Genomic DNA, 288,358 nt, shown 5'->3' with positions numbered 1-288,358 from the left:
TGAACACAGTGTTATGGGATCGAGCCCCGCATCAGGCTCCTCTGCTATGAGCCTGCTTCTTCCTCTCCCACTCCCCCTGCTTGTGTTCCCTCTCTCGCTGGCTGTCTCTATCTCTGTCAAATAAATAAATAAAATCTTTAAAAAATAAATAAATAAAAATTTAAAAAAATTAAAAAAAAGAAAAGAAAAGAAAAAGAAAGTCAGGGGAGTAATAAACCTGCTGAGGCAGTAATCTTCAGTTCAGGGAGGACATTATTCCTTTTGTTATGCATTGTACACAGTAAATGCCCAATGAGTATTTACTGAATTGCATTTGGAGGATTTCAAGTGGTTGACTGGATGTTTTCCTTTTCCTCAGTGTCTCCCCGCCAAGGCTGGGCCAGCCCCCACCCCACTTCCTCCTGAGAGAGGAAGTTGATCAAGCTATCGCCATCCTGCATGCAATCCCCACAGCCTTGGAGGCCAGAGCGGGCTGCCTCAGAGTCAGATGCTCCTTCGTGTTTTAAAGCGAGTGTCATGCACAGAAGATGATTGAGATTAGGTTACAACACAGTGGGTGGTATCAGAAACACTTTTCACTTGGAGCCCAACCATCTTGATGCTGCAAACTATGAAATGTTTAAATGGGCTTGGCTGTGGGGAGCTCTACTCCCAGCCATTTATGTAAGCACTTTAGCATTTATGCCAAAGTTCATTTACATTATTCGTTCGCTTTGTTATGTTTTGTTTTCTTTTTACAATAAACTATACATTTCTGCCAACTCTTCATCTTTTGCTTCATAGCAGCATTGCCATTTGCTTATGCAATATGGTGGTTTGCGCATGCTTCAAAAACCCAAAGGAAACCTTGTGCTACTTTTTCCTTCTTTTTCTCCCACATGTGCAATGACTCCTTTCCTGTTTACTTGTCCAAAAGCTCTTTTTCTCCTGCTGTTAAAGCTGGGCAGGAGCGCTGATCTTAAGAATCTAAGCAGCCTTTCAGATGGAGCAGACATCAAGGAGAACACAAGAGTAAAGCCACAGGTCGCTTATTCTAAACAAGAGCGCGGGAAGATAGTCGTAAGAATGAAAAAGTCCTGGTGTAAGGGACAATCGGGACTTGAGTGCTATTAAGTTTAAAAGACTTCGTAGTAAGGCCCACCCATAATGTCCATTATATAAAGGCCTTAAGTTTCTGGCAAATAGCAGAGACCACAGCAGTCAGATAACTGGTCTAGAGGCAGGTATCTTATCAAGACCTGGCCACAGAAAGAGTGAAGATCAGGGTTGAGAAATTCAGGCTCTAAAGCCAAGTAGAAATGTGGACAGGAGAGGAAGCCAGAGGGTCCCAGCAGAACAGCCAGAGCATACTAGTGGCAGAAATGGCTGGAAATGAAACCTGCAAGAGGCCAGATGAAGGCTTCTTATATTCTTCCTGCCAGTGACCAGAACTTACCCCAAAGTACAGGACTGGGCTCAAACCTTGGACAAGGGTTAAGGTACAAAGCCACAGAGGGGTTGGGTAGCAAGCACAGGAAACGCCTTCATAGTGAGTTTCCAAAAGCTCCATTGTTGCTTTGTATTTTGTTCGTTTGCTTGTGTTTCAAAAATTTTTTACTAGGGAGATTTTCAGACACACACATAAATAGACTAATATTATATAATGAGCCCCATGTACTTACCACACAGCTGAAACAATTCTCAACACTTGGACTATACTACTTCAATTATCCCTCTCCTCAATTTTGTTTTAAAAGATTTTATGTATTCATCTGAGAGAGAGACAGAGACAGAGAGCACAAGCAGGGGGAGAGGCAGAGAGAGAAGCAGACTCCCTGGTGAGCTGGGAGCCCAACATAGGGCTCCAACCCAGGACCCGGAGATCATGACCTGAGCCAAAGGCAGATACTTAACCATCTGAGCCACCCAGGTGCCCCTCCTCAAAATTGTTTAAAGATTTATTTATTTAGGGGCACCTGCGTGGCTCAGTCAGTTGTCTGCCTCCAGGTCCTGGGATCCAGGGCTGTGTAGGGTTTCCTGCTCAACAAGGAGTCTGCTTCTCTCTCTCTCCCTCCCTCCCTCTGTCCCTCATCACTGCCCTTTCTCTCTCTCTCTCTCTAATAAATACATAAATAAAATCTTTAAAAAAAAAGATTGATTTCAGAGGGGGGGAGGGGCAGAGAAAGAGGAAGAAGGGAAGCCGACTCCCCACCGAGCTTGGAGCCCTTCCCAGGGCTCCATGTCCCTGAGCCAAAACCATGAGTCTGACATTTAACTGCCTGAGCCGTGCAGGAGCCCCTCCCCTCAATTTTTCTTAGATTCAGTTTCTAGCCCTCTGATTTCTCTACTATCATCCTCAGAAATGTGCCCCATTCTCATGACTCCAACTATTGTCTCAATGCATTTGAGCTCCAATTTGAAGCAACAGCCCCATCCTTTGTTGTACCTTAATGACCTACTGGATCTGTTTCAAGGTCCCAACACACTTCAGTTTGTACCAGACAGTGTTGGCTGCCTTCCCAGCGGCCTCCCCACCTTGACCTTACGTCCTGCTATAGAATCTCACTTAGTTGATGTGTGAGGGGTGGTTTAGTTACCTTTCAGCCCCAGTAATTAATCTTGATTAATCTAAGCTGTCCATGATGGTTTCATTGCCCCGTTTTGGGTGACCGATGTAGGAATGTGCATATGAGTTTTCCTTAAAACTCTGCCATAAAGAGTTTTCCTTACTATCATAAAGGAATATGAAAAAGGTACTCTCTTCCTTTCTTGGAGCCAGCCTGCCTACAGTTGTATCTTAGTGATGCCACTCACTAACGAGGTGACTCTGAGCAAATTACTTAACTTCCCTGTACCTCAGTTTTTTAATCTGTAAACTGGGATGATAGAAGCAATTCATGAGGTTGTTGTAAAGAGCAAAGGAATTAATACATGCAAAGTGCTTAGAACGGTGGCTGCCCTATCAATAGTGCTATTATTGAGCGCTATTTATTTTAGCTATTATTATTATTGTTTTGTAAGGATGTGATGCTTGGAGCTGTGGCAGCCCCCTTGTGACCATGAAGAGGCAACCTTGAGGATAAAGACCAACTCACTATGCATGAGAGAGAAGAAATGTGGAAAGGACTTAAATCATCGATGATGTCAACTTACTGAATTAAACAACCCTAGAACCAATCTACCCCTGAATTTCTCATTAAGTGAGATAATAATTTTGCTTATTATAGGTGTCTCTTTGGTTGAATTTTCTATTACTTGCAAACAAAAGCAGCCTAATTGATACATGTGCCCCAAATCAGATTTCCTTTTTTTTTTTCAATATTTTATTTTTAAGTAATCTCTACACCCAATATGGGGCTTGAACTTACAACCCTAACATCAAGAGTCACAAAACTTTACCAACTGAGATAGCCAGGCACCCTACCAAGTCAGATTTCTTTTTCCCTAAGTTTGCTCAAGTTCATTGCCTCTGTCAAGGCATCAAAATTTCCCCATTCAGTCTTCTTCATAATTCCCCATATCTAGCCAGTTGCATCATTGTTTCCTTCCAATTTCTTCTTTCCCTCCATTAGCAAAGTTACCATTAGTGGCAAAAGAAAACAAAGTGCAACTAATGCCCTGAACTAGTCCTCATGGAAAGTGAGGGGCTCATAGAAAGTGAAAACATTGGCCATAGCCAATTTGTCTTGTTCATAGCATCTAGCCCGTAGTAGACATTCAGTATATATTTGTTGAATGAATGGATGGAGGGATAGATGGATGAGGCATTTCCCAAGTGAAGATATTCCAGAGAATAATTTTTCAGAGCAATAAATCTTCCTCAAAGGCACCTGGCTGGCTCAGTCAGTACAGCATTCTTGACCATGGGGTTGTGAGTTCAAGGCCCATATTGGGTGCAGAGTTAATTTTAAAAACACACACACACACACACACACACACACAAAAACAAAAAACGAAAACTTCCTCTGCCAAATATCTGCCAAATAAGTTTATCTGATTAACCATTAAACAAAATCGCTTCAGGACTTCTTAGAGCCTTCAATATGTTTCTATGCCTTAAGAGAGGGACTCCACTATCCAGTGCCACCCCAGCTCAATTGGCCAGAGAGGCAATTATTCTCGAATTACCATTTTCTGGAGTTCCACAGCATAACTAGAGCAGTCGGTCTCAAGCTGTTTTTGCCAATTATGGCTTCAGGCAGGAGAGAAAACTCTGGAACAACCTATACCCTATATTGCTTTCCTACCTAGTCATTCTCATTTTCCACTGGAAAAATAGTTGGGCATAACAATGAGGTGTCAATTCTATGGGAAAATTGGGGGACATTACTACATAGACATCAATTTTTGCAATTCTAGTATGGCTTACTGATTGTTGAAATAATGTGTACATATCGTAAAGTCTAAGTATTGGAAAATCCCACACTAAAACAGTATTGACGCAAATATACACTACTGCATGTAGTAAATTAATTAAAGCCCCAGAGCAAACTGATAACGATAAGGCTTACCTGGACATGAAATGTAAGAATAGCAACTTTTTAAAGCCATAACTAACCTAAAACCATACTGGTGAAGCCCTGATAATAAAAGTGTCCTTCCTGCAAACGATGGGAATTTCTACCAGCCATATATGCCCATGATAACAGCTGTGAGCATACGCCGTCACCCTAGAAGACCACTGAATTAGTCCCCACTAAACTCTAACAAGTCATAATTCTAGTTTATGAATACCAGAACTTCATAACCCTCAGTAACTCAGTAGGGTTCAAGTAAGCCTTAGTTTTATGTGATAATGAATGTCATCGGAATTGGCTGAGATAATATTCGTAAGAATCAGACACCATACTTCTGAGAATGACCTCAGTGGGGCCTGTCTAGATTAGTACAATGTGCCAAGAGCCCATCTGTTTATCTTCCTCAAATGTTGGAGGCCACCATGGAGTGCCTAGATTAGCCTTTACTTCAGGCCTATTTTATTAGCTGCCACTACTTACTGATACCAGATTAGTCCGGATCATCATCTTCTCACGCTTAAAGGATCTAATACCTACCAGCAATAAAAGTTACAAACCTGTAAATTAGTAGCTAGCAGTTTAAGGTCTCCATGCCTCTGATGGTGCTCAAAAAGTTATCAAGGGAGGGGCGCCTGGCTGGCTCAGTCAGGAGAGCATGTGAGTCTTGATCTCGGGGTCGTGAGTTTGAGCCCCACGTTGGATGTGGAGATTACTAAAAAAAATGAATAAACCTTAAAAAAGAAAAAGTCATCAAATGAACCTGGCAGCTACTTTCAATATTTAAAAAAACCTAAAGGAAATCATGCATTTATTTGTCATAGAGTTGCATTGGCCCCATTCCACGCTTCCAAGTCTGGAATTATACCAATTCAGTGAAGAAATACCAGTTACCTCCTAGTGATCTGAAGTTCAGAAGGACAGTTTTCTATCTTTGGTTTATAAAACATGCTAAAGTCATCCTCATTTCATGCCTTCACTAATTGAAGTCTCCCCATTTTTCAAGTTTAGGCTCAAGATCTCACAGTCGCCAGAGATCTCCCATTACTCTTGAATTCTCCAGCACCGGCTGATAATTTTACTATTCTAATTTCTTAACAAGTGCTAATCCTACTTCCAAACACCAGGTCCTTATCTCTGCCATCACTTCTGATCCAGAAGTGCACACATAGAATGGTCTCAACTAGGGAGAGCCTCAACATGTGAAAGAAACTTTTTTTTTTAAAGAGAGAGAGAAGGTGTGTGGGGGTAAGAGGAGGGGAAAGGGCAGGGGAGAGGGAGAGAAAGAATCTTTTTTTTTTCCTCTTTGTCAGAGAGAGAGAGTGCACAAGCAGGGGGAGCAGCGGGCAGAGGGAGAAGCAGGCTCCCCACAGAGCAGGGAGCTCGATGTGGGACTCAAACCCAGGACCCTGGGATCATGACCTGAGCTGAAGGCAGACACGTAACCGACTGAGCCACCCAGGTGTCCCTGAGAGAAAGAATCTTAAGCAGACTCCCCACTGAGCATGGAGTCCAACACTTGGCTCCAGAGATCATGAACTGAGCCAAAATCAACAGTTAGACACTTAACTGACTGAGCCACCCAGGCGCCCCAAAGAAACTCACTTTTTTGAACGAAACTGATTTTAACTTGTAGGACAGTTGATCAATATTCATCTATTTAATTTATATAATGTGTAGAGTGTTTTTTAAAAATGGTGTTAAGCAGAAGCTTGCAGACTAGGTTTTTATCTCCCTAATTTTTTATTACAAATGTATTCATATGTAGAGAGAAATTGAAAGAAAATTACAGTGAACATCTGTGTACTCTCCACCTAGACCCAACCACTGTTATCATTTTGCTGTATTTATTTCGTCACTCTCCAATTATCTGCCTATACATAATTTATATTATTGCTGAATCATTTAAAAGTAAGTTACAGATATCCTAACACTTACCCCTTAAATACTTCAGTGTGCTTTCCTAAGGAAGTGTCTCCTACCTAACTACAATACCATTATCATACCCAGTAAAATTAATAATTAGTTCAATAATGTCATCTAATACCCAGTTTTTATTCAATTTTCCCTCTCTTATCCTAAGAATGTGTCTCACATCTGGCTTTTTTCCTGTCCAGGTGTCAATAAAGTTTTATACATTGCATTTGGTTGTTACATTTTGTAGGGGAGGAAAAAGTTTTCCATCTTTGGGGTAGCATGTCCTGGACATCATCAATCTCTTTGCATGCTCTTAATCTAAAAGGGTCCCCTTCATTTTTTTAATCGCATCAGTTTTTAAAAGACCTAGGCAGTTGTAGAGACAGTTTTGCTAGTGTTAAATAACCATAGGAAAGACATTTTTCCGCTTCCTTTGTTTACAAAAACAGAAGTTCCTGTTCTGAGATTCTGAGCTTTTAAAATTTAACCTAATCATCAGCTGATACGGTTCCAAATAAAACAGCCACTGGCGAAAAAAAGAGAAGACTGAAATACACAATAAATTCGTTCCGGCAGTCACTAGTTAGGACTGCTATAGCAAGTTACTTAGCTGCCATGGGGTTCATTTTCTGCTAGGTAAGAGGGAGATCATAGCTACTTTGCAAAGTAAGGATTACCATGAGATAATTATGTGAATACCTAGCATAGCAGAGAAGCTTAATAAATGCTGGTTTCATTCTCCTAAGTCCCTACTTGTTGTCTAAGAATGGGTATTTCCAAATTGGTAAACCTCCCAAGTGTGAATCTTGCTTTGAACATTTTGGTGCCAATTCAATTGCAAAACATAAAGTCCATACTTAAGTTTTACACCACATTTTACCTTGCTTTGCTTTGGGTGGTGTTTTGAAAGTAGTATCTGTGCACCTTTTTTTGAGTTTATTACACAAATGATTTCTGAAAAGCACTCCTAAAAATAATTTAAGACAACAATCATTTCTATTTTAAATTGTCATTTTAATCTAAATATGTTTTTGGTTTTCTTTCTATTTCTGCTAGCATTGTATCTTTATTTATTTATTTATTTTTAAAGATTTTATTTATTTATTCGACAGAGATAGAGACAGCCAGCGAGAGAGGGAACACAAGCAGGGGGAGTGGGAGAGGAAGAAGCAGGCTCATAGCGGAGAAGCCTGATGTGGGGCTCGATCCCAGAACGCTGGGATCACGCCCTGAGCCAAAGGCAGACGCTTAACCGCTGTGCCACCCAGGCGCCCCAGCATTGTATCTTTAAAATATGACATTTGGGGCGCCTGTGTGGCTCAGTCAGTTGAGTGTCTGCCTCTGGCTCAGGTCATGATCCTGGAGTCCTGGGATTGAGCCCTGCATCAGGCTCTCTGTTCAGTGGGGAGTCTGCTTCTCCCTCTGCCTCTGCTCCTTCCCTTGCTCATTCTCTCTCTCTGTCTCTCTCTCTCTCTCAAATAAATAAATAAAATCTTAAAAAAATATATATGACATTTAAGGGGCACCTGACTGGCTCAGTCGATTGAGTGTGCAACTCTTCATTTTGGGGTTAGAGATTCGAGCCCCAAGTTGGGTGTAGAGACTACTTAAAAATAAAATCGTTAAAAAAATATGACATTTTAAAAATAATAGAATACAATTTCAAATTACTTGCATGAAGGTATGGACACAGTTCTAATGAACTATCTTTAAAAACTAGGGCACTTGGGTGGCTCAGTTAGTTAAGTGTCTGCCTTCGGTTCAGGCCATGATCCCAAGGTTCTGGGGTCGAGTACCACACCAGGCTCCTTGCTCAGCAGGGAGCCTGCTTCTCCCTCTGCCTGCCACTCCTTCTGTTTGTGTTCTCTGTTTATCTGACAAATAAATAAATAAAATCTTTATTTTTTTTAAAAGATTTTATTCATTTACGAGAGAGAGAGAGAGAGCACAAGCAGGTGGGGGAGCAGAGGGAGAGGGAGAAGGAGAAGCAGACACCCCAGTGAGCAGGGAGCCCAACACAGGGCTCCATGCCAGTACCCTGGGATCATGACCCGAGCCGAAGACAGCCGCCCAACTGACTAAGCCACCCAGTGTAATACAAGTTAAAAATAATTAGAGAGATACATTTTGGACAAGCTTTACCATCTTGCTGGTATTGCTCTTGTTAATAAATCAATAAATCTTTGATACGTCTTATTCTAAAAAAATTAAAGAGATACATATTACATAAAATTATAATTTTCTTTTTTAAATTTTATTTATTTATTTATAAAAATTTATTTATTGTAGATAGAGAGGGACATCACGAGCAGGAGAGGCAGAGGGAGAGGGAGAGAGAATCTCAAGCGGACTCCATGCTCAGCGTGGAGCCTGACATGGGGCTCAATCCCAGGACCCTGAGACCATGACTCCAGCTGAAACCAAGGGTGAGACACTGAACTTGCTGCGCCATCCAGGTGCCCTTTTTTTTTTTTTTTTTAAGAATTTTTTTTTTTTGGTGGGCAGCAAAGCAAAGTTTATTGAGTGATAGTAAAGTTTATTGTGCAATAGCGCAAAGCTCCTGAAGAGAGAGGGGACCTAAGAGGGTTGCCCTAAAGATTTTATTTTTAAGTAATTTCTACATCAGTGTGGGGCTCAAACTCACAGCCCTGAGATCAAAATTTGCATGCTGCACTGACTGAGCCAGCCAGGTGCCCCTAAAATTATATTTTTCTAACAACTAATTTTATAATAGCTAATTAATTATCTTTGAAGTAGAAAGATTCAATAAGTCACTAAAGATTATAAAAAAGAAAATTATCCTTCTCAGAGCACCGTTTTTAAAAGATACAGAATAGATAGAATGGATTATAAAAATTCTCTACTTAGGATCTCTACGTCATCACTATACTTTAAAGCTAAACCTACCACATAAATAGCTAGAAAGGGGAAAAAAGAAGCCATCTTTTAAAGCATAGTTTTCATTGTATTATTTTGGAACACAATTGGTCGTTAACAATAAATACAATTTTCAAACTGTATCCTCGTAGTCACCTACCACATGGGCCAACTATTTTGGTGGTTTTGTTAACACCAAGTTCGTGCAATCAATGCCAAGGTAACACCAAATAAAGGTCATTGTTAATGAATTATATAGGTCACTTCTAGAATGATAATAATAACTTTATAATAAGAAGTCATAAAAGAATGTATGTATATTTTTGTTTCTTACTTCCAGCTGTATTTTCTGCGTGTGTGTTTTAGAAGATTACATACAACTCCTTGTAGCAATTTTCTTTTACTGTAACTTCCTAGCATTACTTATATTTACTTAATATGGGGTGATTATATCATAAAGTAAGGCACTTTGTGAATTTCAATGGCTACATGAATACACACAGGTTTGTTCATATTTAGATAACTGTATTATGGTTTGTTATTAATCACCGTCATGCAGGACAACAAACAATAGCCAACTTGAGGGCTTAGACATGATTGTGAATGTTTGTTGCAAAATACTTCCTCAAGTAGGACAAATAGCTGATTGACCCCAGGAAATCTAATCTCCTTATATCAAGCTGAAGTAAGTGAAAGTAGACTGTGCATTGAAAATGCTGTAAGATTATAGAGAACGTCAACTAAAGCAGTGAGCTTTTATAATTTCCCAACATTACAAGAGAATTTACCACCAAGTAGAATCTAGTAATCAGAAATAAGAGAACTATTTTTAAGCAAATTTCCTACCAATTAGCGACATGAATTTCCTTCTCTAGTCCTGCTGGTTTGCTCACTATGGAACCCCCTCCCCTCCTCTCTCATCTCTGCCTATTACAGCCTCAAGGATCTCACTCTTTCCAGAGCTACGATACTGATGTTTCTGGGCCATGCAATTTAATACTTAATTATATACTGTTTTGTGCTAGTCTTTAATTGTTTTTGGTGTGTTATGCATTCTCTTGTCAACTAGACTGTAGTCCCTGAGGCTAGGACCATATGTCATATTTCTTTGTTAATGCTTTTTATGCTAAACATGGTAGACACTAAGTAACGTCTTGTAGGAGAATCTAAAAATAACCATTGGTTTTATATAACTATGGCTAGAACTCAAACGAAAAAAACCTTCATGTCTGTGTGGGGTAAAGGACACTCACTGGGCACTGATGTTTTCAAATTCATTCAGATCCGCTGGTTATAGTGAACATAAATCTACTCCAGTTGGCTTAGCTAGATAGATACCTATAATAAGCAGACAGGATGATTTCATGGAACCCAACTGCAAATTGGTGATTAAGATTGAATTTAGGAATTAGAAGGTCAGAAACCAGGCAGTGTCTTTTTCTAAAAGTGAGCGTGGTTTCTCTTTTTTCCATTTCTCCATCCAGCTGCTTCCACCTCACTGTGTAGGTGGAGGCCAGTCTCCCTTGCCTCCATGTGTCTTAGCATGGCTTCTCCAGTAACAACCTTCCATGGTCTTACAAGTCCAAGACCCTTGAGTAACTGACCCAGCCTTCACATTCCATCTCTAAATTTCTGACAGGAAAACACAATTGACCTGTGATGGGTCAGATAGTAATCCGTGGCCCAATCAGGTGCCACCTGGGTAGCAAGGATCATGTGGTTCAACATTTTTTTCTCAGCAGGGGTGTGGGAAAAACTCACAAAGAAGAAAGACAGAAGGCAATTTGATTGATGCAACAATGACAGTTCAAATCTACAGGAAATTGCAACAAATGTTTTCTAGGTGTCTTCCCAGCTCATAACTCCCTTCCTCTGAGAATTACCTGACCCAGTGGGGTAGGCCCCCCGCAGACACATTTGTGCTAACTGACATTGGACTTCTGGCCAACTGACCAAACCAGTGTGATCCCTCTTCCCAAGCCAGGTCAAACTGGTATTCTCCTGGCAAGTTTGATTTGAGGCCAAGAAACTGCCCCTCAGGCTAGGCTGATCGGTCTTTTGAGAGGAAAGGCTGTGGACTCAGAACTGTTTCAGGACCATCTTTCCTCTCTCTGTGCCCAGGAAAGAGAGAAGAACGAAGCAGACATCCTTAGGAAGTAGAGCTGAGACAGTGGGGCAAGCCCCTCCTGGTTCTTCAAGGCCTGAATACTTCCCGATTCCAGAAGCCCAACCACTTTACTGCCCTTCAGTTCTGTGAGACATCTCCATGTTATTTTTTATTTCTGTTTACATTAGCTTGAGCTGGTTTCTGTTATTTGCAACCAAAATAGTTGTAACTGAGACATCCAGATTAAAAGTAAGAGTCTTTCCTATACTTGTCCGTTGGGACAAGTCAGTCATGTGAAGATGCCAATATTTTGTTGCCATGAAAAGTTTCTAAATTTATCTTGTAGACTCACAATATCTGTGTGGCTATACACTGCATCTGTTGATGACTCATGAGGATTAAATAGTATGGGAGGCTGACTCGCAGTTGGGTGTTATAGGATTTCTTGAAAGAGAACAATTTATGAAGGAAAATTGGCCTTGAAATTTTCTTTTTTTTTTTTTTAAGACTGTATTTATTTATTTATTTATTTATTATTTGAGAGACAGTGAGACTGTGAGAGAGAGAGCATGAGCAGGACAGAAGGAGAGGGAGAGGGAGAAGCAGGCTCTCCACGGAGCTGGGAGCTCGACCTGGGGCTCCATCCAGGACTCTGAGATCATGACCTAAACCGAAGGCAGACACTTAACCAACTGAACCACCCAGGCGCCCCGGCCTTGAAATTTTCTTATCATTTACTGTATGTCTGGGTTTTTTTTTTTTCTTCCATTTTTTTCTTTTCAAGTTATTACTTAAATTCTAGTTAGTTAACGTATATGGTAAAATTGGTTTCGTATATGTCTGTCCCTATAACTGATGCTTGTTAATCATTTTCGAAGCACGTTTACACACGTTCTCTTATTTGATATTCACAATGGTCCTCTGAGGAAATATCATCCCAATTTCATAAATGAAGAAGCTGAGGCACAAAGAGGTCAAGTGATTTGTTCAGTATCATTAATCTAGGAAGGATACAACACGAACTCACAACCAGTGATCTTTATGTACTTCTGACCTGCATTCAGTCGTCTTCCTACAGCCAGGGTACATATGCATGCATGTAGGGAGCTAGGTATTCATAAAATCTCTCTTTTCTATTGAAGTGTTAAATAGGTACAGACAAGTACACAAATCATAAGCGTACAGCTCAGTGAATTATAAGTGAACATATCATGTCATCACCAATGGGGCATGAAAGTGGATATGACTAGCGCCTCCTTTCTGCCTCCTCACAATCTCTATTCCCTCCCTCTTCCCAAAAGGAAATCACTCTCTTCACTTTTAACCCCATAGATTTGTCTGTTTTCAAACTTTATATAAATGCAACTGGGCAATATGGATACTTGCGTTCAACATTTTTATTCTTATGCGATTCACCTACTTTGTTGTGCGTGACTGTAGTTCATACATTCCTATTCTTATATAGTATTCCATTCAATGAATATGCTACAGCTTATGTATCTATCCTATTAACTATCGATATTTGGATTGTTTTTAGTTTAGGGCTATAATGGATGCTGCTGCTAGGAGCATTCATGAGCATATCTTTCGGTGTACCACATTCATGCCCTATTGAGTAAATACCTAGGAATGAAATTGCTGGGTCAAAAGTTCAAATTTAATGGCTACTGCAAGGCAGTTTTCCAGGGTGGGCATATCAACTTACCTTCCACCCCACCGGTAGAGGAAAACTTTGGCTGTTCCATAGTCTCATCAACACTTGTTATTTTCTACTTTTAATTTAAGCATTCTGCTGGGGCTCCTGGCTGGCTCAGTCGGTGGAGCATGAGACTCTTTGATCTCGGGGTTGTGAGTTCAAGCCACAGGTTGGGTGTAAAGATTACTTAAAAATAAATTCTTTAAAGAAAAAGCATTCGGGGTGCCTAGGTGGTACAGTTGGTCGAGTATCTGACTCTTGGTTTCGGCTCAGGTCATGACCTCATGCACTGTGGGATCCAGCCCCAGGTCAGGCTCTGTGCTCAGCAGGGAGTCTACTTGAAGATTCTCTCTCCCTTTCCCTCTGCCCTTCCCCCCACTCATGCGCACATGCTCGTGCACTCTCTCTCAAATAGATAAATAAATATTTTTAAAAAATTGTTCTAGAGGCAGCTGGTTGGCTCCGTCAGTAGAGCATGCGACTCTTAATCTTGGGGTTGTAGGTTCGAGCCCCACATTAGGTGTAGAGATTACTTAAAATCTTTAAAAAAAAAAAAGCATTCAGGTGTGTGAATGATAGACATCATTATGGTTTTAATTTTTCCCCCTGATAACTAATGAGCTTGAGTAGATTTTTATGTTTATTGGATATTTGGATATCTTTTTTTGTAAAGGGCTGATTCAAGTTTTGCCCGTTTTCTCTATTGATTTGTAAGAATTCTTTATGTATTTGAGAAAGATACATTACCCTCTGTAATATGTATTGCAAATATCTTCTCCCCTTCTGTGGTTTGCATTTTCAACCTTGAATTTTTGACATCAAAGAAATTATAGCATCTTATTTGCACTTCTCTGCTTTATTAAAAAAGGTAATGATTTCAATTATTTGGGATAAAATCCAACCAAACAAGATGCCCAAATGGCACTTCTCTCTCCATTTTGGCTCAGCCCCCAAGCTGAAAACAACACAATGGTCAATCAGTACTCTCCAGTCACTCTCGACCTGCTAAGAGTGTGTAAATACCTCTGGCTTTCATGAACCCACCACTGACCTTGAAAGGATAAGGAGTTTGATATAGAAAAGACAGAAGAGTGAGGATTTCTTTGGAAAGAGCTGTCTCCTCCTTCCACCTTCACATGAGGTCAAGAAGGAGTGCGGACTCACTTAACTCAAACCAAAGGAGTGGTGCCTCAGACCTTCCAGAATTTTTGCCCTGGAGTATCAGGAAGAAGGACTTGGGGTCTGCTCCTTGGCGAAGCTGAAGGTTGCAGAGTCTGAAGCCTCACGAGCTGCAGGACTACGTTGGGTAGAAAGGGGACTTTCACTTACAGAAGGCAAAGGGGAGTAGGGCCCAGGGAACAAAGGGGAATCCATTAAAAGCACTGGCCTGAGATCACCTGAAAAGGAATCTTACCTCCTGGCCCCACAGCGGGTGAAGGAACCATCAGAAGTCCAGGTTTGAGGGAGTTATTAAAAACTGACAGCCAGGGATGTGTTGTCAGCATTAGAGAGCTAGAGTCAGTCTGTGGAGGGAGAGAGGGAACTTCTGAGAAAAAGTCTGGAGAGAAAGAGTCAGCCTTGGAGAGCCTCCATACCCAGAGGGCACTGATGCCAGATGTCACAGAATACAAGACTGTTTCCCTTTCCCCCTAATCCTCTTTTCCCCCTGGCACAGGGTGGAGAGAGAGGTCAGCCCTAAGCGGTTGAGGGGGCGGGGGGAGCAGTGTGGGAAGAAAGGAGCAGTTGACAGGGCACCTCCCCCACACAGGTTCTGGGGCCTCAGGCAGGCCTGAGCTGGGGAAGCAGAGGAGGGTTAGCTCTGAACATGTTTGGAATTTTGAAATCACCCTTGATGAGACTGGGGTTATGTGATTAAAAGCCTGGACTGGAATCTTCTCCAAATTCTCTCCTCCCCTGTTTCTATTCTGATGCTTCATCCATCTACTGAGTTTTCAACTTCAATTCTTATAAGTTTCAGCTCCAGAAGTTCTGTTTGGCTCTTTATCACATCTGCTTAACCATTTTTTGTAGTCTTTTGTTCCTCACTCATAGTTTCAAACCCCATTTTTATTCTTTAAATATATGAAACCCAGTGCTTTTGTGGGGGTCTGACAATCGCAATTCCTGAAATCTTTGCAGATCTGATTTTTCTGTTTTGTTTCTGCTCCCTCTGGCTTCGAGTGCCTTATTTCCTTGCGTTGTTAGACTTGTTTCACCGTGAGCTAAATTGTTGGCCTTGGCGTTTTATCTGTGGAATTTCTTTGAGGTCCAGGTTGAAACTGTTGTCTTCCTGCCTGTTGCCTGGGGGAACTAACAACCCTGCGAGGACTTCAAGTTCAATGGTCATCTGAGGTTTCAAACCTCGCAGGGAACATGCTTTTGGATTGAAAATCCACTGGAGGTCAGTTTGGGCTATAATTGCTCAGGGGAGATTTTTCTATGGTATTGTTCTCAACCAGAAACAAGTTCAAGACAGGCAAGTGTCCTGCTGTCTACTTCTGAGTGATAAATCTGTTTCTCTTTGGGATCTCTGTGGTCCCAGCTTTATTCAGATCTTCTAGTAGGTACTCTACTTGGGTAGGCCCTAGCCGTGATTTCCTGTCCCCCCTACGCTGTGCCGTCATCAAAATGGAAGCCCGAGGTCACCAAAGTTCTTCAGAAGCCTTAAGGCTAAGCCAGCTTCGGTGCTTACTTCACCTCCTAGAATTCCCACTTTCACTTCATTTCTGGCCTTGGTAGCTTTTCCTTGTAACATGCCAATCAGCATCACATTTGAAATATTGTTTTTCAAAAATTTATTCCAGGTTAAACCTCATGTGGGGTTTACCAAACCTCTTAGAGCCTTCTATTTGCTCAACAAACCTGTGTTACTTTCCTCCTGGGCTCACTTACTTCTGGAAAGACTCCCTGCTCAGTGGGGAGACAGCCTGCTTCTCCCTCTCCCTCTGTTCACCCCCCTTCCACTTGTGCTCTCTCTCTCTCAAAAAATTAATTAAAAAAGGACGGGGGCAAAGGATTTTTTTTGTTCTTTCAGAGTAACTGGATATGTGGCTGAGTTTTTCACCTCGCCAGGGACACTTAACTGAAACTGGTAATGACAAATAGGGCTACTTTCATAGTAGCTACAGATGCCTTTAACATTTCTTTTTTCTTTCTTTCTTTTTTTTTTTTTAAAGATTTTATTTATTTATTTGACAGAGAGAGACAGCCAGTGAGAGAGAGAACACAGGCAGGGGGAGTGGGAGAGGAAGAAGCAGGCTCCTAGCGGAGGAGCCTGATGTGGGGCTTGATTCCAGAACACTGGGATTACGCCCTGAGCCTGAGCCGAAGGCAGACGCTTAAGGACTGCGCCACCCAGGTGCCCCTGGATGCCTTTAACATTTCTAAAGAACCATTAAGAAAGTGATAGCTCTTCACTGGGGCACCTGGCTGGCTTAGTTGGTGGGGCATGCAACTCTTGACCTTGCGGTCCTGAGTCCGAGCCCCGCATTGGGCATAAAGATCACTTAAAAAAAAAAAAAGTGGTAATAGGGCTTCTAATCTATTGAAGTAATTGTGCAGAGGAGTGAGTTTGAGGCCTCCGTGAAATGGGACTCTAACTGCCATGTATTTAACACAAGCGAAGGCTTGCCATTCTAGGGCGAAGCCGCCCGAGACAACGGAGACCGTCAATCAGGCTGGGGATGTTTAGTGACTGCAACTTCTCTGATATCTACAGTCTCTCGCAGCTTTCCAGGCAACCCAAAGTGGGTGGCTTACCAGCTTCTGGGGGAGAGAATGATTGGCTGCTCACCAAAGCTGTGTGCCTTTGCTCCTAGACCACACTTCCTAGCCTTTCTTGCACATTGGTGTGGTCTAAGTTTTGCCCAATGGAACGCGGGCAGAAGGACAGTGCAGCACTCTCAGCCTGGCCTGTAAAACTCTCCTGCATAGTTATTGGTGAGCTACAGCTGTTGGCTAGATGTACTTGCCCTTGCTTCTCCCTTGCCCCTGGTGGAGGTACTCTGTGTTGACTCTTTCCATCCGCTGAGCCTCTTCGTTCAACCAGGCCATCAGCCAGGAAGGTTGATGTGGCAAAGACACAGGACTTAGGAACGCTGAATAACAGAGGGTTTAAGTGGCCCCTTCACTCTGCGGATACCTCATCTTGAATCTGGTTATCCACTTCATTCTCCCTCCTCTTGCTGTAGTGTCTAAAATTGATTCAATAAACCATGTAATTTGAAAACCAAAACCAAAACCAAAACCTGCACGAACTTTCTCTTTTGCCACTGGAAGCCGAGGACTCGAAGGCTCTGGAAGATGGCAGACCATGAGAAGAAAAAACAAAAATCTGAGTTATCCGGTAGAAGGCCATTTGTTAAATGTTAATTGGAATTTGACTGAGAGAGAAATTAAAGTGTATCAGGACATTGAGATATTAGAGTTTCTCTGTTACTGCAGCTATTGTATAACAGATATAACCCAGGTCTCTCAGAAATTTCCGGAAAAACCTAATGGGGTTGGAGGACCTCATTAACAACCCCGGTCATCTAGATCCAGCAACCAGGACTTGGATAGAACGCTTTACTCTGCCACTGGTCCCATCTTGCTATATCGTCCACAGGGCTGTGATAATGACTGAGGACCACAAACACAAAGTTTCATTGCAACCAGGTAACAATGATAAATTCCGGGGCATGTGTATCATTTATCTATGAGGCCAAGAAGGGACCAAGCTAAGCAAGCCAGGCCAGGGTCCACCAGTTACACATACTGATAAAAATTGTTTTTCTACATGTAACTGAATAACTCTGGAGTTCCCATATGGAAGGGCGTTCGTGTGGTATATCAATCCCATTCAAAAAACAACACTCTGACTCTAGAAACCCTGAGGATTATTGATCTTTATCCCAGTGAAGTAGGAATTTTATACAATATTTTCACACATTGAATGGGTCAGGGTACTTGGTGGAAAATAACAGAAGCCAGTTCTTTTGAACTCAAGCAAAAACAAAAACAAAACAAACAAACAAACAAAAACCCAAATTCCTAAATTATAAAGGAGAGCTTACATACTAAAAAAAAAAAAAAAAAAAAAAAAAAAAATCAGGTGAACCATACTCAAGATTGTCAAGAACTACAGAAAGTAAGGTTCACTGAGAACTCCAAAACCACAACATAGGCTAGTTACATGTCTTAAAAGTATCCAGGGGCACCTGGGTGGCTCAGTCAGTTAAGTGCCTGACTCTTGGTTTCAGCTCAGGTCATGATCTCAGAGTCATGGGATCGAGCCCCACATCAGGCTCTGCACTCAGCATGGAGTCTACTTGTCCTTCTCCCTCTGCTCACCCCTACTCACACATTCTGTCTCTCTCTTAAGTAAATAAAATCTTTAAGGAAAAAAGTGCATATATTTAAAAAAAAGTGTCACTCCCAGGATTACTTTTTTTTCCCCCCAATTTTAAATCCACTATAGTTAACATGCAGGGTTATATTTGGGTGAATACTTGTTAATATAATATCTGTAGTAACAGAGAAATTCTAAAATCTCAGTGTCCTGAGACACTTTAATTTCTCTCTCAGTCAAATTCCAATGAGCATTGAACGAATGGCCTTCCATTGGCTAACTTGGATTCTCGAGTTTCTTCCATCTCATGGTCTGCCATCTTCCAGAGCCTTCGAGTCCTTGGCTTCCAGTGGCAAAAGAGAAAGTTTGTGCAGGTTTCAGTTTTGGTTTTCAAATTACATGGTTTATTGAATCAATTTTAAACACTACAGCAAGAAGAAAGAGAATGAGGTAGATAACCAGAGTTAAGATAAGGTATCAGCAGGGTGCACTGAATGTACAATACAGTGATTCAAGTCTATATATGTATTACTCAGTGCTCATCAAAATGAGTGTACCCCTTCACCTATTTCCCACACTAATTCCCCCCTCCCCATTACATATTAACTAAAGTGGAGAAAAAATATTTTTACAAAGGCGGGATGTGGCAGACACCACTTTAACTAAGTGATCTATCTTAATTATCACTCATGTCAAACTGACATTCGTCTTCCGAAGTGATAAAATGGAAGGATACAGCATCATCTGTGTAGTATAAATTTGTGAAAATATTTAGCCTGAAACTAATTGGGGGGAATAATCAGGCAATTCCAGATTATGGGACATTGTACAGGACAACTTGCTGGTAATCTTCAAAATTATTATTATTTATTTTTATTTTATTTTTTATTTTTAAAGATTTTTAAAAATTTGTCACAGAGAAAGAGAGAGACCACAAGCAGGGGGAGTGGCAGGAAGAAGGAGAAGCAGGCTCCCTGCAGAGCAAGGAGCCCAATGTGGGACTCAATCCCAGGACCCTGGGACCATGACCTGAGCTGAAGGCAAATGCCTAACCGACTGAGCCACCCAGGCATCCCTTATTTTTATTTTTTTAAGTAAGCTCTATGCCCAATGTGGGGCTTGAACTCACAACCCCAAGATCAAGGGTCACACACTCCTCCAACTCAGCCAGCCATGTGCCCCAGTGAACAATTCAAAAAATCCAAATATGTCTTAGATAATACATTGTGTAAACGTTACGTTTCTGGAATGAGATAATAATAACATTGTAGTTATATAGCAGAATGTCCTCATTCTTAGGAAATATATACTAAGTATTTATAGGTAAAATTCTATGGCATCTATAACATAATTTCAAGTGATATAGCAAAAATTAAATGTAGGTAGCCACTTAGACACGGACAGAACAGCAAATGTCTCCAAAATTAACAATAGGTGAATCTAGGTGAAGGGTATATATGTGTTCGTTGTACTGGTTTTTCAACTTTTTGTAGGTTTAACATTTTCAAAACAAAAACTTTGGGAAGTTTTGTGTGTTTTTTTTTTTTAATATTATTTATTTATTTATTTGAGAGAGAGAGAGTAAGAGAGAGTATAAGCAGGGGGAAGGGGCAGAGGGAGAAGGAGACGCAAACTCCCCACCGAGCAGGGAGCCCAATGTGGGGCTCGATCCCAAGACCCCAGGATCATGACCTGAGCCAAAGGCAGATGCTTAACCAACTGAGCCACCCAGGCACCCCAAACGTCGGAAAGTATAAATAAATTTGTAATGCTTCTGAATTGTGCCTAGGAATTTACACGGAAGGTAAATTCTCCTGGGATGGGTCCGTGGGCAACCACCATGCTTAATGTTCATGTTAGTCTCTGACAAAACTCATGTAGCTTCTCGTGGGTATGGTATAACTCAATAAAAATTTTTAAAAATGAGAGAGGAAAAAGAAATCACCAAAAGTCACATAGCTTACCAGTGGCAGAGCTGGGATAGAAACTCGTGTTCTCACTTTTCTCCTCTCTGGAGAGCAAAAAGTCCAGAGTCTTGCTATGCCCCCAAATCAAATAATCTACTTCACAGTTTTACAGAAGGCCAATCTTGCAAATAATTTTTAAATCATTCCTAAGTGCTAAAGATAGTTATAGAAAAAAAGGAAAAGAATGCTTTCGAAATACTGTATTATAAGCTGAGCTCGAGAATACGCTTGGGATTTATAAGAGGATTTGAAGAATTTAATAAAACAGTTATTTAAAAGCAAGAGAACAAGAGGCTCTTTGACATGGATTTAATAAGAGTTTAGGAACAGTTAGGAAAGACTCACCTCCAGGTAGTCTAACTAATATGTTGGATTTGCTGGGGAGAAATTAATTGCTAAAATGGAGAAATATTCTGAAAAATTATGTTTTTAGAAAGGTCACTAAGTCTTACAGTAATAGACCTTTGCATTTTCTCCCAGTCCTTCAAACTTCTATTCTCAGACCTGTTCTCTTTGCTTTTTTCTTCCTCTCTCTTGGCTCTTTATCAGCCCCTCCATCTGCCGCTTTTCCTTTAACCAAGAACTCAATGCAAACATCTCCTAAAATCCGGATCTCTGGTCCTAGCCTCTTGCTAGGCCCCACAAGTACATTTTCAACTGCTTCTAGAATTGTGCAAAGGTATCCAGTTAACGTCTCAAACTCAAAACAAATTCATTATTCTCCCTTAAAATGGGGCCCCTCCTTCTGATTTCTTTGTTCCTGACATCATCATCTTCCCAGTTACCTGCTTTACAAAATTTTGATTTTTTTTTCTTTTTTCTTTTCTTTTTTTTTTTTAAAAGATTTTATTTATTTATTTGACAGAGAGAGAGACTGCCAGCAAGAGAGGAAACACAAGCAGGGGGAGCGGGAGAAGAAGAAGCAGGCTCCCAGTGGAAGTGCCCGACATGGGGCTCGATCCCAGAACTCCAGGATCACACCCTGAGCTGAAGGCAGACGCTTAACGACTGAGCCACCCAGGCGCCCCTTGGATTTTTTTTTCTAATCCCACCTTCTCCTCTGCCCTATAGATTTAGTCCTGCTCGAAATTGCATGTACTCCTCTTGCACAGAACCACTTGTCTCTGCCCCCGTCTTTCCCTTCTTGTTATCTGTTCTAATCACCAGTAACCCTCAGTTATGGAAGCAGGATACTATTGACATCTGGACAGGATCATTCTTCATTGTAGGGGTTGTTCTGGGCATCGTGGGATGTTTAGCGGCATCCCTAGTCTCTGCCGAGTAGGTGTCAGTAACACTCCCTAGGTTATGAAAACCAAATATGTCTCTAGACACTGTCAAATGTCTCCTGAGGAGCAAAATCACCCCTAGTTAGAACCACTGCTATAGCCTAAATGATTGCCATAGCCTTCTATTAGAAACGTCTTCCCACTGGGGTGCCTGGGTGGCTCAGTTAGTGAAGCATCTGCCTTCAGTTCAGGTCATGATCCCGGGGTCCTGGGATCCAGCCCCTCACTGGGCTTCCTGCTCAGTAGGGAGTATGCTTCTCCCTCTGCCTCTGCCTGCCACTCCCCGTTTGTGCTCTCTCTCCCTTTCTCTTTGTCAAATAAATAAATAAAATTTAAAAAGGAACATATTCCCATCTGCAAGGAGTCCCACCGTCCATTTATTCTAGACATTGTTACTGGTTTACTCTTCTTACGGTTTAACTCTGATCATACTATTTCCTTGCCCATAAACGCTCAGTAGTTCCCCACTGCCTGCAGAATAACGCACAAATTCCTCAGTTTAGCGTTTAAGCCTCCTTATCATATGGCCCTAACCTAGGTCTCAAATATAGTTCCCACTGTTTCTATGTTCATTGTTTTAGCTTTGTGACCTCTGAAACTTTTCTTATGAGATTTTTTTTCACTCATTATTCAGTCAACAAACCTTTATCGAGCAAATATTAAGTTTAAGTGCTACATTGGACACTGAAGCTATAAAGCGAGACTCAGCCCCTTCTTCACAGAGTTTAGCTCAGAGAGCCGAGATTAACAATGATCTGAACGCCAGTGGTTTTGGCTTGCCTAGTAGTCCCTTCTACTTCTTCCAGCAACAGGGCCTCCCTTTGCTGTGGGGACCCCTTCCATGAGATTCAGGTGGGGCTGATTCATCATTCACCATTTTGGAGATGAGGAAACGGAGCCTTAGCAAATTTGATGAGGAAATTCAGACTTGGGGGAAGTTCAGCGTAATTTCCAAGTGACCGGCACAAGGTCACACCGCTGGTGAATCACAGAGCCAGAACTTGAAGGCCAGTTCTAACTATTTTAACTTCAGAGTCCACTTGCTTGACCATTATGCTGCCCTAACTCTCTATTAAAAAAATCAAAGGATTTTTAAAAATTCATGTGTGTGTAACAACATCTTTTCTTTTTCCTTTTTTTAAGGTTTTATTTATTTGAGAGTGTGCGTGCGTGCGCACAGACACACACACACACACGAGTGGGGGGGAGGGCAGGAGAGGGAAAAGCAGACTCCCCGCTGAGCAGGGAGCCAATTTGGGGCTCCATCCCAGGACCCCAGGATCGTGACCTGAGCCGAAGGCAGATGCTTAACCGACTGAGCCATCCAGGCGCTCTTCAAAGGATTTTTTAAAAACAGATTTTATTGGGGCGCCTGGGTGGCACAGCGGTTAAGCGTCTGCCTTTGGCTCAGGGCGTGATCTCAGCGTTATGGGATCGAGCCCCACAATCAGGCTCCTCTGCTGTGAGCCTGTCTTCCTCTCCCCCTGCTTGTGTTCCCTCTCTCGCTGGCTGTCTCTCTCTCTCTGTCAAATAAATAAATAAAATCTTTAAAAAAAAAAAAAACCAGATTTTATTTATTTAGAGAGAGCACATGAATGGGGGGGAAGGGCAGAGGGAGAGAGAGAATCAAACAGACTCTACGCTCAGCCTGGAGTCCCACACAGGGCTCGATCCTACCTACGACCCTGAGATCAAGATCTGAGCCGAAATCAACAGTGAGACGTTTAGCCCACTGAGCCACCCAGGCGACCTGAAAAACCAAAAGATTAGTGTCATGATTGCAATCTACTGGGCATCAATACCTCAGCTACCAGAAAGCTCAGCCCGTGCTTGTGTTGGGGAAATATAATTAAATACAAAATCTCCTCTCAATTGAGAAAAGCTCTCCACAAAAATAGAAAAAAGGAGAAACTTGAAATTTGAATAAGCAATTAATCAGAAGATGACGCAGAACACAAGTAACCCGCTACCAGGATTGCAAAGACAGGAAGCAGTCTCCCTCTTTTGTACAGCTGAGGGGACATAACCCGTTCAAGACTATTTGACAGGTTTTGCAATTTGAAGTCTCCTGACAACCGAGACTCATCTCCTTCCAGCAAACCGGGAGATTGGGTTTTATCTTCTTTGAGGATAAGAAAACATTCCTGAGTTGTAAGATTGGCCAAGGCCTTGTTTAGCCATTAAATAGATGTACATACATTTGAAAAGAACAAAGAAAATATTCAGACAGAAAAAGGAGAGGGGGAAAGTCTCCTTAGTTCTCAGCGGGGAGAAAATTTGCATTTGCCCTCATACTTGTTCCAGCCTTTAAGAAGATCAGCCTATATTTTCAAGCTGACATTATGCACTATATTTTTACTCCATTTATTTATATTTAATTTTATGTTGCTTTGTAAATTTTTTTTTTAAAGATTTTATTTATTTATTTGACAGAGAGAAAGACAGCCAGCGAGAGAGGGAACACAAGCAGGGGGAGTGGGAGAGGAAGAAGCAGGCTCCCAGCAGAAGAGCCCGATGTGGGGCTCGATCCCAGGACTCTGGGATCACGCCCTGAGCCGAAGGCAGACGCTTAAGGACTGAGCCACCCAGGCGCCCCGCTTTGTAAATTTTTTGAAGTCATTTTCTTGGACTGATATAAACTTTCTTTCTAGAAACTCACATTTTTTTCCCTTTTTTTTTGGCCAAGAGGAGGATTGCAATAAATCTTATGAAATGATGGGGAGCTTTCAGCTCCAAAGACTTGGGAGCAACTATGAAGGTGTTGAGGTTCAATCCATCCACCACCACACAAGCATCAGGCAGGAGCCAGGCATCAGGGCCCAAAGAATATTGAGCCTGCCCTCTTGGAGGTCGAGAACAATCATGTACCAAAGGAATATGGAGTAGAGGATATATTCAAGTCTATCTTATTCCTGACTCTCAAGCTTTACAGGTAAACCTTGAAATAATGCTTAGAAAATTATTAATCCATCTATTTCTTCCTTTTTATTGTCAGCTCTACTCTTAATTTATTTTTATTTTTATTATTTATTTTTTTAGGAGATTTTATTTATTCATTTGACAGAGAGAGAGAGCCAAGCACAAGTAGGGGGAGCAGCAGAGGGAGAGGGAGAAGCAGGCTCTCCACTGAGCAAGGAGTACGACTCGGGGCTGCTTTCCAGGACTCCGGGATCATGACCTGAACCGAAGGCAGATGTTCAACCGACTGAGTAACCTAGGCGCCCCTAATTAATTTATTCTTAAAGTAATCTCTATACCCAACATGGGACTCGAACTCACAACCCCGAGATCAAAAGCTGCATGTTCTGATGGAGCCATCCAGGAGCCCCAGTCAGCAGTCCTCTTAAGGGAAGTATACATGTATCTTTCAAATGCTCTCACTGGGATTAATAACTGACAAAAAGAAAGCAGCATTCACTCTGAACAAATGAATGAAAAGTCATTTCCAAGCGTAACTAACATACAATTCAACAAGACAAGTTAGGGCCTGGGACCGAAACTTGAGATACTGAGTAACATTTAACCTTTGTCAAAAGATCAAAGGAGGCATATTAAAATTTTTAAAATTTTACATCGAGTACAATCAGGCAGCATCAAACTGGAAGTGGTTAGGAATGCCCCACCAATTGGGGTGATGTGGGAGAGCTAGGTTCTTGTCTCATGGAATCAAAGAATGAATCCTACAGACAAAGGAGAGTGAGCAAAGTGACAGAAGCTTATTAATCAAAGATACAGGAAAAGCTCTCAGGAGTAAGAGGGGTCCCAAGTAAGGAGTCCCAAGTAAGGAGTAAGACAGGGTTGCCAAAGAGGGCCTGTAGGGTTGGTCTTTTATAGAAAGCTAACCAGGGAACTTAAATCCTTTTAACATCTCTATTGATAACACTTTCAATGACTTACTTCCTTTTTATTCTTTGGTTATTCTTTGTTGATCATAGGTAATTATCATTAAAAAAAAGGCACCCACCTCATATGCCTAGGGCAGGGTGGTCTGGTTTGTTCCCTTCTCTCTGGTTTCCCCACACTTCCACATTTCTGGGCTTTCTGTGAGCCTGATCACAGAACCCCATATCTCTCTCGACCTAGACCCACCTAGAGGCTCCAGGAGAGACTTTCGTAGAGAAAATAGAGAAGCAAAGTAAGAAAATTATTGATTCTAAGCTATTGGTTATAGCTTAGAATCTAGACGGCTGTTTGTGACTCGTTGTCCTTAGGTTTCCATTTCTTAACTTTGAGACATTCACAGATTTAGATTTTGCTTTGCTTACATAATGCCACTAAGGCATTAGAACCACCTCGGTCTAGTGGCCCCCTTGTTCAATTAATGTAACACCTTTTAGAGTAACCTGGAGGCTGGCGTTCAACTGGAGTTTAGTGGTGTGATCTGAAAACTCTTAGAGAGTCCCAGACTTCTGTGTTAAAATGCAAACATTTCTAGCAGGGATCTCAGTTTGAGACTTTACCCGTAAAGTCTTCCTTAACTTTTGGCGATCAATTAATAGCTTTAAAAATATGAAAGGTCCTCGCATGACTTGAGAGTGTGGGGAGGTTGTGATAAACTAGGGATTCTTTTTTTTTTTTTTTTAAGATTTTATTTATTTATTTGAGAGAGCGAGCACAAGCAGGGGAAGGGCAGAGGAAGGGGGGGAGAGAGCAGCAGACTCCCCGCTGAGCAGGAAGCCCAACATGGGACTTGATCCCAGGACCCTGAGACCATGACCTGAGCAGAGGGCAGACGCTTAACCAACTGAGCCACCCAGATGCCCCTAAACTAGGGATTCTGAAGGAAAGACACTACCTGTAAGGAAAACAGCCTGCCTGCCAAGGACAAATTGTGGTTACTTGTTCTGTTGAGGGTCGGACCTAAGACAGAAATGGGTTGAACTAGGCAGTGTGGCCAAGGTTAGCTCTGGGCCACATTTTTATGAGAATGGAACTTGTTTTCTGCACCTCTCGGTGCCTCAACATTGATTTTTCCTTCCCTCAAAGCCCCGGAGCCCTCGCACAGCTTCTCCCCGGCCTTCTACCATGCCCCACTCCAGGGCAGAGCCATGCAAGACCTCCTTCTTCCACCTTCCCACCTGCCTACTCTGCATTTTCCTCACATCATAACTTAACTATCTAGTTACTCAGGGATCTGATAAATCAGGAGCCTGATGGATCCTTCACAGGGTTAGGATCCAGTTTTATTCACTCATGTTTCCCTAGCACCCCACACCTAGAGGCTGTACAAGGACGATGCTGGATATGTTGACACATATTAATGGAAGACCCTAGCATAAAGTGTTTCCCTCCTGAAAGCCAATATTTGGAAAAAGATACTTTAGAAGAAGGTAGGCCTTCCATTCTTCATGTGTCCTTTTCAGGAGAACTACCAACCCCATCCCAGATTCTTCTGGGGCTGGAGGTGTCTTGGTCACTGCTTGGATGTGAGTACTAAAAAAGGAAAGACAGTAAGCCCCGCCCCCCTACCCAGGTTCCCATATGGCAGGGGGAGGGGAAGTCAGGCAGGAAGGCTCAGGGAATAATGAAACCAACTGGCATTGCTCTAGAGATCAGAGGACAGTCTGGTACCTTCTGTAACCTGATTCCAGCATTTGCTTTTAATTTAGCCGCTATAACCGTAAATTTATTAAAAGGAAGTGAAATCTTCACATTTGTGCTTACTTGACACTTAACCAGAATCTGGCCCATGATACTGTCAGTAAAAGGAATTTGAATAGTTAACATTGAATATGTGCTTACATCTACTTAACCAGATTTTGACCCGTAATACTCTTGGTGCTGTCGTATCTCACAGAATGTCCTAGATATACTGTGATCTTATTTCTAATAGCCGAATAAACTAATCCCCGTAAAGCCACATGAGTGCCTGGCTGTGATGTACTACAAGAATTAGGGTGTTCTCAGTGGGCAACTGCAATACAGCTACCTGCTGACTCACTGAGCTCATCTATTTTTAATCCAATGAGCAAAACTTCTATTTGGTATGACCTTATCTGAATGCTATCTTCTGTAGAGCTTGTGAAAACTATACCCCCCAAAAAAAAAAAAAAAAAAAAAAAAAGTTGAGGAAATGTTCATTTCCATTACTTCCTGACAAAATAATTATGCTGCTTATTCAGTTGGACATAAATCTTTTAACTAGAGATCAAGTAAGTGTTGCCTTAATAAAGACAGACTGGCAGCCAGTTTGTAAAAACAAAACAAAATGAAAAAAGCTCAGTAAAACCAAGTTTCTGTTTTTCTTTGAGAATTTATCTTTTTTTATAATAATTACTGGAAATGCGTTAGTCATGGTGAAAATCATATTCTGATTTTACATATACTTCTCTTACTGGTACAGAAAAATGAAACTGACTAAGGTCACCACGTGACACCGCCTTTGATAGTCCCAAATTAGATGAACAACTGGTTTTGTTATTGACGGGAAATGTTCCATCGAAAGTTTGAAACTCCTGCTGAAAAGGGAACCCAAAGTGTTTGCAAAACCACTGCTAAATAGAAATACCGTGGAGGGGAAAAAAAAATAAGTCTTGTAATTGGGTTCCATTTGTTAGTGATTTCCTTTTCAATTTCCACAAGAAAAGACATAATTTGATGCTAATTGCTTGGAGCGGTTGAGAGAGGGGTCGATGTCCGGTGTTAATTTTCTCTTGGTAAGAAAATCATGCACATAATATTTTGAGATACAGGAGAAACCCTTGTTGTACAACTGTGTCAGATGAGAGGACATTAGTTTGATCAGATCCGAGAGTTCGGGGCCTATGGAAATAGGATTCATTACCGAATCACTATTTTAGAGAGATTTCTTTTAACAGACTCCAGTAAATTCACATAATCATTATGCATCTTGTGGCTGAGAAACACGCTTTCCTGGCCATAGCCTGTGGGGGTCTGGTTCTAGGAACCCTATTTCCATTTTTGAGTCATACCTACCAGCAGTATCTTTAGCTTTTCCCACTGCTTTTCTAGAGTTAAGGCTCTTCTTAAAACTATGGGGAGTAATTTCCCAGGAAGGCAGAAGACCTTAAGGGTAGTTAAGACTAACAATGGGCGGGGGGGAGACTAACAGTGGGAAAGTCTTTTGAATTTCTCTCCCCTTCCAAATTCACAGTGCATATTTGTGTGGTCAAATACAATTCAAAAATCGACCTTGAAAGTTACTTCTACCTTTCACTGTAGATACTGCAAGTTGCCTATCTCAAGTTGAGTCTTCCCTTCTTCCTTACTCGTGGAAATCCAATTTGTTCACAGTGCTTGACCACTCAATTAAAACTATCCACATCTCTGTTCATCTTTGCGGGGGGCGGGGGGTGGGGGTGGCCAGGCAACCCAGTTCAGCAGAGAAAATGCAAGTGATTTCTACTAGATGGAGTTTCCAGAGAAACTGTAGTTTTCTGAGTCCAAGGGACATTTGTTGAGAAGCTACTGTTTTCCTGATTCAAAGGGCCAGACTCAGCTGGCTTAGGACTACTGTCTTCCCCTGTCTCTTTCCCCCATTCTTCCTACCTAGAACAGGAATTTGATGCCTGGAGGTAGAATATCCATCTTGTAACCCCTGAGGACAAACTCCTCCTGTCTTACCGCAAGGGGCTTGCAGGCATCCGTGAGCATCAGCCTGGACGACCACGCTCTATGATTGCCAAATCAAACACCACTTACCCAGTTACATTAGTGCATGAGACATCTTATACTAAAAACTAATTCACTGTGTGTCTGAAATCCAAATTTAACTAGATGTCCTGTATTTTTGTTCGGCAACCTTCCTGCTTCTAGATTTCTTGCTATTTGAAAACATTAAAATTCCATTTGGTTAAACTGCTACTACAGTCAACGTTCTAGTACACGCAGCTTAAGTCACCCCCTTACTAATACACTTTTAAAAAGTAGTTATATCGGGGCGCCTGGGTGGCGCAGTCGTTAAGCGTCTGCCTTCGGCTCAGGGCGTGATCCCAGCGTTCTCGGATCGAGCCCCACATCAGGCTTCTCCGCTAGGAGCCTGCTTCTTCCTCTCCCACTCCCCCTGCTTGTGTTCCGTCTCTCGCTGGCTGTCTCTCTCTGTCAAATAAATAAATAAATAAAATCTTAAAAAAATAAAAAGTAGTTATATGAAGGGGCGCCTGGGTTAAGCATCAGTTAAGCAGTCGGTTAAGCATCTGCCTTCAGCTCAGGTCACGATCTCGGGGTCCTGAGATCGAGCCTGCTTCTCCCTCTCCCTTTGCCCCTCCCTCCAGCTCGTGCCCTCTCTCTCTCTCTCTCTCTCATAAATAAATCCAAAAAAAATACTTATGTCAAAAAAAAAGTTATTCATTTTAAATTAATTTAGATTTTTTTCTTCAAGTCCTAATTTTAGATTTTAACTATTTGGAATTATGAACTATGTAACATCTTCTTTCTTCAAAAATGCAATACAGATACAGTGATTATTAAATTAATTAGACACGGAGGCCATTACCCTGAAGTAGTTCTAGTGCTTTAGCGGCATTATGTAAACAAACCAAAACCCAAGCCTATAAATGCCTCAAGGTTAAGAAATCCAAACCTAAGGGCAACCAATCACACACAGCCAGCAAGGCTTTCCCAAACAAAGCAGCGGCTTAAGCTATAGCTGATCGAATAATGTTGTTGTCTTGCTTCCACCCCTTCTCTATACAATTGTTTCCTTAGCTCCTATCGGTGGAATACTTTCTGGTTTGGCACTCCTGATTGATTTTTGCTCAAATAAACTCTTAAAATTTTTTACTTTGCCTCAATTTATCTTTCAACAGTTGAAATGATTTGGCATTTGTTCCAACAGCAATTGGTCCTTGAAACTTAATAACATTAGTAAACGGAATTAAATTTGTTTGTCCATATGATTTACCAAACACAAGCACAAAGATTTAAGGCAACGATCCTAATTTCAAAAAATGACACACATGAAATATAAGTAAGTTACTAATTTCCAAGGGGACTGTTATTCATGGAATAATTGATATATTTCTAGATTTGCTTATATTCTTTACTGCACTTCTAATACCAAATGACTCAAATTATTGAAGTCAAACTGACTGATTCAGTTTTTAGCTACTGTACTTATCACCATGCATCAGAAAGCCTGGATCATCAAGAATGGAAAATAATATGGTTTCTACCCTCAAAGAGTTACAATCTTTTGAAGGAGATGAAACTTAGCAGGAGTCAAGTACTTAAGGATGAAAAATGAAAGACTAATATAAAAAGATAAATTACAGTTAAATGGAATATTTTTAAAATGCCAAAATAGACAATGCATCTAATGGACTGTTAGGATGAAAGTTATTGGGGAAGATTTCATGGAGAAGGTGGAATTTGTGATGAGCCTTGAGACCGATGCCAGTAGGAGGTATCCGAGCGCCCAGAGGGTCCCGTAGGACTAGCCAAGAGGGTCTTTGGCTTTTTGAAAGATGGAAATCAGATGTGAGCCAGCAGGAGGTGAAAGCAGAGTTTATTGAAGATATAGATGGATAGATAGATAGATAGATGATAAATAGATAGATAGATAGATAGATAGATGATAGATAGATAGATAGATGATAGATAGATAGATACAGAGCATCCATGAGACTCGGAGATAAAAAGAACATGAGTCTTGTCTTTGCTTGGAGTCTGGGGTTTTATTGTGGTCTGGTAAAAGTGTCCCCTAAGGCATCCAGGAACTGGTCAGAACAAGGACAGGGTCCAGGTATCCTTCGTTAGTCATTCATTCCCTGAAGTCAGGGGTCTTGGCATCAAGTTGTTTAGAGTCACTGGTCTTAGAGAATGTTTATGACCCTTCACTCCTTAGATGGTCTCTATAGTCCTGGAAGGCTCCAAAGATAGCATTAGCTCTTTGTCACTTACAAGGAGGACATGTGCTGTTCACATTACAAGGCATGTGTAGGGTAGGGGGGTGGGGGTACAGGTCCTAGCAAGAATAGAAGCCAGAAAAGTTGCAAAGAAAAAACACTGCTTTTTATTGGAGTCTCTTCAGTTTCCCTGCCTCAAGATTTGTCAGATTCATGTCTGTGATATCCTTTTTTTCCAAAAAGAATTTTTAAGTAATCTCTACACTCAACATGGGGCTTGAACTCACAACCCCAAGATCAAGAGTTACTCGGTCTACTGACTGAGCCAGCCAGCAGCCCCCCTGTGTATATCTGCATAACATCTCTTACTTAGGGCCAAGAATCTGCTTTGCTAATTCCAGGGGATACCCACCACTTATATCTAATGCTATGGCGATGGTGTCACCTCCATGTGAGTCATGTCCCCTGGAGTTGCACAAGGAAGCAGCACTGTTAACCATTCTATAGCAGACCAGAGCTTACAGTCCAGGGTCTGATCTGTCTAAAAGCAGTTTATACAAGTGTAATAAATACAAAGCAGTAATAAATCTGTCGTTTCCATGAGTTTCCCAGTTGTACGCTCTGTTCCCTTGTTCTCCAGTCTCTTCTTAATCTTCTTCTTCTTCTTTTTTTTTTGAGGTCTTATTTTTAAGTACTCTTCACACCCAACATGGGGCTTGAACCCACAACCCCAAGATCAGGAGTTGTACCGTCCACCAACTGAACCAGCCAGGCACCCCTGTTCTCCAGTCTTAAATAGTTCTCCAAATTTCATGCACCAGTTACAGGTTTAAGTCTTCTCTTGCAGCTATTTATATCACACTGTGTAAAATAAAACTCCTCATTCATAAAATGAAGATGATAATAAACCTTGTCCTACTTATCTAAAAATAATTTCCTATCTGCAAAATGGGGCTAATAATACCCTATTGATTTCACAGTGCCAGTTCTGAGCATCAGACGGGATACTATATAAAAGCAGATTGAAACTCAAAGTATGACATGAAACGGAGGCATCCCCATAGTTCTGCCTTGCACTGACTAGCATTGGAACCAAATCATTTGTAAGAAAAGCATCCAGTTGTCCAGTACAATATGTTTGGCTATAAAGGGGTGTGATATTTACTAGCCTGGGGACCCACCAAAACGTTTGTGCTACATTTTGTGTTTACTATTCTTACAAATAGCTATTTTTAAAGGAGTTGCCAAAAGCCTATGCAACTGGTCTGACTACTTAGAAGCCTGCCTGTGATTTAGTGTTTAAAGCAAGACGGTGAATTCCAGTTCTCCTCTCTTAGGGTGCTCCGCTTTGCATTTCTTCCCACAAAGGGGGACATTGTTCAAAGCAGAATTGTAGATAGAGCACTTTTCTTGCAGATACTTTCTTTTTACCTCTTAGGCTGACTGCAGTTTGAATGCTTTTGGTATGATCACTAGAATTTTCTTCTCAAAAGTGAAAGGGGTATCGTAATCCTATTGGGGGGGGGGATGAAATGCACTCCCCTGCAGGGACCATAAACCCAGGTTCCTGTCCCAGCTTTTGTGCGACTTTAGGTCAATTACCTCTCTTTCTGGGGCTTCAGTTTCCTTCTCTTCAAAATTGTTGCTTTAAAATTTTTCTTTTTTAATTTTTTCTATGTAATTCTTTTGAGGGGAAAGAATTTTATTGATATAATTAATATACCATACAATTCACCCATTTAGAGCGTATAATTCAATGGTGTTTACTATATGCACAGATCAGCGTAACCATCACCACAGTTTTAGAACATTGTCATCAGTGCAAGAAGAAACCCCTTATCCTTTAGCTATCAGCCCTCTATTCCTGCACACTCCTCACTGCCCCTCTCCCCATCAAGTAATTGCTAATTAACATTCCATCTCTACTGATTTCCCTATTCTGGAGTTCTATGTGAGTGGAATCATACAATGTGTGGTCTTTTGTGATTGGATTCTTCCAGTGAGCTAATGCAGTCAAGTTTCATCCATGTTATGGAATGTACCAGCTCTTCATTCCTTTTTCAAGGCCAGATAATATTCCATTGCATGGCTATATTATATTTTGCTTATTTATGTGTCTGTTGACGGACATTTGAGTTGTTTTCACGTTTTTGCTATTCTGAATAATGCTGCTATGAACATTCACATACAAGTTTTTGTGTAAACATATATTTTTAATTTTTTTGGGTATATACCTAGATATGGAATTGCCAGATTATACATTAATTCTGTTTATTGTTTGAGGAACTGCTAAACTGTTTTCCAAAAGTAGTTGGACAGGGGCGCCGGGGTGGCTCAGTCGTTGAGCGTCTGCCTTTGGCTCAGGGCGTGATCCCCGCATTATGGGATTGAGCCCTGCATGGGGCTCTTCCACTGGGAGCCTGCTTCTTCCTCTCCCACTCCCCCTGCTTGTGTTCCCTCTCTCTCTGGCTGTCTCTTTCTGTCAAATAAATAAATAAAATCTTAAAAAGAAAAGTAGTTGGACAATTTACATTCTTACCAGCTCTATATGAGAGTTCTGATTTCTCCTCATCCTCACCTACACTTGTCATTACTTGACTTTTTGATTTCTAGCCATTTAGTGGGTGTGAAGTGGTATCTCATTGTGGTTTGTATTTCCCTGATGACTACTGATGTTGAGCATCTTTTCATGTACTAATTAGCCATTTGTTTCATTTTGTTTTTTACTTATTAACCACTTGTAGATCTCCTTTGGAGAGATGTCTATCGATCTTCTCCCATTAATGTCATTATTTTTTAGAGAATAAATAACAAGAGAGAAAAAACTACCTAAGAAAACTTTTTAAAAAAAGATTTTATTTATTTATTTATTTGACAGAGAAAGGAAAAGAGCAAAAGCAGGGGAAGCAGCAGAGAGAGAGGGAGAAGCAGGCTCCCCACCAAGCAGGGAGCCCAAGGCAGGGCTCGATCCCAGGACCCCAGGATCATGACCTGAGCCAAAGGCAGACGCTTAACCAACTGAGCCACCCAGGCGCCCCACTAATAGACCTTTTAATGTTTGAAAACAAAAATATAAATAACTAAGCTAACTATAGTTAACCGGGGCGCCTGGGTGGCTTAGTCATTTAGTGTCTGCCTTCCGCTCAGGTCATGATCCCAGGGACCTGGGATTGAGTCCCACGTTGGGCTCCCTGCTCAGTGGGGAGTCTGCTTCTCCTTCTCCCTCTGCCCCTCCTCTTGCTCATTCTCTCTCTCAAATAAGTCTTAAAAAAATTTTTTTTAAAAGATTAACCTTCTGGCCTTAAGTTTGTTTTTAAGCACATTTATTGGCAAAACTAAATTTAGTACTAAATCCTTCTGTTTTCTCATTCTGTAATTTTTGTAGTAGTTGCCCTATTAAAAGGTCATATATGATAATCAGTGATCTAGTCCAGCATTCTCTTTCAGGTATCAAAGATTCTTTGTGAGGGAATATGGTTATTTTCTGTGGTGGTGGTTCTCAAAGTATGGTCTGCCTCCCTGTCACCAAAATCCTTTCAAGAGATCCATGAGGTCAAAACTATTTTCCTAATAATATTAAGACATTTTTTGCCTTTTTCATTATGTGGACATTTGCATTGATGGTACATAAGCAATGGTGGGTAAAACTCCTAAGGTCTTAACACAAATGAAAGCAGCTGGGCCATACTGTAACAATAGCCATTATATTACTCACTGCCAAGCACTAGCAGTAAATAAGTAAGTAAATTAAATTTAAGATGCCAGTTTCAGTTAAGAAGTCCTTGGTGAGGGATGCCTGGGTGGCTGTTGGTCGAGCATCAGACTCTTGATTTCGGCTTAGGTTGTGATATTGGGTTTGTGAGATCAATCCCTGAGATGGGCTTTGCGCTTAGCACTTAGTCAGCTGGAGATTTTCTCTCTCTCTCTCCCTCTCTCCCTCCCCCTGGCTACCTGCTCCTGTTCTCTCTCTCAAATAAATAAAATTAAAAAAAAAAAAAAAAGAATGTCCTTGGTGAAATAGTAAAAATTCTAGGGGCGCCTGGGTGGCACAGCGGTTAAGCGTCTGCCTTTGGCTCAGGGCGTGATCCCGGCGTTGTGGGATCGAGCCCCACGTCAGGCTCCTCCGCTATGAGATTGCTTCTTCCTCTCCCACTCCCCCTGCTTGTGTTCCCTCTCTCGCTGACTGTCTCTGTCTCTGTCGAATAAATAAATAAAAATCTTAAAAAAAAAAAAAGAAATAGTAAAAATTCTTTTTTTTTTACAAGATTTTATTTATTGATTTGAGAGACAGTGAGCGAGAGAGGGAGAGAGCACAAGCCAAGAGGAGAGGCAGAGGGAGAAGCAGACTCCCCGCTGAGCAGGGAGCCCGATGTGGGACTCGATCCCAGGACCCCAAGATCATGACCTGAGCCAAAGGCAGACGCTTAACCAACTGTGCGACCCAGGTGCCCTGAAATAGTAAAAATTCTTAATTTTACTAAGTCTTGACTCTTGAGTACATGTTTTTTTAAGTATACATATATTTTTAAAAGATCTGTTGAGAGAGAAAGAGCACAAGCAGGAGGAGGGCAGAGGGAGAGAAAGACTTTCCAGCGGATGTCCCACTGAACACGGAGCCGGACACGGGGCTCCATCTCGGGACCCTGAGATCATGACCTGAGCTGAAACCAAGAGCCAGAGGCTCAACCGACTGAGCCGCCCAGGCGCCCCTGAGTCCATGTGTTTTTGACGCTATGTGTGCTGAAATGGGAAGTACACATGAGGCCCTTGCGCTACATACTGAAATGGGATAGCTTGAGGAAAACACTTGTTCTTTGAAATGCAAGGAACCAGCTGCTTTTTCACGGAGCTCTATTTTGACTTAAAAGAATGACTAGTAGACAAATTATAGTATTCAAACTTGGGTATTTGGCAGACATTTTCTTTAAAATGAACAAAGTGGGCCTGTCACTTCAAGGAAAACAATCGACAGTATTTGTTGCTGTGATAAAATTTGTGATAAAGTTTGAATTTCACATGAATATTAGAATTTTAGGAGCCTTGTAACTGCCACTGTGAGTTTGACAGCTTCCCGGTATTTAAAGACCTTTCCAGTGACATCAGTGGTGATATTAACAAATGTGATTTTTGGGGGTTTGTATTATGTTCTGTGTCAATATTTTGAAGATCTGAATAACTCAACGAACCATTATTTTCTGAATGAAAATGCATGATGTTATGGAATCATGCACTGGTAAGATATCTATTCAAAGGATGAGATAGGGGAATTGATCTTAATATAACAGAGTATGAAAAGATCAGATCTCAGATTGCAAGTAACCTTTTTTTTTTTTAAATCTGTGCAACTAACCTTTAAGAAACTACAACTTGTCAAGTTTTGGTGTAATATCAAAGGAGAATAGCCACAATCATCTGAAAAGACTATTAAAATCCTTCCCTTTTCCAATTGCCTGTGTGAGGCCAGATTTTTTTAAATTTAGTTAATTAACTAACTATTTTTTAAAAAGTAAGCTCCGGGCTGCACGTGGGGCTCAAAATCACAACCCTGAGATCAAGAGTCACGTGCTCTACTGACTGAGCCAGCCCGGCGCCCTTTTAACATCGTCCTTTTAGTATATCTGCATTCCTTCCTCTTGTAATTACCTGTTTTTTAAAAATAAACTTTACAGCCAATGTGGGCCTTGAACTCAAGACCTTGAGATCAAGAGTCACATGCTCTACTGACTGAGCCAGCCAGGAGCCCCTGAGTGAGGCCAGATTTTCTTCATGTGTTTCAACCCAAACATTTCAGAGCAGACCAAATGCAAAAGCAGGTATTAGAATCTATCTTCTATTGAGCATGACATTATGGAGATGAGCAAAAGAACAGCAACGACAACAAAAACCAATGCCATTCTTCTTTCCAAAACCTGTTCTTGCTTTGGATGCAGGACTCAATCCCAGGACCTGGGGATCATGACCTGAGCTGAAGGCAGAGGCTCAACAGACTGAGCCACCCAGGCGTCCCTAATATATATTTTTTAAAAGATGTATTTATTTATTTTAAAGAGAGAGTGAGATGCCATGGGGAGTGGTAGGAAGGGGCAGCGGGTTAGGGAGAGAGAGAATCTCAGGCAGGCTCTGTGCTCAGCACAGAGCAGAGGTGGGGCTTGATATCATGACCCTGAGATCATGACCTGAGCCAAAATCAAGAGTCAGATGCTTAACCGACTGAGACACCCAGGTGCCCCAAAAGTACTTCATAATCTTTTTATTTTTATTTATTTTTTATAGATTTTAGTCATTCATTTGACAGAGATAGAGACAGCCAGCAAGAGAGGGAACACAAGCAAGGGGAGTGGGAGAGGAAGAAGCAGGCTTCTAGCGGAGGAGCCCGATGTGGGGCTCGATCCCAGAATGCGGGGATCACGCCCTGAGCTGAAGGCAGACGCTTAACGACTGAGCCACCCAGGCGCCCCACTTTTTAATTAAAAACCGCTGCACACATAGAAGAATATACTTGTATGGGACACTGGGTAAACAGAGGAGTCTGCTCATGACCTGAGTTGAACAGTCTAGAGGCTCCCAGCCCCCAGCGCCTACCTAAGAATCCGAAGGATAAGGGGAACGATATCTGGTATCTTGTAAGTCATTCAGAGACTGTGACGCTCTGCTTATCACATCCACACACATTCACACGCATATACACACATATCAACATATATTAACATGAATTCATATGTTCACAGCAAACACATCTTCATTCCTGTTCCCAGAAAAACTGTATTGGTCAGGACAAGCTATGCTGCACCTTGATAACAAAATAAATCCTGAATTCTCCGTGACTGTTAAGGCTGAGCTGTGTCCTGCAAAATTCTTATGTTGAAGTTCCCACGTCTAGGACCTTTGTATGTAACATACTTAGAGGTCCGGAAAGAGGTGCTTAAGTTAAAATGAGGCCATTAGGTTGGGGCCCTACTGCATTATGGCTGGTGTCCTCATAAGAAGATGGAAGAGATACCAGATACCAGGAAGATACACTAGGCACCCACACAGAGAAAAGGCTATGAGGCAACCCAGCAAGGAAGTGGCGAGCTGCAAGCGAAGGAGAGAGGCTTCAGGAGACGCCACACCTGCCAGACACCTTAGCTAGCATCCAGATCCACAAGAAAACCCATTGCTGTTGGATAAGCCACCTAGTATGTGGCACTTTGTTGTGGCAGCCCTTGCAAACAAATACATTGGCTTAACGCAACAATAAGCTATTTATTTTTTTTAAAGATTTCTTTCTTTATTTTAGAGAAAGAGTGTGTGCAGTGGGGGAGAGGGAGGCAGAAGGAGAGAGAGAATCCTCAAGCAGACTCACCGTTGAGCCTAGAGCCCGATGCAAGGCTTGATCCCAGGAGCCCAGGATCATGACCTGAGCCAAAATCCAGAGTCGGCCGCTTAACTGACTGAGCCACCCAGGTGCCCCTATTTCTTTTTGCTTTAAAAGCTTTCATTCTTAAGTAATTTCCACACCCAACATGGGACTTGAACCCACAACCCCAAGATCAAGAGTTACACATTCCGACTACACCAGACAGGTGCCCCCTCAAAAGTTATTTCTTCCTTGAAGTCCGAAGAAGGTTGGTGAAGCTCTTCTCCATTTGGTGACTTAGGAATCTAGGCTCCAAACAAAACAAAACAACAACAACAAACAACCAACCAAAGGAATCTAGGCTCCATCTCTTGTGACACCACCATTTCAATATGTGGTTCCATCCCCATCACTCCCAATCTCAGACCAGAAGGGGCACACAAAACGTCACTTCTGCTCTGTCTCCTGCAAAGAACTAGTCACATGGCCCTAACCTGATAACAGAGGAGGCTGGGGAATTTGGGGATGCATATGGAATATTGGGTGAACTCTTCTTCTGACACAAAAAAACTTTTCAAAAACATGGTTAAAACAAATTAGTTCCCCAGTTACTCAGATTGTCTCTTAGTAAGAGTAATAACAGACCTATTTATCCCTTTGTGGAAAGTAGGACTTTATTAGGATTTAATTACAAACAAATGGGAAGTCTTCCCATTGTTTAAAAAAGTACATGCTGATTTCTTTCCTTGTGTTACTTTTAGCCCTCTTGAGATTTCTTTTATGGTTTGGCTTTCATCATTGAGCATGGAACTGCTTTACACTTCTGTTAAAATGTAGTTTTCGGTGAAAATAAACTCTTGGGCAATCTTAGGAAAACATTAGGGAAAACGAAAAAACTTACTACTTGAATTCATATCTGTTCCAGAACACTTTCTATACCAACTCCTAACTCTAGAGACTACCCCTGAAGACACTCCCTTGGGGCGCCTGCCTGGCTGCTCAGTGGGTGGAGCATGGGACCCTTGATCTTGGGGTTGTAAGTTCAAGCCCCATGTTGGGCGTAGAGATTACTTACAAATAAAATCTAAAAAAAGAAAAAAAAAGACCTTCCCTCAATAATCATCCCATCCCTTCCACCCCCCCCCCACCACACACACACATTCCTCCAGCCTATTGTCTTCTTTTCTGAAAACTGGGGTTTTTTTGCTCCTACCAAAGCTACTTTTGAAAAATATTTTATTTACTTATTTGAGAGAGAAAGCAGGGAGAGAGCACGCACACATGAGCAGTGGGGAGGGGCAGAGGGAAAGGAAGAAGCAGACTCCCTGACAAGGAGGATGGGGAGGGGGAGGCTCCATCCCAGGACCCCGGGATCATGACCGGAGCCGAAGGCAGGTGCTCAACTTACTGAGCCACCCAGGACCCCTACGTAGGGTTTATTGACTGCCTACTATATGCATGGGGCTGCGTGATTTTATATCCGTTACCTTATTTAATTCAAGCCATAATCTTATGAAATAGGTAAAATTATCCTTCCCAGTTTACAGATGAAGAAACTGGGGCTCAGAAAAGTAACTTGCCTAAGTTTGAACAGCCGGAAAATGATACTGAGCCCAGCACCGACGGACTCAACCATAGTGTTTTTCTCTCCTACGTGTATAAGAAAGAATGCAAAGTTGGGGCACCTGGGTGGCTCAGTCGGTTAAGTGTCTGCCTTTGGCTCAGTTTGTGATCTCTGAGTCCTGGGATTGAGCCCTGCATCGGGCTACTTGCTCAGGGAGAAGTCTTCTTCTCTTCTCCCTCTGCTTCTCCCCTGGCTTGTGCTTTCTCTTTCAAGTAAATAAACAAAATCTTTAATAAAAAAAAGGAAAAAAAAATAATGTCAAGTTTAGAAGACTAGTTGATTAAAAAAAAAACACTAAATGTGTTCAGTGGTTGCTAGCAATTGATCTCAAATGTATATCCACTCAACAAGATTGAAAATACAAATTTGTAAGTTAAAAAATTGGGGAAGTACAGAAAATGTGAAACAGGAAAAAAAAAACCTACCTAGTATTGTACCATTGTAAACCAAAAAGTTAAGAATTTGGCATATTTCCTTCCTATTTCTATCTTCCATGTATTTTCCCATACACAGTTTGGTCTCCTGCATTGTTCTCATTTATCATTATAACATAAGCCCTTCTCCATTAAAAACTTAAAGACAGCTTGAAGTTTTGTGAGTCAGTATTAGTTTGTATTGGTTAGGATTAACTTCAGCTGTGAATGAAGAAAAGCCAAACAATAGTGGATTAAAGTTTTTTTGTGTCTCAAATAAATATAGGCAATTTGGGGCTGGTAAGATGGCATCATAGGATCATCAGGGACCAGGCTTCTGGATTTTTGCTGCTTCTCCATCCTCAATACACAGCTTCTACGTGATGGCCCAAGACGACTTCTCCAGCTTCATCTATCAAGGTCCCAGGCCATCAGCAGAAAGGTGAAAATGGAGAGAAACAGCAGTTTCCCTCTCTTTAAGGATGTTTTCTAGAATTTTCTCATATTATATTCATATCCCTTTAGTCAGAATTTGGGCACGTGATCACATTTAATAGTGAAGGAGGCTGGGAAACATTATATTTTTTTTCCAAGTGGCCATGTACTTGACTTACAATGAGGGGTTCCACCCCTGTGGAAGAAGGAGAGATGAATTCTGGAAGGCAACTGACAATCTCCGTGTAGCTGAGATCTTTGTTTTTCTATAAAAATTAATAAAGTTGATTTATGATTTATGATTTATTTATAATCCTTAAGACATCATAAGCTCTTTGGAAACACTATATCTTGACTAAGACATTATTCTATGTATATTTTTTGCATTCCTCTTCCATCCCCAATATCTAATGAAATACTTGACATACAGTAGAAACTCAGTAACAGTCTAAGCTCCTTTCTGACGATAAATGAGAGAGAATAAGCATTTTTCACCACCTGCCATGTCTTACACATTTTATTTCACTACATCCCATTTTCCCTCTATGAGTAGATATATTATTTCCTCTGGATATGTAAAAGACTTTTCTGACTCAGATAATGAGAGATTAAATAACTGGCTTGAAGTCACACAGCTGGTACTTGGCAGGGCTGAGGCCTGAGCCCAGGACTGTCTAACTCCCACATGAATCCTTCTTTCCTGTAGCATAGTATCAGAGCTCAGGACGCCATCAGGAAGAAATTAAAAGTTCAGAGAAGCAGGTATTTTCATCTATAAAACGACCATAAATTTACCATATATGACTATTAGTGAAAAGCATAAATCCCCTCAGTTTAAGAACTCTTTTTAATTTTTAGCTCTTGTACAATTTTTTTTTTAAAGATTTTATTTATTTGAGAGACAGCGAGAGAGGGAACACAAGCAGAGGGAGCCGCAGAGGCGGAGGGAGAAGCACACTTCCTGCTAAGCAGGGAGCCTGATGCGGGGCTCAATCCCCAAACCCTGGGATCATGACTGAGGCGAAGGCAGACACTTAATGACTGAGCCACCCAGGTGCCCCATTTTTTAGTGCTTGTATCAGATTATGGTTTTCCTAATAAGATCTGAAAAGTGTGCATTTGTTGGTTTCTTCACACACTCACAAATACTTCTCAGGGACCACTACCTTCCCAGCACCCCGCCAGGGGACAGAGAGGAAAGAACCGGCCCCTACCCGTGAACAGCTTACCTGGCGGCAGGACAGACAGGTAACTGGCACCGGTAACACACTGCAGTTCTTTGCCTTAAGGGCAATGCAGCTTAGGGGAGTCAGGGCCGCATTCCTGACGGTGACCCTTAAAGAGCTTTTAGAACAATTCTAGAAGCGCGGTCCAAATTCAACTAGGCAAAAGAAGCGTGTGTCTGTGCAGGGCACAGAGCACAAAGGCATGAAGAGAGAATGTGGGACATTGACGAAGCAGTTTGGAAAACTGCCGTATCGCCTGAGCATCGCTGCAGAACTTAACAGTGCAGATTTCTGCCTCCACGTCCCACAGTTTTTGATTCTGTAGATCTCTGACAGGACCCCGGAATCTGTAATTTTAGGAAGTGGCGACTTTCTTTTCTTCCTCTTCTTTCCTTCCTTCCTTTCTTTTTTCTTTCTTTCTTTCTTTCTTTCTTTCTTTCTTTCTTTCTTTCTTTCTTTCTTTCTCTTTCTTTCTTTCTTCTTTCTTTCTTTCTTCCTTCTTTCTTTTCTTTCTCTTTCTCTTTCTCCTTCCTTCCTTCCTTCTTCAGATTTTCTTTATTTGAGAGAGAAAGAGAGAGAAAGAGCAAGCATGAGCGGGGTGAGGGGCAGAGGGAGAAGCAGACTCCCCACTGAGCACGGAGCCCGATGTGGGGCTCCATGTGGGGCTCGATCCCGGGACTCTGGGATCATGACCTGAGCTGAAAGCAGATGCTTAACCAACTGAGCCACCCAGGCACCCCAAGTGGCGATTTTCTTAGGGCTGGTCGAAGGACTACATTTTGAGAAACATTGAAGAAATAAAGGAAGAGGGGGAAGGGGGAAGACAAGGCTGGTGAACCAAAGGCACGACCACTCTGGCTCCGGCAAGTGAAGTGTTCTCTGATAGCAGCAGGACAGAGGATTTTAAGTGAAACAGAACTGAATTGATGTTTTAAAAAAATCATGCAGGTCTGGTGTACAGGAGAGAAAGGCTGGAATACTGGGGACCCTAACCAAGGCAGTGAGGAGAAGGATGGAGAAATGAGAATAGTATTCATGGTTGCACGTATTAAGTAATCTCTACACCCAAGTGGGGCTCGAACTCATGGCCCCAAGATCAAGAGTCAGAAGGTCTACCTATTGAGCCAGCCAGGCGCTCTGAAAATGGTCCTGAAAGATATTTTGAAGGAGACTATCCTGGATTTGGACTTGAATGTGGGGCGGGTTTCTGCTGAGCAGGACTTCAGGATACTTTCTGAATTACTGCAAAACTGGAAAAGGGGAAGATAGATCGATCTAAAAATAAAAGGGCATTGCAGCATGCATGAGGCCAGTAAAAATATTGCTAGTAAATTTTAAAATCTTTTTTATCTGCAAAATCTCTTCCAAACTTGCATTTGATTTGGTTTCTGAACCTTAACAAATAAAATCACCATTGAGTGTTATGAGAGTTTCTGAAAACCGGGCATTCCAACCTCAGAGTAAACACTGTTTCCAAGCAAAACTTCTCTTCCAGGGATTGTCCGATCACTCCTTCCAGCACCATAGGGTGCCTCAAAAGGGGATCGTTTTTCCTTTGCCACCGCGGGGGGAAATGAAAGAGAAATGACTTCTTAGCTCTGGAGCAGGCCCTCCGACGCCTTCTCGCAGAACCATGTGAACACCCTGCTAAATTGTTACAGAACTGGGGCACCTGGGTGGCTCAGTCGTTAAGCATCTGCCTTCGGCCCAGGGCAAGATACCAGGGTCCTGGGATCAAGCCCTGCATTGGGCTCCCTGCTCTGCTGGGAGCCTGCTTCTTCCTCTCCCACTACCCCTGCTTGTGTTCCCTCTCTCACTGGCTGTCTCTCTCTCTCTGTTAAATAAATAAATAAATAAATAAATAAATAAATAAATAAATAAAATCTTTAAAAAAATAAATTGTTACAGAATCGGTCTACAGCTCTGTAATATGTGCTTTTATAATTGAAGTTATTTGCATTAGCAGGTCGTGCATAAAGAGGATAAAATCCACACATATGAGCAATACACATGCATTCAGGAGTTTCTCAGAAGTCAAGGATATGGCACCTGGAGGCCAGCAAGACTATTTTCACATTGTAATTTGTAGGCCAGGCCTCGTCACCCTGCCACCGTCATCGGCTCCGCGGCAAACGGGCAGCGTGGAACCGTGGTTGTGGAGTTACAACTGGCACTAAGAATAAAGCAGACTCATCACTGGAAGGGTCTCCACGATACCTTTCTGAGTCAGACCAGTCATTCTGGTTTGCCCTTACGTAGCGGCGGCTCGCCGGTCAGGCTGGCACTCACGGGAGGTCGGTAACCTTGATCTTAGCAACCGAATGTTGTTGCAGACTTATTTACCAAGAGAAAACGGGAGCCCTTTGCTCCTTCTCAAGAACATTTCGTTTGCTTTTGTTGACAGAAAATTCTCAGAATCCTGGCTTGCCCACCACCTCCTCCGACGTTCCCAGACGTTTAGATGGAGAAACTGTGAAGAGCTGATTCTTTCCATCGTGGAGTTTGCCATCTAGGGGCAAAAGGAAGGTCGGGTACGCACAGCGCCAGGCAATACGTGATATCTAACAGCAGAATGATAAAAATGAAGTCCTGTAGGATTAGAGAGGAGAAAGAGATCACTCCGGGAGGATTAGGAGTTTTCACAGAGGATTAGAACGGGGTCTTGAAGTATACAACCTCCGCCTCAATTGAATTCAGGTATCCATTTCTATTGGTTTTCTATTACTGTGTCACAAATCACCATGAACTCAGCAGTTCAAAACAACATTCATTTATTAGCTCACAGTTCTGTGGGTCAGAAGTCTGGGCAGCTCAACTGGGCTCTTTGCTTAGAGTCTAAAAGGTCAAAATCAAAGTGTTGGCTAGAGTGGGCTCTTTTCTGGAGGCTCCCAGAAAGAATCTGCTTACAATGTCATTTGGGTTATTGGTAGAGTTTGGTATCTTATGACTGAGGTCCCCATTTTCCTGCTGGTTGTCATCCAGGGGCCCCTGTCTGCTTCTAGAAGCTACTTGCACTCCTTCTCACGTGGTCTCCTTCGTCTTCAAAGTGAGCAAATGGCACGTGGAGTCCTTCACTTCCAGTCTCTCTGACTTCCTCTTCTGCTACTGGCCAGAGAAAAAGCTCAGCTTGAAAGGGCTCTCTGTATCTTCAGGTCAACTAACTTGGGACTGTAATTACAGTTCCAAAATCTCTTCACAGCATTACTAGGTTAGTTTTGATTGAATAACAGTGGACAGGAATCTTGGGGGCTATTTTTAGAATTCTGCCTACCCTGGGGTGCCTTGTTGGCTCAGTCGGTTAAGTGACTGACTCTTGACTTCAGGTCATGATCTCAGAGTCATGAGATTAAGCCCTGCATCGGACTTGGTGCTCAGCGCAGAGTATGCTTGGGATTCTCTCTCTCCCTCTGCCCTGCCCCTGGCTCGTGCTCTCATTCTTTCTAAATTAATTAATTAATTTAAAAATGTTTAGAATTCTGCATATCCTGTGGTTGTTCTGCAAACCTACCTTAAGGTGTTTATCAAGCCATTTATCAATTCAATCATCTATTGGCCACTTATTAAGTGATTTGTACCACTCGCCATCATGCTAAGTAGAATCTTAATTTTAGCCTGAAATATTTTCTTTTTCCTTCTTTTTTTTAAGATTTTTTTTTTTTTATTTGAGACAGAGAGAGAGAGAGAGTGCACAAGCAGGGGGAGAGGCAGAGGGAGAAGCAGACTCCCTGCTGATCAGGGAGCCAGACATGGGACTCAATCCCAGGACCCTGGGATCATGACCTGAGCTGAAGGCAGATGCTTAACCAACTGAGCCATCCAGGTGTCCCCTGAAATATTTTTCAAGTGCTTCAAAACCTGAAGTCTACTCCAGACTTGAAAAAAAGAAGTCAAATATTTTCTTTTTTTAAAAATTTTTTAAAGAATATTTATTTATTTGAGAGAGAGAGTGAGTGAGAGATAGAGAGAAAGAGAGAGCATGAGCACAAGCAGGGGGACTGGCAGGGGGAGAGGGAGAAGGAGAAGCAGACTCCCTGCTGAGCAGGGAGCCCAATGTGGGGCTCGATCCCAGGATCCTGGGATCATGACCTGAACCAAAAGCAGACACTTAACTGACTGAGCCACCCAGGTGCCCCAAATATTTTCAGTAAGCAAATTTTATCTATCTATCTATCTATCAATCATCTATCTATCTATCTATCTATCTATCTATCTATCTATCTATCATCTATCTATCTCTCTCCATGCCCAATGTGGGGCTTGAACTCACAACCCTGAGATTAAGAGTCTCATTTCTACTAACTGAGCCAGCCAGGTGCCCCCAAATTAACCTATTTAACCATTAACCTATTTAAATGGTATTTCAAAATGTTTCAATAAAGAGGTGTGCCAGCCTAACCCAGGGAGCTTTTTAAGCTACACCCTACTTTCCACCTCATTCCTCATTTCTACCTAGGGAGCAGAAGGTTAACTCCCTATTTCTCCCATCTCACCCTGCTCGTGGACAGTCACCACCATAATGAATCACCGCTATCCATTTCTTCATTCATGGTGATCTCCCCTCTGTCCCTCACATATATTTTATTCTCTATTGCTTCAGGAACTTTCGTGCATGTAATGCCTTCCCAACCATTATGCCTATCAACACTTCGCCCACACTTTACGACTTGGCTCCAATCCTGCTTTCTCTGTGCCTTCTGACCATACCTACCCTTTTTCTGTGTAATCCATTTGGCAATCAACAGTATCGTTGTGTTGCATCACTTCTATTTAACTCTTAATTACATATATACATATATACAATTTTAAATGACAGCATCTTTTTTTTAAAGATTTATTTATTTTAGAGAGAGAGGGTGGGGGGAGGGGCAGAGGGAGAAGGAGAGAGGATCTTCAAGCAGACTCCCCATGGAATCTGGAGCCTGACACAGGGCTTGATCCCACTACCCAGAGATCATGACCTGAGCCAAAACCAAGAGTTGGACACCCAACGGACTGAGCCACCCAGGTGGCCCGACAGTATCTTTTTATATATTACCCCAAAATATTTAGCACAGGAAAGACATTGAAAAAAATTTGCTGGTGTGACAAAATTGCTCTGATTGAAAAATTCTGACAGCTTCCCATGATTTACTGCTGTTAATATTACTTATGTAGTTGTCAGATTTCTTACATATTTCTAAAAAATTGATCATGGTTTTGACAAACCAGCAACATACAATCATCTGATCATGGTCCCATGCTTTCCATTTATGAACAGGCTTCTATCTGAAATGTTTAAGGGTACATGTGGTCAGGTATTGACATTACCAAGCAAGTAATTCTAAAATGTTCTGGAGCTGGAGGTACTCTTTTTTTTTTTTAATTTTATTTTTTTGAGAGAGAGTGGAAAAGCAAGAGAGATCCCAGAGGGAGAGGCCAAAGTGGGGCTCCAATCCCAAGACCCTGGGATCATGACCTGAGCTGAAGGCAGATGCTAAACTGACTGAGCCACCCAGGGGCCCCAGAAGCACTCTTATTAGTAACATTCTTAGATTTTTTGTGATGGTCCATTTTCTTTCTTTCCATCTATGTGATGAAGACAGTAGCTGCCCACCCAAATCTTCTTCATCTGTATGAAGAGAGTTGTGGCTGGAGCAGCTGCTCAGCCTGGAACTACATTTCCCACCAGCCCCAGAAGTCATATGTGACCACAAGACAAATCTTTGCCAATAAAACATGAAGGGAACCCATACTATATGCCAGTTTCGGTGTAGCTCTTTTTTTTTTTTCCCCAAGATATTTGTTTATGGGGCACCTGGGTAGCACAGTTGTTGGGCGTCTGCCTTCGGCTCAGGGCGTGATCCCGGCATTCCAGGATCAAGTCCCATATCGGGCTCCTCCGTTGGGAGCCTGCTTCTTCCTCTCCCACTCCCCCTGCTTGGGTTCCTTCTCTCACTGTCTATCTCTGTCGAATAACTAAAAAAAAAGATATTTGTTTATTTATTTGACAGAAGGGGAGAGAGCACAGCGGCGGGAGTGGCAAGCAGAGGGAGAGGGAGAAGCAGGCTCCTCACCAAGCAGAGAGTCCAATGTGGGGCTTGATCCCAGGACCCTGGGATCATGACCTGAGTTGAAGGTAGATGCTTAACCAACTGAGCCACCCAGGCAGACCCTGGGTGTAGCTCTTTAAGAAAGTGTTCACACTTACTTTCCTCTTCCTCTAATTGGACATAGAGAGACAGACATCCTAAGATTGATTGATTGATTATTTATTTTAGAGACAGAGAGAGAGAGAACATGAGCAGGAGGAGAGGGAAAGGGAGAGAGAGAGAAAGAGGGAGAGAGAGAGAAGCAGACTCCGCCATGAGCATAGTGCCTGATGAAGGACTGATCTCACAACCCTGAGATCAAGACCTGAACTGAAATCAAGAGTTGGATGTTCAACCAATGGAGCCACCTAAGTGCCTTGAGACAGAGGCCCTAAGGAGGTGGAATCTCAGAGGAAGGAGTGTGGGGAAAGCTGTTGATGGCTTGGACTGTTTGCCCTGTTTCAAGAGTAATAAATTTTGCTGGATTTCAGCCATTGTAGCTTGGGGTCCATTTGTTTCACCAATTTAGCCTCCTATAACTAGTACACTTCATTTTTGTATTTTTTGTCAAGCATCTACGAGCTGTGCAGGGTGGCTCCCATAGCATACACTTATTTAGAAATCACACACAGGAGGTGAGATCTAAGTAATTACTGAGGAACATGCCACCTGGCTCTGATTCTGAGGAATAGCTGTTTTCATCTCTATGAGAAGAAATTATCATAAGAAACTATTTATAGTAATTGAAAGCAGAACTTCTAGTTAGCAACACCCCTGAGGCAATGTGGTTGGGGTTGATCGGTTTGTGGCTTATGGTCAAGGAGCCTTGATGCATGGCCCATCTCTGCCTCATCAGAAAAGTAGAAAGAAACCAAATTCAATTCTACCTGAGGCTGGAACAATGTCCTCTCATGCCAAGCTCCTCAAATTTCAATTCTTTTCAGATGGTATATCTTCCAGGAAGGTTACCTGACTACCACCCTCTTCCTACTCGGGGCAGGATAAGATGTCCATTCTCAAAGCATCCCCAGGACTCTTTGTAAATCTCTGTCACTGCTGTCACCACACCAGCACCTCTCCCATGTCACCCCCTACTCCAGTAAGTCAGCCTCTTGAGTGCAGGGACACTGTCTTTTCATCTTTGTGGTCCCGCTGTCAAGTACAGTGCCTGGTATAGAGGAGATGTTTTATAATTGATGGTTGAATGAATACATCCTTGAACTTAAGGGCTCGGAGGATGGTATTTCTCTGCTTACTCCCATAGGAGACAGCTTCATAACAGTCATCACGGACATCATCTCCAAGCCCCTCTCCAAATCTTTTGAAGTTATTTGTTATCATACCCCATTACTTTTTACCAGTTACCATGCCCTTGCTTAGAGCAGCCAGACCTTTGTGCCTTCTTGAGATATTTCTTTGAAGAAGTCTTCTTTGATTATTCATTTTTAATATTCTCAAATCTCTACTACATTGGACACAGTGTGTCAAGAGATAGGACGGAGGAGTGAAGAAAGAACTGGACCAGAAGTCAGGAAACCTTGAGTCTGTCCTATCTTTTATGGCTTCAGGAAAATGCTTCCCCCAAAATGATAGTGAATTAGAAAAGAGTAAGCCCTAGAATTATTCTTCAGACAAAATGCTGCCTGGAAATAATAATAAAATTTAAAAGAGAGAAAAGTAGAGTTTGGTTTGGGGTTTCTAAGAAGCAGAGTTTGTAAACCATAAGTCTGGATCATCTCAAAGAACCCTTTTACCTGTAAAGCCTGTGGTTCTAGGTAAATTAACTGCTCTGCATTTTTTATATGTAAATGATATGATCTTTGGTACCTTCCACTCTGTCTAATAACAAATGGTACTATGTGTTACCTGTATCTAATAAAATGATCTGTTGCTGACACAGCATTCTACGGGGGCATTTACAGAGGCAGTGGGACACTGTGGTTACCAGCAAGGACCTTAGAGTAAGACTATTCAAACCAAATTCAAATATGGACACTTCCAATAAATGAGCAATGACTTGGGGGCAAATTACTTAATCTCTCCAAATCTCAGTTTCCCCACCTGTAAATGACCAGGAGAACGCCTGTGATACTGACCGTTGGAAGGATGACGTGGGATATAGCACGGAGAGCATTCAGCACGGTGCCTGTCATGTGTGACATTCTCTATGAAACTTTGCCGTAGTTAATTTCACATTCATCATTCACTGAATCCTCATAACACAAGACAAGTGTTACTTTTCTCCTGATTAACAGAAAAAGTTGAGACTCAAAGGAATGAAATGACTTGCCAAAATTCACCCAGAAAGAGCAGCACCAGGTGTCCTGACTCCTGCCCTGCTCGGAGTCCAACTGACAGAATAAACTGAGAACAGATAAGCTTGAGGAGGGGGAAATGAAAGGGAACGGTTGAGGCAGGAAGCCCCTGAGCAAAACGTCCTGACCACACGGGGATGACCCCTGACGAGGTAAGGGTGCGGAGGAGGATTCCAGAGACAAATGTGACTAACTTATAATAGTGTGTGAGACCGAGACACGGTCTGGCACAAGCCAGGATGTCATGGTGACCTCTTCACCCAAGCAACTCCCTAGCCCATGGCAGAGGCGGGGTTTCTCCTTGGCCAGCTCAGGCCTGTGCACAGAGCAGGTGCCCGCAGCACATCTACTAAGCGGCCTGGGTAATAAGGGTTCTCTTTGTATTCCCCCCTTCCCTTAATTTAGAAGACCTTCCTTGTCCTTGAAATCATGAGTAATAAAGGACTTTGCTTCTTCCTTCCACAAAGGGAAGAATCTTCCCTGACAATTCAATTTTGTAAAAAGTAATTGATCGATCCTGACAATTACTCTGTTTACGGTCCTTGGAACAGCAGCTCCAGCTTCTTTTTGTCTCTCGTCCTTCTTCCTACACTGAAGTTATGGTGCCTGATTTAGTCCACCATCGTAGAAATTTCTACCCTCGGCAAGTTGATACCATCCCAAGCAAGCACAGCCCCAGACTGCTCAAAGACAGAGGCAGAGACCTAAGAAAGAAAATTAAGGAGCATGTTTGCTGCCCCCTTCTCATTCCCTGTCCTGTCCCTTGGTTAATATTCTACTGCTTTATGGACAGGAATATCTGTGGTTCAGAGTACATTACAGAGACATAGACTGCCATTCGGTTACTGCTACATTTCAATATATATATATTTAAAGTACAAGAGCCACTGCAAGAGTTGATCTCGTTCCCTCTAATAGATTCACGAGTTGTTTTCATTTTAGAGAAAATCACAAAAACAAAGGACCAGAAGGGTTAAATAATCGCAGAACAGCCTGTCCTCATTACTTGTGTGAAATCCCCACTGCATCACAGGGACAGCATGTTAAATCAATAGAGACTTGAGCTGTTAATTTCCAAAAAGGAAGAGAAGATTGAACTAAAATAGTCTGGGTCGAGTCTCTGCCCACAGGGAACAGGAGACCCTTTATTTTCAGGTCTCTCTGCAGTTAGGAACCTTCTAGGATCGTGAACCACTTTACAAAATTTCCTGCTTTTGGGGAGTGGGTGTGGATAGGGAATACTCTGTGGGCACAAAAGCTTTTGGTTTGTACGGCCCTGAGTTTACAGTAAGAGGTGTAGCTTCGTATATAGGTGCATGAAGGTGATGGAGGTGGGGTGGGGTTTCGGGGGGGCACATTAGGGTCAGTAACAGGGAATCCTCTTACCCTTGGGTTTTTTTTTTTGTTTTGTTTTTTGTTTTTTGTTTTTTTTTTTAATTTGCTTTCCTCCCCTGGGCTATGCCTCTGCACTGAAAGTCCAGGGGAGATTTTGCTTTTACTTCCTAGTGATCCATGGCCCTCTCTTTTCATTTTTCCCAGGCGGAAGCTGACAAAGAGGCTGTTTGCTTTACATGCAAGCAGGGATCAATGACTTTTTGCAACTCATTGCCTGCAACCCTTGATCAATGACTTTTGATCAGATTGGCATGATCAAATATTTGTAGGGTCTCGGGAGGACCAGGTGATAAAATAAAGGACAGCTTTTACTAGAAGTCTCTTCATGATCCCACTTGTTGGTGGGGCTATTTCTTGTGAACTGTAATGGGTATCATCATCCTGATTACCTTTTATGTATAAATTGTGGAAATTCACAGAGTAGAGAACTAGGCATTTTTCAATTCTAATTTTTTAATGAGTTCCTCCCTTATTTTTTCTCATTCTTGGTTATGACATCTTCAAACTAAGAGTCTGCTGCAGCTGGCTGGGAACTCATTTCTTATCCAAAAAAATTCCTTGCATTCTTAGAATGGCCATGAGCTCTACGCTGCCATCTCTGAGCTGTTCCCCAGAGAAGTGAAAAGCAGCTCCCCCTGACTTTCCCCTCTGCTGCTGGAGGGGATATGAAGGAAAGCAAGGTGTTCCACCCCATCACTTCCCAAAAGGCCTTCTTCCTCCCAAAGAGCAGCTGGTTTCCTTAGGGGTGGGGCTGGAGAGGCAGGATGGAGTTTTGAGATTGGGACGAATGTGTCCATTAGCTTAATTTTTCCTACCCTTGTCTCTCCCTGTTCCCTGCCCCTTGGTCTGTGGATGGGCCAGCTCTATTTCGAAGCTAGTCCCAGCTAGGGCAGGAAAGAAAGTAGCAGCCAGTCCCCACCACGTATTCCTTCAGTTATACGCAGAGGACACTCTGTGGGCCTAAGGGCAAACTTAGTCCCTGCTGCCCTGGGAGGTATGGTACTCCCTCCCCTCTCTGGACTGGGCTGCCTTCACTTTAGAGTAATGATTCTCAGCCCTGCCTACATGGATTTTCTTTTTCTTTCTTAAGATTTTATTTTTTTAAGTAATCTCTACACCCAATGTGGGGATCCAACTCGCAACGCCAAGATCAAGAGTCCCACGTTCCACCGACTAAGCCAGCCAGGTGTCCCTACGTCTGCATTTTCTGAAGAGCTTTTAAAGATGCCCAGTCCCGGGTCGACCTTAGAGTACTTGAAACCGAACACTTGGAAGTGGGGACCAGCCAAGTGTGTTTTCAAAGCTCCAGAGTGAGGGTGAAAATGGGTTTCCTACTGTCCAGTGTCAGCTTATGGCACTTGGCAAGTCTGACCCTTTGGGCCAGGCCTTCGGCAAATGCTCAAAGAGACCTCCTGCGTTCACTGTTGGTCTTCCTTGTTTTGCTCTCCATCAGCTTGGTTAGCTTTTCTTCCCTAGACAGAGTTTGGCCTTAACTCCACCCAGTCCTGCCATCTCTCTTCATAGATGGCCAAGGTCACAGTGACCCACATCGGCCTCTCTCACAATGGACCATGAGCCCATTAACCTATTTGGAGTTTCTCTTTCTGCATTCCCTTCACCCAACATTTATTGAGCACCTACGATGTGTCAGGTTCAATGCCAAGTACTTCGTAAATTTACCAGGTTTAATCCTTACAACAGCTTATGAGGATTACAGCTAATGTCACAGAGATCCTGAGATGATAAGAATCTTGTCCAGGGCATCTTAGTTAAGGTTTGGTTTTCAAACACAGGTCTGGCTGACTCCAAAGCCCATGGACCCCCTATTGCGGCACCGCTCCTCAGTGCAAAAGACCTGGCTCCTGCCTGGAGGTGTGCACAAGTCTGGTCAGGAAGATCCACACAGGAGACAAGCAGGAGGATAGAAGGAGTCTGGGGCTGTGGGAGCAAGTGGAGAAGCACCTACCCAGAGAAGGAATCCTCGAGAAGATGATACTTGGAATTGAGTCCCAAAAGATGAGCAAAAGGTACTCAGATGAAGAAAGTGAGAACTTCAAGTACATAGCTGTGGAGTCCAGAGAAATCCAGGCTTCCTCAGGAAACTGCTAGAAGCTCAGTACAGCTGGGGGATGATGTGGTAGAAGGGGCAGCAGGCGATGGCAGGCAGCCAGCGGGGCAGGTCACGAGCCTTTAAGTTATACTAATAGGTTTTGCACTTTATCCTGTGGACAATGGGCACCAGGTGAAGGATTTTAAGCAGAAGAGATAAAACCAAAGTTGCATTTAGGAGGAAGGATGGGAAAAGGACATGCACGTGTAGAGGCAGGCAGAACAGATAGAGGCTGCAGTGAAAAAAAAATTTTTTTTAAATAGTAGTGGGGTTTTTTTGTTGTTGTTTTTTCATTTATTTGACAGACAGCTAGCGAGAGAGGGAACACAAGCAGGGGGAGTGGGAGAGGAAGAAGCAGGCTCATAGCAGAGGAGCCTGATGTGGGGCTCGAACCCAGATTGCTGGGATCACGCCCTGAGCCGAAGGCAGACGCTTAACGACTGTGCTACCCAGGCGCCCCTGCAGTGAAAATTCTGGCGAGAGCTGATGGTGACCAGAACTAAGACTTTAGCAGTGAAAATGAGGGGAGAAAAGGAGGAGCTATTCAGAAGGCAGGAGCCTAAACATGGTGGGTGAGAAGAAGGGGGAGTCAAGAATAAGTGCTTTCTTTGGGACAGAGAACATAAGAAGAGGAGAGGGTTGGAGAAAGCTGGTGAGTTTCTTTGGCCATGTGAGTTAGGGGTCCAATGGGCAGCTGGATATGAAGGAAAGGGGTATAGACTGGAGATCTGAAATAGGAAGTCATCAAAATGGTCACCGGCTCCAAAGATGTAAGAAGCTGTCCAGAGAGAGAGGGCGTGATGAGCTGCATCCACAGTGGCCACTGGAAGGGATCCCACCTTCCCTCTAGAACCTGACAATGATTCTGACTTCCAGCTCTTGCTTACGCAGTGTCCTGGCCTTCTTCTTGCTGATTTCTTTCCCCAGTAGAAAGCAGACTCTTCTCTGTGCCCTCATCCATTTGCTGATACACTTCATGAATACTCAGCTCTTCCTGGACCACATCCCTACTAGATCCAATCCCTATGTTACAGCAGCTGCCTGGACTCTGTCCCTGTCCTACAACACCACCCAAAGAGGACCCTATAGGACCACTCCTTGCCCACCCTTTCTTTTCTCTTGGGCCCCGACATAGACCAAACACCCTTGTGGGACCAGCCTCTGAGATCAGGGTAGTTCCTATACCCTAAGCGGCAAGGGCCCTCTCTGTTTACCCTTGCCCCCCTTTGGCCCAGGGCTGTGGCCCGATCCACTTCACAGCACATGGAACAGACCTACTGGCTCCCAGAGGGGCTAAGGCTGGTGGAGCCTGGGACGGGAGTGGTGGTTCCTCTGTCTACCCAGCCCCACGGAGCAGGGGAAGAGGAAGCACACCAGGGGCTGACAGAATGGAAAAGTGGAACACCAGAATTTGCTCCCAAGGGAGACTGGCCGTAGAATTCCTTAAATTAGAAGTCTTAAATGTGTTAGGGATCCCTGTTGCCCTGGTTGGCTTTGGGTGTGGTTCTTTCCAACGGAGGATGATTGGTGGAGTTTTTCCAGCCCTGTAATTCTACTCGTGATGAGGTAGAATTAAAGCCGAAATGTGAGTTCATAAATTGCCTAGTTGGTGAATAATAGAGTTTAAATCTCCTCAAAAAAAAAGAGTTAAATACGAAATCATATTAAAATTCATAGCCATCTGCCTACAACGATCTAATTTAAAAATTGAGCACAATTAATTTTTAATCCTAGGTCAGCTTTCCCACTCCCACCTGTCTCTCTCCTCACCGCCTCCCTCATCAGACAGTCAGTGTGTGCTCAGAGAACTCGAGACCATTTTAAATATTAACTGGAGCCACACATACCCAGGAAGATGAATCCACATGCACTTCTCCTCTTCCGTCTATTATTACTAGTATGGTTGCTCACATATTTCTAAATGCAGTTCTGGTTAAAAATAAATTCTGTAAACTAGAAATGTGGGGTGTGTCTGCCTCCATAAAAATCCCTTTGTTCTCTGTGCAGAATGGAGCAGAGATGCAGAAGTAGAAAGCAGGGCTGTATTTCAGGAAAAGATCCTGTTCCAGGGCTTTGGCATCCGTCTTTCTGTTAGCAGGAGGGGTCACTGAGTCTCGGGAGTGATCGGGATGCTTCAAGGTTTTCCAGCAGAGACTGCTTGACTTCCTTCCCCAACTGCTCAGTTTGGATGGGAAGAAATGCTATAAGAGAGGGTAGAGGAATAGGCATGAGCGTGGCAGGCTAGAGCCAGGAAGCTGACATGATCAAGCATCCTCCAGGAGCAGGTGGGTCAGGGCTGAATCAGCTAGGTCCGGAAGCTGCTATCAGCTCCTTGAGAGGCCAGCACGCTTCGGGAGAGGAGCTCTTCTGATGGAGACACTATGCTGACCAAGACCTCTCCTCTGCATGATTGAATCTAGCACATGTTTAACGAGGTTTGCTCTCCTCGACCCTGGAGTCCTCATCTTCTATGACAGACCCATTCACCCCCCGGGGCAGGAAGACCAGGGTTCCATGGACTGGCAACAGCATTGATCCTTGTAGAGACGATGGGGAGCAGGGCAATGAATCTTGGGGGTATGGTAGACCATGTTCAGTGAAAGCAGAAACCAGAGCGGGTTGCCACTGGTTTGACACCATTCTAAACAAACCCCGGGATTGTTCGCAGTCCGCGATTATTAACTAGGCAGCCTAAAGGTCGTGGATCCAAAGGGCAGCTAGCAGTAGTAGAGAGCCAAAGAAGAGGAAAAGAGAGGTTTTAGAGGCAGCTATCTGTGAACACTGAAGTGTGTTTTTAGTGTTCAGAAGCTACTGAATTTGTGATCACCTGTGCTGAAGCCAGTCTTGGTCCCTGAGACCTTCTGAAGAAACCACTGTTAGTTGTTTAAGAACTGATCTCAGCTGTGTGACCCGGAGACCGTAGTGTCCAGGGTTCATGTATTTGCTCTTACATGGCCCCTCCAAGAAGCCACAGAAGGTCAGCTGGAGCTGGGTTCCCTCCCTCCCTCCTTCCCTCCCTCCCTCCCTCCCTCCCTTCCTTCCTTTTCTTTTTTTTTTCCTGATAGGCAAAAACTTTATTTTTTTAAATATTTTTATTTATTTGTCAGAGAGAGGGGGAGAGAGAGAGAAAGAGAGAGAGGCAGGCAGAGGGAGCAGTAGACTCCCCACTGAGTAAAGAGCCCGATGTGGGACTCGGTCCCAGGACCCTGGGATCACGACCTGAGCCAAAGGCAGACACACCGCCTGAGCCACCCAGGGGTCCTTCTCCCTTTCTTTTTAAGTAAACTCTGTGCCCAACAAGGGGCTCGACTTCACAACCCCCAGATCGAGGGTCGCATGCTCTACCGGCTGAGCCAGCCAGGTGCCCCAGAAGCTAGGTTCTTAAATGGAGATGAAAAGCTGTGATTGAAGAATGACCCATTTGGGGAAAATAAAGCCAATAATGGGAAATGGGCTGCGTCTTAGGTTGAGTCTCCTTTTTTAGTGAGTCCTGAGGTAGAGGGCATTTGGGGGCCGAAAACTCAGAATGTCAGCTAAATTTGGCCTCCGCCGAGAGAAATTAGGTCACAAGTGCAATACTTTTGACCAAAGGTACTGCAAATAAAGAAATTTAAAGTAGTTGCTAGTGAACAAACAACTGTTAATATCAGGAAAAACAAAAAGTAACAAAGGAAAATAATAGTACCTACGATGCCCTACTTTCCTTGCATGTGTATAATGATGTACACACCAAAAATTAATTTAACCAAAAATTACAATATGATGATGCAGGGAGGACTAGGGAAGGGATGGCTGCAAAGAGCACTAAATCCTCGCTTACCAATACAGGAACTGAAAGAGAATAGCCCATGAGGATTATTTAAAATATGGCAACGTGTAAATGCCAGAAAAAAACCAGGAAGACTTGGGGGTGTGAGAGCGAATGAGGAAGGAAATTGCCACAGTTCATTGGACTTTTAGTATTATTTGCCTTTTTTTTTTTAAAGATTTTATTTATTTATTTGAGAGAGAGCATGAGGTGGGGAGGAGGGGAGGGGCAGAGGAGAAGCAGACTCCCCACTAAGTAGGGAGCCCAGAAGCGGTGCTCAACCCCAGGACCCCAAGATCTCAGCCAAAGGCACATGCTTAACCGACTGAGCCACCCAGGCACCCCTATTATCTGACTTTTTAAATTACATGCATGTGTTCGTTAAAACAATTTTTACGTGGAATTGCTCCAAAAGGACAAGACAGAACAGAACACCTTTACAGTTAAAAGTGTGTTGAAAAGACAAATTAACTTCAAGCTCTAAATACCCTGGATAACGAGGACAGTCAGGAAGCAAGAGGAAAGCCTAAAGCTCCCTTAGCTGATTTACGCACAGTTTGATAACAGTTAAGTTTAATAAAGAGTCCTTAGTTCATACCTAGATCTTGCATAATTTTAAAACTTGTAATTGCTTGCGTAGCATTTACAAGAGAATGAATTAAAATTTCCTTTTAGAAGAGGTAGTTTGGGGACATACTGAGCAGATCATATTCTATGTATCTACTTCTCTAATTGTCCAGACAGGAAGAGTGCCCACCAGGGGTCCAGGCATCCATACACATCACATTATTCATCCCGTACCAGCTATCTGAAGAGTAAGCATACTGTCCAGGAGGAATTCATCACCTTCCATAAGACTTGAGACTATGATTGCCATGGATTTCATCCATTTTTTTATTCCTAGCTCTCTTTCAGAAACATACAATGTAAAGGAAACTGCCAAAACATGACACCATTTAAGCAAACTTGCTGTGACCTTGAGTGGATGACCAGTGTTGAGTGAACCTTCACCCTTCAACCTGGGGTTCCTCAACCTCAGCACTACTAATTTTGGGTCAGATAATTCTTTGTCGTGGGGGGTCTCCACTGTGTATTGCAGGACAGTTAGCAGTGTCCCTAGCCTCACACACTACATGTCAGTGGCAGCCCTCCTCCCCAGTCATGACAACCAAACACTGTCGTCAGGAGCTCATCAAAGATTTTGGCTTAGTCTATATTACTAACTCTGCAGCAAAGAACATCTAAACAGTGATTAAAATTTATTATACCATTCTGCATCTGATAACTAAGACAAGTTAAGTGAGAAGTTTCTCCCTAAAGTATAATTAGGCTATGTAAATTACCTAAGTATTTTTAAATCTGGAATAAAATTGAAAACGAAAAGAATCTCATCATGACATTCTGACACACCGGTTAGATCTTTCTCCAGGGACGAGAATCTTGCTCCCAACATCTTTATAATGTCCCCCTCAACTGAGCTTGCTTCAGCTTTCCAGAAAGCCGGAGTAGAACCCATAAGAGGTTTGAGTGGGCAAAAGGCACTCCAGGAAGGATTCCCTGGCCAGAGTGGGGAGGACTGGGTCTGGGACATAAATAGCTGCTTCATCATCAAAGCCTCCTCCTGCCCAAGAGAAGGCTTTCATGAGAACTCGGTCTCATTGTGTGAAAATTCAGATGACTGAACTATAATTAGCTCGATTAGTCAACATTTTAATTCATAGGATTCTGGCTTTGATGTGCTCCTTTCTCACAGAATCAAAGCTAATAATTCTGGAATCATAATTGGGAGCTGAGTGCCAGCTTGAAGCTTGGGGAGCTCCCTCACCTTCTTGGCAAGCCCTGCTTCCAAGATGCTGCTTCCTGGCCATGAATGAACCCGGCCCGGGCACCTCCACCTTGCCCTTTGGCTCCTTGCTTCTGAGGACATTTCCTGAGCATCTCCTCTCTGTGAGTCAAGATCTCCAGCATCTACGTTCTAAATTCGCAGGCGCTGACATTAAGCTATGATGTCAGTACCTCCAAAGCCTGAGCCCTTAATAGGCGCTCCATAAATCTTTTTTTGGATGTTGCTAAACAAACAGCAGAGCAGATCATTGGTTGGTTGTCTCTCCAATAACCATCCCTCCTGCTTCTTGTTCAAACGTAAGCACATGAGATCATTCTGGTTGATGAGATATGATAAGTATGCCGGCTGGATTCTCAGAAAGATTTCCTTGCTTAAACAGGCATACGCAGGAAGAGACAGTCCTCTCCCGCTATTGGATGTGGTTGTGTTTCTAAGGGACATCTAGAATTGCGCCCACCATCTTGAAAGTATGAGGAAGACGACCAGGGGATGAAGCAGACAGGCTGAGAATGCAGATCAGAGGGATAGAAGAATGTGTGGCCTCTGTGACATCGTTAAGCTACCTATGGATCAGCCATTCCTGAGGCTACCTCTGGATTTCTTAAGTAGATGATACATTTCCCGTACTCTTAAGTTCAGTTGGATTTTCTGTGCTTATAGTTGAAAGCATCCTAGCTGATACAAGTGATTCACCAGATTTTTTTTTTTTTTTATAGGAAGGGGTTTAGGTAAAAAGCTAGCCTAGTGGAAGCTTTATTGTCAATCAGCCACTGCTTACTAAGCACCAACCACGCACATGCGTGGAAACCATATGAACATTAATTCTGATCCTCACAATAACTCCGCGAGGTGATCTTTATTATTTGCATTTCAAAGACGGGGAAACTGGGGCTCTGAGAGCGTGGGTGAGCTCACACAAACCACTGGTGACTATACAGTACGGCTCACATTCAAACACATCTCTAATACAACTCCATGCTTTTCTCTACGTTCTACTTCTTTTTTAATTTTTTAAAAAAGATTTATTTATTTGAGAGAGAGAGAGTGTTCATGGGTGGGGGACAGGCAGAGGGAGAAAATCTCGAGCAGACTCCCCCGCTGAGCACAGAGCCCCACATGGGGCTCAATCTCACGACCCTGACATCGCGACCTGAGCTGAAACTAAGAGTCCAACACTCAACCAACTGAGCCACCCAGGCACCCCTAACTTCTACTTCTCATGAGCTTTCCAAAGACACGGTGTAAGAGATGAGGATGAGTGTGCGGAGGAAGGCTACTTGGCTCAAGGGTATGGGACGGAAGGAACAAAGGAACGGAAATCCCATCTCCTAAAACTGCATGATGGGGAAAGAAACCACCATCCTCGCCCAAAATATCCCTCACCAGAGACCCCGGATGCTGCTTCCAAGCAAGAGGAAGGAATGGGAGACCCTCAGACATTTGCCACTGGAGCTCCAGACTGGCCCTGCGAACTTGGCCATGACATTTACAATGTATAAAGGCTAAAGTCCACCACGGGCTTCTCTCAAGCATTTCTCACTGAGGGAAATCCTGCCTCTCAGCCTCATGACGCAGTCTCTGCACAAGATTAAAAAGAGCTGTTTCCTGGGTTTGCCTCACCCTTCCCCATTCTCTCTTTGCCCTAACACTTTCCCCCAGTGCACAAAAACAAGGCACCCAGGACCGAGGAAGAACTGTGATGCTAAGCTCCTGGGACTACACTTTGGTCCCAAGTCTGCTCCAGGTTTGCACGAGAGAGGATTCTGGCAAAGGCTTGGAAAGTGCTAGAGACTGAAGTTTATGTTCTGGAGACCCTATAGGACATGAGTGGGGAAGGGTGAGGGCTGCTTCTGCACAGAGCCCCACTGGGGTACAGCCTCGCCTTACATGACCTTGACCGAGAAAATGAATGAATTCCTTACCCTCCCTGCTTCCATTTTCTTCTCTTGTAAAACAGGAACAATAAGGCCAGTTGACCACAAAAATGCAGAGATGAATGTCAGCATCTGATTGCTGTGAGCTGCCAGGGCTGCGGGGTGGGACAGACCAGAGCTCATCCCTGCGCCGTCTCCAGGCTTTCTCCTTGGCTCCCTTCCCCTCTCCAACTCCCATCAGCCTCATGCTTCCAATGATCAGCAAAGATGGAAGTTCCCTCACATTTCCCGAGGCATCGTGAAGAACTGCTAAATGAGCTCATCTCTCCCCGAGAGCTCTTGGGGAGTAGGCTCGCTGGCCTCGCACGCTGACAAACCTGGAGAGGCAGGAGGGGACCTTGGCCGCCCAGATCTGGCACATCCACGAAGCTGAGGCAGGAAGATGCGTCCACACAGAGTATTGTCCCAATGGGCCAAATGCGGCTGAGAGGCTGAGAAAGATAAAGAGGTGACTGTTAGATGAAGCAACATGGGACTTATTGGTGACTGAGAAGAGTGGCTTGGGAGAGCAGTTGGGACTGAAATGCTAACAGATCTATTGAGGAGAGAACAGGAGGGAAGAAGTGTTTACAGACAACTCTTTGAAGAAATTTTGCTATAGAAAATAGCAAAATAAAAATATAAATATATATTTTAATATCTATAAATATATAAAAATATGAATATAAAAAAGAAATAGAAGATGTAAAAATCAAAGAAGAGTTGAAGATAAAAGATATTAGAGCATCTTTTTTAAAAAAGATATTATTTATTTTTTTGTGTCAGAAAGAGAGAGAGAACGAGCACAAGCAAGGGCAGAGGGAGGCGAATGCTCCCTACTGAGCAAGGAGCCTGACGCGGGGCTCCATCCCAGGATCCCGGGATCATGACCTGAGCCCAAGGCAGCCGCTTAACCGACTGAGCCACCCAGGCACCCCAAGATATTAGAGCATCTTTGTATGCTGATGAGACTAATCCTTTCTGGAGGGAGAAACTGACAATGCAGGAGAGAGAAATGATATTTACAGGAGGGGAGCCTTTAGGAAAGGGACAAGTGGGGGGAACTTGGTTCTCCCAGTGTGAGATCTTTCTGGCAACTTCACTCACTCTGGTCTTCTGATGGACATCTGCTCTGCGTGCCCTCAAGTGGCAGCCTCATCAAGGACAGGGCCAAGAGGTACTGGAAGGATTCCATGCCTCCCTTAGCTTTCCATGCTGGTCCTGGGATCCCAGCTGTGGCAATCTGCCGCATGGTTTGCTTTCTGATTTCCCAGTGCATCGTCCCCAAGGGCTGGGGCAGGTGACTCTGCCCCGTATTTTTCAAAGGTCGAAAATTTTCAAAGGCCTGATCTCCCTCAGTGATATAACCCTGAATAGGGGCCAGCCATTTGCCTTCACTGACTCACTTATGCTTATCATCCAACCTTATAGATGAGGAAAGTTAGGCATGGGATGTTAAATGAACTGCCAGAGGTCGTACATCTGGTAGGTGGAGTAGCTGGGATTTGAACTCAGGCCATCTGGCTCTGGAAGCCCACCTTTTCCACTCCCCGCAGCCCCCCTCCCCCACCTAATTCTGTTTCTTCCCTTTAGCCCTTCTTCCAGAAGGCCTAGCGTCCTTTCTGCCAACCGAAACGTTGTGGCCTGTCAGGACTCAGAAGGCCCTAAGTCTGGGGGGTTGACCTCACTCTGCAGTGCCAGGACCCCCTCCCCACCCCCACGGAACATTCTGGAGCCCTTCCAATGAGAGGTCATTCTGATTCACCTGTGACTGGTCCTGTACCCATGAGGAATGCTGCCCACGCAGGGAGGGAGGACTTGGACCTGCTGCTTTCCTGCCTTCCTATTTATATCAGGCCAGACCTGGGCAGGAAACAGATGGCACACTCAAATTGGGTAATCTGAGGAAAGTTGAATAAAAGGGCTATTTACAAAGGTGTGGGCAGGATGTAGGGAAACCACAGAGGCAGTGCAAGAAGTAACAGCTACTTGACCACCCCGAGGGCAGAAGGGGCGAGGGGAGGTGTGGTCCCCAAAAGACCTGACAAGAGCTGTGACCATGAGAAAAGGGATGCCCCCACCCAGGCCTCCCTCCAGCTTCTCCCTCCCTCTGTTCTCCCACCCAGGACACCCACTGCCTGAACCCAACCCAAAGCCAAAGGGCAAGTGAGGGAACCCACTGATAAGGTCTACAGCACAGACCGGGGTAGGGAAGGATGGAGAGTGGACCTAGAAGGACAAACCGAAGTATCTAGTGTATAACCAACTTCTTATCTAGGGTGGTGGTGAAGAGTGGGGCTCTGGAGCCAGGCTGCCTGACTTCAAGTGCCAACTGCCTCTTACAGGCCATGGGACTCTGGACAAGTTACTTAACCTCTCTATGCCTCAGTTTTCTCATCTGTGAAGTGGGGATTGTAACCCCAACCTCACAAAGTTATAGTGAGCATTCATGCTTAGTTGATCTCACTCAGAGATAAGGTAAGTAAAGCACTTAGCATACAGTAGGTGCTCAATAAATGCTGGTTCCTTTCCTCTCTCACCTCCTTCAGGCAAAATGTGTGGGGATGAGGCCCTATACTTTGTATGTGACAGTATTATATGTAGACCATAAATATTGCTTGGTTGATGGCTGAAGGGCCATCTGTTCCTTAGAGGCTTCAGAATATCCTTCAGGCGACCTGTCCGCTCCATCCTTGGAGCCTGCAGCAGTGACTGTAGCTTAAAAAGTTCTTGCTGGGATTGTTGGCATGGTTCTGTCTCCTTCCATGGGTGGTTGCAAGGTTACTGAAGTATTTGCCTTATAATTTATTAATTCATATGCTTGTTTTATGCTGTGTCTCTATTTGTTTTACATCTAACAATTAAAAAGTTCTTTAAAATCTTTTTTAAATGTCATATAACCACAAAAAGTTTTAAAATTTCATTGTTTGCTTTCTCTCCATTTGCTCTGCCCTGTGATAAGGATGGATCTGAATTATCGTGACAAATGGCATTTAAAAAGGTGAGTTTATGGGTGGTAAGTGGCTCTGAGGCCGTTTATTCTTTTTATTCCTATATTACCTCCTATTCACAGATGCAGGAAACTGAAGCCGGGTCTACCTGCTTGTCCTAGAGCCAGCAGCTCTAGGGAATGCTCCCTACTCCTGAACGTTCTTTGGAGAATTCCATGGTTCAGATCCTTGCCCTTTGGTGCATCATTTGACCCTGAGCAAGTGTCTCCGTCTTTCCACCTCCCTTAGAGCCCCAGCGTTCCTGGGGTGCCCGGCTCCCACGGTCTACCAAGCAGCTCTGCCATTGTTGCCAAGCCCTGTTCCCAACCCACTTTTCTTCTTTTAAGATTTTATTTATTTATTTATTTATTTATTTATTTATTTATTTGAGAGAGAGAGGGAACACAAGCTGGGGAGGGGCAGAGGGAGAAGGAGAAGCAGACTCCGTGCTGAGCGGGGAACCTGATGTGGGTCTCGATTCCAGGACCCCGGGATCACCACCTGAGCCAAAGGCAGATGCGTAACTGACTGAGCCACCCAGGCGCCCCCCCAGCCCACTCTTAAGTAGACACCCAAGTGGAGGTAATTCTTTTCCAGACTATTTACCTGACATTCTCCTTTTCTATTGTAAATCCCTTTCAACTCTTCTTTCAGCACATGCTTTCCAAAAGGAGCGAAAATTCCCTGTGACGATAAACACCACTAAGACTCAAAGTTCTGCAGTGGCAGGGACCGTGGCTTTCCATGTTTTTATAACCTTATGTTGCCTGTCTGAGTGGCTGACACAGATCAGGAGCTCAAGAAATGGTCGTGGCCTCGAAATGAAGAGAATTTGCCTTCCCTCCCTGCCCACGTGAAAACCATCTATCTCTCAAGGCCAGTGCCATCACTCCAGGCGACTGCACAGGACCGGAGGGAGAGGGACTCTGCCCTCTCTGGGAGGCGGGAGTGCTAAAAGGATGGGATGGGAGGTGGACAGAGAGAAACAGGCACTTAAAAAACTTTGAGGCTCATTTATTTTTAGCATCATAGATTTTCCCTTGCTTTCCTTGAGCATTATGATGTGTTTCCCCTCTTCTTGTAAAGGATTGCGTAACTGAGGACTTCTGTTTATTTTGCCTTGGGCACAGTCATTGGCAAACTCTGGCGCATTCCAACCCCTACCCACCAAAGCTGGAGCATAAAGAGCAGAAACTCCAGGGCTTCTGATGCCTTTACTGGTGCTCAAGCGACCCAGGCCTCGAGATGAGAGAGTGAGCTAGGCCATTTAGCTCTTCTGGGCCTCGCCTGTCCTCATCAGTAGCTGGGTAGCGTGGGAGTAATAAATAAGTTGTTGGCACCTAAAGTTCCAGCCTGTGAAATGTGCGATCTATGAGACATTGAGATCCAATTCCTGGGCGAGGGCATCTGAGGCAGGCACCTCTCGGAGCCCCTGAGCTTCAAGGTGCCTCCCCACAGTGAATCAGGACACAGATTGGCCAAATCAGCTGTTTTTCTTATTGCTCCACGTTCCAAAGTCCAAATGCTTTCCTGCTGAGTAATTATTTTATAAAGAGGAAAGGGAAGTAAAAAAGGCAGCCTCCTCCTGCGGGCTCTCCGCTGGCTCAGGAGATGTCACCCAGACGCCACTGTAGTATCTGGCCTCCCCGGTCTCCCTTGTTCATGCCACCCTCGTTCCGGCTCCAAAACTAAAGTGACCCCGGAGCCAAGCCCATAGCACATACCAACGCGCAGCTTTCCCATCTCCTAAAGATGAAATTCCAAGTGTTTGCGAGTAAATACTCCCCGCAGCAAACTTTCATTGTCAAGAAGGACATCGTGCTTGTCCGGACGCCCACAAGAAGGGCCTTTTGCCAAAACGAATGGGAAATCATTGGCCCAATTAACATCCTGTGATCTTAGATCTAAAAATGACCCGGAGCCGGGTAAACAAGGTGACGTAAGCTGCCGGGCGGGGAGCGGCTCTCTACTGCCACCTGGAGGAGAGCGTTTGCAATGGCGCGGAGGCTCCGGGCGGCGGGGAAGCGGACCTCCGCCTGCTCTTAGGACCTGGCGACAACGGGCGCGAGCTGGGCACCCGGGGAGGGGAAGAAAAACGACCGGGGAACCCAAACAGAGAGCAAGGACGCTCCTCCGCGACCTCAGCTAGAGGAAAACGAGGTCTGGGTGATCCGGGCCTTTGGACGTTCTGGCGTTGACCCTTATTGGCTTTCCTCCTTGGGAACATTCCTTTTATAAAAGGGCTCGGGCAGCATGAACTCTCCCTGGAAAAAAATCATGGCTCAAACTAGTGGGGCAGGATCCCCAACGCTGGACACCCCTGATAAAAACAGTTGGCAGTTTCTGAAAGGAGAAGCAGTGGCATGGCTATGCCAATTTAAACACGGGGCCACCGGATTTTCTGTTTTACTTTGGGCTTGGCGGTGACTTAAGTGGGGGGCGGGAGTGCAGGAGTGTAACAGTCCTAATTTACTTTCTTGTCAGGCTAATGTGAGAATGAGGCTGCGGAGCTTTCTGCATTACGCAACCGGCATGCTGGGAGATGCCCCAGAAATATGCTGGGGGCTAGCAGAAGGTCAACTTAGCGTTATTACTCCCCCCCGCAGATGATCCATAAAAGGAAAAGGAGTTGACTTTTAGCTTGATAAAAACGAAAACAAAACAAACCCCACTTTACTTTTGGTTTAGCCGGTTTTTGCTTCCTTGCAAGCTACCTCAAAAATCTCAGTGGCTGGGGACAGCACACATTTATTTTTCTTGCTTATGTGTCTGCAGGTCAGCCTCGGTGTGGTCTCAGCTGGGCTCACCTGGGCTGGCTGGGCGAGGCTGGACTCCTGGCTGAGGGTCAGATGCAGGTTCCACGTGGTTCTGCTTCCGGACCCAAGATGAAAGGACAAAGGCTACCGGAGGCATGCTTTTCTGGCAGAGGGTGTTACCTGTTCAAGAGGCCAAGTCAAAACACGCAAACACATTTGGAGCCTCTGTGTGCCATGTCAGCTAAGACTCCATTGGCTAAGGCCAGCCTAGCATCAGTCCGGGTGAGGGTAAGGGGTGGGGGAGGGGATTACACTCTGCTGACTCTAGTAGGCTGATGTAGACTAGAATTTAACCAATGGGTCACTGTCTGCCCACTACAGACTGTTTCTTGTGGAAGAATTGCAAAATGAGGATGGCCAAGATAAGCATTATGCAGTATCGGTGGTCCTCAGCGTGAATTCAGTTTTGCCCAATAGACACTTTTTCTTAGGTTTATTATTATTATTATTATTTGGTAATCTCTACACCCAACAGTGGGGCTCGAATGCACAACCCTGAGATCAAGTGTCCCATGCTTTACCGACTAAGCCAGCCAGGTGCCCTGCCTAATAGACACTTTTCATTTCCTTTTTATTCATGGCTATCACTTATGACATGATAAGCTCGTAATGGATAAGGGACACGGCACCCTTGGCTATGCCTCGTCTACTTTTTCAGGGTATACTTAAAACCCCCTGTGCCAGGGTGCCTGGGTGGCTCAGTCGGTTTGGAGTCTGCCTTCGGCTCAGGTCATGATCCCAGGGTCAAGTCCCTCATCAGGCTCCCTGCTCAGTGGGGAGTCTGCTTCTCCCTCTACCCTTACCCCCTGCTCGTGATCTCTCTCTCACTCTCTCTCTCTCAAATAAATTTTTTAAAAAATCTAAGAAAACCCCCAAAAAACAAAAAAACTTCCCTGTGCCAGAAAGTCAGAGTTTAGCTATGCAGATATCACCTGTGGAATGAAAACGACGGGGAGAGATTCTTTGAGGAGGCAGCGTGGTATGCTGAGAAGAGCGCTAGACTTGAGAATCAAGCGCCCTGGGTTAGTCCTGATTCTGAAGGGTTGGAATTTGGAAGGGTCAGCAGGAACCAGCAACCAGGTGCTTTTCAAGTCTTGCTGAGAAGCTTGGACTTTATCCTGTGCACTGGGGCACAACAGGGTCAGCTCAGAGTTTGTTTGTTTTTTTAAAAGCCTTTTTGGCAACAGTGTGGAGGGTGGATTGAAGGAGAAAAATTGGATTGGAGGTGAGGAGATGAGCTAGGATATAGTCCAGGTGAAAGGTAATGAGGGCAGAGACCAGGAAGGTAGCCCTGGAGTTGGGAAAAGGGATGAATAAAGAACCTTTAGAAGCAGAACTGACAGGAAGAACTTAAAGACAATTGATTATGGGGAGAAGGAGAAAGACAAGGGCAAGGGAAGTCAAAGATGAGTTGAGGGTCCAGAGTGCACCACCTAAATAGCAGTAAACATTGTTTCTCAAAGTCTTTCTTATAGCTGCGTACATGTATGTATGCATGGGTTGGCAGGCTTTGTAAAATGTATTACCTTCCAGAACCAGGGCAGAAAAATAACACAAACTTCAGCCATTGGCAAACCTTATTCACAATCTTTGCTGTGTTCAAACACCTGCACCATTAATACTCAGTATTGTTCATTCTTTCTTTCCCTTTCTTTTCTTTTTCTTTTTCTTTCTTTCTTTCTTTCTTTTTCTTTCTTTCTTTCTTTCTTTCTTTCTTTCTTTCTTTCTTTCTTTCTTTCTTTCTTTCTTTTTCTTTCCTTAAAGATTTTATCTTTAAGTAATCTCTACATCCAATGTGGGCTTTGAACTCACAACCCTGAGATCAAGAGTCCCATGTTCCACCTACTGAGTCAGCCGGGCGCCCCTGGCATTGTTCTTTAAATGAAGTCATTTATTTAACCTAAACACTTACTGCAGGCTTATCCTTAAAAACCATATATGTGAGATCATGACTTTGTTGAGCCAGTTATGTATGGATACATAATGAAACAAATACAAGGGCCGTTAAAACTTCAGATGCGTCTGTATAGTACCTAAAAGTATTATTTCCCATGGCCACAGTTGTGTGCAGGCCAGACTTAGGGGAACCGCTGCCCCGGGCAATAACTAAAAGAACTAGGATTATAAGATTTCGCTTTCCCTGCCCTCTTGTTAGTTTCCATTCACATTGTATCAGTGTCCAGTCCTGGATGGCAGGTCTGGTCTTTGCATCCATCGTTGGCAAGGCCTTGCCTGGCAGGCAGTGACCTTTAGCAGAGCTGGGCTGGAGGTTGTCATCCAGACAAACGGGGGCTGACCTGGAATGTCTTTTTAACTCAGTGTCTCACATCCCGAGCCTCTGAAAGCCACAGCAAGAGCAGCCAAGTCAAATGAGCTGGGGCCCTCTCACTCTGCTGACAAGAGGGCAAACAGGGCCTTGGGATTTCCCTTTGCTTCTCAAGCGTTCTCCCTGATGTTCTGGAAGCCACACACAGAGGTCTGAATGTGCAGAGTGGCAGCTTCATCTTCCTTTGTTCACTTTTGATGCACAAAGATCTCTAGAGACCGTTTTCAAGGTAGAGTTGAATTAATTCTGTGCTAATGGTTTGGCTGCCATGACGCCTGTCATTGAACTTCTCTGAGACTCAGTTTCCCTCTGTCAAGTGGGGGCTTGGGCTGGTGGTCCAGAGAGTGTCTCCCCTTTACAAATCTTAACTGCGCTCAACAGTTTGGGGACAGTTATGGTGCTTCTTTGAACTCCTTATTCTAGTCTTTGCCCATTTTTTATAGTATTGTTGTTTTCCTATATATAAAATTTATTATGGTCATTGTAAGCATTTTATGCATGTTTTATCGTATCCCTTTGTCATTAATATTGCACATTTTCTCCCAGTATTATGTCAAACTTGTTTCTGTGAAATAAGGAGACATTTTAATTTTTGCTGTGGAGACATTTTAACTTAAAAAGGAAAAAAAGAAAAAAAGCCCCAATTGACAGTATTTTCCTTGAGAATTTCTGCTTGAAAAGAACTGCCTTACTCCAAGATTATAAAAATACACACTGAGTTTATAGTCTGGAATTTTAATGGATTCATTTATTTTATGTTTAAATTTTTAGACCTTTAAAATGGATTTTATATAAAGAGTGAGATATTTTATTTTACTTTATTTTCTTTTTCAAATTGGTTTGAAAACCGATTATAACTGCATTTATTGAATAATCTATCTTTTGCATACAGATTTGAAAATATATTCTTTATGAAATTTAAAAAAATCATATGTTATATACTTCTGGTAGTAAAAGCTATTGTTGATTATACTATGGCATATTTTAACTGTTGTACTAATGGACTTATTATTTTTATTTAGATCTTAAAACCATAGCAACAATATTTATTTCCAACCTTACTGCATCCACTTTAATGCATTTAAACACTTACCATAAATGATCACTATAATGACTGTCAAACAGTAAAAACTCTCAGAAGGAGAGTCTTCTCTTTTCCATCATGGTAATTAGTAATGGTAATCATAGCAATTAGTAGGTAAAATAGGGATCGTCACTCTAAAGACCTCAGTTGCTATGATTTGGGGGGAAGTAGGACTTGGACCTAGGCAGGTTATTCCAGAGACCTGGGTTCCTGTGCAAACTAGGAAATTAGAGATGTCTTCTCCCCAGGGTGCCCCCTCCCTGCTCCAAGTACCCACTGTTCTCTCTTTCTCACTACCTCACTCTCTCTCAGAGAATCTACTCTCAGATCTTCATTCACACTGAGGTGTTGATGACTGGTTACTGTCCAACACAGCTTATTCTCATTCGAGTGTGAGGTATGTGGAAATTAACTTGCTACTAATAATAGAATGCGGAAGTTTGAAATACTTTACTTTTTAATCAATCTGAGTTGACTCAGTGTTTCCCCTGAAATGAATTCCCCTGATCTTATTTGCAGACTTCTTTTGTGAGAGAGAAAGGTGTGCTGGTAATTGTCTGTAACCTCTTTCTCACAGTCCTTTGGGAAGAACAATGTTCCTTTCATAGACAAGGCCACTTACAAATGCCACTGAGTTGAGCTTCTGTGGTTGCTTTCATTTTCTTTTTAATGTTGTCCCCAGAGAAATATTTAATAATATCGCCCAATCTGTATTGCAAGCGAAGAAGAATGATGCCAGAAACATATTTGTTAGTAAAATTACAAAAAATTGATTACTTAATGAAAGACAGATAAAGCGAGGACACAAAGATACACTACTGTTATTCACACTGGGTACTCAGTAAATATTTGTTAAATGAATGAATGAATATTTAAAACTCATTAAAATCTGTGTTTCTGTAGTTAATAAATGAAATCGGGTTTGTTTACATTTTTCTGAAATATTCACTCTTTTTTTTCCTACTCACTTTTAATATAATCTCTGATATAAAAACAATAGTTTCAAAAAATGGTTTTCAAAATGAAGTTTCATATTCTTTTAAAAATAACTTTTAGGGGCGCCTGGGTGGCACGGCGGTTAAGCGTCTGCCTTCGGCTCAGGGCGTGATCCTGGCGTTGTGGGATCGAGCCCCACATCAGGCTCCTCCGCTATGAGCCAACTTCTTCCTCTCCCACTCCCCGTGCTTGTGTTCCCTCTCTCGCTGGCTGTCTCTATCTCTGTAGAATAAATAAATAAATAAAATCTTTAAAAAAAAACAACTTTTAAATCTTTTTTCATCATAAAATCATCTATTTTAGAATAAAAGTCTGAGTGATGGAATAAGACATAGAGAACAAGAGAATGGCAATGTTTGAGGGTATAAGCTATGTGTCGACTGGCCTCTAAATTTTGTCTGGAATCTCTGGCCTCAGGAATATCTTGCTTTACCCTGTAAAACACTTTTATGAATACCTCATGTACTTTTGAAATACTTTTTTCTTTAAAAGATTTTATTTATTTATTCGACAGAGATAGACAGCCAGTGAGAGAGGGAACACAAGCAGGGGGAGTGGGAGAGGAAGAAGCAGGCTCATAGTGGAGGAGCCTGATGTGGGGCTCGATCCCATAATGCCGGGATCATGCCCTGAGCCGAAGGCAGGCGCTTAACTGCCGTGCCACCCGGGCGCCCCTTGAAATACTTTCAATAGTGTTTGCTTTATTCCTTTGCCCGCTCCCTGGAGGTTATTTTGTTTGTTAGATAAAACAAAACTGGGATCTTTAATAGGTGTAAGTCATTGCCATCCAAAGTGAGGACAATTTTGAGAAACAAAAATTTGAGAACAGGAGTCTACGCTAATGTTCCCAATCACACACACACACACACACACACACACACACACACACACACACTTCAGAGCCTTAAACAAGAGGGAAGAAGCCCCAAGAGTCAAACGGAGGCACTAAGCAACACGTGAACCTCTGAAACCAGGCCTTGCAGGCTGCCCCCACCTCTTGTCCCCTTGTAGAGTCAGCCCAGCTGAACTGCTCGGTGTTTTTGCCTTTCAGGTGCCATCTCTGATTGCAGGAAGAAAAGTGGAGCTGGGACCGTTCCTGGGAGCCACCGACCAGAGGTGCTGCTTCTACCTGTTGGGTAGAATAGAGCCGCCCCTTCCTCCCCCTGCCTGCTCACCCAGCTCTTCCCCCTGCCATCAAAGAGGAGGATAATTGAGGTCTCGCTGGCTTCCAGGAGGCATCAAGCATTCACCTCTGGGTCCCTGCCAGGGGATTCAGTGACTTGGGACTTCAGATCCTACTCCCCGAGCAGTTTTCTCAGCACAAAAGGTTTTCAGTTCTTTTAAATTCATCTAAGGACACAAACTATGCAGAGCAGTCAGGATGTAAGCCATGTGAGCAACAAATAACAAAGCACTAATTGCATCTAGTGGGCATAGAGTTTCAGTGACTTCATGTTGGCTAAATATAGGCGAACACTTGGTGTGTTGTGCATGCCAGGGGGAACCATGATGCAATTATCCCCTCCCTTTGATGGAGGGGGAGGACCCGGGTCAGAAGGCAAGAATGAGATTGCCTAATAAACGGTCACTTGTGATGGTCCCCAACTCCACTTGCGTCCAAGGTTTGTACACACACGCACAATAAAACAAAGCAAACATGACTACCCAGCTTTAAAACAACATAAAAACTCAGCTTCTGACCATGGTTACAAATAATGGCTTTATTTAAAAATTTAATGATTCCAATGTTCTTTTTAATCTTTATTATATAAGAAATTCACATCCATCTTAGAAAATTTAGAAAAAAGAATAACGACCAATTCTTCTCGAGCACTTAACAGGTGCCAGGCAGTCCCTGCCGTAGAGGCTTTCCATCATGAACTCATTTAATCCTAACAATAACTCTCTGAGCTAGGGACAGTCATTATTCCTGTTTTGCACTGAAAAAGAACAAGGGATGAGTTCTGCAACTTGTTCAAGGTCACCTACTTAGAAAAGTGAAGATCGGGAGTTGAACTCAAGTGCGCCCCATAGCTAACTTCATGCTCTTGAACCCTCCTAGACCAGAGCTGCTCAATAGATACATACCGTGAGTCACGTATATAATGTAGAATTTTCTAGTAGCGACATTAAAAGATGTAAAAAGAAACAAGTGAGATTACTTTTGATAATGTTTTATTTAGCTCAATGTATCTGGAATAGAAAGATTTCAACATTCAATCAGTTATAAAAAGTAAACCAAATGAGATATTTCACATTCTTCTTTTCATACTAAGCCTTAAAAACTCAGCGTGTATTTTACACTTACTTCTCAGTTAGGACTAGACAAATTACAAGTGCTCAGTAGACATGTATCTAGTGGCTACTGCATCGGGCAGTGCAGACACAGAACATTTCCATCACGGCAGACAGTTCCATCGGACAGTGCTGCTCTAGGGCATACTGACGGTCAAAAAAGAAAAAAGTCACCTATAAACTCCCCATCTATCTCAAAGTATCATATCCTTCCTGAGTTCTTTGTATGTATTGACATGTACAAATATGTGTTCCAACAGATGAAGGTCACACTATGCATATCATTTTTTATTTTTTATTTTTTTTAAAGATTTTATTTATTTATTTGACAGAGATAGAGACAGCCAGTGAGAGAGGGAACACAAGCAGGGGGAGTGGGAGAGGAAGAAGCGGGCTTCCAGCAGAGGAGCCTGATGTGGGGCTCGATCCCATAACGCCGGGATCACGCCCTGAGCTGAAGGCAGACGCTTAATGACTGAGCCACCCAGGCGCCCCCGCATATCGTTTTAATCAATTTATTTCCTTAATGATAGTGTGCCACCTTCCAGAGTCTTTGTCTCCTTGTACATATGTGAGGCAGTGCTGACGTAGCTGAAAATAGCTTGGGACTTGGTAGTCAGAGGACTCCATCATTTTCCATCTGTGTGATTTTGGACAACTATTCTCCAACCCTCAGTTATCTTGTGAAGATTAAACAGGATTTCGGGTCTTTTGGGTTTTTTTTAATTATTATTTTTTAAAATTTATTTTTAAGTAGAGCTCTACACCCAACGTGGGGCTTGAACTCATGACCCTGAGGTCGAGTCACATGCTCTACTGATTGAGTCAGCCAGGTACCTGAATGAAGGCTCCTTTAGAGGCACAGCTAGTTCTTCTTCTATATACATATATTGTGTGTGTGTCTGAGTGTGTGTGTCTGTGTGTGCCTGCTAGGAGATCAGACTACAGAAATTTCAATGATCAAGCCAAAGGGCCTAGTTCTGCACTCCCAACTTAGGTAGAGCTTTTGTTGGTCAGTGGTAACTGTAGCATTTTTCCAAAGTAGGTGGACTCTCTCTTGCTCTTTCCCTCCCTTTTTTGCAGGTGAATTTTGAGATGTTCTTCTCTCCTAGGCCGGGCAGAAGTTGGTGCATGAGGAAGAATTCTGATCTCCAGAACACTCTATTTCTCCAGCACCATGGTTTGACATGTCTTGCTGCCCTACAGCAAGCAAACTCTGCGGCCCACCAAGGGAAGCACAGTAGGTTTTAACTACAAGGGAAGAGAGCAGTCTGAGTCTCCATCTCTACAGATGGAGGGACAGTAGCACACACTCTCCAATCAACAAGGAATCCATGAAAATCTGAATTTTCACTGGGTCTGGCGAAACAAATTTGGCTGGGCTCAAGATATGCTACCCCCAAATATGGCACCTTGGTACTCTGAATATTTCAAGCCGAAGGAAAAAGAATGAAAATAGAAAAAAAGAGCATCAGTAAGTTTTGGGACAACTTTGAGCAACATAATATATGTATAGTTGCCGTCTCTGAAAGGGGGTGGGGGAGCACAAAATTCTATCTGAAGAAATAATGATGGAAAAATTTCCAATTTGATGAAAACTATAAACCACAGATCCGAAAAAACCCCAATAAACCCCCAATGCAAGAAACATGAAGAAAACTACATCTAGAACATTTCAAGTTGAGTAAATATGCATTATTTTTTCAATACGTGTAAGGCTGGACATAAGTTTAAAATTAAGAAAAAAAATCTGTCCTCTGCTAGCAAAGAAAACCTTAGTGGGCCCTTAACTGTCTTCACGGGTATCATAGGGGACTCAAGACAGTGCAAAATAATTTCTTTCTTCAAGTAGGCTTTAAGCTACCTGGGCGCACTAATGTAGGAAACACCATTCCTTCACTCCACAATATCCATTCTCTCTTCTTCCATGGCTGGCAGATCCCCCTGGTCGTGTCCAAACATCTGCCTCTTTCCCACATGCCTCCAGATGGAAAGACCCATCTGCAGACTGAGGAATAAATGAGGGTCTGATTCCCCATGACATGAAGGTGGCTATGACACATTTCTGGCAAAGAAATGTTGGGGAGAAATGTTCTGGAGGATTTCTGAGAAAGATTCTTGGCTTCCAAGGAAGATAAGAGGAAGAGACGATCTCTTCCTCCTTTGGACACTGAAATGCCTGATGCCTAGAACTTCTGTACTCAATCTGTGACTAAGCTGGGCCAGTCTGGGTCAGAGTCAACATCCTGAGGATGACAGAACAGTGGAAAGAATCTGGATCTTTGATGATGTTATTGAGCTGCTGAATTAAGCAACCCTGAAGCTCACGTACTGGTGAACTTTTTCTTGTATGACATGATACATTTCCTTACTGTTCAACTCAAATTAAGTTTTATGTTCCTTGTAGTTCCAAATATTCTATTAGCACTAACTAAATACTTAACTCATTCTATCACTTTGTGCAGATATCTCTAGGGCTCATGTTTCTCCCATGGAAAGTGAAGGACATGGACAAAACAAATTCAACAGTCACTTTTAGCCCTAACCAAGCCACCTTAAGTGTAACTGATTAGTCCAGGCAGTCAATAAAGCTGTCATGTATGTGATTCAGAAAGAAGGTGCTCCATGACTCGGCATTCATCTTCCAGGAGAGACCCAAGAGAAACCAGTGCCTATATCCACCAAAAGACATACAAGAAAGTACGTAGGAACTTCATTCATTGTAGCCCAAATCTGGAAACCCCATATCCAAATTCTCCAGAGAAACAGAACGACTACGATCTATACATACATATATTAAGAAATTGAAGGGGTGCCTGGGTGGCTCAGTTGGTTAAGTGTGTGCCTTCAGCTCAGGTCATGGTCCCACTGGGATCAAGCCCTACATTGGGCTCGCTGCTAAGCGAAGAGACTGCTTCTCCCTCTCCCTCTGCCACTCCCCCTGCTTGTGCTCTCTTGCTCTCTATCAAATAAATAAATAAATAAGATCTTTTTAAAAAAAGAAAAGAAATTTAAGAGATTAGCTCATGCAGTTGTGCAGGCTAGCATCTCTGAAATCTCTATGGCAGCTCAGCAGGCTAGAAACTCAGGCAGGAGTTAATGCTGTGGTCTTTTTTTTTTAAGATTTATTTATTTATTTTTGAGAGAGAGAGTGAGCACAAGCAGGGGGAGAGGCAGAGGGAGAGGGAGAAGCAGGCTCCCCACTGAGCAGGGAAACCAATGTGGGGCTCGATCCCAGTACCCTGGAATCATGACCTGAGCTGAAGGCAGACACTCAACCGACTGAGCCACCCATTTGCCCAATGCTGCCGTCTTAAAGCAAAATTTCTTCTCTGGGAAACTTCAGTTTTTGTTCTTAAGGCCTTCAACTGATCGGAAGGCCCCACCCCCATTATCACAGGTAATCTTCTTTACTTCAATTCAACTGGTTGTAGATGCTAACACATCTACAAAATACCTTCACCGTAACACCTAGGTTAGTGGTTGGTTAACTGGGTACTATAGCCTAGCCAAGTTGACACAAAAAACTAAGCATCACAGGCCTGATGTCCATCTGCAGAAGAATGGATGGATTATGGTATATTTGTACAAAGGAATACCACATAGCAATAAAAAAGCAAAAAATGTCACTAAACAACAGTGTGATGAATATCACAGACAAATATCACAGGTTGAAGAAGCCAGATACAAAACTACATACTACGTGACCTGTTCATAAACATTTTAAGAACAGGTGAAATTTGTAGATGGTAACAGAAGGCTAATGGCGTCTATGGACTGGGAAGGGGCACAAGGGAATCTTCCGAGTGCTAGCAATGTTTGATCTCTTGATCTGATGGGTATACAGGTAATATACATATAACAATTAATTGAGCTATACGCTAAAATTTTTAACACTTAAAAAAATAGTTAATAAAAAAAATTTTAAAAAGTGCTATAGGAATCCAGAGGTGGGAGAGACCATTCTGATCTAAAGGACAAGGGAAGTCTTCCTGGAGACTGTGGGCCTGAGCTGGGCTTCGAAGGGTGAATAGAATCAGAGATGAAGAGGAGACGTAAACAAAGTTATGGCAGAGGAAATGCATAACACATGGCTAAGGCATGGTGATGAGATTTTTTTTCATAAAAATGCTACTTTTACCCCGGAAACACAGTGAAAGAAATACAGAACATCAGAAGCAATGTAGAGTAGCAGTTACAAGAATAAGCTTTGTGGTCAGGTATTTGTAGGTGTGAATCCTGCCTCTCATTGCTTTCTGGTTTGAATGAGTGCTGTGGACCTGCTTTCTCATCTCTGAAATAGAACTGACGCATACTTCACAGGGTTGTGGAGAGAATTAAACAGAATAATACATGTGATATGCTTAGCAGAGTGCTCTGCACACAGAGTAAGCCCTCAATAAGTGGGAGCCATTGCTCTAACTACTACTTCTATAATTGCCAGGCTGGGCCATCTGGTCGCCTTCACTTGGAGGGTGGTAAGTGCCCCAGGGAAGAGGGATGGCCTAATGACCACTTTGGGTCCTTTCAAGCTCTCAAATCTATAATGCCTAATACAACTCAAATGACCAAATCAGAGCGAATGAATGACTGAGGTTTACCCTTCCAAGCTATCTTGATATCAACCCCCTCCCCCAGACCCACATGGTCTAGTCCTTGGTCATTCCTAACTATACTCCTTGATCACACCAGCATACATCTCTGTTCCAGATGGGACAGGCCAAACTCCAAGTGGTCTTACATGTTAGCTGTGACACACACATTCGCACAGAGTCCTGAAGAATGTATAAAAGTGCTTTATTTGGGGTGTATATCATATATTCCACCTCTTTAGAGATCACAAGGAGAGTTAGGGACATGGGAGTGGTCATGTTTTTGTCAGTAGTACCAGCTCCCCTTCCACTGCAGGCGAGTTGGGTCCTTTCAACTAAAGTAAAATTTCCACAACATAAAATTAACCAGTTTCAAAGTGTAAAATTCAGTGGCATCTCATATATTCACAGTGTCATACAACACCCACCTCTGTCTGGTTCCAAACATTTCATTGCCCCAAAAGGAAACTCTGGACCCATTAAGCGGTCACTCCCCATTCCCTCATTTCTCCACTAATCAGCTTTTTGACTTTATGGTTTTCCCCATTCTGGATATTTCATATAAATAAAGTCATATACTATGTGACTGGCCATTTATTTTTTTTTGCATCAGTGCTCTTGGCCCTGTTTAAATGTCTGCTCCCTGGGGCAACTGGGTGGCTCAGTTGTGAAGTGTCTGCCTTCGGCTCAGGTCATGATCCCAGGGTCCTGGGATCGAGCCCCACATTGGGCTCCCTGCTCAATGGGAAGCCTGCTTCTCCCTCTCCCACTCCCCCTGCCTGTGTTCCCTCTCTTGCTCTCTCTGTCAAATAAATAAATAAAATCTTTTAAAAAAATGTCTGCTCCCTCACGGTTGGCAGAGAAACGTCTTCACCCTTAAATTATCTATGTCTTCTTCCTCTTCAATAGCCCCTTAGTCACTTTATATCCTTTTGCTCTCATCCTGGGGGGTCTTACTTCTTGTTAGGCTATCTATCCTTCACTCCAGAGCTGTGCTTTCCAATAGTAGCGACTAGCCACAGGTAGCTACTTAAATTATTAATTAAAATTAAATAACATTTAAAATTCGGTTCCTCGGTGACACTGGCAACATTTCAAGTGTCTAACTGGCACATGTGGTTAGGAACTTCCGCATGGGCCAGCACAGATAGAGTGTCACCATCACCACACAAAGTTCTATTGAATAACACTGCTCTAGAGGGCACTAGATCCAGGCAGGTGGAGAATGGGATTAGGGAACTTCACAGTGGGCTGCCTCCCAGGCATGAGATCTCTAAAATTATTTGACCTTCTACACCACCCAGGATTCTTCCAGGAGCATCACTCACTGTTTATGTGAATGGCTCCCCCTCAAATTGTACAGTGCACAGCTTGTACATCTGTACCAAGTCATGCCAGAAGAGTCTGTCTCCCTCTGCATCCCACCCTAGTAGGCACCCAACTCCAAGAAAAAGAAAGAACAGAAACAAAAACTCCTTCCCACCACATCTGCTTGCTAGCTTAGTTTTTACCTCTCTAGTGAGGCTATGAACTCCTTGAGGGCAGCCCCCACATGCCTTCTTTATCCATCCTGCTCCCTAGAAAAAATCTAGCATGCAGGTGTGCCCACAGCAGGCATGCAGCCATGATTTCTGGATTACTGATTGAACCATTCAACCCAGGCTTTGTCGCTGAGCACGGGGGTACTAGTACCCCCAGACCCATCTGGAGAGGGTATGCTCTCCATGTTGACCCTTGCTCTGTCCTCCAGCAATGGACACAGGACAGAGAGAGGCAGTGGGTGTCAGACTGCACTTTGCAATGTTCGTGTGGCCTCACCTCCAAGCAACAATGGCACCGTTCTCATTCCCCCACTACAACAATGATCACTGGTATGTGTTACCTACATGTGTCTGCCTTCCCCAGCAGAGTGTGAAAACTGGATGTAACATGAACTCACTAGAAGGCACTCAAAATTTTAGGGTAAAAACAAACAAACCTAAACAAATATGTCCAAAGAGATCCTTCTCAGGTAGGAGGTAGAAATGGCGGTGAGGGACATAAAGGCCACCGGAATGGGGACACTTCAGAGCTGAGCAGGGTGGAAGGAGGCAGAGTCTGGGGCCTGTGTTCCATTTCCTGTGCGACAGGCCCCCTCTAACCTAGTCAGTCCTTATGTAACCCCTCCTTTCCTACCACGGGAGGTGGGAGGTGGAAATATATTTCTCCTTTCAAATTTACTTGTTATAATCTTTGCCTCAAGAAGCAAAAGAAAATTATAGCCAAGCCTACACACCAATGAGCTGTCCTGTGATGGAAAACATCAAACAACTCTTTTGCACTTTGGATTTTGATCCCCAGTAAAACTTTCCACTAGAAGCCAATATTGACTTCTCATCACCATCCAGGTCAATAAAGCTTAATGAATCTTGACGCGACCTGCTCTTTCTCTACTCCTTTTACTCAACACTGCCTGCCACACCCATGCGTATGAATTCCCATTCAGCCCCTTTCCGGCTGATTAATTAGAGCATTTTCCTCCTGTCCTTTGAAACACAGATAGTAGTAGCATTCAGATGTAAATCTGGAGGCCTTGTTGTTCTGGCAGTCATGGAAACGTCTGGTTTTGGCAGGCTCTAAGGGCACTTGGCAGAAGCTCCCATGTTGCTTCAGTTCCAGGTAGATCATGTGGTTTGCTTCAGGCGGCCTCTGGCCACTGGTAACTGGGAGGGAAAGAAGTTTCTAGGCTTACATGCTCAGGCCTGGAGAGCGATTGGTGAAGTTGCCTTGCACTCATTTCACATTTATCTCCTTCTGCAGATGTATTCCTCTCACCTTATTACCTAGTAATTAGCACCCAATTATGCTGGAAGCACCAAGCATTGTGTCCTTCACCTGTGTTATCTCATTTGTGCGTCTGGACAGATCTATGACACCGTACTACCACAACAATCTCCATTACTGACCTTGGAGAGGTTAGTTAATTTACCCAAATCCAGCGGTAGCTTGCTAAGTGTGACGTGAAACCAGTTCTGTCTGACCCCTAACCTCTTGCTCTTAACCTCAGTGGCGAACGGTCTACGCCACGTTGCTCCTCACGTTAGCTGGGTTCTCACTAGTCTGAGTCTAAAGATGAGGAAAACGGAGACTCAGAGTAGGTAAGTAACTTACATAAGCTGGTTCACCCAGCTTATAAGAGACGACGCCGGGGTTCAATCCCCCTGGGCCAGCTGACTGCAGCACCTAGCCATTGTTGGTGGGATGGTCTTTTCTGTGCATGCCTTTGTTGATGCTATTCCCATCCCCACCTCCATTTTTCCCCAGTCCTCTCAACTCTTAGCAAAACATGTCCCTCCCTCTCATCCCTGATTCCTGTCTTCTCTTCCTAGGTAAATACTCGCCTTCTGGCTCTACTCAAGTCCTGCCTCCTCCAGGAACGTCTCCAGAAGAAAGCTCCTAAAGTTCTACTTGTCTCAGCCATCCATTTGTTAAGCTTTAATATTACCGTGTGCCCATGTGCACTTACAGCCATGAGCATCCACAGTGGAGATGACTGAACTCCTGAGCTGGTCCATGTGTTCCTCGGTCCTGTACTTCTTTGCACCACTCACTGCATATTGGGCCTGGCATTCAGGAAGGGTGAGCATCTGAGGAGGGTTAGTTGAAATGGTAGCCACAAGTCCAGCAAATATTGATTGATTGATTGATTGATTTGAGCAAGTATTTCTTTAATGTCCACTTTAGGCTGGGCTCTTTCACACGTCACCTCACTTAAATCTGTTTTAACTGATCCTACATGCTCATTGGCTTCTCTCTTGACACTGTGCACAAGATTATGGTTTCTGCGACCTTATGGAGCAAAACCTGGTTTACGTGATTCTTATGAAAAACCAAAGCACATACTCCCTGAGTCTCAGAAGCAGGCAGCAACATGTGCATTGATACTTAAAGAGGAGTTAGGCAAGATTCAATACATGATCGCTTATTGTCCATATACCTGGTCGACTGCAAACTCTGTGGCTCAGGTTTCATGTGGGACTTTTCACTCTCCCAGCACCAGACATGTCTGGCACCTTGTAGTTACTTAAGAAACATGCACTGAATGAATCAAGAAGCAGGGCCTGAATGGGCAGATGGGAGTACCGGGGACAGACTTCACCTCCTTCACATGTTTTCAAGGACCTCATTGGCTGCAGCTCGCTGTAATTTCCCTAACTCCAGAGAAGCCCCTGCCAAAAAGCATACTATGGACCACAAAGGACTCTGAGAACTTGAATACTTCTGTACAGACCATTCCCAAGCCTAGATGTACAACTCAGAGCACATGTCATTTTCTTCTGATGGGAGACAATGTGCCCGTGTCCCCAGATGTCTGTGTGCCCACCTCAGAAGCTCTAGATATCACCATAGGCCACCAACACTGTATTAGCATGAATAGGGATTTCAGGGTCCTTGGGAAAATTATAAAGGTGATCTTGGAGCCAATGGTCAGATTCCCAATTGTACAAAGATGGGAAAACAAAGACTGTCTGTGAATCCCCGAGACAAGTCCTTAAGAGAAGCCAAGAACGGGGCGCCTGGGTGGCACAGCGGTTAAACCTCTGCCTTCGGCTCAGGGCGTGATCCCGGTGTTATGGGATCGAGCCCCACATCAGGCTCCTCCGCAATGAGACTGCTTCTTCCTCTCCCACTCCCCCTGCTTGTGTTCCCTCTCTCTCACTGGCTGTCTTTATCTCTGTCAAATAAATAAATAAAATCTTTTAAAAAAAAAAAAAAGAGAAGCCAAGAACTCTGTCTGATGCAGGAGAGTAATGGGGGCCAGGCGCTCTGCTTTGAGTAATGGCGGCAGCACAGGTCATGCTATGCTTAATAGCTTTCACAGACATGCTCCAGGTCTCTGCGGAGAGGAAGAGAGGAACTCAAAAGAGCAGAGCTCTTTTGAAGAGTCAAAAGAGATATAATTACAAGAAGCCAGGTCTTCCAAGATTGCCTGAAAGGCTCACTTCTCTCCATTTGAGGTAATAATCATGGTAATAGTCACAGCTGGCCGTTTTTGAGAGGCTACAAAGTGCTCACTCCTGTTTTTGGTGCTGTACAAATACGAACCAACTAATCTTCCCCATGTCCTGTGATGAGAAAGGTCCTATTCTTACTCCCATTTCACAAATGAGGACCCTGAGGTACAGATGTGTTAGGTGACTAACCCAGGATTGCACTAGTAAGTGGAGGAGGAGGGACCTGAACCCACACGCTCTGGCTTCAGAGCCCACAGGCTTGGCTTGACAGGAGTGGAGGGCACTGGTCATCAGTGCAGATGACGGCAGTGGCGACCCAGCGGGACTAAGGCTGGCTGGCAGTGGCTCCCACGTCGTGTTCTCCTACGCAGTACTTAGCGTCTTCTGTGCTGTGCGTCTGACATGGGGTCAGGTATTGGACACATGGGGGTAAGGAGAATCCAGTCCCTGGCCTTGAAAGGTTCTCAGTCCCTGAAGTGGCTTCGATGTGGGATTTAGGAGGGCACTTGTGATGACCACTGAGCATTGTATGGAAGTGTTGAACCACTAAATTCTACTCCTGAAACTAACATTGCACTGTATGTTAACTAGCTGGAATTTAAATAAAAACTTGGAAAAAAATTAAAATGGTATAAATTTTTATTGATATGGAAAGATATTTAAGACATATTAATAAGTGATAATATAAGTTATAAAACATATATATATATATATGAATAGCTATATACACAGGAAGAAAAAGCCAGATATCCACCCGAATGTTAAATGTTGGTTATTGCAGTTTGTGTCCTCATGGATGATTTTTATTTTGTTTTCTATCTCTATTCTTAGTTTACATACAATGAGCAATCAATGAGTAATCATAAAAGGTCTGAGCGAGTCTCTTGGATGATTTTAAAAGCAGAGAGCCTAACCCTGAGGTTTCATCAACCCCTCCCTACCTTGCAAATAATCTGAAAGGCCTCAAATGATCTGGAATGGGTGACAAACATCATGTCAGGTCACACGCTGAGGACTGGAAGTTGGAGTGGTAGGAACCTGCCAACGGTAGTAAAATCTGCCGTGCTTGGGAGGTTTTTTGGATAACATGTAGTTGTCCAAATTCTATGCTAATTCTTGCCTTTCTGCCATAGTTTCCCGAGTCAATGGAGGCACCATCAGGTGAATGTACGTGGGACTGGGAGGTGAGCAATCTTGCAGACAGCAGAGATGGTCCAGGTCAGCTCTGAAAACCCTCCTATACCTGCTAGTTTTACTTCCTCTCCCCCAGTCTTTCCTTAACTCAATCAGGGGTGAGCCTGGGCTGGGAGCAGATCACTTTACTGTCCATTATTTCATTGTCTGCATTCACCTCCTGCCCAAGAGGCCAGTTCACTTTTCCACTGTAAATTATTTATATACAAAAGCTCATAAAAGATCCTTGATCTTCTCCCAATTCCTCGGGGGGGGGGTCTTACCTCCAGCATTTTAACTGACTCCCTGGATTGTCTTCCTGCACATCCTACCTAGCTCTGGGGTCTTTCTTTCCACTACATTTAGGACTGGAGTTTGGCGGACGTGGAAAGCTGAGTCAAGGGTGTAAGTTCCCGAAGGACCAAACCCTTGGGCAATTTAGTAACCTGAAGGCTCCCCTCTCTGGCCAGGATTAGAATGGCCTCCACGGTCATGCTGAGCTGCTCCATCAGAGAGAGGGAGAGGGGAGCGCTTCCCCACTCAGCTCTTTTTCATGCATACCAACAAGCACCGCCACACATGCATACACAGACAGAGGGATGTACCACGTCCAGAAATGACACGCCCGCAGCCGTGCATACACACACGTTCCATATACACATCCCTAGACACACATAGACAGGTACCAACATGTGTTCTCCTAGACATCCACACCTATTAGTCTACACACGTAGAAAACACGCAGGCATTCATTCGGGCACTGGAACGCACACAACCACATGCAGATACACACAGACACAACTGTGCATTCCGACACATGCAGATGTCGATCCTTGCACACATATTTAATCACCCAGACTCGAGCATACATAAATCTACTACAGGCAAAGAAGTGAGCTGACAGATCATCCCTAGGCAGAGACCATTACCATTCACCCCGACTCGAGGATTGCTTTGTGTTATAGGAAGTTTTTCTAGAGTTGTTGGCTGTGCCTTTGACAAGGAGTTCAGGCCTCTTCTGCCTCCTGCTCCCCAGCCAGCTTTCTCCTCCCTGTCCCCCGGTAGCCCCATTTTCCATCCGTTGCTGTGCCTGGCCAAGGGGAATGCTAATGGCCATGACAGAAACCGTTTCCACCTGTTTACATCCTGCTCGCCTCCCCTTAATGCCATTTTCGATGCTGCCAAGCAGTGGAGGAGGCCTGCTGTGCAGGCCTTGGCGAGGGGGGTAAGGAATGAGCGAGAGGACAGTTGGAGTGTGAAAGGGACCCGTCACTAAGTGACTCCCCATTCCAACAGCCACACACAAGATGCACATAATTGCTTTTAGCACAGTGGGATGGATAGAGATACAAAAGGTCAAATCAAGGATTTTTCCCATAATATCTTTGCTAAGCAGCAGCGTCAGACGTTGGAAAAGCATATTCATGAATTGAGGTGCCAGAGTGTGGGGCAGGCTTTTCAGAGGCGGCCGTGTGTTCCCTCTCTGAGGTGTGCCTGCCGTGGTGATTGGATTCACATGGAGCAAGTGACTTCTCAATGCTCAACAAAGCTCTGCCTGTGAATTGGACTAAATAGACTACTTGGCAGGCAGCTGAGATAACGATGCTAAGTGAATTTCATAGTTGCTCCCACTCCTCTTACGCCCAAGCCTCCTGGAAAATGCAGGATAAAGGCCAAACTCCTGAGCGTGACATTCAAGGCCCTCCACCTATCTTTCCGGGCACTCCCCAGAATGAATGTTGGATGGCCACCCCACTGGGCCCTTCTCCGATCCCTGAATATGTGACCCTTGAGGCTTTGGGGACCCCGCCTGTGGCATCCCCCAGAGTGCACTGTCCCCCCTTTACCTGTTCGAATGCTATTTGTTATTCAAGCTTGACTCGAGTCCTAATTCCACCAATCCTTTCCTTGTCCCCCACCTAGATGTGACCAGGACCTTCTTGGAAGGAGGAGGGCAGAGGGTATTAGAGAAAGAATGCAAGTCTCGATCCTGTGATCTGACTTAAACGTGAACAAGCTCACTAGCTCTCGGGGGCTGGGGTGTTGAGACTAGTCTGTGAGGTGGGGAGGGAACAGAAGCAGAATGCAGTTTGGGGGTTCTTGTGGTCATGGGGTGGGGAGGGTGGATGCTTTGAACCAGGAAAATAGCAGTGGAGATGGTGAGCAAAGGTTAGATTCTGTTATATTTTGAAGGCTGATCTGAAAGGTATTGCCCAAGGACGGGTTGTGGGGGGTTAACAAAAAAGAAAAGTTAAAGTTGATTACGAGATTTTTGGCCTACGTATTAACTGATAAGCAGAAAGAACAAACTTGGATGGTGGATATGAAGAGTCTAGTCCCGGACATCCTTATGGGGCCTCTTACACATCCATACAGAGACGTCGAGACTGAGAAGGACAGGTAGTAAGACAGAAGAAAACTAGGGGTGGGTGGGATCCCGGAAGAAAGTTATTTCAAGGAGTAGAGCATGAGCCATCATGTCCGATACACAGCTGAGAGGCCTAGGGAGAGGACTACAAAACCTGACCATGACATTTCCTGTGTGGAGGCCCTTTGTGACCTTGGCAAACGCGGCCGTGTGAAGTCGTAGACATCAAAGCCCGAACCGGAGAGGTTTCAAGAGGGAAGAGTGAATTTTTGAGAAGTTTTGTCATAAAGGGAAGTCAGTCAATGAGGTGCAGTAGTGGAATGAAAAACGAATTTTTCTATGGGAAAAATAGTGTCTTCAAGACACATTTGCCCACACCTTCTACTTCCTTCTGTTCTTCTTACCCAGAGACAGGCAATGTTCCAGGGTTGTGCCAGGATAAAGTGCTGCGTCGAGCTCTCAGTGACTGAAGGAATCCCCACCCCAAGTTTCTCTGAAAACTGGGAACTCTTTCTTATTTAAAGCCCAGTCCTGTGAGCCTGGCCACAACCACCTTTCTCCTTCCCAACATCATGGCCAATTTGTCATTCTTTCCAAATTTCTCAATGTCACCAGTGAAGGCAGGGGGACCTCTTTCGGGAGAGTCATGGATTTTCCAGTAAGTCGTACTGGCAAATCACAGTTTTTCCTAGCAACTTAAAAAGATATAAAAATAATTTAAAAATTTAATGTTCTTCTCCATAGGAAAAAAAATCTGGCATATCAACTGCAGAGATGTTAAGTGCATTTTCAGTTCTCAGAAAATACACCGTGTGTCAGGTACATAATTTCATTTAGCCTATTGTGCAGAGCGAGCTATTGTGAGGAGGTCTGTCATGTCTCCATTATTCCCAACCCCCATTGGGGTTTAATCATATTCAGGGCTATTTGCAACTATGGTTTCCCATTTCAAATGACATTAGGTTAAAATCAAGCCTATAAATTATACTTTGGGACTTAATATGCAACATTTTCCATCAGCGTGTTATACTGGTTAAGTTGCTTTTGAGCAATGTAAAGGAAAAAATAAAATAAAAATACCCGACGTAGTATGAGAACTTCAGAACCACTCATTTTGTAATTTTCCTGAAGGTCATCTCCAGTAGGGAAATAACTGGGAGGGCCACTCATCTTTCATTGGCTGTGTGACTGGAATCCTGTCAATCTCATACCAATGTTTGTGAAAAGGTCAATTGCCCCTTTCAAGGCAATGAGTGGGTATTTTTTTAAAAATATTTTATTTTTAACTGTATTATTACTATTATTATTATTATTATTGTTAAGGGATCCACTCCTGTGACTGTCATGAAGCCCAGGCTGGGTTAACAGTAATGAGTCTTAGAAGTAACTACACAGGACTCTAGACTTTCTGGTTATAAGCACTGGCTTCTCTCTCTACCTCAGCTGAAAACCCAAACTCGTGAGGCCTCAATCCCTGCCTCCATCTTCCCGGAAGATGCCAAAGTCAACCACGAAGGAGGCTTTTTCAGAGGAGAAGACAACTTTGTCTTCCCAGAAGACAAATCCTCTACTTTGCTTCTTGAGGCAGGCGGCAACCCCAAACCACCGATAGGTTGGGACCCATGTAGGCCTCAATGGTTAAAGATTTTATCTTGAAGTAATCTCCACACCCAATGTGGGGCTCAAACTCACAACCCAAGATCAAGAGTCACATGCTCCACCAACTGAGCCAGCTGGGTGTCCCAAGGCAATGAGTCTTTTTGAAATAATGATTTGGGTTGGCTCCTGGGTTCCCCATGGTCTCTGATTTCACACAGAGCTGCCAGTTAGAATCGCACAGGTTGGGAATGGTGCCTCCTGGAGTTGGGCAGTGCACAACCTACACAGCTACGGTCCTGCTCCAGGGAGCTTACATGGGTAGAAGAAGAGAATGGCAGAGTACAAAGAGCTGGGAGTTTCTTCAACAGTGGTCCTGCCTTTATGGACATGGGGTCCCTCTCTGCTCCATTCCACTGGAGAGGGCTGAGGGCACTAAATGTGCCACTGCCACCATACTGTTCAAAAAGATCCCACAGGTCATATTGACTGCTAGGTCCGCAACCATGATGCATGTGCACACGCACACACACACACAGACACACACACGCAAACCCCACAAAACAACTATAAGTTTGCTCTACTTCTATGTGCTCAGAAAAATGGCTCCTAGGTCTCTATACAGGAAGAACCATAATCTCATGGACTCCAGAGAACCCATGTCCTGTACACCCCCAGCTAGGGCTGAACCACTAGCTCCCACTGCTTAAGAAGCACCATTCAGGAGCCTCTTCTCTCACTTCTCTTGTCCTCCTCCACAGGCTCCTTGGGTTTTCCCTACACTTCTGCCCTCTGCCAAATGCTGGCTTCAGTGGAGAGAGCACTCAGTTCCTCGAGGGCCCCCGGGAGGTTCTGGGTCTGTCAGAGGGAAACATCTACAAGGTAATGGCCGTTCTCTTGTTAATCAGTTATATCTTACCCAAAACCCTAATTACAGGTGTGTCTTACCCAAATTCACACGTTGAAACCCTAATCCCCAATGTGATGATATTTGGAGATGAGGCATTTGGGAGGTAGTTATGGTGAATTAGGTTACGAGGACGGGACATCATGATGGAATTAATGTCCTTATAAGAGAAGTAAGAGACTCGAGATCCATCTCTCTCTCCCTGCCATGTGAAGATACAGGGAGAAGGCGGCCATCTATAAATCAGGAAGCAGGCCCTTACCATGAACCCGACCATGCTGGCATCCTGACCTTGGACTTCCAGTCTCCAGGACTGTGAGAAATGTGTGTTGTTTAGGCCATCCAGTCTATGCTATTTTGTTTCAGAAGCCCTAGCGAAGACAACCCTCTCCAAAGACTGAAGAGGAAGGAAAATCCCATTCTAACCTGGAAAGTTCTTTCTTCCTTTGATCTGAATCTGACTTCTAGCAGGTTTAGGTCCTAGTTTTGCCCTGAGGAACAATACATACATAACTCATGCCTCTCCTACCTTCAGCCTTCACCTTCTGAAGCTCATTGTCATGGTTCTCTTATTTTCTTCTGCAAGCTGAATTTCCCTAGTTCCTCCCCTGTATGGCCTGGTTTCCAGAAGTTTCCCACCATAGTTAGCTTGTTGCTCCATGTTGATGTACTTTACAAAACGCAGGGCCTAGAAGTGACCGTCCACCTAGACATGGTTAAATAGGAGCAGTCTCTATTTATTTTCATGTGCATGTTAGAATTTTATTTGACATAAAGTAGTTAGGGGGATATTTAAAGTGCTTTAAGAATTGGCTTTTTAGGGGCGGCTGGGTGGCACAGCCGTTAAGCGTCTGCCTTCGGCTCAGGGCGTGGTCCCGGCTTTATGGGATCGAGCCCCACATCGGGCTCCTCCGCTATGAGCCTGCTGCTTCCTCTCCCACTCCCCCTGCTTGTGTTCCCTCTCTTGCTGGCTGTCTCTATCTCTGTCGAATAAATAAATAAAATCTTTGGGGCGCCTGGGTGGCACAGCAGTTAAGCATCTGCCTTCGGCTCAGGGCGTGATCCCGGCGTTATGGGATCGAGCCCCACATCAGGCTCCTCCGCTATGAGCCTGCTTCTTCCTCTCCCATTCCCCCTGCTTGTGTTCCCTCTCTCGCTGGCTGTCTCTATCTCTGTCAAATAAATAAATAAAATCTTTAAAAAAAAAAAAAGAATTGGCTTTTTAAAAATAGACTAGGGGCACCTGGGTGGCTCAGTCTGGTTAAGCATCTGCCTTCAGCTCAGGTCATGATCCTGGAGTCCAGGGATGGAGCCCCATGTTGGGCTCCCTGCTCGGCAGAGGGCCTGCTTCTCCCTCTGCCTCTGCCCTTCCCCCTGCTCCTGTTCGCTCTACCCCTCACTCTCTCTCTCAAATAAATAAACTCTTTAAAAAATTTTTAAAAATAAACTAGATTGTTACATAGGCAATAATAATAATAATAATAATAAGCCTGCATTTGAGCTATTACTCTATGGTATGTGTTTTGAAGTTACCCACATATCTACATTGGGCAATACCTACTAGAAGATCTGATCAGTCCTGTGTGACCTCTGACAGGTCCTTTCTCCCATTTTGGGTCTTGGTAACTTCATCAGGGAAATGGTGTGTTAAGTGGTAATATCTAAAGTTTTCGTGGTTTGTTCTTCCTTCTTCGGGGCCCAAGAGTTACCCAATATTGAAGTGCAACCAGCCAGCTCTGCTGCCCACAGACACATGGTTGGAACTGCAGGACCAGATTCTCCTCCACCTTTCCTTGGAGTGAGAAATGTGGTGAGAAAGGGGGGTAGGTAGAGGGAAGAGGGGGGCTAATCCTGAGTCCAGGACCAAGAGACCAAGGTTTATTCTCAGCTCCCTCATCTGAGCCAGACTAAGTTGGAAATCAGGGCAGAGGAAAAAGCCCCTTTCCCCGCTTCCCTTTTTGTATGTCTGCGCCAAGGCGGGAGCCACTCTCTATGGGTGATGGTCTCCCTGCTACGTGTACTCCTATTGGGGTGTGTCTCTTCTCCCCAGTGAGGTCTATTCACACTGGCATTTACAGGAGGAGAGAGAAGGTCTCCAGCAGTGCAGGGAAGGCGTGGCCTCACTGTGCCACTCCCCTGTGGCCGCATGCCCAGGAGAATTAAGTCTCAGTTTTAGCTTCCTCCATCCATCCCAGCCCCCCCACCCCCACCCGTAATGTGACCCAGAATTTCACTTTACAGAGCGAATGACCTATAGTCAGTCCTCCCAAGACCAAATCCCACCATGTCAGTGTGGCTCTGGAAGGAGAGAGGTGCTGCCTTTTTTTTCACAGCTCCCCCTTCAGTCTCTGACCCCGAGGTGGTCTGTGTCTGCTGAGCCAATTCTTGCTTCAGTGTTTCAGCTTCTCTTTGACACTTCCGGAGTCAGCCCCTGCCCTGCCTCCTTCCCTTCCATGTCCTCGATCCCCAGGTTGGGAGCCTTTACTCAATCTTCTCTGGTCTAATCTAATCGCTGACAAGCAGCCTCTTCTGCTGCTTTCTCTCTCTGACAGATTTGATTTGTCTTAATGTGTCAACCTTTGGGCCGCTGAGGCCATGCTGACCTCTTTGGGGAGCTCAGCTATTGTGGTGCCCAGGAACCCACTCTCCCGAGGGCACTATCACTCTGTTCTTCATCACAGTGGATGATGGCTTTTTCTAAAATGGGCCTGGGGAGGGGCGCCTGGGTGGCACAGTCAGTGAAGTGTCGACTCGTGGTTTTGGCTCAGGTTGTGATCTCAGGATCGTGAGATCAAGCCCTGTGTTGGGCTCCATGCTCAGCAGGGAGTCTGCCTGAGATTCTCTCCCTCTCCCTCTGCCCCTCCCCCACTAAAATAAATAAATAAATCTTAAAATAAAAGTAAAGAGGACCAGGACACTTGGGTAGCTCAGTCAGTTGAATGTCTGCCTTTGGCTCGGGTCATGGTCCCGGCGTCCTGGGATTGAGCCCCACATTGGGCTCCCTTCTCAGCGAGGAGCCTGCTTCTCCCTCTCCCTCTCCCTCTCTCTGTCGCTTCCCTTCTCCCCCTGCAGCACGCTCCCTCTCTGTCAAAGAAATAAATCTTTAAAAAAAGTTTAAAAATAAAAAAATAAAGAGGACCTGGGAGGGCAGCCCACACCATGGCTAAAGCTATCAGCATCTCTCCTTTCTTAGGAGACCTTTCTTTCTTTCCCCCTCCTGCATACCCAGAAAGGGCCAGGGGCCAGAGGTGGAGTGGAAACGTCAGCTGCCATCACATCAATTAGACAATGGTTCTTTAGACACTGGACATGCTGACAAAAGCGGCAAAACATTACATATCATATCATGTTTATTATATTTTAATCCTATCATATCCTATCCTATCCTATTTGTCTTCATTTGCTAGGGCTGCCATTACAAAATACCACTGAGTGGTTGGCTTAAATAACAGAAATTTATTTGCTCACAGTTCCAGAAAGTCCAAGATCAAGGTGCCAGCAGACTTGGTTTCCTCTGAGGTGTCTCTCTCCTTGGCTCGCAGGTGGCCTCTTTGCTGCCCTTCATCACCTGGTAATCCCTCTGTGCACACAGCCCTAGTGTCTTCCTGTGTGTCCAAATCTCCCCTTCCAATAAGGACAACAGTCAGATTGGATTAGGGCTCACCCCAACAACCTTGATTCCCTCTTTAAAGGTCCTATCTCCAAAAGAAGCCACGTTCTGAGGTACTGGGGGTAGAACTTCAAGGGATGGTTTTGGGGGACACAACTCATCCCCTGACAATATTTTCTCCCAATCCCATCATCTACTTGTGCTAAGGTCATAGCAAAAAGAACTGTCTCAAATTGTAACATGGGAGGTTTCAGCTAGACGTAAGAAAGGTTCAGGCATAACCCAAATTGAGATCTTGGGGTGGAATCTCACCTGGGGTGAGGAAGGAGTAAAGGTGAAGGCAGGCATCCCAGAAAACACACATTCCCATCCATTTGGGACCCTTTCTAGAATTAGGAGGTTAAACAAAATGATTTTTCAGTCTTGACATTCATTCATTCAATCCATCCTTTTATTTAGCAAACATCCACTGAGCCTTCACCATGTGCCAGACACCAGGAATCCAGAAGTAACCCCATGAAAGTTCTTGCCCCCTCCCCCAGAGGACTTATGCATATTGATATCTAAACCCTGAACAGGATAGGAGGAAGGCAGGAGCAGCCAAGAGAAGTGTCAAGAATACTATGAGGCTTGAATAATAATGAAACCACAGACCTCAGCCCAGGGTCAGCACAGGCTCACGTATTCCCTTGCTGGCGCTCAGCAGTTCCCACACTCAGAACAGGACCCCCTATTTCACAGAAGCTTGCAAAAAGCATCACCTCCCTGGGTTTGGGAGATCTGAAAGACCTTGCACTTTGAGCCAGCCCAAGGGAAGCTGGAGACATTTCTAAGCCCCACACCTAGGGCAGCCCTGGTGGAAGGGGGTAGTAGCTGGCATTGCAGTGGCATCACCGAAGCCACAGGCCAGGAGGTTTGGGATCCAAACCTGACCTGAGCCTACTATAGCTGCAGTCGAGGCAGGCATTCCCAAACCAGACCCCACCTCCCCTTGCTCCTCACCAAAGCTGAGTCATACCCTCCCTGGGGAACCTACCAGATAGCCCTGGGATCTGCTGGAGAGTGTGTGGCGGCTGGAAGCAGAGGCCAGACACTTCATCTACAAGGTACCAGACACCTCTATCTGGAAGGTAAGCCTGCCATCTAGTGTCCAAGTCTGAGAGGCACAGGGGAAGCAAGCTCCCTTTGCCCTGTTGGCGGCGCTCAGCTCAGGGCACATCCTTCCGCCCCTCTCCATGAAGGAAGGCACAGCACTTTGCTTTCAGGGTCTATTTGATGTTTTAGAAACAGCTAAAAGTCATTCTAAGCCAAACGGTCACTGATGGGAATACAAAGAAATAACAGATTTTCCTCTGTGGTTTGTAAATATCTAAAGGCAAGTGATTATTTTGAAGAATGTATAGGTTTTCAATGAATGTCTTGAGATTAAAATCTAATGATTTTAAAGCCAATAATGTGTACCATGGAATCCGACTAAAGCACACTTTTATAGAAAACTTAAAATACACCCCCCACCCCGAAATGAGTGCTGGTGTGGCTTTTTCCATGCAGGCCCATCTTTTTGTAAGAAAGTAAGAATGGTTTCTTTGATTTAGTCAGTGCTGAGAGTGAGTCATCCATACAGCCTGACAGAGCCCAGTCTTCCCTCAAGCGCTGGTCCTCCCGAACTGGGTACTGAACCCAGAGATTGGGTCTTGTTTGTCATGGGGCTTTCTTCAGAAGACTTCAGATCCAGAAAAGGGCTAATGGAGGGACACTAGGCAGGATGTCAGCGCTGTTCTTGTTTCTCAAAGAAAGTATGGAGCTCGGTGCCGAAGCCAGGGGTGGCAAAGGGCCTGGAGTCCATCTGAGGACACAGAGAGGTGTGCCTGAAAGCTAAAGCCTCAGAGACTCAGCTGTGTGGTCCTTGCCATCATTGGTTGAATGGTTGCTACTTCCCTGAAAAGCAGGAAAGTCAGAGTCCCAGACAGCCTGACTGAAGTAGGAGAGGCTAAAGAACGTCTTCCCCAAACTGGCAAACTTCCTGAGTGGCCCTGAGCTCCTTGTGTCTTAGGAAAGGGCGCCTCCTGCAACACTTAGAGCTCTTTTTTACCGAAGAAAAGGTAGACCCCTCTCTTAGGACCCTTGCTAACTTCAACATTATCCAACTACAAACGGTCACTTCAGTTGGACCAAGCCTGGAATCTAAGCCCGACCATCAGGTGGTGAGGAAGGTGAACTACATCTTTTTTAATATGGAACGAGGTCAGGAAAACAGGGCCCTCACTAGGCCCTGAGTGCCTAGCAACTCCATTTTTCCTTTGATTAGCAGCATTCTGGAGCCGGGAGAGTCCCAGCTCGTAATTACAGAAGGAATAAAAAAGTTTTCAAAAATTACTAATATTCCAAATGAAATAATGGACCTAGGTAGCAATCATCAATGAATGCTAAAATCATCAGGTGAAAGGTTAATGGGGGAACTCCGTGGGCTGACACTACCTAAACTTACTGATCGATGTTGGCAGCATTAAGAATGAAACATCCAGATATTAAATGCCTCACAGTAACAGCACCACCCTATGAAGTATGTGTGCCTAAAAATATTGATCTTGAATCTAATCGAGGCCCTAAATATAACTACCAGTTTACAGGGAATATGGAGGATAGAGGAACATGTTATCTGACTCCACAAGAAAACAATCAGACAAATACAGAACACAGACATTATACAGAACGAACGACCCGCTTCCTCCACAAATCAACGGCCAGGGTGGACTGCCTCAGAATAAAAGAGACCATGAGACACAACCATATGCCATGTGTAGATTTTGAAAAAGCCAAGTGTAAAAAAGGTGTCTGAGATAATTAAGAAATTTGAATATGGATTGGGTTTAGATGATTTTGAGGAATTGTTGTTAATTTTATTAGGTAAATAATGACATTGCAGGATGTGAAAAAGTCATCAATTAGAGATACAGGGGTACCTGAGTGGCTCAGATGGTTAAGCGTCTGCTTTTGGCTCAGGTCGTGATCTCAGGGTCCTGGGATTGAGCCCCACATTGGGCTCCCTGCTCAGCGGGGGAGCCTGCTTCTTCCTCTCCCTCTGCCACTCCTCCTGCTTGTGCTCTCTCCCTCTTTGGCTTACTCTCTCTCCAATAAATAAATAAAATTTTCAAAAAAAAATTAGAGATACAGAAATGTTTCAGGTGAAATGACAAACTAATATTTGCTTAAAATACACTACCAGGAAAAAAGGGGAAAGACAGACGAAATAAGGTTGGCAAAATGTTGATAATTATTGAAGCTGGGTGATGGATACTGGGAGGGCCTTTTATTCAAATTTTGAGTGTGTTTAGAAATTACCATAAACACACACACACACACACACACACACACACACACACACAGTCTGTGGTACCCCTGACTCCCATGCAGATCTCAGTTCATATCATATTATGTAAAATTTGGCCTCAGTCTGGGGTCTGGGGGGAACAGGTAGACTCCAATGGAAGAGGCAAGGAATGCCCATGGCAAGTTTGGGAGACTGTTCCTTCAGGCATTTTGGATTTGAAAAGATAACTGAAAACAGCAATGAGAGATAGCACCATATACCTATTAGAACGGCCAAAATCCAGAACACTGTCAACACCAAAAGCAAAATGGTACAGTTACTCTGTATGATACTATCATGATGGGTACATGTCATTATACATTTGCCCAAACCCACAGAATGTATAAAACCAAGAATGAATCCTAATGTAAACAATGGGCTTTGAGTGATAATGATGTATCAGTGTACATTCATCAGTTGTAACAAATGTACCACTCTGGTGGGGGAGGCTATGCACCTGTGAAAGCAGGAGATATATGGAAAATCTGTGTATCTTCCTACACATTTTGTTGCAAACCTGAAGACTAATCTAAAAAATAAAGTCTAGGGGCACCTGGGTGGCTCAGTTGGTTAAGTGTCTGCCTTCAGCTTGGGTTGTGATCCCAGGGTTCTGGGATCAGCCCTGCGTGGGGCTCCCTGCTCAGCAAGGAGTCTGCTTCTCCCTCTCCCTCTGCCACCCTCCCCTGCCCTGGTTTGAGTTCTCTCTCTCTCCCTCACTTTCTCTCTCTCTCAAATGAATAAATAAGATCTTTAAAAAAATAAAATAACTTAAAAAAATAAAAAATTAAGTCTATTTTAAAAAAGACAATTGAAATGATCTTTTAAAAGCTACTCTACAGTTGACAACATGGACAGAATTGGGACAAAATGGACTTCTTTGTGAAAAGAATCTAAAAGGCTACTTCCTGGCAATAGTGGGAACTGGTTACTAAGCCAAAACAAGGAGCATCTGTCATAGACACACGCACAAAGACATCCTCAGGGCACAGAATGACAAGTCAGGACACAGAGCAGCAGAGGCACATGTGTGCCGACACACGGAGGAAGGCACACATAGACTACACACGTGTAAACTGACCCCTGCGCAGACCCCCGCACAGCCAGCCCTCTGCACAAATGCCCGAATGCCCCCAGGGCACCAGAACACACCTGCTTCCCAGTCACTGCTGAAATAGAAATCCAAAGACAAACAAATGAATTCAGTAGCACTGAACATTAACACGTGGCCATACAGAGGCAGAAGGCTTGGCAAATGAAAACCAAACTCTCAAACATCCATCCTACTACCACGGGAACATCTTGATTAACCTGAGGGTAAGTTTAAAGTTGTGTCTCAAAAAAAAAAAAAAAGCATCCATAGATAAAAGACAGCACTTGACTTTCCACACACTCCCTCCAAGAGACTTCATCTAACCTAAAGCCTTTCAGCACGTGTCTACTAACCACTCCCAATTTTCAGGTCTCTAGCTCTCGCCTCTTTCCTCGGCTACAGACCTCTACGTTCAACTGCTACTGAACATTTCCTCTTGGATGTCGGATTGCAGTTAAGGTACAGGCTAAGTTTATTTCTCCCTCCTGGAACAATTCAGACGTTGACGGCCCAAGGCGAGTGACAGGACATTGCCACCTTCAACATTTTCATCTCTGAGCCCAAGTTGGCTCCCTCAGTGCTGGTGATCTTTCAGCCAATGGAAAGGAGAAAAGAGGCAGGAGAGGTTCATGCTCAATCCTTCTTTTTTTTAAAAAATGTATTTCTTTATCAGAGAGAGAGCATGTGCACACATAAGACAGGGGAGGGGCAGAGGGAGAAGGGGAGAGAGAGGGAGAGAAGCAGACTCCCTGTTGAGCGAGAAGCCAAAGCGGGGCTCCATCTCACGACCCTGAGATCATAACCTGAGCCAAAACCAAGAGTTGGGCGCTTAACCAACTTGAGCCTCTATGCACAGTCCTTCTAGGACCAAGACACACATCACTTCTCACATCCCACTTCTCACATCCCACTTCTCACATCCCACATCCCACATCTCACATCACTTCTCACATCCCACAGTAGCCATATGACAGCCATCTGGTCATATGGCTACTTTCTGGAAGTCAAGCTGGGAAGTAACATCTTCAGCTAAGGGGCCATGTGCCAGCTACCACTATCCTTGCTGAAGAGCAGAAAGGTATTGGGGGATAATTGGAACCCAGTTATCTCTCTTGGATACCTCAAACTCAATATAAATAAGTGTAAGCTCATTATGTTCTCTGTCTCTCCTTTCAAATGTGCCTCCTCCAATTCCCAGCTTGACAAATGCCCTACCACTTACCCAGCTGCCCAAGTCGGTTTGCTGGATATTGAATTAAGTGTTAATATTGAATTTCAGATAGAAAAGGAATCATTTTTTAGTATCAGTATGTCCCAAATATTGCATATATTTTTATTTGCTAAATCCAGCAACCCTACATCCAAGCCTGAAGCCTTAGAGCCATTCTGAATTCCTCCCTCTTTTCCCACTTTTTTATTTTTTTTAAAGATTTTATTTACTTATTTGAGAGGGAGAGACATAGAGAGCCTGAGTGGGGAGAGAGGCAGAGAGAGAGGGTGAAGCAGGCCCCCCCCGTCCCCCCTCCCCGAACAGGGAGCCTAACACAGGACTCTATCCCTGGACTCTGGGATCATGACCTGAGCCAAAGGCAGAGGCTTAACTGACTGAGCCACCCAGGGACCCCTGCCCCTTCTTTTTCCCACTTCCAATTGCTTTCCAAGCCCTGCTGATTCTTTTCTATAATATTTCTCATTCTGTCCCCTCTTCTCAATCTCCACTGTGACTTCCTTGGTTTGGGCCATCACTCCCTCTCTCAAAGCCTCCAGTAAGTGCCTCCCACTTGGCCTTCTGGTTTCCAGCCTTGCCCCTTCTATTTCATGCTACGCATGATAGGTAAACTCGTCTTTCTAAAACACAACCCCGACCATCACTCCTCTGCTTAAAATCCTTCCATTGTTCCCCAGGGCTTTCAGGATAAACTTCAGACTGATTAGCCAGGCTGATAAAGCCCTTGATCATTTGATTTCTCTTTCTCCCTTGGTAGGTCCATCCCTAACTTACTATTTTAGGCACATACTCAAACTCCCAGAGCCCCTGACGCACTGTACTGCAATAGCTGAGCTGTCCGTGTGAATTCCCAAGCGCATTTTACGTTTTCCTTCATGGCAAGGACTATGTCTTGTTTATCTTTATACATCGAGCAACCAGAACTAGTAAACAATTAATCAATGGTTATCAGATGAATGACAGTTCTCTGGCCTGCAATGTTCCTATTGCCATCCCTGGCTGGTTCAGCGTGTCTTAGCTGGACACTTCCCTCCATTCCAGATGTGGACCTTTCTGCACCAGTCTTAAGCCTGTTATATCTTTATTCTCACTGAAACTCTGAGCTCTGATGTCCATGGCTCAACCATGATGAAAAAGCTTCTTGTCCACTCCATTACACTCCTACCTAATGGATGTTAGGATAAAGAAATGACACCTTACCAAACGAGGCCCTAGCCAGTTCCCCTCCTGAGCTGAGTTTCAGATCATGATTCCGTCTGACATTGGGCAGCTGTTAGATGAGAGTTTCTCGCCTGCCCTCCCAACCCCCACAGTTTGCCCCCAGCCCTTCCTCATCCCCTGGGGAGTAACTCTCTCTCTCTCTCTCTCTTCTTTTTTTTTGTTTTGGGCCACAGCAGTGTTTAGCGGGAGCGGGCAGCCATGCCTTGTTTGCGCTGTGATCTAACACCAGCTGACAGGTGGGTTTCGGGGTGTCTCTGGGGCTGTGGCCTGTTTAGTGGATTTACCACTCTAAACTCAATTACAGGAGACTTTCACGCTCCACAGGCAATCCCAGTCCCTTTTTGATAAAAACTCTGGTGAGTAAATAAGTCATGATGGTGATAGGGGCCTGCCATTTAATATTCATTGAAGTACACATGTTTGGAAATTGGAAGCAGAGTTTAATCCATTTTCATATTTACATCAACATGAAGCTTTAAAAAGGATCCCTCCTTTTCTCCACCAATCTTGTCAATTCCTCCTCTGGGAAGATAAAGGTAAACTGGATATAAACTTTATTTTTTATTTTTTAAATTAGAAATATGTGAAGTTATAATAATTAAAGTGTAAACTTCAGATCTGTTCATTTTCAACTCAGAACTAATTCTTGCATTTCATTTGAACTCCTGGGAGAGGTAGGTAACAGATAAACCAAAGTCATTGCTGTTTCCAGTGGCTAGATTTTGACTTTGACATGGGAGCTCAGTGAAAAGCAGAGATTGGGAATAGAGGTATCTCAGCCCCAAGGTCTTACAGTTTAGGGGAAGGTTCCACAGCCATTCCAAGTAATGTCAAAACACCCCTTTTAAAATAAAGGCGAGGCTCACAAAAAAATAATAAGCATTCATGCTCACTAATAAAGGTTACAGGACTGTTCAGTGAGGGAGACCCGAAACCTGGGGAGAAAGAGTTAACACAGGGAAGGGGGTGGGGCATTGTTTTGCTGTCCCCCCACTCTACCTTGTTTTTTTTAATGTGGATGAATGTTTAAGTATGGTGCTGTGGTCAAAGGCGTCTCTTTTAATAATGCAACACACAGCTTCCTGAGGGGACAGCCGTTGATTTGGAAACTGAATATGGTGCACTCTAAATTCTCCTCCCCAAGGAAGGCCAACTAACTGATAAGTGCCATGAGCTAGCATGGGGACTCATTCTGTCAAATTAACTTGCTGGAAAGGCCCCACGCAGAATCTTCTCCAGTCTCCGGGAGCTAATGTGAGCAGACACTTGTGACATTAGACAGTGCAGCAGGCCTGGCATGAAGGAAAAGTTCACCGTCCGCCAACAAGGTGGTCTTTAGATGACAAGGATAAAGAAATCAGTGCAAATTTGTTAATGTAACAACTTGGTAAAGTATGCTTTCAAAAAAAAAAAAAAAGCCACTCTGTGGGGAGAGAGGATCAAAAGGAAGAAAGGCAAGAACAGCACTTGGGCTTTCTTTGGGCTTTCTGTACCTTTTGGTGACGTGGCCTTTTTCTCCTAGTCCTTTTTCTCTACTGGGGGATCTTCGGTTAAGTGAGTGAGTCCCACTGCACAAACCACTGCTCCATCTAAAACCAAAAAAACGAATAAAATAACATAAAAGTAAGGAAAGGAAAAGCAATGAAGAGAAAAGAAAAGGAAATGCTCGTGCCTTTGCCTTACTGGGGTAAATAGCATTTCTCCTCTTTCGGATGGGTGATCACCTGACTGTCTCCGAGAACTCTCATCTGTCTGATCTTGGTGCATTAGTCCTGGAGGAAAACTGAAGCGACTGTTATCTGGGAAGAGACACAGAGATAAGATGTTTCCTCTGTGTCTGACACAAAATGTAAGTAGATGTCTATAACTAGATCAAGTATTTTAAGAATCAAATAGCACTACAGGAGAAAAAATGGAGTTATAGAAAATCAGATAAAGAAATTTGATGGTGTTGAGTGTCTGATTCAAAGAGGTGGTTCCGGGATGTGGCACAGTGGGTTAAGCAGCTGCCTTAGGCTCAGGTCATGATCCCAGGGTCCTGGGATCGAGTCCCACGTCAGGCTCCCTGCTCAGTGGGGAGTCTGCTTCTCCCTCCCCCTCTGCTGCTCCCCCTGCTTGTGCTCTCTTGCTCATGCTTTCTTTCTCAAATAAATAAATAAATAAATAAATAAAATCTTTATAAAACAAACAAAAAACCAAAGAGGTAGTTCTATCAGGTTTTTTCCCCTTGGTGGGGTCAATTTAATAAAAAAGGCAATTTAGTATAGCATACCTACCCCATATTTAAAAATAGAAAAAATAATACGTAACTTTGAGTATGGTGAGCTGAATCAGCTCCCCTGTGGCAGCTGAGAGAGCATGGGCTCTGGAGAGAGATACCCTGTGCTCAGGTCCTGGCTCTGCCACTGACCAGTCTGTGATTGTGAGAAAGTTGTTTCATAAAAACACTTACCTCATAATATTATTCTAAAAATACCTGCTTCGGAAGACTCATCATGAGTGAATTAATGTGAGGTTCTGAGTTCAGAGTCTGGAATACACTAAGTGAGGCACAAATTTGGCTGTGATTATTATTTAAACGAGTTTCCATAGGTTATTTTTTAAAATTCAATTAATTAACATATAGTGTCTTATTAGTTTCAGAGGTAGAGTTCAGTGATTCATCAGTGGTATATAACACCCAGCGCTCATCACATCACCCAGTTACCCCATCCCCCCATCCCTTCCCCTCCAGCAAACTTCAGTTTGTTTCCTGTGGTTAAGAGTTGGTTTCCATAGGTTCTTAATAACTGTAACTAAAAGGAAGGGTTCTGTGGTCAAGTAAGTTTAGGAACAGGTTTAACACAATTAAACAATTTTTTTTAACCGTGGTATTTTTTTAGTGCCTTTGCTAGGTAAACACGCATGAGGAACACCCAAGGAAGAATTTGCTTTCTAATATTTGATCCTATAAACCCTTTTCGTGGCCAGTGCTGTTCCTCAAGGGAAGGAAAACAGCATTCCCAACCTCTGGTTCAGGAGTTAAAGACATTTTTGAGTCATGGTGCCTGACCCACTAAGGCGGTAACTTATTTTTTAATCTTTCTCTCTTTTTTTTTCCCTAAGTAAGCTCTGCGCTGAATGTGGGGCTTGAACTCACAACTCCAAGATCAAGAGTCACATGCTCTACCAACCCAGCCAGCCAGGTGCCCCCTAAGGCAGTAATTTAAAGCAAGGTAATTGGTTACCATACAGACTTCAAAGTCTCAAAACACTCCCTTTAAAAAATAGTATTTTGTAAAGTGGGATTACAGGAGGCAGAATAGTGTTGGTTAAAACCCAGATGCTGGAGTTGGACAGACCCAAGTTTAAATCTGTCAGGCAAGTTATTTCCTACCTCTAGGCAGTCAGTGTCCTCAGCTGTGACATGGGGTTGGTGGGGATACTTACCTCCTAGTCTTGCTAGATCAATTAAATGAGGTGATGCCTGGCTCTGTCAGCTACTGTTGACGTATATATCCCAACAGAGGGGTTAATATTTGCCAACAGATAAGGAATTGGTCGTTCTGTGCTCAACTGCTCTACTCGTTCAGTGGCCTTGGCGCCTCTAGGTTTTAGTGGAAAAAGCACTGGAATAGGAATCGACACCTGTGGGTTTTAGAGCACTTTGTGCTTAATTGGAGTTAGCTGATGAGCACAGAGGACATATTTACCAAGATTAGCATACTTCCTTGCCCAGTTTTCTCGTCTGCAAAAAATCAAAGCAGCAGCACACCTTTTCTGCTTGTCTCCGGTTACTGTAACACCCAGAGATGCTCATGTACATATGATTTTCTTAAACTGGAAAGACCTATTGCTGTTTCAGACACAATTCTTTGAAAGCTTATTACAGTCCAGATAGCGTACTCGATCTTACATGTAAGGCCTCATCTTGACTGCGAGGTGGGTATTACAATACCAATTTTAGGTAAGAGGAAACAGAGGCTCAGGGAGGCTAGATACTGCTGATTTCCTCCCAAGTTCTCACAGCTAGTAAGTGGTGAAGAATCAACTCCAGATTTGTCTGACTCCAAAGGTCCTAGAACCACTGTGCTTTAAAATACCATTAAAATGCATTTTAAGTTCAGAATTAGTATTAGCCACATACACTTTCTTTGTTAGCTTCTACGGACATCTTTTTGATATTCTAAAAATCCCTAACTTGGACAGCAGCCACCAGTTAAATGAATGAAGATGCAGCATTGGTAGAAAACAGAATGATCAACGCAGGATCCAGCCTCTTAACTGGATGATGATTTATGGATACTGGCTGGCTGGTTAACTTTCCCTGGGACCTATGTATGTTTGCTGCGATTATCATCATGACTAGCCTATGTTGGAGCGAATCAACTTGGAGGAAGTCGTAACCCATGTTAACTGATCTCTACCTCCTGAGAGCTCCTGGATGGCAAATTGATGTGCACAGCTTCACAGACTGGAGTAGAGCAAGGTCTGTCATAGCAGGGAAAATCCATATTAATGATATGCTATAAGACACTTTTGTTAGTTATATATATTCCTTTACTTTCATTTCCCAAGAATAGCTCAGCTGTCAAAGCATTTCCAAGATTTCCATAGATTCGGCAAATACTGTGCGATCGAATTATTGCTCTGAGAGAAGTTGCAATTAAAACACATTAATCATTGTAACAAAGGATCCTTATTGAGGCTGACAAAGGTGGTGAAATCTGATGAATAATTAGTCTGGTTAATCTTTTAAAAGTGAATTAAACTGCTAACAAGTTAAATCACTGTGATTTTCAAAATAAGCCTCCAGGGTGAGCAGAGAATGGGAATATTATCTTCATTTTTAAAAGATATTTCCTTCCTCATTCTTAATCTCTCAGCTTGCACTAGAGGCCCTGGGTTACAACAGTGGGGTCCTGAGGAGCAGCTGGGGGGAACAAGGCTGGTCAAGGTGGGAGGACATGTTCTTCACTACCCCCCCACAGATTTCTTAGTATATCTAAAATGAACAGTGGATAGAAGAGCCATGGATGACCTTTAAATCTGATCCAGAACTAACATGGCACCTGCTCACCAGCCATTCTCAATGACCTGAAGTAGATCCATCACGGGGTTCTGATTTCATCCCCACTGTAAGCCAACCAACCATGACAATGGGGTCATTCTATGACTTTCTCTTTTGCTCTTCTCTCCAGTCAGGTGGCTTATTCTTCCAGACAACACCACTTCTCTTTGCATTTCAATTACTCTGGAAGGTTTGCCATACTGTGAAATAAACCAAGATGGGCAAGTACAGACTGATAAGTCATGGGAAACAGAACAGGACAATAACCATTTGGGCTGAAGTCTTGACGTTGGCTGAACTTCCACAATTCTGGGGAGTTCTAGTGGATGCTATGACGTGTTGTCCAGACCCCCTTCAGGAAGGAAGGACTTACTCCTCCAGCAGCTGGGAAAGCTGCTGGAATCTGGTCTTCTGCTATTAGCCTTGAAAACTGCCCCTCCTCAACAAGGTCACACTTCCTTCCAGGAGAAGCTGCCATCTAATTACTGATCAACATCAGGGTACAAAGACCAGACCAATTTGGGACAAGTGAGGGTCATCTTGGTGCCAGAGTTCCCTGTGGGGTTGGCTAATGCCTTTGTTGGGATAGCATCACAGCCCAATATCTCTCTTACCCAATCCTCATTTCTTCTCCTCTCATAGGTATCAAACCCAAGAGCACTCCCTAATAAATAGACTGCTAAACCCCACCTTGGAATCTGCTTCCTGGTGGCCCCAACCTATGACACCTGTGAGGCGGAGGTCTCTGATGACTACTGATCTCATAAGAGCAGGTGGGGTGGAAATGGATCAGTGAAGCTCCCAACTCAGCTGATGGACAAACTGCTGCTACTTCCTGGCTCCATATCATTCCCATGGCAAGTGTATTTCTGCCAACAGATGCCATAGGAGATATCAAGGATCACCTAAAGAAGAGAGGGATAAATGCTATCGCAGATGAAAGGCTTATAGCTTTAAAAACTAGATGGATTTTTTAAAAAAAATATTTATTTGAGAGAGAGAGAAAGAGAGAGAGAGCATGAGCAGGAGCGAGAGGCAGAGGGAGCAGCAGACTCCCTGCTGAACAGGGAGCCCAAAGTGGGGCTCCATTCCAGGACCCCAAGATCATGACCCGAGCTGAAGATAAACACTCAATGGACTGAGCCACCCAGGTGCCCCAAAACCTAGATGAATCTTAAGCAAATTCTTTATTTTTTTAAAGATTTATTTATGTGAGAGAGAGCGAGAGAGCAAGAGAGTGCACAAGTGGGGGTGGGGGTGCCCCTGTATCTACCTATCTTTCAAAACTACGATAAACTTCCCATCTTATATCCCCATTTAGCCACCTCCTTAATTTTCTTAGCCAACCTTTTGTGAAGTCTATCTGTATTACTTCATTTCCCATTCCCTCCTCAACCCATGCTGTCAACCCATGCCATGTAGCCCCTCTCTACACACCTCTGGTGAAACTCTTGCAAAAGTCCCCACTGACTTCCTTGTTGCTAAATCCAATGACCATTTTTCAGTTTTTATCTTATGGGACCCCTTTCTACTCTTGGACACCACTGACCACCTCCTCTTTCTTCAAGTGATCTCTTTTGCTAGTTCTCTTTCTCTGGTTTATCCTTCCTTAGCCAATCACATACATTTGCTATTCTAGTGGGTTCTGTCCTTGGCCCTTGTCTCTTCCTGTTTTGCTGACTCTCCCTGGATAATCTCATTCACTGCCTCAATTTCCACTACTACTCAAATGCTTATAATTTCCTATTTACTTATCCATTTACTCACACTCCACTCTATCTGAAAGTGAACTTGATACCTCACTAAAATATACATTCAAAAAATTAATAGACAATCTAGGCAAAGGGTGTGGAGCAAGGGAAGCAAACACAGTAGAACATAAAATTTGGTTCTAAGATTTCCTGCAGTCAGTACAAAAAGGGAAAACAGAATTCCATGTATGTTTCACGGTATTCCTGAAATAAAAGTAAACAATTTGTTCAATAGAAGCACGAAACTGATGGTTCTGAAACGTAAACATTTTGTTCCATGGGTCCTTATAAAGGGGACACTGCACTGTGTAATGGAGAATCCTCACAGTATATCAGCGAATACTACATTTTTCTACAGGTTTTTAAGATTTATTTATTTTATCTTAGAGAGAGAGAGTGTGTGTGTGCACTTTGAGTGTGGGGAGGGGCAGAGAGAGAAAACCTTCAAGCAGTCTCCCCACTGAGCACAGAGCCTGACATGGGGCTTGATCCGCAACCCATGAGATCATGACCATAGTCGAAACCAAGAGTCGGCCACCCAACTGACTGAGCCACCCACACGCCCCTTTCTATAGGCTGTTTTTTAAAAAACAATGCCTCTCGATATTGATGAATTAGATTTTTTTTTTTTAAAAGTAAACATATGGATGGCCAAAACAATGTATTCCAGGTCCTCTGGTTTGTGACAACCAAGTCTTTAATTTTCAAACTTTCTTTAACAGCAGCCTTTGTTAAAAATGAAATCTCACGTGGAGTCCCAATGCTTAAAACCAATCTAGCTGGAGGGTGCCTGGGTGGCTCAGTCGTTAAGTGCCTGCCTTCGGCTCGGGGAGTGATCCCGGCGTCCTGGGATCGAGCCCCGCATCGGGTTCCCTGCTCCTCTGGAAGCCTGCTTCTTCCTCTCCGACTCCCCCTGCTTGTGTTCCCTCTCTCGCTGGCTGTCTCTCTCTCTCTGTCAGATAAATAAATAAAATCTTAAAAAAAAAACCCAAAAAACAAAACCCAATCTAGCCGGACCAGTTCTGGTTGAAAGGGAAAGCAAAGCCCTGTTTTTTCCATCTCCTGTCCATCCCCTCCCCCAGTCCTGGCTGCCTCTGAGTTTCAGCAGAACACTTTTGGAAGCCATCCTCCTAACTTAGATTCATGGGTAAATTCAGAGAATCAAGTCTTGGATGAAATGCTGTAGATCACTCCCCATAACTATTTCCCTAGGCTGATTTTCAGATCAGCACTGACTAAAGACATAGGGAAACAGTTATTCATCAGTGCAAATTAGCGTACCTATTCTGGAAGACAATCTGGCAATACCTATAAAAAGTTGTAATAAGTAGTAGTGAATTCAAGGTTATATTCCCAAACATATACAAGTATTCTAAGTTGCCATTTAAGTGCAGACCTATATGGTGACATGATTGGCCAAGTTGAAGATAGGATCGGGATCCTCAAGCTTAAGCTGGTGTCAGAGTTACCTGGAGGCTGGTTAAAACATAGACTGATATAATGCAACCCCAGAATTTCCGATTTAGTGGGCCTGGGAAGGAGCCTGAGAATCTGTATGTCTCACAAATTCCCCCCTAATCCTGTTGCTCCTAGTCTGGGGACCACACCTTGAGAATCACTGCCCTTCAGGAAATTCAAGGAAACCTAAAGTGGCCACCCCACCTATCCAGATAGAGCATCCATTTGCAGGTATACAATACTCCTCAAAATATAATTTTGAATATAACGTGACCCAGATGTATGGAATCATCAAGGCATTCAAGTGATGTGATTTAACATGGCAACAATAAATGTTAAAGTGAGAAAAAACTGAAAACCTCATCATCTTGGTCTTAAAAATACACATTAGTAAAGAAGCCTAAAGGTCTAATTAAGTGAGATAACCTCCTGGTAGACAAAAAAACAAAAAGAAAAAAGAAAACAAAAAACATATCATCTTATTGGTTTGATTTACTTCTCTTTAATTCTGAGTGAGATTTCACATTTGTATTTCTTTTTCTGTGAACTATCTTTTAATGCATATCCTTTCCCTATTTTAATAGGATTGTTCATCTTTCTCTTAACAATTTAACACAATTTTCTGTCAGCCATTGGGTTGCAAATATTTTTCAAGTTTGCTTTAACTTTGTGGTCATTTTTTTATTTACATGTTTTGAAATTTGTTACATTAAGGCATATATATCAATCTTTTCCTTACTACTTAATGATTTTATATTTTGAAATTTAGAAAGTTCAAAATCTTCTCTATTGCAGATCACATTTTAAAAATTTCACCTGTTTTCCTCTATCACTTTTTATGGTTTTGTGTTTTTATGGTTAAATCTTTGACTCATAAGGATTTTTTTAAAAAAGATTTTATTTATTTATGTGACAGAGATACAGCCAGCGAGAGAGGGAACACAGCAGGGGGAGCGGGAGAGGAAGAAACAGGCTCCCAGCGGAGGAGCCCGATGTGGGAATCGATCCCAGAACGCCGGGATCACGCCCTGAGCCAAAGGTAGACGCTAACAACTGGGCCACCCAGGCGCCCCTGACTCATAAGGATTTTACCTTGATAGAGTGATCTAGCTTTATTCTTTTCCTCAACCACTAGCCAGGTACCCTTAAGCCACTTACAAAATTATCTAATATAAAGCTGCCTTTCTAAAGAAACGGAAGAGATCAGTATTTCCCAGACTTGCCTGATAACAAGAATCCCCTAAGGTACATATTAAAATACAAGTTCCCAGGCCTCTCCCCAAGAAACTCTAATTTATTAGGGGGGCAGGAGTTTACATAATTTCAACAAGTACCCCCAGATGATTCTTATCGTCTAGGAAGTTTGGCAAACACCAGAATAGACTCTGCTCTGGGTCTAAATAGAGAGGACCATGCCATCAGAGACTGGATCTTGGACATTTCTAGAGAGGTCTGATAATCTGCATTTCTCATAAATTCCTGGAGTTGAGGAATTAAATCTAAACCTGTATTTCTGACCTTGTCTTCTACTAATTCTCCATATCCCTGTCTCTGCTTGATTTTTCTCCCTAGAATCTATCACCATCTGACATACTATTTGCTTGCTTGTCAGTAAAGATAGGAATTTCATTTTGTTCACTTCTTTGTCATCATCGGTACTATGGGTGGTATACAGTACTGCAAAGTAATGGTTGTCTAATGAATTAATTACTGTTTCTCCAGTTCAGACTTCTCTTCTGAGATCCTGATTCTGTTACCCACTGCCCTGCAGATACTTTCACTTCAATGTCCCATAGGAACTTTAAGCTTAATATATTTGAGATTCAGCTCATCATTTCTCCCACCTCAACCCAAACCCTGACTGCCAGTGCACCCTGCTTAGGCAATAGCCTCACTACAGCCCTCCTACTCAAGGAGAAGGCATCCTTGAGACCCTCTCATCTATATCCTACCAACCACTAAGGTGTGGTGATCTTACTCTTCATGCGCTCTCAAATCTGCACTCAACTCTCCAGTGCTTTAGTTCAACTCATCATTATCTGTTGCCTGAATTATTGCAAAAGGTTCTCTAGTTTCAACATCCTCCCCAATAAGTACAAATTTCTACATATCTGTAATCCTCACTTAGAATCTTTCAATGGTTCTGTACTGTTTGGAGATGTAGTTCAATTGCCTTAACTTGATTCACTAGGCCCTTCATGACCAACCTCTGGCATTTACATCCTCATGCCCTTCAACCCTTGATCCAACAGAACTATTCCTTCTCAATGGGCAAGCAGTGGTGAAGCAAGAGGGGAACAATGAGAGCAGTCTGTCCTGGGTGGAGGCAGCAATGGGCTGTCTGATGCATTGTCTATAGGGAATTTTTTGGTCTAAAGTGGTATTATCTAAAAACCAATTTTTGTAGGAAAAAAATTGGAAAAAAAATATTGAGGAAAAACTCCCTTCTACCCTTTTAGGTTCTGTGGCTGGACCCAAGAATTAAATTAAGATAGATAGGAGAAAAGCATACACATCTTATTTAATATTTTTGTGTGCACACAGGAGACTATTCATGGAAAATGAAGACTCAAAGAAGCACTGAAGACAGAGCTTGTATACTTTTTATTTATTAACTTTTATTTTTAAATTTTTTAAAGAAAAACATTCTATATATTTTTATTTATTTATTTTTTATTTTTTTTTTTTAAGATTTTATTTATTTATTTGACAGAGATAGAGACAGCCAGCGAGAGAGGGAACACAAGCAGGGGGAGTGGGAGAGGAAGAAGCAGGCTCCCAGCCGAGGAGCCTGATGTGGGACTCGATCCCATAACTCCGGGATCACGCCCTGAGCCGAAGGCAGTCGCCTAACCGCTGTGCCACCCAGGCGCCCCTATATATTTTTATTTTTATTAAAGATTTTATTTATTTATTTGACAGAGACAGAGACAGCCAGCGAGAGAGGGAACACAAGCAGGGGGAGCGGGAGAGGAAGAAGCAGGCTCATAGTGGAGGAGCCTGATGTCGGGCTTGATCCCATAATGCCGGGATCACGCCCCAAGCCGAAGGCAGACGCTTAACTGCTGTGCCACCCAGGCGCCCCTCTATGTATTTTTAAAGATTTTATTTATTTGACAGAGAGAAGGAGCACAAGTAGGCAGAGCGGCAGGCAGAGGAAGAGGGAGAAGCAGACTCCCCGCTGAGCAGCAAGCCCGATGCGGGGCTCGATCCCAGGACCCTGGGATCATGACCTGAGCCAAAGGCAGACACTTAACTGACTGAGCCACCCAGGTGCCCCAAAGCTATATACTTTTTAAACAAAGAAATTGCAAATTTGTGGAGAGGTGACAAGACAAAGGGGTTTGGGCTAGGAGCAGGAAATTGCGGGACAGTGACCAAGAAATACGTGAAGGAAACTAATGGAAGATCAGGGTTACTTGAGGTTTGTTTGTCCAGATTCATTTTGGCATTGATTCCCAGTCTCCTGTGATAAAAATGTTCTTCTCTTCCTGATCCAGGGAGAGGAAATTTTATGACCTGATTTAGGTGGAAAGGGGGAGGTCAGAGAACCCTTCCTGGGCCTGCTGTTCCTCAAGTAACTTCACCTCAAAATAATATGTTAAGGCAGCATATGAAGGGGTGGCAAGTTCTGAGCCAGCAATTCTAGATGACGACAGTGAGGGGGGAAAAAAAAGCCAGCCTTCCATCTCCAGAAACAGATCAAATGCAGCAGGTTCGATGCATTACAAACTGATGTGATACAGCTAAGCTCTGTCGTTCTCTTGTTGGACATAAACATCTTGCAGAACATCCACCTGAGACACGGTCACTTGCGCAACATCAAATATCATACAGCTCACTCTCCTGGCTAACACGCTTGACTGCTTTACCAATTACTGCTTTAGCTTTGATTATTCCCACCCCTTCATAGATTAAGATTTACTGAGATGTCCAATCATAGAATTGCCCCATTTTCTAGTAGCATCCAATCCAGAGTGAGCCCTTATTTCCTTAGATCCTGCCCCAAATTACCCACCTGAAGCCCAAATCCAAACCAAGTAGGCTCTTTCTAACACCTTCTTACTGAGACATCCCATAGTTCCCTATGGTGTGTGTTCTCCCTTGATGCAACAGTAAACACAACTTATTCAACTGCATGTGTGTCCCTGTTTGTGTTAGGGTGAAGGGCACTGATAAAATTCAAAATCTACCGTTTATAGGTCTAACTTCTAAACAACTGCTATGGTCATTGTTGAGTTTTAACAAAATACACGTAGCCTTCCAATAAGACCACTTTTATTACACAGGACTTTGCCTGGATTGCATTTTCTCCTTCTCTTGCAAGGCAACCTCTACTCATTCTCAGGCCTTAGCTAAAATACTTCTGGAAAACCACCTTTCAAGTTTCCCCCATCAGAGCTCCTCTGGACCTCTATTTCCTTTTTGACAGTGTCAATGCTTGATTAACTGTTTATTACCACAGCCAGCTTGTGAGCAGTATACGGATATGACTTGTATTCCTCTTGCTGTGTTTGTTAAGAGCACTAAGTAATGAATCCCCTCCCACACCTCAAAGAAATGGGGCAAATAAGTAATCGGCCTAAGCCACAGAACAAGTCTTTTGGTAGAATTCCCCAAGCAGGAAGTTTCTAAATAGAAAGTTTCCTAGGAGGAGTTCCCATAGCAAACTTGTAAGCATCAAAAGAACCAGCTTCATTTTTTTTTTAAAGATTTTATTTATTCAACAGAGATAGAGACAGCCAGCGAGAGAGGGAACACAAGCAGGGGGAGTGAGAGAGGAAGAAGCAGGCTCATAGCGAGGAGCCTGATGTGGGGCTCGATCCCATAACGCCGGGATCACACCCTGAGCCGAAGGCAGACGCTTAACCACTGTGCCACCCAGGCGCCCCCCCCCTTTTTTTTTTTTTAAGATTTTTATTTATTTTTGTGAGGGAGAGAGAGAGAGAAAGGGAAAGAGCAAGCACACATGAGCAGGGGGGAGGGGCAGAGGGAGAAGCAGGCTCCACATTGAGCAGGAAGCCGGATGCAGGACTCGATCCCAGAACCCTGGGATCACAACCTGAGCTGAAGGCAGATGCTTAACCGACTGAGCCACCCAGGTGCCTGAACCGGCCTGTTTTACCTTCCCGCCATTCTTTCAGTCCCTATCTCTCTCCACCCTTTAATATCCCAGAAATATCAAGAAAATTCAACATAAAGATAAGAATAGTAAAAATCCACCAGAGATGTCTAAAAACAAACAGAATATCAAGAATAACAACTGGTGTGGGAGGTGGGGGAAGGAAGACCAGATGTGGGAAATGTCCTGCATCCTAAAGTAGACTCGTGAGGAGCAAGCACGTCCCTCCTTAACCTTCAACCCTCCCAGGTACAAAGTTTTCAGAATTAGGAGTGAAGGGGCAATAAACTTGGGTCTCCGAAGGCTGAGGCAAACCTGAAGAAAGAAAGTAAGATTGACTTCTGGGATGGGGGATAGAGAGTCTCCAGTTCTGTTGAGGATCCATGGCTAGTGTGGGTCAGCAGGTAAGAAGAAGCCAAGCATCCTGGTTGAGAAATGTTTTGATTTTCCCTTGTTGTTAGCATTTTATTTATTTTTAAAGATTTTATTTATTTATTTGAGAAAGAGAATGAACAGTGGGGAGGTGCAGAGAGAGAGAGAGACTGAGAGTGGGGAGCCCTCAGGGGCTTAATCCCAGGACCCTGAGATCACAACCTGGGCCCAAGGCAGACGCTTAACTGACTGAGCCATCCAGGCGCCCCTGTTGTTAGCATTTTAACATGAGGATTCAGAGTGATAAACACACACTCATGTTCCCGAGAGCCCTCCTGTCATTTGTTTAGGGATGACACCCAATCCACAGGAAGGCTCACGGGGGACCCTGTGCAGTCCAGCAGACTTGACCATCAAAGTTGCCCCAGGAAGGTAAAATGATATGAATATCCAGTGTTGATACGAATGTCCTGTGTGGACACTTCAGTTTGTTTTTCTGGTCCAGAAACACAGTATTCCACATACAGAAATACTATACTGATTAAAATGTATGTTTTGAGGCAGAAAAAGATTCCCTACATTATAGTGGGACTGAGAACTTACATGTCAGGCTGAAGCCTGATACAAATTAAACAAATGAGTAACAAACCCTTCCGGAGAGGAGCTTATAATGGAAACACTGACGGGATATAATTATGATCTGGATTTTGATCACTACATTCTATTGAAGACACCTCCAATATACAGTAGTTATGTAAAATACCTGTACATTGTTGTCAAGTGGCACTCGAGAAAAGCGTTAGGGTAAAGTTAATTTTTATGAGCCTTGAAAACCACGGTGATGATTAAATGAAGAAGCCAACACTGCATTCTCTTTGCTACAAAGGAATTCAAGGGAGGTGAGAGAAGGGGGTGACTAGTGGCAATCCACTCAGGTCCTATCTGTTTTGTCTTTACTTTTAAGCGATTCTCAGCCTTCATAGTTTATGTTGAAGGTTTAATTGGAGGAGTGGTACACAAGTGTAGCCTGACAGAATTTTCCCAAATAATTAAACTCAACAATGATTATGGGTTCCCCATACAACATACAACATAAATCACAATTACTATTCTCAAGGAATTTATAATCCAGTGGAAGAGAGATAATCCAAATGCACAAAGTACCAATATGCAGAGCTATACAATGTAGGGGCTATTGGGCCTTACGGCTCCTTGTTTAGTCAGGGGATTAGAAAAAGCCTAGGAAAACTAAGGGCTTAAAAGATGGGTAAAATCTTCAGGAAGAGACAAAAGTTAGGAGTGTTTAGGGCATGCCTGGTACAAGGAAACAGTGAGAACTATGGTTTAGAGGCCCATAAAGTCTGAATGGGCAAAGCACTAGCCAAAGAGAAGTAGAACCTTCCAATAGGTGATAGCCATTAGTATGAGGTCAGCCTGGAGGAGAGCCTGTGAATGCCATGCTAAAGACTCAGAACAAGAAGACTGCATATCTATTGAAGGTTTGTCAGCAGAAAGTAGTTCCAGCAGGTGTAAATGTCTCCAGTAACTGGTAATGCTCCTCAGTGACAGAATTGTCCCCCTTTTTAAAAAAGGAGCTGGGCTATAGATGCTTTTTTATAGATTCTAAATCCCTTTACAATTCTCCTTCCATCTTTTTTTTTTTTCTCTCTCTCTTAAGTAAAGAATACCATTCTACCCTGGCTCCGGCCCTGAGACGTCGTTTAGGCTCAACCTCAGGCTAAGCCTGATCAAGAAGTTCACAGATGAGAATTAAGAAACTGGAAAAAACTCAAAATACACTCTTAGAATTAGGTCACCCAACCTCTGCAGTTTTTTTCTCCTTTTCTGTCTTGGGTCTCAACAGGAGGCAGGCTGGGGGCCTCAGACTAGGGATAATTGACTAGTCATAGGGTGCTCAATATAATGGACAATTGAGTTCTATGTCAGGGAAAGTTGAGCTGAGAATGGAAACCTGACACTTTATTGTTTTTTTTTAAAGATTATTTATTTCAGAGAGAGAGAGAGCATGAATGGGGGCGCGCAGAGGGAGAAGCAGAGTCTCTGCTGAGTAGGGAGCCCAACGTGGGGCTTGATCCCACTGGGATCATGACCCAAGCTGAAGGCAAGCACTTAACCAACTGAGCCACCCAGGCACCCATATGTGACACTTTAAAATCTTCCTATTTTCTTTTCCTAGGGTCCTCAATCTTCATAAAAAGAGTTCGTTTCAATTTTCTGAAAGCTTTTAGTTTTCCGTGTGTGTATGCATGCACATATGCATACATCTGCACACCAATCTCTAAAGAGAATACCTGTGGGGCTCTCCTCTCCCTGATGGGAATACAAAGAAAGGGAAACTTGGTAGAAAGATTAGTCTTTGAAATTCACTAAAAGATTCCATTTCACTGCTTTGGTGTGACAGATCTACCTCAAGTCTGAGGTCCTTTGCCTGGTGATGCAGCATGTGGCCACGGCATCGCTGTCCATGGTGCTGACACATCACTGTGTGCTGGGTAGACATGGTTTTTTCTCTTAACTCAGAAATGATGATGATGGTGAATTAAAGTCCTTGTGGGCACTTATGCCACAATGGCCATCGTTGTATGTATTCTATTTTCTACCTGAAAAGTAACTTTAATTTTTACTATACTGCAGAACAAAATTATCACTTACCTATCCCAATGTATGCAGAAAATTCACATATACTGAGTTCTACCATCTGTCAGTTAATTATTAAAATTTCCCCCTCTGAAAGCACATGGTCTATCCCTCCTTCCCCACATCTATCTACTTACAACTCTACCTGGCTCTGAAACTACTCTACAATCTGATCATAATACCGGCATGGCGCTATCTCCTACTTTCAGCAAAAGAGCAATTGCCTCTTCACCCATCATGTGCCACTGCCATTCCCCTCTATTTCTCAACTCATTCTGGTTCCCAGACTGTATTCCCCTCACCCGATATGATTTTCCTTTCTACTCATAAAAACCATACCTAGATTTCAGGACCCAGCAACTACCCTGCTTCCTCTATGAAAACTTCCTTGATAACCCAAGTACTTTTAGTTGTCCCTCCTCTCCACATTCCTTCAGAACTTATTATTTGACAAATGTGGCACTTCATCTTGAACCATAGCGTATTTGGAAAGGAATCTCAACTTTAATTCTACGCCAGTGTAGTACAATGGAAAAGGCATGTGTTTTAGTATTAGATAATTCTCGATTTCAATTCTAGCTCCACCATTCCCCAGCCTGAGTGAGGTATTTCGCCTTTCAGAGACTCACTTCTCTGTGAAGAATAATCTTTACCCTACATAAAATTATACATGCAGTAAGTTATTTGGCACACAATAGGCTCTTAATAAATAAGTTTTTCTCTCTTCCTCTTCCCCCACTGTAGTCTTCATACCACCTACCACATGTTAAATACATGGTAAATGTGTCTATACTGAAATGCATACAAAAGTCGGCTTGTCTACCCAACTGTGCTATATGATCCACCTGTGAAAACTGGCCATCTCTGAACAAGCACATTTTGTGCAGAGAAGTGTCCATGAAGCCTGGGAGTGCAAACATAAGAGAGACCATTTGAAGAAGATGTTGAAATACTTGGCTCTTGAAATGGTTATATTATTATGATGGCTAATTTATGTGTCAACTTGACTGGGCTAAGGTCTGCTCAGACAGCTGGTAAAACATTTCTGGGGGACGCCTGGGTGGCTCAGTCCATTGGGCATCTGCCTCTGGCTCAGGTCTTGGTCTCAGGACCCTGGGATCAAGTCCTGCATTAGGCTCCCTGCTCAGCAGAGAGTCTGTTACTCCCTTTCCCTCTGCCTGCCGCTCTGCCTACTTGTGCTCTGTCAAATAAATAAAATCTTAAAAAAAAATTCTGGATATGTCTGTGTGGGTGTTTCCCAAAGAGGTTAGCATTTCAATCAGTAGACTGAGTAAAGAAGATAGACCCCACCAATGTGGGCTTCATTCAATCCACTGAGGGCTTGAATAGAACGAAAATGTAGAAAGGTGCATTTGCTCTCTACCTGAGCTGGGATATCCACCTTCTTCCGCCGTTGGACATCAGAGTTCCTGGTTCTTAAGCCTTTGGACTTGGACCAGGACTTACACCATCAGCCCCCGATTCTTGGGTCTTTGGGCTGAGATTAGGATTGGATTCCATGGTTTTCATGCCTTCAGATTTAGACTGAATTACACTATCAGGTTTCTGGGTTTTCCATCTTGCCTGGTTGACAACAGCTTGTGGGACTATCAGACCTCCATTATTCCATAAGCCAATTCCTACAAAAAATCTCCTCCTACATATATCTGTATATATCTCACTGGCTCCGTTTCTCTGAAGAACTCTGATACAGTCATGTTCTCAGTCAGGGTCTGATGAATGAGTACAAACACTGCGAAGCCATGCACAGAAGTGGGCACTGGCAAAGAATACAGTGGATGTGGAGCTCTGACTCCTGAACAACCAGCGCCCCAAACTCTTTAAAATTCAAAGTACAGTGCTGGAGAAATTTCCACTCTCTACAGCATGCCAAATTCTGACATTTTCCCCACTGACATCTTTTTATTTTCTATTATCAGAAAGGGCAGAATTTTTTCTGAAAAAGAGAAGAAGATATACAGAATATCGGTGTTAAGTGTTATTTTTGTTCTTGAAAAGGCTTCTCATAGACTTTAAAAGAAAGCTTTTTTCCTTCAGAGATTTATTTTGATAGAATTATCTGAGCCTTGTCAGGGAGAACAAAATTTTGTGAGCCTACCATACCAGTAAAATGCCAAATTATATGCTGTAAGTTTTTTGTTTTATTATCTCTGGGTCCAGTCAAAGAGAGAAAAGATTTTGAATCCAGAACTATTAGCATTTGGAAACAAAAGAGGCTTCACCGCAGCCACTCCCCCAGGGCTTGCCTCCCCAGCTTTCCAGGCTCCATCACTCAGGTGGGAAGAGGCTGTACCTCCTTCTACTCCACCATGCACGGCTCTTCTGGAAAGCCAAGGAGTTTATAAACGGGATCAATTTCCTCAGCAACCTCTTTCACAAGTTTCAAGCCAGCTTCATAATGAGCTCCAGGACATCAGCACACACACACTCACACGCCCCCTACAAAATAACATTTTACTGAGGGCATCAAGTCCTTGCTGGTCCATCCCAGTCACAGAGAAGTGCCAGTATGCAACGGAAAGAACTTAAACTTTAAAACCAGACACACTTGAATGTGAATCCCAGTTCTATCACTGTCCAGCTCTGCTATTTTGGGCAAATACCTAACCTCTCTGAGCCTCAGTTTTTTCCTGGGTAAAGAGGACATAATAATATCTATGTTGAGGGATCATGGTTAAAAAATTAAATATGTAAAAAACCGAACACACTGGCTTGCCTGTAGCACGGGCTCAATAAATGATATGCTGTTATTACAGAGCGAAAGCTGGAACTACAACACCTGAGAGACAAACTTTAGGTGTTGGAGACACCACAGGAAGGCCACCAGGATGGAAAGAAGTACCAAGAGGGGGCAAGTTGGTAGGGCTGGAGAAAGGAGCAAGGGCCACATCATATAGGATCTCATGCAGCCACGGTAAGGACTCTAGAGTTTTGTTCTAAGGGTGATGGAAAAGCCATACATGACTCTGACTAGGAGAATAAAATGATTAGATTTGTTTTAAAAATGTGACTGGTTGCTGTGTGGAAAACAGACTGCAGTTGAACAGTGAGGAGGCTATTCTAATAGTTCAGGTGACAGCTGATGGTGGAGGGAGGTGATGGTGCAGGTGGCAAAAATGGGTCTGAAATGTAGTATGCCTTGACGGTGGAATTGACAGGGCTCATGGAAGGATTGGATGAATGGAGAGGGGAGGGAAAAATGTAATTTTTAGGTTTTTCCTCTAAGGAATTAGGAGAATGGAATAGCCATGAATGAAACAGGGAAGATCGTGAGAAAAAGTTGGCGTCAGAGATTTCTATTCAATTTCTACATTTTTTTCCCTTATTATTATTATTTTTTAAAGTAGGCTCCATGCCCAGTGTGAAGCCCAACGCAGGGCTTGAACTCACCACCCTGAGATCAAGACTTGAGCTGAGACCAAGAGTTGGATACTTCACCGACTGAGCCCCCCAGGTGCCCCTTCTATTAGATTTCTATCCAAGTGGGAATTGGAGACTGGACCTCGGAGGAGACAGGAATTTGGGTGTCATCATAAAGACAGTATTTAAAAGCCATGAGACTAGAGGAGATTGCCAAGGCAGAGAGAGAAGAAACCTAAAGACTGAGGCCATCTTACTGCAGTGTTTAGAGGTTGGAAAAAGGGGGAAATCAAGTAAAATAGACTTCAGAGGACTATTCTCCTCTGGATTTGGCAACACAAAGTATTGGTAAAATGTGGTTTTGTGTTACCACAAAAGCCTAACTGAAAGTGAATGGAAACCCGGGTGCCTGCATGGCTCAGTCAATAGAGAATCCAACTCTTGATTTTGGGGTCATGAGTTCAGGCCCTACGCTGGGTATAGAGATCACTTAAATAAATAAAACTTAAAAAAAAAAAAAAGAGTGAATGGAAACTGATGAAGTCAAGGAAAGACCAGAATAGACAACTCTAGCAGGAATTTTATTATACAGAGGAAAAAACCAGGGAGTTGCTGAAAGGAAAAGTAGAGCCGGGAGGTTTTTTTTTTTTTTTAAGATGTAAAATATATCAGAACGTATGCTGATGGGGATCATTCAGCAGACACGGGAGCTTAATGGTGCAGGAGAAAGAAGGGAGAATTTCAGGAGTGAAGTCCTTGAGGAGGCAAGAGGAGATGAGAGCTGAATATAAGTGGGAGGATTAACCTCAGACACAATGGATCATAAGAGGAAAGAAGGCCAAGTTTATAGGCACAGATGCAAGAGGCTGGTAGAATAATTGTCTTGCATATTCCAGAACAGAGCCTGGGCCAGGGCACATTACTAGATCCTATATTGGAAAGGGTGGCGTTCTATTATACCAAGAGATTTCACAGCACAGTATAGGGGAAAGTTAATTTTATTTTTCTCCTGGTTCCCTCCCATTGACCCCTCCTGCCGTCCCTGCGGCTTTTCTAACCAGACTCCAGCATGGACACTGCATGCTAATAAGACAATACTTGGTCCAATCCCAGGCACTTGTTTCTGAATAATTAATCTGGCACTTTACCAGCACCTACGAGCCTTGGTTTTTCTGATGATTAAATAAAAGGCCAAGGCTCTTAACAACCATCAACTAGCTTTTCGGTATGGTTTGGCTCCATGTCATATTAACACACTGGGAAGTCTGGACCGATCTGATGAAAGGAGAACACCCTCCCCCTTTTGGCTCTCCACCAAACCAGAGCTCAGACAGCAGGGGTTCAGCTTAGTCACTCCAGGGAGATGACGGGGGGTAGGATGTCCCGACAACTCTGACCCCTCACACCCATTCGAAGCATCACCTGGGACCCTCTGGCTTTTCTGAGCAACCATTCAAGTGCCGTGTTTGTTTGCTTTCTGGCAATTCTCATGTCTCCCTCCTCTCCATCCTATAGTCTTAACGTTTCTCCTGAATGTGCATGTGATCAACATCAGCTTAAGTTCCCCAGACTGCATGACTCGAGCCCTACATTCGAAATAAAAGAAAGTCCTGTCCCTACTGAGAATTAAACAAAAACAAAACAATCACAGGTTTCTCTCAGCTCACGTTTGAAAATGCCAAGCAGAAGCCCCACCTTTTAGACAAGCTTTGAGACTTAACGATGACTTTTCAAGAAGAGAATGAGGACTGGTGAGAAACGGGTTTTTGGGACGTCCTGCTGGGGCTGCAGAGCTTGCTGAATTCACAAGGGGCATCAGAGGCACTGAGATGGCAGAGATTGTTGTGGCAGAAGCAACTGGAAAATGTCCTGAGACTGAAACACAGACAGATTAACATCACCCCGGTGGACACTAATGACTTGCACTTTGAAATGCCAGAGGCTCATACTGCCAGTTAAGACAAGGAAAAAACACATTTCTGGTCTCCAAAGACCTTAGATCTTTCCAAACTCTGCAGGCAAATGCAGCCATCATGAATTTCTGCAGCTGGGGAGCTCCTTTGCGCCGCTAGGGGAATCACTGCCAGAGTTGCTATGGGCAGTGTAGTCAGTAAAGCTGAATAAAACAATCACTGAAAACCTCCCAGAGGTTAAGTTAGTAATGATTCAATTCATAATTCAATGTATTCAAGCCTACAGAATTTCCAAATGGCAAGCTCCTTTTGTGGTATTAGGTAAACCACTCTTTCCCCTGAACATTCACAAGCTCAACAAATGGGTTTCTAAACAAGTTTTATGATTTACCATCGACAGATAATTAGAATGTCTTTTCAATCACTGGCATCTGGATAAAGTAATTTTGTCCCAGCATGGGCATTTCTAGGAAGCAAAAAAAAGTCAAAGAGGAAAGAGCTTGCTGGAAGCATGCTCAAAAAGGAAAAATTTTCAAGAGCTGCTCTCAGCTGCAGGAAGGGAATGTTCCCACACCAATTTGATTAGCAAAAGAAATGCGGGCTTTGAGTGGTGGAGATCAACAAAAGGATATCCAATGTGACTGAAGAAAGGGAGTATCTGGTTAAATATCTAAAACTGCAAAAGGGAAGGAGCTAATAAAATGTAATGTCAATCTCAAGAATTCAGTGCTAAATGCATCTAAAGTTCACAAGTAAGCAGGTTTCTGAAGTCAGTTTGCCACTTCCGAATCTGGTCAGCAAATAATGGTGCACCATACTAGGTGCTACAGGCAAGGGGAGAGAGAAAACCGGACCTGAGTTCTTAGTCAATTATTTTTTTTCTTTTTAAAGTAGGCTCCATGATCAACGTGGAGTGTGAACTCATGACCCTGAGATCAAGAGTTGCATGCTCTACCGACTGGACCAGCCAGGCACCCCGCTAAGTCAATTTCTGTTATGGTTGAGAAGGCAAGAGTAACAGGACAAAGGGAGGATAGAATTCAATGCAAATTGTGTGATGCTGATTTTAAGTTGAGTCTAAAAAGGTCAGAAATGAGAGAAACTAGTGTTGGCTGGGGTCGAATAGTTCCTGGGAGGCAGAAGACCCCAAACGAATCCAAACATTTCTCCCCCTGGCCTGCCTGCAATTGTCACAATTATTGCCATGACGGGCATTATTTCAAAGCAGTACAGGGTAGTGGTTAAATAACTGGCTTTGGAACCAGCCTGCATGGTTTTCAAACCTGGTTCAACCACTGAGTCGCTGTGGGATATTAGGCAACTTAGCCTTTCTGTGCCTCAGTTTCCTCATTTTAAAAATGTAGTTGATAACGGAATCCATATGATAGAACCATTATGAACGTTAAATGAGTTAATTGATGTAATTCACTCAATACATTTATAGTTTGGTGTGCATCAGAATCACCTGGGAAGTTTATGCAAAATATGTATGTTGTAGGATCTGCAGAAGTTGAAGAAACTATGCCCCCTAGAGCACCTAATTATATCTGGGGAGATGGTGGTAGTGTGTAGTGTAGAATTTAATCTAGACTTTTTTTGGAAAGTCGTCTTTCCAAGCCACTTGGCCAATAGGCGATTCCACTTCTGCTCTAGGGTATTTCTTCTCAACCTCTTGCACTATTTGGCTGTGGAATATTTTTGGTGTGTTAGTTTCAACTTGGGAGTATATCTGATTTAAAAAAAAAATTCAGTCGTCCTTGATTTGTTCCTTTTTTGAAACTTTGAAGGATAGCTTGGTTATATTTTATTCTTTTGGCATTTTCAGTGCCTTTTTTTTTAAATGTAATGAATTTATAATCAACAAAATGATAAAAGAAATGATGAGAACACAGAGAATTAAGACATTTAAATAATAATAAAAAAGAATAAACACTCATTCATGTTTAGAGGAAGCCTGCTATTAAAGAATCATGATCCTATCCAAACTCAACATTAAGGAGAGCCTTTAATTAGTGCAACAGCAAAAACCCCTCAAATTAGCTTAAGTACAAAGGCGATTTGTTGGCTCAAATAATTGGGAAGTCCAAGGGTAAATTTGTCTTCAAGCTCAACTGGATATAGAAACACCAATGAAGGGGCACCTGGGTAGCACAGTCGTTAAGCGTCTGCCTTCGGCTCAGGGCGTGATCCCGGCGTTCCGGGATCGAGTCCCACATCGGGCTTCTCCGCTGGGAGTCTGCTTCTTCCTCTCCCACTCCCCTGCTGTGTTCCCTCTCTCGCTGGCTCTCTGTCACATGAATAAATAAAATCTTAAAAAAAAAAAAAAAAAAGGAAACACCAATGAAGTCATCAGGCCTCTCTCCAGTCCTTGGCTCTGCTTCTCTACACATTCTCATTCTCTACCGAATACCCTAGATGTCTTCATGGCGCAGGAAGAATGGCTCCCAGCAACTACTGATTCACATCCTCATGGTTGATGACTCTGGGATTACGTATTTCTTCTACTAGCCACAGTTAGTAAAATTCAACGAATTATGTCAATTATGCCTTACTTTGGGTCCCCAAAACAATCATTCTAGCCAAAAGGATGGGATTGTCTCATGGGCTAGGCCTGGGTCATGTGCTCATCTGGTGACCAGAAGTGGGGGATGGAATCAGAAATCAAAAGTATGTATATTGGGGAAATACTGCAGACCAACCCAAAACAAACTGCTGACTAAAAAATCCTTCTAACATGCAGTGATAAACACATAACTTTCTTCCCATATATAATTCATTTTTTTAAAAAGATTTATTTATTTTAGAGAGAGCGAGAGAGAAACAATGTGTGCACGCACAGGGCAAGGGGATGGACAAAGGGAGAGGGAGAGAGAGCCTTAGCAGACCCTGTACTGAATGGAGCCTGACATGGGTCTCTATCTCACCACCCTGAGATTATGACCTGAGTAGAAACCAAGAGTCAGACACTCAACCGACTGCACCACCCAGGTGCCTCCCCATAATAATTCAAAAAATGCTTTAATCTAACATAATTCAACTGTCCCACCCTTGACTGAAAACATTCCACTCACTCTTCAGTGGGAGACAACCTAAAGACACACATTGTTTCTAAATCCTGCTTTGTGTAACATATTTTATTTTGTTTATTTGACCAGAGAGAGAGAGAGAGAGAGGTGTGCAAGCAAGCAAGCATGACCAGGGGAGCAGCAGGCAGAAGGAGAAGCAGGCTCCCTGCTGAGCAGGGAGCCCAATGTGGGGCTTGATTCCAGGACCCTGGGATCATGACCTGAGTTGAAGGCAGATGCCTAACGACCGAGACACCCGGGCACCCCAGGGTAACATATTTCCAGGCCACTTGCATTTCTCCCACACAGGCCTGGAAAGCAAGATGGATAGCCAAGAACAAGAGCCATACCAGTGTCTTTGCAACTTAATGCAATGGAAAATCCATATATTCTTTATTGAGTCCAGGTAAATGCTATTAATCTCCCTCTCCAAATTGAACTGAAATTATTGGAAAGCAAGTTGCATAAAACTGTCCAACTTTTTAAAAAAAGTTTTATTTTTTTATTTATTTAAGTAATCTCTTCACCCAATGCGGGGCTTGAACTCAGCACCCAAGATCAAGAGTCACATGGTCTTCTGACTGAGCCAGCCAGGGGCCCCAAAAGTGTCCACCTTTTAAAATGTAAATTATTTTTCAACCCTTAGAGAGACACAAGCTAAAACAAAAACTCCATATTATCTATTGATCTAAGAAAATTAAATACATTTTCTAATTCCTTAAAAACAATACAAACAAAAAACTCCAATTACCCAGGAAATTTAAAAGGCCCATGACACATTTTAGGAATTAACAATGACTGTTAATAAAGATTTCCTAAAGTTTATGCTTGGCTGTTGCAAGGATTATAACTGGTTTCTGTCTTGAAGGGGCTCAGTTTATAGTACACTGAAATGCCAATTATGTTTGACTACTTTTCTGTATTGATTTATCCAGACACTATCTGCCCTGTGGGAAACACATAAACTTTCAGCCTTCACACATGGCAACACTGGGAAAATATCAGCAACAACCTCTTGTTGCCAGTGCTGGTTACTTTCTTATAGTAAATGACCCCGCATCTGTCTTCCTGGTTTGTGTGCTTATGAAAGAATTATTATTTGACAGAAGTGTTGCTGAAGGGTGTAACAACAACAAATTAGACCTCCACTTATAATGAGAATCTGGGGGCTATGTACAAATAAAGGTCTGAGCAGAATATATTTTGAATAATTGTGAATTACACACATGAATAAATTTGGATATGAAAAATGTAGTCACAGAGGAAGCCCTTGATTCATCAGACAAGTGCCTTAAGAGAAAATACAATCATAACTAAACATTAAATCTGCTGCTTAAAATATGTTAAGGCTTTTAAGCAAAATAGGCTTTTAAACTCAAGACAATCACTTGGTTCTTTGCTTCCACTATTTTGAGTTCATTTGTGTGAAAACTGGAGGAGACTCCAAAAAGGCCAAAACAAGTAGGAATGATCAGTACTATTTTCTGATCCTTTGTGATCTGTCACATGTTGTTATGAGGCCAAAAAAAAAAAAAAAGTTTAATTGACCAAAGTAAAAAAGTGATTAATGTCTGTTGCCTTGTAAATTTTCCATTTACGGTGTTGAATACCATACTTTCAGCTCAAATTTTAAAGATAAATGTTTCCTTAAAAAAAAGCCAAACAAACCAACAAAATACCACCACAGCCACTCTGGACAACAGTATGGAGGTTCCTCAAAAAGTTAAAAACAGAGCTACCCTATGACCCAGCAATTACACTACTAGGTATTTATCCAAAGGATACAAACATAGTGATTCGAAGGGGCACCTGCACCCCAATGTTTATAGCAACAGTACCCACCATAGCCAAAATACGGAAAGAGCCCAGATGTCCACTGACAAATGAATGAATAAAGAAGATGTGGTATGTATGCACAATGGAATATTAGCCACCAAAAAGAATGAAATCTTGCCATTTACAATAATAACGTGGATAGAACTACAGGGTATTAGGCTAGTGAAATAAGTCAGTAAGAGAAAGACAAATACTATATGATTTCACTTATATGTGCAATTCAAGAAACAAAACAGATGAACATAGGGGAAGAGAAGGAAAAATAAAATGAGACAAAAATTGAGAGGGAAGCAAACCATAAGAGACACTCAACGCTAGGAAACAAACTGAGGGTTGCTGGAGGGGAGGTGGGTGGGGGCATGGGATAATTGGGTGACGGGCATCCTTAAGGAGGGAACGTGATGTAAGGAACACTGGGTGTTATATGCAACTGATGAATCACCAAATTCTACCTTTGAAACTAATAAAGAAAAAAGCTTTAAAAAACCCCCATCACTTTGGTCTTTTTTTTTCTGACCACCACTTTGGTCTTAAATGAAAATCTTTGTCTCAGATTGTAATGGCTACAATCTCAGATATTTCATATGACATGTAAAATTATTTAAAAAATGATTTAGGAACAACAGCAAGTTTTGATTTTTAAACAACTAGCTGCTGAAGAAGTCAATCAACCCTGTCGCTCCTATGAACAGTGTCCAGCTCTCACAGGTACATTTGCCTGCTGGGTGCTGTTTACTTTGCATTTACATTGACATGATTGAGTACAGTGCTTTTCAAACTTCTAGTTATGCTACATTAATGAGTATCGTGAAATCAAAATACAATCAGCATTTCAGCTTTTTCTTTAAGAAAAAAGAACATTCATATACATACAAAAGTAGAGAGAACAGTAAAATCACCAATATTCCATGATTATCAAGATACTGTCACATATTTTATCGCATCACCAAACAGCCCATTGTCACACCTAAAAAAGTGAGCCATAATTCCTGGTATTGTGCAATACATTTCAGGTGTCTAAAAAATGTTTTCTTACAACTAGTTTGTTCGAATTAGGATCGGTCAGCATTTTATTAATTTATTTTTAAAAGATTTTATTAATCTGAGAGAGAGACAGAGAGGGAGACAGTGTGTGTGTGAGAGAGCACAAGCGGGGAGAGAGGCACAGGGAGAGAGAGAGAAGCAGGCTCCTGGCTGAGCAGGGAGCTCCATGCGGGGATCAATCCCAGGACCCCGGGGATCACCACCTGAGCTGAAGGCAGATGCTCAACCTACTGAGCCACCCAGGCGCCCCAGGATCAATCAGCATTTAAAAAAAAAAAAAAGTGAAATAGAAGAATAGATACTGAATATCCATGGGCATCACATGTAGTAGGGCTCGTTACTGTTTTATGACATTTCTTTTCGTATGTGTGTATTTGTGTCATTTATAAAATGTATTTTCTTACCACTGGTCACAGTCACCGAAGTGTGAAAGCCACTGGTTTAGTGATCTTCTCCTCTACTCCATAGGCTCTGGGCAGATTTCAGTCTCCAAAAACACATTCTGCAGTTTAAGGAAGGATATATGTCAGGAAGGAGAGCTCTGTATCTTTGCTTCTGCTGTTCCCTTTGCCTAGAACTCCCCTCACCACCATGCTTACTATTTCACGTCTTTCCCTGCCTCCAAGGGCTTAAGAGTCATGGAAGCTTTTTCTGTTCTCCTGCCCAGCTGTCACTTGGTTTGCCTCTTCTTTGTTGCACTCATCACACTGCCTTTGGTAATGGTTATCTGGATACAGTATGGTATAAACCACTGTATAAATTAAGCTCATTAAGTGTATCATGTATAACTTCTTTGCCCTGTGATTTAACTTGCTCTGTGCTTTGCTTATGCTAAGTTTTGAGGAGTTTGAGACACTAGCTAAAGGTGTTAGGCAGTGTCAAAAAAAATCAGACTCCAAGAAGAGACTGGAGAAGAACCCAAATACATGAGGTTTAGACTAGATCGTGAAAAGCAACAATAATGGTAGCCACCACATTTTTCAGAGCTTCCTATGTGGCTGGTACTGTAAGAACTTCACTTATTTTATCTAATACTCCCGAAAAATCTTGGGAGGAAGAGTATCACTAGCGTTACACATCAGGAAACCAAGTAGTTAAGTACATTTGCAAAGTCCAGCATCTAAACTGTCCTTCCAATAAGATTCTACCCAGAGGCTATGGGACTCCCAATTTTTTAACCAACATTTGAATCCACTTCATAGTTCAGAATAAACTAAGGGAGAAACTACAGATGATCAACTTGGACTTCTCTTCCACTTTGTCACAGCTTCTGCAGTCTAAAGAAATTGGACGATTTGGGAAGTCTGAACTGAAAAACAAGCAAACCCCACTCTTTCCCTCTTATACACATGCACAAAACACACAGACACACATGTGTGTGCATGCACTTTGCATGTGTTAACTATTCATTCTTCAGACCACAACCTAACGATCCTTTCCCTGGGAATCTTTTTTTTTTTTTTTTTAAAGATTTTATTTATTTATTCGACAGAGATAGAGACAGCCAGCGAGAGAGGGAACACAAGCAGGGGGAGTGGGAGAGGAAGAAGCAGGCTCACAGCAGAGGAGCCCGATGCGGGGCTCGACCCCATAACGCCGGGATCACGCCCTGAGCCGAAGGCAGACGCTTAACCGCTGTGCCACCCAGGCGCCCCACCCTGGGAATCTTTTTGACTCCCCGGTGAGGTATACACTGTCTCGTGGAAACATCTCTTTCCCTCAGAACTCTTGTTTCAGTGTGTAACTTATTTTGTGTGATTACTTGATTAATATCTGCCTTGTCCTCTGGGATACAAGCTCCCTAACTATAAGGACCACTTCTGTTTTTGTTCATCGTAGTTTTTCTAGCACTTAACTTGCTGCCTGGCAGATTTTAGGGGTGTTCAAAAAATAATGAATGCGTTTAAGAGTGCATAAATGAATGAATGCCTAGACAAATTTTATCAGTAGTTGTTTCATACTTTAAAAAGCCTGGGGCTCCTGGGTGGCTCAGCCATTAAGCGTCTGCCTTCGGCTCAGGTCATGATCCCACAGTCCTGGGATTGAGCCCCACATCGGGCTCCCTGCTCGGTGGGAAGCCTGCTTCTCCCTCTCACACTCCCCTTACTTGTGTTCCCTCTCTCGCTGTCTCTCTCTGACAAACAAATAAAATAAAATCTTAAAAAAAAAAAAAAAAAGAGGAAGCCTGGTACAGCAACATAGAGAACGTGGGTTAGGAATGAAGTTTCAGGGCTAGAAACAATTAGGAGAACATCCATTCATTCTCACCACTACCTCTACCAGCCTTGTTGCATCCGTAACCGTATACCTTATCTTTCCTTCTGTGACAACAGGGGACTGTCTAGATTCTTATCTAAAGCCAACCCCTTCACTTTCTGCTGGATCCTATTCCCTCTTACCTCCTCAATGACTCATTCTCTTTCTCATGCATTATCAAATTTTCACTCCCTACTGCAGCCCTATCCAACAGAATTTCTATGATGGTGGAAATGTTCTCTGTCCACATTGTTCAATATGGTAGCTACTAACCACATGTGGCTATTGAGTACTTGAAATGTGGTTAATCACTGAGGAACTAAATTTGTAAAAGTTTAAATTAACTTAAATAGTTATGTACAGATGATTTCCATCAGCATCAAACATGCTATTATTTCTTCCATCCTAAGAAATAATTAACCTCCCTCGACCCCACCCCCCTTCTAGATACCACCCCTTTCTCTGCTCCCTCCTTCACAGTTACATTCCTCAAAATGTTTGTCTATACTCCCTGTAACCACTTTCCCTTCCTTCATGTATTCTTAAACTTAACTTTGGTCTAACTTTTGACTCAACAGGTCACCATAATGTTGCTCAGCATCACCAGGGACCTCTGTGTTGCCAAATCCTATGGTCAATGTTGAGTGCTCATTTTACCAGAACAAACAGCAGCATTTTCCATGGTTCATAACACCCTTCTTGAAAGACTTGCCTCTCCGTTACTTGGGATCTCACCTATCTCTCTCTCAGCTCTCCTCTTACCTCTCTGGCTATTCTTTCTTAGCTTCCTGTGCTGGATTCTCATCTTTGCATCCTCTAAATACTGAAATGTCACAAGCCTCAGTCCTTAAACCTCATCTCTCTTCTATATTTTCTTCCTTGGTGCTTTCATCCATTTCCATGGCTTCAAATATTAGGTATAGGTTGCAGACGCCCACATGTATCTCTTGCTCTGAACTCCAGACTTACACATCTTAGAGCAAAACCCCCTACTGAAACCTGATATTTGGATGTCTAACAGGCACCTCAAGCTTCATATTCCGTAAGATCACTTTTGATTCACCTTTTAAATCTGCTCTTCCCTCAATAGTTTCCATTTTAATCAGTGCCACCTCTATCTTTCTAATTGCTCAGGCCCCAGGATATTTGGAAATATCCTTGCGTCATATGCCACAACCAATCTATCAGCAATTCCCTCTTTGTCCTACTATTTAAATAAAGTGAGAAACTGACCCTTTCCCATTATCCTACCTGTACCCCACTAATTCAAGCCACTACCACAGCTAGCCTAGATTATTGCAAGAGCATCCTGACTGGTCTCCCTTCTTTTATTTACCTTTATTCCCTTAAAATCACCTCTCCAAACAGCAGCCACTGATTCTTCAAAACGTAAATAGATTCATACCACAGCAAAACACCAAGCTTTCCAATGGTTTCCCATCTCTTTCTAAATAAAAATCAAAGTCCTTAGAGCAGCCTACAATAATCTGCATAATCTGGCCCCCAGTTACCTCAGACCTCCCTGGCCCTCCTTCCCCTCCCTGATTTACTCTTTCCTCTAAACCACATGGTCCTCCTTGCTGTTCTTTGAAGGGGCTGAACATGCCACCTTCAATCTCTTTATCCTGATTTATTTTACGTGACAGTTTTTAATCTGTCTTCCCAAACTAAACTTTGGAGCCCTTGATCAGAGTCCAGACTCCGCCTGCTTTGTTCTCTGCTGGACTCCCATCTCAAACAGTGCCTGACACTGAATAGGTGTTCAATAAATCAGTGTTGAGTGAGTGAATTAATAAATTATACTACTAATGCCTAGTTCTATAACCCAGCATAAATCATTTAACTTTTTCTGGATCTCCTTTTCCTCATCTCTCAAAGGAAAGAGAAACTAGATAATCTCAAAATTCTCATTTACTCAGTAAATGTTTAATGCAACCTACTGTGTGCCTGGCACTGGGCAGGTGTTCAGCTACAGGAAAAGGTCAGTCCCTGCTGTCAAGGAGCTGGATATTGAGTGGATAAACAGCCACACTGGGAATTACCATGGAGGGCTTCCACAGAATACTTCTGAGTGTTTACCTGGCAATGGGTAGGATACAGCGAGGTGAAGAGGGAGTGGAAGCCGGTTTCCGGCTTCCCACGTGGACACAGGGAACCCTTCCAGACTATATAAACCTTGTGAACGCAAGGGCCACCGGTTTTTCCCCAGATTTGGCTCCGGACTCATTTCTAACGTTATCTTACCTCCGATGCTGGTGCATTTACTGAACGAAGAAGCGGGGTGGGAGCTGGGGAAGATAATGAATTCAGTTCCAGCTTTAAAACTATACGACCTTGGTTAGCATCCACCTATGTCATAAAGCGAGGCACTGCTTAAGGACTTAGGCTTGGACCTACGTAAGCCTACGTATTCTTCTACACTGTCCTCAAGCCCCAGGAACACAAATCACATCCTATTTAACCTTGGAGGTCCCTGGCACAGTGCAAAGGTCCTCAACGTTTTCAGTCCCACACTTCTCAGAGCTCTCCTATCAGGACGTCCCCAACGGCGCGGCAACTTTGGCGCTGAGCGGATCCCGCTAAATGCCTGCGACAACATCCGCGCACGCCCGCGACCTGTCGCACACGCTGGGACCCTCATAGTCGGCTCTTCTCGAGACTTCCCGGGTGTCCTTGCTAGTTGGCCCCCCGCAAGCCCTTGCGCTAACCTGGGAGGAGTCGACCTCTTCTGACTCTACCAACTGAAAAGTGCGGGGGGGGAGGCACTGAGCATGCTGAGAGGAAGGATAGAAAACGAAAAGAGAAGCTACCCCAAATAATCAGTTACGTCACATTATCATTAACACATCGCACGGGGCTCATATGTCCTCAGAGAAATCGGTTTGTCTATCTTCCAAGCTAAAACAACGCGTGGCTCCCCCTACGTCTAGCGCGCCCGGCCTTTGGTCTCTCCCGCGCCGGGCGACCCCGCGGTCACGTGCTCCCCCTGTCCTTCTCGCCCAGCGTGCATCCTGCCGTAGGGACGGTCGAGCCATGGCGGCCTTACTGAGACCAGCCCGTTGGCTCCTTCGAGCCGGGGCGGCCCCGCGCCTCCCGCTCTCCCTGCGCCTCTTCGCAGGCGGCCTGAGCCGGCCGCACGCTGCCCCTTGTCTGCCCGCCGCCCGCGCCGGGCCTGTCGCCGGGTGAGTGCCCACGCTCTATCCTTTGCCGGTCTGCAGCGCGGGCGTCCCCCGGTGTCGTGATGCTGGCGGGGGCCGGGCCCCCCCGTCTCCCTCCGTGCCCTTTTCGCCGCCGTGGGGCCAAACGTCTCGGGGTCTCGGACCCCGCTCCCTAGCAGAAGTTTTTGGGTGGTAGGGTCAGTCGACTTCAGAAGGTCATGGCTGTGTGCTAGGTTTGCTTCCGGCGTGGATTCTGCTCTCGCCTGGGACTGGGTTTTCCTGTCCTCGGGCTACCGGCGATTTGTTAAGCTTGGGGCGGGGGAGCTTGCAGGCTGCTGCTGGGATCAGGTGTTACTCTTCTCCATAGGATTGACCGGCTTGAGTGCTGTCCCACGTGCAAGCATTATCGGTGATCAGTAACCAACTAGAACTTAGATTTTGAGAGGTTTATGTTTTGGGGGTGGGAGGGATACGTTGGGAATTTGGGGTGAGCTAGGGTTAGGTTAGAGAGGGACGTTTAGTTATGATCAGCTTGGGCTTTTGCCTGTATTTTCTGGAGTGGAGTTTTCCTCGATAATTACAAGTGTGCTCTATGAGTTGGAAATTGTCACAGTAGGGCTCTGTAAGTATCAGTGAGTGAGTAAGTGAAAACCTACAAGGCGCTTCGTGGGGATATAAGAATGCCAAGGGATCAGTGGTGTCAAATGTGTGAATAAATGCTTTCATGGATTGAGGTTTACCAGGAAATAGGTCTGGCATAGACTTGGAGAGGGGATAAGGAAGTTTGATGAAAAAGTATTGGGGTAGTATTCTGACCATCTGAGAAGGGGAGATGGGCACTGAGGTTTTAGAATTGGAGAAAAACTGATTTTGAAATACTGTTTATAAATAAAGGTACTTTGGGAGACAGTTTAGGACTAAGAGCTAAGGATTTGCCTTTGGACAAGTTACTTAACATTTCTAGGCCTCAGTTTCCCTAGTTAGATGGAGTGGTAATAGCGTTGGTAGTACTGCATGAGATTATCTATAAAAAGCACTTAGCATAAGGCCTGGTACTTAGTAAGTGCTTTATTAGTTATAATAATAGTAATAACCATGATTACATGGATCTTTGTGGAGCAGCCTGGAAACCTACTCTCTGCATAAAATTATATGGAGGAAACATTTTATGACTTCTTAACAACTCAGTTATAGATCTTTGGAATGTAGCCTACTTGTAGCTTACGGCCTGCCTGGATTTTGTTATTAGGCCTGAACAGTTAACCTTCAGGAGCCATGCCTCTGCTTTCTCAGCTTTCAAAGACTTTTATTTGGAGAAAGTTGTGCCAGTTACTCTTTTTTTTTCCCGTCCTTAACTATCCCTCTTGGCCAGAGGAGGGTCGATGGTATCTTTCATCTTCACTGTTGAATTTGAGGAAAACAGTAGAACAGATTCTAATAGAAAGGATATTGGTCGGGGTGTTCATCAGACCTGGATTCCATTTATTTGGTACATAATCTTACCTAAGCTCTTTGATCCTCAATTTCATGATTTGTAGAGTTAACAGGGTCTTTCCCTCTTTGCGAGGCGGATTTCTTGTCATTCAGGATTCCACTTAAACGCTCTTTCTTCGGAGAAGCCTTACCTTGGCTCTCAATGTAAACACTACCCTATTTTAGTTTTATCATGCTATGTCTGACTTGTCCAATATTAATCTTTTTGTTTGTTTTCTTAGTAGAAAAAGTGAATTGCATAAGAGCAGAACTTTGTCTTGCTCACCACTGTGTGCTCAGCTCATAACAAGCAACGAGAGGAGTATTCCCTCTTTCTCTTCCACTCTTAACAGTCCTTTTATACAGTCTCCTGTCCCACAGCCTGCAAGCATGCCCAGATCTTTCCCACCTGAAAAAGAGACCCTTTCCTAGAACTCTGGACTTGTCTATAGATGCTTACCAGTTTCCCTTCCCCGACCCTATTCCTTTGTCCTTTATTTCCTCACTTCATATTCACGCTTCCACCCACTGCAGTCACACTACTGGCAAAAGCCATTGTTGTTTTATTTATTAATTTTTATTATATATATATATATTTTTAAAGATTTTATTTATTTATTCGACAGAGATAGAGACAGCCAGCGAGAGAGGGAACACAAGCAGGGGGAGTGGGAGAGGAAGAAGCAGGCTCATAGCAGAGGAGCCTGATGTGGGGCTCGATCCCGGAACGCCGGGATCACGCCCTGAGCCGAAGGCAGACGCTTAACCGCTGTGCCACCCAGGCGCCCCTATTATATATTTTTATTTTACTGTATTTATTTATTTAAGTACGTTTCACACCAGGTGTGGTGCCTAGCACAGGACTTGAACTCGCAACTGTGAGATCAAGACCTGAACAGAGATCAAGAGTCAGTCACTTAACCGACCGAGCCACCCAGGTGCCCCTATTTTATATTTTTTAATTATAAATCTCCTGTTCCTTGAGGAGCAATTGCAAATACGCAGGGCATTGTAATAAATTAAAAATCACCCTTAGGTGCCTTGCTGGCTCAGTCAGTGGAGTGTGAGGCTCTTGATCTTGGGGTTGTGAGTTTGAGCCCCACGTTGGGTGCAGAGAGTCTTTAAAAATAAAATCTTAAATAGATAAATAAATAAAACAAAAAAGTTATCCTTAATTCTATCACCTACAGAGAGCCATTGAGATGTATGTGTCCTTTGTGTGTGGATATTTGTATGTATTTGTCTATCTATAATCATGTATGTGTAGATGAAAGTTTATTTCATTTACTTTTCCCAGGGGACCTCTTAATTACCAAATCCACTTTTAAGGCCGTGAGCTCTGGCATGTTATTCTGTCTCCCATTTCTCCCTTCCTGAGACCTTTGCTTGGCATTGATGACACCAGTCTTTCACGATGCTCTTCTCTTTAGGATTTTTCTCATGTGCTTTGTTACTTCCTTTTTCTTCTGTTCATTTATTAAATGTTGATGTGTTGGGGGGAGTTTGTCTTTAGTCCTTATGTTTCATCCACTGTGGGCGAGTTCATTCATATTCAAGGCATCAGCCTCTTCCTGCCTATCTGATAATGGCTTTATTTCTCTTCCCGGATAGAGACCATTTACTAGACACCTCCACTGGTTGAACTACAGGTGCTTCAAACCCATCACACCTCAAGTGGGACTCATCTTTCCTCTCATATCTGTTCCTTGTGTGTTCCCTGTTTTAGTGAATGCTGCCATTTCTGTCTGCTTCCTAGAGAGTTCTCATTCGTATTTCATTGCCACCTCCCTGACCCAAATCACCCCCTATGTATTGATTATACAAATATTCGGTTCTGCTAGATTTACTCCATCTAGAATGAATCCCTCTTCTTCAACCCTCATGTTATTCCCTACTCTCTTTGAAACTGTCATACCTTCATGTCATTTTCCTACTTAGAATTAGATACTGTGATGGCTTCCATTTGTTCCAGGATAGGGTGCTTCATGATCTGGAGATGCCTGTGTAGCCTCACTTCTTATGAGTTCCTTTCCATGGCATCCTGTATTCTAGCTGTACCAAACTACTACTTCTGAGGCCTTTACGGCAGGGCTTTTTAATGAGCATGAGAATTCCTTGGGGATGTTAAAAATGTAGATTCTGGGGGTGCCTGGGTGACGCAGTTGTTAAGCGTCTGCCTTCAGCTCAGGGTGTGATCCCGGCATTCTGGGGTCGAGCCCCGCATCGGGCTCCTCCACTGGGAGCCTGCTTCTTCCTCTCCCACTCCTCCTGCTTGTGTTCCCTCTCTCGCTGGCTGTCTCTGTCAAATAAATAAATAAAATCTTAAAAAAAAATGTAGATTCTGATTTTGTAGGTCTAGACTGGGAAACAGATTCCGCATTTCTAACAAGCCCCAGATGGTAAAGGTACCCCAAGGCTCTGAGGGGCCATGTTGCACATCTCTTTGCCTTTGAATGTGGTGTTTACTCTTGGGATGTGTCGCCCCTTCCTCCTACTCAGGTGTTCCTTTTCTCTGTTAAATCTTTTTTTTTTTTAAAGATTTTATTTATTTATTTGACAGAGATAGAGACAGCCAGCGAGAGAGGGAACACAAGCAGGGGGAGTGGGAGAGGAAGAAGCAGGCTCATAGCAGAGGAGCCTGATGTGGGGCTCGATCCCATAACGCCGGGATCACGCCCTGAGCCGAAGGCAGACGCTTAACCGCTGTGCCACCCAGGCGCCCCTTCTCTGTTAAATCTTGATTGCCTCTCCCATTTGACCACTCCTCTTCTGTGCTCTCTCTCAGATCCTGAATCACTAAGCATCCATTAGCATGATTACATGTGTACCAAATAGCACTCCAAACCTGGCTGTACGTTCCTTGAAGGCAGTGATTTTTGTCTTTTTCTTTTTGCTTCCCCTGGTATCTGACTTTGTGGCACGTAGTAGGTGTCAAATATTTTTTGAGTAAATCAGCGAAAATCTTAGACATCGAGGAAGGAATATTGTGAGATGCAAAGACATTTGAAGGGATATTTAATCCAGCCTACAGTGCAGTGAACCTCCACAAATTCACCCCAATCTTGATTTCCAGGAATGTCCTGTGAAAGACAGATGAGAATTATTGAGTGAAATTTTAGAATTTATTAATTTATTTTCAAAATTGAAGCACCAGAAAGTATATACTTCTGTATTCTTTAGTCTTGCTCCTCATTTCCCATTTCAGTACTTTTTTCTTTTTTTTTTAAACAAATTTTTCTTAAAAACCAGCTCTTTCTTTATCCTCTGTGGGGAGTTTGAAGGGCAAACACTGTTGCTTTCCCCCGGACTCCTTTTTTCCTCACACTTTGGATCAGAAGGTGCTTATATTTTCTTGTGAGAGTTTTTAGACTTCTGTGCTTCAGAAGAAAGATAAGCTTTGAATTAAATCTGTTTGGAAGTGGATCTAGGTTGGTGATTGGCTTATGGGTGAAGAGCATATATTGCCCTATGACAGAATGATGTGACTTCTAAGGTTGGAAGGAAAGAAAACTTTCCCTTGTTTATTTCTTAATAAGAGAAAGATCTCAGCAAATATTGAGTCTGTCTGGGTCCTTTGGAGGTACGATTCAGCCTCTAGTTTCTTTGTGTATAAATTCATCAATTACAGAGGGTTATAAAAGGCAGATGTACAACTCCTATATGCGGTCCATAAAAGAGAAATGTAATACTGTGGTTTCTCAGAGAAAAGAGCAGTCACGTTTGTTTGTGGTAGGGGCTCGCTTGAGTTTAAGAGGACATATGGTAATGAGTAGTCAGAGTGTTCCAGGGGAGGAGAAGAGCATGGACTTGGAGACCATACTTTCCTCCTGTGTGGCTACACGGGGTTGGGTGTAGTGGAAGTTGATACTGCAAAGGCCGGTTGATTCCTTCTAGCTATTAAGGTTGATACGAAGTTGGTCATTGAATGGTTGGAAGCATTGGAGGGTTTTAAGAGGTACAAGTCTTGACAAAATTTACACAGAATGTAGGAGAGATAGAGGCTGGGAATGAAAAGCCCAGTAAGAACAACATTGATACCACAGATAAGGGCTAATAGGACCTCAGGTGGTGTAGAACTGGAAAAAAAAAAAAACCCAAAAAAACAAAAAACAACCCAAGAAACTCCACTTCCTTTTCTTCTTGAGAGGGAGTGAACAGGAGATTGGTCAGGATGTTGGCAGAATAGGTTTGGAGATGGGGATAAATAGTAGTACCTTCAGATTAGATCTTTACCATTTTCAGGTTGCTTGTATGAATACATCACACACGTATTTCATCTTCTGTGGGTTGATATTACAAATTAGGAAACAAGCTTAGAAGAGTAAAGTAATTTATCTGGGATCTCCAGTTAGGGATTTGACTATAGCTACTGATGCCCGGTTTTGAAGTGTTTTGAATATATTGTGCTTTAGGTGTTGAAGGGATTACTTATGGACATAAAGACATTTTTTAAAAGGTGATTTGATACATTATAAATTTAGGAATTAAAGACTATCACAAGTAAGCACCCAAGATCTGAGAATGTAAACTCTGGAAGGGATCTTTAGAGTAAATCTTGTTCATCCCACTCTCGCTTTATAGATTCTAAAGAGTATCCTGTTCAGTATCGCATCATAGGTCTCAACCTGGGTAACTGTTCATCACTTCCTGTTGTAGATGAGACAAAGGAGACATACCTTTGGACTGGAGGAGCCTGAGGTGGAGGGGAGGTCTGGATAGGTGGAAAAGAGTTGGTGTTTCAAGCCAGGAGACTTTGAAGTGTAGAAGAGTTGCAAGTGGCTTTTTTAGTGTAAAATTTTGTGGCTTACCATAAAGCATAAAATTGTGTTTAGGGGACAGCTTAACCGGACAAGACTTTTCGGAGAATTGAGGGCTTGTGAAATAGTTGAGTGAGAAAGTTCATTGAGACAGCTTTACAAAAGATTTTTTGAAGGATCACTCAGCAGACATTTATTGAGTGCCTTCTGTAATAAGAGCTATTTACTGAACACTGTTTGTTAGGAATCTTACATATTTTTCTCTTATGTGATCTTTACAAGGTAGGTATTTTTCTTCAGATGAAGGAGCTAAGGCTTATTAGAAAGACCAAATACTTTTACCAGAGTCACGTAGTTGTTATATAAGCAGAGCTTAGATTTGAGTAGCTCTTCAAAAATAAGTCTTGTGCTTCCTGCGAATACATTTTTAAAAGAAGAAGATGCTCCAGGAAATGTGCAGTTGATATTTATTATGCTTACTTTGCCAGGTCCTCTATGTACACTTTCTCAGTGTTGCTCAAACTTTGGGCATTTGTGTACTACCTTCAGATATTTTTGTCCAGTCTGAGTACTACTGAAACATTTATATTTAACATTTTTTGACATTGGTTTTAGGTTTAAACTGGTGTTGTTAATAACAGTTTTATCTTAAACAAAAATATTAGTAAAATAAAGAGCTTGATGCAATAGTTATTTTTAAATATTAATTAAAAAGATAAAACTACTGAGATGAAAAATTTTTGTTTAAATACTACCTAAAACCATCTTGCCTAGCAGAAGGGTGATATTTTTGGAAACACTGCAGTATCTCAGTTAATCTTTGTGAGGTAAATACTGTTAACGCCCAGATTTTACAGGCTTAGAGTTGCAGTAACTCGGCCAGGTCACACGTCTTATAAATGGCACAGCCTGAAGTCAGGCTGGTCTGTAGGACTCAGGCTAATGCTCTTAAAGCTCAGAGCTCTGTGTTTCTACCATGCCATGGAGCCTTCTGTTTTAGCCTCTAAGATTGCGCTTGTCAAGTGTTCATGAAAATGATACATAATAGGGTAGGACGTATACAGAGGATTAAGTAAGCCTCTCTAGGTCACTTTTACATGAAATTTTCTTCACTATATATAAAGATTTTTTTTTTAAATTTATTTGACAGTGATAGAGACAGCCAGTGAGAGAGGGAACACAAGCAGGGGGAGTGGGAGAGGAAGAAGCAGGCTCCCAGCAGAGGAGCTTGACGTGGGGCTCGATTCCAGAACTCCAGAATCACGCCCTGAGCCGAAGGCAGATGCTTAACGACTGAGCCACCCAGGCGCCCCTCTTCACTATATATAAAGAAGTGACAATTAACAAATTGTGTGGGTGAGACTTCTTGCTTGGAATTTGCAGTTAAATCGGCTGGGGGCCTTGGTGATTAGGAGTTTCTTTCCCATCTCCACCACCCACTCTGATATAAGCTTCCACCACCCACTCTGATATAAGCTTCCGTCAGCCTTTTACTCGGACTGCTGCAGTAGTTTTCTAAATGGTATCTCTGTCTTAATTCTTGCTGCCCTCTGATTTATTCTTCACGCCCCAGCTAGACTAATCTTTCCAAAACAGAGATAGATCATGCCACAACCTCTGCTTATAAACCGTCAATATGAGTTCTTTTTTTTTTCTTTTTTGAAGATTTTATTTATTTATTTGACAGAGAGACGTAGCGAGAGAGGGAACACAAGCAAGGGGATTGCAGGAGGGAGAAGCAGGCTTCCCACTGAGCAGGGAGCCCGATGTGGGGCTCGATCCCAGGACCCTGAGATCATGACCCGAGCTGAAGGCAGACACTTAATGACTGAGCCACCCAGGCGCCCTTCAATAGAGTTCTGATACAGTTCTGTACCTGGATTAAATCTGTATCGAAAAGAAAATCTAGACTCTTTAATGTCACAATCCTTCATGATCTAGCCCACTCACTAGCCCAGTCTTCCTCTCCAACCTCATCCCGTCTGTGTTGCTCACTTGCTTGGCCTGCTGACTGCTCTGGCTTGCTTGGAATACTCCTTCTCTGTTGTCTATGGCTGTTTCTTTTCATCCTCAGCTAAAAAAAATTAGTGGAGGCTTTCCCATTCTCTAGTCTCACCCTCCCAGTCCAGCTTTAACTAAGACCTAACCCTAACCCTGGGTGGCTCAGTTGGTTAAGTGTCTGACTTTTTTTTTTTTTTTAATTCTGTTTATTTATTTGACAGCCAGCGAGAGAGGGAACACAAGCAGAGGGAGTGGAAGAGAAAGAAAGAAGCAGGCTCCCAGCAGAGCAGGGAGCCCGACGTGGGGCTTGATCCCAGGACCCTGGGATCACGCCCTGAGCCAAAGGCAGATGCTCAACAACTGAGCCACTCAGCCCCAAGTGTCTAACTCTTGATTTTGGCTCAGGTCATGGTCCCAGGATCTTGAGATCCAGCCCCAAGACATGCTCTGTAGGGAGTCTGCTTGAGATTCTTTCCCTCTCCCTCCGACTCCACCCCCCCACATGCACTTGTATTTCTCTCTCTGTGTCTCTCTCTCTCTCAAATAAATCTTTAAGTAAGTAAGTAAATAAATAAATAAATAAATGGCATTATTGGGGCACCTGCCTGGCTCAGTCAGTAGAGCATACAGTTCTTGATCTCAGGGTTGTGAGTTAAAGTCCCACATTGGGCATGGCTCATACTTTAAATAAATAAAAGGAGACATTATCTTTTTGAATTTTTAACATGTTAAAACTTAAGTGGAATCAGTATGCGTATATAACGTTTTAGAAATAATTACATACCGTGACCAAGTGGGGTTTATTCCAGGCATGCAAAGCTGACTCAGCATTTGAAAATCAATCCATGTAATCAGACATATCAACAGGCTAAAGAAAACTCAAGTGGAATAGTTAAAATGAGAGATGGGTGCGAACATGAGATAAGTTTGAGATCCCCATTGCCTACAGAATAGTACAGCAAAATGAGCTGGGAGAGGAGCTTTATGGATATTAGTCTTGTATTTTATGGACATGTCATAAAATCCAGATGGCTTACTTACCACCCATTGGAGGCTTTCCATTCTCTAGTCTCACCTTCCCAGTCCAGGTTTAATTTTTATCACTTCTATTGTGAACCCCCTATTGCAGCCAGGTTAGTTTCCTTGATGCCCTTCTGCCATATTGAGCTCATTTCAGGAGGAGATTACCCAAGTACAGATCCGGGACCTGTCATCCTGTCATTAACTAGCTTTTACTGTGACTTTGGGCAAGTTGCTTCAGTTTGCTTATCAATAAAATGAGGATTATGGTAATAAATTTTTGTTATGGGCGTGCATCATTAAATCCATAATAAACATCAATTACTGGTTATACCTATTCTATCACATATCTGTATCCTCTTTTTTTTTAAATTCTGGGAGCTCCAAAGTGTTAGATCCTAGAATGTCTCATAACAGCAACGAAGATAACATGGAAGGGAGAGATTGAGAACATGTGATTAGTTTGGTGTACATTTGAAGTTAAAAAAGAATGAGTAATACTTCAATAAAAAAGTTTATTTGAAAAAATAAACACCAAGAATACCCAAAACATACAAAGAACTCTTACAACTCAACAATAAGAAAACTTAAAAAAAAAAAAAAAGAATAAGGAAGATGTAATGGTCCAGTTGAAAAATGAACAGAAGATCTGGACAGTTCACCAAGAAAGACATAAATGAGGCAAATAAGCATATGAAAAGGTGTTTAACATCATATATCATTAGGGAATTGCAAATTAAAACAACAATTAGATACCACTACGTACCTGTCGGAATGGCTGACATCCAAAATACCTGCGGCACCGAATGCTGGTGAGGGCGTGGGGCATTAGGGAGCTCTCGTAGTCATTGCTGGTGGGAGCGTAGAGTGGTACAGCCATTTTGGAAGACAGTTTGGTGGACTCTTACAAAGCTAAATAAACATAAGCTTACCATATGATACAGCAGTCCACTCCTAGATGTTTACCTAAATGAATCGAAAATTTACGTCCACGCAAAAGTCTGCATGCAGATTTCTTTAGACGCTTTATTCGTATTTGCCCATATTGGAAGCAGCCAGGATGTCTGTCTTTCCTTCAGTAGGTGAATGGATAAACAAATGATGGTAAACCAGTAAAATGGAGTGTTATTCAGCACTAAAAAGAAATGCATTATCAAGTCACAAAAGGACATGGAGGAACCTTAAATGTATTTTGCCAGGTGGAAGAAGCCAGTCTGGAAAGTCTTCATACTGTGTGAGTCCAACTGTAAGACATTTTGGAAAAGACAAAACTATAGAGAAGGAGTAACGTGGTTGCCAGGGGTTAGAGGGATGAATGGGTGGAGCACAGGGCATTTTTAGGGCAGTGAAACTATTCTGTGACTACTGTAATGCTTGTCAAAACATTTGTCAAAACCCATAGGTATGTACATACACAGAGTGAACCCTATTGTGAACTACCGGCTGTAATGTATCATGATCGGTTCATCATTTGTGACACATGTACCACAGTAATGCAAGATATACATAGGGGTAACTGGGTAAAGGGGGACGAGGATATACAGGAACTCTGTAATCACTGCACAGTTTTTCTGTAAACCTTAAAAATGACTTGAAAAAGTAAAATACTAGAAAAAAGTACAGGCTTAAGAGGGGAGTCCCATGGAAGCCTGCTTATAATAATCTGGACCGTGTGCCTTTTTGAAATATGGACATTCAAATATAAAATCACTATTTTTTTTGTACTGACGAGTCAAAATAATAACCACCACCATTAAAAACAACAACAGCAGCAACAACAACCACCACCAACACTGAGAAAAACAATGCCAGATTTTACTGGAGAAAGTTAAAGGGTAATCGGAGTATCAGTGGTGAGTGCAAGTCTCAGGAGGGAACCTAAGATGTCTAACTCAGAAATGCAAAGGAGCCATTTTTGATACACTGATGAAATGATGATAGTTTTCCCTTATGTGGTTACATCAGTTTTGGTCATCAGAATTTGGAGGCAATGCCTTCTGGCTCGTGCAGGTGTGATGGGTAGGTGCCTAGGCTACATGGACTCCCCTTCAGCCCTGGACTTCTTATCTTTCATTCACAACGTACTTACTGTTCCAGGTATGAAGTTCTTATTTCCTACTGGGTATGTTTGTGTGGAATTTAAAAATAAATTTTGGGCCAAATAATAAATGTAGAAAGCACTGCCATGTAGGGAAGCACTGGAGACTGATTTCTGAAGAGTGAGGAATCCATTGGTTAAATATGTAACCCTTCCCTCACCGTGGTTTATTCTATGGTGGATTCATAGTTCATCTTATCTAATTAAAGTTGAGTATAGTTGTGTGAAGGAGACTTGGCCTCATTAAAGATTTATTAGTGAGAAAAGTTAGCTTTAAAATGTTCAGAATAATGTTCTGGTTTTAATACCTCTCTTCTGAGTTTTGTATTTGTTAGATTTACATTTTAAAACTGCATTTTAGCAAAGGTTTTATTTTTGTGCTTTTTCACAGCTTTCAAGATTTGGGTTGTGTAAAAAAAATCTTGGCAAATACACTTCACTACAATTTTGAAATTTCATTTTCTTTTTTAAACATTTTTTATTTTTAAGTAATCTCTACACCCAACATGGGGCTTGAACTCACAACCCCGAGATCAAGAGTTCTATGGACCACTGAGTGAGCCAGCCAGGAGCCCCTACAGTTTTGAAATTTCTGTATTAATCAGTTTTTGTTGTTGAACAGTATTACTTATTGCACACTTACCTGAACTTCATATGTACTGGATGATTTAAAATAATGTTATTGTGTTTGCATAGTTTAGTAACAGCTGATCCAGTAGACAGGTGTATGGGCAGAGAAAACCTTTGAAAGTAAAGGATAAATATGTAGGAGTGGTACATATTTCTGTGGTTTATAGGTAGTTAACATTTAATTAATTCGGCTTATTTAACAAACTAATCAGTTAGCCATCTATGATGTGCTGACCATTGTCTTAATTATTAATTAGTATCCTAATTTTTTCCCATTGTTTTCCAATTCATTTACATAGGTAGAAGAATCCTTGAAGGCCAGAGTGCTTGTGATTTGTCCCAGATCACAGTAGTAGAGTTTCTAGTCTAGTATCAAGTTACTGCCTCTGTATTTTACATGATCTTGTGAAACTTTCGGTCTAGCTTTCTTTAATATAACATCACATACTTAATTATTCAATTTGTGACTGGTTTTCCAGGTTAATAACATAGGTTAGGAACCAACAGTTTTATTTATTCATTTATTTAAGATTTTAATTTATTTCTTAGAGAGAGAGCACAAGCAGGGGAAGCTGATGGCAGAGGGAGAAGCAGGCTCCCCGCTGAGCAAAGAGCCTGACCTGGGACTTGATCCCAGACACTGGGATCATGACCTGAGCCAAAGGCAGCTGCTTAACCGACTATGTCACCCAGGCATCCCAATTTATTTATTTTTGAAAAGATTTTATTTATTTGAGAGACAGCACGAGCAGAGCAGTGGGGGGGGGGAGCAGAGGGAGAGGGAGAAGCAGACTGTCCACAGGGCAGGGAGCCCTGATTGGGGCAGGGGGCAGAGGGTAACGTCTCCATCCCAGGACCCTGGGATCTTGATCTGAGTGGAAGGCTGAAGAAGCGTAACTGACTGAGCCACCCAGGCACCCCAACAGTTTAATTTTTAAACTCACTACTGTGTAAATATTTTTTTGGTAATTGTGGTGAAGATGTGCATATGCGAGAAAATGGGATTATGGTCCTGAAGGCATCCCTGGATTAGGAAGTGTTTTTACATTACGTTTTGTTAATATGTGGTTTGTATGTATTATTTAGTTATACTTATTGGCTGCTATTGGAAAGTCTAAGATATTTGGGATAAATTTGTAAATCTTTGCACATTAGAAATTTTGTGTTAGGGCGCCTGGGTGGCTTAGTCAGTTAAGCATCTGCCTTCTGCCCAGGTCATGATCCCAGGGTTCTGGCATCGAGTTCCGCTTTGGGCTCCCTGCAGAGAACCTCTTCTCCCTCTACACCCCTGCCACCCCCCACCTCATATGTGTGCTCACGCTGGCTGTCACGAAAATAAATAAAGTCTTTAAAAAAAAAAATTTTGTGTTAGAAAATAGTATTCAAATACAGAGTAAGTTTAATTTCAAAGGTTTATGACAAGGTTATCCTCACACACAAGGATTTTTAAGTTTGATGTTTGTAAATCAAGTACAGCCTATATTTCTACAGTATGTAATATCCTTCATTTCATGTTTTAGAGCATTTGGCTTACGTGTTAGGCTCTGTATTAAAATACTGAATGGTTTGAAGGTTGCTCTTTATAAACACGCATGTACTAGTCTAACCTTACCCAATTGACAAACTTTTCTTTTTTTTTTTTTACTTTCTGAAAATTAGTGATGCTTAATACCAGAAATCCAGTTTTATTTTTTTAAATATTTTATTTATTTATTTGACAGAGAGAGAGAGCACAAGCAGGAGAGCGGCAGGCAGAGGGAGAGGGAGAAGCAGGCTTCCCGGTTAGCAAGGAGCCTGATGTGGGGCTTAATCTCAGGACCCTGGGATCATGACTTGAGCTGAAGGCAGACGCTTAACCGACTGAGCCACCCAGGTGCCCCCAGATATCCAGTTTTATTTTTGATGATTGCAGTTGTTAAAATAACTAGAAAAGTATATAATTAACATTTTGACAGATGGGAAGCAGATATGAATTGGGAACTGAAACATTGTCACTATAAAATGTTTCAAATTTATTTAGACAGGTTGGAAATACTTTTGTCCTGACTGATTCTTTAAAAAACTGCATAATTTAAACTGGGACATTGGTCTTCTATTAAATTCGTAATGAGATTACACCTAGAAAACACTTGAAAGCAGTTATCAGAATTTTATATGTATTTTAGATCTCTTGTCTCATTTGTAGAGGTGAGAAGAGCTTTGTAGCATAAACTGCTTCATTTTCTTTCATTAACCTGGTTTTGTTTAAGGGGAAAAAAAAAAAACCACTTAAGCCACACCATATTATTGTCTTAGTTTGAAATGATTCCATGTGGAAGGTTTTCAAGATCCTGTCAAACAATTATTTAAGGGATTTACTTTGCATACAACTTGTGTGTACATGTGATTTTATTTAAAGCAAAAGACAAAACTTTCTTTCCTACCGTCTTACACTTCTCAGAGCATTTTTGCTTTTGCACCAGAATTTAGGTATTTGGTAACCAATAAACTTCGTATAAATTTTGCTCAAGAAGAGAACTTATATGGGAAGAGTTAATTACCAATTGTGTTTCATTTTATAGAGGGCTACTGAACCAAGCCAGGCTGTATGCCATTGCTGCTGAGAAAAAGAATTATCTTCAAGAGGAGCCTGCTTCTTCTCATAGAAGGAATGCCAGTCAATTTGACTGGGCTCTAATGAGACTGGATAATTCTGTCCGAAGAACTGGCCGCATCCCAAAGACACTTCTACAAAAAGTCTTTGACAATACCTGTCACTCAGGTATTTGAAAATTTTCTCTACAAGAAGTTGAATGTCTTAATAAATACTTGTTTGGGGGCAAGCTCACTGTGGAACACATTATTTGATATTTTTAATTTTGTCGTTATTTTTGTTGATTATCACGATTTTATGTTAATTTGTGAACTTTCCAACACATCAGGGCAAAGTTTTGAGTAAAACATTTTGTATTAGATGTTTATTTCAAAATCAGCAAATAAAAAAAATGGGGTTTTTTTAGTGGGTCTTTGCTTTCTCCAGTTTATGAGAGTCATTTTCAGTGGTAAATTGTCTTGGAAATTATTATTGTTTTTCTTATCTTCCGTTGTATAGTGTCAACTTTCTCTAAGATGCTTACGTATGATAGATTTCCAGAAAAACTGGTAATCATTATTTTCCTTTCATTTTCACTTAGTTTTACAATCTGTTTGAGTCACTTACTCTGCTAATCCAGGAGAAGCTTGTGGGCCTTCTGACCCCCACACCCCCCAAGCCCACATGCAAGCACGCAGATAATTTTGCATGTAGTTACAGAACATGCACCAGCTTCCTAAAGCCCATCTGGAGTTCATTCCCATTAAGAAGCTGTGGGATCTAATAACGAGGAATATCAAAAGAAGTGTCAGTATAATTATGTGCATTTAAAGGTTATTGTATCATTTTCTTTTTGATTTATTCATTTAGAACATTTTTATCACCTCAAAAAGAAATCTCCAGACCCTTAGCCATTATCCCCAAACCCCTCATCCCTTCCAGCCTTAGGCAACCACTAGTGTACTTTCTGGCCTTGCAGATTTGCTTATTTTGGATACTTTATATAAATAGAATCAGACAGTAAGTGGTTTATTTTTGATTTTGTTTGTTTTAAAAGTCAGCTTTCAGAGACATGTAGATACATGGAAAAAGGGAGAAGGAAGTTTATATTGTTTTGTAATTGATTGTATACCTAAATTTGGCGTTCATGGGTTTTAATTGTACTTCTTGTACTATTTTCATAAGATACTAGGAAGCTTATTAGCCTTCGAATTGCAGTAAGCACTGCTTATAAATTAAGTTCTGGGTGTTTTTGTATGGTATAGAGTCTTGCAGATTACAGAGATTCATAACCTTAGCTTCCTTAAGAAAACAAACTAATTTTAAAAATATAACTTTTAGTAACATTGTAAATGATACTTGTAGATTTGGGTAGGGTTTTTTCCAGCTCGTTAGTACTTTTAATACTGTCTTAGTGAGGCAGGAGATTTTTGAGTCTTTACAGATTTTGGTTTACGTTTTGATATTTATCTGTATGATATTGCTACTGTGCTAAATGTTATCCATTATCTTTTTTCATAGGTAGCCCAGGTGGTAATCAAGCCTTGCTTCTCCTGCGCAGCTGTGGTTCTCTTTTGCCTGAACTACAGCTCTCAGAGAGAACAGAATTTGCTCATAGGATATGGGACAAACTTCAGAAATTGGGTATGATTGTTTAAAAATATGATGTGTATATGGAAAAGATGTAGATTTTTTTTTCTTTTGGTAAATAAGAATTTCTTCACATAAATGTTCTAATTTGATTTTATGGAAGATCTATTTGGTAATATTTATTTGGTGAGTTATAGTGACATCTAGGGGCATTAAGAATAAAATAATTTACTAATGTAGCATTGTGTGTCAACTATACTCAAATGAGAAAAATGAAATAATTTTCATAAGAATTATTACTTTTTATGGTAAGTTAAAAAAGAACAAAATAAAAAGGCAGTTGGTTTGTCAAAGTTAGGAATGCAGATACCATTTGACCAGTTTCATTTGTTAGAATATAGATACAGATATACTCAAATGTGCAAAAGGATATCCTTTATTGTAGCTTGTTTGTAATAGTTAGAAGCTGGAACCAACTCTGATGTCTCTCAGTAGGATTGGTTAAATAAATTATGGAGGGTTCATGAAATGGAATACTGTGCAACTGTGAAAAAAAAATGAAGGAGTTCTTCTATACTGATGTGGGTGTTCTCCACAACATAAATGAAAATTAAGGTGCCGAATGGTATATATAGTATGCTACCATTTTGAAGAAAAATGTTTATATCTGTATATGCATACAGTGTGAAAATATTTCTGGAAGGATAATACTAGATTCAAGTTTTACTCTGTACCTTTTTATGCTTTTAAAATTTTGAACTGTGAACATAATCTTAGTTCTGAAAATAACATAATTTAAAAGACCATTAGATAAGATCCAGTGTTCATTCCCGAGTTTTAAAAATCTTAACCTAAAGGGGTGCCTGGGTGGCTCAGTCAGTTGAGTGTCTGACTCTTGATCTCAGCTCAGGTCCTCATTCCGGGGTTGTGAGTTCAGGCCCCTCATTGGGCTCTGTGCTGGGCATGGAGCTACTTAAAAAAATTTAAAAAATTAAAGTTTCAGTGAAGAACAACTAATATCATGTGTAATGGCAATGAAATAAGATGTGAAACAATACTAGAAATTACTGTTTTTTAGATGATGTGCTTATTTACCTGTAAAATTCCAGAAAATCAATTTACAATAAAGTAGTAGGAAATATTAAATGTTCAAGAATCTATAACTTTTCCTAGTTAGAAAGCAAAATGCGTAAAGGATCTAAGTTTCATCACAAATATTTAAATTGTCTAGGATTATCCTTCAAGAAACATATCACACCTCTATGGAAAAATCTATAAAAACAGCCTCATCTCAGTTTTGAATTCATCTAGAATTAATTTTGATGACGTTTGTTTTTTAAAAGTTTTTAAAAGAATAGATGAATATTGAATGGAAAAGAGTTTTCTCAGTAAAAGAGCAGCAGAAAAGTTGAAGGTAAAGAATTCATAAAGAGACATTTCCGTATGTCAGTAAGTCATGTAATTTAAAAATACATGTTGAACTGGGAGAAATATTTGTGAAATATATGTACTTTCCTTCAGCTTTAGAGCTGTAGCCAACTGATACTAGAGTTCACCTTGAATTGATTTTTCAGAAGTTTTCAGACACTGTGTGGTAACCATGTTGTGTACTCGCATTGCAGATGTTGAGTTGTGCATGGTTCCCCCTAAAGCCCTGCATAACCTATTACGGTGGTTAACAGATGGGGCACTCAGGGCAGACCACCTGCATTCAAATCTGTGGTCACTTACAAAGCCATGTTGCCTTGGACAGGTGAGAGTCAGTTTTCCTCATCTATAAGATGGGGCTAAGAGGAACCGTCTCAAAGCCGTTGTGAGGAGAACTGGGACTCTAGACTCAGAGCACTTAGCACAGTTCCCAGAACATAGTAAGCACTCTACGTGTCTAGGAAGATAAATATTAATTTAATAGAATAGGTCTCTGCTGTCTAGAATCTCAAACTGACACCAGGTACTGACCACAGGCCTGTTAAGTAAAGATACGAAATTTAATTCATGCAAATTTAGTAAAACATATTAGCACTAGATTGGTATGTGACCATGAGGTCATCAGTGGGTAGAGGAAGGCTGAATGGTAACCTTGATTGATGTGGCCTCAGGCAAGATGGACCCAGAAAGAAAACGAAGGGCTTTGGAACGGTGGTGAATTCACAATAGCAGACTAGTAATGGTGTTCAGCAGCTGGAAATGGAGCTTTCAAAGAAACACTGAGTAAATAAGCAAAGTTGCTAGTACCGCCTTACCTGTATAAAACAACCACAGTCACCGTCCATCTTCGTATGTCTATGCTGTGGCAAGAGCTGCTTTCTTTTTTTTTTTTTTAAAGATTTTTTTTTATTTATTTATTCGACAGAGAGAGAGACAGCCAGCGAGAGAGGGAACACAAGCAGGGGGAGTGGGAGAGGAAGAAGCAGGCTCCTAGCGTAGGAGCCCGATGTGGGGCTCGATCCCAGAACGCCGGGATCACGCCCTGAGCCGAAGGCAGACGCTTAACCGCTGTGCCACCCAGGCGCCCCAAGAACTGCTTTCTGTCAAAAAATCTTTCAGTCACTTTAAATACAGAGGTGTTGTCAACATTTTCCAACAGGAAGGGAATACTGTGCTTCATAAGTAAGAGACCTCCTAACATCTGAATAAGCAGTGACTTGTAACTGTACAGTGATTCAGTTAATTACTGTCTTAAGTGCTTAGCTTGCTCTGTTCTGACAGGATTTCTATATCGATGGGTCTAAGTATGGGGTGAAATGCTGAAGTGATCATTTTATCCTTTTATTTAAATTTAAGTACGCATATTTTAATTGTGATAAAGGGTATGATTTTAGGTACTTTTCGAAAAATTTGATTTAAATTTTGTTTGTAGGTACTGTGTATGACGTAAGTCACTACAATGCTTTACTTAAAGTCTATCTTCAAAATGAATATAAATTTTCACCAACTGACTTCTTGGCAAAAATGGAGGAAGCAAACATTCAACCAAATCGAGTAGGTAGTTGCTGTTGTAAATGTTCATTGGTTACGTCACTCTTTTTTTTTTTAATCCCAGGAAAAAAAATAATATTTAAAAAATATTAACTGGCCCATTTCATTGACAGGTGACATACCAGAGGTTGATTGCTGCTTATTGTAATATGGGGGATATTGAAGGTGCCAGGTATGGAGCTTTATAAATGTATGTTTAGGCAAACACATTTGTGAGTCTTGTAAGCCTAGAATATATTCACTTGCCTTTTTTTTTTTAATTAAAATTTCTTCTTAGTAAGGGAAATTACTTCAGAAGTATTTTAATCTAACAAATTTAGTAATATGCCTTAGATGAAATGTAAAATTGTGTGAGAGGAGAAAGCCAAGTGAATATTGCTATTTTAATTAAAAATTTGATTTACTGGAGCAGAGATTTAAAGTTGCTGAGGTGTATAAAGTTGGCTGTAGTCTTTGTAAATTGATATTTCCTAAAGGAAATGTTCTTAGCCATTTAAACTGTATTCATTTATACAATATTCTGTATAAATTCTGGCAATTTCTCTCTATCTTGCTGATTCATATAAAATCAGTTGTGACATTTATTTCTTTGTGTAAAATTTATTGCTATTTTTGGATGGAGGTTTTAGGAAATAAGGGATAAATTGAAATGTATAATTTATTTTTAATTAAATGGATTTTATTAAACTCTATGCCTTTTAAGGTTAATTAGTAGTATAGAAGAAATAATCAGGTTTTAAAAACTTACCTGCTATTTTTACCAAGAGTAGTTCTATATAATTTGATATAATTGAAATAATTTCAGGGCATGAGATTTTATGTATATATGTTGTAAAAAGTGGTTTTGATGTATATTTCCAAGGAGTATTTTCATTTCTCTTTTATTGCAGCAAGATTCTTGGATTTATGAAAACTAAGGATCTGCCCGTCACGGAGGCTGTTTTCAGTGCCCTTGTTACAGGGCACGCAAGAGCCGGGTAATGTTCAACCTAAGGTTTTATTCACAAGCCAGGTTTAAATTAGAATAATTGTAGAAGATTCTTAAACCATGTTTATCTGTCCCCCTCAAAAATTTTGAGTGCGTGAGATAGAACATGCAACTTTTAAATAACTTAAGTGTATCTGTTTCATACAACTTCAATTTGAAGATTTTCAGTTTTAAAAATTGGGCCTGATCCAAAGTAACTGACTTTGTGAAGTATTTTAACTGCTCTCTTGATGGCTGTGGAAAACAATTTCATTTTTGAAGAATAATTTCCTTAATGTTACTCTTCCCTAGAAAGGTAAATTTGAGTCATAGCATACTTGATAAAAGAGGACACACTAATTTGAGGCCTATATGATTATTATGCAATTTGGTTTTTCTTTTGGAAAAGTTACTTGTCAGAATTTGAGATGGTTATTATTTTTGTTATTTCAGAGACCTATAACCATTTTAGTGTGTATTTGGCCTTTTCTGATGTCCTTTGCTAATTGGTCTAAATGGTTCATAAGAATTATTAATTTTAATAAGAATAGGGTAATACATTTTAGGTTGAATGATAATATTACATTGGGCAGTGTTATAGTAATCTATTCTCTTTTCTTTGAATAACTCCAGAGATATAGAGAATGCAGAAAATATTCTCACAGTGATGAAGGAGGCTGGAATTGAGCCTGGTCCAGACACATACTTAACATTATTGAATGCATATGCTGAAAAGGGTGACATTGACCGTGTTAAGCAGGTATGACTTACATCCTGTAAATAAAAATACTTTAAAATCATTTGTATAAAAAATAAACTCATAGGGGCGCCTGGGTGGCACAGCGGTTAAGCGTCTGCCTTCGGCTCAGGGAGTGATCCCGGTGTTATGGGATCGAGCCCCACATCAGGCTCCTCTGCTATGAGCCTGCTTCTTCCTCTCCCACTCCCCCTGCTTGTGTTCCCTCTCTCGCTGGCTATCTCTATCTCTGTCAAATAAATAAAATCTTAAAAAATAAAAAATAAACTCATAGGTATAAGCTTGCATTCCATTTTGCATGAAGCAGAAAAGTGTTATTTATATTTGTTTTTAAAGGTATTACTTACACTAGTATTGAAGGAGAATTTTTATAGTTTGGTATCTTGGTGTTGATGTAACAGTTATTGCTGAAATACAATATTTTCTGTTTTATAAAAGAAGTCCTAAACTTTTAGATGATGTATGTTCCTTATTTTTAAAATCTCGGTATTTTAATTTATTTGGCTCTAATTTAAAAAACACTGGTTTCTAACTTGTTCTTTTAATTTCTGGAACTGCCTACAGACTCTGGAGAAGGTGGAGAAGTCTGATCTTTACCTTATGGACCGTGATTTATTGCAAATCATTTTTAGTTTCAGTAAAGCTGGGTATTCTCAGTACGTCCCAGAAATTTTGGAAAAAATTACATATGAAAGAAGATACATTCCAGGTAGTTTTTTAAAAATTTATTTTCATGATTTTTCTAAAAATCTGAATTACTGTTCTCTAACAAAAGGGGATTGTGGTACATGAACATAAGACTCTTTTAAAAGTCGGCTTAATAAGCTAAACAGCTTGAGTTAATGAATGCATGGGAATGATTTGATTTGGAAGTCTCACTATTATTTAGGCAGATCCTTTTGGTATTGGCAGTTCATAAGTTTGTCTTTCATAGTGGTTACAGTATAAAAATATTACTCAGTTCAGTAACAGAAAATGTCTTTGTTCTCTTCCCAGATGCAATGAACCTCATTTTGCTTTTAGTCACTGAAAAATTGGAAGATACAGCGTTCCAAATTTTATTAGCATGTCCTGTATCAAGGGAAGACGGTCTGAGTGACTTTGTCGGTTTCTTTTTGCAACACTGTGTGACTATGAATACGGTATTCTGTCTGTTTTTACTTTATTGACAGTGTCATAGGCAGTGAAATAAGAGTCTAGAAGATGTAAGAACATATTATGAGATTAGACCAGTTATAAGCATTATGAAAACTTTGTTTCTGTGTGTAAGTTTATTAGGTAGAAAGAGGATGGGAGGTTCAAATTTTTCATTCCAGAAGTGGTAGAATGTTTGCAGAAGGTCAAATGGTAGGATATTTGTGGATCTGGCTGATGTGGTGCCTTTTTCTCTTAGCCTGCAGAGAAGCTGAAAGACTACTGCAGGAAGTTAAAGGAGTCCCAGATGCACACATCTCCTTTGCAGTTCACGCTTCAGAGCGCTTTACTAGCTAATAAAACTGGTACTATATTCTCATTATTAAAACCGACATAAATAAGTTTTGCTGAGGTAGCTGTGTAATATTTTATGGTATCTCTTTCAGATTTGGCGAAAGCTCTGATGAAGGCTCTGAAGGAAGAAGGTTTTCCTGTCAGAATTCATTATTTCTGGCCATTGCTAGTTGGACATCAGAAGGAGAAAGATGTTCAAGGTCAGGTTTTGCCTTTTACAGATTTGTGATGGTTCAGAGATCCAGAATAAGTTTCTACACACATTTAGTTGAATTCTTCAGAAAGGCAAGCTTATTTCTGAGTAATAGATCTTCCGAGAAGATAGAATTGATTTAAATCATAGTCAAGAATTGGGTAAGCATTTTTAAAAACATAGTGGGTTTCTTTCATCTTAATTTCATTTCCGACTTCATCTCTGATCTTGATATTCAAACTTGTGGGTGTAGTTTTAAGTAGTTCATTATTTTTAAGTTTTTTACAAAACTCTTTGGTTCTTGATTTTGCACATAGCCTTTTTCAAGATAAAGTTATACATAATCCAGCCTTTTTCTTTGTGGACCAGTCTGCTTAAGTGAGCCGAGTTACAATAATAGGAAAGACAGCAAAACTTTTATTGTAAAATGAGTGCTCATGACCTGACAGCCTGCTGATTGAAGGACAGAAATGTTCCATCTTTCAGGTTCTTAAGTACGTTTAAGCATTTAGCATACTTTTCCCTTGTACACATGGGATGCCTATAGGATATGAATAAGAATTGAACAAATATTAAATTTTAGAGTACAGTATCTAATTCTTTGGTTTGCATTATTGGTAATTCAGAAAGAGTAGTCTCATAAAAAGATGCTTTTAACAGAAGTACTTCCCCCTTGGGGAAACAAAAAATGGTCTTTTTCATTTTATCATGCAGTATAATGTGCTTTAGAATGAGATGCGGAGTTGTTAGTATGACACTGGGTGACAAACAAAATGCACAAACAACAAAAAAAGTGCTTTTAGCAGACTTTCATATTGCAATTTTATTTTAAATATATAGTCGTCTTCTGGTCTAAAGGAAATAGTGAAACAAGTATTCCCTAATTGTTTCTGGCTATAAAAGTCTCAAAATCCTTTTTAGAAAAATCTTTGTGAAAACAATATGCTAGTTGATTAACTCTTTGCATATCCTTCAGTTCCGAAAGCTCCAAGAAGTAACCTTTAGCCCCATATTTTTGAACCAGAGAAAGTTTACATCATTCCATGAAAATCTTTGGGCGTATTAGTATTGTCCACCCTTACACAGATAAGAGAATACTTTTGAAAATACCCCCTGCTGGAATGTTTGTCTGTTCATCAGGAAAAGTTGCTTTCTTCAGCCTTACAAACTGGTTACCATATCTTAGCAACTTAGTAAACATAAAAGAATTAAGGTAATTTCTTTCAATAGTTGTAGCTGAAGCTAGTAGAAAGGTGGGCTTTATCTTGAACCCATCCTTTCTTGGAATCTTACAATTTAGATTTCACAGGTGCCTTGTTGAAAGCTCATGTCGTGTCGATGAAACAGCTGAGAGTGGCAGAGAGATTTGGTGACCAGCCTTAGGTTCCACACCTGGCTGTCCGTTGGGCTGGGATTAGAACTGAGGATTTCTGTTCTATTTTAAACACACTTCTAAATACCATAGCACTTCCACATTAAAAATTTTTGAGTGTTATGCTGTATTTATTTTATAAAAAGTCTTAACTGTTTAAAGTTGGATGCTAGTTTTTACATTAAGGACATTTTAAAAAGTGCTTTCAGGTTTTTTAATCAGTCCAGGTTTTATTTGGAAAAATATAAAAGCTGAGAAAGGTGACTTGAGAGTACAAGATAGTGTCAGTTGTGCTGTAGTTTTTAAAAACGAGTTTCTGCTTTGCACAAGGCCCAGAAATACAGTAGAGTGTGTATCCTACAGTTTTCCTTCATGTAACAACAAAATGGCTCTCCATGGTCTATATGATTTCTTTAGAGTGAGGTAAGAAGGTCGTGTTTTTATTAGTGCAATGAACTTGTTCTTCATCCAGGAAAAGTCCTGTATAAACTGGTAGAAAGAACAGAAGAAAATTAATGGCTGCAGTGATTGAGTGTGTAGAGGAGTGTGTCTCATAAATAAAACTCATAGGACTAAATAAAACCCTTCAGGAAATCAGAGACGGGTATGGAGAGGTCAGATCAAACTGAACCAAGAATTTTCAGCAGCACTGTGATCATATCGTATACTAGAATTGTTCTGGCTACCAGTTCAACCATCACCAACCCCTAAGAGGAGAGATTCTCAGAGCGACTTCCCCATGGCTCATCTTACTAGTATTTTTCTCTGTGACACAAAGGGAAAAGTCACCACTTAGAAGTTTAGCAGATTGGCCTGAATGAGAGGAAATAACCCAGAATGATTGAGGATCTGTATCCCTGGGTATATTTGGAAAACACAAAAATCAGAGTATGGAAGGGGTAAAATATAGAAGAAAGGGTCAATATGAAAGCTTAAATGCCAGTTGAGTAAAGGGGTTAAATAGAGAATACTTTTCAAAAAATAAGAAATTGCCTCTAATAGAGTGAGTACCCCGGGTAGAGTCTAAAATCATATGGAGTAAACAGTCATAGTTGGTGAAAGTTGTTCAGGTAAACCATTTGTCATTCCCAAAAATTTGAATTATTTCAGTTCTTATAAAACTTTCTGAATGGAGACTTTCCTCTAGATTCATAAACTTTGTTGTGACTATCTTTGAAATGTTTTTATTAGATTGCTTAGTTTTAGTTTAGGTTTTCCAAGTTCACAGAGGTTTGAGATCCATGTTTAAGTCTAAGGTAATACATGATTATTTTAGTCTTTTTATTTTAAAAAGAAACATGAATTGTATTTTTTAGGAGGAGGTAAGTAGGTATTTGAGGTCAATCTCTTTTTTTCTCCTTATTGATAAATGTTTCTGTCCTCCCATCATTCAATCAATTATTGAAGTAAATGTCTTTCTGTGCTCCCTCAGAATGCCTGAGGGAGTGACTGATCTTACTGGATCAGAAGGTGTGAACCCAGGTTTTCCTAAACTAGCTTTTGCTTCGATTAGAAAAATACATAAGTTAAAAATGCTGGCAACACAGGTCATCTAAACGAAGCAGAACGCACCCCTCCGCTTAATACACATTGTTGGAAAAATGATGAATTAAGAGAACAAAAGGTATTTGAAGCATAAATATCGGGGTGAACTGTTTTGTACAGAAATAAGACTCTTACAATCAATTTGGTGGCCTATTTTCAGACATAAGAAAATCAAATATATAGTTACCTTATGCTACACTTATTCTGTGTTTCATCTAAGCAAATTTTAAAAATTATCAAGGTATTTTAAGACAGCTAAGATGTTAAATCATTATTGTTACAATTAATATTTATTTAGTATTTTTAGGGTTTCACACATTTTTTTCCTTTAAATGATGACCCTGAGAGCTAAGTAGAGAGATTTATCGTCATCACTCTTACATTATGGACAAGAAGCTGCTAAAAATCAATTGGTTTTTTTTTTTTAAGATTTTATTATTTTTTTTAAGATTTTATTTATTTGAGAGAGAGAGAACATGAGAGGAGGGAGGGTCAGAGGGAGAAGCAGACTCCCGACCAAGCAGGGAGCCTGATGTGGGACTCGATCCCAGGACTCCAGGATCATGACGTGAGCTGAAGGCAGCCGCCTAACCAACTGAGCCACCCAGGCGCCCCTAAAAATCAGTTTTGGGTGGCAAAATAAGGACTTGATCCCAGGTTCTTCTGATTCCAGGAAGAAGCATAGGTTTTTGCATTTCTGTGGTGTTACAAGCACCTGCCAGCAAGTATGCAACTTGGTTTCTTATTCAGGATATGCCTTTGGAGCACTCACTTTAACACTTTTTTAAAAATAAAGATTGTTTGACTCCTAAGACCTTTCTGGCTTTATTTATTACATACAGAAGTATGTCACCCCAGTAGAATGAGTTGAAAGCCTTGTTAATACAGTTGACCCCTGGGGCGCCTGGGTGGCACAGCGGTTAAGCGTCTGCCTTTGGCTCAGGGCGTGATCCCGGCGTTATGGGATCGAGCCCCACATCAGGCTCCTCCGCTGTGAGCCTGCTTCTTCCTCTCCCACTCCCCCTGCTTGTGTTCGCTCTTTCACTGGCTGTCTTTCTCTATCTCTGTCAAATAAATAAATAAAATCTTTAAAAAAAAAAAATACAGTTGACCCCTGAACAACACAGGTTTGAACTGCCCAAGTACCCTTATACACGGATTTTTTTTTCGATAAATACAGTACTGTAAATGTATTTTCTTTTCCTTACGATTTCTTAATAACATTTTTTTCTGTAGCTTGCCTTAATACAGTATATAATACATAGGACATACAAAATATGTGCTAATCGACTGTTTATGTTATTGGTAAGGCTTCTGGTTAACAGTAGGCTGTTAGTAGTTTTTAGGGAGTCAGAAGTTATATGCAGATTTCCGATTGTGCTGGCGCCCCTAACCCCTTTGTGTTCAAGAGTCAGCTGTTGATACTGATCAGAACTAGGGTGGTACTAGTATTCTTTTTGTTCAGTATGTTCTGTTTTTCCTCTTGTCCTCAGTCTCCCTGTAGGCCTAGACCATAAGAATTTCTTCCATGCCTGTAGGTAATATTTATAATTCTTAGTACTTTGTTTCTATCCATTCACTAGGGCTAGACTCTTATAGGTCAGAGAATTGTTTGAATCAGTGAGTGCCTTGACACATATTGACTTGCTTAATCTAACATGGATGGCAGTTAGGAAGGATTAAGCTAAGTGTTGTTTGATACAGTGTCTAGAAGGCGCTGTTTCTGCCATATTGCTATTTCAAATGTGTAATCTAAGAAATTAGGGCTCAGAAAGGTGAAGTTCCTTGTTCAGATTTACACTGCCATTAAGTGCCAGAACGGGGTTGGAAACTAGGTCTTATTAAACTTTGAGCTTATTTTTTGCTGTTGTTGTTGTTTCTTGTCATTTCACCGGAGAGTCTTACCAGAAACATAGCTATTTACTTTAAACCCTGATCATGAAAGCAGTCATTATAGGTGAGGAAGACATTGAGGACATTAGATTAAAACAAGTCTGTTGCTAGTCATTGAAAAGCAACTAGCTATATGCCCTCCTCTAAAGTACTTCGTAATCTTTGCATATAAAGAAGAGCACAGTGTGATTTGCCATTTTTTATGATAGTTATCCTTGTTATTACTAGTGATTCCTAGTGAATTGTTAGAGGAATACTTCTGCTAAATTTTGCTTTCAAGTATTCTTATGCTTGTTGTGTGCTCTGTGGACCAACTCTATGTGCACGTTCTCCTACGTTTGTCACTAAGCACATGCTTTGTCTTTTGAGGGTCTTTTAACATAGTGATACCTTAAAATATACATTTAAACATCTAAGGTTTTGAAGATCCATTAGGTGATTTTAAATATAATTAAACTAGCCTGAATAATCTGAATTTTATCTTAAAGAAATGTGCAGATATTCGTAAAGTAGTCACATGTGCCTGTGTATTTCTGTACTGAGTGGGAATTTATAATCAAGTATTTGTCTAGAGTGCATTATGTAACGAGTTTATAGAAACGTAATTTCTCTGGAGAGGATATGATAAGGTAAAAACAGGGACTTCTAGGGGAAGTTTTTGTTTTTGCTTTTAAGATTTTATTTATTTATTTGTGTGCCCTCTCATCCCTTCCCTCTGCAGCATTTATTGGGTCCAGTTTTCTTGTGTCGATCCATCACTGCTCTGTAGTAGTAGTGATGTTTTATAACCTCTGTTCATTTGGGTGCCAGAAGCATTAGGCATGTTGCTTAATTATTTTAGGTTTTCTTACAGTTATCATTTCTAGAGTATTTCCTTAGCACTTGCTGCTGAATTAATAGATGAAGAAAGAGGAATTAATTTTTTTCATTTATCGTCTTATTTCCTAGTTCTGTTGCTTTTCTGCTTTCTCTTTTTAGACAAAATGAGTTTTTTGTACATTATGATTCAGAAAGTAAAGGAACTGAACTTTCTGATCTTTTGTTAATTTATTCCAAGTAGTTCACCTGTGTGCTTCTGAATTTAATCTTACAGGTATAATAGAAGTTCTCAAAGCAATGCACGAAATGGGAGTAAGTCCTGATCAGGAGACATATATAAATTACGTGTTTCCATCCTTTGATAGTGTGAGGTCAGCTCATGCTGTTTTGCAGGTGAGTACAAGCAGGTTTGATTTTAATTTCATAATTAAAGAAATTTCTTTCCTCCCTAATTGTTTAGTGGTAACCAAAAAAAAGAAAAAGAAAGAAAAGTCGTTAAGCTGAGTACTAAAAATGGTCATTGTATACAATTTTCTAAAGCTTTGTAAAAATACTGGTTAAAGTCTATAGTGGTTAAACTTAAAAACTTAAAAAGGTAAAGCAGCACTTTTCTTGTGTGTTGAAAGACAACAGGCCAATATCAGGAAAAATGTAAATAAAACAATAGATGCTCCTTAATCCCACTTTATAGTGTAACTGTGGTTTTCATTTTTTGACCTTTACTTTTCACTTGTATATGAATTTTAATAATACACTCTTAGTATACTTACTACTCTTCTTCTTCTTCTTCTTTTTAATACTCTTTTGTTTGACTCCCAAGGCATTGTTTTCCTACCCAGCGCTTACTGTTCCCATCAGAATAGGCAAGGCATTCATGAAGGGGCACAGGAAGAAATGGACTTGGAGAGTGCGTTGGGTCAGCGAGGGTTGCACTTCCCACTTTCAGAACGAAGTGCTGTACAATTAGGAGCAACATGGCAGAGCACAAACACTTTTAATAAATACTTTGTTCAAAAAATCTGTGTCCTAGGTGGTTATTCACATAATGCCCAGATTTTTCTAATATTTTTAGAGTGTTCTTTTCTTTCATTGAAATAATTACATAATTACAATCCTCTTAAAGGCAGAGTTTATGTCTTGAGTGTCTTTACTTCTCTTCCCTGAGTATTTTGAGGCTGTGCTATACATATTTTAATGTTAAAAATCATATTTAAAAAAGTAATTTTCCCACATACTCTTATTTCCCTAAAACCTACTTTTTTCACTCGGCACTTCCTATTACAGTATGTAATTCCACCAATTATTTTTTATGGTTGCATGCTGTTTTATTGTATGGATATACCATAATTTATTTTTAGTTATTGCTTATTATTGACTGGATGGTTTTAAATATTGTGCTATTATACAGTGCTTCGATAAATGTGTTAGAACTGAATTTTGGGGGCGCCTGGGTGGCACAGCGGTTAAGCGTCTGCCTTCGGCTCAGGGCGTGATCCCGGCGTTATGGGATCGAGCCCCACATCAGGCTCCTCAGCTGTGAGCCTGCTTCTTCCTCTCCCACTCCCCCTGCTTGTGTTCTCTCTCTCGCTGGCTGTCTCTCTCTCTGTCAAATAAATAAAAAAAAAAATCTTAAAAAAAAAAATAAAAAATAGAACTGAATTTTGGCTCAGATACTTAAGTTATTAAACAAGTGATGATGTTGGGACACATGATTAATCATTTGGAGTTAAATAGAGTTAAAGTTGATCTTTAACTCAGTCGTATGTCCAAAGTATCATTTTAGATCAGCCCATTGAATTTTTGTTTTGTTGTGAATGAGAGATTTGTTCTAGTGCCTTCACTAGTAAACTTCCTAGAAGGAAGGTGTTCTAAGGGTAACAGATTATCTGAATTTGAAGATAAGCATTTAATTTGGAATGTTGGAACCCTATCTCATAGCTTTTGCTAAAGTTAAGTTATTCTGTTTACATATTGTTCTAGAAAATGAGTTTTTTTAAAGGAAGGATTATTGAAGAATGTGGTGATATAAAGAAATGGGAAAATGGGAAATTTGAATGGCGTATCAAAATATTTTTAGCTGAGTTATATTATTGAAATATGCTTTATCTGTAGGAAAATGGATATCTGCCTGAAAGCAGTGTATTTTCACAAGCTGAATTGAGAAGTGAAGCAGTCAGTGGGAACTTAGCCTATATTTTATCATTTTGTAAGTATGAAACATAAGCAGTAAACTTGACAGGTATTGATTTCAGTTCCTACTGAGGGCATACAGGGTAGTTCATGCCCTCGATACCTACCTCAGGGAAGGTCAGGGTAAATTTACGTGTTTTTTTTATATGTTTTGCTTAAGTCAAACTGATAAGACTGTTTATGAGTTGAACTTGTGGGTAATTTGGAAGTAATTTTAAAGTTAAAAGGACCGTGGAGATAACATGGTGGTAGATTAGGACCCAGAAGACTTGGCTTCTGTTTATAATTAAGCCGCTGATTATGGGAATTAAACAGGTCTTTTTGTTTCAATTTCATGAAATGGGGATAGTATTACTTATCTACCTTGTGGGAGTCATTGTGAAAAACAATCATTTGAGATGTTGTTTTTGAAAGTGTTTTCTAAACTAATGCCTATTACAGCCATTGTTACATGAAGCCTGTCTCCTGGTCCTCATTAACCAAAACGTGGCAGATGTTTACTAAACACTTATAAATGCTACGGTGCTTTATAATACTCATCACGTGTCAATAAAATTACCTACATTGATAGATGAAGAAAGGCAGAGAGAGGTTAAGTGATTTGGTCAAAGTTAATGATTGAGCCAGAACCAAGATCTTCTAATTTTCACCATTACTGTTTCACTTTACTACATTTTACTAAATAAGACATTTCTTAAAGTCTTCATTTTTGAACGTATCTATGACATTACTTGACTGTTTTTCTAATCTTGTGAAAAAGATGCCATTTAAAAACAAAACACACAAACATCAGTTTCTAGACCCCTAAAATGTTAGAAGTTAAGCTTGGATTAATGTATACTCAAATTGTATAGGTGGAAGCATTGTAAAAACCCTACTTTTGGTATTTAAAATCATTCATCTTAATATTGTAAGGAAAAGGCGAAGTGTTCAGTATGAAAAATGGTGACTGTTAGAGGTTGTGGTTGTTTGAGTTAAAGGTTGGGTATTAATGCCAGCTGCTGAGGGTATTGATTTTGCCTTCCACTCAGAATAATATATAGATTTGCCTTACTGACAGGATGAAAACAGAGAAGCATTAGCAGAGGAATCTGGGTGCACAAGGTGCATACATGAGCGCTGCCTTTTCCCTTTATCATACCATCCGTTCCACTTCGTTGTCAACCTTGATTTTTCAGACTTGTTTGTTGCTAAGGAAACTAGATGCTTTTTGTCAGCAGCCTTCATCTTGCTGAGATGTTTCTGGTTACCCTTTTAATGAATAAAAATTTGACAGTATTCTGTGAAATACTAATTTGAGTAGTATAAAAGTAACTTTTTAAGAGGTTGTTTATTAAATTTGAGAAAGAAAAAGTCCCAGAACTTTAAGAATAAAGAGTACTTCAGGCCACTCCTGTCGGTGCCCTCCCGTCCTGCTTTCTTTTCCAGGTCTTCGAAGAGCAGTTAGTTCTGTAATTGCTGGTACTCACAGTAGGCCGCTCCTAGGTAGGCACTTGTGGTTACCACATCACAAGGAATGGCAGGGAGTAGAAAAAAGTACTGGCTTATCTTGATCCATTTTGTGCAGTAGTAGGAAACATTTTCCTGCTTGTTTGTAGGCGTGGAAAATTAATTTGATTAAGCAGTATTAAAGGTTGTTGAAAGACATGTAGTTACATCTCCTTTAAAATTCCTTGAGTGACTGAATGCTGATCATTTAAAAAATGATTTTTAGATTTTCAAGTGCTGCATAAAACCATTGAGAAACTTTTACTTTTTGTTCGAGGATGTAACACTCGATCTAAAACAATTCTCCTTGTGTGTGCAAATTAAATTTTTCATATTTAGGAGAGATGAGCAAATACTCTTAAAATCTTCTGTGACTTTTCCCATGAGCTGTTTTTTGTTGTTGTTGTTTTAAGTTAACCAGGTATCTTAATCTTTTCTAAACTGTATTAATTCTGTTTTCAGAATTTACATGTACTATGAGCTCCTCTCCAATTCTCTCCATCTTGGATCGTTTAGTAGTCATATGACATGTGAAAAGAGTAAATCAGTTACTTATAACATGGCACCATTTTAATACAATGACAGGGAAAAATAAATTCAGGAGATGCCTACTTTGATTTTTGTCCGTGCTAGTTATGGGTAAGGATTACATGAAGAATCAGGCCTGTGTGTTAAGGCAAATCAGACTTACAGTGTCAGCATGGAAACACAATGTTGTAGATTGTTAAGTGACAAAATGAATAATAGAGCAGACAAATACTTAGAAAAGTGAAAGGTGATTATAAATCAATTATACAACAGAGGTAAAGACTTATTTTATTATGACTTTAGGTAGTCACTCTTACATGAATGAAGTCATTGATCATAGTGGAAAATGGCATGAAAAGAGTGTGATGGTTCAGCAGAACCCACTGCTACTTTGAGAAAAGAACTTTTAAAGGACAGAAGTCCTATAAAGTAGTTATAGTCTCTTCCTTCATAGTGCCACATTGTCTAGTAACATACAGTTTTGGTATGTGTACCAGACCGACTCTCAGTGTGCTGGTAGATGATTAGTTATTACTCTTTATACCAAAGAGTATTTTTAAATTCATCAGTTGTATATATTCATGAAAATGAAGTAAAAATGTTTTTAAAGGATAGCTTATAATGCAAATATAAATTATGGCATTATCTAATTAATTTTGTATGAGAACATTTCCATCTTAAAAATAAAATTTCCAAAATGAAAATTAAAAGGTATGTATTTCCAAAGAAGTTAATAAGTTTTTTGGGTTTGGTTTGGGATTTAATGATGATCACTTTCTTTTGCAGTGCAATCAAATACACAGCCTTTGCCACTCATTTCTTTGAGAAACACTCTAAGTCTAGGCTTTAGGAGGTAAGATGATTACCTTATAATATTCTTTGCCTGATTTCTCCTGTTTTTGTGACCTGCTATATAAGGAAAGATATAGATATTCTTATCTTCCAAATCTTCCATTATACCAGTTGCCTAAAATAACCTAATCTGTGTTATTCTTCCTACCAAGTAGTTGACTTGAGTGTAGGCAGTCTTTTATATCATCTTTTCCAAGGAGTACACACAGATTTGGTAAAAGTCGTGTTTCAAAGAAAAAGGACTGTATTAAAATGGTGGGTTGGAGTTACAAAGTTGTACGTATGTTTGATTGGTATTTTTGAGTATTTAATTTCAAGGTGACTTTGGTCAGTGTAATACCGTTGTCTTCCTCTGTGTGCTCAGGGGATGTTAATGACCTTTTCCCCTCTCAATTTTGTTATTTTGAAAATATTCAAACATAATGAGTTGAAAGAAGAGTAAAGGAATCACCCTACGTACCCTTTATGTACATTCACCATTTTTGATATTTTGCCATATTTGCTTTCTCAAACACTTTTTCTCTAATATATACACACACAAGCACATACGTATATATACTTTTCTCTTGTTTGCTGAACCGCTTGAAGCTGTTGACTTCATGGCACTGGATCCTTCAGCTTCTCTCTTGTAAGAATGTCATCATCTATATAATCATAATACCAGTATCACTCCTAAAATATTAACAATACTATAATATCATCTAATATACATATTAATGTTTACGTTGTCTTCTAAAAATTCCTTTTATAGCTGTTTTACTTTTTGATTGAGGATTCAGTGAGTACATGCATTGCATGTGGTTGCTATCTCTTTATTAATCCAGAACAATTCCCCTACCTTTTTTTGGTCTTTATGACATTGACTTTGTTGAAGAGTCCAGGCTACTTTCTCTGTAGGTTTGTATTCATCTAATTTTTTCCTCATATCAGATTCAGGTTGAGTATTTTTAGCAAGAATACTCGATAGGTGATGGCATTTCCTACTGCAGCAAGAGACAAAATGGTAGTGCCATCAGCTAAGTTTGATCACTTGGTTATGGTGGTGGCCACCATGTCTCTTACAAAGGAACCTCATTCCCTTTGATTAGTAAGCGGGTCTGTCCTGTTTCTCAGAATCTTTCATTCAGTGGTTTTAGCAGCCTTTGGTAATCTTGTTGAATAGGTTGTTTACAGTGGTAGCCACAAAAGAATGAGTTTTTAATTTTGTCATTCTTTCTATATTAATGTTAATGACTTCTGATACTAATCTCAGTATTTTTTAGCCCGTTCATTGGTGGGAGCACTAGGGTTTTCTGTAGACATCTCTAGAACCTCCATGGCAGGCAAGAATAGGTGGGTGGGATTCCGTGTTACTGCCCTTTCTTTAGCCAGTGTGGTTCCACTCTTTTCAGGGATAGTTTTGTGTTAGGTTAAAAAACAAACCAAGGACTGTGCCTTTAAAAATAAAGTTTGAAAATATAGAATACGTAATCAGGTGGATAAAAATGCTAGTAGAGCCAGATTTAAAAAAAAAAAACCCATAAAAATAATTCAGAACCTGTAATATATTGTGAAATGAAGCATAGTAACATTGTCATTTGATTGTCCTTGAAAAATGTCTTGAAAAGTTTTTCTGTATAAACTTCCAGGTCATGTGTATTTCCTTTAACTTGACTAACATTACGTTACACTTTTTTAGTCCATTTGAATGGCAGTTGTCATATTTCACATGTCCTAGACTTTTTTTTTTTAATTAACATATAATGTATTATTTGTTTCAGGGGTACAGGTCTGTGATTCATCAGTCTTACATAATACCCAGTGTTCATTACAACACATACCCTCCCCAGTGTCCATCACCCAGTTACCCCATCCCTCCCCCACCCCACCCCACTCCAGCGATCCTCAGTTTCTTTCCTATGATTAAGAGTCTCTTATGGTTTGTCTCCTAGACTTCTTAACCAAGGTATTTAAATTATAAAGTTGATCCAGTGTGATGGGAAAAAAACAAGTTGTACATTCCGATATATACCTAGGTCAGTCATTGAGCTCATAGTGCCTTAGTGATTAAAGTGTGCAGAGCAGGGGCGCCTGGGTGGCACAGCGGTTGGGCGTCTGCCTTCGGCTCGGGGCGTGATCCCGGCGTTATGGGATCGAGCCCCACATCAGGCTCCTCTGCTGTGAGCCTGCTTCTTCCTCTCCCACTCCCTGCTTGTGTTCCCTCTCTAGCTGGCTGTCTCTATCTCTGTCAAATAAATAAATAAAATCTTTAAAAAAAAAAAAAATCTTAAAGTGTGCAGAGCTGCTTGCCCCTCCAGTAAATGAGTCTGTTTGCTACGTTTTCTGTTTCTGCTTTTTAATTTTGTGTCATCATCTTTGCTATAAGAGTTTTTGCTGTCACTCTTGACAACTTTCAGTATATTTGCCATAAGTAACCTACACACACTTAAATAATTTGCTGTTTTTGATTTATTGTGGGCTGGGAAATTAGGCAACCTAAGTTGTGGTAATTTGGGAAAACAAATGGTTTAAATATAAAGGCATGTATATCTTTTTGTTATTATTTTGTGACAGATTTTGTGGCAGCTGTTTGGATGATTAGAACATACGCTCTGTGTTTGTTTAGTTTATTGCACTATCTTCAGCGCCTAGATTGATACTGGCACATGGTCGGTGCTGTTCAATTAATATGGAGGCTTTATTTTCCGCCTCTGTGTTTAGGCATTCCCTTTAATTTAGCAAGTATTTATTGTGGAGTTGGAGATGCTTGTTGGGATCAGATTGAATTATGGTAAATAACATAAAGGAACTTGGCCTTTATTTTAAAGAAAGTAGACTAATTTGTGCAATGTGGAGGCTTGGTGGAGGCAGACGTCTATCTAGAATATATTTTAATCTCAGATATGATAATTCTCATTTCTAGAAATTCAGTTTGGATTTTTAAAAATATATCTTCCATATCTCCTTAGCATACTTATGCTTTTTTCTTCCTTCTTGACTGTATGGAGATAATATTGATAGATATTTTTTGATGTCTTTGTCTATTCTATCATTTGTGTCCTTTTTCGGTCTGTTTCTCTTGGTTACTTTTTTCCCCTCATTATACATCATATATTTTTGCTTCTTTGTAATTTCTGATTGGATGCCAGATGTGAAATTTATTCTACTGAGGGCGGATTTTTTTTTTTATTCCTTTAAATATTTTTGAGCTTTGTTCCAATGTCTTGAGTTAAGTTTCTTGGAACAGTTTTCTTAGTGCTTGCGTTATGCTTTGTTAGGCAGGATTAGAGCAGCCTGAAGTCTAGGATTATTCCCACTAAATTAATTCAGCTCCACTATTGAGGCAGTATCCTTCTGAGTATTCTGCTTGCTAGCCCATGGTTTTTGTGTTTTTTTAAAAGGTTTTTTTATTTTTAAGTAATCTCTACACCCAGCGTGGGGCTCGAACCCACAACCCTGAGATCAGGAGTCACATGCTCCACTGACTGAGCCAACCAGGCATGCCTACCCCATATATTTTTGAGATTGTTGGAAATGTGAGCTTTTCCCATGCCTGTGTGGGTTTTGTCTTTTTCAGTCTCTGGAAAGGTCTTAGGTAGTTCCCTAGGCTTCCCTCACTCACATGTGATTTTAAGTACTCAGCTAAAGACTGAGCTGTAGGTCTCCAGAGCTCTCTGTCAGGGTCTCTCCCCTCTGGTAGTCTGCTCTATGACAAGCTGTAACTAGTCCCTCCTGGGAAAGTATTTTAAATCTGTATGTTCTAAAACTGTATTATGTTGGTGAGTTTTTCTTCTTATAGATATAGAAAAGTTTCAGGCTCTGATAATTTGAGATTATTCATAAGAATATGTGCATATTTTGAAGCATTTATGACTATAGGTGATTTCTTTCTTTCTCTTCCAGCCCAAAAACTATTAAAAATTCAGAACATAATGTTGTTGCAATGCAGTATCTTAGCGTTATAATGTAGCCTTCTGTTCTTTTATTTGATGCGAATCAAATGGTATATATACTTCAAAATCCTTTTGCAAGGGGGCGCCTGGGTGGCACAATCAGTTAATAGTCCGACTCTTGGTTTTGGCTCGGGTTGGGATCTCAGGGTTGTGAGAACAAGCCCCATGTCAGGCTCTGTGCTCAATGCAGAGTCTGCTTGAGTTTCTCTCTCTCCTCTCCCTCTGCCCCTCCCCACTGCGCTCACACTCTTCTCTCTCTCAAATAAATAAATCTTTAAGAAAAAAATCCCTTTGTAGGACATCTAGTACAACTATTCAAACAAACAGTACCTATCGTGTGCTTCTCCAAAGTCCCGTTGTACTCTAGCAACTTTAGAATTGGCTGAATGAGTAGAAGAAAACTGAGCACTGATGGGCATTCCCGGTAGAGTCCAAATTAACTGTCTGCAAGTCCTGTAAGAGAGTCACTTAGTTACTCCTTAGCAAAAGTAATTATTCATGATCATCCAAAATGTAAGAAGTTATGGAGGGGCTCCTGGGTGGCACAGCGGTTAAGCGTCTGCCTTCGGCTCAGGGCGTGATCCCGGCGTTATAGGATCGAGCCCCAACATCAGGCTCCTCTGCTATGAGCCTGCTTCTTCCTCTCCCACTCCCCCTGCTTGTGTTCCCTCTCTCTCTGGCTGTCTCTATCTCTGTCAAATAAATANTCAAAAAAAAAAAAAAAATCTTTAAAAAAAAAAAAAAAAAAAGAAGTTATGGAGCATCGAATGAGATATCATAGTCACCTTAGCCAATCCGCAGGGAAACTTAGATATGCATTTCAATATTGGCATGTGATTGTGGCATAGTTTTCTACCCTCAGTATAAACTGCCCCCGAAGTGGTAGATCCAGGGTCCGTGAGGCAGTAGTTCCCAGCATCTGTTCTATAACCTGCTGGCCCAAATTAATTTTCTTTTCTTTTTTCTTTTTTTTTTTTTTTAAAGATTTTATGTATTTTATTTGACAGAGAGAGAGAGAGAGAGACAGCCAGCAGGAGAGGGACCACAAGCAGGGGGAGTGGGAGAGGAAGAAGCAGGCTCCCAGCGGAAGAGCCTGATACGGGGCTCGAACCAAGAACTCTGGGATCACGCCCTGAGCCGAAGGCAGATGCTTAACGACTGAGCCATCCAGGAGCCCCCCAGATTAATTTTTTATGCTCCCACAATATTTTTGAAATACTAATACTATTTTTCTTCATGTCTTTTGAGAGTAGTGTTTGAGTGGTGAGCTAGTATTTCCGTAAGTTGATAAGCTCAAGACATGGTCATTAATTACCAATCAAGTGCATGCCTTCAAGTTTACAATTTATAAATTGTCTGTTAACGTATGTAGGCAAAGTCATCTGTAGAATACTATTTACATTCAATATTGCTTAGTTAGGGTGAGATTATTTAAGATTACTAGAGAATTTTTGCTTCTAAACTTTTTTAAAAAATAAGGCTCTTTTTTAAGAATATCTTAAAGGGCATTTTAGATCTGACTGATAAAGTTCGTAAATTCTTACGTCAGATCCGAGGTAGGATGATAGTAAGTATGAGTAAGACTTTCCTTCTAACAATAGTGCTAGCTGAAAAAGTTCAAATAAGAAAGAGGGCAGTATACATATTGTATATTATTGAAAACGCCACCACCAGAAATACTGAGTTGCTTCTAAGAGACAAAATGTCACTGAAACTAGTTCAAAACTTGGCTGGGAGTGTAACATATCAAAAAGATAAATGCTTCAGAATTGACATGCAGGTATTTAAGTCTTTTTTGCCACAGAAGAGTCCTGTGATTGAAGGAAGGATTCTCTGACTGGATACAGATAGTCTGAACTTGGCAAGTGGGACTGCTTTTCATATGTTGAAAAAAAATACCAGGTTTCTGATATTAGCCCTATTGAATTCACCAAGATAAATGCCAGATGGTACAGTCCTCTTTTCAGTCAGCCAGTGAGGCTCCCCCTCATGACATTTATAACAGTTTGAGTGCTCAGAAACTTACTTGTGTGTGCCGAGGGCTGGGACCACAAAATAATAGGTTAGTCAAGGATGAACGGGAAACTTCTTGTCGAGTTGTTCCTAGCTGGAGACCAGAAAATAAGAAGGCAACTGTAAGGTATTGAGGCTGACAAAACAGTGCATCCGGGGACCTGAAGGTAGATTACTGTAATGGCAGCCCAAGAAACTATGAAATAATGGCAAGCAGTAAAGCCAAAATGGTAGCCTGGGGCCCTTCGTGAGCGATCTCATTCCAAGTCATGAGGTTTGGACTTTGAGTCATGGCTTTGAACCATTGATTTATGTAATGAAGGTAAGACTGACAGTGGATATTCAAAGAGGAGAAAAGGGTGCAGGTAATGATTTGTGAGATCTTTCGAAGTGCCTGTGGAATTTCAGGTGAAGATACTTTACATAGCCTATTTGTTTTCTTTTTTAAGTAATCTTTATGCTCATCGTGGGGCTTGAACTCACAACCCTGAGATCAAGAGTCATGTGCTCTACTGACTGAGCCAGCCAGGCATCCCTACTTAGCCTTTCTGTTTGCTTTTTTGTGATACAGGAATGAATTTATTTATTTACTTATTTATTAAGATTTTATTTATTTATTTGAGAGAGACAGCCGGCGAGAGAGGGAACACAAACAGGGGGAGTGGGAGAGGAAGAAGCAGGCTCGCAGTGGAGGAGCCTGATGCGGGGCTCGATCCCAGAACCCTGGGATCACGTCCTGAGCTGAAGGCAGACGCTTAACGACTGAGTCACCCAGGTGCCCCTGTGATACAGGAATTTAAATATCTACATGTAGGATTATCTTAAAAATAAAAGAATGTAAGGCACTTGGAGCCTGGTACAGAGGATTGCTTAAGGAGCAGACAGGGACGGAGAATTTCTGAAAGGCACTGAGTAGCATCAGTGGGAGATTGGCAGAGAATGATCAACAACACAAATCTCAAAACTTAGTTAAAGGGGACCAAAAAGTGTTAGTTGAATTTTGAGTTGAGATTAATGGTAATTTTAACAAGAGTACTTTAAGTGGAGGTTTGGGGCCAGAAGTCAGATTGCATTGGATTAAGGAGTGAATATACAGTGAAGAAGTGTTGACTGTTCTTTACAAAAGCTTAGTTTTAAAAGATTCTGTACTTTTTTTTTTTTTTTTTTAACCTGTGCCATCTATCCTGAAGGTTCACATTCAAGGTAGGGCTTTTAGTTATCGTGAACTCTTTTAGATATATGTACAATTCTGAAGTTTTATCTCCATACCTTCCCTGGGTACTTAATGTCGGGTTTGAGGGCAGTTTAATATATTAATATTTTTTATTTTATGTAAGTTGTTTGATAGAAAGATACGATTAAGTAGCTTTTCTTAAAAAGGAAGCCCAGCTGGGGCATCTGAGTGGCTCAGTTGGTAGAACGTCTGCCCTCACCTCAAGTCGTGATCCCTTGGTCCTGGGATCGAGGCCCTCATCAGGCTCCCTTCCTTCCCCTGGCTTCTCAAGCTATCTCTGTCTCTCTCTCTGTCAAATAAATAAAATCTTAAAAACAAAAAAAAGAAAAAAGGAAGCCCAGCTTATTAATGTTGAGAGTTGGAGTAGAGGTGCAACATTTAGACCAGAGATGGTGTGTGTTTGTGTTTTACTCTGGGAGTTTTCAAACATTCACAAAAGTAGAACTCCGAAAAGTATCCATCAGCCAGCTTTAGCAGTTAAGATTTTGGCCATCTTGTTTCATTTTTTTCCTCCCCCAACCCCTTCTTCTCCCTCTGAATGGGCTGTTTAAATTACAGATCTCTTGTCATTCTACCTATAAAGACTTCAGTAATAGATCTCAGAACTTATTTTTTTATTTTATTATTTTTTAAAGATTTATTTGAGAGAGAGCATGCACATGAGTTGGGGGAGGGGCAGAAGGAGAGAATCTTCAAGAAACTCCCCACTGAGCTCAGAGCTCCATCTCACAACCCCAAGATCATGACCTGAGCCAAAACCAAGAGCTGGACGCTCAACCAACTGAACCACCCAGGCGACCCTTATTTTATTTTTTGTTGTTTTTGTTTTTTAGAGCGGGAGAGGGGAGGAGGGGCAGAGAGAGAAGGGGAGAGAAAAATCTCAAGCAGTGAGGACTCGATTTCACAACCCTAAGATCATGACCTGGCTGAAATCAGGAGTCGGATGCTTAACTGACTGAGCCACCCAGGTGCCCCCCAGAACTTATTTTAAATACAACAGCGTAACCACTATAATATTATCACATCTGACGAAATAAACAGTAATTGAAAGGAGGGATTCATCAGCTTCCCAAAGGGGTCCATGATACCAAAAAGCTAACAAACCAGTATGTCTTGCAATTTAATATTGTGTACTTTTGGGCATTGGCCTCTTACTTGCAAAGATTTCCGTTCTCTCCCTCTCCCCCCACCCCCAATTTCTTAGATGTGGTAGGTACCTATAGATTAAGATTCCTTGGAATTAAAGCTGTTCCTAGCCTGGTCAAAAAAGATGACTTATTTTTTTTTTATCAATATAGACTTTATTTATCTTAGTGTTCACTGCACAGCATTTTATCCTCATATCTTTTTTTTATTTTTTATTTTTTTTAAGATTTTTAAACCTCACGTTTAAAAAGGCCTATAAGGCCTAAAAAGACCTGTAAGGGTACAGGTTTAAAAAGGCTTATAGATTTTGTGGGCATTTTACAATGTATAATATATGTAATATATTCTATAAGTTTTGATAAATTATATTACATTTACATTATAAAATTACCATTAAAACACATAATTAGTCTTTCTAAAGTAGATGACATATTTAAATATAAAGAGCTTATACGGGGCGCCTGGATGGCACAGTTGGTTTAATGTCTGACTCTTTTTTTTTTTTTAAGATTTTATTTATTTATTTGACAGAGATAGAGACAGCCATCGAGAGAGGGAACAGAAGCAGGGAGAGAGGAAGAAGCAGGCTCATAGCAGAGGAGCCTGATGTGGGGCTCGATCCCAGAACGCCGGGATCACGCCCTGAGCTGAAGGCAGATGCCCAACCGCTGTGCCACCCAGGCGCCCTATTGTCCGACTCTTGGTTTCGGCTTAGGCTGTGATCTCAAGAGTCCTGAGATCAGCTAGCCCTTCATCGGGCTCTGTGCTCTGCGTGGAGTCTGCGTCAGTTTCTCTCTCCATCCTCTGCCCCTGCCCCCGTGCATACAAGCTCGCTCGCTCTCTCTCAAAAATAAATAAATCTTAAATAAATATACTGTACTTATAGATGTTAAATTTACAAAGCTCAGAAATAGTATAAGACTAGCGTTCAGTGGTTATCCTGTTTTATAAATGGCTTTTCATTTAAATAGGAAAAATTTGGGTGAGCTCTTCTTTCGCTTTCTTTGAAATAATTTGAGATTTACAGAAAATTATAAGAATGGTACAGAGAACTCTTCTTTTAGCATTTTGGCACATTACCACTATTCATTAGTGAATGAATCTTATCAGTCTGTTCATCTATCAATCCGTATATACATGCATACATATAGATAATACATTTTTTTTAACTATTTGGGCTTAGGCTGCATGTATTATGACCCTTTACCTTTAAATATGGCAGTATATAATTCTACAGAACAAAGAAATTCTCTTTTTTTCTTTTTAAGATTTTATTTTTAAATAATCTGTACCCCAGATCTGGGGTTTGAACTTAGAACAGTTGCATGCTCTACTGACTGAGCCAGCCAGAGCCCCCACTAAAGAAGAAGGATATTCTTCCACAACCACAGCACAGTTAACAAATTCAGGAAATTTAACATTGATGGAATATCTTTGTCTACTGTAGCTCTTCTCGTTCTAGTTTTATCAAATTTTTTTTTCTTTTTTTTGTAATTTCCCCACCTCCTTCCCAGAATCTGCTTGAGGGATGGATGTTAGTTGCCTTTTATCTTTAATTTTCTCTAGTATGGAACACTTTTTCAACTGTTGTCTTTTATGACATTAACATTTTGGGGGAATACAGGCCAGTGAGTTTATGGAATGTTCCTTATGATGGTTTTCCTTAATTAAGTTCAGGTTATACATTACTGCCTGGAATACCACAGGAGTAATAGATATTCTGTCCTCAGGGAGTGAAATCTAAAAAACACACAGTGTCCATCAGTGTCTCATTAGTGATGTTAATTTTGATCGCCTAGTGAAGATGTTGTTCAGTTTCTCCATTATATGGTTTCTGTCTTTACCATTGCAAGTAATAAGCAGTCTGTGGGCAGATGCTTTGAGAGTATGCAAATATCTTAACTCTATCAAACTTGGACCCAAAGATTTAGGGATGGTTCTTACTGATTCTTGTCCAAACCAATCATTATTTTGATTGTTCAAAGTAAGAGTCAGCCTTTCTAAATTATCTTGTCCTGAAGTGTTACCTTTGGAAACATTTATTTACTTACTTAGCTTATGACTTTGATCTGTATGCATTGCATATAATCATTACTAGTGTGTTTTAACTTAAAATGTTTTTTAAAACCTCTGTATTTATTTTTAATCCTTTGCTGCCCTCTGCAGGTGTATGGATATAAACCTTTGGAGCAAGGTAAGTACTGCTAATACTGCAGTTCCTAAGGTGATATATAAAAAGCTATTGAGAGCAAAAGTTGTAAGAGCTTCATACATTTATGATGTGTTATTATAAATTAAATGACTTTAGAATCTTGAAATTGGTAGTTTTAAAACTGTCTTCCTAAAGCATCAGATTTATTATTGAAGCAATCCTTAGTCCTAAATTCTTCATAAGGTCTTCAATTTTTTCGAAGGACAGCTGTTAACATCATTGCAGTGACATTTGATTTACAGATTTAGTAACTAATTTAAAAATATATATACACATACATATTTGTCTAAATATGTATGATATATAGATCAGTTTTAAATTGCTGTTTTTTAAAGAGGTTAACTGCCTTCATGCAGGAGGTACAATTATCCTTATCCTGAATTGCAAGAAATAGTTGTAGCTAAATAAAATCAGAATGTACATTATTAATTGGAATTCCCAATTTAAATATTTTTTAAAATCTAAATTTCATTTAATTCTGTTTTAAGTATTCTGCCTGTCAAACTATATAGTTAATTATAATTTATGATCGGGAAATCTATATTTGGAAGTGATTTTGACTAGAAAGATTTTTTATCGGTTTGTTCATGAAATGTGTTTCTGTTCAAAATTTGGTATTAAATGTAGCTATCTTAGATCTGTATGGTTGTAATTCCTGGTAGAATGTATTGTCTGCCTTCTATACCTGTCTGTGTTGGTTAAAAAACAGTTTGATGAGAGTTGTGTCATTTTGCTTTGCTTTTGAGTACTTTCTACCTTAACTATCCTTTGAATTGCCGTTAACTGCATCCTAATTTTCATGGTGGAGTGAAGTGGGATATAGTCAATTCTGCCTCATATTCTATATTAGCAAATTAATAGTAGTAGAAGTAACTGCATTTTGAGTTGTTAACACTTGTAATATGTGCCAGGTGCTATTTTAAGAGCAAATAAGTTTCAGTCATAGAATACACATAAAGTAGTTCAGAATTCCTAACTCATGTCACTCAGGAAAAGCACCATTTGTTTCCATTCTTACTGTCTTCAGCCCAAGGATGTATAGGCAGATACTGTGTTCAAAAGTTACTGGCCAGTACTGTAGGGTTTGTGATCATTTTCATCACAAAATATGTATTTGGATTTCTTTAGTTAAAATTTTGCCAGCAAAATTAACATTGAAGAACACGTGTTGTGTATGTCTTTTAGTATTTGTGTATTCAGCTGATAGGAATCTGTAAGAACAAGCACATGAGAGCTTTTGACCCCTTTGGTTTTAATGCCATTAAAATAACTGGGAAAATGTCATTGGAAAAAACTAAAAAAAATTAAGTTATTTAGTGATCCAGCATTTTTTACTGTAATACTTCATTTTAAAGGAGGAAACGGGTCCAGTTTCAACAAGACCAAAAACAACATGATGAGAAATAATATTGGTTGATAATTCCTGTAAGCTATTTCCTATTTATAACAGTTTATTTAAAACAATATATAAACAAATCCGTTTAGAGGGTTTCTTAGTGACATTTCATGAAACATTGTAGTTTTCATTCAACATGGGTTTGTTTTGCTTTTGTTTTTAAAGGCAAACCTATTATTTAAAAATGAAACAGTTTCCTTGGCAGGTGGGGATAGTGTTGAATTACTGTGATATAGAATAATGCCTTACCGGAGAGAGGCTTTATTATTTCAAGAATTCAATTTCAGATTGTATTTGTTCTTGTTTGCTTCTCTTGCTGCAATGCGTGCATTTTCTGTCTTACCAGATAACAGAACTGTTGTATAAGAACGGACTTTATTGCCAGGAGCCTTCAGGACCAACGGGTAGCGTTTCAATTTCGATGATTGTAACTTATCCACAAATCCATTCTTCTGTGTAATGATGGGCTACAAGGATTACGGCAGTAAACATTTTCTTTTTGAAAGTGAAATTTGAAAACATTTGGTTATAAATCTTTATATTGATAACCACAACATTTTGAGATCTCTGAGGTGTTTGGTTTTATCATCGTAATTGTTTTTAAAGACAGGGTTGGAGGCTTTTTTCTGTTCAGACACTGAAGAAATGCTTCTTACAGCACCTGTGAAAACAGGCTTAAAGACCAGTCATTCTTAGTGTGTGCTATTTTAATGTTTTGGAGGTATAGTTAATTTTAAATGTATAAAATAGTAAAAGAGATCTTTAGGTTTTTTCCCACTTAAATATAATTTATTATCCAAAATACATTATTTTGACATTTAATGATTTTTGTTTTCCATATAATGAAGCCTAGAATATATGGTTTTCTTTAAGAAGGTACCCTTCTTTTTAAAGTTCAGATTTTCTATCCTAGGTATTAACACATGGCCCTATACATTTTATGCTTGAACGCATAGGAAAATTACTGTTGTTACAAAACATCTTTGTTAATCTTGGTTCTTCATTGGCTAATAGGCAGCTCTCCACAGGATTACTGTATCTGCTTATTAAAATTACTTAACTTTCTATACTCAACATTTGACAGTCGTTTCTAATTTTATATGTTCCCTAAATATTGCCTACAAAAAAAATTAGTGCAGAAATGTGTACAAGGCATTTATTTATTCTTCCTACTCGTGACTTGGACAGGAAAGGGGTACGGCCTTGGGCAGGACCACTTCTGTCACAGAGTGGTGGAAAAAAATAGATTGAAGTAAGATTCAGTACTGAAAAGCTGTCACTCGGTCTGAAAATAATTAATATTCCTTTCACTCACCAGTTAGATATGTGCTCCCAAACCACATAATCTCTATGCCTCAGTGATCAGTGTTGCCATTTCAGAGCCTCTCATCAGGGTGACATCTCACACCAAAATGATTTCTTATAAATTAATCTTGATAACATGACAGTCTCAGTAATTTTAGTGGAATGCTTTCTCTTGTTTTTTTCCACAGAAGCTGTTGGCTATTTTCTTTATAACTTGATTGACAGCATGAGTGACTCAGAGGTACAGGCCAAGGAGGAGTGTTTGAGACAATACTTCCATCAGCTGAAGAAGATGGTACCATTTCATTTTTTGCTATATAATGCCTGTCCTGTCTGACATGTATCTATTAGATTTGAAATTGCTGCTTTTAAGTACAACCAGACCACTTCTCAATGACATACACGAGTTGGAGACTTAAATTATGTCTGAGATAATTTCTGTTAGACAAATTTCAGTTTGGTTGTCTAAAACTCAGCCTGTTTTTGTTTTTTTTCTTCCCTCCTTTCCCTTTGCACAGAATGTTAAAATTCCTGAAAATATCTACAGAGGCATTCGTAATCTACTGGATAGCTACCATGTTCCTGAATTGATTAAGGTGTGTGTGAAATAGTAATCAACTTTTAAATGCTTAATTTATATATAAAAGCATGTTAAAATTGTATTTAAGTATGATGCTTTGGCCAAAAACAGTTTACTTACATGGCAACCATTAAAAGAAAGCTTTTCATTGATGGTTGGTAAATACTGTTTATATATTGGAGGATGTGTTTAAGATCTTCATTACAATGGTTATTGAAGTATGAATAGAATTTCTGGAAGACTTTGAAAAGATGGAAAAATAGTAAATTGGGCTGAAACTTTTGAAATTCACTTTTGACATTTGCTAATATATTTTTCCATGTGTTTTCTAATTCTAATTTAAATCTCAATTTTAGGATATTAATATACTGGTTGAAAGAGAGAAGACAGACTCTCGAAAAGTAAGTAGGTTTTTGGAGTAGATTCTACATGCTATAACCACCACATTTAAGAGAATTCTAGATTATGTCCTTATAAAACCAGTGGTTCCTAACATTTTTGTCACCAGTATACAGCTAAGAAGTAGATAACAGCTATTCCCCATTTCAGAAAAATGAGCGTATCTAAGAAATTAACGTATGTGTCCCAGGAGCTTCAAAAAATCCTGGAGTTCATCCACGGATCCCCAGATTAATGTCCTTGATGGCATTTATGACACCTAGGAAAGGTCAGCTTAAAGGGAAGAGTGGCAAGGGGTGCATTTTCTTTTTGTAGTAAATCTTTCTCCTTTTCTTTCTGTTACTGTAGACTGCACAGCTGCCATCATCTGCTTTGGAGTCTACACTTGAAAAGCTGAAAGATACAAATCAACCTATAGGAGATGTCCTAAAGCAACTCATACTAGCGCTTTGTTCAGAAGAGGTAACATTTGTTTAAATATTTCAAATGTACTATAAAGGTAAAAAATTCTTTACGGATAAAAGTAATAAGCAAAGCCAAATGTAATATTTATGATTTTCACGATTGATTATTATACGTCATGTGTGTGAAGAGTGCAATTAAATGAAAGGTTAACTAATTTCAGCTACACCTTGAATGGCATGTTTTCGGGTTGCTGTAGTTTGTTTACGATAATCTGCAAAGTGAATGATAGTAACAGCCGTGATAGGTTTATCATACATGCCAAATGTCCTTTCAAGCCATGGCTCCGGTCTCTTATATCTAGATTGTCAAGCAACTGATACATGCAGTAGTCATTTGCAAGTCAAATATTACTAGGTTGTTAATGCAGGGATTGAAATTCCATTTTCCTGCTGGAAAAAAGCTCTTTCTGAGATAAAGGGTCTCTTGCCTTTTTTCAGCAGGCGTCCAGCTGTACTTTGTGTTCATTTTAGTGTGTGTCTGCAATTTGTGGTATTTCACTAGACTTTTTCAGTTTCTAGTTCAATATGATTTGATTGTATGCCTGTGTTTTTAGGGGAAAAAAACCATAACTGACCTTAAGATTATAACATAGTACTGTTGAATTCTAAAATATTTTTTCACTTTACTTGGATATTAATAAACTAGACTGTGAGGAACTTTGCCATGATATATATTTCTGTGTATGGAAATTGGACTGTGAGTAGGGTACATATTTAATTTGGACGTCTTTTTTATAATACCTACAAAGCTGAAACATCAAATTTGGCACAGCAACTTTTTTTGCGTTACACATAACAAATCTCTTGAACCCTACATGTGTATTTTGCCCGCTTTTTGAAAGGTGAATAAAAACACCAAGGAGGAAGGAAAGTAATAACATGGATCCATTTGTTTTTAAAGTGCTATTAACTTTTTCTACACTCTGAATGCTAAACCTAGAGATTGTACATTTTTACCTTTATGTCATTTCTTCCTTCTTTTCTGCTTCTGTCCTTTATCTCAGAACATGCAAAAAGCTCTTGAAGTGAAAGCAAAATATGAATCAGACATGGTTGTTGGTGGCTATGCCGCTTTAATAAATTTGTGCTGTCGACATGATAATGCAGAAGATGCATTGAACCTGAAACAAGAATTGTGAGTACCCTGGCACTGAAGCAGCTTATCAGCATTTATGCTGATAGACAGTCCTTGATGGATCATGTAAATTGAATATTACTTTTACAGAATGTAATATTTAAAAATTTTTTTGTTACTGTTTTTAAAATTTCATAATATGCCTCCCTTTGATTAATTATGGCTTGTTTTCAGCAAGGAGTCTTTGTTTAAGTATGATCAGACATCCTGTTCCTTAGAGCCAGGGTTTTTTCCCCATTGACTATATAACTGCATGTCTCAACAGAGGTGAAGCTAACTATTTTATAAGGCTTAACATTTCCCTTTCTCTGCTGTAGTGTGACCAACATTCTGTCCATTTCTCAGGTATCTTTGGTTTCCCATTCTGATAAGAGTCATTAATTAAAAATATGTCCTTTTGTGTATCTCAGTGTTTATGACAAAGTTAGAGTCACCTAAAGTGCTGTGAAGCGAAAGAGTTCCTTCGTTTGTATCATTTGCAGATGGGGTGATGCAATATATGTGTAGTGTTAGATTTTTACTTCTTCTGTCACTTTGAATATAATTATCTGTGAATTTGAATATGGCTTTAAAAATAAACCTTCATTGAAACGTAGAGGCCTATGTTAATAACAATTCAGAACAACTGATCCGTTTTTTAAAGGGATAAAATGGCTATTGCAGTTGTTTTCACAGTCAACTTTTAACATAAATGTGCCTTTAATTTTTAGTGACCGTTTAGATTCATCTGCTGTCCTGGACACTGGCAAATATGTAGGCCTTGTGAAAGTATTGGGAAAACATGGCAAGCTCCAAGGTAAGCCTCGGCGCATAAAGGAACTATGTGATGCAAGTATCTTGCCACTGGAATAACATGTGAATTGATATTAATGGTATATCATGTCCTGCAAAGTGCTTGAACACTTTGCATACAAATTTGCATGTGAATCCATCCAGAGCTGCATGGACAGTGTAGGCCATTAGTTTTAATGGATTGGCAAGCTTGTCATTTACATTTGCACAGCTCAGTGCGTTTTGCATTTCTACAGCTAGTTTTTATTAGCATTGCTGTTTGGATTGAGTTTGAAGATCATGACTTATGGCACAATTTGCGGATATGCCTGCACTAATGGCTTTGTTTTTGCTTAGGAACATCTGAAGGCTGAACATAAAACCTGTAAACATAACCTTTCTTTAAGAATATGAATTTTGCTGTAGTCTTTGTCTTAACTTTTAATAACATTACCAAAAATATATACTTCAGGAAGTTTTTATTTTGAAGTTTGCAGAGAAAACCTCGCTGATTATATAGCTGATATGCATACTCTAATTTTCTCATTGTTGAGATAATGCTAAGCCTAATTACTTACACTTGATCATGTGTTCTTACTGTTTGCTTGTTTCTTACATTTCTCATTGGGCTTTATTTTGAAACTTCCTTTTTTAGCCTTCCTCTCTTCCTTTTATTTCTAGAGATTTTTTTTTTTTAATTTTACTGTGAAAAATATGTGGAGAAAATACTTGATTTGAACGTTGGGGTTTTTTTTTTGGAAGTCTTTCTAACAGAGAAAACTCTTTATAAGGTTTAGCCTGCTTTTTTAAAATCACTTTTTGTAAAGCGGTCAAAACATTTTGTCTGTGCCATAATTAAGAACAACATTATAAAAAATGCACTTATTCCATATCCTAAAATGTTTGTTTCTGCCTTCCTAATGAAGCTTAATGAATCTAATGTATTAACATGCAGTCTTTTGGAAAGCTTTCATTGGCTCTGCTTGGCTAATTAGTATCGACATAGCAAACAGGCCCTATCGGTATCAGACCATTAGTCTGGCTGTATATACAGTGTAAACACATCTTTATTATCTGGCCTCCTGACAAGCCATCTGCTGAAGAAACAATGATGTGATTTAGCAGATGTTAGCTCTGAACGATAAAAGCATCCATTTAGGAGGATCTTACAGCTATAGGGCAGACCGTACAGGGTTACGTGGTGCAGAGTGGGCACACAGTCCCTATCTATAATTTGTAGTCAAAGTTGCAGGGAAATGATAAAACCATGCTATTGTGGATTTATAATTGTAGTCTCGTTTAGAAATGCAAGTAGTAATTAACTTGAAATCGGCATTATACACTAGAATTTACATTCCTGCTGGGCTTGAAATGCTGTTTTAATAGCAGTTTGTTTTCCCTACATGAAATTACCTAAGGGTCTTTTGTGTTACTTCATTGTAGATGCTATTAACATTCTAAAGGAGATGAAAGAGAAGGATGTTCTTATCAAAGATGCAACAGTCTTGTCCTTTTTCCACATCCTTAATGGCGCAGCTTTAAGAGGTGAAACCGAAACAGTGGAACAGTTGCATGAAGCCATCATGACTCTAGGGTTAACGAAACCCTCTGCTTCCTTAAGTTCCCCGTTGGTCACTCTGTATCTGGAAAAGTAAGTTAATTGAAATTTGTGTTTTAAATGTTGGCATTAAAATAATGAATCTAATCATTTGAGAATTATATTTTGTCAGTACCCCGTGCTGCTTGGAAGCCTTGGAGGTTATTTGCCACGGAATAAGAGGACTTAATACGGACTGGTTGACCTTTAAAATGACCAGCAGCCCGGTGTGGTCCTGTGGGTTGCTTCTCAATGGAGTGGTCTGGGGTGATTTTTTTGTGGAGCGTATGATGATATTACATGAAATTGAATCTAATTTTTCCCAGTTTTGAGCCGTTAGGTGTTAATTATTAATATAAGAAGGAAGGGTTCTCTGGGGCTTTTGATTATGCATCGTGACTGTCATTCAGGTAATAATGTAGCAGCATCTCTTCAGTGCTCCGTTTCTCCATGTGGTATTTGATTTTCATAGCATGTGCCAATACAGTGAGCCCAGCTTCCATAAATACTATAGAAGATGTCTCTGTGCCTTGGGGGAGAAAGATTAATTTTGTTGATAATGGTGAGGTTTCTGGAGTTTGAAATTTTTTACATTTGAAATGCTCAAGTTGGTGCCTAATTTAAGATATTATTTGTAATGCAAATCATAAAAACCAACCCTACCCTCTTGTAATGAGTGAAACATTTGAGTAAGACCATTAAGCAATTAAACACCCTTTATTATCTTGTTTTCTTTTTGCATTTGTTTTCCCCCCTTTTTTTTTTATTAAATTTCCTAGCTCTTTCCTCTTTGTCATCTTTTTCATGGCTTAATGCAACTTTTTTTTTTTTTTAAAGATTTTATTTATTTGACAGAGATAGAGACAGCCAGCGAGAGAGGGAACACAAGCAGGGGGAGTGGGAGAAGAAAGCAGGCTCATAGCGGAGGAGCCTGACGTGGGGTTCGATCCCATAACGCCGGGATCACGCCCTGAGCCGAAGGCAGACGCTTAACCGCTATGCCACCCAGGCGCCCCTTAATGCAACTTTTAATCTGCCTATTTTGTGATTGGGATTTTCTGATTTTATTTATTTTATTTTAATTCCAGTGTAGTTAACATACAGAGTTATATTAGTTTCTGGTGTACAATATAGTGATTCAACACTTACACTCCTCAGTGCTCATCAAGACGAAGGTGTGGGATTTTTCTGGTTTTAGTATGGATGTGGCCCTGTCGATGCCAGGAGAAAAGTAAAAGGTATCTCTTAATGGTTCTCATATTCTTCCCAAATTTCTAATAGTTTTTCTTTATTTATTAGAGGATATAATTAATTGAATATAATGAATGGTTAAGTATTGAATTTAAAATGGGGAATAAAAATCATCTCAGCTCCATGTTAGGAAATGTGGGTATACATATTTATACACACACAGATACATCCACATATATGTTTGATGAAATAATTTCTTTGCCATCCAATCAAAAAATAGTTCATCAAGTTAGATGATTGGCCAGATCTTAAGCTCTACAATCTCAGCATTACATCCCTTTAAAGAAGTAGTGCTTCAAACAATTACTGTGTTACTGAGTTCTCATGTTCACAGCCAACTTTATATAGAAATCCTATAATTAATATGCTTCCTACTAGAATTTTTTTTTGATTGTTTGAAAGACCCATCTCTGCAAATTGCATGTGGAGCTCTGCATAGGGATTTGAAAGAATGGGCCCAGTGCCCAGAAGAATTAGGCCCTCCTCTACTACTGGGCAAAAATAAAATAATTAACAATGAAAACGAGGCCATGGTAGAAAAGTATCTTACAAATAGAAATACTTTGAAGACAGAGATGACACGAAAGTTTTCTAGAAGAGGTCTGCAGATGGGGCTCATGAACCAAGGAGAGCTTACCCACAGGAAAATGGAAATATCATGGGTTCATATGTTAACTTGGAGCATGCTCCATGTTTCTGATTGTAGAGTACAGTCAGAGATTTGTATGTCTTAGTAAAATGTGGCTGTCCCTATTAATTGGGCTAGAGAAATCGAAATTAGTATCTTTTCTTTTGTGATTTCTTTCTACTTTCAGATATATCAAGAAATTATTACCTACTATTTTGATTTGCCTAGTATTTTTTTTTTTTTTTTGCTATCTTTGCTTTGCAAAGGCAGTCTCCATGGCAAGATCTTTCAATTTATCATAATAAAGAGATTTTGTTGACTGTTTTAGAGTCATGAGAATAATGAGGAGGTGGTAAAGGAAATTTCATGTTTATAAAATAGCAGAAGACAGTAGTAGCACCTCTAGTCTGGGCTAAGTTGGGGGAAAAAATGTCTTTGAGAACTTTTTTTCAATTGTGTTTTCCCTAACTGATAGAAGATAACTAATTCAGAATCGTGACAAGTGCAGTACAAGGATTAACTACACTAGCCTGCCAAAAAGTCCACATGTATTTGATTTGATTAAATATGTTTAATCTTCAATAATATCATGTAATTGACCTCAGCAGGTGTGAGCTCATCTAGAGAATGAGACTTACTTATTCAGACTTGAGATAAAAGTATGAAACGCATTTCAGAACATCATACAAAATCTTCATCTTTTCATTCAAAGACAAGCATCTTTTTGGAATGTCACTGCAAAGACTCTAAAGAGACTGTCATTTAAATATTGTAATTCTGGAACAAATCCATGAGATTGGGTTTTTCTAGAAAGATGATCATTAAGATTCAGTAAGATCTTAATTTTGAGACTGACTTTTCCAGCAGTAAATAAAACACAGGAGAAAGTAATCCTGTGTCAGTTTGTTACTTGGAAAATGTACAAAAAGCTTTATGGGTGTGGAAAACAATACATTTTGTTTCTGTTTATTTGCAGAGGAAAATACAAAATAACAGGTTTGCAAAATTGTAAAGAAGTTGGTCTATTAAAATGATAATACTTATATTTAATGGAAAGATTTGCAGAGTTGAACAAAACTTTCATGTGTTTCATTTACATTAGGATTATTTTATAAGCCACATGTCTGCATGTAGTCCAAATGAATGTTATTTTAAACATTTTTTTGGTAACTACTTAAAATTTTTTTATTGAAATCGTGCCTGATTCTGGAAGATAATCTGGGTCCTCCATATTAAGGAAGAAAAAAATGCTTTAACATAGGTTATAAGAGCTTTTGATTAGTCTTTATGCTATGGTAAAGGAAAGGAAATTAATAAAATCTGGGCCATTAGGTTTAAAAGCATAAAAATTTGTATGATGTAGTTTCAGATTCGCTTGTCTTATAGCTTATCCGTTTTGGTTTCATTGCATATGAAAAATATCTGAAGCTGTTTAACTGGATTATTTAATGCAAGTGATCAAAGAAGCTTTAATTTCTGCTTTCCATTAAGGACTTTTCTGTGCTGATTTGTGCTATAATCTGTATATGCCTACATCCATTTCATTTAAGTGAATCAAGGACTTTGTATATTTAATCCTCCCAGAACTCTTGCTAAGTTAATCTTGAGTTCTTCATAAAGGTCACAGTTTCTGTAAGATGAACCTATAATCATAAAAGTTTTAAAACTCACTGTAGCACTTTAAAATGTTGCATAAATGGGAAATATACTTTTTAAAATGCTGGTTCTTCTGTCATACACACTCCCCTTCAATTTTAGCATCTTCATTTGTACTGGATACTTTTATTATTTATGGGAATGCTTGCCTTCTAGAGTAAAACTCTTTATGTGCTGAAAGGAAATTAAGGAGGTTTGGCTCTTTTACTCCATTATTGCAATTAAGAATTTAGCATCATCAGTGCCAAAGGACAAAAGTGGTTCGTTTGCCCTAGGGGGACAGGACAGTGATAAGATGATTTTTCGTCAAGGATCATTGGGTCGTAATTAAGTTACATTCATGGCTATTGCTTTTTGAAGGATGATTGGTAAATGACAGGCTTCATGTGCTTAGTACGGACAGTGTTCAGTAGGGTTTTTTCTGCCTCTGTCAGAAAATCCTGTTGAGCCTGATAATGTAAATGTGGCATTTTATTCTGAACAAAAGAGCAGGGAAATGAGCTATCTTGTCTAATCATTCAGTTGTTTAACACCGACTTCCAGTTTAGACTCAATTGGCTGGAAAGCACTTGACATGTGAAGTTAGTGCTGTTCGGAACGCATGTTTGAGTAAATTTTAAAGTAAGTGACAGCTAAATTGTACCTAGGGAAATTACAAAGCCTTCAACACAGTTAATTTTTTGGGGAGGATTAGTTGTAATTGCAACACCAGTCTCCTTGAAGATTCCTCATTTATAGATGATGAACAGAAAAAAAACATTTAGCTCTTTCAAAGGCTGGTTCTCTTAACAGAATAATTTTTACGAAGATGCCGGTTTCTCTTGAATTGATTTCTCTCCACACTGAACAACTGCTTAAGATTTATAGAACAGTTTGTTTTTAGAGTGTTGAAGTGTTTTTTCCCTTGTTTTAAACTTTTTTCTCCCCCAAACTCCCCTTTTTCTCTAGTGATTTCAGATTTTGAGAGCTTTTCAAGTCAGTAATCCCTTTAGGTAAATTGCCACTTCACTAACACTTTATGTGTAATGTTGAAGCACTTTAATTCCAATTAAAAATCAATATTTGTCAATTTTTTGTGGTTTAAAGTAAGTATACTCTCTGGATTGGAAAGTAAGTTACTATAAGGAGATTAAGTTTGAAGCTACTGATAGGTGAATAGATAGTTGTCACTAGTCATTCTTGTTCTAATAGTATAGGGTATGTGAAATGCATTTATGATTTTTATAGTTAGGTATGGTGAGAAATTTGACTTAGGAGTGCTTTGTTTCCTGGTGTCTTTGAGTTGATCACTGGATGCCTCATATGAATGTATGTCCAGTGTGTGTTTTTCTGTCAGTGACATTATAGCATACTTTAATTCCATTAGTAATGACTAAAGCTAAAGGTGGTATCAGATTTGCCGTATGGACTTCAAGCTTGCTGTTTTAGATGTTCCTCTGTGAAATAATGCAAAATTACAGTTTGTAGAGGGATATAGGGTCATGTTCCCTTAAAAAAAGTGAATTGGAGATTCTGGACTATATTTTAATAGGGGCCAAGTCCATGCAAGTTAATAAATAAAACTCTTCTTTTTTTTAAAGATTTATTTGTTTGAGAGAGCAAGGGCACGAGCTCGAGAGAGCACAAGGGGGAGGGGCAGAAGGAGAGGGAAAGGAGAGACTCTCAGGCCGACTTTGTGCTGCGCACAGAACCTGAGGCGGCTCTGGGTCTCATAACCCTGTGATCATGACCGGAGCTGAAACCGAGAGTCGGACGCTTAACCAGCTGAGCCACCCAGGCACCCCAATAAATAAAACTTCCTTTTTATTGTTCAAATTACGTACTGGACTCAGCCAATGATATATATGTGTTCTTAACATTTAGAATTCTAGAATCTTCCTTTTTTCTGTTCTGCCTTAATAGACTCACAGAATTTTGATAAAGCTTATATTAATTTGTATCAATCAAAAAAATTTTGAATGATTGCTTATTAGGGTATATAGTTTCATTCATGAAAATTATTTTATGTACTTCATTGAAATATTTTGGGGAGGGTCTAGTCATTGAAAAAAAGCCATAGTGGGTTTGCCAATTTTTTTTTTTTATAGATACCAATAGGTTATAGAGTTGGTTTTCTTTTAGCCTTATTTGATGTTTGTGAAAGCAGTGGCTAAATTTTTATCAGGAATGGGCTTAAAAATTTGTGACACGTGTGTATATAAAGCTTTCAGAATTATGAATATATACTGAAGTCAGCATAGAATCAAAAGTTGTTTTGCATCCAGAATTAATGTTATCAATAAGATTTCCTCAGAACATTACTGTTATTTTAGAGGAGGGTTTTAAATCAGCTGTAGTGCTTTAAAGTCTAGAAAAGAAATCACAGAATCATCTTAGGTCACAGCAACTAGAAGTACGCTGTGGTAAAGTGCTGTCCCAACATCTCGGGTATAAAGCAGTTTCTACCTTTTTCCTTTGGATATTTTGCTATTTTTGCTGACTTCATCTTACCTAGTAGAAGTGGTATTTTCACATGACGATTTTCTCTGTTGGTGTGAAACATTTGAGTTGATGAAATCTAATCAGCTCAAATTCATAGAACCTCACATTAAAGAATTAGAACTGGAGGGAACCCACAGGTTCCTTGAGTTCAGCCATTGTCGTAATCTGCTTTTTATCACCACTTCTGGAAATTTATCACATGGCTATAGCCGAGCTAGTACTTATCAAAGTGGGATTGCAATTCAAAGGTCCTGTGAGTATATAACTATTTTCATAGCAGTGTCGATTTTAGATACTTTTTCATATTTTTCATTTTCATCACCCAAGTTTTTAAGCTTTAGTAGGGAAGATTAATGAAGGCATCATATTACATGAAAGATGGACATCTTTATCTCCTTTTAATATGACATGATCCAGGCACAAGTCAGAATGTAGATGATAGGGATTGAGAAGAACAGACTAATTATTAGTTCATTTACTTTTTTTTTTCCTCCCCGGTTCATTCGTTCATTTCTGTCATCAGTCCTCTTGTATGAAATGTTTCATTGTAGATTTCTTACTCATTTTGTTGGCAACCTGAGAGCAGTGACAGTGGTACTTAAAATTACTAACAAATATATGAATTATTTCCATTTTGCTATTCTTGTCTTTTCTGTTGTTGTTCTGAGCATGTATAATCTTCAGAAGCATATATTTGGAGACCAAAGACTATTAACATGTCTCTTTGATTGACAGAACAATTATTCATTAATTTATTGATAGCTTTGACCTAATGTAGGGGAAATACAGTTGAGACATACTGTTCTAGTTTGGGAATTGATCTGAAAAAGCAGATCATACTCCTTCAAAAAAAAAAAATCAGTATGTGTTAGTTGTTCTCTTGAAAATATTTTTAGTAGTTTTTCGTTAATTGGAACTGTAGAAAGCTGATAATCGAACTTGTATCTGAAGCAAGAGGAAATACTGATATAAAGGTTTGTATCATATGTGGTAGCTACTGTAGCATTTCTCTTGTATGACAGTAATCTAGCCTGCAACATCTACTTGCGGTTTTGAAATTAACCTGTAATTTAGTCTTCACCCCAAATGACAAAAATTCAAATGACTCTGTGGGGTGCCAGAAGATGCATTGTAAACAGGGCTTAGGAAGGGGATAAGGTAGAGCTCTGGCAGGATCGGCTCGCTTTCACTGTGTCAGTATTATTGCAATAAAATTAACACTTCTTCGTGGTATTTTCCTTTCAGTATAGCTTAAAATCTTAATCTAGATAAAATAGTAATTCAGTCTCGGGCAACATAACATTTGTATAATGGACCAAAATGTTAGGGCTTCAACAGAAATTTTAAAAATGCTTTCCTCCTTTTTGAAAACTATTGCATGTGAAAGAAAGGTGTTTTCTCCGCAGAGCTTGTTATGAACTGTCACTAACCATGCGTCTCTTTTCTATATTTCATACTTTCTTTTAAAAAATCTTTAATTTCTTATTCCACGTCATACCACCTGATAAGGTTAAACAGGCAGCAGTGTTTTCATTAGAGCATAATGTGTATTTAGATGTAGCCAACTGAAAGTGGGAAGTGGGAAGGCAGTGCCTTCCTCTGTTTACCCTAGTAGCCTTAGGTTAATCCTTTGATCTTTACATACCTTGATTTCCTCACCTATTTATTTTATTTTATTTTTTTTAAAGATTTTATTTATTTATTTGACACAGAGAGACAGCCAGTGAGAGAGGGAACACAAGCAGGGGAGTGGGAGAGGAAGAAGCAGGCTCCTAGCAGAGGAGCCTGATGTGGGGCTCGATCCCAAAGCACAGGGATCACGCCCTGAGCCGAAGGCAGACACTTAACAACTGTACCACCCAGGCGTCCCTCCTCATCTATTTAAAAATAAAGGAGGGTGGCGTGTAGAATTAGATCACATAATTTCTGTAGTTTTCCCCAAGGTCTTAAATATTTCTCATACTGTTGTTTTCCTTTTAAAAGGAAAAAGTAGTTTTTGAGGACTCACAGGTATGCATTTCCACACTCTTGTTTAAGAAATTCTGACTTAATGAAAATATGTCTTTTAATCATTACCACAGAAGAGAAACCTTGACTTTACAATGGGATATAATTTTTTTTTTTTTAAGATTTTACTTTTAAGTAATCTCAACATGGTGCTCAAACTCACAACCCTTAGATCAAGAGTCCCATGCTCCATTGACTGAGCCAGCCAGGCACCCCTGGAAATAATTTTTAAAAGCTTGCCCTCTAATGAGGATTCTCCTAGAATTCACTGATCTTAAGAATGTCCGAGTTTTTAGCCGCAAATAAGTTTCTGTACATATGAATCCTGAAGTTATTTCCTCCTTGTCTGGAGAGGTGGCAGTACAAAAAATAGGATGATTTAGTTGAAATTACTTGAAAATTCCTTGGTAGCTTCTGATAGACATTTCATAATGCTTCCCAAATCTAGAATTATTGAGGACTGTAAACACACATAAGTAGTTAGAAAAAATATTTGGTAGTAGTCCTTGTTAGAAATAATGTATTCTTATTGCAATTTAATATATGAAATAAGATTTTAAAAGATTTTATTTATTTATGGGTACGTGAGCATGAGCAGAGGGATAAGCCAACTCTCCCCGCTCAGTGTGGATCCTGATGTGGGGGCTCAGTCCCAGGACCCTGAGATCATGACCTGAGCTGAAACCAAGAGTCGGACCGTCAACCACCTGAGTCATCCCAGCGCCCCGAAATCAGATTTTATTTATAATAACCTCAGAGAATGCCTTCATTTATTTGGACTTTTTTAAAAGAGTGCTATTTAGGGGCGCCTGGGTGGCTTAGTTGGTTAAGCATCCGATTCTTGATCTCAGCTCAGGTCTTGATCTCAGAGTCATGAGTTCAAGCCCCATGTTGGGCTTCATGTCCAACTTAAAAAAAATAAAAATAAAAAGTGCTATTTAGCAAGTGAAATAATGAAAGATGAAGCAGGGAGAATAGGGAACTGTTAACGATGTCTGTACTCAGAACATTTATTTATACTGTATGAGGATTGTTTCTCTCTTTTTCTGTTTTGGCTTTTTTAAAGCTCCGTGATGTACATGTTGACTGCTCGTTGTTGTGCATCTAGATATATTTTATTTATTGTTTGTATTTTGATGTTTCCAAGGGATGACTTAGGTGCTGCACTTGAAGTCTCCATCAACTGCTATGAAAAGTATAAAGTATTACCAAGGATTCATGATATCTTATGTAAACTGGTAGAGAAAGGCGAGACTGATCTAATTCAGAAAGGTTGGTCATCTCCAATATCTTGCTGTAGTTGCTTTTCCCCTCTTATTTAATCTCAATGCATCGCTGTGAAGAGAAGATTTTACAGGAAGGGAAGCACATCTAGGGGAACTTTGTTATACTTCTAAAATAAAAAAGACAACATCAGGTAGATTTTCATTGCTGTCAATATCCTTGATTTTAACAACTGTTCATTTTGCAAACTTGCCCCTCTGTTATTTTTTGCTCTGCTTCTTGGTAATCTGCCTTTATGAGTTTTTCCCCCTTATCCTCACCAGTTCTCTTTGAAGCTGGTCGTAGGTACTTGCTGTCATAAATGTATGCTGTTAGATAAAGAATGTGATGGAAAATTGGTTGATACAGTGCTGGTCTTTAGTTACTACAAATATTTGTTTTAAAGTTTTCTTATATGTCTCCAGAACTTCAAGTGATACTGTGTTTCTTTGTATTTTTTCTTCTACTCTCTAGCAATGAACTTTGTGAGCCAGCAACAAGGTGAAATGACAATGCTATATGATCTCTTCTTCGCCTTCCTACAAACAGGAAATTACAAAGAGGCCAAGAAGATCATTGAGGTATGATTTTTTAACTAAGTATTCTAATTGTACAGCTATTTAGACTCTTAATTGGAATATGTTTAAAAATTTCAACCTTTAATTACAGTTGTTCTGATTCATGTTAATATAATTCTATCCCAATAATGGGGGCGGGGGGGTAATTTGGCCAGCTTTTTTATTGTATATAATTACAGTTCAGGAAAGGCAGCCTGGTTGTATATTGAATTTGTTTCCTCACTTTGTTAAATTCACTGTTATGTATCAGAATGATATTTGCATATTAAATCTTGGATTGTGGAACAATTAAATTAAACTGGCATTCCTGGGTGTAAAGTTGCTAATCCTCTTTGCCAAGGAATTCTTTGTTCTTAAAAGCAGTGGAATTTAATTTGCTGCAGACCATGCTCAGATTTATTTGTAATGCTTGTCTACAAGTTAATCAGCCAAGCAAGTGCTGTCTGCAACTGTTTGGCATTTAATTTAAAATTTCTTCTTCTTCTTCTTCTTCTTCTTTTTTTTTTTTTTAACTATGGTAAGCAGCTTATGGGAAATGGTAGGTGACAAACCTGGTCTGTTTAGGATTAGTGTATTTTATCTAGGCTTGATTGAAATTTTACTTACTGAAATTGATAAGTCAAAGGGCAACTATAAAGTCTGTCCAAATTATGATTAACTTCACTATTAAACAGTTCTGTTTCCTCTAAATAAAACATTCCACAGAGGATAGACCCCATTACCTTAAGAAAAATTATTTAATGTGAAATAAATAAATATAAGTAATCCTGTTTCTGTCAGATCATACTTTGCATTACTCCATGTCTTTTTCCAAAAGTTCCCATGGTGGATGGGACACAAAGGTGGTATTTGGCCTCCTTATTGGTATATTGATGACTGCTTATCATGAGGTTGAAAATGTAGGCATACAACCCAGAAAATTATTAGTTTCTCATCAAGTTTTTCAAAGAAGAGAAAAGTATGAGAAGGGAAGACTGTGAAATTGATTGAGAATGTTCTTCTCGGTCTGTCTTACAACTCAGTCTGTCCTCCTGTAAGAGGGAAGTGGGACATGCTATCTTGGACTGGTGCCCCTGTAGCTTAAGCAGTTCATTTGTATTTTCTAGAAAATAGTATAAATTCTTTGAAAAAGTGCCTGGTGTATCTGAAAATATGGGAAGCTGTCTGCCTTTTGAGTTCTGCTGCTCTGGATGCCTGGTATCAGTATTAGCAGGGTGCTGATCAGAGGTGAAAGGAAGCTCAGGCATTCAGAGAATAGTGACGAGAGGCTCTATAGTAGGAAATCATGTGTTTCTCTTTATGTAATAATCAGGACCTAATTGGAAGAGCCAAAGGCGTAAGAGTGAGTTCTCCTTTTGCCATCTACTTGCTAGCATGGTAACGGACAGTTACTAAACCTTTTTAAGCTTCCTCCTCTATAAAAGCAATATAGTATCTTTCTTTAAGATTCAATCACATAATGTATGTAAAGCAGCTTGCATGTTTCTGGATTATGGTAGTAATCAATAATATTAATTCTCTTTGCCCCTTAAAAGTAGGGATTGTGTTATCTTCTTTACCCCACATAATTCACAGTATGATGCTTAGCATAAAGATACATGTTGTCACATGAATAGGCAAGAGAAAACTGCCTCTTAATTACTTTAAAGCTTTGCCAAATGCAACATCATTGAGTGTAATCATTTAGGGATACTGTCTACTGATGACAGAATTTTCATAGCAGATTGTACAAAATTGCTTAAAGGATAAAGAATGGCTTTATAGAACCCCTGCAGTATTCTAGGGTAGGACAGCAGGTGTGTGATACATGGGAATATACTGAAGCATATTTCTACTTTTTTGTTTGTTTGTTTGTTTGTTTTTAGTGATTAGTTGGATTTGAATTAAAGTGGGAACTTGCTTTTTTTCACTATTAAAATTCAAGTCCTGAAATTCTAAGAGTTTTCTAAGGATTATTGAAAATATAACAAGTAGTAAGAAATAATAAACTATGACCATATCAGCATGTGAAAGAATATTGTAAATACTGAGCAACATTTTTTTTTTTATTCCCAAAAATGGAATAGTGTCTTATCAATGGGTAGATTTGCTGGGGTTGAGTTTCCAAAGCAAAATACACAGTGAAGCTTCTTTGTATTTTAAGCACTGTGGGAGATAAGATAAGCCTGTCATAAAAATGTTCATATTAAATGAAGAAAGGAGAGGTAGGATTCAGTGTGTAATAGGACTCGTATTTTTAAATGAGCTGGTGTACATATGTCATGTATATAATACATTTTAATATTGTCTTACATTTTATTTCTATACATGGATTATTGCAGGAAAGTGGACTTATAGCTGCTATTCTACTTTATGCTTTTCTGTATTTCCTGAGTTTTCTATAATGAGCATATAAATACTTGTACTCAGAATAAGTGTGTTCTTCTAAAAGAAAGAGAATAAGAGAGGAAAGTGAATCAGATAAAGATTTACTAAAAGTGAATCAGACCAAGAGCTAATATGAAGCTCCTTGAATGTGAGATTAATGTGTGAGAATAATTACTATATGGGACTGAGAAGTATTATCTGCTACAAGGAAAGTATGAATACTTCTGAGAGTTCAAGGATCTAACATATTCCCAGTGAAGGAAATTAGGCAAGACTTTCTGGAGGAAATGGAGCATGAGGTGGGGGTCGATGCATGGTATTCTTTAACATTAGAGTTTGATGGGGCTGAGAAGGCTATTTCAGGTTTAGAGGTCAAGCAAAGAAGTAGAAAGGGGAAATCTCTAAATAGTTCTTTTTCTCCAGCTTTATTGAGATAGAATTGACATGTGACATTGTGTCAGCTTAAGGTGTACAGCATAGCATGTTAATTTGATTACTTACATTTTACAAAGCGATTACTTCAGTAGCATTAGTCAACACCTCTGTCACCTCATATACTTACTATTTCTTTTTTTTTTTTTTAAAGATTTCATTTATTTATTCGATACAGATAGAGACAGCCAGCGAGAGAGGGAACACAAGCGGGGGGAGGGGGAGAGGGAAGAAGCAGGCTCATAGCAGAAGAGCCTGACGTGGGGCTCGATCCCATAACGCCGGGACCACGCCCTGAGCTGAAGGCAGACGCTTAACCGCTGTGCCACCCAGGCGCCCCTACTATTTCTTTTTTGTGATGAGAACATTTAAGATTTACTGTTTTAGTGGGGCGCGTGGGTGGCTCAGTTGGTTAAATGTCCGACTCTTGATTTTAGTTCAGGTTTTGATCTCAGGGTCAAGATTTTAAGCCCTGTATTGGGCTCCATGCTTAAAAAATATATAGATAGGTATATGTACATAAGTGCATATAGATATATAGATTTATTCTCCTAACTTTCAAATATATAATACAGTATTGTTTCTCTTTTTTATTAAAAACTTCTTTTTTAAAGTTTTATTTATTTAAGTAATCTCTACACCCAGTGCGGGGCTCAAACTCAAGACCTGACATTAGGAGTCATACACTCCTCTGACTGAGCCAGCCATGTGCCCTTATAGTATAGTATTGTTAACTATAGTCACCGTGCTGAATGTGAGGCCCCCAGAACCTATTCATCTTACAAGGGAAGTTTGTACCTTTGGCCAGTATCTCCCCATTTCCCCTAAGCCTCTGGCAAATACCATTCTAGAAGTTTGGTGGTTTTAGATTTGACATATAAGTGAGATCATACTGTATCTGTCTTTCTCTGCCTGACATATTTCACTTAGCATAATACCCTCAAGGTCCATCCTATTTGATCAATTTCCCCTTCCTCCTTTCTTCCCTTTTCTCCTTTCCTCTTTCCTTCCCTGTCTCTTTCTTCCCTCGCTCCCTTCTTTATATCAGTAATAAATAATTTTTTTAAAGATTTTATTTATTTATATCAGACAGAGAGAGAGCATGAGTGGGCAGGAGGGGCAGAGGGAGAAGCCGGCTCCCCATTGAGCAGGGAGCCCAACATGGGGCTCGATCCCAGGACCCTGGGATCTTGACCCAAGATGAAGGCAGATGCTTAAACAACTGAGCCATCCAGGCGCCCCAATAATAAATAATTATTGTGATGACATCTTATGGTCTGGTCCTAGAGAAAGACCTTTAAAAAATGAATCTATATAATGCAGTAATTGCTGTAGAAAAGACCTATTGCAGACTCCATCTTTCTGAGGAAGTCATGTTTGGGATGAGAAAGGATAAAATGAGGGCCAGCCAAATGGAGTGGAGATAAAAGCATTTCAGGTAGATGGAACTTCCTGTGCAAAGGCCCTGAGGCAGGAAAGTGCTTCCATCTTTTATCTTTGTTCTGTCTCTCTCTCTCTCTCTCTCTTTTTTTTTTTTAAGATTTTATTTATTTATTTGAGAGAGATAGCGAGAGAGAGCTCAAGCACAGGGAGCGGCAGAGGGAGGGGGAGAAGCAGGCTCCTGGCTGAGCAGGGAGCCTGATGTGGGACTCGATCCCAAAACCCTGGGATCATGACCTGAGCTGAAGGCAGATGTTTAACTGGCTGAGCCACCCAGGCGCCCCGTTTTGTTCTGTCTCTTAGGACTCTGTCAGATAACACTGAAAAGAGTGTCTGGTCCATTATTAAATGCTTAGTAAATGTTACTTTTATTCCCTTCCTTCTATGTGACGGTCTTCCATGTATTGAAGTCAGTCCTTTTGTCTCTCCTGCAGTCTCATCCTCTGCAGGGTAACTATCCCTAGATCTTCTCAGTGTTCTTCTGGCATGTTCTGGAACGAAATTGGGGAAATGTTCACAAATTATTTTTTACAAATTTACATGATAATGTGAGGTCAGTATTTTGTGAACTGTATTCTGTGTTGTACCAGTGCTGATGATCAATGTGACTTTGTTTCCCCTGTGAATAGATTGAAATAAAATTTACACATGTTCCTTTTTAAAATATGCCAAGTATGAAGACGTACTGTTAATCCCATTACTCATCTAGTCATTTCTGTGGTTCTTCTGTCCTTTACTTAGCACATATTTCTTTTATATATAATTGAAATAAATCGAACCATAGCTTCACCCTGCATCACTCTTTGTGCATTCCATGCATATATAATTAAGAACTCTTCTGATCATTATTTTTAATGACCACATCGTTCCATAGTATAAGTGAACTAAAGTTTATTTGCTCATTTTTCTTTTGAGAAAAATTTTTATTATTAAAAGAAATCACCATAATTCACATCTTAACCTATAGGTATAGGTATATTTGGTTTTCAGATTATTTACTTAGGATCATTTCTTAGAAGTAAGTGAAATGTCATTACCGTTAAGGCCCCTGACACATAAAGACAGACATTTTGTTCTGTCCTTATAGGTGATGCCTCTTCTGTGGTTCGTCATAGCAGAGATTTGGTCTAAAGCCCAGGCCTCCTGTGGTTTAGTTCCATGTTCCTTCTGCTAGAAATTACGATAAAATATGATGGTATCTTTTCTTTTCTTTTCTCTTCTCTTTTCTTTCTTTCTTTCCCTCTTTCTTTTTAATCAGGGTAATTCTGGCCTCATAGAATGAATTTGGAAGCTTTCCTTTCTCTTATATTTTTTGAATAGTTTGAGAAGAATAGGTATTCATTCTTCTTTAAATATTTGGTAGTGTTCATCTGTGAAGCTGTCTGGTCCTGAACTTTTCTTTGTTGGGAGTATTTTGATTACTGATTTAGTTTCATTGCTAGTGATTGATCTGTTTGAATTTTCTATTTCTTCCTGATTCAGTTTTGGAAGGTTGTATGTTTCTAGGAATTTATCTGTTTCTTCTTGGTTGTCTAGTTTGTTGGCATATAATAAGATGGTATTTTCTCACTTAAAAAAGGACTTTATTTTTTCAGTCAAGTATTTTTTAAGGTACTTCAGTCACCTCCCAGGAAGGAAGTGTTGCAAGGTCATTTGATAAATTAACATTGTTTGGGCAATTCACTTTGTGTTTTAAGACTGGACATTAAGTCCAGCGAGGGATGCTACATACAAGTATGAAGAGTTAAATTATGGTATGAAATGTTAAATAACTACACTAAAGGTTTCTGTAAAGAAGTATTTATGTTTATTCTTAGCCCTTTGAGCAGTTCAGTAATCACGTACTTAGTGCCCATCTTGTGCCAGGGCCTGCTAAGTTTTCCAGGTACCAACACAAAGATCTTTGAGTAAGAGTCTGCTTTAAATTTTCTTAGCATTTCTCATATCAGCCTTTTCCTCTGAGGTGCAATCTTAGATTACAAGCTAAGCAGTATAACTAATACTAGTTACACTTTTATACTTCTAAATGATTTTCATGTACATCTTCATATGAGGCTCACGAAACAACTCAGAAGTAATTAGGGCAGGCAACTTTAGTTCAGAGTGTCAGTATGGAGCTTGTGTAGTTAGTGGTAGTCATAGAATTTGAAATCGGGTCCTGATTTCACATTTTTCTCTTGGTTCTCCTATACCATTTCTACCTCTGTGATCTCGCTCTCTTTTTAAAATTGAGATAAGATAGAGGTGTCTGGTCAGTTGAGATAGAGGTGTCAATCAGTTGAGCGTCTGCTTTTGGGTCAGGTCGTGATCCTGGGGTCCTGGGATCGAGCCCTGCATCGGGCTCTTTGCTCAGTGGGGAGTCTGCTAACCTCTGCCCCTCCAACCATATGTGCATCTGCGCGTGCACTCTCTCTCTCTCTCTCTCAAATAAATAAAATCTTAAAAAAATTGAGATAAGATATAGCATCGTGTAAGTTTAAGGTATGCAGTGTTTTGATTTGATGCATTTATATATTGCAATGTGATCTCCATGATTTGACCCCTCAATATCTGACCCACCAAAAGAACTTACCCTTTCTCCAGAATTATTCTCTCTTGATTTTTCCCCCTCTTCTTATCTGCTGTTACCTTTCCATCACATGGTACCCAGAGTGTATTTACTGTCTTCTCAGGAGCAAAACCCTTTTTATGGCTTTGTGTTTAGGACTAAAAGTTTGGATTACAGTGATCTCCCAGTCTTTGTGACTTTTCCCTTTGTTCTTTACCCAGTCACATGCAAAGTTTTATCCTAATTTGCCTTCCTTAATAAGCTAGAATGGATCTTATATATACAGAATGATTTTTAGAGCTTTTTTTCCCCTGACCTCCCAAATTTCAAGAGATGTCAGTTCTCATGCCAATTCATACCCCCACCCATGAGTTAGTTTACTTAGTATCTCCTATAACATGTGGTTAAGTGAATCATGTTTGCCCAGTCATATTTTCCTCCTTACTCTAGACATGGTCTTTAAGTCTATCTCCGAAGGTTTTTTCTAAAAAATTTATTTTTCTTTATTTGAGAGAAAGAGAGAACGTGTGCACGTGGGGGGAGAGGCAGAGGGAGAGAGAGTGTCTCGAGTGAACTCCATGCTGATTTGCACCTTACGTGGGGCTCCATCTCATGACCCTGAGATCACAACCTGAACTGAAACCAGGAGTTGGATGCTTAACTGACTGTGCCACCCAGGTGCCCCTATCTCTGAAGATTTTAGAGAAAAGGACAAATATTGAAAGATTTAGTAACTTCCATGATACCCTTTTTCTTCCTTTGCTATTCTAGCTATGAAGATAAATAGTTGGGTTCTTGTTTTTGCTTTTCCTCTCCCTCTCATGCACTTGATTTTTTTCCTGCTATGTTGAGTAGAGGTTATGAGGCTTGGATAGTTGCTCATTTGTTTTCCATTTCACGTTTCTAGCACTAATGGCAGGAAAAATCAAGACAGGTAAAAACTTCTATTTAAGTCAAACTTAAGATGGTTTTTCTAGAGGGGCACCTGGGTGGCTCAGTCGTTGGGCATCTGCCTTCGGCTCAGGTCATGATCCCAGCATTCTGGGATCGAGCCCCACATCGGGCTCCCTGCTCAGCGGGAAGCCTGCTTCTCCCTCTCCCACTCCCCCTGCTTGTGTTCCCTCTCTCGCTGCCTCTCTCAAATAAATAAGTAAAANAAAAACAAAAAAAAAAAAAAAAAAAAGATGGTTTTCCTTGAGATAGCGTTTGAAGTAGAAGAATCTTCATTTCTTTCCACTTTGAAGATAATAATTACTGGATAGGTCTTTTTACTCGTATATATAGAACTCTATTATGGTAACAGCAAATTTACATCGGAGTAATGTAACAAAATTAAATGAAAATGATTTTTTATTTTGCATTACTATTACTCTTATACAAGGGAACATAGTACTAAATTGGAACTTCACAAAGAATGTTTTGAAGCACTACTAGTAACCTCGGTGGAAACAAACAGGCCAGGTTTTTAATTACAATTATTATTTTATTTTCACTGACCATTAATTAGATTGTATGTAGAAAAACAGAAAAAATTAGGTAAGTTCATTGTTTTAATTAAGCATTGACTGGTTTTTGATAAGTTATACAGCATCCCAATTAGAATTCTATGCTCCATATTTTTATTACATTTTCTATTTTTGCTTTCAACTTGTAGTGTTTAAAATTCAATAAGATGTTAAGAGATAAGCCAGAAATGTAGACTATTACAGAAGCCTAGGAGATTTAGTTAATCTGACCTAGATGTTCTTTTGATGATTGAGATTTAGAATGTGAAAACAGTTCTCAATTTCAAAATGAAACGTAGGAATATCTGCCGTATAAGTCAGCTGTCCTGCCAGTGACAGGCAGATTAATCAGCCACAGAAAGGAAGCATTTACCATAAAAGTTGTGCTATTTAGATCATTGGCATTTGGATAAGCATAAGTTGAAGTTATAAGTATGTAGTCCTTGCATTTTGCCTTCTTCTAAAGAGGACTGCCCAGTATTTTTGCAAGGGCTTTTTGTATACATTTGATTTCATTTAGTTTCATTTTTATTGGTTTCATTTTCAGTGTAATTCATGTGAAATCAAAGAGATAATGTGAGAAAATCCTTGAGTAGAAATTGTGTGCAAATGTAAACATTAATGATATTTGAGAATATATTTCAGCACTTGATCTGTTCAGCATTTATTTCTTGTGTCCCACAGTGCTCACACTTGCACAGTCAGAATAGCACTTCTACAACCTCTGCTGTACCAGTTTTTCTGTCACTCTACCAAAGCTCTGAGATGTTAGTGTCTGCTTCAGTTCTTAATTTAACATCGTACAATATTATTTTAAGGAATAAAAAAATCATGAGGGCTTCTAAATAAAAGATCAGATTTGAGGGATCCCTGGTTTAGTCAACAGAGCTGCGTGGAGAAATCAGTGGAGGCGCCTCTTCTAGACTGGAACAGCCAGGGCTAATGAGTGTCTAGTTTTCTTATCATAATGATGTGATTGAAATGTAGTATTTAATGGGGAAACCCTCTTACACATGATGAAAATACTATAGTTAGAGTGACAAGTCTTTGGAATTATGTGTGAATTAGTTTGCCTTTTATTCCAGTATCCAAAATTATAAAATAAGTGCTTTGAAGCCAGAGTTCTTGACTAAACCCTAGTAATTTCTGATTGAGGATCTAACATATCTCAGTAATTGAAATAAACTAAGACTATGGACTAATTTTAAGTACTTAGCTTGTTTTAAGTACCTCGCTCTTTACACATTTAGTTTTAGATAGTAGGCAAGCATTTGTGGTAGTCAGAATACTTTTATCACTAAATTTTACAAAGCATGTTTCTTTTAAAAGTAAAAGCCATTGGCTTATTGTTCTGTTGATGGTTAATAAGTTTGTGTGACATTAATAATTTTTGCTTCCTGAATCCATTGGGATCTCTGAAGTGTGTGTGTGTTTAATTTGACATCTTTTGGAGTTGATTTAGTTCACCAAGTCAGGTTTCTTTCTGAACTAAAGAAAGTTTAACCATTTTAATATTTAAAGATTTATGGAATGCAAATTGACCTGCAAAGCAACATTTTGACATAACCCAAATCTTCTAGATACTGGTTAAATATAGGTTACTATTTATGCTCTGTTTTAATCCTAAAAGTCTTTGGTAACTGCGGTATTAAGTTAAAGGTTTCTTTTCTTATAGTATTTGTTTAGGAAGGAGGCAGCAAACTCATTAGAAGTGAAACTGTTTTCTTTGAGGGAAAATTAACATGTAGCTAAGCCTTACCCCATGTGTTGTATGATGATTTTATTTTACAGACTCCAGGCATTAGAGCTCGATCTGCAAGACTTCAGTGGTTTTGTGATAGATGTATTTCAAGTAATCAGGTTTGTGTTTAATTTCTGGTTCTGAGCACCTAAAATTGTGAGTAGCAAGCAAGTGTCCTTCCTACATGTCATGTGAGCATTTGGGGATTTCAGGACATGCATCATTATTAATGGAAGCAGCGTCATCTTGATTGTTTTCCAAATAAGCAGTAGCTTAATTCTTATTCCTGAGTTGCAGTAGAATCCCTAAAAATTTTAATTCGGGCCCTGAAGATTTTAGCTTGCTTTATCCTAGTTGTTGGCTTGAGCAGGCTCACCTTGTTTCCTTTGCAATTTAAATCTGCTTCAGTCCTTAATGACCAGAGGAGTCACTTATGGGAGCCCAGTGGAATTTCTACGTTACGTCTCCTCCAGTGCAGATACCTGTTCATAGCCTGCCAAGTGAAAGCCACAGGGGAAGAGGAGTGTTAACACTTGGGCGGGGGAGTATTCTTATTAATAAACAGAGGAGACACTCACTGAGTCCTCTACCGCAGATATCTTCGAATTCTTCAGAATGTGTCTTCATGGAGGTTCCCTCAACCAGAATATTGTTCGTGTTTTGTTCTTGACAACCGAGTCCTTCAGCTTTTTAACTTAACAAAAAAATTGAGTTTAATTGTGGTAAACTACATATATAACATAAAATTTACCATTTTAACCATTTTTAAGTGTTCACATCAATGGCATTAAGTACATTCACATTTGTTGTGCTTGGCTCTTTAACTTTTGAAGTGAAGTTAATCTGCCGTTCGGGTAAAAACTTGTTTGAAGGATTATTAAACTGAGATTTGTCAGCTATGAAATACATCCTTTAACAGTCTAGATCCATCTGTTGTTAATCTTATTTTTAAGGTCGAAGTTCTAGAAAAATTAGTGGAGCTGACACAGAAACTGTTTGAATGTGATAGAGACCAGCTGTACTACAGTCTGCTAAAATTATATAGTAAGTAATCTGACTCTTCCCCATGTTTTCATCTTGAAGCATTTATTCTGTTGAAGGCAGGTACAAGAAAGGAATATCAGGAAGGTCTAGTGATTGTCAAATGTGTGGTCTTCAACAGAAGCTTAAGTAGAGGCCAGATTGGATTTTATCACAGAATGTTATATTGTATCACTAGACACCATGCAATTTTCATAAATTCTGGCAATCTTACTCCAGTAATGAGAAGGTGAGAAAAGTCTTTATCAGGGCCACAGAATTTAATAGGAGCTTTTGAGGAGAGACTAATTTTTTTCTTTTTATTTAAGTCCTCCTGTAGACTTACCAGTCACTTCTGTAAATCACATCATCACTAACATGTTCATATGTATAAAATCCTTTTCCAGGGGCGCCTGGGTGGCTCAGTCAGTTAAGCGTCTGCCTTCAGCTCAGGTCATGATCCCGGGGTCCTGGGATTGAGCCCCATGTCCAGCTCCCTGCTCAGTGGGGAGTCTGCTTCTCCCGCTGCCTGCTGCTCCTCCTTGTGATCTCTCTCTCTGTCACTCTGACAAATAAATAAATAAAATGCTAAAAAAAAAAAAAAAAGAAAGAACAAGGGGCTAACTACTAAATAATCCCTCAGAACTGTTAAGCTGTTCAACCAACGATTTTGGACATGACTAGTGATTTTACAAGAATACGCACAGTTGTGGGGCTGTAGTTTATGGCTATATGACCAGTGAGTAACAACCGTTGGCACTGCGTGCACAGTCTCTATGCTATTGAACTAAGAGATGAAAATTTCTAGTTCAGCATTTTAATTGTAAAGTCAGTAAGTTTTTACATTTACTAATCAGATGGGGTAATTTCCAAATTATGGTCTGATTATGGTCTCTAAATAACCTTCCCTCTAAAAAAAAGGAATCCACGTCTGGGATTGAGATTATGCTACACAAGCCTGGATTGACCTTGTTCTGTCTGAAAACAATCAAAAACTAGAGAGGTGTGTCAAATGACATAGGAGCCAACGTAAAGGAGTCCCCACTGGTCAAAGATGGAACTTCTGAGCACCTAAAAGAGTTATGATTGCAATAAACTGAAACACAGATATATTTTTAAAAAATTCATGAACTCACAAATTAAAAAGAAAAAGATCAGTGGTCAACTTCAGAGATTCCAAGGGTACCAGCACTTAAACTCGGTAATTAGAGAGAAAAGGCATTGATCTCTCCCTGTGAGTGTATTTCATATTAAGTATAAAAGGAAGCCACAAAGCATAGAGTATGAAACATGTAGTGTATGAAACAATCTAAATAATAGGTATATATGAAAAAGGATAATAGATAGAAATATAGAAAAAACTGGAAGGATGGCCAGTTGACAAGTCACTTCTGAGGGGTAGACAAAATGACATGTCCATTTTTGATTCTGTACAGTATCATATTGCTTAAATCTTTAGTAATTTGGAATATACTCACGTTTTATTTTATAATGTTGAAGGGAAGCCACGCAGTGTAAAAGGAAACATCAGTGGCCGTAAGTACTTGAAGAAAATAGCACAAAAATACCTTCTGAGGTAGAACAAATGCCAAAGTTGCAAATATTGGTTTTTTAATAATAGACTTGAAAAAATTTTAAGGCAAAATTACAACTGTAAGTCAGTTTTATTTTCCAATAATATATACAAGTAATAAACTATCTGTATATATAAAAAAAAGAAACTGAAATGTTTAGAATACAAGAAAATATTCAGTAAGATGGTAAAAATATTGTCATCTTAAAAAAATAGTATTTTCTTTATGCAGGCGAAGGGTTGCTTCATTCATGTAGTATTTGTTACACATCTAGGAACTAAGATTGCAAGATTATCACAATGAAAGGTCAAAGTGTATTAGAAAAGATAGAAATAAAGTTTGAATTGTGACAGATTCTTTTGACAGATCATCTGTGAACATCCTACTGTACAGAGTAAATAGAAAATGAAATACTTTTAGTACAAGTAGTATTTAAAGGTATGAAAAGTTTCACTTTCTATTTCTTATCTAGACAATAGGAATGTTGGCTATCATAAACCATTGAGCAATGTGTATCTTTGTTTTGTGCCTGTTTCTGTCGTATGTTGTAATTCACAACAACATTAAGTGTGCGTGTGTATGTGTGTGGGGGAGTACCATTTTAAAACAAAGCAAAATTGTTCTTCAACTAATACCCAAAAATAATTAGGTCAGCCTCTTTCAAGGACTAAAATTACATCATGAGAAAGAATGAGCTTCAGTTGGTTGAGCGTCTGCCTTCGGCTCAGGTCATGGTCCCACAGTCCTGGGATCAAGCCCTGCATCAGGCTCCCTGCTTAGCGGGGAGTCTGTTGCTCCCTCTCCCCGCTGCTCATGCTTTGTCGCTCTCAAATAAATAAACAAATAAAATCTTAAAAAAAAGAAAAAGAAGGAAAGAAAGGAAGAAGGAAAGAAAGAAAAAGAAAGAGCTCATAGAAAGTTCCAGTAGGCAAAACAATTTTCTCAGAAATTCACAATCCAGGGGCGCCTGGGTGGCTCAGTCGTTAAGCATCTGCCTGCAGCTCAGGGTGTGATCCTGGCGTTCTGGGATCGAGCCCCACATCAGGCTCCTCCACTGGAAGCCTGCTTCTTCCTCTCCCACTCCCCCTGCTTGTGTTCCCTCTCTCGCTGGCTGTTTCTCTCTGTCAAATAAATTTAAAAAAAAAAATTCACAATCCAAAATAGGGATTTTTCAAGTACAGTAGGACCACAGTTCATATATCATTCCATATCATGTGTTCCTTTCAAATAAATTGAGTTTGTAGAGCTTTATAAATTATTTAACATGTTTAAGTGGTCCAAGGGCAAAATGAAAAGAGGGGGCCAACAAAGGGGAGCATGTTTGCTCTTCAGGAAGGGGAGGATCAGGGTTATCACAACCGCATTAACTATTTATAGCACTACAAAGGTATGAAGTATACAAACTGGGTTATAACATATACTTCATAGTAATGCTTCCTCTGACTTCCGGCCTTACAAGAGGCCACCCTCACGTTATAGGGTTCTTCAGACTATTGGCTCAAATACAGAGCAAAACACTGGAGGAAGGTGTCCAACAGAGCAGGGGGGGGATTAAGGAGAAAAAAATGGTAATAAACCTCAGAGACTACTTATTCCTGAAGGAAATTTTAAGATGAACTTAGAAGTTGTTTTCTTTTCTTTCTTTTTTAAAAAAGCATCAGCAGGGGCACCTGGGTGGCTCAGTTGTTAAGCGTCTGCCTTCGACTCGGCGTGATCCCGGGGTCCTGGGATTGAGCCCCGCATCGGGCTCCCTGCTCTGCTGGGAGCCTGCTTCTTTCTCTCCCACTCCCCCTGCTTGTGTTCCCTCTCTTGCTGGCTGTCTTTCTTTCTGTCAAATAAATAAATAAAATCTTTAAAAAAAAAAAAAAAAGCATCAGCAAAAGGTCATCTGCATAGGAAAAAGAGGTTTGTGAGGCTGGCCACCTCCACCTCCCCTGGACTACCATGGTACCTTGTACATCCTTCTAGTTGTTCTTTCACTTCGTGTTGTTAGTCTCGGTTACAGGCCTAACTGCACAGAGCACACCTTTTTATCTGCAGTGTCCTCCTCGATATCTAGCATAGTTTGGGATTACGGTCCTCTGTGGGAACGACTTTAACTGCTGAGACTCATTTGGATACATGCAGAGTTTGTTTTTCTTTTTTTTGAAGTTGGTATAAAATTAGAATTTAAGCATGAAATAGTTCCTCAAAAGGAAGAAAGGGGTGGGGAAGGGAAAGAATTAGCACTTGAATAAATACAGGTTATAACCCACCAATTAAGGACTAAACGCCTAAAACGAAGTTTTCTAATTGTATATATTCAGTAACAATCTCAGTTTTGTGTGCCAGAATTTGACCATTCAAGCCAAAGAATTGAATTTTAAGAATTTTAAGTTTCAAGAATTACAAAGTGAAGTGTGCACTTCGATGCAGCCAACAACTGAAATGTAAATTTTACAGCGAGTCTAATTTATTTCAACATAGGAGGTAAAGCTTCTAATGATTATAAATACAAATTCAAAAAGACAAATGAGTTAACTTATTCACTGCTGTCTGTGTTTGGTGAAGGAAAATTTCCTATGAGACAGACAAAATAATCTAGATCAAATGTCTGGGAGGGAGGGAGGAAATTAGATAGGTCACTGACTCTTCTAAGAGTTGTTCATCTCCACCCAAATACCTTAAAAGAGACTGCGAAGTTCCTAGATGTATAAACTGGAATTGATATACTAGAACATTGTCTGGTAATAAAGATCAAAAGTTTCAGAACACAAACACAAATCGAGCGTAAGGAAACAACTAAGGGTGTGAACAAAGATTACGGTACAAAGATGGCTGATGCAGCACTCTTTTATAATGTGTAAAATGGAATTCCAGTCACATGTCTAGCGTGAGGAGATTGGCTGGGTAAATTCTAGTATAGCTATTCAATGTAGTCATTTGTAGGTAAGAAAATGTTTATAATATAGATTCGGTCAAAACTGTATTAGAATATAATCACATTTTAAAAAACTGTTTAGTGATGAGTCTGCATTTTTCTGGACAAGATTTTTTTTTTTAAGATTTTATTTATTTATTTGACAGAGACAGTGAGAGAGGGAACACAAGCAGGGGCAGCTGCAGAGGGAGAGGGAGAAGCAGACTCCCTGCTGAGCAGGGAGCCCAATGTGGGGCCCAATCCCAGGATCCCAAGATCATGACCTGAGCTGAAGGCAGAGCTTAACGACTGAGCCACCCAAGGCACCCCTGGAAAAGGATCTTATACACATGAATATGTTAGTGATTATGTGATTTATAGAAGTGACTGGTAAGGTCAATGACTTGACCTTTTCTCTTTTCAAAATCTATTAGGATGTTTAAAAATAAAGTCATGATGATTAAGTTTTTGCTACTTGTGAAGATTAGGTTACCACATAAAAGGAACTCAGTTTTTCAGTAGGAAGGAGCCTGCCTGTTTCCTTCCAATAAACTTCCCTTGCCCCCAATACTTACTTAGTCTGATGGCATTATTTGTTGAGATAAAGAAATCTATCACACACAATGTCATAGACATTCTTCAAGTCAGCAGAAGAGACAGAATTCTCCCTATTCTACTAAGTGAAAAGGATTTGTTGATTTGACACTTTGGAAGGAAATCATACATTTGCGCACTTTCAATCACTTCAGACCTCCAGCTGTGTGTTATACTATATACATGTACACATCATCTTTCCAAAGGCTCACGGGCATAGTTGCATTGTTACCTATTTCGGATTTTGATTTCAGCAGTGGGCAATAGGCAGTGTCTCGGTTACTTTAAAAAGACAGACTTTTTATTAACATGATTTTCAAAGTGTGTAGTAAAGTGGGGTGGGGGTGGTTGTTTTTTAATAGGTAAGGAATTTCCATCGTTGAAAACTCAAAAGGCATACAGAAAGAAGTCTTTTCACCTTTGGTCCACAATCATCCTGTTCCTTTCCCTGGAAGCAGTATTTGGAACAATGCTTACTTAGCATCAAATAGGAAAAAATTCTAAACATTTTTATGAATTCAATTTAGTATGTTCATTAATTTCTGCTTATTCAAATTTTACAGAAATAAATGGTGACTGGCAAAAAGCTGATGCTGTGTGGAATAAAATGCAAGAAGAAAATATTATTCCGCGTGCAAAGACATTAAGATTATTAGCAGAAATCCTTAGAAACAGTAATCAGGAGGTTCCATTTGACGTACCTGAGGTAATTTGTTTTTAGCTCTAAGCATAACGGGTGTTGTTGTCGGTATAACTGTAGGGCATGATTAGCCCAGTTTTATACTAAAAAGATCACTCTACATACCAGGTTTTGTTTAACTGAATACTTTTATCTTTAAGTTGTGGTATGAGGATGAAAAGCACTCCGTGAATTCTTCACCACCCTCACATGCAGAAAGTAATATACAGAAAGATCTGTTGAATGCCTGCCAGCAAAGGAAAAGCAAAGGTAAATCTATATGCTGGGCTCTTCTAATAGCAACGTGGGATCTAAGCCCTTTCAGCAAATTAGTAGTGCTCTAGGACAGAGACGGAACTTAACGTATATTAGTGATTTTCTTTTGTTCTTTAAATTAACAAAGACATTTTGGGGTAGTTGGGAACACTTAAAAATCAACTGAGTAGTAGATAATGTTAAGGAATTATCTCATTTTTTTTTTAAAGTTTGTCTATTTTTTTTTAGTAATCTTTGCAGCCAACATGGGGCTTGAACTTAGGACCCCGAGACCAGGAGTCTCATGCTCTTCTGACTCAGCCAGCCAGGTGCTGCCTCTCATTTTTATTAGATACGATAGTGGTTTTAAGATTTATAGGACAATGTCCTAAGGTTTGAGATCTTAACGAAGTACTGAGAGACGAAAAAAAATGAGGGTATCTTTAATATATTTTAAAATACCTAAGTCATAAGGAACAAAGATAAAGCAAATCTGACAAAATGGTAGTAATTGTTAGATATAGGTGATGGGCATATGGAAGGGTCCATTATACTATTCTTTATATTTTTCTGTACGTTTGAAATCTTTTATAAAAAAAAAAAACTAAAATGGGCATACATTTTATCAAAAATTATACTTTGAAAATAGCATGATCATGAATGTTTTTTGGCAAATACATTTATTATATATTTCGTTTTTATTTGAAAGCAGAAAATGATTAGGACATTAAGCATGTCTGTTGAAGTGATCAAGCACTGTTTCAAGGTTGTTGACAGGACATGAGGTCTATATCTTATTCTTCCTTTTCTTTCACAGTAAACTTTCCTAAGTGGCATGCCTACCACTGTTATGACTCTTTAAAATTTTTATGACCATCTTGAACCCTCTGGTATCAGCTTGCCTATTACATTATAGACATTTCCATTTAGACTTCATTGTACTCTTTCAAAATCGTATATTACTTTTGTATCCTTTACTTTTGTTAATTTTTCTCCATGGCTAGCATTATCTTTAATTCCTTCAATTTTGTGTGGATTTTCAGGTAGGCTTTATGATGCCTTAACCATTATGCAGCAGACTTTTTTTTCATTTTAGTATTGACAGTCTTGAGCTCTCTGTTCAGTAGGAAAGAATCAGTTTAGAAATTTACAGAACCTCTTAATTTCTTAGTTAAAATTTTATGACACTAATAAAGGGTACGAGGAAAGAATAAGCTAAGCTTTTATGCTTTCTCAGTCATGAATAGTAACTTTGCCCTTTGGTTCATTTTCCTTTGTGGCATATTCAGTGTATACATCCTTGAGTCTTTCACCATGTATGTGTTAAACCTAAGTATAAAATTAATTATGACCATTAATACTATTTCAGTAGTGGAATTTTGATTAGACTGAAGTGAGTATAAAATTAGTGTATGTTAACTGTTTGTAGACTCTAGAACTCCTTCATATGTCACCTTTTTAAAAATTGTTTTAAGTAAAAACACCAGTTAACTCAATAAAAACAATGTAGTGTTTATGATATAAATGTACCCCTATTCTAGTTTTAATATACAATTTATATTTATTTTACTGGTTTTAATCCTGTTCTTCAGAATTTTTACTTTTGTGTATATCTCAGGATTTAAATGCTTAGCAAAATATGAATACTTCGAAAATTGATTGCTCACATTAGTACTTTATCAAATTTCTGATAGTTTCGTATACTTACTGACTTTCACACCAGAAACCTGTGATGAATGAGTGTGGGGCATTACAATGATAGCCTCTTTCTTTTCTTTTCTTTTTTCTTTTCTTTTCTTTTCTTTTCTTTTTTCTTTTCTTTTCTTTTCTTTTTTTTTTTAATTTTATTTTATTATATTATGTTAATCACCATACAGTACATCCCCAGATTCCGATGTAAAGTTTGGATGCTTCATTAGTTGCGTATAACACCCAGTGCACCATGCAATACGTGCCCTCCTTACTACCCATCACCAGTCTATCCCATTCCCCCACCCCCTCCCCTCTGAAGTCTTCAGTTTGTTTCTCATAGTCCATAGTCTCTCATGTTTCATTCCCCCTTCTGATTACCCCCCTTTTCTTTATCCCTTTCTTCCCCTACCGATCATCCTAGTTCTTATGTTCCATAGATGAGAGAAATCATATGATAATTGTCTTTCTCTGCTTGACTTATTTCACTTAGCATTATCTCCTCCAGTGCCGTCCATGTTGCAGCAAATGTTGAGAATTCGTTCTTTCTGATAGCTGAGTAATATTCCATTGTATATATGGACCACAGCTTCTTAATCCAGTCATCTGTTGAAGGGCATCTCGGCTCCTTCCATGATTTGGCTATTGTGGACAATGCAGCTATGAACATTGGGGTGCATATGGCCCTTCTCTTTACTACGTCTGTATCTTTGGGGTAAACACCCAGTAGTGCAATGGCTGGGTCATAGGGTAGTTCAATTTTTAACTTTTTAAGGGACCTCCACACTGTTTTCCAGAGTGGCTGTACCAACTTGCATTCCCACCAACAATGTAGGAGGGATCCCCTTTCTCCACATCCTCTCCAACAATTGTTGTTTCTTGCCTTGTCTATCTTTGCCATTCTAACTGGCGTAAGGTGGTATCTCAGTGTGGTTTTGATTTGAATTTCCCTGATGGCTAATGATTTTGAACATTTTTTCATGTGTCTGTTAGCCATTTGTATGTCTTCATTGGAAAAGTGTCTGTTCATATCTTCTGCCCATTTTATGATTTGTTTATTTGTTTCTCGTGTATTGAGTTTGAGAAGTTCTTTGTAGATCTTGGATACCAGTCCTTTATCTGTGGTGTCCTTTGCAAATATATTCTCCCATTCCGTGGGCTGTCTCTTAGTTTTTTTGACTGTTTCCTTGGCTGTGCAGAAGCTCTTTATCCTGATAAAGTCCCATAAGTTCATTTTATCTTTTATTTCTCTTGCCTTTGGAGATGTGTCGTGAAAAAGGTTGCTCTGGCCGATGTCATAGAAGTTGTTGCCTATGTTCTCCTCTAGAATTTTGATGGATTCCTGTCTCACATTGAGGTCTTTCATCCATTTGGAGTTTATTTTTGTGTATGGTGTGAGAGAGTGGTCAAGTTTCATTCTTTTGCATGTAGCTGTCCAATTTTCCCAGCACCATTTATTGAAGAGACTGTCTTTTTTCCACCGGATGTTTTTTCCTGCTTTATCAAAGATTAGTTGCCCAAAGAGCCGAGGGTCCATTTCTGGGTTCTCTATTCTGTTCCATTGGTCGATGTGTCTGTTTTTGTGCCAGTACCATGCTGTCTTTGTGATCACAGCTTTGTAGTACAGCTCGAAATCCGGCATTGTGATGCCCCCAGCTTTGTTTTTCCTTTTCAACAGTTCCTTGGAGATTCGGGGCCTTTTCTGGTTCCATACAAATTTAAGGACTATTTGTTCCAGTTCTTTGAAAAATGTCCTCGGTATTTTGATCGGGATAGCATTGAAAGTGTAGATTGCTCTGGGTAGTATGGACATTTTAACTATGTTAATTCTTCCAATCCATGAGCATGGAATATTTTTCCATCTTTTTATGTCTTCCTCAATATCTTTCAAAAGTGATCTATAGTTTCTAGCATATAGGTCCTTTACGTCTCTGGTTAAGTTAATTCCAAGGTAACGCATGGTTTTTGGTGTTATTGTAAATGGGATGGATTCCCTAATTTCTCTTTCTTCAGTCTCGTTATTCGTGTATAGAAATGCAACTGATTTCTGGGCATTGATTTTGTATCCTGCCACCTTACTGAATTGTTCTATAACTTCTAATAGTTTGGGAGTGGATTCCTTTGGGTTTTCCATATAGAGTATCATGTCATCTGCAAAGAGAGACAGTTTGACTTCTTCTTTGCCGATTTGGATACCTTTGATCCCTTTTTGTCTTCTGATTGCTGTTGCAAGGACTTCTAGTACTATGTTGAATAATAGTGGCGAGAGTGGGCATCCTTGTCGTGTTCCTGATCTTAAGGGAAAGGCTTCCAGCTTTTCCCCATTGAGAATAATGCTTGCAGTAGGCTTTTCATAGATGGCTTTTATGAGATTGAGAAATGTACCCTCTATTCCTACACTCTGAAGGGTTTTAATCAGGAAAGGATGCTGTATTTTGTCAAATGCTTTTTCTGCATCAATTGAGAGGATCATATGGTTCTTGAGTCTTTTCTTGTTGATATGATGTATCACATTGATTGATTTGCGAGTGTTGAACCATGCTTGCATCCCAGGTATGAATCCCACTTGGTCATGATGGATAATCCTTTTAATGTACTGTTGGATTCTATTAGCAAGGATCTTGTTGAGGATTTTGGCATCCATATTCATTAGAGAAATCGGTCTGTAATTCTCCTTTTTGAGGGGGTCTTTGCCTGGTTTGGGGATCAAGGTAATATTAGCCTCATAGAATGAGTTTGGTAGCTTTCCTTCTGTTTCTATTTTTTGAAATAGCTTTAGGAGAATAGGTATTATTTCTTCTTTGAATGTTTGGTAGAATTCCCCAGGAAAACCGTCTGGGCCTGGAGTTTTATTATTTGGAAGGTTGTTTATCACTGACTCAATTTCTTCATAGTTAATTGGCCTATTTAAGAAATCTATTTCTTCCTGTTTCAGTCTTGGTAGTTTATAGGTTTCCAGGAAGGCCTCCATCTCTTCCAGATTGTTTAGTTTTTTGGCATATAGCTGTTGATAAAAGTTTCTAATAATCCTTGCAATTTCAATGGTGCTGGTCGTGACCTCTCCCTTTTCAGTCATAATTTTAATAATCTCAGTCCTTTCTCTTTGTTTTTGGACAAGTTTTGCCAGTGGTCTATCAATTTTATGGATTCTCTCAAAGAACCAGCTTCTAGTCCTGTTGATCTGCTCTACTGTGGTTCTGGTCTCTAATTCATTGATTTCTGCTCTAATCTTGGTCAACTCCTTCCTTGTCAGTGGGTTAGGCCTGTCCCTCTGTTGCTGTTCCAGTTTCTTGAGGTGAGAATATAGAAACTGCATTTTAGATTTTTCTATTCTTTTGAGTGAGGCTTGGATGGCTATGTATTTCCCCCTTAGGACTGCCTTTGCAGTATCCCATAGGTTTTGGACCGTTGTGTATTCATTCTCGTTGGTCTCCATAAATTGTTTAATTTGTTTTTTGATTTCCTGGTTTATCGAGTCATTCTTGAGCAGGATGGTTCTTAGCCTCCAAGTGTTTGAGTTTCTTCCAGGTTTTTCCTTGTGGTTGAGTTCCAATTTCAGAGCGTTGTGGTCTGAGAATATGCAGGGGATAATTTCAATCTTTTGGTATTGGCTGAGACCTGTTTTGTGTCCCAGAGCATGATCTATTCTTGAGAATGTTCCATGGGCATTTGAATAGAATGAGTATTCTTTGGTTCTGGGGTGTAGTGTTCTATATATATCTATGAGGTCCAACTCGTCGAGTATGGCATTCAAAGCCTTTGATTCTTTGCTTAGTTTTTGCCAGGGTGTTCTGTCTATTTCTGATAGTGGGGTGTTGAGGTCCCCTACTATTACTGTGTTCTTATCTATATGTCTCTTTATTTTGGTTAAGAGTTGGCTTGTGTATCTTGCTGCTCCCCTGTTGGGGGCATATATATTAATAATTGTCATATCCACTTGTTGAATACTTCCTTTAAGAATAATATAGTGCCCTTCTGTATCTCTCTCTATGGCCTCTAGTTTAAAATCCAGTCTATCTGATATGAGAATTGCTACTCCAGCTTTCTTTTGAGGTCCATTTGCGTGGAAGATGGTACTCCATCCCCTTACTCTAAGTCTGAATGCATCTTTGGGTTCAAAATGAGTCTCTTGTAGACAGCAAATGGATGGGTCATGTCTTTTTATCCAATCTGCAACCCTGTGGCGTTTTATGGGAGAGTTTAAGCCATTTAGATTGATAGAGATTATTGACAGATATGATTTTAATGATGCCATTTCTCTTTAAAGTCTTTGTATCGGTTGTGACTTGCTGCTCTGTATCACTCTTGGGGCCTTTTTACCTTTATAGAGCCCCCCTTAATATCTCCTGTAGGGCTGGTTTCGTGGTTACGAAATTGGTTAATGATTGGCGATTTTGGAACGTCTTTATTTCTCCATCAATTCTGAATGACAGCTTTGCTGGATAAAGGATCCTTGGCTGCATGTTTTTCTCTGAAAGAGCTTTAAAAATGCCCCCCCAAGCCTTTCTCTCATTCCAGGTCTCTGTAGACAGGTCTGACGTAATCCTGATACCTTTGCCTTGGTACGTGAGAAATTTCTTTGCCCTGGCCGCTTTCAATACTGTATCCTTGGATCTAATATTTGCGAATTGCACTATGACATGCCGTGGCGTAGGTTTGTCCTGGTTGAGCTTGGATGGGGTCCTCTCTGCCTCTTGGACACGAATGCTTGTTTCCCTTGCTAGATTAGGGAAGTTTTCAGCTACAATTTGTTCAAATATCTCTTCTAGACCTCTGTTTTTCTCCACCCCTTCAGGGATGCCGATGATTCTGACATTGGATCGTTTCATAGAGTCAGTAATCTCCCGTAATCTACATTCGTGGGCGTGGATTTTTTTAAGACCAGCTTCTATTTTCGTTTTTTCTTCTACTAACCCATCCTCCAATTCGCTAACGCGTTCCTCTGCCTCGGTGACCCTGGCCGTCAGAGCCTCTAGTTTTGACTGTATTTGGCCCACTGAGTTTTTAATTTCTGTCAGATTCGCTCTCATTTCTGCCCTTAGGGATTCTATATTCTCAGCAACGCTTTCTCTGATGCTTTTTTCAAGTTTACTCATCATCTTGACCATTGTTGCTCTGAATTCCATTTCTGATAATTGGGATACATCCATATGTATTAATTCTGTGGCCGAGGCCAATTCTGTGGCAGAGGCCACAGACTCATTATCTTTTCTTTGCTGGGGGGGACTTCTCCTTCTCGTCATTCTGATGAAGAGAGATTGCAGGGTTGTCCAGAGCCCAAGTGTTGACTGGGACCCAGGCCGTGCGCCCTTGTTTTATAGAGATCTTAGGGATGTGGGCTTCTTCCTTAAAGAGTTTATTTATTTATTTGAGAGAGAGAGAGACAGTCAGCAAGAAAGGGAACCCAAGCAGAGGAGTGGGAGAGGAAGAAGCAGGTTCCCGGTGGAGAAGCCCGATGAAGGACTCCTTACGGAGCGTTGTGATCACACCCTAATCCGAAGACAGGTGCTTGGTGACTGCGCCACTCAGGCGCTCCGGGTTGTGGGCTTCTTGATTTTTCAGCCTGCCTTCTGGGGGAGGGGCCTGCCTGCCGGTACTCAGAAAACCCTGTTTGGGTAGAGTCTCTGTGTCCCTTGCGAGGGGGGATGGGGATGGGCACCCTGTGAGCCGGTATTTCCGGGCTTTTGTTCTCTGGCGGCTTTCCCTGGCGGTTTGCTATGCCTCTTCTGAGAGAGCAGCAGCGGCTGAAATTCAGCCTCTGTCTCAGAACAGAGGGATCGCGGATCGTTCTCCACTGATGTTCTGGCCACTTTAACTCTGTTTCTGTTGGTGCTGCTCAACCCTGCAGCATCCCGGGCTGTGCGCCCCACACCCGGCGTCCCAGCCCTCACTTCCAGGGCCGGCACGTCTCTGTCCTTTGTGTTTCCAACCCCGCCAGCCGCCAGCCGCCCCGCGCGGGCTCCCGGAGCTCCCCGTCTCAGTCTGGTGTCTCACGGGTGCTGACCGCGAGTCCGCCTGCTCCCCCGTGCAGGTGGCCCTCCAGCCGCCAGCCGCCCCGCGGACGCTCCCGGAGCTCCCGGTCTCAGCCTCGATCCAGTGAGCACACCGGAGCTCCGGAGCTCCGTGAGATGCTTGGTGGTGCACGCTCCCGGCTCACGGACTCAGTCTGCCGTTTCCAGAGTGCGGGTCCGCGGTCCGCCCGCTCCCCGGTGCAGGTGGCCCGCCAGCCGCCCTGCGCGCGCGCTCCTGGAGCTCGCGTTCTAAGTCTGTTGTCTCGCGGGTGCCGTCCGCGAGTCCGCCTGCTCCCCCGTGCAGGTGGCCCGCCAACCGCCAGCCGTCCCGCGTGCGCTCCCGGAGCTCCCTTCTCAGCCTGCTGTCTCAAGCGTGCGGGTCCGCGGTCTGTCCGCTCCCCCTTGCAGGTGGCTACCGCTTCCCGGCGCCCTGACACGGCGGCTCCCTCCCCCTTCTGTTTAGCTTCCGATATCTGTGCGCGGTTTCACGGCTCCCCGCTTCGTACCTCGATACTCAGCGCTGGAGATGTTCATTTGTAGAGATCGATGTATCTTCCTGTGTCTCAGGCTGATTCCGTGGATATTCCTGCTGGTCTGGTACCTATCCAGCTCAACTCAGGGAACTGGCTGAAAAAGGGGTCCCCTACTCCTCTGCCATCTTAACCACCTCCTCGCCATCTTAACCACCTCCTCTTTTCTTTCTCCAACAAATTGAGAATAGTAAACAGAGCCATACCAGTTTCATACAAAGACTATAATTTTAGGGGCGCTTGGGTGGCTCAGTCAGTTAAGCATCCGACACTTGATTTCGGCTCAGGTCATGATCTCATGGGTTGTGAGATCTGAGATCAAGCCCTGTGTTAGGCTCCGCACTCAGTGGGGAGTCTGCTTCCTCTCCCTCTGCCCCTCCTGCTTGTGTAGACGCGCACGTGTGTGTGTGTGTGTGTGTGCGTGCTCTCTAATAAATCTTTAAAATAAACTACAGTTTTAGAAAACAACTAGTAAGATTTCCTAGATTATTTTGTTAATGTTAAATATTCTGATTGTACTTATACATTTTCATTGAGCAAACTGTGCTTGTTGGGTATTAGACAATAATTGTGCTGCATTTAACTTCTTAGCTCCCTTAGAAGGGAGCATCATGGACTGAAGGATAGATTTTATCTGTTCTCCTTGGTTAAGATGCAGATATTAATGTCATACCTTTCCTCTCTAGTTTTCTCTGAGTTTAGAGTGAAAGAATAAGTTTTTGACATTGTCACTTCAGTTTAATTGAAGGGCTCTTGTAAACTGCCCTAACTCTGAAATACAGATACAATGTCTGCTTGTTCAGAAACCTCTAAAGTAGCTCAAAATGTTCTTCTGGGCATTAATATCATGCTCACTCCTAGCTGCATGTACTGTATTTCCTTACATTGAGCTTTATACCCACCGAAGGTCGTACATGATAGTTCACTGGGGTCCCATCTCTGTTGTGGTTTGTTTATACACAGCCGAGAGTGGATTATAGTTTCACTTGGATGTTTATAGCCAAGCAATTTTATTTCAGAAAAGTGTGACTGAAAAGTGTAGTTACTTCTCTTTTGGTAACATCTTTTCATTCACTGACAGTTATTGTGAACAAGTGAAATAAAACTGTTAATCAGTCAAACAAATGTTGCTTAGTTTACTTGTTAGATACCTGTATATTTGAAAATTGTATGTTTTTGTATAAGTCCTGTCGTAGCCAAATAATTTGATCTCCTAATTTTAGAATTATAGGCTATATTCACTTTAATGCTATTGTGTTGAAATGTTAACCATTGTAACCACCCACTTATAGATTAAAGATTGCTTTAAAATGCATCTTTTGCTCCCCTCAATCTAAATTATACCCCTGGTTTATTTGGACTTTACCACACATTTTGCAATTGATTTTGAAACTGGTATCATCTTTTGACAGACAAATTCAGAAGAGGTATTTCTCATTTTTATTGGCATGAAAATAATTTATTGACTTTAGAGAGCTAGTATGAAGAGTAATTTTAAAAGGAAGTCCTTTCAGGTACCAGCCATGTGGATTAAGTAGAGTGTCCAAAACTGTGACTTTGTTTTTATAAAGATGAGAAGGGTGATTGCATCCGCTGTTTTGGTCAGTGTATGTGTCTCCGGAGAGTGGTATGGTGGGTGGACATGAAAACAAACATATATGTGGCTTTGGGGCTTTGCTTTAGGGGGTTTTCCCTCCTTTTTGACATTTCAGAATAACGTCATCTCATTTTTTTGTTTTTTTTTCCTTCATAGATGCATATGCTATTTTCCTGAAGGCACAAAAGGAAAACATTGTGTTGAATAGTGAGACTTACAGCAGTCTTATAAAATTACTGTTGGAGAAGGATTGTTTCTTAGAAGCAGTGCAAGTGAAAAAACTGTAAGTATTTGTCCGTTTATTAAACCTGTCCCTTAAAGTATCAGCTGTCATTAGGATTTTCCTAATGATTTGTTGTATAGCAGCTGCTTAATTATCCTGAACTACACACAAAAAGCCTATGAAATGCGGTTCTAATTTTTTTTTTTTTTTTAGATTTTTTTATTTATTTGAAAGAGAGGAAGAGAGAGAGAGGGAGCATGATAGGGGGAGGGCAGAAGGGGAGGGAGAAGCAGACTCTGCTGAGGAGGGAGCCCGACATGGGACTTGATCCCAGAACCCTGAGATCGTGACCTGAGCTGAGGGCAGATGCTTAACCGCCTGAGGCCATCTATGCACCCCCGGTTTTCTGATTTTATGGGTATTTTTTAACCTATAAAAAAATAACCTTTACTGGCCCTGCACAGTGCAGTATATTTTCTTTCCTAATATAAGCTCACCACTCATTTATGAAGTCCATATACAGAAAAGTGATTTTTTCCCTTTATCATATTCTGTTTCTTGTTCAGCAGCTAGATTCACGAGCCTTTTGTGGTGGAAGGAGCCTGACACAATGAAAACACCCGAGGGCTTTGAACTTAGGCAGGGGTTCGAATCTAACTTGAAATCTCTACTGGGGAAATTACCTCCTATCTGTGAACCTCATTTCTTCTTCTGTGTGATGAGTGGATGATAATAAGACCTACATCAAAGATCCCTTCTAGGTGTTGAAGGACATAGAGTGAAGTAGAGAAAATACAGGCGTTCAACACATTTTAAATGCCTTTTCTCTTTCACTTTCTGTTGTGTTTTTTGTTTGATTTTGGATTAAAAAAAAAATCGTTGGGTGTTGGTGGTAGGGGTTTTGTCTCTGTCTCGCTCCTTAGAGTAAAATTAATCAGAAAAAGAATAAAGTTTTCTTACCTGGTATGTCAGTTAATGGACTCTGTTGTCTTATCCCCAAGGAGTTATCAGGAAAAGTTGAGTTATTAATCAGAAAGGGCCTAGAACGGAATAGATGACAGTGACCTGCTCTGTAATGTAGGCGTGTCCTGGTGATGAGTTAGCAGCCTTATTTTCAGTGGCAAGGTCAACCTTTTCCTAGTGTATTGCAAATTCTGAAATAATCTCTCTTGGCTCAACTTTGGCCTTCAAAATTTTTAAGTCACAGTACTTTTGAAATACTAGAGTCCTGACTAGACAGTGGACGCTTGGCATTCTTGGAGTTTGCTGGAAAATCTGCTAATGCTAGTGTTATGTTAAAGTTACGTTAAAGTTAAAGGGCCATATTTACTGTTTGTGTTTCATTACATTTTGAAAAATGTATATGACTGTTCTTGTCTGTGGAAATACATATTATACACAACATACAGTGTATATATAGGTACAATGTGTATAGATCTATGTACAATATGTATGTATACACACATATGCACACCATGTATATATGTCTCTGTGTCCATTTGTATGTCTATATCAAGGACAGTCACACGAAGACTTTAAAAGTTCAAGTCTTTATTCTCTATCTCATTTGCGTGTTTACTCAGTTGCTAATTAAGTTACGTTTCTCTAGAATACTCAAGAGATGCTCAATTAGTGACTTGGAAAATTTGACATTGAATAGCGTACCGTCATCTGTAATCATTGGAGTTATCAAGGGGGTGGGCGTTTTTCCTAAAATTACTTTTCTCAGAAAATTATTACCTAAACTCTCTATCCTAACACTGCCTGTAGTAATCAAAGGCATTCTTAAGCAACAGTGATTTGGGAGGAGCGGGGGGCAGAGAAAAGAGAGGAGCGTTTTGTGTTGAGGACTGGGTCTGATTAAGTGAGGGAATAGAAGCAAAGAAGGAAAGCTTATTTTAAATTTTAAAATACAGATTATCTTTTTTTTTTTTTCATTTTAATTGGTCTTGTCCTAGAACAGTGAGCCTCACGTTCTTGTAGCATGAAAAGATTCCCCACAGCCTACCCCAAAGGTTCTGATTCATTTGATCTGGTGTGGGGCCCAGGAATCTGCATTCAATAAACGCCCAAGTGATTCAGTAATCACATCTTGTAAACATTTGATCAGATACCGTTAATAGTGAATTGTACTGATGGAGCACATGTTAAGCACTTTAAAACAGACTCACAAAATAGAAAATTTTCAGAGGATAATAAGATTTAAAAATAGAGGCTTAAACGTTTTCTTGCCTCACGCTAGAGCGTTCATGCAGTGTACGTGCCTTTCGTTGAAGACGGCTCACTGGTGGATGGTTTTTCCAGCTGCAGTCATCACCAGTACGTGGGTCACAGAATCTCTCTTTGGTGGGACAGAACCAACATTTTGTTTAAATAGACTAGAAAATATCGAAGCACTTCGTGTTGTAAAGATCGCTCTGTGAGTTTTATTTATATGTGCACGTAGGTAGTGTGAAACGTTTCTTCTGTGTGTGACTGGATCCTGATCACACAAGTGTGAAAGCTGCTGATTGAGAAGATGTTTGCAGGCGCAGCCCTTCTAGTTCCCCTTCTGTGTACCATGTGTAAAATGTAGGTTGATCTTTCTTTCCCTCCTTCTCTAGATCTTCATGAAGCCTTTCTGTACTCTTGAGGGCACTTCTATCTTAGTTTTGTTATCCTTCCAGGAATATTTTGCATCTGCCTTTCACATACAGCTGGGTGGACCTAAGAGAATCCTAGATGCAAAGCTTTACCATGCCTGTAGGCACCGAGCCTGGGGATTAGATGCACATGCTTTGCCGTAACCGAAAAAAAATGTTATATCTTAACTATGAAAAATTGTATCTTGGGGGGTACCTCGGTGACTCAGTGGGTTGACCATCTGACTCTTGTTTTCACTTCAGGTCATGATCTCAGGGTCGTGAGATGAAGCCCCGCTTTGGGCTCTGCGCTCAGCTTGGGGTCTGCTTGAGGTCCTCTCTTTTCCCTCTCCCTCTCCCTCTCCCCCCACTTGCGCTCGTGTGTGTGTGTGTGTGCGCTGTCTTTCTCTCTGTCTCGCAGATGAATACACCTAAAACAAATGTATCTAGGGTCAGATCTACATTGGGTTATTTTGAAAGTAACTCTTGGCTGGAAATTCAGAAGTGGTAGTTGAAGTTCGAGTTATTCTAACGGGGTCATCTCTTCTTCCAGTTGTGTATCAGTGCTCTGAGCAAAAAAGAATTGTTGCTGTTTTTTAATGGCCATCATTATTGTGATCTGGTGTGACCAGATGAGCCGCCGTAGCAAGCAGCAGTGCCCCCACGTGTTTCGGCACCGTCACTGTCAGTCCGCATAGAGCTGTCAGTTCGTTTGTTTTACTCTGTTGTTTTTACCTGCGCGATGCCACTTGTTCAGTCTTAAGAGCAGTAGTTTTCTCTGCGAACTAAAGAAAGCAATCTTTGTTTTTGCTCTACCTTTGCTGTCTCTGATGTGTTGATAAAAATGAAGTACCCTCATTATAGGGGGGTTTTATCAACAAGGTTGTTTAAACCTTTCCCTCAAAAGTAGCAGTAATCACAGCTTTCAAAAATTAGCCAACTCTCTTTCATTTTTAGAGTTACATTTCCTCATGTTTCAAAATCAAAATTTAGATACAGTAAATTCTTTCAGGGGAGGGGCACTGCTGATTCGAAGAAGAGCAGTAAGGGAGATGATTATTTGAAATCTCTGATAACACTAAACTGGATTTTTTGGAAATTGGGATTTCCATTCCTCCATGACAGTCGCCACATGTGGCTAGTGACTACCCTATTGGACAACATGGATAAGGAATGTTCCCATCATCACAGGAAGTTTGATTTGACAGCTCTGGACTAGATTTTTTTCTTACAAAAGGAAAGATCCAAAGTATGGGTCAGAAGCATAAACTTCTTTTATTGTTCAACACAGAGATCTCTGCCAGTAACTTTTTGTAATTTTCCTTTTGCCTGTTAGGAATATATTCTGGTTTTGATTGGTCAGTTTGTACATATGTAAGATGTAGATGTTCAGTATATAATAGAGCTAGGGAGAGTTTCTGTCTTCCTATTAATCCCCACTTTCGTATTTGTATGAATAGGCGGCTCCTTGAGATAGGAAGAGATTATTGAAAGAAAATTGTTCTGTGTTTTGAGGTTTTTGAAAGGTTGGTAGTTCACACTCGATGTCAGTTAGAAGGAGGTTTTGTTACTGCGTGGTTTCAGTGAATTTCAGGTAATATTTTCATGGAAATATGGTATAATACACGTAATAATGTTGGCTTAAGAAGTGAGCTTAATTTTAATAGTGTGTCTTCTGTTTATTTAATCATGCTAAAGATTGAGAAAGTAAATCCTTTATTTTATGCATGTATAGTCTCATGCAGGAGTTGTTGACTTAAGAGCTTTGACAGATGGGACAAAGGAAAAAAGTCAAACTGAGCAATGGGTGCTTTGGTGGGATTAAGAGGATTGGTGGGGGGGGGGAGATAAGAAGATCCTGTGCCCGGGGACTACAGGGGTGAATCTCCGAGGCTGGAAGTGACTGAGAGGATGGGCACGTCCCAGTGTCTTTGGAGGATTTTCTTGGGATTGACGAGAATAATTTAGCAGTGACCCTGCTTTTCTCACAATCTGCTCGGCTTAGATGTTCATGTCCGCACACCGAGGTGGTTGGCAGCAAGGTCATCGCTGAGCTTGATCAGGCAAATGGCGGCAATTGCTTTTGCTCCTTGTGAACTGTGGCGATTTCCTAATCAGGAGATGAACCCTGGGGCATTAAGGATGCCGAAATTTCATCACAGGAGATGTGCAAACAGTGCAGCAAACAGAAATCGTCTCAGGCTAGGGTTGTGTTTTAATCACGTAGGTTTTAGCCATAAGTAAAGCGATTTTTGCCCTTGAGTTTTAAAAAGTTGGGGGGTTTTGTTTCAAATTAAACGGCTGGGACAAGATTGTTGGGTGAAATTTTTAATTTTAAAGTAACAATGGTTTTAGTTCTGCAGCACGCTCACCTTTAAAAACTGTATGTATCTAGATGACAGAAATTTGAAAATTAATCAACCAAATGATACGGTGTTAGTTAGTAATATGCTTTCGTTTATATTTAAAATATACAGTGCTGAAAATAAATGTTCATTTTTGTTGCCGAAAGAATAGTTTTACATTTTATAATTATGGTGAATGTAGAGAAAAGAGGAAAAAGTATCCAGCTTAGGATACAGCAGAACAATGCAGGGCATGCAGTTATTTTATCATCTAATATGTCAGCATTCAAGAATCTGAACCGATTGTTTAAAAAAAATCTTGTACTTTGTTTCTTTTGTTGCTCATTTCCAACTTTGTCATCTGTCAGAATGCAAAAAAAAATTATCCTTCTATAACCATTGACAGGATAACACAAAAGCTGTCTCCAGGTCGATATTTTGCAGCAATATTTTTAACATACGAACAGTAGTTTTTATAATTTCACCTTGGTGCTCAACCATTTATTATCGTATCAGAAGCATGTCAGTAATTCCTTTCTAAATGTCTGCTTCTTTTAGCGCTGAGACCCACATCAAGGGCTTCACACTGAACGATGCTGCCAACAGCCTCCTCATCATAACGCAAGTTAGGTGGGATTATTTGAAAGGTATGTCACAATGCTTGACCTTTACGTCACATTAATGCCTCTGCAGATTTTTCTTGTAACGCCCTTCGAATACTTGGATAAAGGAGTCCATTTAGCAAATTACCTGCTTATCAAGAGCCTTTTGTGGTAGCTGAGAGACGTAAATTACTGTACATGCATTTATAATACAGCTTGAATATGAATGTACTTGTCATTTGACCACTTAGTCCAGTTTCCATTCCATTTAACACAAGATGGGTTTTCTTAAGATGAATCACAGCTCTTCAGACATGCAAAATTTGTGTTCCAGAACGAGAGAAAGTACAGGCTTTCAAGTGCGTTAAAATTCACAGCACAAGTCATTTTGCTTTGGAAATTAACATACTTTAGAGCATCTGAAACAATTCCCAGCAGTTGTTTCTTGCATATTGTGTTGGTTGTGTGTGAGATAGCAAATGAGTTAAATTGAGTGTTAAATGTGTGGGATTGTGCACCAAATGATTATAATATTGATTTTTAAAACTTAATCTAATACTTTTTCAATAGTTCATAATACCAACAGCAATAAAATACAGTGTGTGTTTGGAGTTTAGCATTTTTCAATTAATGTTAAGAAGATAACCCCAGAAAGCTGCTGAGATGACTTTGGGGAGGACTGGAAAGGGGGCTGCTTGTTTGGTGGAGGGTATTTGTGGATCCGGAGGTCTTAAGAGTGAGCTCCCAAGGGGAAAAAGGATGACTCTCTTAAATTTAGGTAAGCGTCTTTTCTCCTTGGGCTTTACATTTGAATTTTAGTCAGTACAGTAAAACCACAGTGTTGCCAATACCACAAAACCCACGCAGAAAATCTTTAAGGAACGTTGAAATACAAGCTCTCTAACTGTTCACTGTGGTATCTCCTTTATTCCTTGGTCTGTAATAGTGATGTTATTCCTCACTTGCATGTTTATAAAATAATTTCACATCCCTGAGAAGAGGTCGCTAATTGTGCAGCTTTACTGTTGCCTGTAATACCTAAATGTGCTGGTCTTTCGACGTCCTCCTAATTGATGAGGACTGAGTATGTAAGTGGTGATTTCTCTTTTTCCAAAAGGTCTACCTCAGCACTCCCCAGGCAGGGCCAGCCCAACTAGACAGCCCTTCTGGGCAGAGCTTGTTACTAAAACTTCAAAAGCATTCATTTTATTTTTGATTAAAAAAAAAAAAAAAGCCTTTTTGTCAAGTTGATATTTTATGTAGAAATGATAAACATTTTTAAAACATTGAAAAGTTAAACTTGCTCCCCATATAAATAAGCTTGTATATTTCTGTGGACATGGAGATAAAGATACAACACTTTTTAAGGGGTTCATTTTTGAGCTGAATCTGAACTGAATTTGTTTAACCTGACTCCTGTCCTTCATTTGTGTGTTGGGTGCCCTGTGGAAACTACAAGAAACTTTATGATGTGATTTCACGTCTATTCTTCTCAGCTGTTCAGTTCAGCTGGAAGTTGGCTGAGAGTAGGAGCCATGACACCACCGCCTCCACCCCCGCATGCCGCCTCCCGCGGCTTGCCATCACCTAACCTGTCGTTAGAGGACGGAGATCGTTGGCAAGGATGGGAGTGGCGTTGGCACAGTCCCCGGCTCCTTGTCTTGCTCTGTGGCTGACTAGAGCTCCCAGTTTGTGAAATCCCCTTCTGCTTTTCAGGTTTCTTTTTCTCTGTCCCATCTAAAACGAAAATGAAGCCAGTTCAATCTTAATGTAATTTTCTGAGCAAATCCTGTTCTGGAAAATTAACAGCTGATTTGTGGCACCTTTGGAACATAAATCATTTTTTTTAATTTTTTTTTTTATTATATTATGTTAATCACCATACAGCACCTCCCCGGATTCCGATGTAAAGTTTGATGCTTCATTAGTTGCGTATAACACCCAGTGCACCATGCAATATGTGCCCTATAAATCATTATTAATAGGAAATTAAGGTGATTGTGAAAGGACTCAGGGGGAGAATGTGGATGGGTATACCATTTTGGGTGTCCCTTAGATCCTAAACTATACAGAAGGCGAGTCCCATTATGGGAATTTGATTTAGGTTCTAAGGTCCCATGTTCCTTTGGGTAGTTGTAAAATGATCAGCTGTCCCTGTCCTTCTCTGTCTCTTGCTTACACGTGCACCTTAGATGCAGGCTCTGGGGTGTTGGATTCTGGGTTTGGTGTCTAGCAATATGACCTTGGGCAAATTAATATTTAAACTCTGTATCTCAGTTTCTGACCTGTAAAATTGGTACTTAGCTCAGAAGGGTAGTTGTGAGCGTAGCTGTTTACTGTGGCTGCATGTAGTAAATGCTCAGCAAAGGTAGAAAAGGTCCAGTTTACACTAGTTACTGTCATCTCTGTTGTTGTCTTATTTTTGTTACTCTTGATCCAGTGGTGAGAAGATCCTCCCTAGCGGACAGTACTCTTGGTTAAAAGAATAATTTTAAGTTGATTATCTGTGTATGACTATCAGTTAAGAAGATTTTATCAAGCTTTTTTAGAAATAATTACTAAAATAATATAAATAACATTTTTTGTTTCTAATATATACATGAGTATTTATAACATTTTGGTGAATGTGCCTTTTAAATGACCTATTTTCTCTTTTCCCACTTGAGAATTACTGATTTAGATTGTAGATTTGGGAATATTTAAAAATTGTTGACTCAGTAATAAACACTGAACACATTATATTTTTTACTATAGCACTTTTAATGGACTGTTTAATTATTACCCTTTCCCCATTCTTCTGTAGGAGACAGGTTGTTCTCATTTGGAAGCTGCCTCCAGAGTCTTAATGTTTTCTAGGTTACGTTGCTTTAATTTCAAAAAAGCCATGAAGTTTTTCTTGGCAGCGGTAGTGGTGATTGTTATACTAAGTATTAAATTTTCCCTCCAGTCTACCACTTTATCTTTAATGTAATGATTTCGCTACACTGGCACATGAGTCCGTAAATGGAAAGGATATTCCATATTTATCCATAATCAGGTACTTACTAAAACAAACAAAAAAACCTGTGACTGTATCCATGGGAATCTGATGATCTTTATTTTCTTTGAAAAATGAGTGCAAGTGAATAACTACTAAGTGTTCAATCATGTAAAATGAATTTGTTAGTGTGGAAGTTGAATGGCCCAGGTTGGCTGCTGTTGCATAATCGATCCTATTTAGACTAGAAAGAGACATTGTTTTCAAGGAAGAATCTTTGGGCTCTTAGAAGATTTTGATAATCAGGTAATTTTGAATGTAATAAAATCTGGGAAGGTATGAATGTGGTAGAAGTTACAATATTTTGAGAGACTCTTTAATTTTTAAAATTCCGATTTATATTTTTCTGAACTTCCAAATTCCTTGAAATCAGTCACTCAGTGTTATCCCTGAAGGGAGCCCACATTCTGTCAGTAGCATTTGTATTTTCTCTCTGATTATTTAAAGAAGAAATTCTCTGGTCTCTGATATTTTATAGTCAAATAAATCATTATTTTTTTTAGGTTTCTCATAAAGTATTAATATTTTCTGTAATCTAGAATAAATTATTCATAGCTTTTTGTGTGTAGCTGTTTGGTGCTCGTATTTAAAAGCTGGTTTTCAAAATGCATTAGGCAGTACGGTTCATAAAAGAAAAACTCTGTCTCCTGCTCTTCTTTTGTAGAGGCTCTGACAACACTAAGAACAGCCTTGGACCTGGAGCAGATACCTTCTAGGGTGGCAGTGACCCGCCTTATTCAGGCGTGTGCCTTGAAGGGTGATGTAGAAAGCATACAGGCGATTCAGATGATGGTAGATGGATACGAACATTCAATTGGACTTTCACATATGGTTTTCATCAATAACATTGCTTTGGCACAAATAAAGAAGTGAGTATTTTCAACTTTTCCTTCGCTGGATACTGGAGGGAACATTATCTCAAATACCACCTTTTAAAAACTTCCTTAGGCTATTAGAAACCCTATCAACTGCAGAGGAAATATTGATGCCAGTTGCTGATTGTTCTCTATTACAGAATAATTATATGTTACAAAATGTGTTTTAGCTTTAAATTTGACCTTAGAATGACATTTATCAAATTTTTAAATCCATGAAACTTTCTCCACTGTTGATAACTTCTCTCATTCATACCTGCCAGGCCCCTGTTGTTGAAACACTGACACAGATGTGGATCATGAGTTCATGTCATTGTCAGCAACACTTGAGGGTGACACTCTACTGGAACATTGCGAAAGCAGAGAGACACACGAGCTTGCTAGAAATACACGTCTGTTTTCCCCACCGTCCTATCCATCCCCTCCTGTCAACACACACCTGTAAAAAGGGAGGTGTTTAGAGGTGATTCTCTTACCACCATCTCTAGATTCCTTAGTAGACTCGCCACTGTATAGAAGTAAATAAATACTTGATTCTTATTAGCCTGGCTAGCAGAGGACATTGCTCAAGTTAAAGATTCATGGGACGATTATGAAACTGGCACTCTTCGTGATTTGAGTGTTCTTTGTAGTTCACCTCACCTACAGTTAATGGGTTGTGACTATTAAAATGTAATGTTTGTTTTTGCAGGGGTTTTTGTTCCCATTTCTCTGGGCAGAGAAGTTTTGTTTTTCCCTTTTAAAACTGCTTCCCTCCAGATAGAACTTTAAATGTTCCCTTAATCAGAAAATGTAGATATGTTAAGTCAGAAGATCAAGGAAATTATCCAAGTAAGATCTGGATGAATTTTAAAATGTTAACCATATTAAACAGTTGTACATGATGTGGAGAATGTGTTTTTATTCCCTGTTAAATAATTACCTCACTAAAACCCATAAGAGAAATGTGTTGTAACAGGGCATTCATTTTAATTAGAGAATTCTTATGTGCTAGGTAAGAATTCCAACATAAAATTGACTATTTGGATTCAGAGTGCCGTATCATAGCTAGTAAAGTATTGATCGAGGAGTACCTTGACCAAAAAGATAATCACGCAGATCATTTTTATCATAACTTGTTATGTAAGGCTATGTCATTGATTTTTTTTAAAAATGCAAAGTGTAAAGATACTTTTTTCTGAGAATTTTAGTATAAATTGATTATTTTTCAAATGTTGTATGATATCCGACAAAAACAAATTGATGTGATGTGGTTGGAAAACATGAAAGTAGACCTTTGGGCGCCTGGGCAGCTCAGTCGGTTGAGCATCTGCCTTCGGCTCAGGTCATGATCCCAGGGTCCTGGGATGGAGCCTCACGTCGGGCTCCCTGCTCAGCCGGGAACCTGCTTCCCTCCCTCCCTCTGCCGCTGCTCTGCCTACTTGTGCTGTCTCTCTCTGTCAAATAAATAAATAAAATCTTAAAAAAAAAAAAAGTAGACCTTTGAAGACACCGTTAGCGTCCGTGAGAACCCTGCGGTACTACGCGCGATCTTCACCTCGTGCAGTGGGGAGCAGTGGTTGTGGATCATGAAGCCAGAGTTACAGCGCTTAATTAAGTTTTCGTATTATACCCAAAGAGCTGCAAAATCAAATTAGATATTTAAGCTGAACTATTTTCTTAAGTTATCGTCATCGATTCTTCTATATGTAAGTGTTCAGTCATGTCTCTCGAGCAGTGCGTTACAGTAAGCAGCTACTTCAGTTATTGTAGCATGAACTGCCTAGTGATTGCTTTTGCCACCTCCATGTGATTGCGTTCGATTTGCATAGTGGTTTTTATCCGGTTAGTGGTATTTTTATTTCCTTTTTTTCCTGAAATATTTGTATATGTGAATCTCTATGTTCTCATACAAAAACTACCTGCAATATTAATACAAAAGTAAAGAGGTTTTTTTTGTTTTGTTTTGTTTTACAATTTATTTTACTTTGTCTTACAGCAATAACATAGATGTCGCAATAGAAAACATTGAAAATATGCTTACTTCGGAGAACCAAACCATGGAACCCCAGTACTTTGGCTTGGCATACTTATTCAGAAAAGTCATAGAGGAGCAGTTGGAACCAGCAGTTGAAAAGAGTACGTGAGCTGTTCTTGCTAAAGAACACGGAAGCACATTTTCTCTCTGGCGAGGCTGGACCAGATGTCTTTCGTGGTTGAGTTATACCACTATTTAAACAAAAGGTTTCTCTTACCTGTTACTTTTTCAGTAAGCATCATGGCGGAGAGACTGGCCAATCAGTTTGCAGTTTACAAACCTGTCACTGATCTTTTCCTTCAGCTTCTGGATTCAGGCAGGGTGGATGATGCCAGAGCTCTCCTACAGGTAATGAGCAGTGGGGCTTGGGGCTTGTGAGAAGTAAATGGAGAAATTACCAGACCTAGGTGTGGGGTAGGATACCGGAAATGGAGCATGGTGCTGCTAGCACCTTTACATTTGGTGTGAGTCAAGGTCTCCTGACAAGGGCTGGATTGTAAGTTGGAGGTTGCTGGTTTTAAAGATGCCAGTCCAGGCTAGAAATGCCCTTAGGTTTGAAGGGGAGTGAGGGAAGACATGTTTTGCTGATTTAAAGACAAATGTTTTTGTGCAGATAGGTAATGCAAAACCATTCCTTTGATTTCCTACTTTAATTTCTCTAATGCTCTAAAGACTGTGCATCACCATGGCAACACAGTTTGCAAACAAAAAGTAGGAAATGTTTGCTTTTCAAGTACAGCTTCTCACTTGAATACTCAAACATTCTCAGTGCCTTATTCAAGGTTTATTAAGAGTTGAATTTGCTTTCTATTCACTTGTGTGTCACAGACACATTAAATGACAAATGCAGGTCTCTGTGGCCCGCACTTTCAGTTAAATTAGCAATCTTCAGGGAGGGAGACAACTGCATTCATGCCATTTTAACAGCACTAAATATAAAGCTGTGCCAAGTGCCGACAGAACGGTGGGTGATCGGAGCTGCCACTGGCAATGTACACAAACAGGCACCACTGGGGAGCCCTTCCCAGCAGGTGGCAGTCAAACAGTCACCGTGATCCCGCCAACGGCTGTGTTTGTGTAGACTCCTTGTGTCAAATTGAGGCCTGGGACCAATTTCTGATAGTAAATAGTATTATATTCAGTTCCATTTTTATGAACTGTGAAACATGTTAAGTGGTAGATAGGGAAGGTGAAACTGCACCCCTGTGCTGGAGCTCTAGCTTTGATCCTGAAAGTTCATCTAGTTTGACAGAATCCAAGCCCTATTTAAAAGGAGTTCTTGGGAAATTTCTCTGTGTGAACAGTTTTGTAAAAGGCGGAAATTGGCACTCGCCTCTAAGGCCTTTTCAGTTTTTGTTCCCGGACAGAGAAAAACTCCAGCTAATTGGGAATGTTTTGGTTTGGTTTGGTTCGATTTGATTCCTTTTTTTTTTTTTCCTTCCCTCCTCTCCCTCCCCCCCTCCTTTTTTTTAAACAGAAAAGGCAGTTTATCATAGATAAGGACTCCAGGAATCTTATTGTTGTTTCATCTTGCTGTCTTTAAATGTTAAAAGTTCCATCTGAAAGGAATAAACTCTAAGGCTTTATCTTGGTGTGTACATATCTAAGTGTACCTACTAGGGCCATGTGCCTCTCTAATTACGCATGTGATGGTCCTCGTTCCATTTTAACACACTATTTTGATCGTTCTTTAGAAAGTGGCACTTGCTGTTTCATCTGCCAGCTTGTCCTGAGCCGTCATCGTCCAGGCGCTTCCTAGACTGCATGCGCTGACAGCAGCCTCGGCTGCTGCCTGTGCCCTCCGGGCTGCACTCACACCTCGGCCTGTCTTGGGCGCCTGGTGACAGCTGTGTGTTGATGCAGCAACCACAGTCTTTTCTTCGTCGTCATCCCTTCCGTAGAGGGAGGCTTCAGATGATAAACCCTTTACCCATCCTTTACCTGCTTGTCAAACAGTAAAAGATTATTCTTGCTGCAGCAAAGAATACTTTATTCACAGATGTTGAAAACATCAGTTTATAATGTAAATGTTCTGTGTGTCCCCAAAAGTTCTTTTTATACTATTCGTTTTAGTATTGACAATGTTTTAAAGCTTTGAAAGAGCAATGTGCTTTTAGAAACTTAAAAGAATGACATCTGTGATGAGTGTAAACTAAAATATTGTCTTGCCATATTTGATTTCACTATAGCATCTAAGATTGGATAGACACTTGATTTATCTGGTCTGTCATATAAACTTTTTTTTTTGAGTTTAACTTTTGTCTCTTTCTCAAGCGCTGGCTGTCTGTTGCAATGAAAGCCTTTTATAAAATAGAGAGATTGAAATCAGTCCTTTTGTATGCATAAGTGTAGGTAATTATACTTTAAAGAGAACTTGCTTTGTACATTTTAATTTTTATAAAGAAACGAGCAGTTATCTCCCTGACACCTTATTAAATGTATAATTAACCTTATGATCCCTAGCTCACTTGTGAATGCTTGGCAGAATAATTGGAGAGGAATAGTGCTTCTTTTTTTCCTCTTTCTTTGCAGTCCTAAACCTTATTCTGCGGTTGTTGAAGCGTTAGTTTAATTTTTCCCTTTTCTTTTTAAACAAACTTTATACTCACAGCGCCAAGGGCGACATACTCACGAAAGCTCGGCGTAACTCACATTTGTTTTCTGTTTTCTTACCGTACAAAAATTGGTTGACTAGTATGCCTTCCCATTGGTATTATTGTGAACTTTGTTAATTGGAAATATTCACCTTGGTCTACTTGTTTATCAAAAACCTTCATTTACTGAATGGTGTTTCCGATTTTTAGAGATGTGGTGCGATTGCTGAACAAACTTCAATCTTCTTGGTGTTCTGTCTGAGGAGCGCTCAGAGACCAGGAAAGGTACTGTGCTTGACTTGCTGACACATCAGGGATGCTAGAAGCCATCTTGTTCAGGGTACTGAGTTTCACGTAAGAGCTTTGGTTCAGCACCTTACCTAAAAACACTGTGGAGACTGATGATTTTGTTTGTCTCTACTTGTTTACTTTTTTAGATGTTGATACAGAGTGAGTTCTGGCTCCTTTGTTGTACAGGAAATGCAAAAGAAGTTCATACAGTGAATTCCTCGTTCATGTAGTTGTATGAGAAGAGCCCTAAGAAAGGGCCCTTACAGGGGCGCCTGGCTGGCTCAGTGGGTGGAGCGTGTGACTCTTGATCTCAGGGTTGTAATTTCAAGCCCCACACTGGGTGTAGAGCATACTTTAAAAAAAAAAAAAAAAGATAGGCCCTTAAAAATGGAAGATAAAAATCCCGTTGCGTAGGTCATTTGGTCTGTTTAACAGTGGGGAAGCAGTGCAGAGGCACATGTCCCACTGCAGAGTGTCTCTGTGCTGGTGGCTACTTCTGGCCATTTCCCAGGTCCAAGCCACCAGGTAGATGAGCCACTTGGCTTTAAAACTCGCATGTGCCGCAAATTCGTGTTCTCTATTTGTATAGTTACCTTATTTACACTAAAAGCTGTGTGTGTGTGTGTGTGTGTGTGTGTGTGTGTGTGTGTGTGTGTGTAAAACCAGAAGCAAGTCCTAGTTTTGATGTTAAAAAAAAAAGAATAAAACATATTTCTATAGATCTGATTTTACCTATTGGGTACCACGCACCCCATTCTTGGTTTATTTGGGCACATACAAAGTTTCAAACTGAGTGTCAGTTGTAATGTTTGTTTTATGTGAAATATTTGGTTTCCAGTCTGAGAGGTCTAGTTCTCCTTAATTTCCCCCACACTGCCACCCTGTTTTTGTGGTGGTGTTTTTTTTTAATTTACCTAATTGCACTTTTTTTACCTAATTGACTTATATTTATTTACAACAAACAGCTTTTCAAAAATACTTAGTTGCCCTTTTCTTTTTCCTTTCAAAGAGACTGTTTTTAAATTTGTGATTAAAAAGTACAAGAAATCTAAAAAGCACTTGTCACTGTACATATGGGTCTATGCCCATATGCCAGATACCTACTGCCTTGCTCCAAAGGTGGATAGAAGTGTACAGTAACACAGCCGCTGAAAACATTCCCCCCGGGGGACTTCTAATTGTAGAAAGTCCTGGGAGGATGCAGGTCCAGTTATACATAGATTGACTGAATAAGTGTGTAAAAAGTGAATTAGGGTTTTTAAAAATTCCAGTTACAGTGTCTAGCAAATATTTGACAGAATAAGTAAGCCAGATGCAGTTTCTTGTGTGAGATGGGAACATGGCATATAAAATCATATAAAATCCACCCTTGATTTAACCAGTAATATCGGAATGTGTTTAGATATCACTAGGATGTGGCAGGTCTGTACTCACTACAAGAACTAAACCCATAGGTGTGTCCAGATAACCTCTGAAAGTAATCAAGTAAACATTCCAGTGAGATCTGGAAATCCTCTGTTTATATACAAAGCAGGGAAAACTTCAGAATGTTTGATCGAATGAATTCTTCACGTTTTATTTAAAAATCTTGGCACCTGGAGATACAGTTAATACCTCTTTCTGCTCTTTGGGATCTTGTAACTTCTTGGTGAGGTTGACAACAGAAGCAATCTTGATGATATTTTATTTATTTATTTATTTATTTATTTATTTTTCTTCATGATATTTTAGAAAAACATTCATAGAAGTGCGAATGGAATTTCATTAACTTTTGAAAAATGCTTCTTTTGGCTGTAAATTATTAAATGAACAATAAATACTAAGATCTACAGAAGGGGAAGAAGTTAATTAAAATTCAGTAGACAATTGTGTTGTAATTGTTGTGAAGATTTCCTGATATAATGTCCGTAAATCAGTGTTTTATTTCACTCTTCTTTTGAGTTGTGGTAACTTTTCCTATATTTAATTTCCTAGGCATCAACTCTGAAGTCTTTGTTAGAATTGATTCCTGAATTAATTGAAAAGGAAGAAACATACACTTCAGTCATGAAAAGCTATGGTAATAAGTTTAATCTGACTTTGTTATTTAAGTGATTTAGATATTTGTAGTATAGTCAACTAAATTTTCAGTTTTGTCAAAGGTGGTAATTCTAAATATCAGGCAACTATGATATAAATAATTGATTTAGCTTTAGAAAATGTTTTAAAACTGTATTTAAGAAAATATGTAATTATTCTTAGAATTTTAACATAAAAAAGTATCACTGAGTATCTTCAGCAGGGCCCAGATTCTTTGAAGAGGACCCCAGGCTCCCGGAAAGACTTGGAGGGTCCCCTTGGGCGTATATATACTGGGAAGCAATCCAGTCTCCCCAAGGCCACCTGAAACATAACATGAAATAGGTACATAGTTGAGACTGTCACGTGACTTGCCTTCTTGCTCCTTCAGTACCCTCACCACCTGCTTACACTTTTGAAATAAACCCCTTAATTAAAAAAGCGGGCCCCAAGATTTTACTTTAAATCACAGTGGAAATTCCAGTCTTTTAAGCAGTTTGTTCCCTGATTGCCAGCTCATCACACATGAAAGGGAACCAGGCTATAAAGTTTTCTCAGTAATCAAGATAAATGTAAGCATTTCATTTCCTAGTTATGATCACCGGTCCATCTGCCACCCACTGATTTGCTCACCTGAGGCAAGGGATAAATAAAGAATTGCTTTGTTGATTTTATTGTTGTCGGGACAACAAACTGCAATCAGAATTAGTAACTTGGTTCTCTGTTTTCCACCCTTATGAGGGGACCGTGATAGATTTCAAAACAGAGGCAATAATCTTGAAGTTCCATTAGGGGGTTGGGAGATGTTAAATAACGAGTACATACCACGAACTAGTGCCCAGACAGTATAAAACTGCTACTAAATTATGTAATCCCACTTGGGAATTGGGATGGGGAGGAGCGTGGAGACCATGAAGGTGTGTTGAAAGGCAAGATGGAAGAGTTTTCTGAGTAGCTTCCTGGAAAATGGTAGAGCTTGAGCTGAGCCCTTGACAGTGGCAGAGAAAAGTTTACCCTACAGGGACCAGTTTTCCTATAGACAGGAAATTGACTTCACCCAGACTGCAAAGATCTGTTCAAGTCCAGTGAGAACTGGTGAGTCATCCATGCTCGCTCCGTTTTGGGAGATTCTTGGATCCTTGGATTGACGTCCATCCATCCTGGGGGCTCGCCCTGGTGTGCTGGAGTTAGGATCAGTTCTGCAGCACTGTTGGAGGGTAGGGTATTGTTAGGTGCTTAGTTGTTGACAATCTAACGCAAAATTAAAGAGTCAAACTACCAGCAGTAATTGCTAGTAGAGCCCTTGTAATCTCAAGAGTAAACCTGGAAGTGAAATTTCTACACGACAGCCACAGCTGGAGAGCCAGCTGAACTTAGCCCCTAGGCTACTTCATCAGCCCTTTAAGTGAAATAAATATTAGTGTAACTTGTTAATGTTAGGTAGATGTGTATAGTTTCTTTATGCAGATAATGTATTTAGAATATTTTTTGTTACTGTAGCCAAATATATTCTTCGTATTTGCTTATTTTATAGTAGAATGTATTGCCAGTCTTTTTGGTGTTGTTTAGCTGATGATCTCTATCTTGATGTAGGTCTAGATTTCCACATAATTTACATGACCCTCACCACAACAGTCCTTGAATTAGCTTGATTTCAAGTGTGGTTTTAAGCAGAAGAGGGTTGAATGGTATGTGTTTGCTCCGTGATTGAGGACTTTGGTTTGTGGTTATTTTAACTATCATGGGTCTTTTAGTAGACTTATTTGTCATCTTCCTTCTCTTTCCTCCTGAATAATGCTGAATGAGAAGTTTGGGGAGGAGTGAGGGAGCTGGTAGACTCTGGATCTGGCTTTTTGCTGAAAGTAGTTAAGTATTCGTTTATCTTGGGATGAAGGGATTCAGGAGAGTCCCTGAATGGCTAAGTGTTGTTGGGAAAAGAGGAAGGTAGGTTGTCTTTATCTGTGTTTAATATTTTTCTTCCAGCCTTAGACAAGGACGCTGTATCTGCCAAAGCACTGTATGAACATCTGACTGCAAGGAATATAAAATTGAATGATCTGTTTCTAAAGCGTTACGCAGTTTTGCTGAAGAAGGCTGGAGAGCCTGTCCCCTTCACCGAACCCCCTGTGAGTGTTTCTTAATTAAGGGGGGGGCATACTGCTGCAGATTTCATATTAATGTGTAAAAAAAATAAGTTGAATACTTAATTACATAAGGATTAGATCTCTGTGAAGAAGCCTCAGAGGAGGGCTTTGGGAACTAAGCAGTCATGCCGCAGGTTTGGCTGTGGGAGAACATAGCCCCATGGGGCTGAGGTTTGAAATACAAGGTCAGTCTCAGACCTTTAGCTATAGGTATGGATTTATCAAATGTCCTTGGGGCAGTTCTCTCGTCATTTCAACTCGAAGTAGGATTTAATGGCCTATATGTCAATAGCCAAGCTCATTGTCTCCCTGTGAATTACTTGTTCATTTTAAGCAAGTTGGTTTTTATATTTGTTTATATGGCAAAAGGATCACCACGGTAAATCCATTAACATCCGTCACTGCACATAGTTACGAGTTTTTTTTCTTGTGATGAGAACATTCAGGATCCACTCTCCCAGCTGCTTTCCCATATGCAATACAGTATTATTGACTAGAGTCTCCGTGCTGGACATTACATCCCCATGACTTAATCATTTTATCACTGGAAGTTTGTGCCTTTTGACTCCCTTCATCCCTTTTGCCCACCTGAGGCAACCACCAGTCTGTTCTCTACACCCATGAGCTTGGGGCTTTTTGTTTGTTTTTTGATTTTTGTTTTGTTTTTTAGGTTCTACATAAGTGAGGTTATATGGTATTTGTCTTTTCTTTGTGATTTATTCTATTTAGCTTAAAGCTCTCAAGGTCTGACCATGTTGTCACACATGGCAATATTTTATTCTTTTTAATGGCTGAATAATATTCCGTGTGTGTAACATACACACGTACATATATATGTATCACGTATGTACCATGTTTTCTTTATCCATTCATCCACTTATGCACACTTAGGCTGTCTCCATGTCTTGGCTTCTGTGAATAATACTGCAGTGAACACTGGAGTGGATGTCTTTTGAAATTGGTGTTTTTGTTTTCTTTTGGTGAATATCCAGTAGTGGACTTCACTGGATCATATGGTGTTTCTATTTCTTAGTTTTTTTGAGGAACCTGCATACTGTTTAGACAGTGGCTGTACCACTTTGCATTCCCACCAACAGTGCAGGAGGGCTCCCATTTCTCCACATCCTCGCCAGCGCTTGTTATTTCTTGTCTTTTGTATCCTAGCCATTCTGACAGGTGCGAGGCACTCCTCGTTGTGGTTTTGGTTTGCGTTTCTGTGGTGCTGAGTGGCGTTGAGCATCTTTTCATGTGTCTCTTTGCCCTCTGGGTGTCTTCTCTGGGAAAATGTCTCTTCAGGTCCTCTGCCCATTTTTAATCAGTTGCCCAGGAAATTTTACTTTGTTCTACTTTAATAAGAGAAATCATACATGCAAAATTCCTTTATTGTGTCATTAAGCTGCAAGTCGGGACACCATGTTTATTTGAACCTTCCATAGCTGGGCGTAAATACCTGCGTGCACATGCGCACGCACAGCGGAGGCTCTCGGTGCAGCTTTAACTCTAGACTTGCGGCCCTTCAGCTAGTGATTTCATGAACAGAAAGGAATGCTGAGGCTTGAGGGGATAGCAGTTGCCACGGGCCCGGTGGTCTTTGCTATCAATTTGCAGCACTTTATGCCTTTTGAGGGTTTTGTTTTGTTTTGTATGACTTTTGCATTTTGTGCCATGAGTTCTTGCTTGTGACTGTACCTATAACTTCCCTCCTTTGTCTCCTAACAGGAAAGCTTCGAATTTTATGCAAAGAAGTTGAAGGAATCAACGGGAAACCCTTCATGAAGCAAGCAGGCACTATATTTTGTGTGTATTTGTGATTCAATGTCTAAAATGTTATTTTTAAAATATATTTGAGAGGACAGAATAAATAAATGAAAAGTTACATTGTGTATTTTTTTTATTCATAATGTATATATGTTCAACACTATTGACAATAACTGTGCACTTAGTCAATAAACTTTTTGGGGTTTTGCCTACAACATAAATCTGCAGCATTTAAGACTTGCTTCATCCCTTTTGCCCACCTGAGGCAACCACCAGTCTGTTCTCTACACCCATGAGCTTGGGGCTTTTTGTTTGTTTTTTGATTTTTGTTTTGTTTTTTAGGTTCTACATAAGTGAGGTTATATGGTATTTGTCTTTTCTTTGTGATTTATTCTATTTAGCTTAAAGCTAAATAGACTTGCTTGTTAATGTTATTTGCAAATTTTGGAGCTAGACAAAATGATGCTCAGTGAGCTTTCTGAGGCTTTACTATTCTGTGACAGGAATTCTCTTCATGTGTGAAACCTGGCATAATTTTCCAGTTCTGTAAATTGCTGGCACCGGCAGGCATGGTGTAAAGTCGTGACATCTAGCACTCGTTTTCCGGTGAGAAACAAACTCAGAGACTGTCTCTTCCCCTTGGTCAGGGTGCTATTTGCCAACACTTGGATGCTCCCCGCCATTCTTTCCCTTCTACCACGGAGGCTTCCAAGAGGCTGTTCATAGACATCTCTAAGATTGAGCCCTAGCCGTGACTTTGATCATGAAGAAGAGAGCCGTGCATTTCCTCTTGTCTTGGTTTCAGGTTTGCCGGCACAAGTACACCCCTACAACAGGCTTTTGTTACTTCATACTCATCCTTTGAATATGTGATTTTATATGTGAAGGAAATTGTGGTTTGTATTCAGTTTATCAAAGTTATCTCCAGATTGGTTTTCATACCTATTAATATCTGTATTATCCGTTGTTACTATAAAATAATTCAGGCTGGGTTGTGAAACGCTTTACCATTACAAAAGTATCTTAATATGTAACAGTGACCTATTTGGGGAAATGTTTTATTTGAAATTTATCATTGAAAATTTAACATTGAAAATGTTTTATTTGAAATTTATCCTTATTTTGGTGTATTCCTTATCCATTTGAAATCAGTGGTTCCCACTATTTACATGAGGGGACCCCTTGCCTTGTAGGAAGTAAGCTGGCCTTATGCTGGTTTTGCTGCTGACCTGAGTTGTGGACCCAGCCATCCTTCATCTAGAGCCTTCAGGTGGCATGAAAGGGAGGGATTGATGGAGGGAAGCAATAAGTAAACGACATCGCGACATTGGCTGTGCTTTTCTTCATCTCTGTTTTGTGGAGTTAGACCTAAAGGTTTAGAGGCCTTGGCCAATGCCAAGTTCCAGCCTAGAGGACTTAATGAAGCTCTCCTTTGTTTGCTCCCCAGGGGCAGGACCTACAGCTGTTGTGTCTATACCTGTGTTGTCTGATTGGCCATGAGCCTCACCCTGTTAGTGATTCCACTGAAGCAGGCCTTATTTTTTGCAGTTATGCTAACAAATTAGTGGAGCTACATTTTATTGATGTTCATTGAAATAGGTGTCTCAGATGAGGCATTACCTTGGGACATACCCTGGACTTCCCAGTTTTGTCTGGGCCAGAGACTGAGAGTACAGTCTTATTTGCATGAAGTGACTCTAAGCCATCCTTGTGTATGACGCTGGTAAAAGGCAACGTTTAGTGCAGAGGAAATAGGTACAAATCCCTCATCTAGCATTCTAAACAGCAATACTGGCTTCCCCTATTGAATTTAAATATTTAAAGTGTAATTGTATATTCTAGGTGAGCTAAGAAATGCTTTCTAAATAATAGCAAAATTGAAACAAATAGAAATAGAGAGCAAACACAATTATGGCACTCGAAAATATGATTTAGACTAAAATTATAAGGAAACAGCTAACTCTAAAAAAGTAAATGTCATGGTAAACTTTTGGAAAGTATGTTTTACGTGTAATTGTATGTTCATGTATTTGAACCTAATTTTAATGTGAAATGCTTTGAATAAATTATACTCCAAAAACCTGTGAACTTCATTTTTAATATTACGAAATTTTTGCATAATTACTTTTATCATTTTAAGGACTGTAGTCTTAAAATTTTAAATTTACAATCGTGTGGTAGCCTCTGCTGCAGCCAGAATTTCTCTGCTAAATGGTGTACAGTTGGTGTGCAGAGAATCAATGATATCACGGCTTCTCTGTTGTAAGGACGAGGAGATATTTGAGATCCCTGAGGTACAAAGTTGGTGAGAATTAATTAGTAGAGGTGGTTATATGGTAAATGGACACTGAAAACAAAGGGGGTTTTATCTGCATTAGGTGTCAGAAGGAGCATTCCACAGCTGCACAGAGCAGTCCCGGGCACACTTCCCCCCCTTGCCTTACCCTCCTGTTCCTTCCTTGGGCGAGCTTGCTGTGGTTAATATGGGGGGCTCCTCTCTGTGGCTTCTTGACCCTTCTCCCCACCTAGCCTATTAGTTGTCTCTCCAGGGCTCCCGCAGCCACTTGAAGGAGGAGGTACCACGCAGCTTGTGAACTCCCCAGGGCCCGATTCTGTGTGTCCCGTCTGTAAGCCCAGACATTCCAGTCCTGGCCGCTGCCCCCCCCACCCCGCCCGTGTACTCTCATCAGGTCCATGTGTTCTGCGAAGCTAACCATGGGCACCTGCTACTGTGTGCCAGGTGCCCCTCTTCCCTCACATTCACGATGAGAAACATCCGGGTTTACAGGAGTTATTTTGCCCACGGTGATCTATCACATGGCTAGGACTCCCAACTTCCCAAAAACAATGCAGTTAAATTGTAAATCCAGTTAAAAATCCAGTTAAAAGTCAAATTAGAACCTCTAAACTGTTAGGATATTTCTATTTTTAAGAAAGCAAGCTTTCACATTAAAACAAATGTTCCCAGTCCAGACAGTTTTACATTGTAAGGTTATTTTCTTTCATTTAGTCAAATACCCAGTGTCTGGCATAAATGCCAAGTTTGTGAATTCCAGTAAATTATTAAGCAGGCTTTATATTGCAAATTGTTCTTCCCTGTACAATTTATTCCTCGGGTCTGCAATGTGTGTACTCTGCATACGTTTTCTCATGTTTGAGCACAATTTTCATTTAATATTTGTCTTTCTGACAAACCAATATTTGTAGAGTTTCTGTAAAGTGAAAGCAACATTCCTGAAGTATGGTCGAGCTAATAGCTGCAGGGGGTACACAATCATGGTAATTTATCACTTTGCTGTTTCCATTAGGAATGTATCCTGCTTTCAGACCCGGGGACTTTACAAAGCCCACATTATGCAGCCTTAGTACAAATAAAGGAAATGGCTGCATTTGCAAATTCAAAATAAGCACTTATCTTTTTTTTGTACGAAGAAAAGAAACATCAGAAGAAAAGAAACATCATCGCGGTTCAGGCAGAGCAAAAACATTTAACTGACTTCATACTTAGCGCCCCTGCATGTTTGTTTGGACAATGGCTGGCCGTCGGGATCCGTGCTTCCAGAGATCTCTTGAAAGTCACCAACCCTGCCCCAGGCATGCACTTGCAGAAATTCTTTTCATTATTTACTTACATCGTTTCCTCCCCTAGACCAAGAGTTCGACACCAGTTAGAACAGAACCTAGCCCTGCTTGGCACCCGGTGAGCACAGCACCTGTCCCGCTTTCCAAGTCCTGTTCTTTCTGAGATGTGTGCCTTGCATGCATGTCCTCACACACACACCTGACTTCCTAAGAGATCAAAGATGCCACTTTGTAGCTCAGAGCTAGGATAGTGGGAGTCGAGGCCCAGGAAGTCTTTTAAAACCCATGTTCCCACATAAAACAAGTTTACTGCCAGGAGGAGGGTTTTCAAATGTGTAATGGAAGCCACTTCAGTGCAAGAGTGGGATCAACAAAAATAAAGACCTTCATGTTTAACATAGGGCAGTGGAGCTTTTTAGCAGTTCGGGGAAACAAGGAATAGCTCCAACTTTACAAAAAGACAATAAACATGGGCACTATGACATGGAAAGCTGAGAAGTGTTATCCGGCCCCTGAGTTGGTGTGTGTTAAAAAAAAAAAATCTCAACCCATTGCTTAAAATATAACAGTTTTAATTGTTAGCTGCTAACACCACGTGCTGCTGTTCCCCAGCTGCCAGCAGAAAATGGGCTGTGCTCCACCCGCCTGCCACTTCCCCTGCCATAGCTGTCTCAGTGTGATGGGGACCAGGATCTTCCTCTGTTCCCTGGCCACTTCAGAGGAAGAAGCCATTCTATCAAAAACAAATGACAGACGACTTGAGATTTGAATGATCTAGTTTAGACTATGAAAATAGGGGTGTTTACTTTCAGGCATGAGCAGCGGCTGTACTTTCCAAAGAACAGGTCAGCCAGCAAGATGCTTCCTCACTCTCAGCTTCCCAGTCCCTTGCTCTCTCCCTCAGAGCCTGATTGGTGTTCCAGGCCCGGGGCTGGGCTGAGGGAAAGGGCCTCTGCCAAGTGACTGATACGTGAGGCTCAGTAGAGCCCCTACATCTATCTACCAGGTCTGTGGTTAGCACTTGGATTTGGTGTCCATTTAAATATCCCTGCTACTAGCTATTTAATCTAGAACCAAAAAAAGAAGTCGAGTAGGAGAAAGAAAACAGTAAGTACGAGATCCCTGTGAACCTGACTAGTGAGACTAGCTTGACCCGGGCATGATTGGGTCTTAAATCATTTCTATACAAGAGCAGGAAAAAACAAAATCCCATCAGAAATACCGAGGCAGGCGCCTGGGTGGCTCGGTCAGTTAAGCAACCGACTCTTGGTCTCAGCTCAGGTCTTTTTCTCAGGGTTGTGAGTTCAAGCCCTGTGTTGGGCTCCACACTGGGTGTGGAGCCTACTTAAAAAAAAAAAGAAAAAAATATTTGAGTCAACATAGGTAATTACTTTCTGCTGAATTAAAATTTCCTTGTCAATAGCATAATTTGAAATTGGAGGGGTTAAAATGAAAACTTCAAAACCTTTGCCTGCTGGTCAAGGGTCTGCAAAGCCTATGGCCTTGGGACAAATCAGCGCGCTGCGGGTTTTCGTCAGTGATGTTTCCGTGGGACGCAGCCGCACCAGCCGTACTTGAGAATTGTCTGTGGTGGCTTTCATGCTGCAACGGAGTGGAGTAGTGTGGCCCTCAAAGCCTGAAATACCATCCGATCCTTAACGGGAAGAGTTTGCCACCCCGCTTCTGACAATTACTCACAAGCAGACCTCTCCCCCTTGCAGTGTGGGGAGGGCCTCAGTAGACAACCTGCACGCCCTGAGGAGGAGCAGTGTTTGGTTTCATTCGTTTCAAAAAACAGACCCGTGAAATCAGGATCTCTAGGAGTGGGTCCACAGTGGTATTTGTTATAGCCCCAGGGTGGAGAACCAGCGTGTTCCAGCAAAAAAAGAAACGGCAGCTGCTGGAGTTTCTCCCATTCTCCGGCCTTGGCACTTGGCCCCTTTCCCCCACGGCCCTGCGCACCAGAGCGCACGGAGTTATTAAGGCCCCTTGTAAACTGAGTGGCCATAACTCAGATGATGTGCCCCAGTGGCTGTCCGCCCTCACTGCATGTTGGAATCACCGGGGAGGTCATGAAAAAGCCCCATGTCCTCTTCCTCCTCCCTTTAGGCCTAAAGCCTCTAGGTGACCGCAGTGCGGGTATGGGATGAGGAGCTGGGGTGGGCTGGAATAGAATGAGGACAGCATCTGTGCAGACTACGGGACAGCTTGAAGTACAGCCCCCGCGGGGTGAGGAGGGTATCCACACAACAGAAAAAATGTGGCGTAGGTGGGAGATTGGTTACATACAGGGGATTAGCCAAGTGAATGAAAGTATGAAGGCCAGTGGAATCCAGGTTTATCGCAATTGGAAAAAGGGAGTTACAAATACAGAAAGGGAGAAAATGAGAATCAACTCCATGGTATACTGGAATTTGGGAACTGGATGTATTAATGCACAGGTAGGTGTGTATATGTGTGTGTGCTCATGTGTGCACACACATGTATACAGACCCGTGTACACATGCATGCGTTCCCACCTTTGCCTCCTGAGAGGGCCTGGGGGCAGTGATACCCCAGTAGCAATGGGCAGACTTACCACTCAGATCTTGGCTTCTAGATACCGTTTTCCACTAAAAGGAACCAAGATTTTTTAGAGAAATGTCTGCTTTTCTAAGCACTGGGTCTAAGGGCTGGGGGTGGAAAAGTACAAGATGAGCCTGAAACACTGTTTTGTGAAAGAAAGTGTTCACAAAATGATGAGGACACATCAAAAGGATGCAGAAGCCGGCTTGAATGGGCTCCCGGGGCCAAATCAGGGATGATTTGAACATAAAAATAATGTTACTAAGGGATCATAACCCATTGAATAACATAGGAAACTACAAATTTATATTGCTAAAAATTGAAAAATGGCTAAATGGAAGGTTTCATGAGCAACAGGTAACTTACATAATTTCAAAACACCTACACACAAAATGCTTATGAATTACCGAAAAAGGGACTTGGCTGTGGAGAGGCCTGGCAGACACCCCTGCGATCAAGTGATCCAAGTAAACATCTTTAGTACGGGACAAACTGCAATCTTCACCACCAATAAGACACAGCAAGAAGGGTGTGTCACTTCTGCGACATCTCTGCCAAAGGAAATCCATGTGATATCCCACTAAATTCATGATCTGAATTTCATCATGAAAATATACCGAAGTCATATCAAGAGCTATTCTGCAAAATCAAGGTCAAAAAAGTCAAGGAAAGTTGAGGACTGACTGTCCTAAACTGAAGGAAACCAAAGAGAATTGACAACCAGATCTGCTTGATCCTTTTGCAATGAACGGCCTTGTCAGAACATTAGTGAATCTTGAATTGGGCCTGCCCATTGGACGGTGGCAATGTAGCAATGCCATGATGGCCATGGTGTAACGTAGCAGAAGTACCTGGAGTTTCCTGGTGGACTGCAGAGTGTGTGCTAGAGAACTGCTTCTCAAACTCGGTACACAAATCACCAGGGGATCTTTGAAAAATGCAGATTCGGATTCAGCTGGTCTGGGTGGAGTGTGCGATTCTGCCTGTCTAACCAGCTCCCAGGTAAGGCCCATGCTGCTTGTCCGGAGCAGGAATAGGAAAGGCCTAGGGAACTGGGGTGAACGTTTACTGTTTGCCTCCAGATACTTACCTTCCTCCTTTCTTGGCCCCAGACTCTGGTGTTTCCTTTGGGAACAATCTGCCCCCCTCTGTGTACCAGTTTTGGGTCGGATGGTCTTCAGTGCTCAGGCAGTGGAGCACGCAACCTGGGCTTGATCTATCCCATACCCTGGCCACTGTGAAAGGTTCAAGGCTGGTCCTCGGACCCAGCCAGGGCCAGTGTGATGCAACTTGAAGAGGCCTGGCTGAGCTGGCACAGCCTCTACAGCCATCTTCATCTACTGGAGCCTTCCTGGAATTCCAAGCTGTACAGTGGCTCGGGACATGCCTTTTGCCCTCCAATTCCTAAGGTTTCCAAAGCTTTCTGACCCCACACATGTGACTCCACCACATAGTAGTCACGTGACCTTACTTAGTAGCAAACTGAATTTTTACCTTAGTTTCATCATTTATAAAATGGGATACCACCCACCTCAAAGGGCTGAGAACTATATACTGTCACCCACATAAATACAGTGTTTTGAGCTGCACCTGGTATACAGTAGGTGTTCAATAAATTTTTAATTGTTCCGTTTGGTTTTTGGAACCGATGATCCCACACAATAAGAAAGGATGGCATCTCACTGGTATGTCTTAGGGCATTTTCTGTATTGAGAGTGACTTAACACAGAGTTTGGGGGGCCCGGAAGATACAGCCAAACATCTCGCTAGGCAATGTTATTGTTTCCTCTGGATCCAGGACTTCTTGCATAGCCTACTCAATTCATACCTAACTTGCACCCATCCTGCACTGAGTTGCCTATATAAATACATATGAAAGGGAAATAAATTAGCAACATTGTAGGTGTCCCCAAGTTCGGTTTTCACTTTCCCAGGAATTGCAAGTTCTAGCCAGTGAGCAGAAATCCCTTTCTACTGTCTTTATTCTACTGCCATCCTGTGGCCAGCCTGTGCCACTGCAGTGCTGAGGGCCGGTGTGCTGAGCTCCCTGTGGCGTCCTCCTGGTGCCCGGGATGGGGCTCCTTGGGAGGAAGGAAAGGAGTGAAGTTGAAGGGTCTCCTCAAGTCCCCACCAGCAAGCAGGAGCCTGGGCATGAATCACCAGTCTTGATCTGATTTCTGTTTGATGAACCTCAGGGCCCCATAGTACAGGATCATGAAGCCACCGCCGATGCCAATGAGGATGAAGTAGATGGAATAGAGTGGGTACGAGTTCAGGCCCATGGAACTGAGGACCTGGGGACACAGACATCAGTGAACTCACTGAGAAAACATTCAGATGGATGTTATTTATTTAAAGTCGAAGGCCTCAGCTACTTACTATGTCTCCCGGGATAGAGATGGTGAAGTTGCCGACTGGCATGTGGTAAGTGTTCCCTTTAAACTGAATCTGCATCAGCCCTTCAAAACACCAGCGGAGAAAGGAGACTTTGGAGATCCAAGCGGGCACTGGAGACAGTGAGAGCCATGTTATTCACACAGGCTAACCACCTGCTCCCTGGGAAGCCCTCCCGAACACAGGGCCCTGGTGGCTCTGCCTCCAGGCGGCAGGAGGGCAGGGAGAGGGAGAAAGGGCCAGAGTGACAGCTTGGGACATGGAGCGGAGTGGAGGGGGCCAGGTGGCTGAGGGGGTCACCACACTTTGGATCGATAACAATTTGAGAGAGTAATGTATTAGGTATCCCAGCATGTGCTCAGCTTCACGGAGGCATAGCTGAGATTTCTGAGTCTGTGCCCTGATCCCACAGGAGTATCACAGGGCCAGGAGCAGGAGGAAGGAACAAGCCCAGCTTGGCTGGTCAGGAGAAGAGAGCAGCCATAGAAGCCGGGGAGGGGCTGGACAGCGCCCTACAGAGAACAGCCACACAGTCTCAGATGTGCGTGTGTGGAGTGTGTTGGGGACTTCAGAAGAGCAAGGTGGGGGCAGCAGGAAGTAAGCAGGCCCCCACAGGGCCTGAAAAAAGCAATGACATGGATTTGCACCTTACAAAGTACCCTCTGCATGGGCTAAGGTTGAGAGGGACACAGAAGGACCAAGGTCACAACCACTGCGGTGGTCTGAGACCTGACAATAAGGCCAGGGGTGGGAGATCAGGCAAGCGGACATTCCAGAAAGATGTGAGAGGCAGAACTAACCTGGCTCACTGGTGAATGTGGAGAGTGAGGGAGAGTCAAGGGTGACCTCCAGGTGTCAGCTGGGGGATATAAGAAGGCGCCATCTGCACCCTCTCATAGCGTCATTCCTTTGACAAGCAGGACAGTCGGCTCTCAGAAAAACCAGGCTTAACTTGGATCTAAATGGTGAGTTCTCATCCCCAGATGAAAGCAGGCTTCATCCAGCACCAGAAGGCCGCAAAAAGCTTGACAAGGGGAGGGAAGCAGGCCTTACCTGTCCACAGGTTGTCCAAGCTTATCATGAAGCCCCCGGTGAGGTAGAAGGAGTTGTAGAGAGCGTTGCCGAAGAAGGAGGATGTATGGAATGTGGGGAGCAGGGCAGCGGCACCCAGGGCCATGATCCTGCAGCAGAAGACCACCAGCCACACGAGGAGGAAGTGCAGCAGAAAGGGCTCGAGGCTTGGGCGCAGGTTGGCCAGCCAGTAGGTGGGCATCCCGTAGATCATGATGTAGACACAGTGCTCCGGAAGCTCCCCCAGGATCTGCAAAGAACAGCCCTTGTAAGGCTGCGGAGCTAATGCCTTCACTGTCATTGTTCGTTCCGTGTTTAAAGACAGTGACCCTCCATGATGCCAACCTTCCCTGCTCCGATGATCAGGCTGGAGCAGGAGGGCCGGCGGGTGCGGCTGTGGGACCCTGGAATAAGAGCTCCCTGCTGGTTTCCCCCCTGTAGACGCCATGGGCTCCACCTGGGACAGTTCAGAGCGGTTTTCCCCAGGGAGGCCGTGTGGCCTGGGGAAAATGGCAGTGAGGTACTGTTCTCCTGTTTCAAGTTCCCCTCCTGCCTGCCGAAACCTAACAGCTGTGGGGCTTTGAGACAGCTGCATAACCTCTCTGAGCCTCCGCTTCCTGGAAATCAGGGTAGTAACACTTGCCGACCTGCTTCCTGGAGATGTCGTGAGAGATCGGAGAGCTGAAATATGCTGGATGTTTCCCACTTTTTTTTTCTTTCTTTTTTTTTTTCTTTTTTTTTTTTTTTAAGGTTTCTGCTGACCAGGAAAGTGTCATTCCTAGTCCACAGTCCCAGTCTGTTGGTAAATGTTTTAAAAATATCGTCTCTGAAACTCCCCTAGCGGATGTGACTCCTGTAACCACAGATGATGCATGGCCCCCCGGTTCAGCAAAATACTTCTCTTGAGCTTTTGTACAACGCAGTGTAGCTTTCTCTGCCCCTACCCCCCACCTGGTCACTTGCTCTCAGCCCTGACCAGTCACCTTGGTAAAGAAATATGGACCAGCAGTGTAGAGCCCATCTTCCAGTTCATAGTAAAGCATTGCCCTCTCTGAGTGACCTAAAACAGGGGAGAAAAGGAAAATGAAAGTGACATTAATTTTCAGTGTTTCTGTTTTTGAGTCTCTCTTTGTACAATTATAAATAGTCACATTGACTAAATGTCTTCTATTTTTAAAAAACAGGCAGAGTTAAACCATCCTAATTTAGATGTTTGTGATTCTGTGACTTGTGCATTGCTGTCAAGTATAATTCCTGCTATAATAGGAATGCCTAAGATTCCTGGGTAATCTGCTTTCATTTGCATACTAATATTAATGTGCAAACTTTAAAAACAATCATCACCTTTTGTTTTGCAATCATGGTGAAACTATTCAGCACACCCATTCTCCCCAGCAGTTCAGAGGAACACAGGCTGGCTTTGGACCAGCTTAGGGGGGTGACCAACGCCATGCCCTCTGGCTGTTTCAGGTGTGGGTCACAGAAAGCAAGCCACACTCACATTTGGCAATGACATCCAGGACCACGTTGAAAGGGATGAGAGCTCCAATCATGAACAAGAGGGCAGCCGTGTCCGTGAAGGAGAGTTTGATGGCCCCGTGGCCGTAATAGAGGAACCCGATGACCAGGGACATCAGGCAGGCCTCTGCTCCATGAATAAGGAGAGTTGGCAGGTCTCGGAAGTCGTTGAAAATCTGACGACTTAGAAAACAAAAGGTGCCAAAGGAACAACATATAACAGCCCTGTCATGCTGGCAATGTCATGTAATCTCTGCAAGGCTCTCTTTTCTCATCTATAAAATGGGAATAGCACTGCCCCCTCACAAGGACCGTGAGGCTCAAATGAGATCACTGATGAAAGCATCTGTGTCACACTAGTTATACAATAAATAATTTACTTTATTGTCAACGTATCGACTGTGCAATTTCACTTAAAGACATTATCCTAAGGAAATTACCAATCAGGTGTGTAAAGACATATGTACAAGGATGGTTGCTGCAGCGTTACTTGTCACAGCAAAAGCCTGAAAAAAACCGGACCATCACTAAGCACTAGCAGGGAAATGAATTATGGCTAGATTGGAACGCTGAAGAAGACCTAACCAGATGAGAGGTAGAGACCTATTCTATACGAGACCAAAAACAAAAAAATGGTTACAGAACAATATGCAGAGTATGATCCCCTTTATGTATTAAAATGTTGTGCACAGGAGGATCTAGAAACATTCACACCAAACACATGGGTCTGGTTTTCTCTGAGGGCTGATGTGACAGGTAACCTTCCCTTTCCACTTGAGTTTCTCCCGTATCGTCTGAATTTTTCACCACAATCCTATGTAATTTCTCCGATCATCTGGCCAGTAAGGACACTTTGATTTTGTTTAAAGAATAAAAGTAACAGGAGTGTTCTGTATTGCACAGAGGGCTAGTGCTGGTCTTGATTGATACTGGTTTTTAAAAATGATTCCTCCTCTTGCTTTCTCCTTCAAATTCACTTTAGATAGAAGGGGCTTAATTGGATACAACAAAGACTTGTGGGGCAGGGCTGGTGGTAGTGGGATGAAATGGCGGATCGGATAATTACCGGATCAGCATGGTAAACTGCTGCACAGGGCCGGGCAGCTCAGTGGGAGTCGGGGGCTGGTCGGTGTCCTGGGGGGGGGCCCAGCTGTCAAGAAGCAGAGTGTGTCATGGGGTGTGGGGGCGGGCTGCCTTCTGCAAGGAGCTCTCCACCCAGAGCCACCCTGGCCTGCCTTACCTCTCCGCGCAAGTGCCCTCACCCAGCTCCCTTGCCTCCGCTCTCCAAAGAAAGTCATCGAAGCCACGAACTTTTTCTCGAAACAAGGTCGCAAGGGACTGAGTCTTCTCTCTGGTGGCCACTTCCTGCTCTCTGCTTCGCCTATCGATGCTAGTCAAGTCCACTGTAAGGAGAGGATGCAGGGCCATGTTATCTGTACCTGCTCACGGGTGAGGAGCTTGATGCAAGGCCAGTTCACAATGCTGGTTAGCCCTTGGGGGTTCCAGGACATGCTCCCCACTCTCTGAGAATGGACTATGAAGTGAAGAGCAGAGCAAAGAGAGGCAGAGAGACACTCAGGGCTGGCCTCCCACCCTGCTGGACCTGGCCACATCCACTTCAGGGGAAAGCCTGCTGCAGGGGAAGGGCAACACAAGAGCTCTGTGGGTCCTAGCCCCCAACCCAACACCCAGGCTCATTACGGGGCCATCCCTAGGACAGAATGTAAGACATTAGACCTTTGGAGCCAAAGGTCATGGCACAATTATACCCTAGCTCCAACTCAAACCATTTAAGAAGCTTGAGATGAGGACTCAGCCTCTCTGGTGTTCCTGCCCATGGGGAGAAGGTAGCTGGCCATGAGGCAGTTGGGCAGTCTGGGCACCTGGAAGTTCTAGTTCTCACTGTAAATTAGTAATTTGGCTCCCCAAGCAGCCTGCCTAAAATGGGAGAATGTTTTGGCTGGAAGATGCCAGTGTCTGGACAATGGTAAATAGAGCTGTCACTGACCTCCATGTTACTTGTGGGAAGCATCTGGGAGCCCCAACCATAGCTCTACTCTCATGGGGTTCCTGCAATGTCAGAAAGACACACCCACCCAGTCACAACCAGGGCCCTCCTGAGCCCAGCTTTACTGGAGTGTGGTTCTCCTCCCACTATTCCTCCTCTTAACCTCTGTCTCTTCCCTCCTGCCATCTTCAGGACATGTCCCAAGGTAGGATAATGTCCAGGAGGAGTCTTTGCAAAATGCAATATGTCTCCTCAGTGTACAGGCCTATAGCTCAGAACACCAGACTCTCTGCATACTGCCAGACCCTGTACCCCAGATAGGTAGGTGGTAGGCAATGACAAAATAATAAATGACAAAAATAATAAAGAAAAAGTTTTTTTCAGGTCTGTTATGGACATCTGGCTTCTGGTAACCCCCCTCTGGGGTTACTACACATTGCTCCCCGTGGCCTGGTTGACAGGTGTCCTCTATGTGAGTTCACACAGTGTGAGTGCACAAGGGCTGGCAGGCTGGAGAGAGCGGCCTGTCCTCCTGGGGAGAGGGACGGACAGTGGATGCTGGGAGGAGGATGTGGGCCCAGGACCAGAACTCAGGGAGGGGGCCAGATATACTGGCTGTGAGTCCCAGTTCTGTGCCTTACAAGTTCTGTGCAAGGGGTTTAACTCTTCAGACTTTGGTCTTCTCATCTGTAAGGATGGAGATGACCCTGGCAGGGCTCTTAGGGTCCAAGGGACACTCTCTGGAGCTTGGTGCCTTTGGGCCCAGTGTCTGCCCTCAAGGACATGGTCCCTGTCGTCATGGTTATTGGTGAGGCCCTTGCTACACTGGGCCATCTTGGGAGGAAGGCTGGGGCTCCAGGTGACATATTAGACAAGCCATAGCTACTGCCTCCCCCAGCGCTGGTGAAGCTGTGCAGCCTGGCCAGCAGCCACAGCACGCTTCAGCATTCAGGATGCAGGCATCTACTTTCAGGTCAGGCACCTGTAAAGACAACTGTCTCCCCAGCAATGAAGAAATTGGTTTACCCTTTCCCAGAGGGCTACATGCTGAGAGCTCAGATCCCCAAGCAGAAAGGCCTCTCTATGCTGACAGAGCAATTTTCCTATCTAAAGATTCATTGACCAAGACCTCCAAATGGCCCTGAGGTCCCTGTGTCCTGGGGCCCCCTCTACCACCCAGTGCCTTCAGACTCTCTGCTTCTTTGGGGGCACCAGGGCACAGCTTTAAGATTTCCTGGTGGCCTCCTGACCTTCCGTATCCTAAGTTTCCCTACAGGGTCTGAATAAAGACCACAATTCTAGAAATTGATCCAAACCCTCTTGGGTTCTATCTCCTTTAGCCATTGGAATTCTCATAGGCTTCTTATCTATCATGCACAGGGAGGCTGGCTATGTCAGAGCTGCTTTATTCAGGCCCTCATTTCTAGCATTTGATACTTGGCAAAGGGACACATGTTCTACAGCCCGCTCTGCCCGCCCCCCCTTTCAGGTCCTGCTCCCCTGAAGCCTCCGAGTTTCCCTCCCGGCTCTCTCCACCAGGCCCTGGCGGGGCAGGGTGCCCGGCAGCTCACCGTAGAAGTCGGCAGGGTTGCTGTAGCGAGGACAGGGGTGGCCGATGGCTGTGAAGTACTGCACCATGTGCTGGGCTGCCCCCAAGTAGATGGTGCTGCCGGACGTCATCAGGAGGACCAAATCAAACAGCCTGAAGATGTCCGACCGAGGCTGGTGGAGGGAGATGAGCACCAACCGGTTGCCCTTGGCCAGCCGGGACAGGGTTTTCACCAAGTTGTGGGCCGTGAAGCTGTCGAGCCCGGAGGTGGGCTCATCCAGAATGAGGATTCCTTCCCAGCGGAGAGAGGGGCCTGGTGAGCAGGCAGGACTCCGGCTGGCCAGGGCCCAGCCAGGTGGGCGCCACGGCCCCCCCTCGCGCCCTCACCTGGATTCCACAGGAGCTGCACTCCGATGCTGACTCTGCGCCGCTCGCCCCCCGACACGCCCCGCACGTACGCGTTGCCCACGCGCGTGTTGGCGCACTGGCGCAGGCGCAGCTCCGCGATCACGTCGTCCACCTGGGGAGGAGGGCCGGGGTTTAAAACGCCCGGGCTGCCCGCCCAGCTCGCGGCTATGCGGCTGCTGTCCCGGGGCGTAAAGCGCCTGCCCCTCCGAATGGGTTTGCGCTCCAGCCTTCACTGCCGCACGCAGTGTTTGTTCCCGCTTTCAGCACGTCCTGAGCGGCTTCCACGTGCAGGGCACGGCGCCATGTTGGAAGCGCGGCCGCGACCTGGGGACATGACAACTGGGCTCTCTGCCCACACGGAGGACAGGAAAATAGACACTCCTCACGCATTTTGTCCTGTGCCATGAAGGGAACGGGCCAGGGCCAGGGGCCAGGCGGCTTACACAGGAGCTGAGCGTAGGGTTGGAAGGATGGTGAGCTGTGCTGCTCAGACTCGACCTGTGGTTGGGCCCTGAGGCAGGCAGGGAGGGCGGGTGGGTGACGGGAAGGATGTCGTGGCTTCTTGGGGTCACCAGAGTTAGGTAGTTACCCTTTCGTCACGCTGAGCCTGGGAGAAGGTTCTGGGCAGGCGTAGCTGGGCAACAAAAGCCAGGGTCTCGCGGACGGTTAGATTGGGGAGCAGCTGGTCGTGCTGGCGCACATGGGCCACATACTTCCTCACCAGCTGAGGCGTGCTGGGCTGCCCGTTGATCCAGATTTGGCCTGACTTAATTTTGCCGCCATGGTCCCTGCCGGTGATCACGTCCAGCAAAGAGACTCTCCCACAGCCTGTGAAGCCACCAGAGACATCCTGAGAGCAAGAGCTGTGGGGGGCCAGCCTGGAAGCCACTGCAGCCCACACTCTCTAGCCATCCTGGACTGCACTGTCCTTGCAGAAGTGACTAGCTCCTAGGAAAAGTGGCCTAGCTTTTGGATCCAGGTGGGGCAGTCCCAGCACCTGGAGTTCCAGGCCTTTCACCCGCAGCCAATTTGAGCATCAGTGGGGAGCTGGAGGCACGTTGACGGTGGGGGGTTCAAGTCAGTTAGCCAGAGGTGCATGGCAGGAGAGGGCTGGAGTCCTGGCCCTGGCTGTGCCTGAAGCAAATGCCCCTTTCCACCTCTAATAAGTCCCCCTCTCTCTCAAGGCTGGTGTTAATTGCTTTATGAAGCTTAACTATTTTTGGGTGGTAAATGTGCCAGCAACATTGGCTCAGAAGCTGAGTTTGTGGGAAGGACTAATTTTGGAAAATTAGGGTGTTTTTTAAAAAGATTTATTTATTTTAGAGGGAGGAACGAGTGGGGGGAAGCGGAGAGGGAGAGAACCTCAAGCCAACTCCCAGCTGAGTGAGGAGCCCGACATGGGGCTTGATCTCACAAATAGGGTGTTTTTTGAAAATGCAAAACTGGAACTTATTTTCAGAAATAAGGAAAAAATAGAGGAATAATAGATGTGAACATGATTTTAAAACCACAGTATACACGTGTATTTCTCTGTATCTGTCTTTCTCCTATTTTTATCAGTGATACTTTTTACTCTTTCTAGAAAAAGTGATCTGTTGCCCTAAGTTAACACCATCCACCTCTGAGTGACAGCGATTGCTATTGATTTGGGGAAATGTCAGATTGGAATCAGGTTTCCAGAAGCATTTGATGACTCTTTGACAGCCATTTAAGCTGTGAATGCCAGTTGGGCTGCAGCTGTGAGAACACCTTTCAGACAGCTAGGGATGAGGCTCTCTCATTCCCCCAGGTGAGGGTTGCTTCCTTTACTATAAATTTCTTTCAGCGAGCAAATTTTGCAACTTGTTTTCAAATAAGGAAAGTGTCAATACACAAATGTAACCACACCTTGCCATATGCACATGCTTCCTGCAAGAAGCCCCATGCCTCCAGTGCAAAAAACAAATCTCGAGCCTCCCCAATAATCCTTCTGCTTACTGACCAGAGGCTCACACAGTAGAAAGGGACCTGCATGCTGCCTCCCAGGTACCCCTCATTCAGGGTCGCTGAGAACGTAAATGGAGCAAAATAGCCAGGAGAGAACCCAGAGGGGAGGGCTCTGGTCCTGTTCCCTACCGAGCCTCAGACCTCAGATCCAGGCTCTGAGTAGCAGGGGACTTTGGGAATCCCACTGTATCTATAAATGTTGACAATCAGGGAGTGTGAAGGCCACATTTCCTAAACACTTTATGAGAGGTATGGGTGGCCTTTTCCATGAAGGCTGCCTAGTGCAACTGGGGAGACCTTCTGTGGACCAGGAAAAAACACCAAAGGCATTCAAGAGCCTTAAAAAATGGCAGGAGTCTCCAATTAAGTAAATTCATTCATTGGAAAACAACTTTGTCACTACTGCTGATTCTCCAGAAGCAGCCAAAGTGTCTGGGACTCTTTTAATTTATATTTTATAAATTATGCTGAGCATTCATTCACTCTTCATTCTTAAGTGGAGTAAGAACCACAGGATGTATAATTGATAAATCTTTCTAAGAAATCATTTAGGGGCACCTGGGCGGCTCAGTCAGTTAAGCAGCCGACTCTTGATTATGGCTCAGGTCATGATCTCAGGGCCCCCTGGCGGCAGGCCCCACACTCAGTGGGGAGTCAGCTTGAGGATTCCCACCCCCGCCGCCCCTCCTCGCACCTCCCCCAAATAAATAAATCTTCAGAAGAAATCACTTAAATAATTTCAGTCAAGTAAACATGAAGCTAAACAGCCTTGAACCAAGAGTCAGAAATCCTGGAGACTGCTCACTCTCTCCAAACTTCACTTTCCTCAGGGATGCTAACAGCTATAGGGGCAAGTGTAAGGAGTATTAATTGTGATGACTCAGGCTTTGTGGAAGTGCCTCCATGGAGCCCACAAATCTCCCAGATTCTCAGTTCACGAAGGAAAAGCAGATACAACAAGAAAAGCCACCAGGAGTTACAAAAATAAAATTGGCCTGTGAAGTGACTTCTGTTTTCTTTTTTAAATCAGAATTGCCAGAGCCAGGGCCAAAAGTGGGCAGGACTTGACCTGTGGGCGTTATTTAAGTTACAAAGTGCATTGACACACATTATCTTATTTGATCTTTGGTTAGACAATAAATAGAATTTCCCTATCAGAAGACTAAAAATTTGGAGATGTTCAAAAGTTCAGTAATCTTCTGGAAATGATTAATTAAAAGGTATAACGTGTTCTCGCACCATGTGAAAGAAACGCCTTGATCTGAGAATCAGAAGACCAAAGTTCTAGTTCCAGCTCTACATTAAATATATGTCCTTAGGTGAATCACTCACTTTCTCTAGACTTTAGTCTCCCCATCTGTTGAATGAAGGTGTACATGTGTTGAGGGGAGGCAGGAGGACACTCTAGAGATATGGATAACGTACAATACTGATAATTTAAAAACCCTTCTTTAAAGAGGCTTTCAAACTGGTAAGGAGAAAGAAAGGTAGAATACATTGGAGAGCGTGAACTTTGTTCTCCAAGGCCTCATTCACCTCTGGTGTTGTATAATTTTAAGTTTGGCTTGCAGAAGTGACTCTGAGGCACTCCAAGAATCTGGATCTTTGCAGGTGGTTGAAGGCTGCACTAAGACTTGGCCTCTCTGAGAAGTCAGAGTTGCAGCAGGGGCTGTGCTTACCCGGTTGTGAGTGAATGAGTGAATGTCCCTGGTGGTGGAGGGGTCTCCTGAGAAGAACCTTGAATTCTGAAGCTGCCTGATGATCTTGGAAAGGCTGTTGCTTTGTCTCAATATTAGGTGTTAACTAAGGACCAAGTCCTGGATGCAGCTTCAAGAGGCACACTCATGATTCCTAATGATGGCGACTACCTGAGAGCTAGTAAATGGAAGAACTGGAATTTGAACCCAGGTCTGTCTGACTCAGAACCTGTGCTCTCACCCACTCTGCTATGCTGAGGGTTCTGTGAGAAGCAACCATCTGTCTGAGGGTCCAGTTTGCTTTCCAGGAGAGACAGAACCCATCGCCTCACTATTTGCCCTTAGTGGTACCTGAGCTCCCTATGATGGCCAGCATCTGCCCACTCCTCACTTTGAAGCTCAGGTTTTGGATGCCCAGCTCACAAGAATCCTTGTGAGATGTCCAAGGCATCTGGAACTGAGCCAGCTTCTTAAACCAGGGCACCTGGGAGTCCATGTCCACCTGTGGGGAGACATTGAAAGGTTCCTCAGAGAGCCGAGTGGTCAGAGGGTTTCAGCAACTTCCATTCAGCTCTGTATAGGAGGCATCCTCCTGCTGATAGACAGCAGGATGAGGGGCCCACACCAAGATTCTTTCAAACATGGAGGTGGAGCCCATGTTGAAGCCCTATGCTGAGAACCTGAAGCTTCCATTTCTAAGTCTGAAGCTAAGACAGGCAGAGTATTTACAATAGCAGAACAGAAAGGAAAACACAACATAAAATGATGTCTTCACTTAATAATAGTTTAGTGATTTACTAATGATTATTAAGTGTTTACTACGTACAAGGCATTGTGTAAATCTCTTTCAAGGTCACACAAGTGGCAGAGCAGAGAAAGGTTATGGTGTGCCACATTAGCTTGTCCTAACTCACATTTACAGGAAGCCAGGGTTGGGCCTCTGAGGTTCAGCATTTGCAGTCCCTAGTGTGTTCCACCTGGACTGCCTGAGGTCTGCCCCCAGGAGGGTCTGGGAAATGGAAGTCTTGAATCTGACCAGAGGTTCTTGAAAGCCTCTGAAAGGCCAGCAGTCCTTGAATTCTGTCTTATTAGGACAGTATATTTTGCAAATGAATAACAACAACAAAGCACAAAACTAGCGAAGCCTTAAAGAAGTCTATAGAGTGGTGTCGTGGCATTGTTAATTTCTTAGTTTTGATTGTTTTGCTCTGGGTATGCAAGATGTTAACATTAGGGGAAGCTGGACAAAGGGTATATGGGAACGCTTTACTATTTCTATAACTTTCCCAAAAGTCTAAAATTATTTCAAAATCTGAAGCTAAAAAAAAATTTGAGAGATTCCCCCCCCACAGGTTCACATAATTTATGTTTTAACAAAGGTCTTGTTCTCTTATACCTGTCAACCTCCAGCTACATTATGCATAGCTGAGGGAAGTCCTGTACATTCACCCAACGTGTGAAGCATCAATGTGGCCTGGACTTTGTCCTTGAGGGCAGAGGGCCCTCAGGGTGGTCTCACCCTTACCTTCCACTTGGGGAATCATTTGACCTTCCCTGCCCACTCCTCCCGCCTTGTCCTCAGGTGTGCTTCTACCTGGTAGCTGAGATCTCGGACCTCCAAGGTGTTGGACTGGCCGCTGTAGGTGAAGTACAGGCTGTTGTCACTTTCGGAGGAGAACAAGCTGTCCTGGAGGCCCTGCTGGTAGAAATGACAGGTGAGGGGTTCCTTCAAAGGCTGCTGAGCACTTAAGAGAAACCAGGGAGGAGACCCAAGAGGTGAGAGCAGCAGCTAGTGTGGTTGAGATCCAGAATTGGGAAGACATAGGCTTGGGCAGGTGGAGCCCAAGGGCTCTGAGAAAATAAGAGCATCCGTGAGGGCAAATCTTTCCTTCCCTGCAGAGTGAGCTTTGGGGCTTCCCTCCAGCACAGCTCTTGGCTCCAGAAAACTCAATCTCAGATTGGTGGAGCCTGGACCCAGACTCCTGACTGGAGAGAGCTTCGTGAGCTGCTGTGCTCTGGGAATACCTGAGCTGGGGGTTGACCTTAACTTTTCTCTTCCCTGCCTCTGGCGTACTGTCTTCTAATGCCAAACAGACTCCATGTACCTGGCATGTGAGAGGAAATAGCTATCAAAAAGCTAATGCTCAATATTTGGAAGACACCATCCTTGGAAAAGTTGCATCTTATTCTAATGCGGAGTTTTGCACAACACAGCCATTCAAAATGCGGTTGGGAGATTTCAGAGGAAGTCCCTATCATCCTCATGGTCATCTTGATGCTGTTGTTGAAGTGATGCTATTTTTGGGCATCAAGTAAATCAGTGTTTCATGGTATCAGCTGATACCTTTGGTATTAGCCATCAGCAGATCTGAATTCCTTCTGTTTTATCAGTTCAATCATTTAAATCATGGAGGGCCCAAAAAAGAAGAACCTGCCTAGTAAGGTTTCAATTTTTTAATGGATAACATTTTTCTCTTGTTTCTTAGTGCAGGGAAAAGTGTGTTTGTTAACAAGTTCTAGTTGACTCCGATCTTTCCGCTCAGAGCTGCCCTTCCCACACTGATGCGCTTCCTCAGTCAAGCAAGCAAGCATCCGCTGCTTCCTGGGAGCCCACATCATGGTGCAGGTTTGGGGTTTGGAGTGTGACAAAGACAGTCTCTGGGAAGCTTAGACTTTTTTTTTTTTAATTGAGGTAAAATTGGTATATAACATTATATCAGTTCAGGTGTGCAGCACAATAATTCTATATTTTGTACACTACAAAGTGGCCACTACAATACATCTATTTACCATCTGTCACCGTGCAAAGAAGCGTAGGTTTTAATGAATGGGACAGGTGGTTAGGATGGAGCATGACAGGCCAGGTGCAGAGGGAGGCTGACCTCAAGCATCCATTCAGGGTATATTTACACTGTGTACGCAGTGCCTACCTGTGCTTTGTGTGAAAATAAAATAACTTATGACTTAGGTGAAAATAACATCGAAAAGTCTCTGTCAAACTTCCCTGTAGTGGTGGAGGTCAGAGGTCCTCCAAAAGGTTATTCCAGCCTGATGGGAGAGGAGGGAAATCAGTACAGGTGACAGTCTGCGCCAGCAGCTATGAGTAAGTAATCCCCAGAGTGCCAGGGCAGTATGGAAACCACAGACCATAGCTACTTATCTTGTCTAATGTTAGAACTGTTACCATAAAGATCTAAATTATACAGAAAAACCTGGGAAAGGTGAACTCGTTTAGCAGAAGGGCCATCTCTGGGGAACAGACAGGACTACGAGAGAGAAGGTTACAGGGGAAAGTGAGGGGAGCGAGCTTCAGAGCTCTTGGTAATTACTGGTGTGCATGAGAGTTCAGTACTCTATAAACTGATCAGTCTGAAATATTTCAAAATATGTTTTCCAAGTGAGAGAGCAAGCCCATGCATAGAACTCCAGAATACTACTCCCACCTTGCCCAGAATATTACTCCCCTCAGTTGCCAGTGCCTCCAAGGCAGGAGCTGGCCGTGGAGATGGAGGAGGGCCCAGGGTCTGTGCCCTCAGAGATGGAGAAGGAGATCTCTACTGGGGGAGATCCAGGGCAGCTAAGAAAAGGGCTGTATTCCAGGCAGGTCAGCTCTGCACCTGATCTCACTCACCACTTCTGCCACCAGCACTCACACTGCTTAGTTTTTCCATTTAATTCTGTTAAACTATCAGAAATTCTAGCAATTATGGAGAGATTCATTGGGGCTAAAATGCATCCTATCTGTTTATAAAAAAGTAAATGTCTGTCGGATGGATATTAAGTCGATTGGTATAAGATATGAGTTAGGTCAGAAATTGCTTCTGTGAACAAACACCTGGCCAAAAGCTACCCAGGTTAGATTTCAGGTGGAGGGGGTCGCTTAGGAAAGGAGGTCGGACATTTTGGGGTCTGGAGTATTATATGCAGGTAACCTTATGCCCAAGTGGGTTCCACTTTCCAGATAAGTGCTTTGAAAAGGTGAAGGGTGCTGGGGCCCTGGGAAGACAGAATGGGAAGACAGATAAAAGGAGAGAGGTGCTTCCTGCTCCTGGGGCTGTGGGAAGTACCCCTCCACCTAGGCTAAGTAGTCAGGCGCAGGCCAGCCAGGGACCTCATCCACCATCTAGGGACTGTACCTTCCTGGAGCTGCACAGGCAGGGCGACTTTCAGAGGAAGAGGATTCCTTGCTGGGTTGGGGATGGCCTCTGTTCCATTTGAAATATTTCCTTGGCTCCCAGGAAGGATTTGTTAGACTTTTCCTGAGGTTTTGACAAATTCTCTGTATTTTTCAAATACTTAAATATCTATTCAGCTGACATCTTAATCAGTATGACTGTCAGAACATCACTTGAATTTCTGACAGGTGACACCCAAAAAAGCAAAGGCAGATTTATTTGTAGGTAACCTGCTTGGCTCCTGCTGGGCTACATTGTAATTTCTCCTTGTATTAATTTCTGATCAAATTCCTGTCAGAAGCATAGATTAGAAGGGAACTCAGGGAGCACAGAGCCCACGTTCCCTACTCTAAGATGAGGAATCCGTGCCCTTGAGTAGTGATGTGCTGAGGACTCAGTGCCCGGCAGAAACATGCAGGGGTTTTTCCTGGCTGAGAGGATGAGCCTGGGCCTTTACCAAAATGGTCAGACCAGATCTCACACATCTTGCCCTGAGGACTGGCCCCTCTTGTCCTCCTCTGGCTATGCTTTTGGCCATGGACGGAGGAGTCTGGGCCAAGAGCGCTTGCCACTCCAGGTGCCCCAGGCCAGAGGGGCATTTGTCTGTGGAGTATAAATGGAATGTGGGTAGGCAGGATGGCATGACCACATAGGGGTGTGTGAGTCACATGAGGGGCTAGGGTTGGGCAGAGAAGGGGGACAGGCTATAACTTGGTCTAGAAGCTGGCTCCCCTGTGCCACCACGTTGTAGCTGCTACTCCAAAAGTTTCTAGAATTTCTAAATTTACACCTGGCCTTTCAGGTTGGGAGGAAGGTATGTCAAGATAAGAAGATAGAAACTATTTTAAAGTTCTTAGCTTGACTGGTAACTTTAAAACTTCTAGACATTAGATTTGTAGCCCTCATTCTCTTGTTCCAGATGCCTTAAATGTTGGGGGAAGATTGTCACTTGGAACCTTGAGTAACAGGATTGGAGAAAAGGAAACTGGTAATGGTAGGCATCCCTGGATGTTGAATTTGGGCAGTTGTTGGCATCCCATGCTGTGGTGGCTGAATTGTCAGACCTTTTAGGCAGAAAGTGTCCCCAAAGGCACCACTGACTTTATATCTTATTCAGGCTGTGAGCACTGTAGTCACAGCTCCTGGGAGTCCTTTCAAGGCAAGGACTGGCTGTATTCCCACATCAGAAGTGGCTGTTTGTCACGGCTGCAGAGTGAACTAGGAATGGGCCAGCCTGAAGTCATGTCCTAGCAACTCAGGGCCAGACTAGGTGGCCTGTGGCCTTCCCTGTTGGGTGTGGAGTCCTCAGACCTTTCTTTCTCTCGCTCCTCCCCATGGCAGGCAAAGACAGCAAGGTCGGCTGGGGTGAGGTGGAGATAAAGGGTGGGCTCCACCTCCTTTCTGTTTTCCAGTTTAGCCTCCTGCCTCAAATCCCACCCACACCCCGATTTTAGCCAAAGGCCATTTCTCAAGTAAACATTTCTCATGTAAGATAAAGGTGGAGGACTTGTGCCCCAACCTCTCGGCCCCCTGGCTGCTATCTGTCCCCTCCAGCTCTCTCCGGGGTCTTATGTCTGCCTGCTGTAGCAATGTTTTGCGCATAAATTCTGATGTTCCTATAAAAGTCGCTTGCCATCCTACCTCATCAGTTTACTGCGTCTGAGACTCTGAGCTTGACAGACACACAGATGAAGGAGAGACAGCAGAGTCCCTGGTGTGTGTGAACACATTTCTGCTTTGGAGTCTCATTCAGAAAAAGCTCCATCAGCCCAAGTCACAAACAGGAATGTCATTTCCCTGTAGGAGTGCGCCTTCGTGCAGGAAGTGACCTCAGAGTCCCCCTACCCGCCCGTGTCCCCTGAATCTCTTCCCCTCAGCCCTCAGATGCCCAGGAAATAGAGTTCTGCTGCCATGTTCTCCCTCTGCTTGTGGTCTTGGCGGTGAGTTAAAGTTCCTGAGGGAGGAAAGAAAAGGTCCCATTCTCTCCCACCCTCCATGACTGAGGGGACTGCCCATCACTCACGGAGGCATCCTGGGGAGCAGCCCTGTTCCACAGTCCTCTCTCCTCTGAGGGCTTCTCAGCCATGGGGCGCAGCAGTGTCTGTGCCGCTTTGCTGCAGCTTCCTTTCCACCTTAGCTGCTACCCGCCAGCACCAGTGTTTTGTCTTTCTCAGAGCTGGGCAGTCTCTGGCCCTGGTTCACTGCGCCTCTCTTCCAGCACTCCTCCCGGGCAAGCCCTCCTACAAACAGGCTGTGTGTTCTGTCCACTGCCAAGATAGCACACACGCTCTGGGTAAAGGTACATCAGATAATGGTCTCCACGGCCAAACCCCAGTCCCGCAGCTAGGAAGGTCTGGGGCGGGACTCCAGGGCCTGGTGAGGAGCAGGCGGGGCGGTGTGCTGCTGGCTCCTCTACTGCGGCTCTGCCGGGGAGAGTCAGGCCTCCCCAAAATTCGCCTGTCTGCTGTCTCTTGGTCATGAGTGAATTCCCATCTTTGACCCCTGTGGGGTCCTTAGGGATCCAAGTAAACAGAGGCCCCCAGAGCTCCACAGAGGAGGTTCCTGCAGCTGCTTCAAAGTCTCGACACAGCCTGGGCATTCTCCATGTCTCCTACAGTGTCAGGTAAGGCCATGCCTCTTTTGCCTACTGGGAGCTTGAAGCTGGGTGTTGTTTGAGTTGTGGTCATGACCCGAGGTGAGTGGGACTCTGCTGGCTTTCCTCGCTAATGAGGGCCAGGGATGGAGGCTTTGGGCTCCCTCCTTAGTGGATCAAGGTGGAGAGAGGAGAGGGGAAGGGCGGCCAGTGGTAAATGAGGGGCAATGGCGAATGGCCCCCCTTTTGCCCACTGGAAGACCTGGAAGCTATGACAGTGAGGCAGCTGTGGTCTGCCTTGTGCCCCAGCTTTGTGCCCCTTAATCCCTTCCTGTTGTGTCCCCCTTGTGTATAGCCTGAGCCACAGGGATGGAGAGGGCTTGGGGCAACACTTAGAGTAATGAAGCCTGGTGAAGGAATGCAGGGTCAACTGAAAGAATAAACCGGGTCCTGTTTATTTTATCTCCCACACAGCCAAAGAGAGCTGGCATTCAGAGCAGCTCCTGGGCAGGGGCTTTACATAGATGATCTTTCTCGGTCGCTACCTGCCAGTGTCTACAGAGAAGGACCCTGAGCCCCAAGCATATTTAGGAACCTGCCCAGAGACAACTGGGATCAGTGCTGGGGGACAAGGGTCTGGTCCCTTCTGGAACCCCACACTCCCTTTCCTTTAAAGCCACCAAGTTGGGCCCTGGTGGGACTTCACATCTTGCCGGCAGCGGTGGGACAGGCAGATCCTCAAAGATGTCTCCTTGTACGTCGAGAGCGGGCAGATCATGTGCATCTTAGGGAGCTCAGGTAAGCTTGGGAAGGACTACTTGAAGTTACATTTGCAATGATCATTCAGAAAAGGCTTTGCCTTGCTTTGAATGTTGAGGAAATAGGTTTAAGTTGTAGCAAGAAAGCTACAAGTTTGATACTAGAATGAAATAGAAAGATATGTCTTACTGAATGGAATCTGGTACTAATGCAAAGCTTTTAGAGAGATCCTTGGAAAAGAATAAAGTCCTGCCTAACATTCAGTTAATTCCTATTTCAAAGTATGGAAAGTACCGAGCACAGTGCCTGGCATGTAGGGGTGCACAGTAAACACAGTTCCCCTGCTCTGTACCCTGCCAAGAGGCAGGACAAGGAATTAAGTAAGCATGAGGATGCATGCCCATTTAGTCCCATATTCATTAGTTTTTAAAAAATGATGATGTATTTCAAATAGGCAAAAATAGCAAATAATATAAAGAATGTTTATATATTAATATCTGGTTTTATCAAATCTTTTAAAATTTTTAAATTTAAATTCAACTTAAGGGCACATGGGTGGGGGCTCGGTTGGTTAAGCGTCTGCCTTCGGCTTGGGTCATAATCCCATGGTCTTGGGATCAAGCCCCACACTGGGCTCCCTGCTCAGTGGAAAGCCTGGTTCTCCCTCTGCATCTCACTCCACTTGTGCGCTCTTGCTCTCTCTCTCTCTCAAATAAATAAAAAATCTTAAAAATAAATACAGCTTAGTTAACATCCCCTGTAAGGCTTTGTCATATCTTAACATTATACCATATTTGCTTCAGATCCTTTTGTTTTTAAGGAATTAAGTATTACAGACCCCACTGAGGCCATCTGTGTGCCCATTTCCCACTTTCTCCTCCTTCTTTCCTGGGATATCTACACTTGAGGCTGAATCACGGTTTGTCTTTGCATCCCTGCATCAGCCAGTCATTGTCCTGGGAGGGTCTAGCCTCCAGAGAGGCAGCCCCTTGTGTCTGAGGGCAGTGCCCCATGGGGATCACAGCTGTGAGTGCTAAGCAGCTGGAGGATGGGTACATTGAGGCTGATGAGGGGCTTGGTGTGGACACCACACGGTCCACTACACTAGGTTATCCTACACCATTTAAGGATGAAAGATTCTGACAAATTGGCTTCCAAGGAACTTCTAGATTGAGTTCTTGTTTGCGTTGGCATTGTTGACATTTACTGGCACTACCCACTTGCATTATTCTCTTGAATAGCAATGGGTAATGCAAGTCTGTGACAAAAGTCAAGCACGGACAACCTCTTTCGACCTGGGGAGTTAAATCCGTAGCCATTCCCCTGCTACAGACTGTGAAAACTGGGTGACAGTAGTAGCATTAAGATTAAATGAGAAGGAATTCATTGACTAAAACTGTTATACTTGGCTGAGATTTCCTGTCTGTTCCTATTCCAATTTTTAACCATCTTTTTTTTTTTTTTAAAGACTTTTATTGTGGGGGGGAGGTGCAGAGGGAGAGAATCTCAAGCAGACTTCCCACTGAGCTCAGAGCCCAGCATGGGCCTCAATCTCATAAGCCTGAGATGGTGACCTTAGCCAAAACCACAAGTTGGACTTCTAACTGACTGAGCCATCCAGGTGCCCCCAAACCACTTCTTTTTCTTTCTTTTTTTTTTTTTTTTTTAAGATTTTATTATTTATTTATTCGACAGAGATAAGAGACAGCCAGAGAGCGGGAACACAAGCAGGGGGAGTGGGAGAGGAAGAAGCAGGCTCATAGCGGAGGAGCCTGATGTGGGGCTCGATCCCATAACGCTGGGATCACGCCCTGAGCCGAAGGCAGACGCTTAACCGCTGTGCCACCCAGGCGCCCCCCCCCCAAACCACTTCTAACTATATGTGTGTACCGTAATATCCAGAGCCACTCTCATTTTCCTTTTGGTAATTATATTTTTCTTTCAGAAGAAGAAAAGCTGAGTTATTCCTATAACTTGTTGTTTGTTGCCTTCCTTCTGTAGGATTAGGGTGGTATACTGCACACAACAAAGAATGAACTCACCTTCTCAGAAGGGTGTCCCACAAGCCAGTGTCATGCTTCATGCACATCTCAGGACAGTGGGTGGGAGGCCTTGATCTGGGAGCTCATGGGCTGGTTTCTGATGATACCTAATCATGGCTTTATGACAGCATCTATCATTTTATATACTGACCGTGAATTCACAGTAGACTGCCAACTTCCCCCGGGGTGGGAGCTTTTTTTTTTTTTTTCCCCTGCTAGAACAGGGTTGGCCACATAGTAGGTACTTAGTAAATATTGTTGAATCACTGAGTAAACAAATCCATTCTATGAATTACTGTTAGTGTTTCACAAAATGATGATTTCATTGGTATCTTACCTAACACAGAACTGTTTCTGAAATCTTTATCAGTGAGGCAAAAGAAGACTAAGGTGTTTGAAGTCTCACAACAAAATGGTGTAATGCAAGTCTGCCTAGGGTCACCCAACACTCCAGGGGAGGGTAACTGTATTTGACTCAATAATTGCTATCAATTGGGACCCAGACTCTGGGCTGCTTCCTCCCTTGCAGAGGACTATTTAGTTACAATTTCTGTCCTTTTAGGGAAGATAACCCCAAAGGTCATGGTTTTATTGCCCTGTAGGGCATTAACCTTTTGTTTTCTTTTTTCTTTTTTTATTGTGGCAAAATACACATCAAACCTACCATCTGAACCATTTTTAAGTGTACAGTTCAGTGATGATAAATTCAGTGATGATAAATTCACATTGTTGTACAACCTTCTCCACCATCCATCCCCCAGCTCTTCCTCTTGTAAAACTGAAACTCTACATTCATTAAGCAATTACCCCCATTCCCCTTGCCCCCAGGCCCACCATTATACTTTCTGTCTCTAAGATTTTGACTATTGTAGCTACCTCCTATAAGGGGCATCATACAGTATTTGTCTTTTTGTGGCTGGCTTATTTCACTTACCATAATGTCCTCAAGGTTCATCCATGTTGTAGGCTGTATCAGAATTTCCTTCCCTTTTAAAGCTGAATGATACTCCATTGATATATAGGCCATATTTTCTTATCTGTTCACCCATTAATGGACACCTGAGTGCTTCCACATTTTAGCTATTGTGAATAATGAAACGAAGATGGGTGGTCAAATATCTGTTTTTGAAAGCTTGTTTTCAGTTCTTTAGGGTATATACCAAGAAGTGGAATTGCTGGGTCATATGGTAATTCTGTTTTTAAGTTTTTGAGGAACCTCTCTACTATTTTTCACAGTGGCTATACCATTTTGATTCCCACCAGCAGTGCCCAAGGATTCCAGTTTCTCTGCATCCTCTTCAACACTTGTTATCTTCCAATTTTTTGATAGGAGCCATTCTAAAGAGTGCAAGGTGGTATCTCATTGCAGTTTTATCTTTTTTTTTTTTTTTAAGATTTTATTTATTTTTGAGAGAGAGCGCGCACGAGCGCGCGCACATATGAGAGGGGCAGGCAGAGGGCAAAGCAGACTTCCCCCACTGAACAGGGAGCCCAATACAGGACTCCATCCCAGAATCCGGGGATCATGACTTGAGCCGAAGGCAGACGCTTAACTGACCAAGCCACCCAGGCGCCCCGTTCCGGTTTTAATTTGCAGTTCCCTAATGCTTAGTGATGGTGATTTATGTGCTTATTGGCTACTCATATATTTTCTTTGGAGAAATGTCTAAGTCCTTCACCCAGTCTTGAATTGGGGTGATTGGGTTTTTTGTTGTTGTTGAATTCTTTAGAAGCTCTCTGTATATTCTGGATATTAATCCTTTATTATATGTGTGATTTGCAAATATTTCTGCATCCTGTGGGTTGCCTTTTTACACTGGGGTTAGTGTCCTTTTTTAAAAAGTTTATTTACTTAAGTAATCTCTACACCCAGTGTGGGGCTCAAACTAATGACCCCAAGATCAAGAGTCATATGCTCCTCCAACCGAGCCAGCCAGGCCTCCCTGGGGATAGTGTCTTTTGAGGCACAAACTTAAAACTTTCATGAAGCCTAATTTGCCTATTTTTTCTTTTGTTACCTATACCTTTGGTGTCATATTCTACGGCATTAAGTATTTCTGTGTCTAACTTTGCATCTTACTCTGACCTTTTATTTTCTGCTAATTATACATATTAGTTTCTTGTATCCTTTTTTCCTTGTATTCTTTTTTTGAATGAACTTTTTCATTCTGCTGGTCCTTTCATTAATGAGTTAATAAATAGTTGAAATACCTTACAAAAAGAGACTGTATCAGCCATCCTTTTTTTTTTTTTTAAAGATTTTATTTATTTTAGAGCATGAGAGAGCACTCATGGCGGGGGTGGGGAGCAGAGGGAGAGAGACAAGCAGACTCTGCACTGAGCACAAGCCCGACACACAGCTTGATCTCACAACCCTGAGATCATGACCTGAGCCACAATCAAGAGTCGGACACTTGACTGACTGAGCCACCCAGGTGCCCCCCCAGCCATCCATTTCTATGTAAAAAGTATCCCTGAACTAAGTGGCTTAAAATAATAAAAATCATTATTATCTCAGGGTTTCTATGAGTCAGAAATTTGGAAGTGACTTTGTTGGGTAGTTCTGTCTGGGGTGTCTCATGAGGTCGTGGTCGGATGACTGCAGCCATCTGAAGGCTTGAGCAGGGCTGGAGAATCTGCTTCCAAGGTGCCTCCCTTGCATCCTGGCTAGCAAGTTGGTGCTCAGTGAGAATGCGTCACATGAGAAGAGCAGAAGGCCCAGGAAAGAACCCTGAGTGTCAGCCAGAGGAGGCTGGGAAGGAGCAGCCAGACCAGGATAAAACCAAGAGGATGAAGTAGCATCCAAGCCAGGGGACAGAGACTTCCAGAGAAAGGCAAGCAATAGCATAAATGCTGCTGAGAGGTCAGCACACAGGAAGGTGCCCACCAGATACGGCAACAAGGGTGCAACCTTGATGACCTCAGGGAGGTCAGTTTTGATGTTGTGATGGGATCCAGGCTCCAGGATATTTAGAGCTTTTGTCAGAGTGGAGACTGGATCCCAGAAACAGAAGGCAAGGAAGCTTCTAGTTAGAACCACATACAAGGCGTAGGATCATGATTGGGAAATTTCAGAACATGTTTTGAAAGACAACTTGAATGATGTCACATTTTGTTTCTTTACAGTCCCTCTTCTCTCCTCCCACCCTGTCTTCTATTGAAGATGCTGGAGCTAACCCTGAGCTTGGTCAGCCATGGGTTAGATAAGAAGAACACTGCTATAGGAGCTTGGCTTATTCATCTTTGTATCCCTCACGGCTACAAGCAGTTCCTTTATAATATCTGAATAAAAGATCTTCTCTTTGGTTTTGCGCAAGTCATCATATCCTTGGTAGAATTCTCTTGCTATGTTTTCAGACAGTTCGGAACCTTCTGCCTATATTCTCTGTTAATCTAACTTCTTAGTAGCCTGGCAATGCTGGTTCCTGTCCGTTGACTCTCTGGACTCATGTAGGTCTGTGTCCACTATAAACAGAAGCAGCTGGCTGGTGCCTTATCCTAATAGGATCACCTAACTTCTAACCCGAGAAAAACCAAACCAGGGGAAAGCTCTTAGCAACAACCAGCTGGGTCATGCCCAAGGCTCTTAGTGCAGCCTGAGGTCAACTTGATTTTTCTAAAGGACTTGCTAGGCTAGTGCTTCTCAAACTCTGATATGCATGGGAATTACCTAGGGATCTTGGTAGCAGAATGTGATTTGGGGGGGCCGGGGCCTGAGATTCTGCATTTCTAACAAGTACTCAGGTGATGTTGCTGGTGTTCAGACAGCACTTGATTATCAAGCTCTAGGTGTTATCCCCTACTTTGAGGAACCACCAGATGACCCCTGGCTGGGGGGTTTCAGAAAGAGATTCAGATGTCCTAGATTCAAACTGCCTAGGTTTTCTTTTTATTCTTTTTCTTTTTTTTTTTTTAAGATTTTATTTATTTATTTGACAGAGAGGCAGTGAGAGAGGGAACACAAGCAGGGGGAGTGGGAGAGGGAGAAGCAGGCCTCCTGCTGAGCAGGGAGCCTGATGTGGGGCTCGATCCCAGAATGCTGGGTTAATGACCTGAGCCGAAGGCAGACACTTAATGACTGAGCCACCCAGGTGCCCCTTTATTCTTATCCTGTATTTTCTTTTTCAACTCAAAACAGCTATAAAAGCCCATAAACAGGCAGACAAAGCCCCTCCAGGGGCTTGAAAGAAATGACTTGTCCCTCTCTGACTCAGGAGACAAGCTGGAAAGACTCATTGGTACCATGAGAGTTTGACCCAGGGGCTACTGAGAAAGCAAGTCAGTGCTAGACCAAGGGTACACTGAGGATCTGGGGACAGCCCAGCAATGCCTCATGGAGGGAGTCCTTTTGGGCCTTGTTTTCTTTTCTTTTTTTTTTTTTTTAAAGATTTTATTTATTTATGTGACAGCCAGCCAGCGAGAGAGGGAACACAGCGGGGGAGTGGGAGAGGAAGAAGCAGGCTCCCAGCAGAGGAGCACGATGTGGGACTGGATCCCGGAACGCTGGGATCACGCCCTGAGCCGAAGGCAGACGCCCAACGACTGCGCCACCCAGGCGCCCCTGGGCCTTGTTTTCTTGTCTCACAGGCTCAGGAAAAACCACGTTGCTGGACGCAATGTCCGGAAGGCTGCGGCGCACGGGGACTTTCCTCGGGGATGTGTTTGTGAATGGCCAGCCGCTGCGCAGGGAACAGTTCCAGGACTGCTTCTCCTACGTCCAGCAGGTGGGTGCTTCCCAGGCCTGCCCTCCCCGGCCGCCCGTAGCCCGTCGTGGTCACGGCCACGTTGACGCCTCCTGTCTCCCTCTCCTGCAGAGCGACACACTGCTGAGCAACTTGACTGTGAGCGAGACGCTGCACTATGCAGCGCTGCTGGCTGTGCGCCATGGCTCCCCAGGTTTCTTCCAGAGGAAGGTGGGTAGCTCTGGGCCTCCTGCGGCCCTGTTCCTTAGGGGATCACCCCACGGGGGCTTCGCACCTCCCCTTCCCTTCACTTGCCCATTCCTCCCCTTCATTCTTCATTCCTTTAGCCTAGACCTGTGCTGTCCAGTATGGTAGCCACTGGTCACCTGTGGCTTTGAGCACTTGACATGTGGCCAGCCCTAATGTGACACGTGCTATGACTGGGAAATACAGAATTTTAGAAACTTAGTCTGAAAAAACAGAATGTGAAGTAGCTTACTGATTTTTAAAATATTGGTTACAGGTTGAAATGGTAGTATTTTGGCTGCATTGGGTTAAATATATTAAAATTAATTTCAATTGCTTTCTAAAACGTGGCTACTAAAATATTTAAATTCTATGTGTGGCTTATATTTCTATTGGATGGCGCTGTTGTAGGAGCTCTGTTTTTGAATGAAAATGGTTGTTTTTCTCACTGTACTTTGCCCTGTTGAGATTTTTCTCAACTTTCTTTGAGGCATTTTGAATGTGTTTCATCCAAACTAGATTAAGTTAAGGAAGGAACTGCTGACTTGTCTACTCTTTTGAGGTTTCAATTCGTTCCGTTAAATGTATCTAATTTGGAAGTATTCATAGGTAAGCCTCTGGGGACCTTACCTGGAAATGTTGCCTCATTTCTGTCTGGACTGGAAACAGAGAACTAAGGATACACAGCTGTGCCACCTACAAAGCAGGTACAGTTCCCTGGAAATAGGCCCTCAGAGCCACCAGAGGAGACCAGCAGCATCTGCCTCAGAGGCTTCAGTGAAGCCACAGTGAGGTTCCACCTGGGCACACCAATTACATCTGCAGTGCAGGCTCCAGGGCTGGCCTTCTTTAATGCCACTGAGGCTCCAGGGAAACCCTCCATATCAGCTGAGGGTATACCATTTTTATCAGGCATTGCTCAGTCTGTCACAAGGGACTTGCTCAGTTTGTCCCTGGCATTGGACTTTCAGACAGGGCTTGAGAGTGAAATTAGGTCTAAGCTGTGTCCCAAGTACCAGAAGATTTGTTTGATATAATGCACAGGTGAGTAAGGGGCATTCTTCTGTTTGAGAGTCCTAGACAGTGCCAACGGGTAGCTTTTCCTCCAGAGGAGTCTTAGCAGGGAGTGTGGCCCTCAAGAAGGACCATCAGCCTCACGGTGATGCCTGGCTCTGTTTCCTTCGTGGAGGTTACCTTGGGGTGCTCAGAAGGCATTGCAAGGCTCTTACTATTCGACTGGGTTATATAGGCATACCTCGGAGATACTGTAGGTTTGCTTCCAGATCACTGCAATAAAGCAACTATTCAAAAAAATAGTCAAATGAGTTTTTTGGCTTCCCGGTGCATATAAGTTACATTTACGCTAATACTCCAATCTGTTAGGTGTACAGTAGCATTACGTCTAAAGAAAACCAATATACTTATCTTAATTTAAAAATACACACGAAGTGAGCAAATGCTGTTGGAAAAATGGTGCGAGTAGACTTGCTTGATACAGGGTTGCCACAAACCATCAGTCTGTAGAAAAAGCGCTGTCTGTGAGGTGCAGTAAAGTGCAGTGCAATGAAACAAGGTGTGCCTGCCCTCTGAACTGTCAGAGCTGGCTGGCATCGGTCAGGCTTTGTTCACACACACTCTTTCACTGCATCCTGGCGTCAGCCCTGTGTGGGAGGCATTATCTCCTGACACACAAGATTAAGATCAGACAGTTGGGAAGGGCAGAGCTGGAATGTGAACCCAGGCCGTCTAGCTCCATCATGCCTCCCTGAGCTCCTGGGATCTCCTGAGTCCCATTGTGATGAGAGAAGATGGAGGTCACGGTCAGCCCACACACGGTCAGCCCACACAGGCATGTTCACACAACTTGGTAGCCCTGATGGTAAGTGACAGAGGAGTCCATCTGCAGACTTTCTGCTTGCTTTAGTATTTCTGTCTCTAAAAAGTGCAGGAGAAGATCCTGTGGGTATTTGGGTGGCAGAAATGCGGTCATAAACAGATTCTTCTGAGTTGGTAATCCACTCATATCACATATGCCGCTGAGAGAATGAATCTAAGAAAGCCACTGAGCTTTTCTCCAGAAAATGCACGTTTGCATAAATATTCAAAACATTTGTGGATGTCTTGAAATTGATGGCAAAAAATTTTTTCCCTGGGGGTACCTGGATAGCTCAGTTGGTTAAGCATCTGCCTTCAGCTCAGGTCATGATCTTAGGGTCCTGCGATCGAGTCCCACATCGGGCTCCCTGCTCAGCAGGGACGCTGCTTCTCCCTCTCCCTCTGCCACTCCTCCTGCTTGCGCTCTCTCTCTCTCTCTCTCTCTCTCTCTGTCAAATAAATAAAACTTAAAATTTTTTTCCCCTCTGGTAAATGTTCCTCTGGCACTGGCAGTCCCTTAAAGTCCTGCAAAAGTACTCTCTTCTTGAAAGTACTTTCTGAGCAAATCCAGTCCACAGGGTGTAAAATTGACAAAGTGATTTAGTGAGAAGGAAGTGGTGGTGATAGGACAGAGCACAGCAGATCTCTCCTCTGAGGAACCTAACATAAAGCGGTGCTTGACATGGGCAGGCTGTGTCTGCTGGACTGTTGGCTAATCCCTGTGCTTCATGAACCACTTGAGAGAACCCAGACAGTTCTCTCAATCCCAGCTCCGCCACCTGCTAATAGTGTGACCTTGGGCAAGTTACACACCTCTCTGAGGATCTGTTTTCTTCTCTATAATAAATAGATAATAATGTATCTCTCCTGGAGTTGATGTGAGGAATGAGTCAGTTTATCTGAGAACATATAGCATAGAGGTTGATGATCCCAGTGCATCCCAGTGATCCCAAGGGTTCCTTCGAAGACACTGGATTCCATTCTCCATAGTGTTTGTCAAATATGGGAGAGGCTTTGGGAAAGAGCATGGGACATGTGAAACAGGTTAAATACATGTCTCCTCTGTCCATCCCTTCTGAGCCAGGAGGGGAAAGCTTTATTCCTTTCTTGCTGTTGCACAGCAGATGAAAGGAATGCTCAGGAATCTGCCCTGGCTGGTGAGCACCTCAACCTGGCCATGCCAAACAAAACTCAATTCCAGAATCCTATTCCGATGGCAAGAGGAGAACCTTTTTCCAGAATAAATCATACTGGGTTGTTTTTTTTTTTTTTAATGCAAGTTTAACCCTGTTATTCCTTTGGATCTTTTTCAGATGTATTCCTTGTTTTGGTCAAACCTTCACCCATGCTGCTGATTCCACCCCCTGGCTCCACTGGAACTTTGTTCCACAAATCATCCCCTTTTTTACTCCAGCCTATTTATTTTTTAATGCAGTGTTTTGTTTCTTTTTTCATTATAAAAGTAACACGATCTCATTAGAGGTATATGGGAACAAAACTCATTACCACATATATAAGTATTTTCAGTTTGTTCCAGCTGCTTTCCCCAGGGCCCTATGCAGATAAGGGTAATCAGCAAGGCAGAGCCAGAAGTGGAGATTTTTGAAAGGGTCTCTGGAGATAGGCTAAGCTGAGGAAGGAAAGAAGGAGGGGAAGGGAAAGGCCAACTTTCTTGATTAGAAATTCAGTAAAGAACTTTTCTAGTTGTTACTGTTATGGGAGAGTTGAGGAGAAGGAGTAAGGAGATGGTTTCAGGGTGTGGCAGAGTCTAAGGTAAATAGAACTGGGGGAGACAAGACATTAAATGTGGCTGCAGGTTATAAACTGGGTCCCCTGGAAAGTTTTTAAAGAGAGTCAAATAAAGATTGGCATTATTTTTAATTACTTTTGATAGCTGGATTATATTTGATGCAAAATCACACTGAAATTGGACCACATGGGACTTCAGGACTTATTTGGGTTATATAAGGGTAGCCAAAATTCATTCAAACCAAATTGGACTTTTTAAAAAATTTTATTTATTTATTTATTTATTTATTTATTTATTTAAAGATTTTATTTATTTATTTGACAGAGAGACAGCCAGTGAGAGGGGGAACACAAGCAGCAGGAGTGGGAGAGGAAGAAGCAGGCTCCCAGAGGATGAGCCTGATGTGGGGCTCGATCCCAGAACGCTGGGATCACGCCCTGAGCCAAAGGCAGATGCTTAACGACTGAGCCACCCAGGCGCCCCTGGACTTTTTTTTTTAAACATATAAAATACTTATTATAATAAAATATCAAACACTAAACATTAAAAAAAAAAACCTGTTGTACCTATGCCTTAAGGGATTTTTCTGTATGCTGAACTTAATGTGGCATCTGAAAATAGGAGCCCAATGACCTCTCCATTGTTGCCTGGTGAATTTCCCTGAAATAAATAATAGTTTTTGCTGCTCTGGAGACCTGAAAAACAGTTGTATTATTTATTTTAAGCTGACACATGTATTATGGCTTAGACCAAATTGGATTTTATCGTAACAGGCATGTTCTCCCTAGGGTGTGGTGAGTCTGAAAGTGGCCCAAGCACTCAAGGGAAGCGTGTTGCCTCTCCCATGCCATCTGCACTCCATGAACTGGAGCAGCAGCCCAGCAGTGACCAGCCGTCCCGGACTTTGTGTTTCCTACAGGTGGACGCAGTCATGGCGGAGCTGAGTCTGAGCCACGTGGCAGATCGACTGATTGGCTGCTACAACCTTGGGGGGATTTCCAGTGGCGAGCGGCGCCGGGTCTCCATCGCAGCCCAGCTCCTTCAGGATCCCAGTAAGTGGGACCCGGAACTGCTACTAGCTGCTGCCTGGGCATCTTCCATGTGTCTGCAGACATTTTCAGTCCTTTTGTTATAGTCTCCGTTTGAAAAGGGGCTTGTGTGGAACCGACATCACTGAGGTTTTTCAAACTGGGGACCCAGTTTCTTTGGAAATACTACATAGTTCCTGATGCTATTTTATCCAAGTACAAAACAGCACTTGGAAACACTGCATTTGTGTTTTAATGTTCAGTTAGGGTCTTCCATGAACACAGGGCTCTGGCCTGTCCATTCCTCTTACTAGAGCAGCAGCACTGTGGGTGCTATGGAAAGCCATTCAGTTTTGGTGTGCCTAGAAGGACTTATGAAATGGCAGGAATTAAAGCAGGACTTTGATACACAAAAAAGTGTGTATTTTGGAGGGAGAAGCTATCAAGATGAGGTAGCCAGTCACCTGCCTCTCCTGCTGGGTTTGGTCATTCCCCCCACCACTGGGGAAACGTCAGCCCTTACAAACACCCGGAAGAGGATGTACTGCACCTGGATACTCCACTGGGGACACTACGACTGCCTGCTCTTCAGATGGTGGTTGGTCACTAGAAGGCAAAGAAGAGAGATGTTCTTAAGAACACTCACTTTCTGGGTAGAAATGGCCACAGTTAAACCCTCTAAAGAGCCTCAGTGCCTGTCTCAGCTCAGACTTTGCTTTATGGAGCAGAGTCTTGCCGTGCAAAGACCCCGTCAGTATTGGAAAGTGCTCCACATGAAGTGAGGTTATGTCTTTTTAACCAGCCTCCTCTCAGCCTTTTGAAAACAATGTGGTGTCCGCTCGCCAGCCCTTGTTCTTTGTCACGGTCCTCTGGACAAACCCAAACAGTTCAGAGTACCCTGTGAGAGGCCTGATCTTGTTGCTGCCTTGGCCCTTCAAGGATTAGGGCCAAGATGTGCTCTGGAGCTGGGAGATGGGTCCTCTGAGGTCAGGTTCCTTCACTTGGGCTCAGGCTGAAAGCCAATTTACATGCAGCTACTTCTCAGAGTGCACTGTTTGGATAGAGTAAGATGGGATGGGGTAAGACAGCTCAGTAAGGAACTGTTCAAAATTCTGAGTTTAGCGTCCAGAGCTCAGTCTTGTCCGTGACCCTTCCTTGCTTGCAGAGGTCATGCTGTTTGATGAGCCTACCACAGGCCTGGACTGCATGACAGCAAATCAGATCGTTATCCTCCTGGCAGAGCTGGCTCACAGGGACCGCATTGTAATTGTCACCATCCACCAGCCACGCTCCGAGCTCTTCCAGGTGAGACAGACTCTTGTTCCTGCTTAACTCGTCAAGGGTGGGTAGATGTGTGTGCTGAGCTGGGGATTGTGAAGTAGAGATTAGTACTCATTAGCCAGGGTATTTGGGGCCAATAGCTCCTGATATGGGAAGGGCACCTACCATGTACCAAATACGCTTTATGCACTAGTTCATTTAGTCCACACAACAATCCTATGAGGTGGGTATCAGTATTGTCACTTTACAGAAAAGAGGGAGACTTAGAAATGATGCAAAATGGAGTCAAGGATCTGAGATTAAATAAACATCTTGTCCAAGGTCACTCACTCAGGGGCATGGCTGGGCCTCAAACCCAGACCCCTGGCCAGGTCCAGGAGTTCATTTTTACTCTAGACGTGATGCTGGACCCAGGCCGGATGCAGCATGATGCACACTGCCAACTCAGGCTTAAAAAAAAAAAAAAAAATGGACGTGCTCTGTGTGTCTCCGGTGGGCATAGTAATAATACTGATGCATGGCTGAGATCAACAGGGACTGACTGCTTGGAAATTTATTCTCCAGAAGGATATGGTGACCTGATACACACTAAAGCCATTGATTTTCCCATCAGCTCTTTGATAAAATCACCATCCTGAGCTATGGAGAGCTGGTTTTCTGTGGGACACCGGCGGAAATGCTTGATTTCTTCAGTGGCTGCAGTTACCCTTGTCCTGAACATTCAAACCCTTTTGACTTTTATAGTAAGTTTTTTTCCCCCACATTTCCCATCATGAATGTTCATTCAATTTTATCATCTCAGATTTCTGCCTAGATGTCAACAGCACTAGTGGTTTTTATTCTTGCTTTTGTTTTGGTGATATCACTCTTTAAGGAGTTAACTTGGCTGGGTCAGTTAACTTGGTACATAGATGACCTATCAGAATGAGATGGGGGACCTCTCCTAAATCGCTGCATGTCCACTTTGTCAGAGAAAAATCAGCTGAGCTTCTAAATTCTCCCAGAAAGCCCCAGTTGAATCCTCAAGGCCTTCCTGGTAGCTTTAAAATATTCTGATTTTATACGTGGGCATTATCAAGAGGTGTTATTCTGATGGGATGAGGTATTAGCTAGTACTCCTCAATCAATGATGAAACAGTATTAGTCATTGTGCATATATATATGCATTTAAAAACACATGGGTCATTTCTTTTGGGGAAAAAAAATTAGTGGACCTGACATCAGTGGATACCCAAAGCAAAGAACGGGAAATAGAAACCTACAAGAGAGTCCAGATGATTGAATCTGCCTACAAAGAATCAGCAATTTATCGCAAAACCTTGGAGAATATCGAAAGAACAAAACACCTGAAAACATTACCAATGATTCCTTTCAAAACCAAAGATTCTCCTGGAGCTCTCTCTAAACTGGGTGTTCTTTTGAGGTAAGAGCTTCACCCTGTTTTAGGTGGTTAGACATCCACCAATAAAAGAAAAGGAATTAAAACAGGGTTTTTTGGCTTTCAGGAGAGTGACAAGGAACTTAATGAGAAATAAGCTGGCAGTGATGATGCGTCTTGTTCAGAATCTGATCATGGGTTTGTTCATCATTTTCTACCTTCTGCGGGTCCAGAACGATGTGCTGAAGGGTGCTGTCCAGGACCGCGTGGGTCTTGTATACCAGTTTGTGGGTGCCACCCCATACACAGGCATGCTCAACGCTGTGAATCTGTGTGAGTGCCCGGGCACAGGAGGTGCACCCCAGGGGCGGGGAGGGCACTTTCTCTCTTCCTGATTATCTCCCTTCTCCAGCTAGCATCTTGCAAGACTCCACCATTATAAGGGTATTTTGCTGAGATAAACTTGGCCCTCTCCAGATTCTCTCCCTGGGGAAGGGTTAACTACTGAGTTACTAACATCTTAGTGTGAATTAGTTCACCAAGAAGATCTCTCTGAGGGTCTAAGGATCCCGGGAAATGTGAAGTTAGGAGCTGCTGGTGGGGAAGCATTTTTTAAAAGATCATTCCTGGTATCCCTATCTTGGCCATTAGGATGTATAGCCCCTGGGGGCCCAAATACCTGCCAACTTTGTGCTATTCTTTTTAGAGCTGATTTTAGGACAGCTAGCACCTAATTTTCAAACTCAGTGAGAATCCAGAAGCAGTACCTAGTTGCCTGATGTTCTGTGCCAAGACCCTGCACAAAAAGAGGACAAACTACCTATCACATCATTCATGACCCTTTGCACACATGTTCTTGAATTTGTGACAACCCTCCCCTGACTTGAGAGGGGACGACAGCTTTTGCAACCATATTGTAACTCAGGTAGTGTAGATTTCTGTGGTGGGAAGTATTTACAGTTCTATGGACAGCAGGTCCCCTCTTTCCATGACTGCGGAGCCCCAGCTGGTCCCTACCACCCAGCCCTGACAGAACTCAAGTTCCGTTTGGGCCAGCCCTCCTTCTCTCAGCTGTGTGGTGACCGGCCATTCTGAAACCTGCCTTCTGTGCCTAGTTCCTGTGCTGCGAGCTGTCAGCGACCAGGAGAGCCAAGACGGCTTGTACCAGAAGTGGCAGATGCTGCTTGCCTATGTGCTGCACGCGCTCCCCTTCAGTGTCCTTGCCACCATGATATTCAGCAGTGTGTGCTACTGGTAAGGGGGCATTCAGACATGTTTAGGCCTCCTGGCAAGTTCCAGGTGGCCACTGGGACAGATGGAGGGGGAGCTCAGGGGTAAACAACTCCCTCCTCTTGGCCGTGGAGGTCTGTCTTTGCCCATCAGTGCCCATATAATGTCCTGTGCTTCAGGACAAATAAAAGAACCTGGGTGGGGCCACATGGGACCTGAGAGCAGACCCACAGGACTACATGGTGCCAGGGACTGGCATGTCCCACATCCTCTGCAGGGCCTGGGGAGAGAAGATCGCCCTAAAGTCGTTGGGATCCAGGTGCAGAGGCAGCGGGCAGCTGCTGAGTATCAGTTAAACATGGGCTCCTGTCAGCTGGAGCGGCAACTCTGCCTGAGGTTCGACCAGCTCACCTGTGACATCCCAGGTGGGCTGGAGTGAGGAGGCTTGAGCAGTGGAAGAGGGGCTGTGGGAAGAGGCACTGGGGCACCACGAAGCATCCCTGATGCCCTCAGGTTTTGAGTGATGGCATACAGACAATGCTGCTTTTTGTTTCTTAGAGCTTTTGAAGATATAAATCCGAAAATGTGTAGTTATTTGCATGATTTGTCCTCATAGGGAGAAGGATCTTCCCTGATTCCCATGGCTTTCCCTTAAGAAAAGATGGGGGTAGTACCTGGTATTCTGTGACTCTAGTAGTGTAACAGTGCCCAGCTTATCGTCCCAAGAGAACTTCAGGCAGTTCCTGAGATGTTGTCTTTCTTCAGGCCATGGGATTCATGAGCAGGTGCTCCTAACGTAGCCAGGACACAGACCCATGATACGTGATATGGAAAATTATTATGAACTAAGTGATACATAAGTAAAAGACAACCAGGGCCTGGTAAGTTTGAGCTCCCAGGTGAACAGTGGGAAGGTCTTGGTGCAGGTGATTAGAAGTTGGGTGTCATTCTGGAGAGTGACAGAGGCAGAGCCACTTGCTCTGAGTTAGCAGGAGGGTGGGCTCCCCGCTGAGGGCGATGGCAGGGACCATAGGGCCTCCCCGCTGGCCCTGATGAAGCCTCCTTGTTCTTTGACACTCAGGAACATGCCGAATCTCTAATCTATGATGTGAACCACAGGCCCGTCTAGCTCAGGCTGAATGATCGAGGAGCAGGTTTTTAAAAATCTGATCATTTTTGAGTAAATCAAGGTTGCTGAAAATTGAAGACCTTGCTAATTTAGAATCTTGCCACTCATTGTGGCCCACAGACCAGCGTCAGCCTTACTTTGGAGCTCGTCTAACATGCAGGATCTCCGGTCCAGCTACTGAATTGGATTCTGCGTTTAAAAGGATGTCCCAAGTGGTTCATAGGTATTTTAAAATTTGTGAAGCACTGATTTTTGAAGACCATATAGTATTTGAAAGACTGCCCCTGAGAAGGAAAGTACTTTAAGATTTGAGAAAACAGGGCAGTTTTAAACTAGGTTCAGTGTACGCATACAGGTCATGACTATTTTTGATAAAAAGTCAGACATAAAAAGTCCGTCATTTCCAGTGGCAGCACAGCTGTTAGCAGTGTAGCAAACACTTCAATTAAGTGACAGAAATATTTGTGAATGCCTACTGAGTGCTAGGCACCATACTAGGTGCAACAGAAGACTCAAAGAAGAGTGAACAGAAGGTGCTGCCTTGTGCGCTTAAGCTTGCAGCTCTGAAATCTGAACAGCTCTGAAAGCCACAGTGCTGTGTAATTCTCTTAGCAGCACAACTGACCTGAACTAAATGGCAAAATCTGATCTGAACTGACATGATGTTCTTTGTACTTTTCTCACATTAACACTGCTGTTCAGCAAAAATGTTAACTTGCTTGATTACAAGCGGAGTCCCTGATCCCTCTGTGACAAGTATGGTCTATGCAGTATACAGCCTTTCCAAAACCTGAAAATTGCCACATTCCAAGACACACTCTGGCCCTAAAGCATTTCAAATGATGGATTGTGGACATAAATCTCCAGATACTTTATTTCAAGAGAGAGTAAGATTAGTATTATAAGAAAGCACAAACACTATGCTGAGGAATAGAATAACAACCAACACAAATAGAGCACTTGCTGTGTCTGGCACTAAGAGTTTTAAATAATTCATATAATCCTTGCAATCATCCTATAAAGGTGGTGCTGTAATTATCCTTGTTTGTAGAGGAGCAAATGGAAGTACAGATGGAGTAACTATCTTCCCCATCTCACATCCATCATCTCAGTTAATTACAAAGGAGAACAAGAGGCCATTTGGTTGAGAGGACAGCTTGAGAGATGAGCATCATTCCAATGGATAGAAGAGGGAGCAAGGGCAGTCCAGGAAAAGAAAGAGCAAGGCCTTAAGTTCAGGAGCAAAAACATGTAAGACTTTTCCAGAGAAAAGGTTCAGTTGTGCTGTGGGAATGAAGGATTGGAAGTAGTGAAAGATATAACTGGCCCCTCCAGTGGGGTAGGTGCTGAATGGCAGGCTAAGGGGCTAAAGTGGACTTGATAATGGGACATAGGAGAGGATTTTGAACCAGGGAGTGACCCATCCGTGTTGGACTCTGGAGGGTGAGGCTGGCACACTTTGCCAGCAGACTGGAGTTAGGGCAGAGACACCAGACAGCCCAGTGAGAAGCCTTGGCAACAGTCTGTGGGAAAGGCAGAGGCTCAGATGAAGAGAGCAGCAGTGGCAGCAAAAGGGGGGGGATCACTTTGAAACTCTGGGATAGTAGAATCGAGTGGGCTCAGTAACTGAATGGATTTGTTGGTGGTAAAGTCATGGATGCTGCCTGAGACAGCATCTTTATCAGGTTTGCCAGGAACGAGAACGGATTTGGTTTTGAACAGGTTGCAGCTGGCATGCTACAGGATACCCGACTGGACACGTCAAGCTGAGGGGGAGTAGTGGGTTGCCCCAGAAAGGAAAAAAGGAGTGAGGGTAAAAGCCTGGGAATGGATTTTATAGAGAGGGTACTGGAAGGGGAGGAAGCAGTCTGAGTGTAAACCTCACGTGGCACATTCGGTAGGTGGGAAGAGGAAAGCAATCCAATGACAGAAGTGGATGTGGTGGTCAGAGAGGGAGGAGAAGCAGAACCACGCAACATCAGAGAAGCCGGGGGAGGAGAGCATTTCAAGGAGGTGTAGGATATCCATTCGTATTGCAGAGGTTCACAGAGATGAGGCAGCAGATTAGGAGATCACTGACAGTCTTCCCAAAAGGAGCTTCAGCAGAGTGGTAGGGGTTCAAGTTAGATTCACAAGGGAAGAAATAAGGAGGAAAAGGGAAGAAGCAGATACTGCTCGAGAAGCGTGGCGGAGTATAGGGTAGGATGACGAGAAGGCAATTGCTCACATGGTTATCAGGCTCAGGGAATGGATATAGCAAAATAGGGTAATTCACAGATCAGGTTTCCCGGATAGTGCAGGGTAGCGATAGATCAATCAGGATAACATGAAATCAAGGAGCTAGTAGATACGATCAACTTGGCAACAAAAGGGGGGAAAAGAGAGAGAATGAGCACAAGACATGGAAGATGAAAAGTAGGGAAGGTAAAGATAGCAAGAAATTCATAAAATGGGAAATGATTCCATCTGCTGAGCACTGGGGAGGGAGTTTGACATTGGGGAGGGGTAATTTAAAGTAGAGGTATATATTAGATATGAGGGACGTGTCGCTGGAACCCAATAAGCAATGAGAAAAAATTAGGGGTCTAGAGGTCAGGTGAGACAGAGTGGATCTGATTCGCACAGCAATATATATGCCTTGTTCAGCATACCTTCAGGGAGAGAACCGAAGTGAAAGAACAGGGCTCTCAAGGTGTGGGGATTGGTAAGGCAAAGAGTAGCAGGAGGAGGTAAGGACCTGAGGCAGCAAGGGCTTTGGGGAAATAGGGGACAGGAGGCACGCCATGATCAGAGACAGTGCTTTCAGGATCTGAAATCTTGGAAAAGTGGAATAGTTCTGAGTAACATTTAAGTCCACGATCTGGTGAGTGGTGAAGATCAGGTGGATGGAGCCCCTGGAACTGATCAGGTTACCTAATTAGGAGGCACTGATGTGATGGCTGATTAGGCAGATTAAAAAGACCTTGAGGATAATGATAGTGGAGAGGAATGCAAAGACTGACCCTGATCCAGA

General features: G+C 41.8%; 4 protein-coding genes across 11 annotated transcripts in view; 2 read left to right on the top strand and 2 right to left on the bottom strand.

Annotated features, from left to right (window-relative positions):
* Positions 1-45,131: 45,131 nt before the first annotated feature.
* LOC109491102 lies at positions 45,132-133,377 on the bottom strand. 8 transcript variants are annotated; one of them, XM_034659069.1, is made up of 8 exons: positions 132,780-133,377; positions 128,684-128,781; positions 122,117-122,296; positions 102,302-102,428; positions 102,123-102,218; positions 62,312-62,425; positions 61,983-62,089; positions 45,132-45,623 (listed from the first exon to the last, which is right to left on the bottom strand). In XM_034659069.1, exons 3-8 carry the CDS (start codon positions 122,235-122,237, stop codon positions 45,517-45,519), a joined length of 672 nt encoding a protein of 223 aa, XP_034514960.1. In that variant the 5' UTR covers positions 122,238-122,296; positions 128,684-128,781; positions 132,780-133,377; the 3' UTR covers positions 45,132-45,516. The 8 variants fall into 8 exon arrangements, 1 of the variants encoding a protein (XP_034514960.1); XR_004624859.1 differs by lacking the exons at positions 45,132-45,623; positions 102,302-102,428; positions 122,117-122,296 and adding an exon at positions 56,285-56,607 and having other exon boundaries at positions 61,983-62,425; positions 132,780-133,372; XR_004624861.1 differs by lacking the exons at positions 45,132-45,623; positions 61,983-62,089; positions 62,312-62,425; positions 102,302-102,428; positions 122,117-122,296 and adding an exon at positions 77,694-81,774 and having other exon boundaries at positions 132,780-133,245.
* A 140-nt stretch (positions 133,378-133,517) lies between these two features.
* Positions 133,518-244,479, top strand: LRPPRC (leucine rich pentatricopeptide repeat containing). Its single transcript, XM_002912436.4, has 38 exons — positions 133,518-133,717; positions 148,234-148,433; positions 149,766-149,888; positions 152,695-152,816; positions 152,927-152,985; positions 153,704-153,790; positions 154,414-154,540; positions 155,102-155,246; positions 155,534-155,679; positions 155,931-156,036; positions 156,118-156,225; positions 162,122-162,240; positions 163,960-164,053; positions 166,840-166,906; positions 177,397-177,424; positions 179,185-179,242; positions 180,332-180,438; positions 180,662-180,739; positions 181,080-181,124; positions 181,471-181,584; positions 182,591-182,721; positions 183,432-183,517; positions 184,936-185,143; positions 194,260-194,384; positions 194,850-194,956; positions 205,037-205,105; positions 205,940-206,030; positions 211,637-211,779; positions 211,914-212,022; positions 221,991-222,117; positions 227,582-227,670; positions 231,327-231,531; positions 233,516-233,655; positions 233,787-233,902; positions 236,359-236,433; positions 238,414-238,498; positions 240,481-240,623; positions 242,361-244,479. Exons 1-38 carry the CDS (start codon positions 133,569-133,571, stop codon positions 242,415-242,417), a joined length of 4,188 nt encoding a protein of 1,395 aa, XP_002912482.2. The 5' UTR covers positions 133,518-133,568; the 3' UTR covers positions 242,418-244,479.
* Positions 244,480-250,142: 5,663 nt separating this feature from the next.
* On the bottom strand, positions 250,143-267,607 carry ABCG8 (ATP binding cassette subfamily G member 8). Its single transcript, XM_002912401.4, has 13 exons — positions 267,376-267,607; positions 262,772-262,873; positions 261,529-261,679; positions 258,084-258,322; positions 257,474-257,606; positions 257,109-257,378; positions 254,770-254,932; positions 254,596-254,679; positions 253,513-253,712; positions 252,995-253,071; positions 251,994-252,261; positions 250,926-251,053; positions 250,143-250,840 (listed from the first exon to the last, which is right to left on the bottom strand). Exons 1-13 carry the CDS (start codon positions 267,436-267,438, stop codon positions 250,703-250,705), a joined length of 2,016 nt encoding a protein of 671 aa, XP_002912447.1. The 5' UTR covers positions 267,439-267,607; the 3' UTR covers positions 250,143-250,702.
* Positions 267,608-267,753: 146 nt separating this feature from the next.
* The window catches only part of ABCG5 (ATP binding cassette subfamily G member 5), a 27,444-nt gene continuing 6,839 nt past the window's right edge, over positions 267,754-288,358 (top strand). Inside the window, exons 1-10 of the mRNA XM_019809230.2 lie at positions 267,754-267,975; positions 268,622-268,743; positions 275,334-275,470; positions 275,561-275,659; positions 280,219-280,351; positions 281,493-281,632; positions 282,222-282,351; positions 282,818-283,031; positions 283,114-283,319; positions 284,102-284,240. Of these exons, the coding sequence (XP_019664789.1) occupies positions 267,830-267,975; positions 268,622-268,743; positions 275,334-275,470; positions 275,561-275,659; positions 280,219-280,351; positions 281,493-281,632; positions 282,222-282,351; positions 282,818-283,031; positions 283,114-283,319; positions 284,102-284,240 (1,466 nt within the window). The 5' untranslated portion in view covers positions 267,754-267,829. The remainder of the gene's footprint in view (positions 267,976-268,621; positions 268,744-275,333; positions 275,471-275,560; positions 275,660-280,218; positions 280,352-281,492; positions 281,633-282,221; positions 282,352-282,817; positions 283,032-283,113; positions 283,320-284,101; positions 284,241-288,358) is intronic.

Source organism: Ailuropoda melanoleuca, chromosome 4 (assembly GCF_002007445.2).
Source record: "Ailuropoda melanoleuca isolate Jingjing chromosome 4, ASM200744v2, whole genome shotgun sequence".
Lineage (NCBI taxonomy): Eukaryota > Metazoa > Chordata > Mammalia > Carnivora > Ursidae > Ailuropoda > Ailuropoda melanoleuca.
This window is presented reverse-complemented; position numbering and strand designations above follow the sequence as displayed.

Bases quoted from the DNA above. Each gene is read 5' to 3' on its own strand.
- LOC109491102 (XM_034659069.1), bottom strand. From the start codon at position 122,237: ATGCCCCTTGTGAATTCAGCAAGCTCTGCAGCCCCAGCAGGACGTCCC. The intron at 102,219-102,301 runs GCACGAGCATTT...TTTTGGTTTTAG, and splicing joins TTTACCCCAGTAAGGCAAAG to ATGGAGCAGTGGTTTGTGCA. The intron at 62,426-102,122 runs GTACAGAAAGCC...TATCTTTCTCAG, and splicing joins AAAGGCCACGTCACCAAAAG to CCTCTCAGCCGCATTTGGCC.
- LRPPRC (XM_002912436.4), top strand. From the start codon at position 133,569: ATGGCGGCCTTACTGAGACCAGCCCGTTGGCTCCTTCGAGCCGGGGCG. The intron at 177,425-179,184 runs GTAAGTACTGCT...CTGTCTTACCAG, and splicing joins ATATAAACCTTTGGAGCAAG to ATAACAGAACTGTTGTATAA. The intron at 233,903-236,358 runs GTAATGAGCAGT...TCCGATTTTTAG, and splicing joins ATGCCAGAGCTCTCCTACAG to AGATGTGGTGCGATTGCTGA.
- ABCG8 (XM_002912401.4), bottom strand. From the start codon at position 267,438: ATGGCTGAGAAGCCCTCAGAGGAGAGAGGACTGTGGAACAGGGCTGCT. The intron at 253,072-253,512 runs GTGAGTGTGGCT...CCCCTGTTTTAG, and splicing joins CCTGGATGTCATTGCCAAAT to GTCACTCAGAGAGGGCAATG. The intron at 250,841-250,925 runs GTAAGTAGCTGA...CTGTGTCCCCAG, and splicing joins TCTCTATCCCGGGAGACATA to GTCCTCAGTTCCATGGGCCT.